The sequence below is a fragment of the Colossoma macropomum genome, unplaced genomic scaffold, assembly GCF_904425465.1.
Source record: "Colossoma macropomum unplaced genomic scaffold, Colossoma_macropomum, whole genome shotgun sequence".
Taxonomy (NCBI): Eukaryota; Metazoa; Chordata; class Actinopteri; order Characiformes; family Serrasalmidae; genus Colossoma; species Colossoma macropomum.
The window spans coordinates 30,152,639-30,440,996 of record NW_023494790.1 but is presented as its reverse complement, the minus strand read 5'-3'; the positions used below and the strand labels follow the sequence as shown (position 1 = coordinate 30,440,996).

At 38.6% G+C, this 288,358-nt stretch overlaps 10 protein-coding genes across 15 annotated transcripts; 6 read left to right on the top strand and 4 right to left on the bottom strand.

Moving 5' to 3' along the window:
• Positions 1–4,710: 4,710 nt before the first annotated feature.
• Positions 4,711–11,008, top strand: minpp1b (multiple inositol-polyphosphate phosphatase 1b). Its single transcript, XM_036573027.1, has 5 exons — positions 4,711–5,415; positions 7,117–7,311; positions 7,632–7,729; positions 8,321–8,451; positions 10,255–11,008. Exons 1-5 carry the CDS (start codon positions 4,752–4,754, stop codon positions 10,631–10,633), a joined length of 1,467 nt encoding a protein of 488 aa, XP_036428920.1. The 5' UTR covers positions 4,711–4,751; the 3' UTR covers positions 10,634–11,008.
• Positions 11,009–12,157: 1,149 nt separating this feature from the next.
• Positions 12,158–28,123, top strand: papss2b (3'-phosphoadenosine 5'-phosphosulfate synthase 2b). Of its 2 annotated transcripts, none has more exons than XM_036573025.1 (12): positions 12,158–12,407; positions 16,142–16,256; positions 17,696–17,931; positions 18,037–18,175; positions 20,156–20,274; positions 20,555–20,668; positions 20,945–21,056; positions 23,436–23,641; positions 24,133–24,268; positions 24,994–25,262; positions 26,205–26,434; positions 27,043–28,123. In XM_036573025.1, the coding sequence occupies exons 1-12, from the start codon at positions 12,360–12,362 to the stop codon at positions 27,179–27,181; spliced, it is 1,863 nt and encodes a 620-aa protein (XP_036428918.1). In that variant the 5' UTR covers positions 12,158–12,359; the 3' UTR covers positions 27,182–28,123. The 2 variants fall into 2 exon arrangements, with proteins under 2 accessions (XP_036428918.1, XP_036428919.1); XM_036573026.1 differs by having other exon boundaries at positions 12,158–12,386; positions 27,043–27,265.
• On the bottom strand, positions 27,652–41,409 carry atad1b (ATPase family AAA domain containing 1b). 2 transcript variants are annotated; one of them, XM_036573030.1, is made up of 11 exons: positions 41,375–41,409; positions 39,003–39,190; positions 38,620–38,718; positions 36,927–37,047; positions 36,634–36,834; positions 34,847–34,953; positions 34,580–34,669; positions 34,359–34,409; positions 34,144–34,280; positions 31,648–31,788; positions 29,406–30,115 (listed from the first exon to the last, which is right to left on the bottom strand). In XM_036573030.1, the coding sequence occupies exons 2-10, from the start codon at positions 39,177–39,179 to the stop codon at positions 31,668–31,670; spliced, it is 1,104 nt and encodes a 367-aa protein (XP_036428923.1). In that variant the 5' UTR covers positions 39,180–39,190; positions 41,375–41,409; the 3' UTR covers positions 29,406–30,115; positions 31,648–31,667. The 2 variants fall into 2 exon arrangements, with proteins under 2 accessions (XP_036428922.1, XP_036428923.1); XM_036573029.1 differs by having other exon boundaries at positions 27,652–31,788.
• A 2,361-nt stretch (positions 41,410–43,770) lies between these two features.
• ptenb (phosphatase and tensin homolog B) lies at positions 43,771–61,292 on the top strand. Its single transcript, XM_036573024.1, has 9 exons — positions 43,771–44,606; positions 51,912–51,996; positions 52,744–52,788; positions 53,216–53,259; positions 53,347–53,585; positions 54,211–54,352; positions 56,590–56,756; positions 56,982–57,203; positions 58,205–61,292. The coding sequence occupies exons 1-9, from the start codon at positions 44,528–44,530 to the stop codon at positions 58,388–58,390; spliced, it is 1,209 nt and encodes a 402-aa protein (XP_036428917.1). The 5' UTR covers positions 43,771–44,527; the 3' UTR covers positions 58,391–61,292.
• Positions 61,293–104,962: 43,670 nt separating this feature from the next.
• rnls (renalase, FAD-dependent amine oxidase) lies at positions 104,963–191,443 on the bottom strand. 3 transcript variants are annotated; one of them, XM_036573020.1, is made up of 7 exons: positions 191,197–191,443; positions 189,409–189,514; positions 189,142–189,287; positions 184,775–184,936; positions 137,206–137,379; positions 129,616–129,791; positions 104,963–105,469 (listed from the first exon to the last, which is right to left on the bottom strand). In XM_036573020.1, exons 1-7 carry the CDS (start codon positions 191,312–191,314, stop codon positions 105,317–105,319), a joined length of 1,035 nt encoding a protein of 344 aa, XP_036428913.1. In that variant the 5' UTR covers positions 191,315–191,443; the 3' UTR covers positions 104,963–105,316. The 3 variants fall into 3 exon arrangements, with proteins under 3 accessions (XP_036428913.1, XP_036428914.1, XP_036428915.1); XM_036573021.1 differs by having other exon boundaries at positions 184,775–184,933; XM_036573022.1 differs by lacking the exon at positions 184,775–184,936.
• Positions 191,444–191,885: 442 nt separating this feature from the next.
• lipf (lipase, gastric) lies at positions 191,886–210,487 on the top strand. The gene is made up of 10 exons (XM_036573018.1): positions 191,886–191,994; positions 193,523–193,624; positions 197,233–197,350; positions 202,302–202,500; positions 203,106–203,215; positions 204,024–204,160; positions 204,287–204,433; positions 206,606–206,677; positions 208,479–208,547; positions 209,512–210,487. The coding sequence occupies exons 2-10, from the start codon at positions 193,523–193,525 to the stop codon at positions 209,743–209,745; spliced, it is 1,188 nt and encodes a 395-aa protein (XP_036428911.1). The 5' UTR covers positions 191,886–191,994; the 3' UTR covers positions 209,746–210,487.
• A 372-nt stretch (positions 210,488–210,859) lies between these two features.
• On the bottom strand, positions 210,860–221,097 carry ankrd22 (ankyrin repeat domain 22). Its single transcript, XM_036573023.1, has 6 exons — positions 220,853–221,097; positions 216,865–217,056; positions 216,241–216,348; positions 215,956–216,033; positions 215,747–215,845; positions 210,860–211,540 (listed from the first exon to the last, which is right to left on the bottom strand). The coding sequence occupies exons 1-6, from the start codon at positions 220,871–220,873 to the stop codon at positions 211,463–211,465; spliced, it is 576 nt and encodes a 191-aa protein (XP_036428916.1). The 5' UTR covers positions 220,874–221,097; the 3' UTR covers positions 210,860–211,462.
• An 8,713-nt stretch (positions 221,098–229,810) lies between these two features.
• Positions 229,811–239,748, top strand: LOC118808874 (lysosomal acid lipase/cholesteryl ester hydrolase-like). Of its 2 annotated transcripts, XM_036571756.1 has the most exons (11): positions 229,811–229,864; positions 230,159–230,189; positions 231,663–231,764; positions 232,156–232,273; positions 235,859–236,057; positions 237,464–237,573; positions 237,774–237,910; positions 238,036–238,182; positions 238,323–238,394; positions 239,368–239,436; positions 239,515–239,748. In XM_036571756.1, the coding sequence occupies exons 3-11, from the start codon at positions 231,663–231,665 to the stop codon at positions 239,746–239,748; spliced, it is 1,188 nt and encodes a 395-aa protein (XP_036427649.1). In that variant the 5' UTR covers positions 229,811–229,864; positions 230,159–230,189. The 2 variants fall into 2 exon arrangements, with proteins under 2 accessions (XP_036427649.1, XP_036427648.1); XM_036571755.1 differs by lacking the exon at positions 229,811–229,864 and having other exon boundaries at positions 230,102–230,189.
• Positions 239,749–245,015: 5,267 nt separating this feature from the next.
• On the top strand, positions 245,016–268,734 carry stambpl1 (STAM binding protein-like 1). The gene is made up of 12 exons (XM_036573016.1): positions 245,016–245,148; positions 245,249–245,318; positions 248,331–248,437; positions 250,302–250,519; positions 252,918–252,993; positions 254,048–254,143; positions 255,030–255,330; positions 257,040–257,164; positions 258,612–258,749; positions 261,999–262,111; positions 264,583–264,682; positions 266,267–268,734. Exons 3-12 carry the CDS (start codon positions 248,357–248,359, stop codon positions 266,321–266,323), a joined length of 1,305 nt encoding a protein of 434 aa, XP_036428909.1. The 5' UTR covers positions 245,016–245,148; positions 245,249–245,318; positions 248,331–248,356; the 3' UTR covers positions 266,324–268,734.
• acta2 (actin alpha 2, smooth muscle) lies at positions 268,400–274,733 on the bottom strand. The gene is made up of 9 exons (XM_036573017.1): positions 274,601–274,733; positions 272,779–272,954; positions 271,971–272,099; positions 271,222–271,332; positions 270,665–270,749; positions 270,422–270,583; positions 269,781–269,972; positions 269,504–269,685; positions 268,400–269,028 (listed from the first exon to the last, which is right to left on the bottom strand). Exons 2-9 carry the CDS (start codon positions 272,905–272,907, stop codon positions 268,885–268,887), a joined length of 1,134 nt encoding a protein of 377 aa, XP_036428910.1. The 5' UTR covers positions 272,908–272,954; positions 274,601–274,733; the 3' UTR covers positions 268,400–268,884.
• Between the last annotated feature and the right edge of the window lie 13,625 nt (positions 274,734–288,358).

The window sequence follows — 288,358 nt, the reverse complement described above, 5'->3', positions numbered from 1 at the left end:
TGCGCTCAGAGGAGAGAGCAAACCGCCAGTTCTGTTACGTCAGCTAACAGATGTCTGCACTGGCTAGCACTGCGCTGGGTGATAAGGGGAGACGGGGGCCATCTTACCCATCCAGAGGGAGAAGGCCAGTTGTGTTTTCTTGGACTCAAGACTACAGAATATTGCACTTATTTTTGTCTTAATTAATGCATTAAAATTAAATAAATTTTCTTTTTAATGTGGCACTGCAGTTTGCATTCATTTTGTGGAACAGTCCATGTATAAAACTTGTGTAGGTTCACTGATTGTTTTGGAGAGGAATACAATAGCTATATTTACATTATATACATCACAACTCCGGGTTCCTATCACCACTGTAAGCACCACTGTAAAGAAATCAGTAAATTTATGAAGAGTGTATAAGTTTCTCTACACTGCACAATTTCATATCAAACCATTCAGAATCACTTTTTTCACATCTCAGTGATTGAATTATGCAGACATTTTGAAAAATCAGTGGATTTTCCCTCTAAAGAATGATCAAGGTGGAAAATATGAAAGTCATTCTGCATGACAAACATAAAGATGCAGGAATTTTTCTTCCAAGAGATGTTGAATATCTAACACAATTACTTGTAAAGAACACAGGGATGCTTTCATGATTTGTTAAAAAACTTTCTGCCTCTATGATGCTTGAGACCTTGATTTACAATAGTTTTGAGTAACTAGGTTAGGTTTTCACCTAAAATATATTTTTTTAAAAGCCCATTTATGGTGGAGAGGTGTTGTAGGGTAAAGTGGTACCCAATGAAAAAATATTTTTTCAGATTTACCACTATTTTACCTTTATGAGCGTTTCACATAAAACGCAGAAGACGTGTAGGTGGGGTGAGCAATATGACAATTCAGCTTCATTGTGATAATATGTCACAATATGCTTTTCCGATCACATTGTGGATATTGTTAGTGCTTGAAACATTGACCAACAGCATGTTTGTGTACAGAGAATGTATAATTAGTCTTGTGGCCAAACAGCTCTATCTTTGACTCACCTGTCCACAGAACATTGCTCCAGAAGTCCTGGTCCTTCCCTAGATATTCATTAGCAAACTTCAGTCTTGCCCTGATGTTCTTTATAGACAGCAAATGCTTCCCCCGGGGCACGTCCCATGTAGATAAATGGGCTTTTCTGATTGTAGATGCATGGTCCTGTCTTTTTCTGATTAGATTTAGTGCAGCGCTGTGTATGAAAAGTGCAAAAGTGCATTGTATTAATAAATTTTAATAGAACTTATGGCATTAGTTTATGTGTTCAAACTTAACAGATGTTGGAAACAAATAAATACAGTGGTATACTGTGCATCATGAAAATTTCTTGACGTATTGTAAGATTACATTTTTGCCATATCGCCCAGCTCTACGTGGAGGTTCACTGGTTGCTTTGGCTATGTTTATGTTGCGACACCTGGTTTCCATCAGCACAACTGTAAAAAAATGTGAGTCAATAAATTTTTCTACAATAAACCATTTCACATCAAAAGACTCTTGATGTTCCCATAATCCTTGAAATACTGAATCTATGAATTCCGGTTTACTGTATAATTTAGCATACTAACATAAGTTATCACTGTATACAGAATGTAAGTTATAATACGTAAGTTATCACTGTATACAGAATAACAAGAATTATTAACATGATAAGTGATTCCAAGCAGAAAATTTGATCTGAGTCTCCAATAAAACACAGGTGACATAAAGAGTTCAGCATTTTGGATGATGTTATTCAGGCACGGTTAGCTATGAATAATCTCTCTCACACACTGACCATTATCTTTCTTCATTTACGTACAGACCACTCTCTAACCGTTCAGCCAACTGAAATGCAAATCAGTATAAGTCTGAAGTTGGTACTCGAGCCTGCATGCAGGCGGCTTATCAAACAGTGCTACACTAGTGACCTGTAGAATTTCCCCCTCATGCTCGCCTGGTCAGCGTTTGCATGCTGCCCTTCCTCATTTCCGGCTTGCAAATGCAGACCCATGGGCTCTGTGTGAGTTTCTGTAGGATGATTTGCCACCGTCAAGCTTCATTTCTGGAAAATAATGATTTGAATATGATGAATCTGTGCAGGATCAGCTTTGAAATCTGCTCTACTTAGTTCATGCCGCACTGAGGTCCATCCCTATGAAAAATGCTACACAGTCTATACATCCCCTCTAAAAAGAATCACAGAAACCATTAAAATTATTTTATGTTTTCTTGATGGGTTGATATCACAGTGTAAAGGATTCTAATGGTTTAACAGGTGTTCAGAGACTGGATGGCTGTAATGGTCTATTTTTCACGAGGAATATAAAACATGTACATTGTGCTTATTTCTGTTACTATATGCTTTAGGACTCCTGCTCACCTTATTAGAAGAATGTCTGAAGAATTCTTATTTTGTCAAATGAAAATCCCCCCACAGCATGTTAATGGTATTCATATCTAGGCTTTGATTAGGCCGTTCCACAACCATCCATTTCTTCCTTTGTAGCCATTCCTTAGTGGATTTACTTGTATGTTTGGGATCTTTCCTTTTTGAAGATCCACTTTTTCAGCTTCAACTTTTTACACTTGGTGTGAGGTTCTTCTGATCAAATGCTGTCTTTGTTGCCAAACATGGCTTCTGTCTCTGTGGCCAAACAGCTCTATCTTTGACTCACCTGCCCATAGAACATCTGATTGTAGATGCATGTACTTTTACACCAACAGTGGGAAGAGCTACCTGCTGATCCTGTAATGAAATTTTGGGGTTCTTAGAGACTTCTTTTAGCGTCTTACAGTCTGCTTTCAGGTTAAATTTGCTGAGGCAGCCTGGCCTGGACAAGTTGGCAAGAGTTTTAAACTTTCTCCACTTGTAGATGATCTTCCAGACAGTAGAATGATTGATTTCCAATATTTTGGATAGCTTCTTAAACCTCTTCTCAGACCCATAGGCATTATATCATCTTTATCTATCAACACTGTTTAAATGAAGATATATCTTTCTCCAGATATGTTGAAAATGTTTCAACCTTTTATGAGGTGTACTTTCTATTCAATGAACCAATATATTAAAAAGGCCTGTTCACTGTATTCCTAATCAGTTTTTTTTTATGTCATTTGGACTGGTTTGGTGTGAAATGCTCCACTCAAGTGAAACTTACTGAGTCAGAATTGTTCACAGTGTTCGTGATAGGAACCAGACGTCAAAAGAGTTTCATCTCTCTAAAAACTCCCTCTCAGAAAGTTATTTCATGAAATGGTACACAGTCTCAAGTCTCACACATTGTTTTACAATGGATTTGAGACGGTTTTGGCCTAAAATGTATTTGTATAATACATGGCAGAAAGGTAAATTAACACATGGGCTATAAAAACTTAGAAGACACAAGTACGTTCTCTAGTCTCTATGGATAGTAAATAAAATGCCTACATTTGCCACATTGTGACTCCTGACTCCTATCACTACTGCTCTAAATTAAATCTGTAGCTAAGCTCTACTTCAACACATATGACAGATTGGAAGTGGGCAGAACAAGGATAAAGTAGCTTGAAAAGATCTACAAATGCAACGATTTGTCTCTACAAAGATCAGAACTGTCCAGTCTATGATCTTCTCTGTGGTTCTTTATGGATGTAAAACTTGGAATATAAAAAAGTGAGACAGGAAAAAGATGCCTTTGAACTGTGTTGGCAAAGACTTTTGAGAGTACCTTTGATGGCAAAGAAAACGAACAAATGGATCCTCAATCAAATCAAGCCTTTTCTCTTACTCAGAGCCCACATAGACAATTCATTGGAAAAAAAGACAACTATTCTTAGATTAGTTTAAGATAAAACAGGAAAAGGAGATCCTCTACAACACACCATTTCACATCAAAACACTCTGAATGACTTTGTTCGCATCTCAAATGTGGAATTAAGTAGAAATTTTGAAAAATCAGCGGAATGCTCTTTAAAGGATTATGAAGACCTTATTTTGTTCAACAAACAAGCATGCACGTGTTTTTCTTCCAACATAGAAAATAGCCCACCTAACACACATATTTATAAAGAAATACAAGGATGTCTTGACAATTTGATTGACAGCTTGCTGCCTCCACGCCCAAGCCCGAAATGAATCACTGAAGGCCACTGAATCATTCAGGATTTAATTTACAGATTTAATTCTTTGAAACTGACTATTGTGGCGGTAAAGTGCATCACTGCCATCTAGTGGACACAAGTATTGAACATGAATGAAACAATGTCCACTTTCTACACATTTGGCACATTTAACAATGATACGCTTGATTCGTATGATACATTTAATCATACGCAAAGAAAGCGCACATGTACCAGCGCCTTTTAGAATAATTATAAGACAAATGAGTGAATGGACAAGTCTGAGGATTAAACTGTGACCCGGAAAAGTTCACGTTTCAGTCTGTGCTGACGCGACCACAAGGCTGCGCTCCAATACATGAACCGCTATTCTAACTTGAAGGCTTAGCTAGTGCGTAAAGTCCTGGCCGCGTGTCAGAGCATTTACTTGTGTTCTAACAGGAACACTAATAGCTAGTGGGTGTAAATAACTCAACATGTAGTTAGTTACAGCTAGAAACTCTTAAAGCGTACATGCTGAACGCTGAATTTTATGCACTAGCCAAGTGTTCTAGTTAGAGTACAAGTGTGTGCATTGGAGCACAGCCACAGTTAGAACGGTTCAAAGTGCTGCACAACAGGGAAGCGGAGAACTTGTAGTGTGGATGTTCGCGTGCTGCCCGCGGCGAATGAATGTAGTTATTGTACGGAGTATTTACCAAGCCAAAGAATTTGAAAGGATGAAGTCAATAACGTTTCTCTCTAGAAACAGATATTTTCTTGTTGCAGCTTTAAGTATGGTGATGGTTCGCGCCTCGTATTGTAAGCTTACGAAACCAGCTATACCAGCCATTGCAACTTACTTTGGGACAAAATGCAGATATGAGGAGGTGAACCCACATTTAATGGACAATATTTTATTTGTGAATAAGTCTCTTATGGGACCCCCATCCCCTGACTGCCGTGCAGTCCACCTGGTAGCGGTAATCAGACACGGGACGCGCTACCCTACAATCAAAAACATTAAAAAGATGGCACGACTTTATGATCTGGTCAAGGCTGAGGCCACAGGTCCTGACTGGTGGCTGGATGACATTAGAAGTAAATGGAGGATGTGGTACACGGAGGACATGGACGGTAAACTGGTGGAGAAAGGCAAAAACGACCTCAGACATCTGGCTGTCAGGTTGGCCGAGACGTTTCCAAGCCTGATTTCTGAGGGAAATCTTCGCGGCGACCTCATGGAGTTCATAACCAGCTCTAAGCACAGATGTGTGGACAGTATCAAGGCTTTCCAAGAGGGACTTCTCCAACACTGGGATGTGCGAGGTTATATTACCCCATTTCATAGGCTACTCTCAAACACACATAGTCCACTAAAAGGGAAATTTCACCGATTTGTCAACATTTCTGCTTAATTAAATCTATAAAATGTTAACAAATTCATTCAGAGTGGTTTGATGTGAAACTTCAGAATTCAGAGTCAGAATTGTTCACAGTGATGGTGATAGGAACCAGACATCCAAAGTCTTTAATGCCTTTAATTTTATAAACTAGTCATAAATACACTAAATCTGATTCACCACATGTGTGTGTGTGTGTGTGTGTGTGTGTGTGTGTGTGTGTGTGTGTATAATGTTGGCAGTTTTTATTCACCACACTAGTTGAAAGGAACACACAGAGCACTGTAACAATGGGGGAGGTCACCATTACTCCCTGCTTCACACCAACCCCCAACACAAATACCCACACAATAGCCCTACTCCCCGACATAGACAACACAACAAATGCATATACACGAAACTAACAACAACCAACACTGAACAACACAACAAGCCCCTTTGTCGGAGGACACGCCCACACATGAGCCTTTGTGTGTGGCAATCTGCATAGCCACACTATATACCTTTTTAAACAGTTTACCATTATCAACACTAATAAAACCTTGTAGTTTTCCTGGGCATTTGTAAGTAAATAAAATGTCTGTATTTGCGTGGTAAACATTGGGACCCTTGGTTTCTATCATCACCAATGTAAAAGAATATTTGAGTCTGTGTGTCTCTCTACAATGCACCATTTCACACCAAACTAACCTTAGTCACAACAATTGAATGATGCGGGAATTTTGAAAAATTGGCAGAATTCCCCTTTTATTATATATAGTATATGTCTAAAAGTTCGCTCATCCAACATTTCCTCTAAAGTTAAGGGTGTTAATAGAGATTAATAGCCTCTGCCCTTCTGGGAAGACTTTACACCATATGCTTGTACATTGCTGTAAGGATTTGACTGCAGTTAGCCACAAGAGAATTAGTGAGGTCAAGTATTGATGCTGGATGATTAGTTCTGGATCACAAACTCCACTCCAACTCATCCCAAATATATTAGATGACGTTCCCTCACTTCAGAGAATGCAGTGCCACTGCTCCATGGCCTTCTAGTCAACATTTGGCATTGGGTATAGTGACCTCAGGCTCATGTGTGGCTGCTCTAGAGCATCTCATTCTACTGGCAATACTTTTCTATGGAGATTATACAGGTTGTGTGTGCGCAATTGAGCAGCTGTGTCAGCACTGGGTGCACTGTAATCAATCTTATTGTCATGTTTCAGTAAGCGGTACAGTAGTCTACAATCATACTTTAAATAATGGCTCAAGTATAAAAGTAGCAGCTTGAGTATAAAAAGTATCAGGTCTAAAAACTCCTTGTGTACTGCAGTGGAACTTTCAGCATTTATAGGCATAGGACCTGTAATTTGAGCACTATTCTTCTATTCTGGTTCAAAATAAAATGCTAGTGAGAAGTGTGAGCAACAACAAAGCAGACTAGGTGTTTAACCAACAGAAAAACACAAGAAGGAAACAGTATCAAAACCTAAATTACCAAAATGGAGCTGAGGAGTAACTAAATTCATTTCCTCACAAACAAATACTCTGAAAAATACACATTTATCATGTTTTACTTTAATACATGGAACTGAGCAACTTCTGAACATTTCTCATCTAATTATATCTAACTGTGTCTTTATAGGTGTGGGTTTCAAACACTATGTGAACGATTCGCTGATGAGATTCTTCGATCAGTGCCAAAGATATGTTGAAGATGTTGAGAACAATAAGACTGCTTTAAAGGAGGTCGAAGTTTTTAAATCGTCTGAGGAGATGGAAGAAGTCCGGAGGAGGATGGCCAGTCGCTTGCAGATTCCACTCAGCCAAATAACATCAGGTTTTTTTTTTTTTATTAACTTAAATGGCCAGCTAAATTCACCAGCTGGTCCAAACATTTATTACAGACCCTTATAACCTTGGACTTAAAGGGGTTTAATCACTAAATGACAACACTGGACTGGAGTTAAAAAGTAGGCTGCTGTCCCTGAGTGGGTTCTGTTATTATACATAGTCTGTAATTTCAAACTGAAGCAAACATGTCTTCTCTCATATGATATCAGTATAATGGTTGTAAATTTTTAATATATAGACATAGATATTATGGTTATATTGTCAGTCTAATGATTCTAACAATACTGTCCTTTACGTTTGTCACAGATTTGGTTGAGGCAGCTTTCTTTCTGTGCTCCTATGAGTTTGCAATCAAGTCTGAGAATTCTCCATGGTGCAATCTGCTGGACGAAGTGGATGCTGAAGTATGCACTTTCTACACTCTAGCTCTGATTTAATGTCTTTGTTAATATCGCAATATTAAGCTTGAAGAGTTTGGAAAGTGTTCGGTTTTGTTTGTGGCCAATTTTGTGAATTCACAGGGCTGTCCACTCCTTTTTATAATTTACTGGCAAGGGTCCTACTTTAGAAAGAGTAGCTTTAATGACTGTTTATAATGTAACAAAATTTAATGTGAATCAGAAATCATAAAGAATAATAACTTTTTCCATACTTAGTGAAACCCTGTATCAGCGAGGGTCTCTGAGCATTTCACTCGATGATAGGTGAGGGTGGTGGGAGCATAATATTATAAATATTAATTTCCCCTTCCCCATGATGACATAATCAAAAATAAGAAAATGTTTTTTTCAGGAAAGGAGGCAGGAAAAAAGTAATTTTGATGGAAGATTACAGGAAAACAATAATCTTTTAAATGCTACAATAAATCATGATTAATATGACAAGGCATATGAACTAACTTGGTTAAAAAGTTTAATTTGGATTTCAGGTTGATTTTATTGTTTGATTAATTACTGGGTTATAAAGACATTTTTGCTTTTTTTAACCTTTTTAAGGTGCTAGAATATAAAAATGATCTGAAACAGTACTGGAAAAGGGGATATGGCCATGACATCAACCGCAAATCAAGTTGTTCCCTTTTCCATGACCTCTTCAGGAGACTCGACCAAGCTTCATATGACTACAGGTAAAACAGGTTCAGCTGAACTTTAGACCTACCAGGGCTTATATTTGATGAGCTGATGCGCTCACTGTTTTTTTTTTTAAGAAAGTCATAGGCTAAAAACTAGTTTCATGTTGTGAGTTGCCTGCAACATAATTTCAATAATTTGCACGCAACACATGCAATTGCTCTACTAGATGAGTCAAATTAGCATTTCATATTTAACTATACAGTAATCCGCATGGTGTTATTTACATATTTGCAGTATTTTTATCATCTTCACATATTTCTTTGTTGCTATTCTTGTTCTTTTCTATCTATCTATGGCTCTTTCCTGTACATTTGACTTTTAAATCTGTTCTGTGTATGCTGAGCCTTTGAAAATTAATGTTTAAATAGCAATTATGGTTATTGCCTACTTAAACACTACTATTTAAATAGCTGTTACTGTTAGCTGGCTAGCTAATGCAGCCATTTACAGAAATGTTAACTTTGATGGGGGTGTGGGGTTTTCCTTTTCAACCACCCAATGAACCATCTTCTGTTTTATTTTATTTTCCACTGACCTAGTGAAAATGATGGTTTGAAAGTATGTTGTTCGATGTGATCACATTATGCATTACTGGCATTTTGACTGGCTGTTTCATGAAACTTGTTTCGCAAAGTTGAGACACTTGCAACTGTTGCGGCAGAGTTTCAAATGCATAGTGGGATGCTTTACGTTATGCAGCTCAAGTGCAATTTAGTTTCATGTAGGTTTTTGGCAATAATCCTCAGACCTTACCACGTAATGTGCTGGACACAACTTCCCTATTTCTTGATGACTTCCTGATGATAGGATAAGTATAATGAAACAAGACTTTATCTTCTACAGTACCTTTCAAAAGATCACCATGTTACATGTGTCGCCATGCACCATGAAGATAAATACACAATCACTGTATTAATGATCAAGTAAGCAGAATTATAAAAAGCACACACAATTAAAAATGACTTTCATGAAAAATAACAAACAATACAGAGCCTTTCAAGGTTTCCAAAGGACTTTGTTGGAAAAAGACAAATGTGGCTTAAAATGCTTAGAAATGGGGGTGTTCATCAGGCTCCAGTAGGAGAGCTTAAAATATGCTTTATCATCATTACATAATTGCTAATTCATTAACGAGGAAAATTTGAATCCCTGATGAATCCAGAATAAGCATTACAAGCCCATAGCTAACACACTATCCCACAAATGCTTTATGTTGTATACCAACCAAGACTAGAATATTATATTATGTTTACTTTATGACGACTGACTCTGTGGTTACTGTCTCCTTAGCAACCTGTCAGACCAGTTAGAGAAGTTGTGGAACATTATACCTGCTATTTGACAGATTGATCAGCCTTGTCTTTGTTTGTCTTTTACGTCACAAAACGATAAAAAAATAAGGGCACTGAAGGGCAGCGGTCCTAAGGCTACATGGCCCCTACATATCCCTTAAATGACAACTAACAAACATTTATAAAGGCTTCTTCCTAAAAAAGCAGTTGTCACAAAGGCTGCTTTTGTCAGTTTTGCTGCCTCAGAAAGTGGTATGACGCTGGAATAATCCTTTATAAATGTTTATGCAGGTTTACATTAGTTGTCATGAAAAGCTAGGTTGTTGTGTAGTCCTATGAATGCTGCAGTAAAGTGTTACAAGAACCTTTTCAGTGAAGCAGTTTTAAAGACCCATCCATTGGGTGGTTCTTTTGGGAACCGACACAATTCTTCTATGAGCAAAGAAAGCTTTATTTTAAAAATGCCTGAAAACCATCAATTGTTTGTCCTTGTTAATTGGTCAGGTTTGGAGAAGTGACCAAGGCAGTCAGCATCCAGGTTGGCCATGCTGAGACTCTACTGCCTCTACTCTCTCTGATGGGTTTCTTCAGAGATGAAACACCACTAACTGCGGAGAACTTCTCACAGCAGCACAACCGCAAGTTCCGCACCAGTTGGATTGTGCCTTACGCAGCAAACCTGCTGTTTGTCTTGTACGAGTGCAGCGATGGATTGCGACTCCAGTTCTTTATCAACGAGAAGCCGATGTCTTTTCCCAACATAAATCACTCAGCTCCACTGTATGAAACAGTCAGAAACCACTTCTCTGACCTCCTGGATGGCTGTGATTTTAAGAAGGAATGTGAGCTTCCCACAGTTAAACCCATGAAGACTGAACTATGACTTAGATACAGAGGGTGGGTGTGGCACAGAGAATGAAGGAATCACTGGGGGGCTGTACTGTAAGTGGACCAGAATGAAAAAAACATTTTCCCTCACTGGTTTATGTACTTTTAATGCTGTTAAATAGTCTTTTTACCTCACAAGTGAAACAGTCCAAATGAGATGTGTGGTTTATCTGTACTTTTTTTCTTTATTTAAAAGTGTCACAGTGTGATTCCCAACTTTTGTTGATTTGCCAAATTGAAGAAGATTTCTGATTGTAGGGTACCAAATATTCTTTTTCAAGTGACTATGAGGCCTTTTTGGAAAGTATATTTCTTTATTGATGTGTTCTATATATGTGTAGAAAAATTAAAAGATTCTTGCCAAAAACTAGGATGTTTGATTTTGAGTTTGATGTTTAATCCTGCTCAAAGCTTTATTTGCATTTATTATTTATTAAAATTGTCCACACCCTCTTAACGTTGGGTTTAGATATTTGACAAACACAAATAAAAGCAATACCAGTTGAATACATTTTACTCTCTTGAGGGTTCATGAAAAATTTGCATTGTTAATGTTAGACACGTCTAACTCATGTTGTGAATGCATATATAAAACTTGGGTTCTAAACTCCAATACCAAGAACTGTTTTATTTCATCTTTCCCAAAGATTAAAGGAGATCTTAACTCCTAATACGTTCTTTAAACCTGAGAAAAGTCCATTTTTTTTTACTGTTTACTTAACTGTTTTGAGAAGACATGGTTCATCCTCGCCAAACATCTTTCGATACACTTGCAAAACATCTAACACACTGTGAAATCTGCAGACACTTCTATGCCAGACAGGGTTCGGTGGTCTACCTCTTCGTGTTTGAGCTGTTGTTGCTCCTAGACACTTTAATTTCACAATAATAGCACTTACGGTTGACTAGGGCAGATCTAGCAGAACAACAGTTTTGCAAACCGACTTGTGGCGAAGGAGGGATCCTATGACAGTGACATGTTTAAAGTCACTGAGTTCTTCAGTATGACCCATTCTACTGCCAGTGTTCATTAATGGAGATGTATGGCTGTGTGCTTTATTTTATTAACCTGTTAGCAATGGGTGTGTCTGAAACATCTGAACTCAGTAATTAGGAGGATTGTCCACATACTTTTGGCTATATATTGTATAAGGAGGAAAGAACTGTGCTTACAATTAGACATAAATATATATTTCTTAAACTAATAAAATAAGAACGGTTGTTTTAATTGTGCTCAGACGTTTTCAGTCCTACTGAAAGTGTAGCTCATGCTGGTGTCTGTGTTCACCACGAACACGGCTGCCAGAGAAGCTGAAATAGTGTAGCAACATTTGTAACCTACTTTAAATGTGGCTGATTCGCTGCTGAATACCTAAACAGTGCTGAATGGTGGAAATGCCATATTTGAAGTTGTCTGAAAAGGCCTGCGTTCTTCACAGCGCTCTCCATTGTAACCGCAGCACTGAGCAGCTGATAGTGACTTTTTGTCCTTGTATTTGTGTGTGTGAGGAGATTTTGTGTGTTTTGTCACCGGCTTTAGTGGGAGGTCGTCGCTCTGACGTGTGAGGAGGGCCTTTCGGAGGACTGCAGGAAGAAAAGTTTCTGTGCTACGTGTCCAAGCTTTTTTCTCCTCCGTCTCCTCCATTCACTGCCATTTACTCTCAGCCTCCTCCAGCCTGAAGGTTGTTGATACTCGACCTAAACGCAGAGCCGTGGCAACCATGTCTGGGACCAAGAAGCAGAAAACGGTGAGAACTCGGTCGGAAACTGTGAGTGTTTCTGTTGTTTTCTGTAGTTTTATCCTTTTAGAGACAGACTATGTGCTGCAGATGAAAGAAAAGTTGAACGCGAAGAGATACTCGAGAGGAAAAGTGCGAGTCCCGGAGAGTTTCTGTCGAGTAGAAGTTTTGTTCTGAAGTCAGTCAGTCAGTCAGCTGCTGCTGCTGCTGCTGCGGGACTGAGAACTGTAAAACCGAAAGGGTTTCTTTTCGCGACACAGATGAAACCGACTGAACTCGGTCACAGTGTCGGTCTTTATTTCTGTTTCCTCCGATCGTCTGTGATTTCTGCGTTTACGGATGTGGAATAACGTCACGATGAAACGATCCTGTAGTTCTGAGTTTTACTTCAGGCAGTAAAGTTACAGTTAAAGGGGAACTCCACCGACTTTTAAGAAATGCAACATAATTAAGTCGTTAAGGTGTAAACAAAGTCGTACAGAGTGGTTTGATGTGAAATGCTCCGTTTGTAGAGAAACTTGTCTAGGCAGAATTGTTCACAGCGGTAGTGATAGGAACCAGACGTCTGAAGAGTTTAATGCCTCTGAAAGGACTCACATTTGCAATGTTTTTGGCTGAAAATATATTTTAATCCATTCACGGTGGAGGAGTACATGCAGGACATTGTGAGGCAACATAGTCCCCAAAGAAAACTTTTTTTTTCCAGATTTTCTGTTATTTTAACATCATCAACGTTACATATAAAACTCAGAAAACGTGTAGATTCACTAGTGGTTGTGGGTATTAAATAAAATGACTGTATTTGTGTTGTAGACGTGGCGGCCTGGTTCCCATCACCACCACTATAGAGAAATCTGAGTCTCCAAATTTCCCTGCAATGAACCATTTCACATCAAACCATTTTCAAGGACTGAATTCTTTAGAAATGTTAAAAAAAATGGTGGATTTCCTCTTTAGGTTTCTGTTTTGCGTCAGGCAGCTCATAGATTGCTTCATAATTTGTGTGATGTTGAGCCCCAGACTTATTTCTACTTTAGACCAACAGTCACAGTGTTGTATAGTACAGGTACTGAAAAGGGGAGAATATAGGGGCACTTTTTTTTCTTTATTAGTCCACTCTATAACGTCTTTGTTTATACACCCTCATGGATTTAATGTATTCATGGTTTTCTGTGTCTTTTCTGAGTCCTCAGTGGTGTCTTATTAACTCTTAGGAGAGCAATCTTACAATAGAATCACTGTGATTCTCTCTCTCTCTCTTTCTCTCTCGCTCTATCTCACTTCTCTGGTACCAGCCCAACATTTCCATCACTTAACACTCTGTGTAGAAGGTCTCTGCAGTTAGATCTGCCAGTTTTTTCCTGATCTGCCACACGGTTTCATGTTATGCGCATCTAAGCTAGTTGTGATGTTGGTGTGCTCTGTATGAAACAGGCATTTTACTGTAGGGAAAGAAGCAGGACACTGTATGGGAATCAAAAGAACTCCTGACGGACGTTGAACCTGCGAAGGAAAGAGATGGAGGGAGGGTGAAAGACTGAGGGAAATATGGCCGTGCTCCAGAAAGCAGTTCCAGTTTGGCCACCTCGCCGCTGGTCAGCATGAATGATCCTGTTTGTTTCGCCCGTCCACCCAGAGGCCCCTCCCTTGTGTCTCATACTTTGTGGTAGCCGTGCTGACTGGAGAATATTCACTGGAGCTTTTGGAGTCATGAGTAGTGGTAACCCAGCCAGTCTGGATGGTTTAAATTCAGAGCAGACCACACCTTCAGTTAATCAGTTAACGTTTGAGGAGTGAATGCAGAAATGTAGAAGGACGAAAGAACTCAGAGGCCTTGGGCTGAAGTTTCTAGGCTTCTGTTTTGGTCTAGACAGCCAGAAGATCTTGCTGAAGACTTGGAGTGTAGAAAAAAATATATAAGATGATTTGCCAAAAAAAAAAAAAGAAAGGGCAGAATGGTAGTTAAGAGATGGGAGTGTGTAAAAGGAATGAGGTTTCAGTGATGGTCTTTCTCCTAAACGTCAGTAATTTCATAATTTCATATTTGGATATGACCACTGAGCTGACTGAGTTTTTAGGAAGTCTCTGAACTAGATGAGTATTTTTGCTCAATGATAGGTGGGTGTGGTGGGTGTGGGAGGTGAAACATGACATTAAAAAATATTGGTTAATATTTTTTTAAATCTTTTTTTTCCCTAGTGCACGGTGATGTCATTAAAAATCAGATGTTTTTGAGGTGGACAAAAGTCACTATACGTCGATCAAAAATTACAGCAAAACAAGAGTTTTGTCATTAAAATGGTGTGGTATGATGAATTGTGCTAAACATGACCAGTATCATGAACTAATGAGGTAATAAAAGGTACATTTTCAGTTCAGGCTGACTTTAAAGGCTCCTTATCCTTTTTCAATAAAATGTTTGGAAATCTTTCTAAGGCTGAACATGATATATTATTCTTATTTCGTTTTTTTTAAACTGTTTGGCCTTTTTAAATAGCTGATTACTCGACTACTCATCAAAATAATTGGTAGATTGCTAACATTGGTAGATTGCTAATATTGGTAGTGCTGACTATACTTCAAAAGCTGATAACCAGAAACAAGAAAACACTGTAAAACAACAATAAACAATCCCAACCCTGTGCATTTGATCAATGGAGTTGGAAGCATCTAACAATTAATACCACTGCTAGATTAGCCAACTGTACTAGCTGTTTTGCAGAGGACTGTAATATCACCCAAGCATATCAGCTAGGGGGGGGGTACAGCTTTCCCCAAACATTACTTATTACATAACTTTGTTTGCAGAGCAGGTTACAGCACTGTTTGCTGTTCTTTATTCGTAGGTCAGAGTTATGCAGACAATAGTGCTGATGTATGCTGATACGTGCCCATAACCTTGTGAGTAGTGGTGTACCTGTTGTAATGGTGCCAAAATGTGAATGCAGTGACATGGCTTAAATAATGAATGTTGGCACTTTTCCAACACAGGAATTTCCTGTTGTGTAATTTATGAAAACATTTGGAAGAGAAGGCCAGTTTCTACTCTGGAGTCAGATTGTTAACAAAGGGTGGAAAAATGGTCTTTCAACTGGTGATTCAACTGCATTGGTTCTGGGATGCTATAATTCAGTATAATATTATTCTCAGGCTATTAACAAACAAAAAAATCCAAATAAGTATTCTGAATGATACCAAAAGAGTCAAATTGTGATGATATTTGAGATTTCATGATGCATTAAATCATTTCTTAAAGAAACGTAATCAAATCAAGTAGATGTGAAGTCAGATTTACAATGAAGGAGAAATGATAATAAAATACGATAAGGTGACTACAAACAAAAATAAACAGTTAAACAGACAACAGCATACATGGCCCTTAAACCTCAAATTAACAGTAGCAAAAATCTTGAAAAACAGTAGGCACAAATACAGTACAGTGGATGGGTCAGCTGAGTTTTCTTTTCTCTGCGATCCAGTATCGGTTGCCATCAGGTCTATCAGATGGAATGCTCTAAGTGGAGCACATTAACAAAATCTCTGATCCATGTTTCAAACAATGCTATAACTTCCGATTTCCAGTTTTGTAGTATAAATATGTTAGCCAAAACAAAACCAAGAGAAATTGCTTGTTTGAATTCCAAATTGTTTAGTGAAGCTGTACTGCAGATGTCCTCCTCCCTGCTGCCTAAACCAAATATCCGCCTTATGCTAATCCCACATCCGTTGCTGATCTCTATAATTTACTGTTTTTTTTTTTTTAGGATCTCCAGAGGGCAACCAACATTGTGTACCAGGCCCACCATGTGAGCAGGAGCAAACGAGGCCAAGTTGTTGGAACAAGAGGAGGCTTTCGAGGCTGCACTGTCTGGCTGACAGGTCTGATTTTCTTAGAAGCAACCAGAATGAAACCGTTCTCCACTCGCATAAAGCAACAGGGCGTTAGAGATGGCACAATGCCACATTTTCTTTTCAGATTCTGATACTGGAAACTTGAATATTAGTCGATATCTATAATAATCCAATATTGTTATTCTTTTAAAACTGCTAAGCTTCAGAATTAGCAAGTCTTAACTGAAGCACTTCACTTATGATGCTTATCTACAAAACATATGTGAAATATTTGTGAAAAAATGAAAAAAATTAAAGGAATAAAGCAATGCTAATTACAGAATAATGCTTAGTTATGGCCAATAATAATGCAGAATCGGAGTTGTTGTTGTTCTTCCCCAGATGAGCATTTTGTCTGCTGGCAATATTAAAACTGGGTGTTGGATCAGTGTCATAATTAGTTGCCATGCTTAAAAAGAAGTCCACCGATGTTTCAGATTTGTTGCTTAGATTTCTTTACAGCGATGGTGTAAGGAACCAGCAGTCACAATGTCTAAACTGCAAATATATTTTATTTAATGTCTAAAACTACAAGTGAATATGCACATGTTTTCTGAGTTTTAGATGTAATGCAATGAAAAAATGAAAAAAAATGTTTTCTTTTGGGAATATTTTACCCTAGAACATGTATCCCTCCGCGATGAGTGGATTTTAAAAAATGCATATTTTAGACCAAAATTTCAAATTATCGTAAAACAAAGTCTCAGACGTCACATTGTATTCATAAACATTTCATGTAATAATTTATGTTTGGGAATTTTTTTGGACGTCTGGTTCCTGTCACCATTGCTGTGACCAATCATGACTCAGTAAGTTTCTTTAGGATAGAGCATTTCACATCAAACCACTCGGAATGACTTTGTTTACATCAAAGCCATTAAATTATGCAGAAAGTTTTAAAAAATCAGTGGAATTCCCATTTAAATCCACTTCAAACTAAGACCATCATCTATAATGTCTCCCTTTAATACACTATGCACAGTGAAATTGAAATTATGTCAGTATCAGCAGATATTGGCTTGACAGTAAATTATCAGCACAGGACAGATGTTTAGATTTGACTGATATTTCAAACCGATATTTGATGACATATTTAATGACATTTATTATGGTCTGGAAGAGCAGACCTTTTAGATGACTCTGGGCTATTGCGCTAAAATATCTGCATTTTATTTATTTCACTGCATTTAAAACCCTCTACAAACAAATATTATGTTTCTCTGTAATGCTAATCCAGTTTAGTCCTGATTTCTACGTTTATAAATGTTTATCAGCATTGGCATTTCTTGTACATGAAAAATATCAGATTTTAGCTTCCACCCACAATCCCCACATCGGTGCATCTCTGCTTTAAAGTTGTGTCGGTGTAATGTGAAAGTCTGTGTATGTATGAAGTTGAATCACTCTACTGTAATGTTGGCATGCAGGGCTGTCAGGAGCAGGGAAGACGACTGTTGGCTTTGCTCTGGAGGAGTACCTAGTTTCTCACGCCATTCCATGCTACTCTCTTGATGGGGACAATATTCGGCATGGCCTGAACAAGAACTTGGGTTTCACTGCGTCAGACAGAGAAGAGAACATCCGCCGTATTGCAGAGGTGGCCAAGCTGTTTGCTGATGCCGGCTTAGTGTGCATCACAAGCTTCATCTCTCCCTTCACCAAGGTAACATTCAGCGCAAGGAAAGTGTGAAGAATCGAGATGTAAATGTCACAGCGTAACAAAATTAAAGGTTCCATTTGCTTTGTTTATTACAATCACACTCTACAGGACCGAAATGAAGCAAGGAAAATCCATGAGAGTTCAGGGCTGCCTTTCTTTGAGGTTTTTGTGAATGCTCCGCTGGAGGTGTGCGAGAGCAGGGATGTCAAGGGGCTTTATAAAAAGGCCCGTGCTGGAGAGATTAAAGGTATGATCAGATCAGCGTGTATTTGTTGTTATTATTTTTTTTAACCATGTTAAATCTCTACTATGTAAAATGAAGGAAATAGTATTACTGAGTCAGCCTGTAAAACAGAATATTTTGTGGATTTTGGTTTTCGGCACTTACATGTGTTTTTTTTACAAGATTGATGCTGCAGTCTTAGGCTTGAAGGTTGGCTGGATGTTGAACTGACGTATTGTATCAACCGCTATCGATAGGTTCAATGTATTGCGATTGTCAATAATTTAAAAATATATGTTTATGTATCAGCATCTGCATTTCTTGTACATGAAAAATATTAGATATCAGCCTCTGCCCACAATTCCCATATCGCTGCATCCCTACTGTAAAGTTGTTTAAAGCCTTTCACACATGGATTGGTGTCCCTCACGAAACATGAATGGGGGCTTAAAACATTTATGTTGTGATTTCAGTTATTAAAAACAAAGACAACACATCTACGGAAACAGTAGCCACTAGGGTGCGCCTCGTGGTTAAGCTTTAGCAGTTTTATATTTTAACAAGAAATGATTTATAGGCTGTAAACATTAAATTTATTAAACCTACAGCAAAAACTACCAAACCATAGCAAGAACAAAGTTATCTTCCAAATTTCTGAGCCAAAACCATGTTTATTTTGTCCAGTTTAGGCATGGCAGGTAATGTGGTGTTACCACCCAACCTGCTGAAACAGGTTACTGGTAAAATGTGCCTTGGATATTAATTAAGAGGATGCTCAGTCTGTCAGCGTAAAGAGCAGCATACAGTCCGTATTAACAGCTGTTTTTTCCTGTGCACACTGATCTGCACCACACAATGGTATTGTCAGGTGGCGACGGTTGGGGGTGCGATCGGATGGTGGCATATTGCCAACAATATTGCAAGCCTAATAGATGAAGTACATACCCCAGTGGCAGGGGTGTCAAGCACAGTAGTGGAATTAATGACAGAGTAGTCATAGTATAGTGGATAACACTGTGATGGTGCTATCCACTACACTGTCACTACACTGTCATTCATTCTGCTAGCATTCAATAATTCTTAATAGTTTAGCAGTGGTGTGTTTTGTAATGAGACAAATCACAATCAACTGACCTGAACCGAGCAGAGTACCTCTACCCCATGAAAGAGGTTATCAGCGTTCATGGTAAGTTGATATTAAGTCACATGAAATGCATTACTTAAATAATAATTAATATCCCCATCATTTACAGCGACTTATAACGCTGTTCATCGCTAAAATTTACACACAAAGCTGGCTAATGCTATGTTTATCAGTGGACAAAAACTAACATTAATGAGCAGTTAAACCTTAAATGGTGCAGCAGATACAGCAGTAGCTTTAGGTACCAGTATGTAACTCTACACTATATAAGGTGGAATGGGAAAACTCAAACAAGAAGCTGGTGAATAGGAAGAGAACTTCTGCCTCGTGCCTAAATGAAGTAACGGTTCATTTATCTGTGACTCGCATGTCTGTAGTTATTGTAGTCACTGGAAATTATCAAACCAGAGGACACACTTACATAAACACGAGCTGAACAAGTGTCTTAATATGGCTTGGTAGCCAAAGTTATCCAGCTTCTCTTTTAAATGTGTAGTGGGTATGTGTGTGTGTGTGTGTGTGTGTGTGAGTGTGTGTGTGTGTGTGTGTTGTGGCACTGTTAGAGAGCAGAGTGCATTGATATGTTGAGACATTATTCACTATAGAGTGACACTTGATGTTCAAATGCTCCCACATGTAATCCGGTTAATCATTAAATTCTTTCAACGATAATATGACGAATGTTTGTGTTCATAACGCTACAGTGTGAAGTCCTAAAGTTTCAAGTTTATTTTTAAAATGCATTATGTCATTTTATCTTAGTGAGGACCCTTGAATAACTACACATAATAAAAAGAAACATATTTGTTTGTGTGATTATCACAAATTTTAACCTGTACACTGGCTCTCTCACTTCTTAGGCTTTACAGGGATTGACTCTGAGTATGAGAAGCCAGATTCCCCAGAGCTTGTGCTGAAGACGGGAGAACTCACAGTGAATGAATGCATTCAACAACTGGTGGAGCTCCTGAAGGACCAGGTGGGCGTGTAGAAATTTGAGGACACTTCTGTTCAAACTTCTTAAAAATGATTAATGACTGTTGGGAACATTTTAAAATGTTCTCTGCCCATTCATTCTATTCTAGAATGTTGTGTCCTATTCACACAGGCCTTGATTATTTTTCCCTCCTCACATGGGTTTAGTTGGTTGACCAGTTCTTATTCTAGAGCAGTTCATACATTTTAAATCATATAAGAATGGTGATGCACCTACTGCTGGAGAGTTAGATAATAATGAGGATTGTGTTCACTGCTTGCAGGGAATTGTTCCCAGCGGTGTAACCGAGGAGGTCAATGAGCTGTTTGTCCCTGAAAACAAACTGGACCTGGCACTGAGTGATGCCAACATCCTGCCTACTGTAAACATCACCAAGGTAATACAACACTGAGCAATCCAGTGTGTTCATGCTCAGGTTCTGTTAAACTGTTGAAATTAACAGACATTCATGTTGCCACACTGGCATGTAATGCTTTAACCCACAAACCATGTCATCATATCCTATGTTGCATAGTAACTGTCTCAGCCACTCTGAGCAACATTTTATTTCATGAATTGTATAGAAATGCAATGATTAGCATTTTTTAGAGGAGTGGTTAAGCTAAAAATGTCAGAAAGCTGAAATGTACCCTTGTTTTCTTGGTGTCTTTAGTTGGATCTTCAGTGGGTTCAGGTGCTGGCTGAAGGATGGGCCACTCCTCTGAAAGGATTTATGCGGGAAAGGGAGTTTCTGCAGGTCCTTCATTTCGGCACCCTACTTGATGGTAATGATATTCTTCAGTTACAGACAGTAATGCCTTTCTACGACAGAAATCTCATCTATTGTATATGGAACAGTGCCGCACAATACACCACTAACCTAGCTAGGCATACTGTGCAAGGCCTTAAGACTAACTCAGCTGTATTTATACATATTACTCCAAACATTCCAAAGTGAGCTGTATAGCATACTTGCAAAAAACTGAATCTCATAAATGATTGTCAGTGTAACAGCATAGGCCTACAAGACCTAGAGATGTAAACGATTAACCAATTAACTGTTAGCCAACACATAAACAATTGTTCAAGCAGTGCTGTCAGTTAAAGTTTTTCATTTCTAAACAACAGTTCATATATGAATAAATGGCTTTAGCATTTACAAAGAGCAACGTTTGTGGTCTACGTTGTGATAGGTCTACTAAAGTTAGTCACATTGTACTGTAAATTTACCTCATATTTAAGAGATGCAGAACTGGGATGGCAGGTGGGGATGACTGCTGCCACCCCTTGCCACCCTGTAGATCCGCTTGTTACTTCATATATACACTTATGTCTGGCTCCACCTATCAGGACTATGTTCCATGGTCCATTCAAGGAGCATTTTTAATATCTTGATGTTTTAATACAGAATTCAGTTGATGTGTACACTCAAAGGTGTGCATATATTAAAAATGTTAATATAACTTTGATTGTAGGCTCGCAGGTTTAACGATCAACTGAGGACTATTTGTAGTATTATCAAATAATTTGCCAAAAATATGCATCCCTAACTGCAACAAACATTTATTTCTATAATTAATTAATGGACTAATCAATCCATTGTGACCTCTACAGTTTTCCTGTACTGTCTGCACAACCTGCTGCTTTAACATTTCCCTCTTTACAAACGCTCATATCGCTCCTTCACTGCGAGCTGCTGTAAAAAGCAAAAGACCAACAATAGAATAATATTTGTTTTATTATGGTTTGTGGTGCAATTTTTTGGCCAAGCATCAGCAACCTGATCAGTTAAATTTAAATTGGTATACACAAAGATGATGCGCGCCCCTATTTTCTGTTGTTCTGTTTTCATGGTGGTGAACGGGAGAGTAACAGAGCGCTTGCGTCCCTGCAAACCTTCTGATCAATAAACATTCGTGTGTATAATTTAGTCCACAATCCAAACGAAAGGAAAGAGATACAATATCACAAAAACAAACTGTGCTTGGTCTTTAGAAAATGAACGGGGAATGAAAACAGCCTGATATTCTTTAGAGAAGTTAGCTAACAAATAATGCTACCTGAGGTTGCAGCTACTGAAGCAGCATCAAACACTGACAGCTGTGTAGAGGAGCATAAATCAATACTCAAGTAAAAGTATTGATACATAAAAAAGTACCTTCCCCAAAACGACTTGAATAGAAATTCATCAACATAGGAACTGAAGATTGTGTGACCTTTTTTGTGGGATTTGTTTGGTCTAAGATACAAAGCTCCAAATTAAGACATGTAACCAATCACAGAGCAGTACAAATATTGCCATCATCAAAACATGCTGAAATGAAACACGAAAAAGGATTTAGTATCTAAATACGAATGGCTAAAATGTAATGAAGAAAAAAAGATTTCTTTACTCACTAATACACTTTAGTAGAAGTAAAAGTATCATGATTTGAAAATACAGGAGAGTAAAATCCATCAGTATTTTACTTCAGTACATGCACTTGAGTAAATGTAAGTAGTTACTACCCACCTCTGAATAGGTTTATAAAGACCAATAGGTTTATAAAGGCCATTTTAGTCAGTGGCCTAATTGCATTTAGTCACTCAGCCAGACTTTTTTTTGCTTTTTGAAACAATGTGTTTTGCCCCACAACTTTTGGAGGTGTGGTGCCACCCCTGACTGATTGTATTTAGAACATTCAGTTCTTCCCTTTTATTTATCCCTACATGGTCATGTCTGTCACACCTGTCACTTGTCATGTATAGGCTGGGCCTAATCTTGGCATCAGTCCAGCTATTAAACTGTGTCAGTCCATTGTTTTACAGGCTGGCTAAGTGTCTGGTACCTGTGTGCAAATAAAAAAATGCAGCTAGCTCCCTGGTTTCTGACAGGGTCTGGATTCTTCACCTGTCACAGCACTGGATAATCAATCAAAGCCATATCACACCAACACTTCCCATAGTGTATCTCTGATTATTAAGCGTCCTTGAGCATGGGAAAGGCGCTATATACATAAAAGTGATGATGATGATGATGTATCGCAGTCTGTTACAATGACAGTATATCCTGTGATTATTACAAAGTACTTCTGTATTTAAGTAAATGATGCATTGACTTTTTGTAGTAAACGACTCACCCACTTTGTTGACAAATCAGTACAGCCCCTAATTATGTCTTCCAGGTGGTACCATCAACCTGTCTGTACCCATCGTGCTGCCTGTATCCAAGGAGGACACAGAGCGGCTGGACGGTTGTGCTGCTTTTGCATTGGAGTATAAGGGTCGCAGAGTGGCCATCTTGCGGAACCCTGAGTTTTATGAGCACCGTAAAGAAGAACGCTGTGCACGGCAATGGGGCACCACGTGTCCCCAGCACCCTTACATCAAAGTGAGAAAGAAGTATATACTTCGTCTGTTGTTTAATGAAAATTGCATTGTGTCATTTACATTCACTCGAAAGAGGCCCCAAATATTCTGTTGTAACTCCCATTAGGATGAAGCAGTCTGAACCAAAAGATACGCTACATACCTTGACGTTTGTGTAATCGATTGCATGCGATGCTGGAAGTGATCTCTATTTTCTGCCAGACACATGAAGGGGTACGGGTGTATGCGCCCGGAAGCTGCAAACGGGAGTTAAACATCACGACCTCATCGCTCCAACGCAGGGGCATCCCGGCTTGTTTGAAGCTCCATATACTGAGGAGCACATTGCATGTTGTTTCGTTCAGATTGCTTCGTCCTAGCAAGAGTAATTACAGAATATTCGGGGCCTCTTTCAAGTGAATCTCACTGTAGAATAATATTGCTTTTAGTCATTTTCTGTTTGACAGTGCTTTAGTGAGTTTTATAAGCTGATGAAGCTAGTTTCCTTCTTAGATGGTTCTTGAAGGTGGTGACTGGTTGGCTGGTGGAGATTTGGAGGTGTTAGAGCGAATCAAATGGGATGATGGCTTGGACCAGTACCGCCTCACTCCGAAGGAGCTTAGACAAAAGTTTAAAGAAATGGGAGCAGGTAAATTATACACTTAAAGTAAGAGTGCATTTTTGTTTAAATGTGTCTAGGTTTTACTGATTGGTATCCAGAATATGTCTTTTACACTTTTTTAGTTTTTTGGAAAGCCTCAAAGCAAAGACTAAAATGCTTTTGAATCAAATACAAACACCTAACCTTAAAACAGAGAAAGAAAGGAGTTAGATAGTAGCTTGTAAGTATACTAGTATCACTATATTAAGAACCACAACACTTATGCATTTTTTTAAGCGTGACAGAAACCGGTTATAGAATAGCTCACTACTAGAAGTCAAAAAATGGCCCATGAACAAAGAGGCTTTTAACATCTTGCTGAGTCTGTGGCTCAGTAAACTAAGGCTATTCTGAGGGCAAAGAGGGTGAAACTCAATGTTTTGTACACAGTAATTAGAATACAAGCCTTTATTTCCTTTTTGCAATACCAGAATTTTAAGTCTCTAATAGTAATAATAATTATTATTCTCATTATATCATCACAATAATTATAATAATCATAAATTAGTCAGTGATTTTGTTGTACGGTATATGACACTGGAGCTCTGTTATTTGAATGGATTTAAAGGGTTACTCTGACTCCAACTTAGCATGACTGCATATACACGGAAACACCACCTCCCCTCATATATACATACAAGTTACCTTCAGTAAAACAGCATAACATTTTCTGATCCACAGGATCCAACTTAAACCGTATCTCCTTCCCGTAGATGCCGTCTTTGCCTTTCAGCTGCGTAACCCAGTGCACAATGGTCACGCCCTCCTGATGCAAGACACCAAGCGCCGTCTGCTGGAGCGTGGCTACAAAAACCCGGTGCTCCTACTGCACCCGCTGGGCGGCTGGACCAAGGAGGATGACGTACCTCTTGACTGGCGCATGAGACAGCACGCTGCTGTGCTGGAGGAGGGTGTGCTGGATCCAGCCACCACCATCGTGGCCATCTTCCCTTCACCCATGATGTACGCTGGCCCTACAGAGGTGAGATAGCTAAAAGCTAACTGCTAAAGCTAAAAAAGAACATATTGGGCTGGCGTACGTCTCGCGCTGTCCAAATTGAATATTAAATACTACAGTATATAACGATTACTAATGTTAAGAATTTACTTTTAAAGATTTGGCAGATTTTGTTCCCAAAGTGAAGTTGCTATGCCAGCATATATTAAATCCAGCCATGAGCTTGTAGGCCAGTTGTAGGCAAATACTACTGAAGTTTGGTAACAAACTTTTGCCCCATATGTTACATTTTTTTCTTCTGTATTTTATTTCCTGAAGTCTAGTTATGAGGTTTGTATGTTATGTACCAAAAACAGCCATACTTAAATCATCATGTAATAATTTCCAACCTGTTTTTATCCCTTAGAAATAAACAGACTGCTTTGGTTACTGTGCCTTTTGAAACTGATATATGTAAATGATCTCTGTTCTGATTGGCTGTCCTGTATTGTGCATTGTTGAAAAAGGAGTCCAAGTAGGTTCATTAGTTTTTTATGCCATTATGTTTTTGCATTTTGGTTTCCACTTATGGACTGCATGGATTACACTTTTTGAGCGTACTCAACTTTGCCAGTTGTAAATATACTAAATACATTATGCTCAAAAATGAGTCACAATTGGGATTTAGCACTGAAGGCCTTAGGGCCTTCTAGGCCTACAGAGAAGGCCTAATGATTTCTGTGAACTAGCCAGAATGTAATAGCCGCATCATTTAAGGTTGTGATGTGGGCTGTTTTTCTCATGTTTTGGCTGAGTTTTTAAATTTATGATCCAAATTAAAGAGCTATCTCTAATAGTCACGGTTCACCACTGGTAAGCATACAACTGGTACTCAGCATCAGTCTTTTACAGTTTAAAACTAGATCCAGTTACCCTCTGATAGGAGGAAACAATTGTTTGAATGAGTATATAATATGTGTTTCATAGGTGCAGTGGCACTGCAGGGCCAGAATGATTGCTGGTGCCAACTTTTACATTGTGGGCCGTGACCCCGCGGGCATGCCGCATCCGGAGACCAAACGGGACCTGTATGAGCCCACACACGGAGGCAAAGTGCTGACCATGGCCCCAGGCCTCACTTCTGTGGAGATCATTCCTTTCAGAGTTGCTGCTTACAATAGAGTGAAGAGGGCAATGGACTTTTATGACAAAGAGCGGTAAGACATATCTCAGCTCTACAGAGAACACACTTATGCACATTTAAATGCACAATTACTGTTTGTTTACTAAATTTAACACATTTTGTATTTTTTCCCCCAAAATGTTAAAATCAGCAAATAAATAGAAAGTGTGCACATAATTAAAAAAATGGCATATTTGAGCTTAAGTTCTCTGTAGGTATATGTTAATTTGATTTCACATTCAAAATCAACCAAATGCATTTTCATCAGGGGTGTTCAGACGTTTGCATACGACTGAGATGTTTACGGTTATTGCTATTGTATTTTTGTGTTGCTGTACATTAAATTAACTTTAGGTTCATTACATCAAGTTTATTTAAATGTAATTACATTTGCATAGTTTCTTAATAAACTATTCCTTACAATATATACATTCAAATTGACTCAAGCTTAAGTCTGCTCTTCACCCCCTTTATTTTGATGTAAAAAATATTACGTTTTTCATCAAAAGTTCAAAAAATTTCAACTTTGGTACTGATTGAAAGTTTAGAATTGCACTTTCAACAGAATTTCTTGACTTTAATAATTGGTTCACTGAGAAGTCATAACAAAAAACCCTACTATAAGGATTCTGCTTCTTCCAGACAAGAAGAGTTTGAGTTCATCTCTGGGACCAAAATGCGAAGACTGGCCCGCAGTGGAGAAAACCCTCCAGATGGGTTCATGGCACCAAAAGCATGGAAGGTTCTCACCGAGTACTACATCTCTCTGCAGAAAGACTAATGTGTAGGCCAGTACATATTAGGTTCACTTGCATTATGTATAGGCCAGTATGCATTACATAAGGTCATCTTGTAATCTGTAATCTCTTTTGTTTTTAAATCAAGGTATAATTTATAGGTTTTTAGTACTATATATTTATAAGTACTCAGAACAACAGCAGTCCATATTTGATCGCCTGGGCCAGATTTCTTTAAATTAGATTTTGGCTATAGAGGGAAAAAGCTGGACACCACATTCTGATCAGAAAAATAACATACAGGATCATGTTGAGGCAAATCAACCTGATGTTTGTCTAAATTAGATGGTCGGTGAATATTTAGACTTGTAAGAGTCAGTCTAATTGGCTCAGCATTACATCTTTATTTGTGGAATCAGTATGTCAGTTTTAACATGGAAACCTCACTGGAGGAGCAGGAAGGGAGCAGTTCGTATTAATGAAGACATTCCTGAGCACAAGCGTTTTTTTTTTTTTGTCTTTTAACCATTTAACATGTTGCAGTTTAGTAATTACATCATATTTGATGTAAAAAATACTTTTAGAATGCTTGTAGTATTGGTAACAGTATATACTGGTCAGTTTATATTTCCCCTTTTCACTCACTTGTGTCAATGTCATTCATATTCAGAATGAACATGCTGATTTCTTAATGTAACAGGAAACTATGCAACTAAATGTGATTGAGTGTATGAGGATATTTTATATGGTTTGTGTATGGTGCATAACATTAAGTGCTTTAAGATCCACATGTGAAAGAGCAAAAACATATTTATTGGCTTTCTTTGTAAAAGTAACAACCTTAACATATTTATTACCTTACAGAAAATGAATGTAGTTTTAACTGTACCTTTTATACATACTTGTGATTTAATTTTTTCACAGCAAAAACCACCTTGTACAGTGTGCAGGGTACTATTTTAAATAAAACCCAGTAGTGCACAAAACATTCACATTGTTGTGTGTGTATCCAAACTGTTGCAAAGGTATTCTTCCTCTTGGCCTTATTAATACAAAAAGAATTCAGTAGTTTATTTATGAACTACTGGGCTAAACTGCTGTAGACCGACTAGGTGGATATATGTAATGCTTGGTCTTTTTATTACATCACAAAAACAATGAATGCAAAACGGGTTGTTTTTGCATCGTAGTTTCCTTATATGGACTCAGGTGTGAACAGCATGTTTTAATACTTTAGCAATGTTTACACACTACATCACAAAAAGTGAGCACGTTTTTCCATGATATGAGCCCTTTAAAACCATTTATTTTGGCAGTAAGTGTGTTTTTGCCAGTTAAAACCCCATACAACATTGAATGCAAACAAAAATTTCTGCAGTAAAAAGCAACAATTGCTTTTTTAAAAAAGTACTCGAATTAGCAGTTTGAACAATACAGGTTTGGTTCCAGACTTCTCCTCCCCAATCACTGCATTTCTTTATTTTATTTTCCATTATCATCACGTGATTTAAAGGGCATATAAAACCAAATATGACTTAAAAAAAAAAAAAAGTGTGATGTAGTATGGAAGCAGTGTCAAGATATGGAATTTTTTTGAAAACCAATGTATTTGCATATTTACACCTATTTAGCAGGCTAAATAGGTGTAAATGTGCAGATACATTGGTTTTAACTCTGCTTATTCTGCTTAAGTTATGAAGTTTGTTCTGGACTGCTTTTGTAATTAAAAAACAATACAAGACAGCAAGAATAAGAGTCCATTTACATATGCAAGTCTTAAAAGGCACAGTCACAAAAAAACCTATTTAATTATAAAGGATGAAGAGAGGTTGAAAAATTGTCATGTAAATATTAATTATGACTGGTTTTAGCTTGTAAAACCACACGTCATTAGTGGACTTCAGGAAAAGCATAAAATACAACAAAAATGTAGGATATGGGCCCTTTAATAAAGCTATGCTTTAGCTTCAGTTGATTGAAGTAGGCATTGAATAATGATTACAAATTATACCGTTCGTTCTTTAGGAGAGGTTTAGAAACGGCTCAACAAACATTATACACAATATACATAAAAGTACTGCTTATTAATATTTTTTAGATTATTTCTATCATATATATTTATATTATATCTGTGTCTTTCTGAGCAAATAAATGCTTACTGCCTAATTAATTAGATTTTGAGAGTTTTTTCCGGTGCCTAAAACTTGCACAGTACTGTAGATTGTATGTAACTATATAGACTTATCAGTAATACACCCACTCCGTCACTCAGTGTACTCCATTCCACTCTGCAGACTGTATTTTATTTTACTTATTCATCTATACATTTTAAGAAAAAGTGTTACTGCATACATTTTCCATCCTCACACACCAGGGAAAAAAAGGGAAGACATCAGCACATTAAGAATTTTAATGTGGTCGCTCCTGTTGGCACGGCCACATTCAAAACATATAGGCAAGAAACAATGTAATAACATAAATTAATGATATTCTGTACATCCCTATGTATTGCTATTGCAAATAAATATACAGAAATTAGCACAATATTATACAGCATTATAGCTCTTTTCTGGACAACACTCCAAATTCAGACGCGTGCTTATTTCAGTCTAAAAGGCCTGAATGTAAACGTACTTCAACATGTTCAAAGACTAGCTTTTAACTTCAGTAGCAAGAACAAACCAGGGACACACTTGTGCTGAGACAATGCAAAGGAACTAACTTCTGACCTGATCTGTTTCATTTACTACCTGACATTCAAAATGGCTTAAGAAATCAGAGGGCGATATATACATTTTACGTGGCACATTTTCATATGCTTTCAGAGTCTTCCTGCTCACACAGTTCAAAATATCCTATGGAAAAGGGGCTTTTAATTTAGTCCTCAGGTCCTTCCAGAAAATCCTTGCTAGGGCTCCTTTTTCTTACATCTGAGCCATCTACACGCCATTGATTACCTGAATCAGGTGTGTCTGAGGCTTGAACAGAAAAAATGAGAGTGGGTTAAGGAGTAGGGCTGCACAATATCATACTAAATGTTTACAATATTGGCCTTTACAATACTGATATCAAACACGTCTGTCATATGCAAATGAGCCCTTTAATCACAATGTATTTTACTGTTTTCTGTGTGCATTAGGGGAGGCACAATATACATGACATTAATTTTCTTCAATACAGGGGTTGCAGGAGATATGCTTTTTGAATCAAATACAGTTAGAGGTCATGCTAGAAAATGCCTGATACCAGGAATGGTTTCCATAATGCTATTAACACAATCCACAATATTCCTAAAACTGAATCCACTTTGCAGCCCTCTGAACTAGAAAAAAACTGGTTTGGTTGGCCTACCTCGAATGGTTGATTAGCCAAGTCGTTTGAAATGACAAAGGAGAGAGTGATCTGCTGTTCAGTCGAGGACAATAATGTTGTGCAAAGAGTGGTAGATTGAGCGGTCACAGTGTGCCGACACTGCTCAAAAACCAAATACCCATGCTAATACGTCAGATATGCTAACTCACTTGTATAGACATCACCCAAATCTGTCAGTTAGCGGAATGACGCTACAGTTTGCCAGCTTTTCGTTAAAATGTTCCATTCCACCTTGAATGGAGCTGCAGTTACGTGTTATTGCTGCCCTGTTTAAGCCGGAACAGAAAATTTTAATAAGAAGCTGGCGAAAGAGGCCAACTTCAGCCCTGTGGAGAAAACACAAGTCTCTGTAGCCCCTTTTTGATATGAGATTCAAGCAGCTGCTGATGTAGCCTTATAGTTTACATTTTTTGTTTACTTTTATATAGATAAAGTATTTGAATCAAGGTATTCATGTAATCCAACAAAAGTAAGTTGTTTTGGTCAAAATAATACAGGCCATTCTTTAATGCTTGGGCCAGGCCAGGAAAACTCCCTTCTGACGATGCATCTTGAAGGTGGGCGAAACTGCTTTGGACTTTTACAGATCAGCTGAAATGTGATTTCCTAGCAGTAAGCTGTTAACTGGCTTCTGGCTTCAGAGTTCAAATACAAAAAATACTTCCTGGATGGCACCCAAAAATCCACCCTTAAGCAGTCATAATTTTCCAAAAGTTCCTCCCACCTTTAAGATACATCATCAGGAGGAGGTTTTCCTAGTCTAGCTTGAGTGTCCCTTTAATCATGTCACATTAAAGACTATACTGTGTTTTTAATATACTGCAAGGCATTTCACAACTGCAATATTTAGCAGTATAAGTAATATTACTAGTATTTTGTCCATATTGTGCAGCCCTACTGGGCAAGTATGTCCAAGAGGACCAGACTGAAAACTTCAGCTTAGCAAATAGCAGAACAGGGGTGTCTATGAACAAACAGTGCAAAGAGAGGTCAAAGGAAGTGATTAAACATTCTATTTCTATGCACAGAACCAAAGCGTTTCCTTATGCCAACCATATTGCACAATGTGGTAAATTTTTAAAAAAGAAGAAAAACGACAACAAAAAAATAACAGTAATTTCTAGGAGAAACAATTCACCTCCACCAGAAGTATAAGAATCAGTCCAGAGCTGGATGCATCAACATATTTGGCACTCCTGCCGATTTAGACTTTTTCATCTTTTCAATGGCTTTTTGGAGGTCTGTTTGTTGGATGGGCCGAATGTAGTCGTCTTCTGGACTGTTTAAAGAAAAAAAAAAAAAAAAAAACAGGTTAAGGATACATAAATATTGAAACATTTTCACTTTATAGTACAGGTGGAGTAAATGAAGTGAATCCAAACTGGTGGGACTGGATAGGCCACAGTGTGGTTTCATTTAAAGTGATTTAGAAGCCTCTAATTGAGCTCATTATGAAGCATATCTAGAATGCCTGCATTTGGTATGCATCCTCAGGTCAGAGCAGTCAGGTATAAAATCCAACCCCAGTGAGGCTTATTCAGTACTGTGAAGACACTAATCTGCCTATTGAACTCAAATTGTCGTGTGTTTATGTTTCAGTGCCAAATAAAGTAGGTGTGCTTCCTGCATTCTTCAGCCAGAAGCAAACCAAAAATGTGCCACACTGCTTACATTACAATAAAAATTTCCTCAAGCACACCAAGTGTCTTAAACCATACTGTTAAAACGCTTTGGTCAAATTTGTTTTTTGACACATTGGCACTACAAAAACATTAATTGGTTTAAAAATTTGCCAGACAAATTAGGCTACAGGAATTTTTAATTCCAAGATCTTTAAATGGGCTACATTTAGATTTGGGTGTACAAACTATAACTTTTGATATTATGAATGAAAGGCATTCTATTTTTGCATAATGATGTTTACTGAATTAATGTAATGAAATAATATAATGGTATGTAACATTCATTCCAATGTAAACTGGTACATAATTAAGTAGCATTAAGTTATTTAAGTAAACAAAGATGACAGAGTAAGCTAATACATTTTTGTACATAATTACGTTGCTTTAATCCTTTGAAGCTAAGGTAAGCTGTTCTCATATTTATTTAAATGTGTAAAAAAACATCATCTAACAAAGCTGAACATTTATAAAGTATGCAACAACAGTACACCCCTGTTCCATATCACTGAAAATCATTAAAATGACTACATACATTTTAATTTGAAAACATGGTACTTGGGTCACTAAAAATAATCAGGTTAGACACACTGCAATAAAATTTCAGAGGAAAAAAAAAGTTAAACCTTGTGCAAGAATGTGCAAGAACAGTGGTTAACTACTAAACATAGTTTTTAGGAAGTGTCAGAAGAGCCAAACTACCAGTAAACAAAGGTGCAGTGGCTGTTCTCAAAAGGACTCAAAACAGTATACTATTTACACAATGATGATGGGCCAGTGTGTTCAGTTTAGAGATTTATCTTTAGAAATCAGCCTCTCACTGAGTGCTCAGACAGTGTGCCGGACATTGCATGAAGTCAACCTGTACAGACGGATTAAGGTTTGCAAAAGAACATTAAAAGAAGTTGATGAATACTGACAATTTATTGCTGACTGCATGGTGCCAACTGTGAAACATGGTGGAGGTAGTGTGTTAATAAGGAGCTGTATGAGTTCAGCAGGTGTAAGAGAGGTGACTTCTAGATGGCATCATGCACACTAGTGTCTACACCCTGGTAGGAAAAGAATGATCCAACACAACAATGATCCTAAAACACACTGCAAAAAGCATACAAGTCAAAAGTATGTCACCTGACCTAAATCCTATAGAACAACTTCTTAAAGCAGAATGCAGAAGAGTACAACCAGCAAAGCAGGAGCTCAAAAGAATCATTTATATCTCTCCAAGGATTTCTATCATCTAAGTCAAGGAGCCTTGAACAACAAAGGTGGGCACACAAAATATTAGAAAAACAAAGAAAACCCCACTAGTGAAGGGTGTACTGGTTTGTCCTTACTTTTGTTGTATACTGTTTATTTTTATTTTGTGTCAAACACTACTGCTTGAGCAAGAGAACACATAAATAGGAACATATTTCACACATATTCACCTTTTATTGCTACTATTGAAACAAATCAATAAAAAGCCCTCAGCGATGTGAATTCTGTCTGAATGTGTGTACGCACCCACTCAGGAACTTACAGTGCATTGAGCTTCTTTTATACATTCTTTTATACATAGATTGACAGAAAGCTCTAATTGCACATGCTGACTCATTTTATGTTGCCCAATGTGGGTATGCATGTGTCATAACTACTTTGGCAGCAGATTCTAATGAGAGAAAATGTCTCCAAAGTCTCTAAATGTATGGACAATGATATGTTGGCAGACAGGGTTAAGCAAAAGTCAACTGACATTTTCTCACTGATCTGATTGGATAAGAACTAGATTGGTCTAGTCAAATGAGGTAAACTACAACAATCTGCCCTGCAGCAGGTTAAGTGTGGAGAGCAAGTTGGTGAGTGAGCTGGTCAGATATTCAGCTGGTATACAGAAAATACAACCCAATAAACCTTCAGGGAATTCCCATCTGGCCTCTGCTTTTACTACAGACAATGTTTTTTTTTATACTTACATTCCCTCAGGATCAGTATTGTGCACAAAGTCCCGTACACACAGTAAAGCTGCATCTCGACACATCTCTCTGAGATCACTTCCTGAGAATCCATCCGTCTCTTTAGCTATTTCACAAAGGTCCACTGCAGCCGACACCTTCAGAATAGAAATTACTGTATATTACTTCTATCAGGCCACACAAATACGTGTTAGATCAATAGATAAAACACTTACATTCTCGTTTTCTAAGATAAGCTTCAGTACTGCTTCCCTTTGCTTGATATTCTGGACAGGAGAAAAAAAGTAAACAAACAAGCCAGTGACTCAAAATTAACTGATGGCAGTTTCAACAGTGATTATAAATAATTAATCATAATTATTGAGTATTAAGCATGCATGTGGCACACAGGCCTAAATACGGGACAATAACGGGCTAAACCTGTGGGAACACTTACAGGCTGATTTATGTGGAACCTTGTGGGCATCCTACGGAGTATAGCAGAGTCTAGGTCCTGAGGGCGGTTGGTGGCCCCCATAATTATAACCTGTACAGATACACAGAAATGACCTTACTTAGTCATGACCCTGTAGTCACCAGAAGACCTAATAATATGTTAATGAACTTAATGCTCAATTTGTGGAACCTGTTTGATCCCAGCCAATGACACACTCACAAAAACAAGATAATTAACCACAGAAATGCAGAAAGAGGCTCGGTGTACCTGGCAGTTGAAGTCTGTATCTAACCCATCCCATAAACTCATGAACTGAGCCTTCATCATGGCAGTGGCCTCGTGGTCCGAGCTGGAGCGGCTTCTTAAAAATGAGTCTACAGAAGGAACGCAAGGGAAAGTTACTGTCAGGGACCTTCTAGCAATAAAGGTCAGGAAATCATTAAGTACAATTTACAACTACAGTATCATCCGCATAACGTCCGGTACTATTGCACCTTCAAACTCAGGAGTCAGGAGTGCAGGGTAGTTGTAAAACGTCACTACGCAAATACCTAGTATTAGCATAGTTTATGCTAGCACTTGTTTATGCCAGACATGGCGGCTGATGTTACAGGAGTTGGAACTGTTTTTTTTTCATCTTCATATAACAGGGTGAAAGGTGACCATTTGGTAATCTTCAAGGCCTTTGGCCTGACTGAGAGTGACTCTTGCTGACGTCATTAAGAAGGACAATATCTTTGTGGATTGAATCTCAATGATACTGTGTTCAGAATCAGCAACTGTATATGTTAATTTTTTATTTCACATATAATTATAAAGGTATAATTGCTTTGCCCATGTCACCCCCAGCACTTTCTCTTTTCTTTCTTTCTCTCTCTCTCTGTCACTCTCTCGCCTTTTAGCCTGCTGATTGCGTTCTTTAAGCTTTTGTCTTAACTAAGCCTTTGCGTGTGATGTTATTCTTTAAATAGTCTTTCCTTTTTCATGTTCTTGTCATAACATGTTTCTTATTAAATAAGAAAATCTATTTTACTTCTGAAATTCAGTGTGTGGTCTTCTCTTTTTAGTTTTTGGAGTTCACATCCAAAAACTAGCACAGACATTATCAATGGGTATCTTTCATATATTTCTAAATTTTTATTTCAATCATGCTGTGGTAAAGTAACCAACAGTTAGAAGTTGAATTTCAAGTAATGATAAACCTGCAAAAATGAGGTGTCATGTTTCATTTCGCAAAAACAAAAAAATCTAAAGGTAGCCTGGTGCATTATTTGATGCACACACATGTAAACTGTGGCTTTTAGCAATGAACCACAAACTTGCGAGACAGAGTCAGTGTGCAAAATCTCCAGGTATGTGGTACATTTTCATGGATGACATATAGAAGTGAATGTGAGGCTTTGCGCAGTTTACTTTTTCTCCATCGTTGTTTTGCACACTTACTGTCATGCCATATGTAGTTTAGATTGTCCGGGGAGTAACTGATGCATTTCTTCGTATGTATATGCAGGTTCAGACACATACAGCTGAGGCTCATTTGTGTGGAAAATGTGGCCCTTTAATTTGTAATGAGATATTGTATTGATTTTCTAAGTATACACAGTTTTTCTACCTGCATTATTCTACGACTCACCTGTGCTGTGAATTCCTTCATACTCGTCTTTGGTTGTCTTGCATAGAACGATATGAAACTGTGCTCAGGAAAGAATTGATTCCAGTTATAGCTGCCTCTTTTCTTTTCTTTTCTTTTAGCTACTCAGAGATGTTTTTTCCTCCCTATGGTTCGTAGTCATACCATGTTCTTAGTCACACCGACTTGTCTGCACGACCTGAATTAAGACCTGGATTAAGTCTGAACAGGCTGAGAGACGTTTTGGTCTTTTGTATTTACAGAAACTGTTTGGGACACTGCTGACTTTCAGTGTTTGTTAGCAACATTAGTCTTATACTTCCAGTTCTAAACTAAAGCAGCAAAATCATTCTAAGTTGACCCATGGAACCATTTCTTTGATAATAAGCTCAGATCAATAATCAAAAGTGTAAAATGCACTCACCAATCTCATCAATAAAGATGATAGAGGGCTGGAGCTTGATGGCCAGAGAGAAGACGGCAGCAGCCAGTTTCTGGGACTCGCCGTACCATTTGTCGGTCAGAGTAGAGGGCTGCAGGTTGATGAAGCGAAAGCCAGCCTCTTTGGCTGTAGCTTTAGCTATCAGGGTTTTTCCACAGCCAGGGGGACCGTAGAGGAGCACTCCTGAGCAAGGAGAGGAAGACAGAAACCGATGAGCCACCTACACAATACTATTTTCAGCACATCTGAACAAGCAGATTTATCTCTGTCCTCACCTTTGGGAGGTTGAAGCAGTCTTGACCCTTCAAAGAGATGCCTCTTCTGGATGGGAAGAATAACTGTGTCTTTCAGCTCGGTAATGACTTCATCTAGACCAGCTATATCTCTCCATGTAATCTGTAAGAATAAGTCAAGATCTTACAAATAAATGCTTTTTAAATAAACACTTTTCCACTGTTAAATCCAGCATTGTGATAACATACCAGCTAGACCTGTACAATATATTGTTTTAAAGGGACACAGATTATCACCCATAATCTAATTTGCGTCTTTTTAATATGGATTATTTTTCGTAAGAAATGTCTGTGCAGCATGCTCCTTAAGAAGGACGCTGTGACGAGGTAAGGACTTGTTTATGCCCATTTCCAACTATCCTACCAGACATTGTGGCGGCCTATGGTACAAAAGTTGGAACTGGATATTTCCTTTATTGTGTAGCTGGTTGAAAGGTGACCATTCATAAACTTTCAAGATCTTGAGCCTGACTGAGAGCAACTCCTGCTGATGTCATTAAGGTGCGCACAAGGGACACTATCTTTGTTGACTGAATCTCACTAATGGCACTGTTCAGTTTTATTTCTGAACCAAGTCTGCATTATAATACCTTTGATTTGTAATGATGAATCAGCAACTGTATATGTGGCCTGAATATTTTACATATAATTTGCATAAAGCTATAAATGTTTGGATGAAGTCTGTGTTAAATGGGCACCTGCACGTGCTCTGTCTTTCGACTCTTTTGGGTTTCAGCCTGCTGATCGTCTAAGTTTTTGTCTTATTTAGAACTTTGTGTGAGAGGTTGTGCATGTTTGTGTGGTCTTCTCTTTACAATTTTTGGGGTATATCACACCAAAATTATGAATTAATGTTTTTTATACATCTCTAAATTTTTATCTTAGTCGTGTTGTGGTAAATTACCCAAATGGTATCACAAAGTTTCCTTCTGCAATGCTATAGTTATTGTAAAAGGCAGCAAATGAAGGCTGCACGCTCTAACCAACCACATCGTTCTTTAGTGTTCTGTAGTATTGTCACCCATCATAGTTCCATTTAAGTGTTTTTGTGCAGTTTCAATTATTTAAGGTGTTTATGGCAGCCCCCCTAAGAGTAAATTATTTAGAGATTTAAAATATCTGTCAAGTCTGAACATCTGTCCAATAACCTTAATTTTTTTAAGCAATTATCTGCCAATAAAGATAACATTGCGCATCTCCACAGGATAATTTTTAACCATGTCACATTGTTGTAATACTAGCACTGTGCCCATATTGGGCAGTCCTAATGCTAAGGATGTAAAAATACAACATGTCGTATTGTATCAAGTTGTGCTGCAGCACACCATACTTTATTGTGACTAGCATGCTGGCTTGTGGCTAGTGTGTTAGCTTGTGGCAAGAACATTAGAAAAGATCAATATAAAGCACAGATTTGTTCTAAATACTGTACTTTTATATTGTTGTATCAGTGTAATAAACTGAAAATTAATACATTAATTAATGCACGTTTTCAGACACCTCCTTACTTTCGCTGTATTGTAAAATTAAAAAAAAAAAAGAACAATGAATTTTGTAAATTGTTGCACCCCTACCTAACAACCTACTCAACATCTTAGAACTGGCTAAAACACACTTGAAAATCCTTCCTAAAGCCACTTATTATGATAATGGAGAAGCTAAACAGAATCCTTACTTGCATAGTTAATGGGTCCACCAGATGGGCTGCAATGCTCATCTCGTATTCAGAGAGCTTGACATTCTGCACTCCGATCTGCCGCATCAGCTTCTCTGCCTGAAAAGAACCAGAAACATTCAGTCTAACCTTTGGCCAAAATCTACACTTCAAACTGTTACCATTCCATTTTGCTAACAATAATTCAGTGAATATTAATGGCACACCTACTAATGCAGCTGAAAGTGCATATGAAGAAATATCATTTGACCCAGAAATTGGTCTACTTTAACCAGACACTTGAAACCAAGCACAATGATCACACATGATCAAAATAATTACCAATAAAAGGGCAGAGCTGTATAGAGAATGAGCAGCAGAAGGATAAAGTAGATTTTGAATACCTGCTTCTGTGCTTCAACTTTTTGTTTTCGTGTGGGATCAATAGCGTCCACCATCCACTTTATAGTGAAATAAGTGACTGCACCAAATATCGTGAGGCGGAAGAGTAAACCGATGACCTCATTACGACCCAGGGGACGGGTGATATTGTCTGCTGGAATCTCCTTCAACACCATCATCACACATGCGCCTGTGGAGTAATAAAAAAACCTGCTAAAATCACTGGACAACTAGAAGAGTAACTCCGGTCCATCCTGTAAGATAATGACTGCCATGATTGATATTTGATGTGAGCAATTTAATAAGCTGTATTATTATGTATTGACACAACACCTTAAGCTGCCAAAAACCCATTTGACCACTCAGTTCAACCAATAAGCTTGTCAATTAGTTTTTGTTCAAGTAAAGGCAAAAACCTTTTTCCTAATAGTGTCAGCACATTGCCCACAGCTTACTACGCTCAGAATTTATTCCATTTCGGTTTCTAGACTTTTGGAAGAAGGGAAAAAAAAAACATCGCCAAAGCGCCTACAAGGTCTGTGGAACAGATTTATTAGGTATTAGATTTATTAATTTATAAAATTAAACACTTCGCAACCCGTGTATATCATGTGAAAGGAAAATTCACAGTTTTTTAACTTTCAACAAAAGAAATGTCTTCGGTCAGCCTGTTTTTCTGAACAGGAGTTGCTCACTTTTGAGTTTTGAAGGACATCACATACATTGGGGAGTGTCACTCTCACCTGAGGAAAAAGAAAGCCTCTATAATCACCCTAAACTTGTGGTTAAAAGCTGGCACTGTCTTCTGAATGCGAATATTTTGCAATTTAAGACCATAAAGACACTGACTAACTGCGTGAATAATGTTCCACACACAAGCTGCAAGCGTAACAATTTCAAAGCCAGCTATTCCGTCACATTGTTTTAAATACCAGATAGCTATGCTGTAGCCACTTTCTCAGAAAAGCTCTCAAAGTAAAATTTTGTGGCAGAACTGCCACAAATCCAAAAGGCTTCGTGGCTTTATGTGGAGCACCGAAAAAGAAGAACAAAGTCACCTGTAGCTTTTGCATACCGCATCACGCTTTGCATATCACAATAATACGCTTTTTCAGATGTAAGGTTCTCTTCTCCTTAAAGACACTTAAGAGGACTCCTTTTTGAATTGTTTTCAAAATATTTGCATAAACCCATCATTGTGATGTAAACACAGCCATTCAGAGTGGCTTAATGTAAAATTGTTTGTTGTAGAGAAAGTTTCAGATTTCTTACAGTGGTGGGGATAGAAACCAGGGGCTGCAATGTCTACAACACAAATATAACCATTTTGCTCATTATCCAAAACCACTAGGGTACCTCCAAATCGTTTGATGCTAAAATAGTAGAATATGAAAGAATATGCTTTTTGGGAACTATTTCGCCTTACAACGTCCTGCATGTACCCTTCTGCCATGAACGGACTAAAATAAATGGATTAACAAAACGTTTCAGGCCAAGATACTATCTCAAAACTATCGTAAAGCAACGTCTCAGGCATCATGCAGCGCATTAATAACCATTTTCTGTAACTTTTTGTGAGTTTTTAGAGGCTTTAAACTCTTGAGACGTTTGGTTCCTATCACCACCACTGTGAACAGTTCTGACTCAGTAAGCTTCTCTTGAACGAAGTATTTCACATCGAGCCACTGTGTATTACTTTTACTTCTGAAAAATCGGTGCATCCCCTTTAAGATCTGAGTTGAGTTTTTATCAGAACACTGGAGACTTCATAGCTTAACTTTGCCTGAAGACAGAGAGCAACTTTCAAACGATGCATTAATACATTAGAGAGAGAGAGAGAGAGAGAGAGAAAGACAAACATAAAGAGAAAGAGAAACAGACAGATAGAGATCCAGTCAGTAAATAAAGTGCGTTGGCAGGCTGCGTTCATCGTCATGTTTCGGCTGCTGAAACAGTTTTGAGAACTTGCAGTAACTGAGAAGAGCTGAGCAAACAGCTTGACAGCTGCAGTCTGAACCGTGGCTTTGAAATACTTCTATATGATCTCTAGTTTCCGAACGAATCATCACCTAGTAGACCATCAGTCAGCTCTAGTTTTGGTTTTGTTTTCGATTAGCCGGTCATCAACGTCGTTCGGTAACTAAAGCCGGAATAATTAGCCAGTCAGCTACAAAACTGAGCATCGTGTTTGAGCGCTGACCTTCTTATGAGCTCCGCGCTCAGGTTAATGCACAGTTTACTGTCGAACAAACGGAGCTGGAAATGTCGAGTCTTACACACATGCCCAGCTTCTAATTAAACGTATGGCTTTATTTAGATTAAAACAGACATATTTAGCTTTGCTACAGTGGGCCAAACTACATGACACACTCACCTCCACGACTCCCCGCTCCTCTCTGTTTCTCTCTGTGGAAGACGGTGAACACGGACACGGGACCGTCAGCGGCCCCTATCGGCTTGGAGGAGCATCGTAGAGCAGCAGAACTATGAAAAGTGGAAACTCCGGTCACACTGTGTTCTGATGCTTCTAAACACCTGCCCATCCAACGCTTCTTCTGAAATCAGGGATAATAATAAGGAGTTTGTCTCCCTTTTGCTGCAGTAATAGCCTATACTCATGTGGAAAGACTTAACACTAAAATGTAGGAACATTGCTGTAAGGATGTGACTGTCCTCTCAGCATTAGTGAGCTCAGGTACTGATGGATCACAAACGCCACTCCAGCTCATCCCAGATGTATTGGATGGAGCTCCATTCACAGCACCGTGCTGAGGGTCTTTATACCCCTTTAGCAGATGGCGCTTGCCATGGTGACATACAGGCCTATGTGTGGCTGCTCCAGAGTATCCCAACCTATTGGCAGTGATTTTCTGTGGAGATTATATGAGCTGTTTGCGCCGGACTGAATGCCTTAGTCAGCACTGGGGGCACATTAAAGTAGCTTAAATCACAGTAGGGGTGTCTGGATACTTTTGGACATGTTGTGTACACGAACCTTATAACAATTTTGAAATACTTCAAAAATAAAGGATTTCATCCATAGAAAGCATGAAAACTGCAACCTTCTTCAAAACTGTCCTGTCTTAAATCTTCGGTACTGATTGAAGTGAATCATTCCCACACAGCTCGAAACCCGAATCCATAAAGATAAAGTAATAATAATCAGTTGGTAATCTGAGATGGTAGTAATGAGTTACATTCGCTCATGCTTGAGCACTACTCTGATAGATTTGCACTTTCTGTTTTAATATTGTAGTACTTATATTTGTGAGCAATGGAAGTTTCACTTATTACTCAGTTCCATTTTATGGTCATTCACACTTCTTACACTTACTGTGTTTAATTTACTGTACTGAAAGTTCAGCACCTGGACTGCTTTGCTGTTACTCACATCTCTCACTTTTGAGCTTCAGCATTTTATTTTAGACCAAAAGGATTCCAGAAAAGAAGAATATAGTCTTAACAAAGTTCACGTCCGGTGCTGGATGTACTAAGAAGTTCTGCTGCAACAATCATTTTTCTTTTTTCGCTTCTTTTTTACTCTTATTCTGGTTGTTTTTTTTTTTCAATTCTTTTACTCCTAACAAGGCACATAATATGTATATTAATTAAATACTTATATTAAGACATCATAAAATCATTCAATCATTACATTAACGAGTTTTTACCAGGGTCACACGTTTTCAGGTACTGTATATTTTTAAGTACAGTTTTAAAGTGCTTATAGCACACAAACAGGATATTAGAACAGTGGAATGACTTAACGTCAGGGAAATCGGATTTTAATTCACTTTTTTTTTTTTTACTTTACGTAATTTGATGATTGAAACGTAAAATGGAGGCATTTCAGTTCGACTGTGCTTACAGCTATTATATCTGTGAGGCAGAAGTCAAGCGTACATGTAATTCGACCACTAATCTCCAGCTCGCCGTTTCAGAGAGTATCACATTATTCTGACAGATGGCGCTAAAGAATAAAGATTTGTCATTTTAAAAGGCTGGTTCACGATACCTCTGTCCCGCCCCGTGGACCAAAATTAACGTTTAACGCCCATGAAAGAGAGCTGAGTGTGCGTACGTTCACAAATCCCACCTGACGGTTCATAATGAAAACGACCCCCATACAGACTATCACACTGGGTCTTCGGTTCTTTTGGAGACCCCCCCATAGCAGCTTGTGCTCGGCCTTACTTTTCTGCTTGCGTAAGCATTTCAGTAATTTCCTGCCCTCTGTTGCAGGATTGTCGAGCGAAGGGGGTTACTACAGACTTTCTGAGATTTCTGTTACATTTTCCCACAGAAAGCACTCGTGCTGGCGTATCTTAGATTTTTAACTCAGACTTATTGCACTGTAGAAGAGATGCAGTGGCGTACTGAAATGCTAAATGCCTCATAAAAACAACACAAACCCCCAACGTTTTAAAAGTAATCTGCTGTAAAATATTGGACACTTCCCTCATTTCAGAAGACACGTGACTCTGGAACAAAAATGAGTTCGCATGTGTCCTACGTGTGTGTGTGTGTGTGTGTGTGTGAGAGAGAGAGAGAGAGAGAGAGTGTGTGTTCCTCCGCCACCGGCTGGGGTTCAATATGTATACTTAAAACACTACAAACGCAGCAACAGTCAGGGTTTAACTGATTTTCTATAAGTCTTACAGTATATTGAAAGCAATCATAATTTTGTTCACAGTAACGTTATGTGTATAAAAAGCGTTGCAGCTGGGGAACTACTTATTGTTGCGGAGCGCTATTTCTGGCTGAACGTTTTATTGGAAGCCATGATGGAAGTTGAGCAGGAGAGTTTATCGGTGGAGAGTTAAAGGAGAGAGCGGAGCCGAGCCTTGAGCACAACTGTCTCCTGTAATTCGGCTGACCAGGCCTTTTCTGTGTTTTAAATATTATGGTGGAGGCTGTCAGGTTTCTCCTCATGCTTTGGAATATTGACGACGTGGATGTTTGAACTTCGCTACCTTTTAATTTTATCTTCTTTTTAGAGAGATGTTCATATGCGCTAGCTCGCTAGCTCTCCGGCTAGCAGTTCGTTAGAGCTTCGCAGACGGAGAGAGAGCGAGTGTGTGTGAGAGTGAATGTGTGTGAGTGAGTGAGAGAGTGTGTGTCTGTCACTGCTAGTATATTCTGGGTTGGAGACGTCGGAGAGGACCCTCTCCGCCTTTTTCGGCACCAATCACGGCGACTGCGGCGGACCCAGAGACTTGGCGAGCTTTAGAGATACCGAGACGCGGAGGAGGACCGTCTGTCTGTCCGCCTGGAGGGTTTGTGGCCTCTCGGTGGGCTTTGGGGAGCCGGAGCCGGGCCTGCTGTGGCCTTCTCCTTTACAAGCGAGCGGCAGACGGCTCACGGCCGCTAGCTAGCAGGTAAAGAGCTGGCCAGGCTCGTCCAGAGGACTGCCAGAAAGCCGAGGAGAGTGAATAACGTTACTGACGAGGCGACGGCGACGGCGGCTTTGCGCCCGGAGGCAACGATACTCTCGCTTACCCTGAAAACCATAAAGACTCCTTTCACAGCTATGGCTACGATCATACAGAAGATGGTCAGCCGAAACAAAAGGAGATACCAGGAAGATGGGTTCGACTTGGACTTAACCTGTATCCTCCTCTTTCTTTTGCTCTTTTGTGGTCTCACTGTTTGTAGGTTACGCTGCGGATGAGGTGATCTGCCCAGCTTGCTTCTTGTCCCCAGTCCAGAATGACCAGTTAGCCCAGTCCTGCATCAGTAGTAGAGGAGGCTAGCTAATTAACCTACATGTGTTCACCCTGAGCTGGAAGTATTGACATTGACATTGTCAACCTGTCATCCAGAGCCAAGATTTAGTACCTAGTGGTTTGCCATCACGTTTAGATGTCTTGCTTTTTGCAAATTAAAGCCTGCAGTGTCATTGTCCGTTTAGCGAACTTGGTGGAAAATTTAAGATTGCACATGTAGGTCTTTTTTTTTTTTTTCTTTAATTCACACTAAGCGATTTTATTCAGTGCCAGCTTGCAGGCTAATGCTGGCTACACCAGTCCTGGTCTCAGCAGGACTCCAGTGTCAGCAGCGTCAGGGAGCTTTCTGCTGGAAGGTTGCAAGGTAGCTGCTACATATCCTGTCATTGTTTGCCCAGTCGATTTGCTGTTAAGTGTGATCATCGACATGAGCTGTTTTAATGTCAAAATAGTGCAGAACATGACAAGAGCTGGTAGGCTTGCTTTTGGTTTGAAACAAAAGATTCATGTTATGCGACGCTCAGAGGATCCAGTGGCCTACATAATGCAAGATTAAATTCACAATCAGAGCTACACAAAGGAGCATTGCATCAGCTGCTTGCAGAACATGGCTGTTGTTAAATGATCGTTTTAAATGATCAAGAATGTAAAACTGCAGTACCTGCATATAAAATGCGCACTGAACAGATCCGCTTCTCTCTGTTTTCTGGAGACGTAGTGGTGCATTTTCATTTTTAGTACTCTGCTGAGAATGTACACTTGAATAGACTTGTTACGTCTGATAATGACTGTCTGAGGTGAAGATGTTGGAAGTTGTGGTTGTGGTGAGGTTTGGTTGACTTTGGAGACCTCAGGGAGAATGTTTGGAGGAGAAACAAGGCATAGCTCCATGATTTGCCTGTCAGATTTCTGCAGGAAGGGTGTTTTTTATGAAGTCGGTATGCTTACTCTTAGATGGAATATTTTAGCGAATTTGTCCCTTACCGCCTTTAGCATTTTATTTTAATTAATTTATTTATGTATTTATTTTTTTTGGTCTAGTGTCCCAGTAACCGGATGAAAGAGAAATGCCCGACACGCCGTGGCTGCAGAAAGGGAATAAACATTTGGGACAAATGAAAGTCACTGAAGAGTTGCAGGTCTCTTTCCATGTTCATGTAAATGTCATGTTGGGTTTGGAGTACAATGGAGCACAAGGTGTTCCTGTCAAGCAGTCTCCTGCATTTTTGTGAAGTTGAGTTGAGACCAGTTACATTTTGAAACCAAATCTTGCAGTAGCCAGTGAATTAATGAACCCTATTGGCATGCGTTTGTCCCTGCCCACCGGCCTGCTGAATGGCTCCACTGTATCTGTGTATCCTGCATAAGGTCTCAGCTCATCATGCAATCAGTTCCTTTTATTGCAGTGTGAGCTGTTCGCTCATGATTTGTGAAATTCGACTTTAGTCAACAATAAGAAATCTCCTTGCTGAAATGGAGGTTCCCTTATTTCATTTTATAGATGTCGTAGTTTATTCCACCACCTTAATCAGTAGATACTGAGGATCTTAAGACTTACAACCTGTCGTTAGCTGGTTGAGTTACTACCTGAAATGAGAGATATTGTTGAGAGCATATGTTATGCTGCACGTTTGATTCAGATCCAGAGTTCTTGAAGCTTACCAAAGTTTCAAAATCACAGCTAGAAATAATTAGTGAAATATACTAACTGTTACTTTTTTATATAAGTAAACGTATCTGATCACACAGACGTAGGCCAGATGGTGTTATTGAAGCTATAGGCTATAGTGGACCACATGGCGTTACTGAAACGAAAGGCTATAGTGTTACTGTTTAGGAATAATCCATTTTCTTTTTGAAGTGCATATGTGCATTGACCCGTCATCCTTTTTTAATTTGCATTCATTTGCACTGCGCTTCATGCTGGTGTCGCATGAAACTGTTTCCTTGTTTGAGGTCATGTGTATTCTGGCAGGCATGCAGTTAACTACCCTGCTGATTTCAGTCACATGTAAATTTTACATTCTCAGAAAAAAGTAGAATTTTTTTAAAATTGGAATTAAATGCTGTTCTGTTTTAAGAACTTTGGTCTAAGGACTGAAGGCTATATGACTCCTTTCACCAAAAACCCCCACATAAAAGCCATAGTCCAACTGTGATTATTAGAGTTGCACTAACATGGGAATTGTGGACCGATGCCAATATCCAGTACTTTTCATGAATGTGTCTGCTGACACCAATGCATAAACATTTATAAGATGCACAAATTGAAACATACCCAGATTAGCATCACAGCAAAATGTAACACTCATTTGTATGGGTTTACAAATGCAGGAAAAAAAATACACTGCAGACATAGTAGCCCATACTAGCCAGCTGTAAACATGTCAGCAAATATTAGTATAATCTACATATCTATTCAATGCCAATATTACAGCAAATATCTGTCGATACCTTGATGATTCTGCTACCATTGTGCATACCTAGTGATTATTGACCAAGCTATTAGCCACCATTTAGCATGAACCATTTGCATAGTGGTTATTAGCATTTGTTCATTATTCGTGCGTTTGGTTAGACTAATCCTTTAACTGCCAGGCAAAGAACATGTCTGGGTGCAGACACTGCACAGTCTGTGAAAACATGCATGCATTGTGTGGCTGGAAGAGCACCTGTGATTTGTCAGAACATTCAGTAAGACGATGAGGTTTGCCAGTGTAGTTTCTGTGAACTATTTGCTGCTGATAGGATGAGTAACGCTGCTCACAGCTATATCTGAAGATAGTATTGCTAATGAAGTAATTGCACTTCTTAATGCAGAGGTTCTCCTGTTTTTATTTAGTATTTGAAAATCTGCCTTCAGCAGAAAGAATTGTTGGATAAAACATATCATATAATTATAGTATAATTGAGTACAGTTTATTTTTTGGCTACATAGTTTATAATAACTATAAATTAGTTATGACTAATCCACACCATTTATCATTTTTTTTGTTGCAGTACTAACTGCCGTTCAAGGCCTGTCCGAATAGATTCACTGTTTGGTTCGTATTTAGCTACAGATAGTAACTTGCTAAAAATTATAGCTCATAAAAACTGATTCATTAATGTGATTGTTCAGAATGTGTTCAGCACTAGAGCAGACAAAATGGGGAAAAAAGCTTCCGAAGGGCAACACTGCGTGGCCTGTGATGAGGATGTCACCTGAGTAGATGCTAGAACACCAGGAGTGGTTTGCGCTCACACTTTTTCTGAGTGCTTGAGTTATGCAGTGAAGCAGTGTTGCTTAATGAATGAGAAAATCTTAACCGCATGTAAGTCTTGTTGTTATTGTCGACGATAACAAAAGCATGATGTAATTTGAAATTAATTATTTCTCACTCGAAAGAAGCAGAGGAATTCTGTCTGAGGTGTGACTTCAAAACTTTCAACTAATACCTTATTTTTGTTTGTGGGTAGAAGAGGGGGTATTTTACAATTTGCATTTGATATAAGGTTCATGTATGTAGTCGTATTTTGTTGCAAGAGGTCATCCTTCACTTTTTTTTTTTCCCCCCATGTTTGCCATTTTGGGGGGAAAGTAAGAATTGCAGACTCAATCTGCCAATACATAGTCTAGATTGATTGTAAATGTAATTTATTGCATAATTTACAGTGTAATGACAAAATGAAATTGAATAATACAGCATAATGGAAGTAATAAATGTTGACTTCTGGGGGTTAAACCCAACATGTTGCAACATAAGTTGGCTAAAGTAAAGGGTTTCAGAGGATTTGCTTCAGTGAATCTCTTTAGGGGAAACAGAGATACTTTTTAGATCAACTTTTCACAGTTTTTGCTTGTTCTGGTATTTCTGACAGTTACAGAAACATGTCATTTTGGCCAAGAGCAATTTTAAGCACAAGTCTGTTGTGGTGTTAAAAATGTGAGTCAGAGGGACATTGCTTTCTTTTTAAGGACAGAAGAGTCCACTGCAGGCTGTCATGTGCATCTAAATTCAGAAGTAGATTGGATGAGAGGATTGAACTTCTGTGTTTAGCAGTGCAGTCAGAGTTCATAGCCTGAAACAGGCTGTCATGACACAGTATTCCCACAGTAGTTATTTATAAGGAGTCTTCATCTTTTGTGAGTGAAGTCTTAGGCTGTTCATTGTTGAATAAAAATAAAATATGAAAGAAAAGCTCATAACACACTTACACATTCTGACATAGTGTCAGTAGAGTAATATGATATATGGCACTGTTTTGTGATGCACAGTACAGATGTACTTCGCTGGGGTTTTTCCAGTGTTATCTTGGTGTCTCTGCCTCACGTTACTTCATTAGCTGCTTTCTGTGCAGTAAAGGGTAATAGACAGTACCTGAAGCCTGAGTTATGTTAGCATTGATGCATTTTGATGGCTTGGAGTTGGTATCAGTGATGTACATTCTGTGTACTTTTCCTTTGTTTTATGTTCTGTAAGTAGATTTCTTCTTAGAGAATTGTAGTGGGGAAATAAACATTTGCTATTGAGTGCATCCTCGTGTTGACTAAGCACATCAGTGTAGAATGTGTGCAAATTTAGCAATATCAGGAAATAGAAATGGCAGATATGGAGAAATTAGATCTTGGTCCTCAGCTTGGTAGATGATTTGCTCCATCATTTTGTAAAACTATTTATAGGCAATTATACACGTGTTGTGTAAATGTTATATTGGTAATATAAAGGAGACTCAGGGTTATTTAAGTATGCCAGGTGATCTGTAGAGAGAAGATATGATTTAAAAAATCTTGAGAGTAAATTGGGTCAGACACTTTTCTGGAATGTTCATGAGCGGAGCACTTTGTTCATAATGTGACTGATTTTTAAAAATTGTTCATTCTTCCTTCTACTGAGATATCAAAGCTCAGTAAGCTTTATTAGTGGACATTGATATGTTTGTCACCAGCCACACAGAGGTATAATGGTATGATATAAAGCACCTAGACTGTTGTAGACCTGATTGCGGTTAGTCATGAAGAGATTAATAATTTCAACAGTCTAAATGTTTAGAAATTAAACATATTTGCCTTAGTTAATGTTTGTTTATAGTGACGATAAATACCGCCTTTCTCATTTGTGCTTTGTTCTGTATTTTGTCATGAAAGAAAGTTCTTCTATGGGATAAAATAAAGATTTTTTTTTAATAGTTCTCAGCAGTGGCGCAAAGCTAACAGTGTTTGCTGGCAAAAAAGCCAATTATATATACATTTTTAAATATTTTAGTTTGTGGCTGAAATCCAGGGAAAATCAGCTTCTTTTGAGGAAACCTAGTCCTAAAATAAATAGAATTCACAATGAATTTATTAACAACCCAGATTCATTGTGCCTCTGTGTCTTGTATGATTCACAAAAAGAGAACTGTCTTACATTTAAAATAGGGCTGCAGGACCTTGCGATTGCAGCACACCTTGCAATACAGGCCACAGGAAGGTTTGAGATTTAGTCATTGGTTGGAAAGCTTATTTGCATATTTTAGCCTTCTCTAGCATCAGTATTGCTGATATAATGCCTTTTATTACGATAATGAGTAAAGAATATGTTGTGCCACCCCCAATATTAGAAACATGTCTCTTCCCAAATGGTAGGTACGTGTAGCTATTGATAGTTAGACTGAAGTGCAGGTATGCAGTTACTGCTTTGTGAATGTGTTTCTCTTTTGAGTTTAGTCCTAGATTAAGCTGCATCTGTGATAAGAAGCGGCGCTCTGGTCCACACTGTATATGTGTGCTGCTCTGCTGCTCTATGTGTGAATGTCAGGTGGAGAGGACTGATGAGCTCTCATGGCGCTTGTTATGGAAAGGTGAGGAAGGAAAGCGATTCCAGGCTGGACCGAGGCTCAGTGTGATTTATTTAGTGCCCCTGTGTGGCCTTCTGGGTTAGAGGTCTGCGCATTGGTCTCTTACTGCGAGGCCCATCTGTTCTATATTACCCAGGAGCCTGGTGTCCGGCCTCTCACTGCACAGCCAAAGTAGAATGCCACATTAGATGAGCAACTGAGCTTCTAGCTTGAATTATTTTGACTTTTGTGTGTGTCTGGCTTCCTTTGTGCCTAAATGTTTGTGTCCTGTTCTGTAACACAATCCTTGGCTCATCCTTTTTCAGTTCGGTAAGTATATTACATTAATAACATGGCATTCTTGAGATTTTTTTTTTTTTCTTTTTTAGAATGAAGCCACCAGCTTGAAAATGTGCAGTTGCATTACAAAATCAAGTGCCACATTAGCTGAGCAACTGAGTTTACTAGCTTGAATTATGTGTTTTTTGCTTCTGTTGTGCCTGAAAGTCCGCATCCCATTTTGTGACAAAACCCTTGGCTCACCTCTTGATAATTTCTACAGAGCTAGTAACTCATAACATTCTTGATGTTTTGAAAGTTTTCTATGTTCTATTCTATAACATAACCTTTGGCTAATTCATTTTCAGTTCTAAGGAGTATAAAAGGTTTAATGTTCGTGTTTCAGGTCTAGAAAGTAGCCACCAGGTTGAAAATGGACAGTTACATTAACAAAATCACATGCCACATTATAGGGATGCACTGATGGGAATTGTGGGTTTATGGTGATACTATGTATGAGCATATATTTATGATAAACATTTATAAGATTTGGACTAGATCTAGTTGGATTAGCGTTAGAGAAATATTTATTTGTAGAGAGTTACAGATGGTGTACAGTGTATCGTCAGACATATTAGCACTCACCTAAATGTTTTGGATTACAATAAATAAATCATCAGATGTTAGTTTTAATAATATATATTAAGTTAGGCTTCTTTTTGTCTATGGTCGTTAGTGTTCTTTTTTCTTACATGATACATCCTTGGTCCGCCCTTTTTCAATCCTGGAGTTAAAGCACATCAATAACCTGTTTTTCTTGGTTCTAGAAAGTAGCCACCATACTAAAACATGCAGTTACATTACGGTATCCAGTGCTGCATTAGAGTAGCAGAAGCTCATGTTATATAGACTTTTTTGTGTGTTTTGTGTGGCTTTCCTTATGCCTAAAAGTCGGTCTTAAGACTGTTTTTTTAATTTATTTTTTTTCTAGAAAGGATCCACCAGGCTTCAAATGTTATACTACCAAATCGAATGGCTGTTTTTCTTGGCCTTGCAATTGTCAGTTGTCCAAAAACGACATCACTTGGTTTCCTTAATTCTACAGTACAGATATTTATCCCAACATAATTGCTATGGGCTTTCCTGCTGAAAGACTTGAGGGGGTCTACAGAAACAACATAGACGACGTTGTACGGTGAGTGTTCTTTGGTAACACTCTTGGAAAGAGAGGCTCATCCAGTGCTGAACTTTGAGTAGCCTTTGTTGTAACACACAAAAAAAATAAAAGATGTTAGATCTTGTGATGCAGAAGAGATACTGCCATATCAGCTGCTTTAAGCCCGCATCTGGCTTTGAATCTCATTGGCTTTGATCAGTTTCCTTCCATCTGAATAGGATGAAGAAAGGCAGTAGGTCAGATTCATTTAAAAAACGTTCTACATGCAGAAATAGAGTATTATTACACATTTATTAATTCACTGTACCACCATCTCAATGGAATTTTGTCAGTGGCATAGCGGCATCTGTCGGGCTGCAAATTCTCTGAAACTGGATCTGACCAAATATGCTGACACATGTGCTGAGGATATATACATATGAGATAATGATAAATAATAAAGATTACCCCTGAAAAAAGCAAATTTGCCATATTAGATGTGTAGAGAAAATACTATACTGTAGATTTTTTTTTTTTTCTTCTGCACTTCAGGTTGCCTTTGTGTATGAATGACATGAACTCCCAGGCATTTGACCAAAATGCCCTGAAATGGTTTGTTTTTTTGTCAGAGTACTACGAGTGTTGTAATGGTCTGCTGAGTGCCGATGGCTATGCTGATATCAGGCAGTGGTTTTGGGTACGATTAGTGGGGCATAGAGACAGATACGACATGACCAAAATCAACATTGCATGTTTCTGGAAAAGTAATTGTTGTTCTCTCTTTAGGTTTCTGGATTCAAAGCATAAAAATCATTACAAGATATATAATCTGTAAGTATATATTAAGTCCTATGACTTCCACTATTTTTGAACCATTGTGGGGAGGCTGTGCTGGTAAAGCTGCCTAATAAAAATATAATTTGCATTTGCTTTCAGTCATAAAATATAATGCTTTAGAACAGGGTTAAATGAGATATTTGCTTAAAATGGCAATTTTTCTTCCTGTCTAAAATCCTGGGGTGACCTCCACCACAAACTGTCTGTTTGTAAACATTCATTATCTTTTAGAGCAAATTACACATTTAAGCACAGAAAAGGTCTGCTATGCAACAAAGTACACTGTCTAAAATCACAACATTAAGCAGCATTAAGTAAACTGTTGTTTGATTTTGCAGTTATCTGTCTCCTTTATAAACGCTGAATATTTTACTGCTCGGGTTCTGTCTGTTCTGATACAGCCTGTGTTTTTCGTTTGCAGATGTGCAGAGAGACATTATGATGCTACCAAATTTAATTGCAGAGGTAAAACTTACAAATACTTACAAAGTATTTTTTGTGAAATAGAATTAACATCTATCCAGTAACTAAACTTTTTCTTATCACCTGCAGTTGCACAATACCCATTTGAAGATCATAATCCTCCCCAGCTGGAGCTTATCAAACCTTTCTGTGAAGACTTGGATAAGTGGCTCAGTGAAAATGACAATCATGTGGCTGCGATTCATTGTAAAGCTGGAAAGGGCCGGACAGGTGTCATGATCTGTGCGTACTTGTTACACCGAGGGAAGTTTGGAAAAGCACAAGAGGCTCTAGACTTCTATGGGGAAGTCAGGACCAGAGATAAGAAGGTAATGTCCATGTTGTAATTTTTGTTTGTTTATCCAGGGTGGAAAGTAGATGTTGGGTTGCATTTTCTCAGTACAAGGTGTTTACACTTGATCGGAGTGCTGAGATATTGAATTAATTCAGATGTTATGTAGGGGAGTGCAATATAATGCATCGAAATGAAGCATAGATGTAAAAAAAAATTGAATTCATTTTGATGAAATTCATTAAAATTAGCAGAAATTTGGTTGACCAGAATAAAAATTCTCATACTATTTGTTGTTTTTTGTTTACATTCCACTACTGTATAAATAGTTCCTGTAGTCACATTTGTGCGTTCACTATGTTTTTAGAAATGTTTCCGAATAGTTCAAAAGTAATGCAGTCAGATTGTGGTGAAATTTGAGGTTTCAGTCAATTGAATCATTTCCCAAATAATGGAATTGTTGTGAGGTCAGAGATTGACACCCTTTTGTTATAATACTATCAGAAAGCTCAAGGAGGGTCACCTGCTATACTGATATAAAGTCTGCGACAGTCAAGCACTAGAACTTCAGATGTGGTTGGTTAAAGTGTGTATCATGAAGCTGACTGATGTTTAGTCATGTTTTATTCATTCATTCATTTATTTATTTATTCATTTTGCAGGGAGTGACAATACCCAGTCAAAGGCGATACGTCTACTACTACAGCTACCTTCTGAAGAACCAGCTAGACTACAAACCAGTGGCGCTGCTCTTTCACAAGATGGTGTTTGAGACAGTGCCCATGTTCAGTGGAGGGACCTGCAGTATGTATCTCTCTCTCTCTCTCTCTCTCTCTCTCTCTCTCTCTCTCTTCTCTCTCTCTCTCTCTCTCTCTCTGTTGAACTGGTTCCAGATAACTGTAAACGTTTTGGCTGCTTTGAGTTCTTATCTTGTCTCTTGGGGTGGACAACATGAAGATATGTCATCATCCTAATGATAAATTAAGTCACAATACATTATCCTCCACACTCTCTAGTATCGTTATTGCTTCTAGAACACCGGCCAGTTTTATGCTTCATAAAGCCATAGATATTTAGACCGGTTGTAGAGAGCCTGAACAACCAGTAGCATCACACTCTCACATTAAGAAGATGGCAACTAGAAGGTGATTGGCTATTAACTCATTATACCATCTGTTTTTCCTAATTTTCTGAAGTATGGTGGATAACAAAATATTGTGCAATAAATGTAACAGTTGCTGTCTTTTGGCACTTCTGTTTTGCTGGTACATTGTTCCAACTTGTCAGCAAACCACAGAAAATTAAGTATCAAAGTCTGTTTGTTGTGTTTTATGAAGATATTTTAAGTGACATTGTGTTTTTGCCACTTCACCCACCTCTCCAAGCTCATGTTTTGCAGATGCACTGTGTTACTGGTTTATCATACACTAATATAGGGACCCTGATTTCTGTTACTGTTTCTCTGGCCCTTGTCAATTTCTCAATTTAGTGCCAATCATGCATGTTTTTGCCACAGTTTGTGCAGGTAGCCTCTACAGTATAAACCAAGGTGTGTGTGTGTGTGTGTGCGCGTGTGTGTGTGTGTGTGTGCGCGCGCGCGCACCCATCCACCTGTCTACTGGTTGCCAGTACTGCTTTAGTCTGGGTGGAATCTGCCCACCCTAATATTTTTTATTTATTTATTTTTTTAATTATAACTTGGCTTTGTCACTCTTATAGTAACTTACACTCTTACTTTTTAGTTAGTGTAGTCTTTCCACTGAACCAGTTTCAAAATAGTGTTCATTTGTTTATTTCTGGACTATTTGTTTTAATGAATGTTAGAAAACTGCAGTAATTATCCTACACCAGTCAACTGCAAAATATGATATTTTGTAGTTTCATGAGGTCTGTTTTCATGAAATGTATAAGACTTGCTTTCAGTTTTTTTAAAGAAATCTGCAGGGTTTTTTTAACACCTCCAAAGTTCAGTCTTAGACGTTGGTTGCAATTTCTGCTTCTCTTCAAGTAATTTCCTTTACAAATTTAGACTCATCTGTTCATAAAACCTTGCTCCACATCTTGGGTGTCAACTTTGTGTTCTAATGCATATTTTCTTCCTTTTTTTGTTTTTGTCTATTTTCTTTAGTAATACTTTCTTGACATCTACACATCCTATCAGTGTCATAGCATTAAGTTGTCATCTCACAGTGAAAGGATGGACAGAAAAATCTCAAACATGAAAGCTTTAAGTACTGTTCATCTGATGGTGACAGTTTTGCTGGTCTACCAGGTCTTGCACTGTTAAGAGTCCCATTTTCTCTACATATTTGAATAATTTTTCAAGCTCTTATTTTCACTTAAGTTTTACACTTAAATTCCTTTAACTTTACTCTTCCTCATGACATGAATTATCTTTTATCTAATCTCCTCAGAACATCAGTCATATCACAATCATACATTTAAGCTGATGATTAATTGCCATATAAATATTTGCAATCAACAATTTAATGTTCTTTTTTGTTCATTTTATGCAGCTGTACACACCTAAAGTGGTCAAATTGGTTGATTAGATAGCATGTTTCCTCAATGTTGTGCGTGTCCCTCAAACTTGCCCACATGAGGCTCATGTACACGGTGAGGAATTATAATACTGCTTCTTCAAAGACTTTGTAGATTTCATGTGTGATCAGAACAGAGAATTGGCACTAGGGTGAAAAAACTTTTCCCAAATGTTCTTATAAACATAATTTTCAGTTGCAATAATTAGGTAGTGCTGTGTAGAATCCGCTGTTGTTTAGATTTAATGTCCCATGTGTGACTGTGTATCTTGTTGGAATAATCCTTTGGGCAGTAGAAGGTGTGTTTTTGGTCAGCTGTTCATTAGCATGTCCCTGCAATCTTCTTTATCAGAATGTCTAGCACAGTGCTGTTTTGCTTCTTTTAGTCCCTCTTGTAATCTGTGCAAATGAAAAATGGTTGAACTTTTTGTTCAGTGGGTGTGTGTGGTGCTCTGTGATGAAAGTGAGAAAGTAACTGTTTGAAAACATTCTGCCTTGCAGATCCTCAGTTTGTGGTGTACCAGCTGAAGGTGAAAATCCACACCTCTAACCCGGCGCACACGCGACGTGAGGACAAGTACATGATCTTTGAGTTTCCACAGCCTCTGCCTGTGTGCGGGGACATCAAAGTAGAGTTCTTCCACAAACAAAACAAAATGATGAAGAAGGTATGCATCAATTCAGTCAGTCAGAGCCTCTGTCAAAAGTAATTGTCTTTGTTGTGAACAGTACTTATGAAGTTGTGTATCATAGAGAGCAGGGAATACTTAAGGTTTTTGCATTTATTTTATAATGTTGTAAAGCTTCAAAATAGAGCTTTTATTCTTTTCCATGTTCCCCTTAATGTTCCTGTAGACTCAGCATTTTCATCCGTTGTTGTATCTTTTAATTAGGACAAAATGTTTCACTTTTGGGTGAACACCTTCTTCATCCCTGGACCAGAGGAGAACTCGGAGAAGGTGGAAAACGGGAGTTTACTGAAGGACCTGGATGGAATCCAGTGCACAGAGAGGGGGGAAAATGACAAGGATTACCTGATCCTAATTTTAACCAAGAATGACCTGGACAAAGCCAACAAAGATAAAGCCAACAGATTATTTTCCCCAAACTTCAAGGTGAGTTCTTCAAGGATGAAAAAAGGTCCCACAACTTTTAATATGTAGTATTTATGAGTATTAATGTGTATGTGGTATATATGAATTTTAACTACATTACAGGCACTTTTTAAAGCACATCCTAATGTCCATTAGCAATTTTTTTTCACCACAAACTACCACTATTCCTAATGATAATAGTAATAAATCAAGAAAACATACATTGAGTAGAGGTTATATGCAGTATAAATTAGTCAGTGTTTATTATCAGTTCCTCTGTCATTACAGACCACTACTACAGCTGCTAGTGTTTTTGTATACATACACGTTTAAAAAATGTTTGTTCAGTTAAATCAAATAATTAACTTGGTCTAATGCTAAAATCAATATGCAGCATGCAATAGGACCCATTCAAACGTAAACATGATGCAGCAAGAACACTGCATGCTTAGCAGACATACCTGTAATTTAGTTATAGCTTACTTTTTATTAACGTGTGGTATTATTTTAATTTAGGGTGATAGTTAAATTGACCTTTGTGTGATTTAGAATTAGGAAATGGAGTTACTAAACAAATCCACTGAACACAGATTTAACTATTTTTTCCAAAATTGAATCAGCCAAAATTATAATAATAATAACTTTTTATTAAAAGTGTATTTATAGCTAAATTACAGTCATGTCCACTCAGTGTGTGGAGTTCATGCTGAGTCAGGTTTAAATTTGAATGGTTCCTCTTGCATGTAATGCTTTGTTTTTGTTTTTAGCATCAGACTAAGCTGATTTTTATAAAGAATATGTTGGGTAACCAGTCACGGTGTCCAGTGGGTGAAATAAATCTAATCATCAGATGTAAATATTTAGCTGCAGAAAAATGGAAAAATTTATTTGCAGGCCAGATTTAAAGATAAATTGTACATTTATGATGGTCCATATGAAGCCACATCCAGCCCATGCACCAGTAGTTTAAGGCCCCTGCTTTAATTTTTTGAATTCTGAGAATGGTTTGGTGTTTTTCACAGGTGAAGCTGTACTTCACAAAGACAGTGGAGGAGACATCCAACTCAGAGGCCAGCACTTCCACATCTGTAACCCCGGACGTTAGTGACAATGAACCGGACCATTATCGATATTCGGACACAACGGACTCAGACCCAGAAAACGAACAGCTTGATGATGATCAACACACACAGATAACAAAAGTCTGATATATTTTTTTTTTTTTTCCCCCCTCTGGGAAGAAGAAAAAAACTATGTAAAACAGAGTTGTAAAAAGGAGAAAACTTGAATATGAACTGAAAGCAAGTAATTTTTTTGTTTTTCTTGTCCTCCCCCACCCCCCACCTTCCCCACTCCTTATTCTCCCCAACGCTCCCCGTTTTTCCTTTTTCAGAACAGAAAACTAGTACAAAAGTGGGACGTTTGTCATATATGATGCCTCCATTTTAGGGATAATTTTTTTTTTTTTTAAACCCATTTTTAATTACAATGCATTGACACTAACACCTGTGTGTGCACTCGCATGTGGATGGGATGGAAGACGAAGGTTCAGTGACTATTCTCAGCTCCTTGTGAATGCCTTTTTTGTGTCATCACACAGAAAGGAAGTCCAGTCAGGGGATGGAAGGTCAGGTTTGGGGAGATGTTCTGAGAGAATGTGCTGCCTCACTTGCTAACAAGGCCAGTGCTTGAATCAAATGTCAGTCCTCCACGTGTGTGTGCCCTCCTCTTCTGCTCCATGCCTCCTGTCTTACCTACTGTGAAATGCTTCTTGTGCTGTCGCAGGCTAGCCCACCCTACTCCTCCAAAAATACTCATTTAATCAGATGGCTTTATTTTACTCATTTGTCTTGGTGTAAGGACATGTCATTTTAACTGTCTGTTCCCTCTTACCTTGTCCATTGACTGAATTTTTTTTCAAACATTTTTATAAGTTAAAGTAATGAAAATTAATACCACAGCAGGGAATCTGGCATTGCAATAAGGTTAACGCTTTAGTTGCATGCTATTGGAGTTAGTATCCACGTTGTTAATGTTATACAATTTTATTACTACAATTCTTTTTGGTTGTACTTCCTAAGGGGTTCCTGGTCTCATTTAAGAATTTTTACTAGCAGCTGATTTTCCAAATGGCATTCCACATTATCATTGTTTCTCCGGGTGTGATATTGATGGTATGGCTGGAGAGGCCGTCAGTGGCATTATATTTTATGACACATTAGTTCCCCCCTGTGAAACCTGGTGACGTTTTTAAATCATTGTCAAGGACAGGCTCATCTAGGGCTTGTAACTGTTCACTTTTTATGCTTATGATGTCAGTCGTGTGCACACAGGAGAGGTCTGTTCAAAGTTTACGAAGCTGAAGGATATGAGAGATTTTGTTTGTTTCTTCTCATATGGGAATGCTATGCAGCTCAGTCAGATCATGTGTTGGTAAATACGCAAATGCTAGCTTGTGTTTTTGCAGAGATGTGGGTGTTTCTGTATGTGTAGCGAGGGCGTTATTAGTGTCGTGTGGGGAGTTATCTGTTTGAAGAGAAGGTTTAACAGCGTGTCCCTGAAACCTCAAATGCAAGTTTTGATGCCCTATTATGCAGTATACCCCTTCCCCCTTGCCCATATCTTTTCTTTTTTACCTTGATTTTTGTCAGACCTCAGATCTTTGGCTCCTAAATCTGTTTGTAGCCTTATTGTGTGGTCTAATGAAACCTGGACCATTTGTTTATTCAACAGTGGTGCTTACAAACTGCCAAACTACAAACGTACGCAACGAAAAACTTTCGGAGCCAAGAATCTAGACCTCCTGTATGGAGTATTTGTGTGTGCGTGCATCTGTTTAGCCACTATTTCTGTATGATGTGCGATCTGGCTGTCTCTTATACTTCGGTGTCTCTGAGTGGCTGAGATTCCCCCCCCACCTTCATAAACAGGTTTCATTCCTTTTGGAATGACGATAGTGCAGCTACAGAATTTACAGAACGTCTTGTGCTTGCTTCAGACTTATTAAAGCCCTATATATGAGAATATTTAAATATGTATAATTTCTTTTTCAGCATGCTAATTTTTTTTTTTTAATATAAATACACCTGGCTTCTGGTGAATCATGGGGCCAGACAAGAAAAGAAGAAATTAGAAGAAAAAAAAAAAAACCTTTCTCAGTCTCTTGGGCAAGAATCTTCAGAGGGTAGAGAGTAAGCTGCCTTTGTTCTGCTGTTGACATCGTGGCTTCACTCTTCTTGCCGATTCACTGCACATGCTGTACATCTCTCGCCTTCCTCTAGAAAGAATATGTTCGTTCCCGAGGTTTGAAGAGGACACGCTGCCTTCTGTAATGCTACCGTACACTAGCCAACCCAGGAAAGAAAAAAGGACACCCTTCATAATCAAGGATCCTTTTAAAGTTTAGTTTTGTTTTGTTTACATTTTATCACATCACTGAAAACCTGCCAAAAGTAAGCTCAATGTACTTTTTGTTTGTTTGTTTTTTTGCTCCTTTTCTCCATTGTTTTCCTCAGAGGAGGCGGGCCCTACGGGAGGTATCTTTGCCTTACTTGAAGTTGACAATGCTTACTCTGCTCTTGCTTTGAATTCTACCATTCTGCCCAAGCACTGACTTAATAGTACTTATTTAAAACTACTATAATAGAGCAACATATTGTACTAGACTTTTGCACTGTTACAGGTTTTTGCAGGGTTTCAGTCAGCAGTCCACAGTATTTTTATCACTCTTCCCTCTTCTCTCTCCACTTCTTCCTAGAAAAGCCATGCAAGCAATGAAATATGTAGGAGGACAGAGGTGGAATGAAGTGACTTGGTATACTTTTATCCTGATATGTGTGCAACCCTCATAGAATCATGTAGGACTTTTGACTGAAAGCAATTTTTTTTTTAAGGAAACACAAAATGGAAAAAAGAATAAAGTAAATATTTATGACAGTATTCATGCACATTCTGGTTAAGTCCCTCTGCAGGTTTTCTGGTCTTCAGTCCCCTTCTCAAAAATATGCTGTACTACGTCTGGATGTTCCACACTTTTAATGTATGAATCCATTCAAGGGCGTCACTGTTAATGAGCTTACATCAGGTCACAGGCCAACCCTAATACATCTGTAGGGCAAACCTCTTTAGACAATTTAGCCACAGTACCTTAACACATGAAATGCGAACATGGAGGGCATAGACACCTCCTGAAAGCTTAGGCGTCCTTTATGTGGCACGGGTTAAAAACTTGTGTGGAGCTCACAGGCAGCATCAAAAAAAAAAAAGATTTTACGTTTCAGCTTTAATGATTTAAAATAAAAAAAAAAAAAACTAATCTAAAGGTGCCAGTGTGTAAGTTTCATGTCACTAGTTTTTAGCTGATTTTGTGCAATATGCTATGATGCCTGTGGTTGCCACAAAGTGCCTCTTGTTTACTGTAAAAACAAAAAAAGAAGAAAAGAGAAAGAAAAGTGCTTGTTTTAAAAGCTGTTTTAGAACATTTGTCATGCATGTGGATGGACGGGGTGGTAGTGTGCACTAAAATCATCTTGGACTTTATGCACTGCAGAGGGCCCACAGGGTTTTGGCCCATCAGCGCTTTCTTTTTTTTTTTTTTTCTCTACATTTTGCCCATCCACCTTTTCCTTTGGATTCAGTTTGACTTTGGACATAATGCAAACTCCGTATATTTTTAGTCATTTGGAAGGAAAAAAGCAGCCTTATTCCATTTCCGCCTGTTCAGATAATTTTGTGATGTGCAACAGTTGCTCTGTGTGTAATGCTATGCACTGAGAATACACAACCAACGATGTATGAAATATTGTACAGGTTATGTACAGGTTATGATGCTCATACAAATCACATGTTTGTTTGTAATTGTATGTGTAAACTGCCCTTTATCTTAGTGTTATAAGCTCCACATAAATCCAATAAAGTCTCATTCTTGTCATTTTGGTCTAGCTTTATTGGTGAAACGCTGAAGGTTACGGTGACAACGAGTTTACTCTTTCTGCCCGTAATGACATCACTGGCATGGACACTATATGGCTAAATGTTTGCAGACACCTCCTCCTACAATGTTTATTCTGAAATCAAGGTTATGTTGTTTTCTTCTTTTTTGTTTGTTTTTTTATTTTGGCTGCAGCAGTGTCAGCCTCCACTCTTTTGTAAAGGCTTTACACTAGATGTTGGAGGCCACAAAAGCTTGGTGGGGTCAGCTGTTTTTTTTTTTGTTTTTTTTTTCTTCCTGTCTCTCCGCCCCTCAGTTCTGGATCACAAATGCTACTCCATCCCGTCCCAAACATACTGGATGAAGTGCCATCACAGTGAACATAGTTCCACTGCTTCAAAGCCACTGGATGCAGGCTTGGGTGGCTGCTTCAAAGCATCACATTCTATGGACATTCTACAAGCTGTGCCATCAGTAAAGGATTCACTTCAAAGTGGCTTAATGCACCAATTAGAAGAAGATCTGGATGCATTTGGAAATAGTGTATTTGTTATAAAATTGCCACTTGCTGTAAAACTTAAAATTGCTTACACGTAGGTTTTTGGTGTTGAGCATTGTGTGAAACTGTGCTTTGTGATATTTGCATTTCATGCCAAAATTTCACTGAAAGTAACCCTGAGTTCTTTCTCTGTTGACATCTCTGAAAACCCCTCTTGTGCACAATTTACATTATCGATACACAACTGAGAAATATTTACATCAACTTGTAAATAAGCTGCTCTTTGGCTACAACCATTTTTCCCATAAAAATACACTTGAGAGAGATGTTGTAAATCTATAATAATCTGAGGTTTGAAGAACCCATCTGAGCGGAGCCTCAGTGTGCTTGTAGAGCCGGCCTGCAGATGTGTTAATGTTAATGACCTCTGATTTACCGTTCTGCCCCGCTGTCTGTAAATAACAGCATCTCCGCTGGGCCTCGCGGAGCCACAGAGGCTGCGTTTACGTGCCTGTATTCGACAGCTCGGTCCTGAGAAAAAACATTTAGTGCAGTACACTAACCCGTTCGATATGGCTTTGTGGAAGACAATGGAGATAATGTGAAGCTGATGAAAGCTTGAAGTTGCCTTTCAGTCTCATCAGGATCTAATGATAGATTGTGTTCCAGACCTGACTAGATTTCATACAGTCCAACCTCACTGAATGCTCTACAGGAGCAGAGTGGAAGAAAAAGTGAGGTGGCATGAGCAGACTGCTGTTTGAATGCACTCAAGGGCTGGAGCTCACTTCCTTTAAATATTCACCAGACACCTGCTTTTATGGCTTTTAAAAAGCAGCTCAAGACACGTTTTTCCTTGAGCTATTCGTTAGATTTCATTGTGTAGTTTCTACTCTGACTGAACTGCAGAACTGACTCCATGCTTTCCAGCTTTTGGATGGTTTTTCATTGAACTTCTCTGATCTCAGTGGTTCTTAGTGCTTAGTTCAGGTGTGCTTTATCTGAACTCATTATAATTTATTATTGAGGAAGCTACCCAGGAGACAGTGTGGGTGTGGATTTGAAGTTCAGAGCTGTTCCAGTGTTTGTGATGTGGGCTTGAGAGGGAGTCGGCTTCACGTATCCAAAGAGCCATTTTTTGTTGTTTGTTTGCTTACTTTCATCCTCTTGACACTAGGGTGCGGGAAAAACTCGATTCTTAGATGCATCGCGATACGGACGTGAACGATTCTGAATCGATTCACAAATGTCAAAAATCGATTTTCTAAATATTTAATTTATAACGTAATGTTCACGGAACGCAAAAGGCGGATCTTCGAAGTGCGGAAGGGCAGCGCGGCACATAACAAAAACGCTACTGGATGAGTGAGAAATTCGACCGGCTCCCTCTACATTAAAGCCAGGTTAGGTCAGGAGTCACAACCCAAATGATAAGAAGAGCCATTTTGTCCTTTCAACAAAAATCAAACCACTTTGGGAGCCACAACATTTAATGTCCAGTTTGTGTTAATGTCGTAGTATGGGCTAAAAATATGAACGAGAGCGCAGATTTACTTCGCTCTGCTTTAAGCTTTAGCTACAGCCGCTTTCCTCCCATCTCCGCCAGAAAACTTTTCTTCAAAACTAGAAGAGTTTCTTGTAAAATATCTCAGCATCCGGCTATTTCACGAGGCTGAAGTCGCTTCTCATTCGCCAGTTTCTCGTTCTAATTTCCCCGTTCCACCTTAAATTCTGCCTTAGGCGCCGAATGTAACTGCTGCACCATTTAAGGTGGAACGGGAAAATTCGAAAGAGAAGCGAGTTCATTTTCGCAACTTTTTAGAGAAAGACAGTCTCTCAGCAGATTTAACCAACCGCGCTGCTTATAAATGAGAATAAGTCCTCCAAATGTCCGTCTTAATCTCTGTTTTTTTTTAGTTCGCTACTGGCGAGGCCAGACTTCGGTGCTATGTGACCTGCTACCTGCTGTCTGTTCTCAGTCGTTGAGAGCCAGGGCTTTCGCGCTATGCTGCACAGTCTCGAACCTACCCCACACACACACACACACTCTTTACAACGAGACCAAAAACGAAGTTATAAGATCACTGAAGAAAACGGGAAGGATGGCTGTAACGTGCTGCGTGGACAGCCATTACCACTGGGTCTTATTTCAGGGTAACAGCGCATTTTATCGCAGATGAGTGGCAGCAGTGTCTCTGAATGAGAGCCTTTTAGTTCACTTGCCACATCAATTCCGTTTAATTTATTAATAAAAGATGTTTTAGATATTTAAAGCAAAGTGTTTGTAATGATCCATAATGCATTTACATTATGGATCATTACATAATACTTTGCTTTAAAACTACCAAGTCCTCAGACAGTAGGAAGATAGAAATCCTGTATAGAGAAAAAAGATGCATCGAGATGCATTGATAATCGTTTTATAATTGCATCGCAGCCCTCTGAATTGTAATCGAATCGAATCGTGAGGTGCCTAAAGATTACCACCCCTACTTGACACCCTCTATTCGGTAGGCCTGATTCTGCCAATTCCATGCAGTGCAATTTCAATCAAAGTGCATCTAGTGAAACTTCATATCAACACCTGACTTGCTTGGTATGGCACAATGATTGAGAGCCAAATCTAGCATGAATGGTGAGATGTTTGTTGACTCTCACCTGTGTGTAGTTGAGACAGTCTTGGAAGACAGGGCCAATTACATTGCTGCTTGTTAGGATGACGAACATGTGGCCAAAAGCAAATGGACATCTGACCATCACATTTATAATGAGCTTGTTGGACATCTCATTGACCCCCAAAATCATGGGCATTAATACAGAGTCCCATCTGGTCGGTAACATTCTCCTATCATCTACCAAATCCAGATTCATCCATGAGAATGTCAGATAGTGAGGCGTAATTTATCACTCCAGAGAATGCATTTCCACTGCTCCAGAGTCCGGTTACGGCATGGTTTACATCACTCCAGCCAACACTTGGCATGGTGCATAGTGATTTAAGGCTTGTGTGCAGCTGCTCAACCATAAAAACCCAATTCATGAAGTTCCTGATGCACAGTTCTCCTATTCATGTTACTTCCAGAAGCAGTTTGGTACTCTGTAGTGGGTGCTGCAGCAGAGGAAAGGCAATTTTTATATGCTACGGGCTTCAGCATTTGGCAGCCCCGCTCCGAGTTTGCTGGTTTGCTGCTTCATGGCTGAGCTGTTGTTGCTCCTAGATGTTTCCATTTCACAGTAATAGCACTTACAGTTGACTGGGGCAGATCTAGCAGGGCAGCAATTTCACAAACTGACTTGTAGCAAAAGTGATGTCTGTGTTTCTCTAGAATGATGCATTTTGCCTCAAATTAGCCTGAATGACTTTGTTTACATCTTAAATATATAAAAATAAATTGTTGGAATGTAGAGCCCTTTAATCTGGCTCTCATAGCTGAGCTGGGCTAATTGATCAGAATTGATCGCTGCAGAATTCCCATCACTATCTAGAGTTAACATCCCAGCAGAAACCACTTGCCAACTCAAAACTAGCCCGAATGAAGGGTGCTGCTCCATGCTGTTTCCTAGTTCTACCTCCATTTTTCCTGTGAAACGTTCTATGCGAGTCTGACCGGTGAAAGCAGTTTTACCGGATGAAGAGGACTTCACTCTGTCCACCTCAGAACAACCACCTCATTGTGTGATGTGTGCAGCCGGCCAGCCTCGTATAAACTGTATTTATTTCAGGGCCTTCCTGCGTGCACACTATATCCTGACTGTGTATATTTGGAGAGGAAATGCATAGGAGCTCTGCTCATGTCTCACACTCCTGATGAGACCATGACATCGCTCCAGACCGGAGGGGAGGGGGGGCCTCATTCCTCACCAGCTCCTATAACCCTGCCAGAACACTGCCGAGTCATCAACACAGCCCAGCTCAGAGAGGAAGAGGAGGGGGGATTGACTGGTGTGTATGCCAAGGTTGTGTGATGTTCAAGTGCGAAGCAACATGCCAAAGAGTTGTGATAGTTTGCTGAAAAATCAGATCTACACAGTTTTCTTCTTATCCCACATGTACAGTCAGCTAACATGTTTGGATGTTTGGTGGCCAAAGTTTGGACTAAGTTTGCAAGAATGGATAACAGCATGTCTTTATGAGTGGGAAGTCCAACACAACATCACACTAAAAACTAAAGAAACTAGCGCTTATTGTGCTTCTTTTTGGAGGAGAAAAAGTGCACCAGGTTTCATTCTTCCTATTCAGCCCATGTGAACATTAGCAATGTTAGCAACAGCAGGCACAGCATCGTGTTTCTGCATTACCTCTTGTGTGGTGTTCGGGTCTGTGGGATCCATTTTCAATGTTTACCAAAAGAAAAAAATGATGCAATTTATTATTATTTTAACCTCAGATTCCATGGCATTTTCTGTGAAGAACATATAAAATAACACATTTTAAATCACTTCACTCTGTACACCCCTACACATTTATATTACATATGTGGTGTTGGGTCAACCCGCAGGGAATAAAAGTGTGGAGGTGCTGTGTCCCTTCACTCTGTTCTCCTCCTATGGCCTGCTGTTAGTGTGTGTGTCTGCCTGTGTATGCATTTGTATATATGTGTGTGTGAGGGTGGACAACATGGACAGGCTGCTGACTGGCTACAGCTGCTAAAGGAGAACCCTACACTGGCCACTTGTGATATTTTAAACATCTGCTATTCTCGCATAAATTGTTACAGCTGTATTGATTTAAAAAAAAAAAAAATTAAGGCTGAGGCCAATGACGTACCGTGTGGGCTTCCTCACCTACCATTGGCTGTGTGCATATTGGAACGCTCTGTTATTGGTACAGCTAATGTGCCACCTTTCCTTTAACTATGGGTTGCACCAAGTCTACATTAGGATGCCCCACCCTTCATTTGAGAATGAAGCATGGGAAAGGTTGCTAGCTGGTCACAGAGCAACTTAAAATGATGTGGGCAAATACAGTGTTAGTAGTCTTGTCCGAGGGCTCTTACTGGCCAAGAACGTAATGTACCCTTATGTGGACAGTGGTGTTATAAGATTGTCAAACTGTGTCAGAAAGCACATAAACAAGTAGATTTCAGATTACATAACTCATTTGAGCCAAGTGTGTGATTTAAGTATGCAGTTTGCATAGTGCTGACTAGTGCTATAAGCTTTCATTACATGTTAGCTATATTAGCCTCATAGTTCCAGTGCAAATTTAAAGAAGCAAACGTAGGAGTAAGGTCTGATTATTTTCATCAGATACACAATATGTTTAGAGTAAAGACGGAATATGAGGAATATGAAGCTAGGCCAGAAAATGTTGAGTTTTGTGGATGTGAGCAGATGTGTTTTAGTGTTTTGTAAGTACAGCTCTCAACACTGTGTGTTTGATTAATGCAACTGAAAGCATTTAGCCAATAAAAAAACAATGTTCCAACATTCATGCTGACATAAAGTATGGGTTTGAAATCAAACCCACATTTTATGTCAGCATAAGTGTTGGAACATTGTTTTTTATTGGTTAAATCTTTTCAGTTGCATTAATCAAACACACAGGGTTGAGCATGTGTATTTATAGTTCTACACTTTGCTCTTGTTTCTGGTATCTGGTTTTAAAGACTCAATATTTTATAAAAGTACTGCAAACAATTAGACACTTAAAAGCTCTGACACTCTTTATAGCAAAAATGTGGGATTCTCAAACCACTGGAAAAACTGAAATTTGAGAGAAAGCTGAAATAGTTTGGCAAAAAAGTTCCCTTTGCTGCAAACATGGTCAGTCAAGGCATCTTTGGTGTGCAAAGTTTGCTTTTTCGGTTTCGCACTGGAGCTATGAAGACAAAAGTATGTTCTGAAGCTAAAGGGAGTGATAGCAGCAATAATATAGATATACAGCCTGAATGTGTCCATATTTTTTAATAAATAACAGGATGTCAGTACAATGTCAGAAACCAAATAAACAAGTCTTATTTGAGGTTCCTTATTAACTCACTGTTGTAAAACAAGTGTGATAATTTATGTGTGCAGTTTGCACAATGCTAAGAGATGGCTATAAGCTTCCATTACCTGGTTGCTACATTATACATGTAGCTCCAGTGTAAAACAAAGGCCTAAACATGTCTCAACTAACCAATTTTATTATGGGTAAGAGGGAAATTAAATAAATTTAAAATTTGGCTAAACCGTTCTCTGATGAGTTATTACACCGTAAAACCGTAATCACCACCCATCACTTTCCTGTTCCCCTTGACTACACTACACTTTTCTTCTTTTTGCACTTGGCCCAGGCTTCCAACCCAAATCAGAAGCTGATCAGAAATGGTCAGAAGCCTACGTTCTCACAGTTTTTATCCTGGTCAATCCTCACAGCCAGCAAAGTGCTAGTGCTAGCTTCAGAATATAAGATTTCATCTGTGAAACATGGTGGAAGTAGTGTCATGTCCAGACATCACTTCACAGAGATTGCAGGAATGTTGTTTATTTAATCAGCTATAATAAAACAGAACTGAATCATAGACAGTGGATCACTATTAAAACAAGCAAGAACCTCTTCATGAAAGAAAGACTAGGACAGACCTGCTCGATTCTGGTCCTAGAGGTCTACCACCCTGTAAAGGTCAGATTCAGCCACCTGGCTTTTATTGTTCAGATGCCCCTGAAGACCTTCATTACCAGGATCAGGTGTGTTAAATGAGAGGTAGAGCTAAACTCTGCAGGGTGGTAGATCTTCAGGACGAGTAGGAGATTTTTTTTTATTTAAAGCTGTATTATGTAAGATTTGGTTTGTGTGCAACATGTTGAAGAACATTTTGTAACATCGGTTGTGCTTTGGACCCCTTCATAAAGCAAATGAATCTAATAATTACAATTGACTACAGGCAGTCAGCTGAAGATCTACTCATGGAACTCTGTAGGTGTTTGAGCATTGGGCAAGCATCTTGCTGCCATTCACAGTCCAACAAAAGGTTGTTTGCTAGTTTGGATTCCAAATGGATCAGTGAAAGAAATGCTGAAAAAAGACAACAATAAAACAAGAAGCTAAGTAACTGTTTTAATGTCAGTGATGCAGTACTTATGTGGGTCAAGTAGCCTAAACACATGCTCAAGTGAAAGTATTATTACTTCAATGAAATCAACTCAAATGCAAATAAAAAAAGTAACTTCTAGAACTGCTGTGGAACTTTGGTGGAATGGAAATTGCCATTTTTTTATATGATCGTAGTTCTGTTGTCAGATTAACTAGGACACTATTGGCGCTCTGTGTGTGAAATATTGTGTGTTGAGCTGCTAGTGAGCAATGTGGGACAAAAAGGGTGGAGTGAGAACCCCCTGCTGTGAAAACAATTCACCCCCCTCCACAAAGACGGCCATGCTGAGATAGACAGCAGCTTTCTTTGTATCACACAGTAATGTACGGCTGACAAAATAAAAAAGCACTTCAAAACAATGAATACATTAAATGGTGACATGCTTGCTCACCTATAAAAATGAAAATCCAGCTTGTTTCTGGTTTTGTAAAGCACACATTTCCAAAGAAATATATTCTATGAACATCACTGAAGAAAAAATGAATAGCACAAAACTGAGGGACCACCAAAACAAACGCAAATTGCATTTTATGACTACTGTGGGAAAGGTATTACCGCGTTTGACATGATGTCACACTGTATAGTCGCCGCCATTTTGAGGACCGAATCAGGGAGTGACTACGCTAGTGCGATGCTGTGCTTTGTGAATGATTCACATGCAAAAAGCGACAGAAGCCGAGAATGATGAGAGACTACAAAGACCTTTAATTCAGTATTTTTAAACTCCCTGCACTGTATAGTTTAGCATTTTTTGTGCTGTACACACCTCGTTTAGCTCAAGAAGGGATTAATTAACTGATAATATAAGCTATTTTAACCAGGGAAACCAAAATTATGCAGTTCAGGGGTTGCAGGACTGGAGCTGGGGAACTCTCCACTAACTGCACAAGAAAACTTACAAAATCACGTCTGTTGAAACACGACGTAGTTTTCCGATCCAAACGACATTCAGTCTTCTATTTAACATCCATGTTTCTCAATTCAAATGTCACTTAAATCTCCAGAAACAGAGAAGTTATACCTGGCTGTTTGCAGCTCCGTTAGGGGGACACTGTTTATCTCTCAGCTGTTAACATTAGCGAAAGTTATCTAAAGGCTAGCATTGTTCACATCTGTGTTAACTAGCTGATGTTGCCTTACCCTTCCCATGATCACCATAGTGTCGCATGAAAAGGACAAAATCCATCCTTTACCCACCCTGACGTGAAGGACTGGTGGGCGTCTGTGCTTTTAAATGCTTTGAGAGACTCTCCAGAATAGGGAAAGGAGTTGTGTATGTGATAAATATAAATGTCAGGAAAACACATATTTGGTACTTTTCCACCAGTTTAAGTGGGACCAGGAGTTCAGGGAAAACTGTATAAGGATCAAAGCCTTCTTGTCGACTTTGTTGAGGTAACGTTTTTTTCTCTTCCAAAGTAAGGTGAGTAATTTTAGCCATCTTTAACCTCTAGTTACGTTCATGCGGAGCAGCGAAGCCAGAAATTTAGTCCCAAATATGGCGGCCACACCACAAAAATCACATGACTGAAACCCTAGGATAAAATGCTAAAGCTTGAAAACAATACATGTGACTTCATTCCTCAAAATTATCCGTAAGTAGATGTTCATTATTTAGAAATACTTAAGGACAAATCAATATTCCTCAATATTTTACTTAAATAAATATAACTGGGTAAATATGACTAGTTTCTACCCACCTCTGATGATACTTGTGGAAGGCACAGTATATAGACATTCTGGCTTAACATCACTAAGAGGTTTGAGATCACTTTAGTACACTGAAGCTTCAATCACATTGACAGGCCTCTTCCTTCCAGCTTTATTGACTAACTGCACTCACCTGCTTTGTTGTGGAGGCACAAGTTCGATTCTCTAAATTGATGTCTTAACTCAGACATTAACTCAGCCCAATTAGTCTCATTTACAGTGCAGACAGAACAGGCGTGTCACATGCAACATTCCAAAAGTTACTACTGACGTCCACTCACGCTACTGACGTCCACATGATTTATCAAGACTTGTGACTTTATTATGGGTTCCAAACGGCATGTACACTTGCTGAAAAACTGTGCTGATGAGGAACATGTTCTTCTTCACAAACAAGAGCTCAACAAGTGCACATACGTGCAGCCAGGCAATAAAAGTAATAGCTCTCCTGAAGACATGAATGAGTCTTGCCAGCACGTTTCATGCAGGATTATTCAGTTTGTCTTTATACATTTTACCGCATTTATGAACTCTTAAGTTTAATCCTGTGAACTCAAAAAAAAGTTATCCCACTGGCAGGTAAGTGTGCTGATTTCAAGCATGCATTTACAAATCACAGCACGTTTGTCTTATTCTCCAGAGAGTAGCGTATGGTGTTTTTCTTAAAGTTTCTTTGCAATCCTCATGCTCTATTTGCATCACTATGTGCTTTTTCGCATTCACTGTAATAAAGTGTGGTCTTCCAACATAGTCACCTGAGCCAGGCCTTTCTGAAAAGCCCGTTCTGGAGCCTGTTTGGTCAGTTTCTGAAGAAGAGTGTGAAGCAAGGCTACACTGAATTTTGAACCCGTTGTTGCCCATAAGCCAAGCAGCTGTGACAGCAGAATAACTAAACAAACCAAGATCTGAACTATCCATAAACGAACAGGTTACAATTCTGTAACCAAAATAGGTTCTAATATGCTTTAAAGACTGCATGGAATGAAACAACATTCAGGTTAATCTGGCAAATACTAAAAAAGCTCATCCTGGTATTAAGTTTTTCATTACGAGTTTTATGGCTCTATGAATAACACAAAAGGCTACTACAAGGAATTACAATTATGTTTCTTTATTTTGTAGAACTCATAAAAACAATAGAACAGTTGAAGTTGTGAATTACATCATGGTTATGAAGACTGTATGTCAACCTTTCCTATGCTAAGGCTTAAAGCTGCACTGTGTAAGTTTTGGGAATTTGGAGACCCCTCTGGTGGAAATGTGTAATTCAGTATAATTCCATATAATGTTGTGTAAATCAGTATAATGTTTATGTTTGACAATTTTATGCAAAGATGTATGGAAATTTCCTGCAAAATCCAACCAGACTCCTCTGACTTTTAAACTGTTATTTCAGACTTTGCAGGTTGACTTGCAGCAGCGCATGCATCATATTTTAGAGGGGGTTTTTTTGAGTTTTTTTTTAGTTTTTTGAGTTTTTTTTCTTTTTGATTTGAACAAAAAAATCTTACATAGCGCATCTTTGATATAGTCAAAATGTAAACAGGCTCCAATGATTTTAGTAAAAAGTGCCTTACTTTTTGATTGTGAGTCTTCAATTGTCAAATTTCCTAAACTTAAATAAAACGTAGAAACAAAAAATCTTACAAAAATCTTTAATGATATAAATATAAATCAAGCCAGTTATAAATAACTATGTGACTTTGCATTAAAACCTGTCCTCTCCACTTTGTGAAATTATGCAAGATCATTGTAGGACTCACATGATTATTGTTGAAAAAAGCACATAGCTGAGTTGCAAAAGAGCTTTCAGATAGAAAGTATTACATAGGTATCAGTTACACTGTCAGTTGTACCTGAAAAATTCAAATTAAAGCCAAAATAGATTGTCATTTTGCTTAGTCATAGTCAGTAATGACAAAAAGAAAGCAGTGTTAACCTACCCTGGAGTTGTTTACAACATTTCTTTACTGTACTATGATTGTTTATTGCCATAACTCTCAGTAATAGTCCTTGTCCTTTTTAATTTTCATCAAATTTATCTTTACTGGGGTATTTTGCTAAGTATTTATAGCAACAAGCAGATCAGACTAAATGTTTTAGTTAACAGAAAGAAAAAAAAATATATATATACATAAAAATTGTAAATGTTTTATGACATGTAAAGCAGCTGCAGTGTTCAAATTAAGTAGAAAATAAAGTTAAAAATTTGATACTTTGTGTTGATTTGTTGTTTTCTGGACAGTCAAGATTTGTTTTTGTGTTTAAAATTGATGTATAAATCACGAGATATCAATATGATCAGTGTAACTGTAGGACTACTTTGTTTACAAAGTTTTACATTTCAATTGCTGTATGCAAGCTTTAGCCTCCTAATGTTGCCCCTAAGCTTCTAAGGCCAAATTTGCACCCCTGCTTGAAACAGGTAACAATGTGTAACCCTCGAACAACAACAGACTAAGCACACGGTTGGTTGTTCCTAACAAAAGCACCACACGATATCAGTGTTTTATTGGGGGGCTTTTCACTCATGCTGATAAATCTGTGGAACCTAAATATCAGCAAATTTTGTCAGCCAAATGATATTCTGGTCTGGCCTTAGTGGCTACATCTCTGGACGTCTCAAAAGGTCAGTCATCGACTCATCTAGAAGGTCCGTTGGTATAATCTTTGCGAGGCTGCAGCTGCTGCTGGGAGTGAATTCTTCTGAAGACAGGATAATCTTGGTGATGGTCCCTGTGGTCTCTGGAGCCTTGCTCGGGGGAGATAGATGTCTTGTCTGGCCCGGCATTTTGACGATTCACCCCAGACCCTGGACCCTTTGACCCTTCAGAGGTGACCCCCCCAATCCTCCTATCTCATGCAAAGGCAATGCTGGGCCAGAGGAACACAAACTGCAGTCCCCTGGGAGTCCACAGCCTTTTAACCTCTCTACAACAGCACATTACCCTCGAACCCTTTACTCAGAATACACAACAGAGAAACAAATAAAGTAATAAAACCGTTTTCCTGCTCGTCGTCATCTTTCTTTTCTCTCTTTTTGGAAATTCATAGATTAACCTTGGCAGAATGCATGTGTGTGTATATTTATTTGGAGGGGTTCTCTGCTTTCAGCCCTATTCATGCCTTAGGAAGCTGCTCTTTTCCTATTGTCTCCCCATCAATTTTGCATGCGTTCCGGTTATTCCTCAGGAACTATTAGCGATGGTGCTTAAGCAGCTTGTTGAACATATGCAGCAGTTGGGTAAAATGATTTTGCTTTATGATGCAAAATGCTTCCATCATATTCGTTCACCTACTGAGAAGTTCATTTACACTCAGATTCCCTTTGATGGGACATTTACTGTCAACAAAGGACGCAGTTCTTTTATTGAATCTTGACACCTTCTCAGCTGAAATGGTTGCACAAGCATTCCCTTTGACATTGAAAGTCAAGGCTCTCAGCTGCTGTAGCAATGACTATTCAAAGGGCTGGAATCATCTTTCATATGAATCATTTTTGTTCCTCTGTATTTATTAATAACGTATACATATATAATGTAGACTGAAATGGTGTAAACGCATACAGTACTGTGCAGTCAGAGTCAATGGCCACCCTTCATTTATTGAATTTTCAGTTAAAACAGCCATTTACAGACAGCTTAGACGCTAAATAATCCACTTGCATAAGAGGTCAAAGTAAAATAAAAGAAAAAAACGGGTTTCCAGAACTGGAGTTCAACTTCAAACTACTTCAAAAATCTTATTGTGTGCTGCATTAAAGTGTGAATCCATTTAACATCTAATTCTTGAAACATTCTTTTTCTTGGAATATTTCAAAAGTCTCCTATTCAACAGGAATTTGCATCATTAAATTCTTAATGTCCACATTTTGCTAAAAACTCCTATGCTAAAAACTCAACCCTGTTAGTCATTACTACTTTTAAACCTGTTTCTAGTTAAAGGCACTGTCCACAAAGGAAGCTTATAAAAAATTAGACATTGTTCCAAACATGGGATAAACACATTTTTAGAATGGCTGAATGCATGTTTTCTTAGATTCAACATTGAAAAATGGTGAAAAATTAAGTCAACATTTTAAGAAAACAAGGGCCAGATGGCACCCCAACTGTGGAGTCACATCTCTGCAACAAAATCAGTTTTATAATTATGAAAACAGTGATTTCAAAGTTGTGAACAGTTGCGTTTAGGCCCTGTGTGGAGTCCAGGATGAACTTTAGAACAGATTAGGCCCTCTGTTCCACTGTGGAGGAGCTCTGGGGGGCTCAGTGGTGGGGAGCCAGAGCATGGGCCTGGGAGCTTCTACCTGGGCAGCACATACATATACAGGCATGCACTGCACTGGTGCTCCACACTGTAGCTTCTTGCTATCTGGTAAAGCAGTTGAAGTGTTTTCTCTCATCTCTGGTTCTGTCTAACTCTGGTCCCCAAACACTTAAACACTCCGCCCACTCCTCTCCTTGCCGCACAGCTGTCTTGCATTTGGATTAAGCCAGGAATAAAGCAGGAAGTGGAAATTAAACAAGAACTGAAAGGAGAAAAAAAAACTTTGGTCCTGTAAGACATCAAGGATGTAATAACCTGTGTATGGCAGGAGCTGTTTGGCCTGTGCCACTATAAAGAGTTGTCTAAGACTCAGCTGATCAAACTTAACATTTTTTAGTTTCACTTGGTAAAAAGGCCACTAAACCAGGGCCATTTTAAAGCTTAGCTTTGTTCCCTGTTTATAGTGTTACGGCACGGTTAATCACTCTGACATTAATCCTGCAGGCCGAGATGATGCCGTCTTGCCAAATGAATTATTCGAGATTAGAGGCACTGCTTCCTCATTTTGTCAGACTAGCATGCGTGAGTACATTTTGTCCCACTGAACGCCGGCTAAGCCAACATAGGCTGTATGCGAAGTCTAATATTACATACAGACTGTTGCAGCTTTCATCAGCCTTCTGACATTCCTGCAATGAAATGGGTTTTGAATGAAAACTGTCCTGATATCAAATGAAGGGACTGACTGATTAGCATGGAAAACCTAGGTCAGGTTATCCCAAACATGATTCATCAGTTAAACAGATTTAGCCACAAAGAGAAGGCCCCATTTCTCCCTGATTAGAGAATCTGGAAGCATAGAACAGGACAATAATGAGAGAACTGACCTATCCGTGCTCCGCCCACAAATACATTTGTTTCTTGGTAACTGTTGTCACTTTGTACAAGCTTTAAGGAACTCCTTATTCAAGCTAATGAGAAAGTTCTGCTTTGTATACGTAAGACAGAAGATACGGAAAGTCACTTTAGCCACTCACTATCGCATCTTAAGGTACAAAGTGATATAACGAGACAGGATGGGCTGGGGCTAGCTGGGTTAGCATGCTAACTTCAGTAGATATCTCTCTACAACACAATACATAGATGTCTTTTACATAATGACAAAATTTTATATATTCACATTATGTGGATAATTTTCGTTAATTTTGGAATGTTTTACACTAAAAATCTTACAAATTGCATGACTAAATTTTGTCATGTAATTGAGTTAATGTTAGAATGGTAGCAAATAGACTTGGGTTCAGACACTGTGGGCGAAAGTTCATGAAGAATCTGCTTCTTTTGTTTTAAAATCACCTTTGTGCTGAGTCTGACCCACTCACAGTTGTTTAGTACTAGTTTTTGAGGAACGCTATTGCAACATTTTCCAAATGTCATTAACAAACAGACTGGAAAAGGGAAAAACTTTCAATCCTACATCGACTACGATTGACATTTTCCACGAACAGAATCCAATTTATGTCCCATCACCTTTTTACAAGGCATCAGCACTTCACTGATGTTAAACTTCTCTATGAAATACATTCATTAAAATCTTCCAGTAACACCATAATTACAATGTTATTTGGTTAATTTCCAAGCAATTTAATGCTAAAAGAAATATTTTTCCCCTAATAATTTATTTAATTCATTCATTCAACCCTTACAAAAATTATTGCTAAAAACGGATTTTTTTAATTTATGTGAGCTATATGTTTTTCAGTAGTCAGCATGCAACATATGCACCCTTTCAAACTAAACACTCCTGAATACTGCTTATTTTAGGCAAAATTCAAAACCCTGTTACTTGCAACCCTACTACTCATTTTATAACCTATAATTATTTATAAAAGAAAATGAAATAAATATGGCTTGAAACAGATATTTAAATGAAAACATTCTAATTAAAACAATTTTTCAACTTTTCCCCTCTGCTCTATGTTATAGAACAGATTAAATATGTTAAATATGTTAAATATGTTTTTTACTGAATGAACATCTTCGTAATGGGGAAAATAATCTCTGTTGTTCAACCTTGTTACTTGCTTCCACCCTGTTAACCAGGATTCCACCTGTAAACATTTTACTTAGTAGGTTATGTTACCAGAGGTATACTATATGGAACCTTTTTGAAAAGGGTTCTATTGTTACAAGCTTGACATTGTAACCAAAGAAGAAACATTTTTAGTGCTATATAGAACTCTTTTGAATAAATGTCACCATGCAAAGAACCACTTAAGCATGCAAATAGTTCTTTGAGTGTTCATGGTTCTATATGCAATTCTTGTCTTTAATGAAGAACCCTTGAAGAACCAGCTTTTTAAAGAGTGTATATTTAAAAAAAAATAGCTCATATGGCATCTGATTTGTGTGGAAACCCATGTCCACCACTGAAAAGAAATATATATTGCCATTTAATAAGTCAAAATAATGAGAAAGCTTTCCATAATTATAACTTAATATCTAATAATTAACATAACTATCTGATAATTAGATTCTGTCTCAGAATTATGACTTAGTATGTCATAGTAGTGAAAGTTTCCCCTAATTATGACTTACTATCTCATAATAATTACTTACCAAGTCATAATGTTGACAGAATGTTCTCACAGTTATGAGATTCTGTGTCATAATTATAAGAAACTACATCATAATTATGAGCTACAATATCATTATTGTGACATAGCAAGTCGTAATTATGAGATGCTATGTCATAATTATGAGATACTAAGGTATGCCCAGATATTGGTCCACTGGCTTGATCAGGTCAGCACCCCACCGACTATATACCACTGCTGTTTCACCTTCGGACCCACCCAGATTACTGACTGCAAAATACAATTACTAAACTAATTTACAAAGGCTAACAAAATAAAGAAATGAAGGAGAAATAAGTTAATTGGACAGTAAGTGAAAAATGAGAGAAGTGCCATTTTGTCTTAACACTCTGCTTATTCGCTGGTGGGCTGCCTGGAAAACTCAGCAAAAAGCCAGTGGGCTATCTGGATAATTATGGAAAACTTTCTCATTATTATGATTTACTTAATGGCTGTATGTTTTTCTCCAGTAGCATCCATAAATTTGACAGCCTGAGGTGGGAATATAACATTTTCTGAAGGTTACACACTTACTGTCACTAATAGTTAATTTTTAAAGAGTTTCAAGGCCTAAAATGAACTCTATTCACAAAAATGGACGACTACAGCAATGAAGACAACTTTGGTTAGTATGGTGAATGCTAATGCTTCCATCACAATTGAGACTCTGGTCGCTGAACTAGAGAAACATTGCACCAGTCTGACTGCCAAACTCATCACTTCATTAAACAGGAGGCTACAATGGTGGCTAATGTCAGCATTTCTAACCAATTTGCCTAGCTTTGATTAGCTAGCTAGCCTACAAAAAACACAGTTCAGCTCAATAGTGTAGCACTGAAGCGCTGCAGAAGTCTGATGTGAATAATTTATGAATAATTCATGTGTTTTGGGTCATGTAACCACTAACTTTCTCATTAGTCTGAATGAAGTTTTTACTGAAGTTCTGTAAACTTTGTCCGTAACAGTTGAGTTTGTGGGCGGAGTTGCGTTTATGGATAGGTCAAGTTAGCATCCTCTGGCTCGAGCCACAAAGCTTAGTGCAGTGCATTCATCTTATTCTAGTCACTTTGTTCATTTCCTTTGGCCGTGTATCAGTGAAGAGGAAGGATCTGGCGCTTTTTTCCCACAGGCTGCAGCAGGGCTGTGTACTTGTGTGCTCGTGAGATATTGGCCAACAGTACGTCTCTTGTTCTCTCTGCCTCTCCAGTGTTACTGCAGGTCGCGGGACGAGACCCACATGAAAGCAATGTGGGGAGGCAGCTGCAGTAGACGCTTTGCAGGTGAATAAATACTGCCGCGATGGCAGGATGCATGTGTGTGTACGGGAGACCGCTTGATGTCAAAAAAGATCATCAGGAACTTGGGGGTTCATGACGGCAACACACAAGAAACCGCATTGCTTTTCTTGACATTTCTAAACAGCTCTGTTTCCATCCCTAATAATATTCTTTTGTATGCAAGACTAGAACAAGAATATTTTGCTAGCAAAACAGTGTAAGGAAATCCCAGAACTTCTATGACAAGTTGCATTAAAGACAGTTTTAAAACTACATACTCGTGGGCCCCATGGTGGCCCAGGGGCCCTAAGCAACTGTTTATTCGCTTATAGCAAGAAACAGTCCTGTTTCTAAATAGGGGTGATGTACTAGTAGCCCTTCCACACAGCGCTGTTTAGAAACACTCTTGACCTTTTAGAAGCAACTGAAAAGCACACCCTTATGCAAGATCTGCAAGCTATTATAGCTGTTTGTCTGATATGCAGTGACATATTGCCTAGATGAGAACAGAGCCATGCTTGGAGGTCACATCATATTTAGGTACACAACATTAATACAGCCTTTTATTCGCTATGACAAGATTCTCAAACAGATAGCTAATCTTGAAGTGTTTGTTTGTGGATATAGTTTCTAGTTTGGTTATAACAATTTCCTCTCTTATCCCAAATGTAATTATGGAGTTAAGGGACAATTTTCAAAACTTTCTGCAAAATTAAATTATTGAAATGTAAACAAAGTCATTCAGAGTGGTTTGATGTGAAAGGGTTCACTGTAGAGAAACTTACCAACTTGAATTTCTTTACATTGATGTTGATGGAACCAGGGGGTGCATCATCTACAATGTCATTTTATTTACTATCCAACATGACAGTGAACCTACATGTGTCTTCTGAGTTTTATGTGTAACATTGTTAAAGGTAAAGCAGTGGTAAATCAGGAAAAAAAACTCAGGTGCAATTTTGCCTTACAACAGCCTGCATGTACCTCGCCATCATAAATGGATTTTAAAAATATACATTTTTGGCTAAAACCTTATCTCTAAACTATTGAAGACAATCTATCATGCATCAAGCAATGTATTTGTAACCACTCAATGTACTAACTTTCTGTGATGTTGCCTTTATAGGCACGTCTGGTTCCTATCAGCACTGTTGTGAACAATTCTGACTTGTAGGAAGTATTTCTAAAATAGAGCATTTCACATCAAAACCCTTTGAATGAACTCGTTTAGAAATGAACAACTTGCAGTTTCAGAATATGTTTCAAAATGCTAAAATTTTTAAACACTGGTGGAATTTCCCTTTCCAATCATTTTATTAATTGCAAATCCACAATCAGATTTGTAAATCTATAACTAGACAAACTCCCCCAAATACTTTTCATGTGACATTTGCAATTCATCAATCACACATTTAGTTTGCATTTTACTTCATCATTTTACAGATTACCTTGCAACCCGTACCTGATGTAGGTATTTAGTACAGCTGGTGACTGGAGTTTTCTATAGAAAAAAAATGTGGCAAATCTTTGTAAAGCAATTTGTTAACGGTGCCAAGCAATGCCCACTCGGTCATGGCTGTTTTCTTCAGTGCTGCAAATCAGTGTTTTTCTGTGTGGCTGATTGGCTAAGGGCAGTGAGAAGTAGCTACAGCATCTCGCTGTTGTAAATATTTTTCATTAATTTCCCTCCAGCCAGTTTCAAAAACTGAAGTACTTAGCAGACAAAGTACATTTCAATATGGTTATTTCTTCTTTTTTATTTGTGGTAATTAGTTGGGCAGTGCCCCAGCAATCATAATGAACAAAAAGGCCTTGGCTACAATAATATAATAATACAGAAAACAATAATATAACAATAATATAATAATATAGAAAACAAGTAGGCTAATGGAAGCTTACAGTCCAACAATAGAAGTCTGAATTTTTTCCTGCACTTTAGTCCATTTTTATATATAACATTTCATACAATATCCGAAAACACGTGAGCAAGTGTATTTGAGATTACTTAAGAAATCAATGTGGCTTGTATGATTTAGGCAAATATGTGATTTAGGTATGCAGTTGCATAATGCTAATTAGTTAGTATACGCTTTCATTACTTGTTAGCTACATTATCCTTGTAGCTCCAGTGCAAAACTAAAGAAGTAAACTTTAGAAAACAAACATGTCCTGACAAATCCTCTACATTCACATCAAGGAGGAAATTGTGTAAATTACATTTTCTGCCAAACTATCACTTTAAAGTATGTGTTTTCAAAACAAAGTGTGTTCACCCAGAGTTGGTTAAGCTGAAGGCCGGGGTTAGGCAGAGCCTGCTCTGTAGACTAAAGGCTTTCAGAGACGGCATGCCCTAAATGCTGGGTCAAACCGAGTGAACTCCAAACCCGATGAACTTCCAGCGGTCCCTTGACAATACACGCCATCTCCTCATTCCATGTGTGGGGCTCAAAGTTCACTGCAAGTGCAGCAAAAATAGAATGAAACATGCCACTTGTGCGCATTCAGAAAAGCATCAGTGGCTGTACATAAAACAAGATCAACTGGATTCACAAGGGCTGTGTTTAAAATTCACATAGTGGTAATATGAGGCTCAACATGTTTGCGGGGAAAGGAGGTGTGTCTGGTTAACTGTGGGTCCATGCTTTCCCCAAAGGTCTAGCAGAGTTCTTTAGTAAAGGGAAATTAATAAAACAGAAGTGGTAATTTGCACAACATACTTTTATTGTGCAATTAAGGAATGTTGCTTGTAGTTTAAGGCAAAACTCATTTGTGTCAAATAGCCTGAAAACTGCATAGATCTATTCTATTCTATTCTATTCTATTCTATTCTATTCTATGAGCTAAGGAATATTTAAATGACCTTGGATCAAAGAAAATCTAACTTTTAACTGACTTGGACTTTTTACTAAAATCTTTTTGCTTTGAGTGACCCTATACCTTAATTATTTTTATTTTATTAAATTGGAATTAAACATTCCATTTTGTCACTACCAAAACATTTACCAGATGTTTTTGTAGTGACCTTTTCGGTAGTGACAAATTTTAGCTAATTTTTAGCATAACTCAAAAACACTAGTCAGTACATGACTAGCAAATACAGCTTTAAACAGTCGCACACACAAAATCACAATTCTTTTCATTAAAACACAAAAATGTTTACCTTATTGCAGAAATTATGTGTTTCAGTAGTGACATTTCTTAAGGTTACACACTGATTTTCAGACTTTGGGACACATTTACTTCAAAACAGTGGGACCTAACTACGTGGCCATGAGGGACAGAGATGCAGTTTCACTTCCTGCTGTAAAATGCAGGGGTGTAGCTAAAATAAGGCTCCACTTATGGACTAAAACTCTTTGTGTTTGGGTAGTGACATGAAAACATGGGGCAGCATTTTTTAAATAAAGTTTTTTATTTAAAAATTAAACTCATGATAAATAATCTTTTAACCCTTTTTTAAAAAAAATCTTTTAACTGCACTTTAGAACAAGTTGAAAAGCTCTTTTGAAAAATAACATTGAAAAAAATGTAAGTTTTGTTTTTTTACAAGTTGTAATTTAGGGGTTAGAGTTTGTGACAGACAAATATTTGTAAATATTTAGCATATTACTGTCTCTATTCATTAATAATCTTTGTGAATAACTAAGTTCTGAAAACATGATTGTGGTTTTAAATAGTTCTTTTTACTGTTAAATAGTTCTTTTTAAAGTTTCTGGCTGTGTGGAAGTTTATTTTAGGGGAACTGCAGAGTGTATAAAAATCAGATCATGATGTTTTGTGGATCAATTCAGAATCTTTCAAGAGAGACTCGCAATGCATTTAAGAATCAATTAGTTTTCCCACCCCTAGTACAGACTGTAAGCTACCACATGGAAAACATTAGACCTTCAAAAATGAAGAGGGGGATTATGGCAGCAATTAATACAGTAAGAGGATAACACTAGTCACTGAATATTAGAAACAGTTTATGGCCAAAATTTATCTAAAGCTTCTTTAGGACGCCAAATACTCTAGCCACCACAATGAAACCCTATATTCCTCATGTGAATTTTGACTGCATCCATCAAATCCAAATCTCCTCTCTATGTGTGTGTGTGTGTTTGTGGCATGAGGTGGTAAATGAGTGTGTCAGCGGGGGTCTGAGGCCCATGCGCGAGCGTGTGAAAGGGTTAAGGAGGTTTTAGCCGGGGAGCAAATACCCCAGATTAAATGGCCTTTAGCACAATAAACCGGATTGAGTTCAGATAACCCACATTAACAAGCAGTGAGATGGAACCTTTTAGTCCCACAACAATGTAATGAGTATCTAAGTATCAACCGGCCTATTAAAAGCCATCTGCTGGACCTCCTGGCTGGAGGGAGCAAAGAGAAGGAGAGGGAAAAGCTTTACAGAGAGGATTTCACATTACTGTTCAAAAGTTTGTGATCACTATTTTCAATTATATAAAAACGATTTTGTTACAGAACTGATTGTAATATTGCCACTACTCCACAACTTTATAGACTGCATATCATTTGTAGGTAGCTGCAAAAAATTAAGAAGTTTGTATGAAGAGAGCTGTAGATGATTCCACAAGAACTAAGAAAGCTGTATGGCTAAGGATGAAGTTAAAATAAAAATGAACTCCCAGAATCACTCATATTTCCAAAGCAGTGAACAAATCTCCAAAATGATTACTGGTTAAGAAATTACTATAAATTGACAATAATACTTCATTGTTTATCATTTATCATCTTCTTCTTGTTCACAAAATACCTGAAATATTGGATAAAATGTCTTCAACAATTCTTCTGGTGTCTAGCTTAATCAGGCTTAAATATGATAAGTGCTTCCAAAGGTCTAGCTGGAGGCTTAGCTTTAAAATCTAAGGTTTACCTGCAGACTCTTGGTTCTGGCAATAGAATATTAGGTCTAGCAGTAGACTGTTGATTCTTGCTGTAGACATTTGGTACCTACTATAGACACTTGGTACACTCTTGGGTCTGCCTGTAGACTCTTAGTTCCAGCTGTTGACTCTTGGCTTCTTCTGTAGGCTCTTGGTTCTAGCTGTAGACCCTTAAGTCTTGCTGTGGATTCTTGAGACTAGCTGTAGACTTTTGTTTCTTGCTGAAGACCAGGGGTGCACATCTTCGGTCCTGGAGGGTTGGTGTCCAGTCCAGCTTGGAGGTTTCCCTACTCAAACACACCCACTAAATCTGCCAATTAACAGATGAGTGTAATCAGGTGTTAGTTGTAGACTCTTGGTTTAAGCTGTAGACTGTTATGTCTAATTGTAGATTCTAAGGTCTAACTGTTAAATCTTAGTTCTAGGTGTAGTCTTGCTTCTTGCTGTAGACTCTTAAGTCTAGCTGTAGACTCTTGGTTCTAGCTGTGATGATTCCAAACTTTTGGACAATAATGCAGATAAGGTTCTAATATAATACAGTATAATTCATGTTCTATTGCACTGTTAGGCCCAACAGCAGCAAAGCCTTTCACTGCTCATGCTGGAGTGTAATAATGGAGCGGCTGAAGGAGAGAACGTCTGTATACGGCCACAAACTGGCCTCATCCACTCAATTAGGCCGAGCAGTGAGGAACAGACAGCTCTCTCACAGAGGAGACAGAGAAAAAAGGCAGCCAGACAATGTCTGCATTTAGTTCTCCATCTGCCTCCTGATTTCTGCCGCTCCGCTTGATGCTACTGGCCTCTGTGTATGTTTGTGTGTGTGCGTGTGTGTGTTGGTGACGTGGTGGGGTAGGGCCTCTGTGGAGGCCTACAACCCAGAGGAAGTCAGAAGCAGCGGTTGGGGGTGGGGGTTGGAGGGGGCTAGTGAGAAAGCAAAGCTCCTGGGATGGTGAGGGTCCAATGGGAAGGGGTGGAGGCCCCCCCACGCCCCCCCCACGCCCCACCCTCTCCTCTGCAGAATAAACTAACAGTGCAGGTCCACTGGAGGCAGGGGCACTCCGCCACTTTTCACCGTCATCAGACTCCAGCCCACCACCTCGCCAGTAAGAACAGAAATTGAAATTGAAATGAAATGTGTTTATTTCAGACACATTGTGCAAATTCAAATCTTCTTAGCAAAGGTTATAGCAATACAACATAAAAATGACCTGGACCTATCAGAAACATTTCTCCAAATCATTTACTTCAACCAAGCTCTTTTGGTTCATGGTTCTTGCCTTAGACTCTGTGTGCTAACTCAAGATTCTTTGTTTTTGCTGTAGATTCTTGGTTCTACCAGTAAACTCTTGCTTCCTGCTGTGGACTCTTGGCTCTAGCTTTTGACTCACTGTTCTAGCTATAGATTCTTGGTTATTACTATAAACTTTTGATTCTACCTGATGATTCTTGGTTTTAACTGTAGATTCTGGGTTATGCTATAAGCTCTTGGTTCCTGCTGTAGACTCTTGCTGTAGACTGTTGGTTCTAGCTGAAGTTTCTTGGTTCTTTCGGGAGACTCTTGATTCTACCTGTAAACTCTTGGTTCTGTCTTTCGACTCTCGGTTCTGCCTGTAAACTCTTGCTGTGGACTCTAGATTGGTTCTAGATTTAGACTCTTGTTCTGGCTGTAGATTCTTCATTCATGTTGGTGACCCTTGGTTCTACCTGGATACTTCTGTTGTAGATTTTTAGTTCTTGCTGTATACTTTTGGTTCTTGTTGTAGACTCTTGTGTCTACCTAAATACTCTTGCTGTATACTCTTGGTTCTAGCTATAGATTCTTGTTGTAGAATACTGTTTCTTTTCTGTAAACACTTGGTTCTATCTGTAGACTGCTGGTTGTAGCTATATCTCTCTCTCAATTTATTTCTATCTCTGTCTCTGTATCATTTTCTCTCTTTGTGTCTCCCTGTCTCAGTTTACATCTCTCTATCTCAGTTTTCTTTCTCTCTGTCTCTCTATCTTAGTTTTCTCTCTTTGTGCCTATCTCTGTATCTATCTATCTTTTTGTCTTTCTTTCATTTTATATCTCTCTCTCTCAATCTCAGTGTATCTCTTTCTAAGCTTTCTCAGCTTCTCTCTTCCTCCCTCTGAATATTTCTCTCTGTCTGCATCTGTGTATATCTCCCTTCAACTTTCTGTTTATCTCTCCATGTCTCTACCTCAGTTTATCTCTCTTTCAGTGTCCCTATATCATCTCTCTTTGTCTCTCTATCTCAGTTCTTCTCTCATTTTGTCTCTCTATGTCTGTCTTAGTTCATTTTATCTTAGTCTCTCTCTCTCTCTCTCTTTCTCTCTCTCTCTCTCTCTCTCAGGTGTGAGATGTTTAGGAAGAGGAACATCTGTATAAGAGATAAAGATAGATGTTGAGTTTCCTCTCTCTGGAGTCTGTGTGTAAACAGAGGCCAAGCACAGTTCAGTCCTGCTCTTCTCTCCTGTTCACCAGCACTAGTGGACCTGCTGTTTGCCTAAAGCCTCAGAAGACTCCTGTGCAGCCTCTCAGTGCAGGGCAAGAGCAAATGAGGAATTCAGACCACTGAAGGTTGAACTTGATCAAAGCTGCAGTCTGCAGGCCTTGCTTGCTGAAACTGGGGCTTCAGCTTCCCCCTTTCCCTCTGCCCAGAAAGTCGAGCTCCTAGTTTTGTCGTACGAGTAATTATTTCACTGGTCATTAATGCTGCTCTCAAAGGCGAGGTCTGTTTTAATATTAATGTCTGTGGGGGACGCGGAATCAAAACCGTAGCCATGCTTCAGCACCAGCATCAGAAAGCCGGGGGTACAGAGCAAGAGGAGCTTTGATGCTCTCCTCTGTTTCACAGTCCAGCGACCGCATTGTTATTCCTGAGCTGTTTCACCGCTAATGAGATTTCCAGGCAAGCTGAAGCTGTGTTTTCCTTGTCCTGTCTTACGAAACTTAAGACGTACCACTTCGTCCCCCTTTTCCAAAAAAGGCAACACTCTAATGTAGCCCCTTATAGTCTCCCTAGCTCCTCACCATGACACAGTGACCACACCAGTGCACCAGTGCTGCAAAAATTTATTTGGCCCTTCTCCAGCGACCAGGGGCAATTAGAACTCAAAGGGGCATTCCATCTTAAAACTGGAGTTTAATATGTTAGTTGTAGTTTTGGGGGGGCCTCATCTGTTTGACAGAATTCATGATTTTATATTATTCTCTCACTACAGTACCCAGCACGTACTATGCAAATACAACATACAACCATTGAGACAGTTAGACTAGCCACTGAGCTATAGGCTAAACAATGAAATCATTAGCATTAGCGTAACTCTTACCTACACTGCTGAACAAAATTACAAACCATCAAACTACTTTCCTAACTTTAGCTTTGAGCTTGTTTTCCTTTTTATCTGACAAGTCATTTGTGTGTTTGAATAATCTATTCTCTCCATTATAATGATGATTTAATGACAGTTACTACAGTTATACAGCTGAAAGAAGATATTCAGCTTCCTAATGGTTACGTTAGCTATTTGCCTTCCATCTGCATTCACCAGCTAACAACGTTCCTCCTATCTTCAAGATACCAGCTTCAAATGTTCCTCCTATCTTCAAGATATGTTATCATAAGGGGATTTTCCTAATTTAAATTAGTTGGAAAATCTTGGTCTAGAGACTACTGCAGCACCGCTGTAGGGTGCGAGTATGTTTATAACTGATTACATTTTTCATTGTGGCTGGAGTTTCATTTTGAGGAGGACGGGTGGTAAGTTCTAATAAATAACAGTTACATTCTAACAATAATTAGGGTACATTTTGGTTTTCTGACTGAAGAGCTAAAGTGCCTTAGACATGTCAGACCAATGAATCATTTATTCAGGAATCAGTGAAGCACAGACAGCACAGTAAAATACAGGGCAGTAAAAAAAAAGCTGAAACTGAAGTGATTCATCTATTGAAGGTATTTATAATGTTTACTTTTACTTCAGTTAGTCTTCCCTCATGTATAAGCTAGCTAAAACAAGCTAAAACAAAACAAGACACTGCTCTTTTTCCAAACTGCAGTGATGTCACTATCAATAATGTGGCAGAACAACCAAATAAATTTGTTTAAATACATTTTTAAGTTATCTTTGATGTTTTCTCTATATTTCTTTTTTGATTTAAGGAGGATGGTCTTTCCTCTAGGGTAACTGTCCAGCTGCCTCTGCCAGCAACTGGACGACGGCTCTTACTCACTCACACTGGCAGACATGGAGGCCGCTGGGCCAGAAGCAGGCGGAGCCGCTGGTGTGATTCCGTGCGGGGAGGCCGCTCGGGGCCCCACTACATTCTTGCCAAAGGCAACGGCAGTGGACAGGAGTAAAAATGGAGATTGCATATTCCCCAGACTGTAGTGGAGCCACGCAGTGGGAAGTGGGTAAAAGTAAACAAGGCATGTGGAGGAAGGGGGAAAAAAAAGATTATGCTGAAATCGCCATCGCTAAAAAAAAAGGAAAAAAAAAAAATGTCTGACGAAATTTGGTGACCTGCTGGCCTTTCCCACAGCCATAAAACCCCCAGCACACATGGCTCGCATGCTCTCTTTCTCTCACTCTCTCTCTCTTTGTCGCACTCTTGCTCTTCGTCACAGGGACCCATTACACTCTTAAAAAAAAAGGTGCCACAAGGGTTCTTTGGAGCTTTGGAACTTTTGGTTCCCCGAAGAATTTTTTACATGGATGGCTCAATGGTCAAGATTCCATACCAATTAAAGTTTTTTTCTTAGAACTGTAAGTCCAAGCCAAGAACCATTTAGGGGCCTTTTATTTGTTAAGGGTGTAACTGTAAGGGGTACTGTAACTGTAACTAAAACTCTAACTGTAAGCGGTATCAAACTCAAACAAATTACATGGGGGCCACTAGCCAGGTGGTCATCTCCATGGGGGGAGGGTTGAAATAATGCAAGGAAAAAAGTTTCCCATTTTTTTCAAGTATGAATTTTAACTACATTTAAGTTTTCATCTAATGTCCACCTAATGTCATAATCTACAATATGAGAAGAAGTATGGGAAGAAGTGCATCAGCCAGTGTTTAATAGCAATTCTTCTGTCATCATAACCACAAACTATGATTGTTAATATTATTATTAGTAATAGTAGACAGACAAAGTGTTTACATCAGTATTTTAGTGTTCAGTTTAACAGTAATATTGTATGGGCCTTTCATTTCTTAACTCTGACACACTGTATCTACCACTATGTGATGAAAGAATTCAACAACGCAGAATTAACTATTTGTCTAAATTAGAATAACAGCTAAAAGCTAAATTAGAATTAGTTATAGTTTAATTACAGCCATGCTCACTCAGTGTGCAGTACTCATGCTGTGTTAGGTTTATGTCCGAATGGTTCCTCTTGCATACAGTGTTCTATTTTTGCTTGTAACATCGTAAGCATCACCCTAAGCTGATTTTATGTAGCTTATGTTGGGTAACCATTCACAGTGCTTGGCCTAGGAAGGAAATTTACATGTCAGATATAAATACATAGCCACTGAAAAAAATATTTGTTGAATTGTAAATGTGACGGCCCATATGCAGCTGTCTTTGTGTCAGTAGTTTGAGACCTTTGGTGTATCTGATCCAACAATACACCTTTCTTCTGGTTGACCACCTTTGAGGAATTCGGTGACAATCAAAATTGGACTGGATAAAGCATGGTCAGGTTTGGATCTAAACCTTATAGAAGAGTATTTCTAGAATGAGAGTTGATGATCGCAGCTTTAGGATGAGCTTGAAACAACGAATGCAGAAGAGCAGAGGATCATTCTAATTAGGCATTTTCTGGCTGCAAATGGGGGACTGACATGAGCAGGCACTTTCACTTGGTCAGAAAAGTAAAATATGTAGTGACCTCAAACCTTCTAGTAGTTCACCGCATTACACTGAAAGAGGAGTCTGTGAGATGGTGTACAGATCCAGCACATAAAAATAGCTATAAATAAGCTGTGGTTGAAGTTGGAGATGATGACAGTCATTTGGAAGACAAAGAAGGAATCGAGGTTAGCGGAAGGGCAGCGTTTACTGTTTGACCAGCAGCAGCCTGCATGTGTCAGGGGTTTCGATCTGATTTGGGTTTAACTGTGTTCTTCTCACTCTCACACTTAGAACACAGATTGTGGTTAGCACCAACAGTGCAAGCTGACACATGACACTTCCTGCCATTGTGGCTTTTTGAAAGAGGTGTAAAAGAGAAAAAAAAAAAGAGATATGTCATCTAGTCCTCTATATCGTCGCCCATATCAGCCCTTAAAGACCCGGGGAACCTAAATCTTTTACTTAAGTCTTTTTTTTAATTAGGTTAATCTCGCTCTTGCAGGCAAACAGTAAATATTTTGTGTACCCTTTCAATAATGTTCCAATGACCAATGACGTTATATTTCTCTGGACTTGATGTAAAATGGGAGGTCCTAATCTTGGGTAACACTACTGTAAGCATCCCCTTTACCAATCACAAGGCTGACATCTCTTGCCCCGACCACACAAAAGTTTCAGAGTCTGAGAAATGTACTATCACAAGCTGGATAATGATTTTTAGGTCATTATGAATGGCAGAGAAGGCTGGTAGTATAGGACAGAGAGCTGTTTATCAAGCTACTCACTAGCCACGCCCACACAGTTCTCAGATAGGTCTGATCAGACCATACACTTTTAGTACCATACACTTTTAATATTTTACTCTGAGGCTTTAAGGTCCTTTTCTGGGTCAGGAACTTAAAATGCAAAAGGTTCTGTTGGACATCCTGTTCACACTAGCTGCGATGATGAGTCAACAAAGCCAATTAGTCACTGATGATGTCAGTTATGGTCTACTTTACCCCTCAAATGGCTCCTGAGAATAGCTCAGCCAGTTTGAACTGAAGCCCTGTAGTATAGAACAATGAGCCTTAGTATGTAATAAGCCTGAGATTTTAAGGGGCTAATAAGTGTCTATAACGCTCTATAACAGCAATGTGAATCTTCAACTGCAAACCGATTTGATTCACAATTTATTGTATATTGAATTGATTTTTGTGAAATGATTTGATTCGATAGCGATTTGATTCAGCAGTTCGATCCAATGATTTCACACACAAGTCAGAGATGGCATGGAAAGAAAGAAAATATCTTATATTTCCCCCAAAATCCTAGCTAATTGCAATGATGTTCCCCCTAAGAGCAACTCCTTTTAGAGAATTAAAGAAATAAATAGGGCCTATATTGTGGATAGTATTTTAAACATAAATTCTTTTCAGTCTTTCACAGGATAATACAGTGGTGGCTATCAGCTTAGTTGCTCTGCAACTTCAAGTTAAGTACAGCCTGCACACTGTATTTTCTTCAAAATAAAGCTTTTTGGCCTTCTTCATTCTTCACCACCATCTCTACAATATCATGCTTTCAAATGAAAAAACAGTGACTGGTGGGAGAGTTAAGGCACACACACACTGAGTTAAAGCAAAACTAGCGGCGCTTTTAGCTTAGCAGTTAACTGCGTTTTTTTGTATCACTATTATGTGATTACAAGATACCTGCAATACAAAGCATTTACAACAATAGCTTGTCAACATCAGATAAAATTACATTAAAAGCCAAGCTGTTGTTTGGTTTATTTCTGATCAGAAGATCCAGACATTGATTTGTAAAATGAAGTTGGTGGAGAATGTCCCGTATTTGTTTAAATACCACACATATATATATATATATATATATATATATATATATATATTTGTATATCTTGTATTGTTTCATTGCACCATGAAAAAAATTGATCGTTTGAACTTTAAATGATGCAGGTGCTGCGACAAACTGCAAAAGGCACAATGGTTTGATAAGTCAATTAATCTCTATAGATTAAGTGATTATAAAAGTAATCATTAGCTGAGGCCCTTGCAGGAGCACTTAGGCTACATTAAGTAATGTGTACATTTTTCTGGATGCAGAATGTACGCACAGTACTGAGGCTGAAGAAAGCTGCACATCACTGGAGGAGCAGAGTATTCCAAATAAGAAGATTCAATATGATATTCAGACTGAAGGTCACTTCGCACATCGAAAGGCAGGCAAACAAGTAAATAGATTTCAAGTACAGGTCAGTTCAGGCTGTGGCGGAGGGTTTCAGACAGCACTATCTGGATCGCTTCCCTCCGGCATGTGGATAACTGCTTAACCAAATGTACAGAGCTTTATTGTACCACTGGCTTCAACAGATAACTGCAGTGAATGATACGGCTAATCGTTTGGTGGCTCCTGGGGAACGCTGAGACGCTGAGGAGATAGAGGAGAGAGGTTTGATTAGAAGTATATGCGACCAGTCAAAACAAAGCAGGGAAGACATATAATATCCTCATGCATGATTGGCATTGCCTCCCAGGCACATCACTCTCTCTCTTTCTCTATGCTAACCTCCCTCCCCCACTCAGCCCCAAACTGAACATCAAGGCTTGCTCCAGGTTTTTCCCAGATTTCTGCCCCCTCTTTCCCAGTCTAAAGTCCAAAGCTGTTACAGATTTACAACTCTGGGAAGGTTATTGAGGGTGTATTATACTGAGAGCTGGGCTAATCTGAGCTGAATAGGCTTTGGCCAAGTGGCACACTGTCCTACTAACACGTTGTAGTCAGGTAATGTAGTCTCCTTTCAACACCTCAGAACTCACCAGAAACAGAAAGAAAGATATCTGAAAATGTCCCGGTATAATTAATTTACACGATTTTCCCCATATCCTAACTGTACATCTAGAACTACAAACCTAATGTAGCTAAGATGTAATAGAAGCTAATACTGACCAATTAGCATTGTGCAAACCACACCACACACTTTCCTCAAACTGCAGTGTTGTTAAGCAATCTCATAGACATTGCTTATATGGTTTCTGACACTTTATGACATCTGTTATCTATAAAAATAGTCAGAGGTGTAGATAAAATTCAAGTTTCAAGATGCCTGCTACTGCAGTTTTTAGCTTTGTGAAATATTTCTGTCCATATTTATAGGTAACAATGTGTCCACCTCTATTTGAGATTACTTTACTACTTGAAGCAATCTGAAGCAAGTGTGTGATTAATAATGATAGAACAAAGCTCAGCGATAGCGCAGACAGACATCAAGCTCAAGTTTATTTTATACTCTATTCATACAGATTTAATTGAATAGACCTTTCATCATCTTTTAGTAACATTCAGTAACATTAGCTAACTGACCATTAGCATTTGTCTGTTCAGATTGTGGATTGACTGCATTTCTCAGTGTAAATGTCAAGCCACATGGAATGCACTATGGCTTTTTGTAGTCCTTTTCTGGGTGTCATTTAAAAAGGAATTCCTATTTTTTCAAATTTTCTGCATAATTCACTCGTTGAGATGTAAACAAAATCATTCAGAGTAGTTTCACTGTAGAGGAACTTACAGACTCAAATGCTCTTTACAGTGGCTGTGATAGGAAACAGAGGTGGCAAGGTCAACAATGCAAATATAAGTATTTTAGTACTTGAAACCTCCAGAGAATCTACCAGTCCTCTGGAATAGAGCGAGCGAGCGAGCGAGCGAGCGAGAGAGAGAAAGAGAGAGAGAGAGAGAGAGAGAGAAACTAATTATCTTTGAGCACTATTTTGCTTTTCAATACCCTTCATGCACATTTCTCCCACTAATCTATTTTTTGAAAATATATTTTAGGCCAAAAACTTATCTGGAAACTAACGTAAAACAATGTCTCAGGCATCATGTAACGTATTTGTAGTAACTTTCTGTGAGGTCACTTTCAACTCTTAGACATCACCACCACTGTGAAAAACTGACCCATTCTGAATGACTTTGTTTACATCTTAACGTTTTCTTAATCTCATAGACGTTGCTTATATGGTTTCTGACACTTTATGACATCTATGACAGATACGCTGCCTGATACTTAGAGAAACTGATCAGTGCTTGATTTTTGCAATTTTATGTTGTGCGGTAATCTTTAAGCATGTGGTTCATACAATGGTAATTGGTGATTGTACGCTAATGTGTTGTCAAACAGTATCAGAACCCGGAAGGTAGACCAGTGCCCCAATGGTTACTCTAATAATACAGCCATTTCTGAGTTAGATGACTGTCACCCTGCTTGTGACAGTATACAGCAGCAGAGTGACATACCATTCTAATGACACACATCCTTCTAACACAAGGATGTTCTGACACTTTCTAATTAGGGCCTACGCACCAAAACGCATCAGTCTTACATCTCCCCCCACTGAGCACTGAACACTCAGAAACAAGGAAATGAAAATCTACCCCAGTAAAAAAAAGACCGGTCTGAGGAACACTGCTGTCTGGCTGCAGTCAAGGGGAAGTATGTGGTGTGTCAGGCTTACAGACGTTAATTGATATGTGTGTGTGTGTGTGTGTGTGTGGAGGATGACTCCACTCCCCTGAGAGACGGCGTGTGCACACTTCCTTTAGCAGCAGAGGGCCGCGGGTGTGGCACTCCATGTACGTGCTTAACCAGCTCTCTCTGTACTGCTCTTTCTCACTCTCTCTCTCTCATATACACATATTACTGAGAAGCACAATGCAACTAACCTAACTCGCTCGGCCTACGCCCATGCTTCCAATGCACACTATGAACACAACAGGCTTTGTCTGAACACTGTTAGTGGTCATAGAGACTGAGACCAAACACTGCCTCTAGAACATCTACCTAAACATTTACAGGGGTAAAAAGAACCGTCACTGAAGGTCCTCTGCTCTTCACTAGACCGAGTCAGCAGTGAATTTGGGATTCTTTCTACATTTCATGGTATATGGTTGAACTGTACTTGGCAAGCTTGTCTATGTGTACTTATTCAATTTGATTATGATTCTTTAAGGTAATGGTTTGGTGAAAAACTCAAACTTACACAAACTTACCCCAGTTTTAGAGTCCAAATGTTGCTTCTTTAGAACTGGAGCAGCGAGGCTAACATTGCTAGCAAACACCAGAACTCAGCACTCACCCAAATAGCCCAAATTGTTTCTGAACAAAATATATCACCAAAACTTCGGCCAAGTCGCTCAAACCACATCCAGGTCTTCATTAAGGTCATGAAGACTTGTCCATGTGGTTTAGGACTCAGTATGACTTACTGTGGGCTATAAAAATGAACAAAACTGCAGGCAGCATCTTCAGACAACAGGACCTGTATTCACAAACCACCTCAAGAGGAGGAGTGATCTATTATCAGTATTTGTGACAATGACGGTCATAAATACATCAGAATCTGTTTCAAGATCAGTCCCACTTTGTGAATACCAGCCCTGGTGTTTTCTGAAACGGCTGCCTGTAGCGGTCAAGTTTTGATCATTTCTATAGCTCATGGTAAGTCACACTGTGTCCTAAACCACATGTGCAAATCTGCGTGACCTTATTGAAGATCTGGATGAGAGTTGAGAGAAGTTTTGGGTATTCATTTTGATAGAAACAATTTGGGCTGTCTAGTGTTTGTTAGCAATGTTAACCTCATAGCTCCAGTTCTAAACTAAAGAAGGAAAACATGTTTTGGCTGATTGACTACTTAACTGATCTCAGGTAAGAGGAAAATTGGGCAAATTTGATTTTTTGCCAAACTATTCCTTTAAGGTCAGAGCACACTAACCCATTATTCTCCAACAGTATGTAGTAACATTCTTTAACAACAGTATGACTGCTGGAAAATTCTAAAGTGTTCTCCAACATTTACACTGTTCTAGAATGCCCTCTGTGAATATCACCATTCATGTGGTTCTAGAATGTTTTCCACCACTCAGTGTTCTTAATGTTCTCCACCATTCACACTGTTCTAGAATGTCCTCCACCATTCAAACTGTTCAAGAAGGTCCAGTCCATGTTCACTTTATTCCAAATTGTTCTCTTTCTTCTCTTTCATTGTTCTAGAAATGTTCTGCCACCATTCACACTGTTCTACAATGGGAAGGCCCTATTGATGCTGCTCAAAAATGTTCTCCCTAAATCATATTGTTCTAAAATGTTCTCTCATTTTCACACTGGTTTTTGGCTTATCGGTTCTAATTATAGAACAGTATGAAGCAAACTGACAACATTAATATGTTCATTTTACAAAATGCATTATAAAATCGCAATTTAAATATTTTGGTATGAATCAGAATTATTTGTGAAAAATACACTGAATACACAAGTATGACTATTGTTACAAAGGTGAAAAAACAAAAATAAAACACAAAAACAATACAGCAGCCTTTTTTACTTTTACATTTGAAACATGGTTCTTCATGGGTTCTTTAGTATTGTTCTATTTAGAACCATGTTCTACATAGAACCATTTCATGCTTTAATTATTCTCTGCCAGGTGAAATGGTTCTTCGATTGATGGAGAATGTGTTGTATATGATTATAGAAACTTTTTGCAAATATTTCTATGTACCACCAAAAAGAGTTTTGCTATTGTTACGAAGTCAAGTTTGTAACAGTAGAAGAACCCTTTTTGGTGCTATACAGAACAATTTTCAAGAAGGTTTTCAAAAACCATTTACATAACATTCAATATAAAAAAAATCCCAGTGTCTCCATTATCAGATTCACTATGACACTGTTGGCTGTCTGTGAGTGCAATGTTGTGACCCTGTGTTGAGCTGCTAGTGAGCAATGAGAGGGAAAAAGCAGAAAGGTGAGAACCGCCTGCTGTGAAAACAATTCATTCCTCTCCACAAAGACGGCTTTGTCAAGAAAAAATGAACAGCACAACTGCAGCTTTCTTTATACTGCACAACAGCCACAATTAAAACACTTTTATAAAAGTTGAATTGCATGCTAACCTACAAAGACACAAATCCTGTTCACTTCTGGTTTTGTAAATTATGCACATTTCCATCTATACCTTGCCAAAAAAAAAACTTTGGGGTCATTCCACCCAAGATGACCAAAGACGAAGCTAAAAGAATTCACAACACAGACACACTGTAGGGTAATGTTGGTAGAGAAGTTCATCGAATGTGCTCAGAAAAACAATACAATATCAGATTACAAATTAGAGGACCATTTTTTCTGCACAAAACAAAATCAGCTGGATACCTCTTAGCTACACATAGCAGACAGAGAAAAAGTAAACTGCACTTACCTCAGATTCACTTCTTTGAGGTGTCATCTGTAAAAAATGTTCTTGGTACAGCTGCAGATGTTAGAATTTCTTGCGGGAGACCTTCATTGTAATCGTCTGGTAATAAATGATCACATACACAGAGATTTTGCACAATAACTTTACTGAATGTCTCTCTTGCTAGTTTGAGGTTCATTGCCAAAAGCCACAGTTTGCACGTTTGTATCCATGGGGAATTGATGGTAATGTACCAGACTACCTGCAATCTCTCTGCTCTGTTTTTGCGAAATGGAATACAACACCTCAACAACCAACAATCAACCTTTATTATTATTTGATATGCAGTTTCTAACTCTTTTACTGTAAGTAAGGTATTATTCCGCTAGGACTACGTATCTGTGTAGAACATGCCCCTGCACTCAAGCTTCCCAGTTTGAAGGCGCAACAGTACAATAAATTGGGATGTTATGTGGGTGATAATGTAGTAGATAATGTAGTTTAGCTCAAATGTGTAAATTAAATACCCGTGCCGTTTTACTGTTTTAAACCACTTTCCTGAATCTGTTTGCATTGCTTTTTGACAAAGTTTGATGTAAGTACATGGAGATTTTAACCAGCTGCTCCAGTTCTACACTAAAGAAGCAAAATTAGGGCAGAAAACATGTCTTGGCTGATCAACTACATTTGGGGTAAGTGGAAAATCATGTAAATTAGTTTTTTTGCCCAACTATTCCTTTAATCTTTTGACCATGGCAGTAAAACAGGCTGCTATGGAATATTCATTTTTATTCAGAAAAACAATTCAGGGTCTTCTGTGAAACTGTGTAAACGATAGACATGCATGGGCTTCATAAAGCCTCACTTTGAAGTGTGGCATAGTGGCACAAGCCGCAGATGGCATGGGTCCTGCTAGTGTTGTGCAAAAGCATAAAGTCAATAACGGGAGGAGGTTGTAGTTGGACGGGCTGCGCCGGAGTCACCTTGATGTCTTCAACATCTTCTGAGTGCCCGCCTAACAGGACACAGGGCCGCTGTTGAAAGAAGGGTGAGAGTCGACATGCCAGTAAATGCACTTCCGTCTCATTTGTTTTTGTAACCTTTGATAAAGTATTTGGAAAGAGGCAGAGCTGTCAGTGAGGCAGCATGACTGAGCTGAGCTGCGCAGTAAAAGGCTGTGCTTTTGGCAGACGGTGCGCTGCAGCCATGTGGCTAAGACTGACCCTACCCGATCAATACACATGGCTTTTGGGTATTGACTGCCTGAGAGTACCACGCTGTTTAGGATGAGAGAGAGAGTGAGACACACAGAGAGAGAGAGAGAGAGAGAGAGAGAGAGAGAGAGAGAGAGAGAGAGAGAGAGAGAGAGAGAGAGAGAGAGAGAGAGAGAGAGAGAGAGAGAAGACGGGGGAGAGAGGAGAGTGAAAGGAGAGCAACAGAGAGTGAAAACAAAAAGAGGTAAAATGTATGTCAAAGAAAGAAAGAAAGAAAGAAAGAAAGAGAGAGTGAGGGAGAGAGGAGAAAGGGAAAGAGGTAGAGAGAGAGGAGACAGAAAAGAGCAAAAAAAGTGAGAGAGGGAGTGAGAGATGGGAAGGATAGAAGGATAGAGAGGGGAAATGAGAAAAGAGAATGATGGAGGGAGGGAGAGTCAAACAGAGAAAAAGAGCAATAGAGAGTGAGAGAGAGAGGAGAGAGCGATGGAGAAAGGGAGAGGGAGAGAAGGAAAGAGGAGATAGCAATGGAGAGAAGGAGAGAGAGAGAAATGAACAATGAAGAGAGAGAGAAAGGGAGAGAAAGACAAGAGAGTGATGGAGAGTGGGGGAGAGGATGTGTATGCGTGAAAGAGAAAGAAAAAAAGAGTGAGAGCAAGAGAGATAGAGGAGAGAGAGAGAGAGAGAGAGAGAGAGAGAATAAAAGAAAGACACACACAGACAAAGAGAAGTCAATGACGTCAGCTCCTATTACCCCTGGCACCGCCCCTCTAATTAAACAAGCCTGAGACCCCCTGGGATCTGAGAGAGAGAGAAGTCTAAACATCCAAACCTCTTCGCTCTCTCACTCTCTCTCTCTCTCACACACACACAATCCTCATATCCCTAAACCCAGACTCTCTCCATTTTCATTTTCTCCCAGAAACCCCCCAACTCCTCCACATATAAGAGAGAGAGATAGAGAAAGAAAGTGAAAAGAGCAAGAGAGTGAGAAACAGAGTGAAGGATAGGAAAATGAAGGAAAAGAGCAAAAGAGAGAGGGGGCAGACAAAGATAGAAATATATATAAAGAGTGAGGGAGAGAGGAGAGACAGAAAGAGAGAAAAAGAAATAGAGAAAAGAGCAAGAGAGTGGGAGAGTAAGAGAAATATATAGACAGCAAGAGAGAAAATAGGAGAGAGAGAGAGAGAGAGAGAGAGAGAGAAATCCTATTAGTTATGCCCTTGAATCCATCCACGGATACGTTTCCTCTCTCAGCAGTGCCTCTGCTTAGAGTGGGACGGCAGGGCCTTTCATGCCGCTCCAGGGGGGTCCACCTAAAGAGGACACACATGACCGCCATCCAGGCCCGCCGGCCCCTCAGTGTGGGGGATGGGTTTATGTGTGTTAGTGGTGGTGGTGTTTGGGTGGGGGGGTGTTGTGTGTATATATGTGTATATAAGCATGTGTGTGCGCTTGGTAGGGATTAACCTAGTGCTATCTCCTCAACCTCTGGTGCCATCTGCCAGTGACTTTGCAAAAATGCAAATCAGCTACCCAGAGTGCACAGCAGCTCCATCCGAACAGCCGACGAAAATAGGTCAGTCGCTCCATGCGCCGTGTGTGTCTGCCGTAGCACCCTCTGCAGCTTTGTGTGTGTGTGTGTGTGTGTTGAGAATCCAGTCTGGAGCCGGAGAGAACAGTCAACGTCTGGAGAGATTCTTGTGCAGATGCTAAATGCCCTCTCCAACAAACAAAACCGATAAAATGAAAGAAAGAGAGAGAAATCGAGTCTCCCTTTAATTATGGAATAGCTTGACCAAACATTAATATGCTAACATAATTAATAAGGAATAGCCTGTCCAAACATACTTACATGGTTATTAATTAGGAATACATCAACCAAACATTATGACATGCTAAAATGCTAATGAATAACAAATAGCTTGAGCAAACATTAACGCACTAATCTGCTAATTAATAAGGAAAAGCTTGACTAAACATGTTAATATGCTAACATGCTAATAATAGAAAATTTTGACATGCTAACGTAATGATTAATGAGCAATAGCTTGACCAACCGTTAACATGCTAACATGCTGATGCTGATTAATAAGAAATAGCTCAACCAAACATGCTAACATGGCTAATGATGAGTAGAAGCTAGTAGCCGCCAATTAGCATGATGTCACTGGTATAATGCCAACTAGTGGCTGTGTGACTGCATTCACTCTTAGCAACATTAGCATTTTGGGCAGACCGGTCCTTCAAAACGAGCCTTGGCAGCCAAACAAAGGCTTCGCCTGACTTTGTCATTTACCAAGTCCTCCATGTGCCCGCGAGCGTGCCAAAGTGTGTGTGTGTGTGTGTGTGTGTGTGTATCCCTCCGCAAGGCTTCAGCACCACATGCCACATCTCACGGGCACCTACTGCCACCAATTCGGTCGGACCGCTAAGCTCAGGACGCCCGTCAACCGGCCCAATCAAATCACCGCCTGTTTCGTCCCCTTGAGTGGAGCGCTCATCCACAGCCCATTCTTTCTTATCAGCTGCTATAAAAAGATCAAAGACCCCCAGCTAGTAACATGGCCGTTAATGAAAGCGGCAGGCAGCTGATGCAACACTGTGGCAAGGCTGCTGCAATACAGGCAGCTGAGCGCCGTTTCTCAAAGGATGACTTGTATGAATTATGCATCTATTAGAGTAAGCGCTCTCTCTCTCTCTTTAGCAGGTCACACCAATGTCTCTGTATACACAGAGAGAAAGACAGACACGGCCAAAAGATGCTTCATACTAAACTCTGATAAAACAGAAGTGCTGCTGTTGGGTCCACTCGAAGTAAGGTTGCAGATATTATCCACGACTTCAGTGGTTTTCTGGTTGCTAGTTTATCACTGGAGTTCCATTTCAGTAATATCCCTAAGACTGCATTTTATTACTCGAGAAACATTTCCAAGAACACATGCTATCTGCACAAGATGTGGAGAAATTAGTTCCTGCTTTCATGACTGCTAAACTGTAACGTGTTACTGAGCGGCTGCCCTGCTATCTCTAAATCGGCTCCAACTAGAATGCAGCAGCCAGTGTGCTGACCAGGAAAAGAAAGCTCCTGCATATGAGTCCGGTCTTCTTCAGTTTACACTGGCTCCCTGTTAAGTTCTGCAGCGACTACAAGGTCTTGCTTATTGCATTTAAAGCTCTTACTAGCCTAGCTCCATTTTATTGTACTGATCTGTTGAAGCATCATAGCTCGTCGAGGTGGGACGGCCTACTGCAAACACGTAGGATCTCCTACAGCTCAGTTAGGGGAAGATCATTTTTTATGAAGTTCCTAAACTGTGAAATAACCTTCCAGAAAATTAGGAATGCAAGCTCAATAGTTGTTTTTAAAGATCTAAAAAACATTTGTTCAGACCAGAAGTATTGTGGCTCATTTTCTCCTGTTTGCAGTTGTGCTGCTGTTTTCATTTAGAGCACAGTGTTTTTATTTTTCCAATGTTTTACTTATTTTCCTTTGTAAAGCACTTTGATACTGTGTAAGTAAAATGTGAAGTGCTACATGAATAAAGATTTATTTTTGTTATAACACATTTTTTTCACTTTCAGAAGTTCAGATACTATCATTTATTAAAAGAGTACTCTAGCATTTTCAAACATAATCTGCAGTCGCATGCAAAAATTTGGGTACCACTGGCCAAATTAATTTTTTTTAAGTGAAAAAAGTTAACATATCATCTACAGAGAACACAAATTTTAATGCACTTGCGATTACTGTTTATTTGCTCAATTTAACAAACTGGGAAAAAAATATATATTTTATGTTTTTTTTCCCCTAATATGTTAAACTCGATATGTAAAATAGAAATTGTCACTAAAATTGGCAGTAAAATATCTCATGTTTAAGTTTATTCTCTGTAGAGGATGTTTTAACTTATTTCTGCTTAGAAAATCAACAAAACATGTCATTTGACTGGGAATGTTCAAAAATTTGCATACAGCTATATGTCTGCCACATCTGTAGCATATTGTTGATTTACCATGGATTTACTGCACTTAGTAAAAGAAACTTCAAACATGTTGACAAACATTCAGTAGAACTGAATAGAATAGAAGCCAAAAGAAGCCAATGAGCAAGTATGATGAATGTGTTTTGAGCCAACAGGTTTTCTTTTCATTTCATTAAGTAATCAGAAATTACTGTCAGTGGTAATGAATGGCATAGATGTGGCAGATAGAAATTATGCTAAAAAATGTGAGAGTATTCCTTTAACTATCCTGACCCATATGTCTATAGGACGTACATTAAACAGACAAGTTTGGCCGTCCTTCACTTTTCAGGCCTCTTCACCCATTACAGTCTGACTTTATTCACTTTCATACTGCTGGCCTGCCTCATACAATTAACCTTGCAATTGTGTTTGTGCTCCAGAACATGTACGGATGACCGTCTCTTCACAGTGCTGATGTATAGAAGTAGGTCAACCAATCACTGCAGATTTCTGAACGACAACTGCCATATATACACAAATTTCACTGCTTGCCAGTCAGACAAGCCAGTGTAAGCTGCCTGGTGCAGAACACTAGTAAAATGGCCCTTATCATGCAAATCTCATTTGTCCTTGCCCTTTTTGAAATAAGGGTTTGGTGTAGGATGCAAACAAAGTTTCAAGGCATACTGTTCATTCCCAAGTCCATACAGTCTAGATATGGAACTATGCTGCAAAAATAGCTTTCAAATTCACTATATTCTGTGATGTCGTGAAAACCAACATATTTATATATATATCCTCCTATTTAGCTTACAGCCGTTTAGCCCCACCCATTTATGTTGAAGTTATAAGCAGTGTTTGTTCTGTGTCACATTAAGGAGAAAAATCAGTTTTGTGCCCCTTCAGTTTGGTAATGTAAACAGAGCTTAGGACTGTTTTTGTTACATAAACCCACATACAGTGGAGTCCAAAAATCTGAGACCACATTGGAAATCTCATTGAAACTGGGAAATAAACAAATAGTTTTAGAATCTTGAAACATTTAAAACAAATAAAAGTTCTGAGAATTAAAAAGAAGAAATACTTGAAATTTTGCACTATTTCTAGGCCACTTTGTACAAAAAGGTTAGATTTTTTTGTCTTATTCTTTCCATTAAAATACATGCTCAGATGACTCTCAGGTGGATTCAACCTATTTATCAAAGGCTTTTGTGCAAACTTACAGAGTCCATGCCAGCTTGAGCACATGTTGTCATTGAAGCAAAACTAAAAAAGCCATACTAAATACTAAGACACTTTCACCAGTTGTCTCAGACTTTTGGACTGTATATGTTATGGACCTCAGAGGAAAAAATAAAGGAATACTCTAACACTGTTCAATCTAATTTCTGTCTACCGCATCTATAGCATATGTTTTATTATCACAGACAGTAATTTTCATGTACTTTGCAAAAGAAGAGAAATCCTACTGACTCAAGGCATTTATAATAGCAGCCTATTGGCAGGTGATGTCTATTGGCTTCCATTGTTACTGTGTTTCAAGTGAATGTTTTTTAATCTATGTGTAAGGAAATGTTAGAATTACTGTAATTGTAATCAGCAGTAATGCACAGACAGAGCTGGAATATTCTATTATAAATCATACACGCATTCATTCAGATAATGCATAGCATGTCTATTAGTCCTCTAAATAAGACTATGTCTGGATGTCTGGCTAAGTAATACATACTGATCTGCTGCCCCGCCCCCCCATAGTCATGATGTAGTACAATCTCTAGAGGGGTGGGATGAGAGTGTAATATAATCCTAGTGTGGTGCTGTGGCTGACATTAGCAGTGGGACAGGGAGGGGGGATGGGAAAAAGAGAGAGAGATAGACGGCGATAGAGAGAGCATGACAGAGAGCATGGGGTGGGTATGCCCAGCTGTGCAGTGGGCCTGGGGCCCACCGGCCCGTAATTATGGCTGGATTAAAAGGGGCTCTCTCCCCATCCAGGCTGCCAAACATTTTGTCCCAGATTACGGCCCAGCTGCAGCGCCGTTAAGCTGTGCAAGTCGGTCAGTGGCTGCTTTCTCTCCTCTCAGAAGCCTCCCAGAGCGGCAGCCCACCACTCCCCCACAGCACACACACTTCCATACACACACTATGAGTCTGATTTGCATGAATTACTTTTTAAGCTTTGCATGGAACACCAACGACCAATAAAGAAACACATCAACACACATGAGATCTGAAGGATCCGTTTTATTTTTATTCCATCTCAAACCCGGGAGCCGGTCAGGAACATATGAGCAGAATTATGGCACGTTCAACATTTACAACGTGGCTTAAGGCCCGTTCGTGGAGCTCAGTGTTGCCCTATATAACACCAATTTAAGGGATCAGCTTTCTTTCCCTGCTACTCATACTTCACACTTCATTCAGTCTTCTTCTTAATCCCTCTGAATCTGGAGCAGACAGTGTAATTGGTTTTGCAACAAAAAAATGAATGAGAAAAAAGTCTTGCTGTGCGTCGTACAGTACTTCCGGAAATGGGTGGGGCCTAATTGCTGGTAAATTCTCCGCCAGTTCCTCGATCCTCAGCTTCAGAGGGACGACTTCAGAACCTCAAAGACCTTCAGGGCAGACTCGACGCAGCCGTCGAAATTGGAGTGTGTGAAGGCGTCGCCCCCACACACCAGCAGAGGCTTGGAGAGCAGCGTGATTTGCCCTGGGCAGTCAGTCACCGATCCCGTCACCTAATTAGGGAACAACACAATCGAGCGCGCGAGGCATTAGTGCTGCACTAACGATCCGCCTTCCAATAGCTGATGCAACCTCCATCTTTTGCTGCTATTGAGTGGGGCTGTACGCTCGCTTGTCCCAGATAACCTACATCTCGCCTGCACTGAAAACTGGAAAGCTCCTTTTCTGTAGCTGACTCATATTGTAACAGGAATGAAAAAAATTAAACATAAAATGTCGCCTGTGCAAAAGTTATAGCACATTTTATATTTTCCCTTTTTTCTCCCAATATGTTAAACTCAGCAAACAAATCTAAATTGTGCACTACATTTTGCAGAAAAGGACGCGTTAACTTCTTTTCACTTTGAAAATCAACAAAACATGTCACTTGATCAGGGGTGTTCAAACTTTTGCATACAGCAGAGTAGGGTTCTTTACATGTGGAAAAATCGTGATGGTGAAATGAATAAAAGAGAAAATAAAAGAGGGCATTTCAACAAGTAAATAAGCTTAGTTTGGTTGAAAAAAAAAATCTGAAATACCATAACTGTTGTAATTATATTAATTAATATATATATATATATATATATATATATATATATATTAATATTATATTAATATTATATTAATAATAATTATATTATTATAGCCTTATTTTTGAGCAGGACATGAGACTGTATCCCTGTCCCTCAGGGCTGCATGGTGAGCAGTTAGATCCCACTGTTTTGAAGTAAATGTGTCCCAAAGTCTGGAAATCAGTGTGTAACTTTAAGAATTGTCATTACCGATACACATATTTTCTGGAATTAAACTTTTTTTGTGTTTTAATGACTTTTTTCAATAATTTTATGTGCAACTGTTTGAAGCTGTGTTTGTGTTTGTCATGTACTGGATAGTATTGTAGTTCTGCTCAAAATGACCTAAAACAGCCCCTACTGAAACATCTGATACAGTTTTGGTAGTGTTATGATTTTGTCTTAGTGACAAAATGGAATGTTCAATCATTTGTTTTAAAATAATGATCACAATTAAGGTACAGGGTCATTCAAAGCATTAGGATTTTAGTCTAAAGTCAGAGTCAGTTAAAAGTCTGAAATGTGTTTTAAACTCTGACTTTGACCCAATTTGGTAGAATGATTCATATATGCTGATGCATACATATCCATGTATGCTCTAGAACACAGAATGAATTTTGGTGCACATACACGAGGTGTACAAAATAACAGATGCACCCCATGAAATACTCATACTCGCTGGCCATTTTATCAGGTAATCCACGCATGTAGGTGCATTTTGTAGGTTTACAGTCAGTCCATCTGTTCATGCACAATGTGTCAGCTTCCATTTACCCTGCCAATCAATGGAAAAGGGTCACCACAGGACCACCGCTGACTAGATATTATTTAAGTGGTGGATCATTCTCAGCACTGCAGTGACACCAACATGATAGAGGCATGTTAGTGTGTGTTGTGCTGGTATAAGTGGATCAGACAGAGCAGTGCTGATGAAGTTTTTAAACACTGGGCCTACCTTGTAGATGTAAAGTTAGAGACCATAGCTCATCTGTTGATGCACAGCATGTCTAAGTCATTTCTAGCTCTTCATCAGTGGTCCGTATCTATCCACAGGACCACACTGAGCTGGATGTTTGTGGACTATTCTCACTCCAAAATTGCATATACTTGTAACAGCACCAACAGTTACTGTAAACCTACCAGGTGCACCTTGTCAAAGTTTGGGAGCCCCTGGTCATATATTTTGTTCATTTTCTAAGTGAAAATAAACAGATATCCTTTACAGAGACCACACATCTGCACATTTAATACACAATTACTGTTTATTTGCTAAATTTAACATATTGAAAAAATATATATATAAAATAAGGCCTGAGCAAAAGATATGCCACATTTTACATTTTAATTTTCTCAATATATTAAACTCAATGCCATAATTAAGTGTGTAAAATGTGTAAATTACTTACACTTAGAAAATCAACAAAATATTTACATTTTATGGTTAATTTTTGCATACAGCTGTATATGGTAGGTGTACCTGTTGAAATAGCCAATAAGTATTTTATGTAGTGCTTCTGTTATTTAGTATAAAATTATTCTAATATGAATAAATGTGAATAAAATTATTAATATATGATACCAGTACAATATAACTTCATATGTTTGAAATAATTCATAGAATTAAAAAACAAAAATTAGACGTATCCAAAATGATGGAGATGATTCTATAATAACTGAGAAATCTGTAAATCTAGAATGTTATAATATTATAGAAGCTATGAGAAAATAAACATTTAGAATGCATCATATATCAAAAGTGGTGATCAAATGTCAAGCAGATAAACTGACAATAATTACTATAATTAGACAATCACAGATCATTATTTATCATTTAGTATTTTCATGAAATATAAAATAAAACATCCAAAATATCTTCTAATACTAAATCTACAGTGTATTATTGTTGGAAGTTTTCAAATAAAATGCCAACAATTATTAATATGACCAATTTCCAGACTTTTGCATTCAACTGTTTTTTTTAGCAAAATTTAACTATTTTGTCCCACAACTCTGAGCACTTTCTCTGTAAGTCTTCAGTGAGACACTGAACAGTAATATGAGACTGTTGTAGTGAAGTAAAGAGATGGATCAGAGCCCATAGTCAGAGAGCTCCTCTCTTATCTCTGTCATTTGCAACAGCCATCTCGCTCCGTCCGTCTGCCTGCAGGGTGGGTCTGCCTCAGCAGGGCGGAGGCCACTCGCTATGTTTCGAATTGGCTCAGCAGACCACAGATATCAACGGCCTGATTGCGAGCTTGGCCTGCAGGCTGAGGCTGACGACACATCGCCTCACCAAGCGCAGACACCTGGGCCATGCCTGACAGATGGGTTTGACTCATGCTTTACAATGAGCAGAGGTTTGGACTCAGATTTCCACTGACGGCTTGTGAATTAAACCAACAAAGGTTGAGGGAATGACCAACCCAGTAAATAAAATCATGAGTCATATGATAAATGGTCATACGATAAAAGCCACAGAGGCTTGTCCGGCTATACTTGCTATTCTTCTGAGCTACAAGTTAAAGCGGTAATGAGTGAGTGAGTTTTATCAGGGCAGATAGGGATGGGACAATCTAAACTGAGATGAATCATTTTCAAACCTCATTAACCTTTACAAGTCACTGTTATTGCCGGAGATATCAAATGCATGGTGTAATTTTATATTAATTATTTCTCACTCGTAGCTCACTAAAACAGGTGGAGAAATTCCATCAAAGAGTCCTAAACTTTCAATCACAATGTGCATACATTTGTGTTCATAAGAACAAGAGATGTTTTTACATATTGCTGCAGTCAAATAAATAATAAATAAATTAATAAAACAAGTATATGCAAAATGTTAACTTCACAGGAGAGGGCAAAAATGTTCTTTACTTGTAATGTCAATGTAAAGAGATTATTTTCAAAGTAACTGTTTTCAAAATAGTTTCATTTTTCTTTTTTTTTGGTCCATTCATCATGAAATTTTGACACGATGTAAAGGACAGTTGTGGGCTGAAATGATGCAGGATAACAAGAAAATTCATAGTTTTTTGGACAGCTATGACATACACTATATTGCCAAAAGTATTCATTCACCCATCCAAATCACTGAATTCAGGAATTCCTATCACTTCTATGGCCACAGGTGTATAAAACCAAGCACCTAGGCATGCAGACTGCTTCTACAAACATTTGTGAAAGAATGGGTCGCTCTCAGGAGCTCAGTGAATTCCAGCATGGTACCGTGATAGGATGCCATCTGTGCAACAAGTCCAGTCGTGAAATTTCCTCGCTAATAAAAGTGGAAGCGATTGGGAATGACAGAAACTCAGCCATGAAGTGGTAGGCCATGTAAAATGATAGAGCGGGGTCAGCGGATGCTGAGGCGCATAATGCACAGAGGTCACCAGCTTTCTGCAGAGTCAATCGCTGCAGACCTCCAAGCTTCATGGAATGGGTTTCCATGGCCGAGCAGCAAAGCGCAATGCAAAGCATCGAATGTAGTGGTGTAAAGCGCCGCCACTGGACTCTAGAGCAGTGGAGACGTGTTCTCTGGAATGACGAATCACGCTTCTCCGTCTAGCAATCGGATGGATGAGTCTGGGTTTGGCGGTTGCCAGGAGAACGGTACTTGTCTGACTGCATTGTGCCAAGTGTAAAGTTTGGTGGAGGGGGATTATGGCGTGGGGTTGTTTTTCAGGAGTTGGGCTCGGCCCCTTGGTTCCAGTGAAAGGAACTCTTAATGCTTCAGCAGACCAGAGATTTTGAACAATTTCATGCTCCCAACTTTGTGGGAACAGTTTGGGGATGGCCCCTTACTGTTCCAACATGACTGCGCACCAGTGCACAAAGCAAGGTCCATAAAGACATGGATGAGCGAGTTGGGTGTGGAAGAACTTGACTGGCCCGCACAGAGTCCTGACCTCAACCTGACAGAACACCTTTGGGATGAATTAGAGCAGAGACTGCGAGCCAGGCCGTCTTGTCCAACATCAGTGTCTGACCTCACAAATGCGCTTCTGGAAGAATGGTCAAAAATTCCCATAAACACACTCCTAAACCTTGTGGAAAGCCTTCCCAGAAGAGTTGAAGCTGTTATAGCTGCAAAGGGTGGGCCAACATCATATTAAACCCTATGGATTAAGCATGGGATGTCACTCAAGTTCATATGCGTGTGAAGGCAGACGAGCGAATACTTTTGGCAATATAGTGTATATAATTACATTGCACAACGAATGTAAATGTACATTCATAATTATGTAATAAAGTAATTACATATATACATGGATAGTTACGGTCTTAAAATCTGATTGGCTGAGCTACATTATAAGCTGCTGCAAAATACTCAATGTATGCACGCCTATGTCCTATTAACAACAACTAAACTCTGTATTAATGTGCCAAGACACTCAAAACACTTGTGCTATGAATGGACTTTTATGTTACTCACATCCCTGCTGCTATGTTCGTCAAACTTTCACTACAGGCAATGTGCATCTGTAACACTTCCAGACTACAGTGCTGTGAAAAAGTATTTGCCCCACCTGATTTCTTCTATTGTTTAATATTTGTGAAACGTAATTGTTTCAGATCGTCAGTGAAGACAACCTGAGTACACATTAAATTCAGTTTTAAATGATCAGTTCATTTATCGAAGGAAAACAACTTTCCAACAGCAATTAGCCCTGTGTGGAAAAGTAACTGCCCTGTGACTTATTCAATCAACAAATTAACTAAATGTAGTAGTTAACTGGGATCAATTAAACTAGTCAGTCCTGTTGAATCTAAACATTACTTTAATACAATCTTTCCATCAATGTTAAGTAGGCGAAAAGGTCTTAACGAGCAGCACACTATGGCACAATAAAAAGAAATAATAAGGAATAAGGAATGATGATTTGAAAATGGGATGTTTTGGAAGACAGGGGGACCTGCTCCATTACAGCATTCCACAATAAGAACATTATACCATGGTAGTGGTAGTGGTATGGTGTGAGGATGCTATTCTGCTTCAGGGCTGGATGATTTGCCATATTTGACAGAACCATGAAAACCATGCAGGAGAATGTCTGGTCATCAATCTGTGATCTGAAGCTAGCTCAAGCTCAGATAGGTTATGCAGTAAAACAACAATCTTAAGCACAAAAGCAAGCCACCTCAGAAGGCTCAAAAAGAAACAAAATAAAAGTTTCCACTGTGGCTAAATTAAGTTTGGGTCAATTACTTTTTCAAATTTGGTGATAGACGTTGCAAAACCTTTTCCCCCCTCAATAAATGAAATAATCATTTAAAAACTGTGTTTTGTGGTTCCTCATGTTCTCCTTGTGTTATATTACAGTTTAGTTGAGGATCTGAAACCATTTAGTGCGACAAATATGCAAAAAATAGAGGAAATTACGGCACTGTAAAAAGTACAAGAGTACAGAGGAAATTTATAAGCACACAGAGGAGTGCATGCGAAACATTCTTCATTCAGAAACTGAGTGCCTTTACAAGATGTTCAGTGCAGACTTACATGTTTAAGGGCTGACAAAATCATTTGTTACTTAAACATTAAATCGGTACGTCTTGAAGTCTAACAAGAAGGTTTTCGCAACGAAAGCCACACCTTCAGATAAGTTAATGCTAAAGCTATCACTGGAGGAGGTCAGAAGAATGTTATATGTATTTTACCTAAGATCTTTCAGCAAATTATAATGAAACTTTACAAAGAATGGCATGTGTACAAGTGGATTAATGTTTATATTTACATGCAATGTTTCAGTCACTAATGTGAGCGCTGTACAGTCCTGTTTAATCTGACTGGTTTGACTGACTGAACTGACCGTCAGCAGCTAAATTAACAAAGGCTAACTAGTTATCTTATTAATCCAAACATATTCCTGTAACGTTATTGATCATATTTGATTTTTAGAAAATACAGTAACCCACATAAAGTTTAGCTCACTTTAAAGCAAGCCTGCTGGTTAATCATTCTGTCAGTGAGCTGCGTGCAAGGTCTTCCACATAAATGAATCCAAAACTTTTCTAACTTCAGAAATGAAAAAAAAAAAAAACAGGAACCCCAGTATTGGCAACTATTGTCAATGGGAAGCAGTTAAAGCCTGCTCGAAAAGTCGCAACATGTCGCTAGATGACATCATGTGTTAATTATTTGCAACATCACATCATATTTGCGTTCTGCCACGAGTCAGATTTTGTCAGCCATTTACATCAAGTTGGTTCCCTACTGTCTGTGCTTGCATATACTGTATTTTAGCACAGCTGAATTCCCAATAAAGCTCATTTTTTTATTTTTTATTTTTGTATCTGTTGTCAGACAACAGGATGAGTATGAAATAGTGACTGAAATGCAACTCATTAAGACTACATGTTAACCAACAGTCACTTCCATGCCGTTTTCACACTCTTTCTCTGCACTGCTAAAATTCAGATTTTAAAACCGCAATGTCATCTGACAAAATCACCATACACATAATTTGAAGACAATGGCTATGCAGTGATTTCAGCTATACTTACAGGTAAAAATGATCACTCAGAGAGAAAGTTAGCAGTGACGGAATATCTTTCTTATTTTTTCTCTCACACAGCGCACAGCCTCCATCTGGGTGATCAACCACAAGAAGGATGTTCGTTTACAGTCCAATAATGAGTGATAAGACAGTGATAATGGTCAAAATGATCAAATGAAACTGTTTAAAGTAAAATAAAGTCAGAGCAAACAGTACGGATTAGTGCTTTGTCCTTGGCAACAGTGTCTGCACAAGCACAACTTATTCATGTCTATGTAAGCTGCTGTGCGGACTAAATGTGCTGCTCAGCCCCCTCGCCACTCACTGAACAGAGTTAACGCAGAGAACCTCTCTCTTGTCTGGCGGTACTGACGACTCTCTTCTATGGAAAGTAGCTACGGTTTGTCTAGAAAAAAATTATAGTTTTGTCGCTAGGTCCTTTTGGGGAAAAAACAATGCTAACGGGGTCTAAAAAGACGCTAAGTCAGAAACATTGCGCACCCCCCAAATGATCAGGATAGCATGTTTTAGCATGTTTGTGAGAGTGTGTGACATTCTATGTTCCTCAGCAACACTTGTCCACCATTTCTTAGCCTAACAGTTCAGACAACTTTATTTCCTGCCCCATTTTCACTGCGGGTTTGTATTGAGGAAGGACGTTTAGAGGTGATGCTTCAAATTTCTGTGTTTTGGGTTAATAGTATTAAATCTAGTGTGGGAAACAAATGTGTGGCACTGTTAGGATGATGCTAACAGAATACAGGAAATCAAATTGAGATGTAAGTGGAAATTAGCAGATTTGTTGGTAATTTGGTGTGCAAAAAACACTTATAAGGTGTAGGATTTTGCTTTACCGTATTATGATATTCTCATTATTACACAGCAAAATTTTGCAATGATGAGTGACAAAGTTCCTGTCCTCCTTCAGCTGTCCACGGTTGCTTGTACTCTAAATCAACTACATTTCTTGGTGATCATCCTCTTCATCATCACCACCATCATCATCATCACCATCTTAAAGTGCTTAATCCAGCTAGGGTTGCAGCAGCAGCAGTTGGAAGAGCAGAGAATCCCAGACAACCCTGTCCCCTGCAACTTCCTCCAGCTCATTCCAAGGGACCCTGAGCCGCTCCCAGGCCAACTTGGAAATATAATCCCTCCAGCAGGTCCTAGGACGACCTTGGGGTCTCATCCCAGTAGGCTGTGCCTGGTAAACCTCCACTGGGAGGATGTCTGAACTACCTCAACTTGCTCCTTTCAATGTGGAGGAGTTGTGGTTCTATTATGAGCTCCTCCTGGATAACCGAGCTCCTCACCCTATCAAGTAGAGTGTAGCCCGCCACCCTGCAAAGAAAGCTCATTATCACCACTTGAAACCGCAATCTCATTCTTTCAGTCATTACCCAAAGCTCATGACCATAGGTGAGGGTTGGGATGCAGACTGACCAGTAAACAGAGAGCTTTGCCTTATGGCTCAGCTCCCTCTTCACCTCTTCACCCTCTTCTACAGTCTAGTATAGCGACCGCATTACTGCTACCGCCTGTCCCAGCCTGCAGCCAATCTCACAATCCCTCTTCCCATCACTCGTGTACAAGATCCCAATCACTCTGGTATACAGAGACTAAATGGCCCGGAGTAGTGGCCCCGGCACCCCATACTCCAGGAGTCCACAAAACACATGTAGACTGTAGGTTTGGGAAACTCCCATGCCCCCTCAACAATCTGCGTGAGGGTGAAAAACTGGCCCATTGTTCCACAGCCAGTACAGAATCCGCACTGTTCAACTACCGGTCAGAGTCTCCTTTCCAGCACCTTGTCATAAACTTACCCCGGTAATTGACACACACTCTCTGGCCCCCTTTTTAAAAAATAGAGACCGCCACCCTGGGGTACTGTTTCTGAGGTCCCTGTGACATTACAGAGGCGTGTCAGCCACGACAGCCCCAAACATCCAGAGCCTTAAGCATTCCGGGCGAATCTTTGACCCCAGTCCCTAAAGGCCTTCCTCTTCAGCTTGACGGTCTCCCTCACCACCGGTGTCCACCAGGGTTGCCGCCCTGACAGGCACCAACAAGCTTTTGGCCACAGGTATGCCTAGCAGCTTCCACAATGCAGGTTTTGAACAGGGTCCATTCGGACTCCATGGTCCCTACCTCCTCCAGAATATGAGAAAAATTGAGAAGTGGGAGTTAAAATCATTTTGAACAGGGGCCTCTGCCAGTCGTTCCCAGCTTACCCTCACTACTTGCTTGGGTCTATCAGGTCTAATCACCAGTTTTCCCTGCTATCTGATCCAACTCACCACCAGAAGGTGATCGGTTGACAGCTCAGCACCTCTCTTCACCCGACTGTCCAGAACATATGGTCCCAAGTCAGATGAAACAACAACAAAGTCGATCATTGATCTCTGACCAAAGAAACTCTGGTACTAAGTACACTTATGAACTTGTTTTTGAACTTGGTGTTCGCTATGGACAATCCATGACTAGCACAGAAGTCTAATAACAATTCACTGCTAAAGTTTAGACCAGGCAGGCCATTTTTCCCGATCACCCCCTCCACGTTTCCCAGTCACTGCCAACATGAGCATTGGAGTCTTCAAGCAAGGCTATAGAGTCTATAGGCAGGGCCCTTTCCAGAACCCCACCCACTCGCTCCAAGAAGGCCAAATACTCCAAGCACACACAACAGTCAGAGTTCTTCTCCCTGCAATTTTAATTCACATTGTGGCAACCTTTCTCATACACCAGGACAAACTCCAACTGCATAGCAGCCAGCCAGGGACTTGTGAGTATCCCCACACCTAAAGCGCCTCTCACCCTGTGCAACTCCTGAGTAGGAGAGGGACCAACCCCTATCAAGAAGTTTGGTTCCAAAGCCAACGCTGTGGGTGGAGGTGAGCCCAACTATATCTAATTGGTACCTCTCAACTTCCTGCACAAGCTCCCTCCCCACCAGTGAGGTTACATTCCACATGCCAAGAGCCAGTTTCCACTGCAAGGGTCCATGCTGCCAAGGACCTCCCCGCCATCTCCCACTGCCTATACGGCACTGCACCGGTCCCCCATGCTGGGTCTTGCAGGTGGTGGGCCCACATGTTGTCTTGTCAGGCTGATGACAAAGCCCGATCCAGGAAAGATATATGAAATATGTGACGATATATGATATATATGGTTACGATATATAACCTAATATATGTATATGATATATAGCCTAAAGATTGTACTGAAAATGGTGTATTTTTATGTTGTTGCTGTTTTATGAAAGCAACGCTCTAGTCTCAACCCTGTGCTTTAAGATCCGTCTTGCAGTCTTTAGTTCCAGGAGGCTCCAATATTCAAAATGTCTTGAATACTGAGGACTTAGGCTACGTTTACGCAGCAGGTAAAAGTGGTCCAAATTTGATTTTCTCACTAAATCTGTGTTTGGCTGTTCACATTATCTTTTAAATGTGACCTATGTGCGACATTAGTCTGAACAGATCACACTCCCAAACTGACCCGCATGCACAAAAGTACAATGTTTCACGTTGCTTCACGTGGCGTGTTCATCCTGAGGTAAACAATCATGACTATGAACGAACGACAGTCTCTCCCGGAGCTTTTAGTTTCATCTTCACCAGCATCACAGGCGTGATCATTAAGCATCGATAGCTGACGGTTGGGCTCATCACCCAGAATGTGTTTGAACTTGACGTAAAAAGGGCACAACCATTTTTTTGTTTCGTGTCCTCAGATTCTTTACACTTTGCTTTCAGACTTTTAACAGTTTTTTTGACACTGCAGCCTCTCCTATGGCCACGTTTGGCCATTTCTTTCAAAATCTCTTCGAACACAGCATTTTTGGATAAGTCTCTTCTAATTTTTTGGTACAGAAACATCAGCCTAAATGTTTACGAGGTCTCAGCAGCGCGAAATTATGATTAATGTCGAGTTGGACTGACGTAAAAGTCGCATAAATTCTGATTTGACTGAGTCGCACTGCCGCAGATCGGATACGGATTGGGTTTCAGTACCACATATGAAAGCATCTCAAATTGGAATTGAAAATGTCAGATTCAGTGTGTTTTTTGCGGTTCACACTGGCACACAGATGATATATCTGTGTCAAATATGAAGAAAAAGATTGGATTTGGGCCACTTTTACCTGCTGTGTGAACAAAGCCTTGGATTAGTTGGTCAGATGTGTTAAATGGGTTGGATCCAAACTATACAGGAGGGCACATTCAGAAGCTGGGCTGGCAAACCTTTAAAGCTTCAATATATAGAACTGTTGTTTTTTTGTCCAAAAAAAAACAAATAAACAAAAAACCCAAGCAAAGAAAAAACTTTTCAGTACTTAAAAGAACTGTTTGGGCTACTGTTTTGTTTAAACTTCCAGATTGTACCTTTAATTGTTCTACGCTTAACCCCTTAAAATCCCAGGCTCATTACATACTAAGGCTTACTATTTAATGCAACTTCAATGCAAACTGGTTGAGCTATCCTTAGTGTGTAATAAAACTAATTTTATTTTTTTTAAAACACTATCACTATCACTTACTATCCTATTCAGATGTACTTATGCAATTACATATTTAACTATGCATTAAGTTAATGAATTGCATTTACATTTTGTATCGACAGGGTCAAGTCTGCACTTCTGACCTTTTTCAATGTCAGGGAATGACATAAACGTGGCATGCTTTTTCTTTCTGCAAAACAAGGCAACAATAACTTTATCAAATAATAAGAAAATATCTCCTCTTTTAGTTACAAACACTAAAGCTAGGCCTGCCGCAATCACAAAACTATACCTCAAAATTGTCATATACATAATTGCGATTAACAGTTTGGTTATTTTATGCAACTATTAAAGCACAAGCCTAAAGTGACTAAAGTGGCTGATTAGCCATCTTGCTTCCTACCTGCTGATACTTAGTGGCTAAAATTAGATTGTAATAACATGAAATTATGTTGTATGTGTTACATGCACAGTCGATTAAGGCTTGCATTTTTTCATTAGAGTGTGAAGATGTAAGCAATAAATGCTTATTTTTCAAGTAAACATGCTAACGCTGGTTTTAGCTACCTAGCTAACAAATGAACAAACTTTCCTCGAAAAGTGTAACAGCTCCCAGTTAGAACAGTCTAACAGCTCCCAGCTACAACTTTTGTTGCTTTCATTAGACCCATGACATGTTTCAATAAATGCATTAGTGCTTTCTTTTGGTTTCATTAATGGTCTCAACCCAATCAATAAAAACCCAATTCACATTCTGTTTTTTGCAATGAAACCAAATGATGGTGAAAGTTAACAACTGCCGTCTGACAAAAGTAACTGCAATCATGCGATGACAGGCCTAATCTGCACTTTCAACAGAATTTCTCTGCTTGTTTCAGTGAGCTATGAGTGAGAAATAATTCATATGAAATGTGCTTTCAAATCACCTATTTGAAGAGTTAAGCCAAGAGATAAGCAAAGTAATTGATTTGAATCAATGACCTTAGGAGAGACTGATATCTGTCAGTCAGATACTACAGCTGGTCAGAAGTTCTGGGTGGTATTTTTATTCCTGGGAGAGATCCACGGTGGAAGGTTAGTAGATGAAGTTAAGAACAGAGCTGTTAGTGGAGATACCTTCATCGCATCAGCCATTTCTAAGAATAGACTTGTAGGTAAAATGACTACAAAGCGGATGGTGTGGTGGTATGCCTATAGTGGAATCTTTCCGAACAACTGTAATGTGTGCTGTCTTGTATGGAAGACTATGCTTTCCTGTGGTTCCGGCCTTATATCCCAGATGTGATAAAACCCAGTAAAAACTCCTACAGGATGTTGGGAAACACTCCCAATTTCAACGTATAAAATACAATATGCCCACTTCCCTCTGAGCTTCACCGCAGTGAGACCTCTCTGTTGCACTCTGCTTAAATTTGAAATATTTAAGCTTCAAGAGCTACCCTTACATTATGGGTGGCTTGAAAAAAAAATTGCACAAAAGTCCACCGTTTTAAAAACAAAGCCTACATGATGCAAATCTTCAGCGCAAACATTGTTTCTTTCAAAACAGGCTGCTAATTCTAGAAAGATAAGCACGTTCAATGGCCTCTCTAAACAATGTTTAACCCTTAGAAGTCACAGTTACTGCCAGTGATAACAGAAGCATGTTATAATTTTATACGAATTATTTCTCACTCATAGCTCATTAAACACCACAGTTGTGTTTGTGAACAGAAATGAACATATTTTATGATGATTTGAATTTGAGGAGAACTTATTGGTGTGTGTACCGTCTTGTTTTGCAAAAGGAAAAACAATAGTTTGTTTTTTGTCATGTTAGCCTGTTATACATGTATATAATTTAGACAGCTTGTGGTAGTCATTGTTATTAGTTAGCCTCTAATTATACAGTATATCAGCCATCAAGATGGGAGCCCCCAAATTATAATCCTGCTTAGGGCTCCCAAAAGGCTAGAGATGGCCCTGCATGTGTAATTACACTTGAGCAGAATAGCAAAATGGCTTGTTTTTTCAGGATTGATATGATTTTCCATTCTGAAACCAAGTTTTGATTAGATATTCAATATGTTATGTTACAATATTCACATGTTTTGATTATACAAAGATCTAATTCTGTATTGGTTTGGCGTAGATACATAAACAATTTCAAACAGAACCTTTTTAATGCCAGCCGTCTGACGAAATAACTCCCAAAAACTGCAACCCTTAGAAGCTCTTAAAAAAAAAAAAAGCCCCTCAATTGAGCTTGACTGCATGCTTGGCAGAAGCCCCGCCCCCTCTTTACTCTGATAGGATGCACCCAGATGATAGTGTTTTAAACAAAAGATGATAAATGTGGACCCTCGGAGGAAGTTATCAGCAATGCATCTTAAAATTTTCATACCCTGCGCACAGCTCTTCGATACTGTAATGAAACTGTCACTCCCTTAAACGACAGTAATAACTTGTGACTTCTAAATGTTAAAACCTAAGCCAACATGACGCAAATCTTCAAGGCAAATACTGTTTCATTCAAAACAGGTTGCTAATTCTAGAATGATAAGTGCTTCCACTGACCTCTCTAAACAATGTTTAAAGGGTAAAAGTGAAAATGCAGTGTGTTAATGAGAGTAGGCGGTAAGCACATTCTTGCTTGGTGTACGGCTCATTACAGAGGCTTCTGTTGGCCCCAGCACTGCGCCTGACTGATAAACATCGAGGTGCAGTGCACTAAAGCCAAGGAAATAGTATCCATTTCCTGGGGCTTTTAATAGGCATCGGTACAGACGATGCACTATCATCACTGCCTCCAAAAAACGTTTTTCTCCCCCTCCTCCCTCTTGTATCTTTAAACGGTAATCTGTGTGTAAATCAAATGATAAATGTTCCGGCTGAAACGTAGCCAAGAACAAATTGTTTGGTTTACTCTAGCAGTAAGTTGATATTAGCAGGGCTGACCTCCTCCAATGCGTTTCACTCCACACAGCTCCAGAATTCAGCGGAAAAGAGGCAGAAACATTCAGAAATGGGTGGCTACAGGCAGCGGAGCAACCTTTGGGAACGCACACTCACCAAGAATCACCTCATTCTACTAACTGTACAGGGAAACTATAGATTCAGCATGTTTAAGTACCAGTCATGATTGCACATCTTCTTAAATGCTGGTGATGAGGCAGTAAAACCTGCCCTAATCTCCTGAACACTTCGAAGCAGCTTGATATTACAACGTGTGCTCTTTCATAATCCTGAGATTACACAGTCTGAGCATGAGCGGTTTGATGGACAGTGACTCAGAGAGATTCTGTATACATGTGACAGCATGAAGCAAGTCACTTCACTTGTGACATTTGCTAAACGAGTCACACTTCTAGATTGCTGTTATGTAATGTCATGAGTGGCTGAAGCTTTTCTCTGTTCACTTCTCCCTACACTGCTCCCTGACAACGGAAAAGGGCTGAAAGAAACTGAAAGAATATTCTAAAGCCTGCAGAAAGGGCTGCAGAAGGGCCCATGTTAACATTTTTGGAAAGATCATTTAAAGGAATTGTCCAGTGTATCACCACTTACAACAGAAGCCACAGGGCAATTGCTAAATTCTGTGAATAAACGCATGAAATATGCAAGCCTATATATATATATATATATATATATATATATATATATATATATATATATATATATATATATACATACATATACATATGTGTGTGTGTGTGTGTGTGTGTGTGTATATATATATATATATACATATATGTGTGTGTGTGTGTGTGTGTGTATATATATATATATATATATTCAGAACCAGCCATTCAGAACCAGCCAGTCATTATACTAATACATTTTTCATTTGTTCTGACTTTAAGGATGATGAAATATAGGCTGAAAACTGTTTCAACAGAGCTTTGTAAATAAAAAAAAAAATGCCGCTTCCTTCTTATGTACAAAAATGACAAGCCAACTTTACAGTACAGCTCACAATGATGGGTCCTAGATCTGTAATAAAACGAAGAGCACTGTGATAAATAGCGTCTAAAGATTTTAATATCGAAGGAGCTGCATTCATATAGATTTCATCACCATAATCCAATTCTGATATAATTGTTGTCTAAACAACTTTCTTCTTTCAAAAGAAAAAACAAGCTCAATGTCTACATAAAATTGTTCCTGTCTGTGCTAATCCACCGCACAGATGTGGCAAATAAAGATTAGGTTGAAAAACCTAAGAGTATTGCTTTAAGATATCTTTCTTGCCCTCAAAACCCAGAGGAGACAAATTTACAGATACGAGAGCACATATAGCTTTACATTCACTGAAGTGGGGAGGTGCTAAATGAATCTCTGCACCTTGGTTCAGGCAATATGCACTATATACATGCACTATACGAGTGAGGAACCCTCAGGGCCTTCTAGTTCTTCAGAGAGGGCGTAATGACTTTGGGAACTAAACATTTTTAGAACATTTTTAGTTTATTTCATTATGCTTGTTATATTTAAACTCTGCATTGTATTGTAGTAATACTCTTATTTCACTGTTAAATTTTGGTTGGAAACAAAAGGGTTACAATTTTGAAACACTCAACGTAAACTTGTCCAATTTTCCCATGGTATCTTAAACGAGGTAGCTAAAAGAGGTCTCCCAGTGGTTAGGACTGCATGAGCTGGTCTAAAGACCTTACATATTAAATACCAACCTACCTAAGTGATGAGTCAATCAATCACATTTTGATTTACAGTGAAATCAATTTTGTGGGAAAATGTCTAGAATGACAGAATGTTCTAAATGACAGCAAATATAATCCGTAGTCTAAGCAGGTTTATTATTGCCCAAACTTAATGATTACTTCTAATGGTCACGGTTCACTACTGCATTATACACTGTGTTCTTTATTATCTAGTGCCTGGATTTTTGTGAGGTTTTTTGTCTCACTAACAATTTTCACTAAATAGAAAATGACAATTTCCTCTCATCAAAAATCGCAACTGAATAGCCTCTATACACATAACAGCCAATCTTAAAATTAAAAATGTTGAAGGATAACATTTAACTAATATTTGTACACATAGCAGCTTGATGCATTGGCCATTTTGAAAGGGGGTCCTCATAGACTCTATAAATTTGTGGAATGGCCATGGATCAACTACATCATCCAGGTATTAACAGTACACTACATCCTGTTGCATCTGTGTGAACAAATGCATTGGGGTGTAAACACACCACTTGCACTAAAAGTGGCAAACCTACTTAACAGATGGGGCAGATGGGCCACATGAAAGAATGAGACTGCTCTCTAAAGTTTTTAATTTGAGAGCTTTGTAAAATGGTGTCCTTCTGTGTTGTCTTTCACACCTCATTTACAGGTGGTGGAAGCACCTTTTTTTCTTCACCTTATTAGTGTTGAACCATGATTAGGACTTCAGTTTGGCCATAAATGTCAAAACGTGTTTTCTAGTAGCACTAAGCTAACAAATTCACATGAATTTTTTTTTTGGCTATTGTAGATTAATTATGGACATTTGAAACTTGCAAAATACAAAAAATATATTGTACTTTGTAGCAGTTTTACAGTGACTCTTTCAATGAAGAGCCTTGGAACTGAGCTGCCGCTATTTTACCATCTGAGTGAAATGTACTACTCGTATTCACAGCCAGTGATGTATGTAGGACTTGCAGAGAGCCTAGATAAAAGGTTCTTATCCTTTTTCAGAGTGCTGCCCTTTATTTTTAGGGAAAAAAGGCACCCATATTTAGGCATTCGGATATACAGGCCGCTGCCTCGCTTTGTTTGCGGCAGGAGAGGAGTAAAAGTCAGATGAGTACCGGTGGTCCTGAACTGAGGTGGCTTTGAAGGGAATGTGAAGTTCAACTGGTAGAGTTTGTTTTGTGTGTGAGTGATAAGCGACAATATATTGACTGAGGAACGTTTCTCCATTAAGTACTTTTCAGAAAGAGGACACCACAATACACCCTTTTTATTTTCCGTTGCTAGATACTTCTGAAGTATGCAAATTCACAGGGTTGAAGTTCACCTCAGCACAAAGCAAAATTTAGTGCTACCAGAAACCAATTCATTTTTGTGTTCTTGCGTACCTTTCCAATGAAGTAACATGGCTTTTTCATCAGACACTCATCAAAAATATTTTCTCTGTGTTTAATAAGGTATATATATCTCTATAACACCACTTTTGCACCCCTCCTGGCACCACATTGGGACCCCCAGCTTAAGAACCCCTGGCCTAGTGTGATGTTTTCTCACTAATCTAAAACTACACTGGAAATGAAAGAGTTATTGGTTGATTCCACTGTCACTTCTAATTATTATAAAAAATCAACTGGATCATTTTCTGTTGGGTTTCATTTCAAGAATGTAACCCTTTTGTTTACAACCAAAACTTAACAATGAAATCAGACTATTACTATAATATTGATTATATGAAATAATAATGACCAAAAAAATTACAAATAGTTTTTCATTTCACAGAAATCATTAGGCCATCACTAAATGCCTGAATGTTTGTGCAAATATATGTATACATATATACACACACACACACATACTATATGCCACAGATGTATAAAATCAAGTACCTAGCCATGCAGTCTGCCTTTACAAACATTTGTGAAAGAACACGTCATTCTAAAGAGCTCACTGAATTCGAGCATGGGACTGTAACAGGATGCCACCGTTGCAACAAGTCAGTTCACAAAATTTCTTTTTTCTTAGATAGGGGTGGGAATCTCTAGGCACCTCACGCTTCGATTCAATTATGATTCAGAGGGCTGCGATGCATTTCTAAAACGATTATCAATGCATCTTAAAGCATCTTTTTTTTCTATACAGGATTTTTATTTTCTCACTGTGTGAGGACTTGGTACTTTTAAAGCAAAGTATTTGTAATGATTTACAATTTACTTCCAATATCTTTTATTAATAAATCAAATGGAAGTGATGTGTTAAGTGAACTGGAAGGCTCTCATTCATTGCTCTTGTTCGGAGCACATGAGACGCAGGCTGCCACTCAACTGCGGTAAAATGCAGTTACGGTGACATAAGATTCTGTAGCAATGGATGTCCATGCAGCACATGTTAAGTTTTGGAGTTTTGGACTCGTTGTAGAGAGAGTGGGGTCGCTGTGTCAGTAAAATGTTTTTGAGACAATCTAAAGTGTGCAACATAGCACGAAAGCCCTGGTTCTCAATGACTGAGAACGCAAATCCTTGGCAATAAAAGTTGCGATAGAGTTTGTAATTCGCTTCCGAGTTTTGACATCGCTTGCTCGATGGTCCTCTGGTTGGCAGCAAGTATAACTGGTAGGAAAATGGGTAGAAACATGTAATATGGTTTCTCATGTTTGTTTCCAAAATATCTTAGTTTAGTGTGACACAACTTGCATATAGTATGGCTCTTATCCACGTCCCTTTTCCCCTTGCGTGCAGATGGCAGGTCACCAACAAAAAGGCAATGAGAGAGATTTAAGATGAACATTTGGAGAAGAATGGACTTATTCACAATTATAAACAACGCAGTTGGTTTCCTGATATGTTAAACCTGCAACGAGAGACTGTCAAACACAGTCGCAAAAATTTGTGAAGATGAAGTCAGCTTCTCTTTTGAATTTTCCCGTTCCACCTTAAATGATGCTGCATTTACATTCTGGCGCCTCAGGCAGAATTTAAGGTGGAATAGGAAATTCCACAAGAAGCTGGCAAATGAGAAGCGACTTCAGCCTCGTTAAAACAGTTGAACGTTGAGAGACATTTTACAATAAGCTGTTCTACTTTTGAAGAAAAGTTTTCTGGCGGAGATGGGAGGAAAGTGGCTATAGCTAAAGCTTAAAGCAGAGCAAAATAAGTGCGTTTTCGTTTATATTTTTTAATCTATACTACGACATTATCACATACTGAGACATACTGGACATAAAATGTTATGGCTCCCAAGGTGGTTTGATTTTTGTTGAAAGGACAAAATGGCTCTTCTTAACATTTGGCTTGTCGACTCCTAACCTAATCTAGCTTTTAATGCAGAGCGCTCGGGCTCTGCACTTCTACACTTCCAAGTTCCGCCTTTTGTGCTCCGTCAACATTACGTTATAAATAAAATATTCAGAAAATCGAGAAAAAAAGTCACCCAAGTCCGCATCGCGATGCATCTAAGAATCGATTTCCCCCCCACCCCTACTCTTAGATATTCCACAATCAACTGTGAGTGGAACTATTGAAAAGTGGAAGCGTTTAGGAACCACAGCAACAGACCATGTTACAGAGGAGGGCCGCCAAGTGCTGAGGCACATAGTGCATAAAAGTTGCCAACACTCTGCTGACTCAGTAACTGCAGAGTTCCAAACCTCCTCTGGCATTAACATCAGCACGAAGACTATGTGCCAGACGTTTCATGGCACAGGTTTCCATGGCTGAGCAGCTGTATGCAAGCCTTACATCACCAAGCACAATGCCAAGTGTCAGATTGGGCGGTGTAAAGCATGTTGCCACTCGACTCTGAAACAGGGGAAACATATTCTGTGGAGTGAGGGATCACATTTCTCTATCTGGCAGTCTGATGGACGAGTCTGGGTTTAGCGAATGCCAGGAGAACATTACCTGCCTGACAGCATTGTGCAAGTGTAAAGTTTGGTGGAGGAGGGATAATACTATGGTGTTTTCTTTTTCAAGGGTTGGTCTAGACCCCTTATTTCCAGTGAAGGGAAATCTTTATGCTTCAGCATACCGAGACATTTTGGACAACTGTGTGCTACCAACTTTGTGGGAAGAGTTTGGGGAGGCCCTTTTCTGTTCCAGCATGACTGTGCACCAGTGCACAAAGCAAGGTATATAAAAAAAGGCATGGTTGGGTAAGTTTGGTGTGTTATTGTGCTAATAATCTTAAGCTTTGAGTGGACACAAAAGGGTTAAATTCTTTAAATGTCCAATAGAAAACCAGGATTTTTTTCTCCATTGTGTATTGTATAGTTTTAGTCAGGCCTTCAGGGGCTGAACTCAAGACTTTACATTTTAGAATAACCACCAGCATAATTAGAAACTGACAGTGGAATCAACCACTCATGCTTTGATCTCCAATGGGTGGGACCAATTTCCTGAGAAAACGCATGACTGTAGGTCTTCTGGGAGTCCTACATACATCACTGATTTTGAATACGGGTCCATACCACGGCTTTTTACAGTAGAAGTTACTACAAAACTGCAACATACAGGATAAAATATATGTTATTATCGGTAACAAGGTTTAAATAAAATATGAGATGTCTTTTACAAGCTCCTAATGTGTTTAATCTAGAAAAGCCAAAAATGTTCATGTGAATTGCCAGTAGCTCAGTGCTAACATACTATTGAAGAAAATAACTTTATTGTCGAGGTATTTTTTCCTTATTTTTGACATTTATGGCTGGAACTGAAGGCCTAGTTGTAATAGTCATGGTTCAATACAGTATAATATACATGAGACAAATGTATGACCCAACGTCCTGACACCGTATAAAAACAAGTGTTTGTGTGTGTGTGTAGGCCCAGACAGGCCTTGGCCCGTTCTCTGGCCTGCAGAGAGAGCTGGTCTCCCACACAGATGTTCCATGTCCTCTGACCTTAAGCTGAGGCCCAGCTTTGTGTGTCACAGAGGAGCCCGGCGTGGGGGCGGGGGCGGGGAAAGAGAGAGAGAACGAGGGAGAGAGAGAGAAAAAAAAAGAGTGAGAAACGGGTGCACAGTGAACTACTGTAAGTGTATGTGTGCGTGAGCCAAGTGTGTGGGGGGTGAGTATGCATTTTTGTATGAGTGTGTGTGTGTGTCAGTAAGAACACAACTTTACTGTATTTCTCAGAGAAAATATTCCTGCGCATCATTAAAGAGTAATATACTGCATTTTCACTCCAGACCTCAGATAAAAGAGCTTTGAGCTTTTCCCTCTGCCGGCTCATCTGGAACATTCTGTCCTCATCACTAAAGCCTATAGGCCTCCATTACACCCCACTTTATTAAATATGAATGCCTTTCGCTGTATAGTAGGAGAGCTTTTCATTAGCAGCACTTAAGTATGTTCGGCCCCACAAAAACGACACGTTACGGCCTTGGAGCAGCTCCTCTTTCTTTCTTGCTGGACCACAAAGATCCCGAAGCATTTTCACCTAAAACTGTGTCTTGTTCCAAGAACATTTGATAAACTTTAAAAAATTTGATAAAATGTGATAATATATATCTAGCATTGGAAATAACAGTTAATTGCAAAAGTTTGGGCACCTGTGGTCAAATTACGTTTTGTTGATTTGTTGAAGTGAAAATAAGTTAACAAACCCTCTACAGAGAACATACCTGCAAATTTTAAGTTCTTGAAAAAAAAAATGTCACTTGTGCAAAAGTTATGGCATATTTTATATTTTATTTTATTTATTTATTTTTTAATATGTTAAACTCAAGCAAATATCTGCATCCAACTGTACATCTATGTAGACAGAAAATAAGAGGTGGTCAAGTATTGCTGAAAATCATTCATTAATTGTGATGAATTAACTTCTAAATCACAGTCATGTAACTTTGTACATGTAATAATGAATTATTGCTGATGTACACTGCCCATCAAATGTTTGGGGACACATAACTTTGGAAACGTTTTTGTCTATTGACAATAACACATTTTTTCCCTCAAATTTAGTGGAAGCCAATTCCCACTCACTCTTTTATCACACGTATGGCTGCACGATGTGCGATGTTCAGTAAAGCTGTCGGATATCAGGATGAAGATATGAGAAGCGATAAATTATTATTTAAATAGTGTGCCCTGACTAGATGTGATGCAAGTACAGAGTTTATTCTGTGTAAACAGAAATATAACTAAGCTCTCCTTTAAGCAAACAGTAAAATACAAAATAACAAAAGCATTATCTACTATTGTGCAAAATAAAAACAAAAGAAATACTAACAGCTACATACATCAGAACTGAAAGCTAATTTTTGTGCACTGAAAGGCTGAGAAACAGCCATCATTACTTCAACACATTTTCAGGTAGAAACACAGGCTACAAAAACAATAAATATATCTACAATTTTTATGCAGGCACACAGAAATGAATACATATTTTTGTTTATTTATTCGTTTTTGGGTTTAGTTATTAAACTGTTGTGACAGTAGCCTTTACCGTCTCGTTAAAACACACTTAAAACACAATACAGAGTGTGAGAACCAGCCTAATGCATGACGTGTTTGTACAGGCTTGTAGGTAAGGATGGAGTATTTCAGCTCTGCATGTGTGTTTTCTGTAATTGGCTGTTTAATCTAAAGGTGACGTTACTCGTCCTGCACCTTAGGCTTCTAATGTGATCTGCTCTGTCATCGCCACGCTTAATCATTGTGAAAACTCATATCATGATAAGCAGCCCTGCTATCAAACTGGGAGGGTAAAGGCTAGCATGTGCTTCCTCTGAGTGACACAAAGCGAGTCACCACATTTTTCTAGCTGGACGGCTCATCATGCTTAGAGGAGAACACTAACTGGCATTTCTGTTACATCAATACGTTCTGCTCGCAGTATCGCACTAAGTGATGCTGGGACAGAGAGAGTAATAAAGGTCAATTATGGTCTCCTGGACCCCTGGTCACAGATGAGGCATGGGGTATCAAGTTCCTGATGACAGTCGCACCACTCTGGAGCCTTGTTTGCTTAACTTTTTAAAAGACTATCCAGGTTTATTTTGAAGAAAATAATATCATAATACACATCACAGCAAATATTTTTCACAATCACTTAAGAACAATTACAGTGCTGTGCAAGTCAAGAGACCACACTTCTGTAATTTAATTTCCAGCCAAAAAGAAATATTTGTAAGGAGATTATATATTAGATAATTCACAAGTATGGGTGAAAGGAAAGTAAGTTTAAAAAAAAACATGAGCTGTCAAAACCGCAAAATATTATTCAAAGATAGAGAGAAAATGGAGCTCCTTACAACTGAGCAAGACCTGGTAGACCACCAACACTGTCACTATCAGATTAGTTTACGCTTAAATAGTCTAACGCTATCGTCTTTGAGAGAGAGGAGAAAATCAAACTCCACTTTTGCTTAAGATCTGAAAAGAATCTGTCCATCCTTCCACTGTGAGAAGACAACTCAACACTATGAGACTGAAAGGATGTGAAGCTATGACCAAGGTCTTCTGAAAAGAATGGAAACTGTAATAAAGGCAAAGGGTGGACATACTAAATATTGAAAATGTTAATAAAAATGAATTAATGGCCATTAAATAAATGAAGGGAGGTCTCTGTCTTTTACTCAGTACATTCAGCAAAATAAAGATTTAACTGCTGCACACAGTTTCTACATACGAACAGTCAGAAATGCATGGAAAAACAGAATTATTGTCTGATATTGTTTTTCTCAAGATATATACTTCAGTATATACTTTAACCTTATCACGGTCATAAAACTAGGCAGATTTTTTGATTTCTATATTGCATTAACCTTTTTTTCTAAAGATAGACCAATAGAAATAGAAATAGAAAAAGCAAACATTTCAAAAACAGATTTTTAACACACAGATCTGTGTTCCCAGGCTCTTTAAGGGCAGTGTGAGAACAAAACGCTTATGGTTAGACTGTCTTTTCTCACCTGAGAGTATCTCCATTTCTGACACTTGATGTTTTCAGGCTCGGGGAGTTCAGGCATCACTTTCTCGAGCTCACGAAGGATCACAGGCTGCACCTCCTCCAGTGGCTCCTCCAAGTGCTGCAGGCCAAAGGGCACGGAGGTATGCACGACCACAGAGGGCCCACATTCATCTGACACTGAATGCACACACACACAAAGATGATTATGAAAAAGTTCATTTTTATAGTTGACTGCTTATTTTTAAAATTGCTTTATAATGCTATATTAGACTCATATGATACACATGCTGTCATTCTGATTATAATACACTACAGGAAGTACGGTGACCACTAAGGTGGACATCTAAGGTTTTGTTGCACAATAAAAGAAGTGGCAAAGAAACAATAGTTCAATTTGTTTATTTATTAAATAAGTGTTGACAGGTCAGTCGATTACAGAAATAATCATTTCCTGCAGCCCTAACATAGCAGCTCTAGTTTGATTATTTGAGTAACTGAGTAATAGTTGATAGATAAATTGATTATAGAAATAACCAACTAACTCAAATCAAATAGCTGTTCATAGGTTAATCAATTATAGAAATAAACATTAGTTGCAGCCCTAGTTTGATGAGTCAGTTAATAGAATATTAATTATTAATTGACATTATTGAGATACTCATGAGCTGCAGCCCTAACACAGCAGTCCCAGCTTCATTAGTCAGTTAACTGAATAAGAATTGACGGGTCAATCCATTACAGATACAATCGTTAGCTGCAACTGCACAGCTCTGTGAGCTCAGGCTTCAGTTTCTCATGCTCCAGCAGATGAAGGAGGAAATGAGAAAAGTTCAAGTTCTGAACCCCCCCCCCACCAATTCCAGCTCATACATTAAGCATCGTGTGGTGCAGCTAAAGATGGCGAACTGAGCATGAGGCAAATCAGCAGTGACAGCTGCGGAAAGAGCAGAGAGATGGACTGAAAATGCCACAATCACTTTCCTGACTGACAAAAAAAAAGAAAACTCTCTTTGAGCACTCTGATTTAAAAAGGAATGGAATGTTCCTGCCATTCCCAGCTGTTTTAGAGAAAAAAAAAAACAAAACAAAAAAAATAAAAAACAGTATGAATCAAACAGATGACTGAGGCAATGTAACTCTTTACCAAGCCACGTGTTTCAGTGCTACTTTTGACCTGCGACACGAGCAGCTTTATTTGTTAGTCAAATTCTCTGGCAGGCTGAACAGGTTTAGTGTGAATGTGGTGTTTAATGGCTGTTTGCGATGGTGTCCAGGCCCAAGGTACACAGTGATATCATCCGTGGGCACTCCGAAGAAAGCCTTCTGAGCTAATGCCTTACAGACGCAGGCCCTTTAGGCTGGTCCTGATTTATTAGACCACTGCGGCATGTAGTCATCTCTCTAATGACACCGTCTTAAAATACACATTCAACCTGATTGGGAGGAATAATGCTTTATTGTGCTCAATAAACGTGGCCCATGTTTGAGCAGCTGGAGATGCTGCGAGTCATAATCTACCCTTGATGGCCACCTGGGGAGGCGAGGGCCTTGGCTGAATTAGGCCGAAGAGAGTGAGCGAATCTAAATATTTAAAGTTGTTGGCAGTCTCACATGGTTGACTCATTGAGTTTATAGTGACCCATGAAGAAGAAGCTTTTTATTTCATACTACCAGTTCGGCCAGATCCATTCTGCTTGGTAAAGTTTGTGAGGTAATGGTGAAATGGCGAGTTATTTAAATCAGGGCTGTTGGCTTCGGCCGAGGGAACACAGTGTCTTGGTGATTCTGGAGGAAGCTTCCAAAAATGAGCTGCTCAACTGGCATGTAGTTAGAGGTGCGGGGGCGAAAAGGGGAAGTGACTTTGGTCCGTTGTATGCAGTCAGTTAATCTGCTAGCTAACTTTATCACAGTAATACTAGACCTAAAACAGAACTACACAATGTTGTCACTGCACTTTCAATCACTGGCAAGTTCAGCAGTGACATGGGGCTGAGCTTGCTCATTTAGCACACTCGTGCTGTATACAACCAACCCCCTCACATTCCTAGACCTACCAGTGTATCAAATCCTCACTCCTATAACTTTATAATAATAACTCAAATAAGCAGTCCTCGTTTGATTAGTCAGTTAATCCTGACTAATGCTGAATTATTGTCCATTATGTCGTGCACTTATATCTACACTGGGTACTGTTCTGTCATGCTATGTCGGCTATTGTGTATGTAAACTTATTTGCTATTGTCACTAAAGCAAAACCAGACCAACCATACATTCTATTCTATTCTGTTCTATTCTATTCTATTCTACTCTATTCATTTGTTTAAGTCACATGATCTTTTTTGCAGAATCTTTGTTAATGACTGTCTTCTGCTGCATTTCAATGGGAGAGCAAAGGTGGACATTAAAAAGATAACAAAGATCAGCTTTGAACAATACATTCAAAAAACAAAAATAATTGGTTTGATTCTTATTTAGTTAGTAGTTACAGATTAACATTAAAAGTCTTTAATCTCACCTGCAGATAACATCATCTCACACATGGGAGACTGAAGTTTGTTTTCGCATTCAAGATCGCCACTGCAAATAATAAAAGTACTTAGGCTTACTCCTCAAGCTACACTTGAAAACAGACAACTAAATATAATCTCTAATTTGTAATCATTTGTCTTTGTTACAGCTGCCATTCTTTTTGAGAGATTTATGCTCAGCTTTTCAAACAAATCTACAGGAATATTTTTCCACACCTCCAAAGTTCAGTCTTTGCGGCTGGTTGTATTTTCTGCTTCATATGATCCAAGTAATATGAAAAACATTTAGTAATGCTAGGCTCCGGGGTGGTCAATACATTGTTCTATACATGACACTGTTTCAAAGAAATCTGCAGAGACATTTTTCCACAACTCTAAAGTTCAGTTTTCTGCTTCATGCGATCCATGTAAACATTCAGTGATGTTGAGGTCTTGACTTGGGGTGGTCAGTTAATTGTTCAGAAAACAACAGCAGCTAATCTGTGTAATTTTCACGTTGTTCTTTTTTGTCTATTTCCTTTTCTCAGTAACTTCTTCTTGACAGCAGCACATCCTTTCAGACCATAATGTTGAGTTGTCTTCCACAGTGGAAGAATGGACACAAGCGCCTGTAGATTTTTTCAGATCTGAAGCGAGATTGGAGCTCGATTTTCTCCTCTATCTCAAAAATGAAAGCTTTAAGTGCAGTTTATCTTATGACGATGTCTCCTCAGAAATATCCCCTGTATCTAATGTCTAATCTCCTCAGAAATATCCCCTGTATCTAATGTCTAATCTCCTCAGAAATATCTCCTGAAAAATCAATAGTGTGTACTTAATGGACATGAAATAAATGAAGGGCAGTCTTTGATTTTTGGACAGTACTGTAAATACAAAGAAGCTGAAGCAGAGCTGAGACTAGACTCTGTAATTTGATGGACTTGATAACCGAAGGTTTGGACTTGAGCTTATCACCAGGGTTGGCGCACAAATGTATCTGTACAAGGGCAAGTGTATTATCTTTACGAATAATAGCAGTAGGGTCAACACATTGCGGCTGCAAGACAGAGTGAGAGCTGCTTGCTTTGGAATTTGGTGTCAAACAAGCCAGGCACATGGCACAAAGCCAAGTAAATAGTGGCGGAAGAGGGGGAGAGAGTAAAAGAGGGAGAGAGAGAGAGGAAGAGAGAAAGAGAGAGAAAGAGAGAGAGAGAGAGAGAGAGAGAGAGAGAGAGAGAGAGAGAGAGAGAGACATGGACAAAGAGAGAGAGGAAAAGAGAGAGACAGGGAGAAAAAGAGACGGAGAGAGCCAGAGAGAGAGAGAGAGAAAGAGAGAGAAGTTGGGGGTGTGTGTATGTGTAAGAGTGTGAGAGAGCGAGGTCATGGTGTGTGTGGGCAGAGGGCTGGCACTGTGCCTGCTGGCTGAGTCACTTTATTTGTTGGTGTGGGGCAGTGCGGGTCACAAAGTTCACAGGGTGAAGAGCAGGCAGGCAGAAAATAACCCGTCCTGAAAGTGGCCCACATTCATATTAATACACCATCTATTTTCATAAAAATCAAACCTTTGCATGATAATCAATCCTGTTTGCAGCCAAATCTTTTTTTATTTAATGACTTCAAGAACACAATCAGCCTTTTTTTCCAGAAATGCACTAAGATTTACAGCAGCTAAACCTTAACTCTTAGAAGTCAAGTGTTGTTAGTTTTATTTTGTTATATCGTTCAAATGTAATTACACAATTATATATTCAGTTACACAGTGATTTATACAATGAATTACATTTACAGTGCTGTGTATGAGTCAGAGCTCAGCATTCGCATATTCATTTCCAGTCAAAACAGCCATTAGGTTCAACTTACTCATTTTTCAGCGTTAGAAAAAAGAAAATGTGTTTAAGAGAAAATTACACAGAAACCTCAACTAATAAATATATTATTCATTTTTAAGTATTTAGCGCGTCCCCCATTTCAGTTTATTTCAGCCGTCATTTCTTTCTGGGGACTTCTTTTTGAAGAATGTACAGTACTGAGCAAAAGTCAGAGACCTCCCTTCATTTATTTAATGGTCATTAAGTTAGTCATTCTTAGCAACATTTTCAATATTTAGTGTGCGTCGTAGAAGTTGGTTGGATTATCTGTTTCTCACGTCAGTCCACTGTTCTGAAAACATCAGCAGCTCCTTTGTGTGGTTTGCAATTTTTTTTTCCTTTTTTAGTCTCTTTAAGGGGAACCCAAAAGTGTTGTTTTGGAGGCCAAAGTGTAATGTTTGTGGTGGATCACAGTTACATAGTATAAAATACATTTGTTCTCTTTCTGGGTGAGGGGATGAGGTCAGTGTAACGTTCTGGCAGGCCAAATCAAACATCATCATTATCAGCTTTGGTGGTCTACCAGGTCTTGCAGGAATGGTCATTAGGAATCCAATTCTGTCTGTATCTTTTAACACTCTTTTGAACTCTTTGTACTTGTTTTCCTTTCACTTTGACAGAGTTTTTTGACTTACATTCTGTACTTAGAACTTACAGGTTTAAGTCTTGTAGTTCTGCTTGATTTGAAATGTCAAATAAGTGACAAAATTGTAAAGGATGCTTCGTTGTTCTGCAAACAAACCTATACACAATAATATTATCTCATCATATTCAAATAAAATATTTCCGCTTCTACTTCCAAACACACATGTGCTTGAAAGTTGAAAGTATCTGCACTTTTGACAAACATTTGAATGTTTCAATGAGCTACGAGTAAGAATTATTACAATTATTGTCAAGTTGCACTATGCTTTTGTTAGCGCTAACTTTGACTTTTAAGGGTTAAAGGCATTTCCTTCAGCTAGATGTGCTGCACTGTTGAAAAGTCTTAATTCTGCAGACTGTTTCAGACATTTCAAAGCAAGCGGTCTGCTTCTTGAGTTCTTATTCAGGCCTACTTAGTGGAGCTACAAGCAAAATACATTACACAGATGAAACTGAAGATTAAAGCTCAGCAGTAGGGAGGAAGAGGGAGGATGGCAGGGAGCGTTCCAGCCTGAAAGAACACCGCAGCCGAATGCAAAATTTAACAGCGGCGCTAATTAAGATGTTGCCTTCGGAACGGCAGAGTGAATAAAAGGTGACAGGTGTGGCGGCCCTTGTGATGAGGCTTAACTCTGTCTGGCAGGCCTGCGCATACATAAACGAATGCACGCTTTTCTGGGCGTAACACACACAAACACACTGTCTATCAATCACACACACATTCCTAATTTATAAGGGACATGGTTCCCAAGTTTAGGATTTATAAATTTATATTCATAAAGTGGCTGGTGTTTTGTGTTCACTTGCGGGGGGGGCTGAGCTATAGCTTGTGTAGTGGTGGAGCTAATTAAGCAGTGTGTGAGCTGTATGAGTTGGTGCTGAGGTGAGCCTGTCCTCAAATCCACCCCCGCCTCACATCAGTAATGAGTACTGACATCACAATCACCCAGAACCCCAATCATCCCAATCATTTACAGTTTCTTACAACTTAACAAGAAATTTCAGTACTGAGTTCGCCTTTATAAAACTCCTCACACAGTTAGTGCAACAGCATTCTGTTTGGGCCAAACCATGAACAGTTTTGTCCTTGTTTGAATACAATATGGATATAGTGATCATAGTTTCCAAAATTCTTTGATTCTCTTTACAAATAACAAAACAAAACAGTTTAACAAAACAGTAAATTTCTAGAGCTCAATTATGAAACACTTACAAACAGTGTTAAAACTGTTACACTATTCTCCAAAATCTAACCTGAAAATAAACTGCACATCAAGTTGCTAAATCACATTTACCATTTGGACAACAATCAAAGCTCAAAAAATTATAATGTTATGGACACAAACTGCTGATTGTGCATAAACTGGCCAACCACAACTGATTCCCATCTGAGCTGACGTCTAGACTACTAATATTTCATTTGGTAACAAACAATTTAACTGCTTTTATTCAACCCAAATAAATACTTTTAATGAAACAATGCAAACTTTTAGTTTAGATGAACAAAATCAATATTTTACATAATAAAACACTACAAAATCAACTGTTCACATAATCAGCAAAAAAATAAAAAATAAACTAATTACAATAGGAAACAGAACTACAGAGCAAGTAACTCTTTACTACTTAACAGATTTAAATAAAATTAGCGGGTCAACCTTAATGCCATCACACAATGCTATCATGTTGCAAGGGAGAAGGCCACCAAACTGCCATTAATATCACATCACTGGTCCGCTCAACTTGCTTGGAGGAGAATGCTAACTACAACTCTGCTACAACAGCTAGCACTGTGCTAACTGACAGGGAGAGAGGGCACCATCCTACTCACTCAGAGAGATCAAGGCCAATTATGCTCTCTTTGACACGGATGGCTGTGACATCGTTGGGGATCGAAGCTGTAATTTCCCAAAGATAGAGCCAAAGCTTAGAAGGTTGTGAGAGACAGTCAGATGGACTTTCCCACTTGGTCATGAAAGCAGCATTTGCCTGACAGCAACAGAACATCTGTGTAGCTAAAAACAGTAGTAGCAACCAACTTCAAGCCTGAATTTTGTGTGTGGAAACAACATAAGCAAGGCTGTTTAAGATTACTTAACTGGACGCAGCTTAAGACGACTGAGTGATGATTTAGACATGTAGTCTGCACAGTGCTAACTGGTGGAGCATATGGTGGAAGCAAGCTTGATACAGAAAAACTGACAGAAAAGCTGTGTAAATATGTGGCAAATCTTTCACTTTAAAGATGCTTAGAGCTGTCAGGTCAATGGGAAGAGGCAAATGGGGATGTTCAATTAGACAGAAACTGTTGTGCAATGCCTTCATTTAACAGCTGCCATTTATAGACTGGGAAAATATGAAGAGGAAGATCAAGAAAAAGAAGAGGAGAGGAAGAAGAAGGGGGGAGACCCCAAGAGAGAAGGACAGAGGGGGGAAGAGAAGAAAAGAGTATGAGAAATGATTTGAAGGGTTGAGAGACAGTGAGTGAGTTAAAGTGTGTGCATGTGTGTGTGAGTGAGAGAGAGAGAGAGAGAGAGAGAGAGAGAGAGAGAGAGAAACTGAGGAACTGACCTAAATTGCGCTTTTTGTCGTCTATAGCGATGTAGCGAATGCAGGGATTATTGGAGACATACTTGGCTGCCCAGGGGACGCTGATCTGCACGCCGGCTTTGTAGAAGAGTCCCAGAGCAAAGCGAGAGGAGTAACTGACAGCCTCCAGCTTCTGCCTCTCACTGTCCTTCAGCACTGCACACACACATACAAAAAGACAGTACAAGATCAAGCCACCTGCCAGCCTCCTCCATCTCCTCACTCTTACGTTCATACCATGAGACAGCAGTGTGCACAACGTGTGTATGTATTTAACTCTTACTGAGGACCAAACAGCTGCATGATAATAGGAAAACATGATAATAAAGATGCACAGACATATCAGAATCATATTGGATTGGACATCTTCATTTTCATGACATACAGGACTGTGCAAAAGTAAGAGACTACCCTTAATTTACTTAATTTCCAAACAAAACAGCCACAGAGTACATGTTGTTAATTTTGATAATTTTTAGATAATAAAATACTCCATTTGCATAAGGAAGGGGAAGTCAAAGAAAAATAAGTGAATAAAAGGGAGATATAGAGATATCTAGACAATCAAACTCCTAAAAATTGTGCAAGACCTGGTAGACCACCAAAACAATTATCAAATAAACAGTAGTTAAAGCTTTCAACTTTGAGAGAGAGGAGAAAATCAAGCTCCACTCTTGATTCAGGTCTGAAAAAATCCACAGGTGCTTCTGTCTATCCTTCCACTGTGAGAAGACAACTCATCACTATGAGTCTGAAAGGATGTGTAGCTGTCATGCAGCATTTACTGAGAAAAGGAAATAGACAAAAAAGAAGAAAACTTCCAAATCAAAGAAACTGCTGGTTTTCTCAAAACAATGGACTGACCACCCCGAAGTCACCGAATGTGTTTACATGGATCGTGAGAAGCAGAAAATTGAACTCTAGAGGAGTGGAATAATGTCCCTGCAGATTCCTTTGAAAAACTGAAAGCAAGTCTCCTGAAAAGTATGGAAGTTGTAATAAACTTTTATTTTTTTTATCCAGACGTCTGAAGCATTTTTCTATGAGCTACCTACCCTGTGAGACGGCAGAGCAATATTCAGACTATTGAACAAGTTCACTGGAAACAGCTCATGAAGATAGTTTTACAAGACATGCTGTGTGTGTGTGTGTGTGTGTGTGTGTGTGTGCCTCCAGGCTCTCACTGATCAAATGGGAGGAACTCTGTACCATTCAATCAAACGTCCTCTTAGCGCTCAGGCTGGTGACATACACTGGCAGTCAAAAGGAATTGCTCAGACACCCATGTGTCATACGCTGAGGTTTAGCAATGGCGCTTGATGTGTTTGAAGGCATCTGTGCCTTCTGTTCACTTAAAGGAATACTCCAGTGTTTTCCAACCTAATCCCTATTTGCTGCCTCTGTAGTATATGGTCAATTACAATGGACTATAATTTTGACACGTTCCCCTGTGTTTGAAAAAGCACAGAAAACCCACTGACTCAAAACACATTTATAACAGAAGCCAAAGGCCGTTGTAGACACCGGAGATTTCAGTTTTACACTTACAGGGAAATTACTGTCAGTAGTAATCAACTGTTTGCTACAGATGCAGCATACAGAGATTAGGCTGAAGAGTGCTGGAATATTTCTTTAAAGGAGAAAAATCACAAAAAATGACTGGATATTCGACAAGACAATGAAACATGCCACATCTCTAGTCAAATGAAGAAGTGGTTTGAGGAAGAAGAAATTAAGGTGATGTAATAAGAAATGCCATCACCAGATTTAAATCCCACTGAGAGCTCATAAAATGGACAGCAGTGAAGGATGTATGCACTGTAAAAAAATATGTGGCTTTTAAACTTTAAAAAGTCAGTAACTGGGTTAACTTGAAACTAAAACTTAAAACACAAACTTTTCTACTGTTAACTAAACCAGTTACTTTTTTAAGTTTACAAGCTACATAATTACAGGGTGGGAAGCAGTTCCTTTAGGTATTAAAAAACCAACCAACCAAACAAACAAACAAAAATGATAAACACTCTTAATTGACTGCTTCCTATGTTTGCATTCCTTCACTATTACAAAAATGTTGGAAAAATACCATTTTAATTTAATTTTATTGTGAGTTTTGGTTGCAAACAAAAGAGTTAAAATCTTAAAATGCCCAACAGAAAACTTTCTAGGTGGACAAAGCCAAGCCAGCGCTCTCTCTCTAATTCTTTAGGAGATGAACAAAACCCTAACACATCAGATAAATCAGCAACATAATTAGGAATCAACCAATCACGTTTGGTAGAATTTCGAGAGAAAACCATCACTTTAGGCCTTCTGTCAGTCCTACATACATCACTGACTGTGAACACAAGTGGTAGCCTGGCTGATGGGGCCAGTTATTAGTAATGAACAACAGTGGCACCTCTATGCCAGCACACTTTTCTGAAGGACTAAAAAAATGTATGTGAATAAGCTTCAGATAAAACACTGAGTGTCTTTTACAAGCTTCAAATGTCCATGTTTGATCTAGAACGGCCAAAGAATGTTCATAGCTTAGCGTTAACATGCTAGTAGAAATTCCATTTGGCTGCTAGAAGAAGTTAGCATTATCACAGAGGTGTTTTTTATTTCATTTTTTGACCATATTTTGACTTCTGTTGGCCAAACTGAAGGACTAGCTTTCAGCAACAGTTAAAAGCACATGTTGAAAATCTTTTGGCCCAAATGTGTTTTAAACAGGTTTGCATACTGATGAGTGCTGACATCACAGCAAGGGGATAAAATGTATGGAGTATGGCATTATTCCCAAGGTAGTGCCTTCATCTATGTCAACTTCACAATTTTTGCTAAGAAAAAATTATACGAGTAAAAAGAAAGGAAAAAGACAAACACATTTCTATTTAGTATATCAAGTTATTGGAAACCAACAAGGAAAAATGTTCATTTGTCTTAAAACATTTAAAAAGCTAGGTGTCCCCAAACACCTAGTGTTGTTTAGTGTTGTGTAAACAGAAATCAATATTACAGCACCACAGGGAGACAAGTTAATGTTTAAAGACCGCTGAAAGCTACTGGCTCCAGGTACACTTCACCACTTAAGCCTCTAATAGATCCTGATTTAGTACTAGATCGAGTACTAGTACTAGTAATATTTAAACAGACTAGAGTTCTCAGTGCTAAATGCAAATATGGACATACTGAAGGAGCAAGGAGCATTTGGCCTTTGGATATTTGTTCTTTTTTCCTTCTTTTTTTTTTTTGGAGGAACCTTGTCCTTGTTTCCGGTGGGGAACATCTGTTGTTTATTGGCCCAGGCAGCTCACGCTTGGCCCTGCTTTAGTCATCTACGGCCCATGGGTTCTGAGTATAGCAAAGGTTAGAGTTCACTCCTGAAGAATCAAATACATACTTCTTAAACTCAAAGGCTCCCCTGTTTCCACTGAAGGCAAGGCAACATGAAGGTTGCAGAAAATGAACAAAGAAAGAGAAACTCGCAAAGGATTAGCGACCGAAATGCAAGTCTACAGATGTTCCGCAAGCTTGCTAAAAATAGTGAAGTGGAGTCCAAACTTATCAATGGGCTTATAAACATGTGAGAACGATCAAAAGAAAGGAACATGTAACCCGCTGCTGCTTCTCCGATGAATCAATGACCATATGAAAGTGCTTGCTGCGGCTGGGTGGTTTTGCACAACAAAAGAAGATGCCATGCAAGCCCCCCCCCAACCCGCCAGTCCACTACAGCAATCCAGATGAACACTGAGAACACTTCACCAAATGCTTGCTTAATTAGGGAGCAAACAAATCCTAACCGCAGAAGAAGACGACAGCTCGAAGTCAACAGGTCACATGACCGTCCCAGGACGAGCTCCTTTTATCATTTTCTGTGTCATTGCAGAACATCTGGGGGGGATTAGGAGCATGTAAATGTGCCCCTTGGTACGGAGAAATCTGGTGCTGCATCTGAGCACAGCAAGCTTGGGGACAGCGCAGACCCTCAGGGTGGAATTCATAAAGAGCCTTTCTTCTTTTCTCGTGGTAATAGAATCTGGTCGCGGAACATGCCATTGTTAAACGGCACAAAAGAGCTTGACGCAGGATGTGTCGTCTGATGACAATGCACCACAATGCATTTCTTGCTATGCTAACATTTTCTGCCCAAAATAGAATACATGTATATTTGCACCTGTTACAATCACATCCCACTTCATCTTGATTGTACATTTAGTTTAAGTATGTGGATATGCATATTAATCCCTTAAAATCCCAGGCTTATTACATACTAAGGCTTATTATACAGTAATTACAGGGACTTCAATGCAAATGGGTTGAACTATTTTTAGATTATAGAAGTGTGTAATAAAACTTTAGGCCCATGGTCATGTAAGGGTTAAAGGGAATAACATCATGGCTGCAAGCTGGCCGCTGTAGATCAGGTAAACAGTCAAGCAAAGAATCTCTGAGCATTGTTTCAAATGTCTGTGTTTTAATATTCTTCCACCAAAAAAAGTAAATCTAGCAGGTGAAAAGTGAAGCACGCAAAATTGTTATTTAGAAACTTTCTGAATAGCATTTTTCCCAGTTCATTTAGTCAAAAGTTCTCCTTTTTTGGGGAAAAAAACACACACTTTTTATGTACTCTATCTCAGTTAGGTTGACAAAAGACAAAAAAAACAAAAAAACAAAAAAAAACAAACAAAAAAAAAACAATCAAACAGCGAATGTGGTAGACTGCCTATAAGCTGAAATTGCAAAATTGATTTAATTGATAATACCAACTTACAGGCTATGAGGGCTTTCTTCTCTCAAACTCCTAATCACGGAGGGCTGTGGCACTGTCAGGATTCAAACTCATGATTTCTTGACAGGATCATAGGATGTCTGTACTTTGATAAGTAATTGTTATTTTTTGTTATTTTGTAAAGTATTGAAATCATCTTTGAAATGTGTTACTGAACATGTTATTATATTCTCATAGTTTTTTGTAATGTCAAGCCATCAAAATGGTGCAACTTTCTAATGCTGCATTGAATGTTGAAAAAAAAAATGTTCCGCACCTTACAGCACTATACAACCGAAGACGGCATGAAGCTGTGCAAACGTTAGAATGGTGACATCACTACCGGTGAAAATGGAGGAGAGCTTTAGCAGTGTAAATTGTTCATTTAGGTGGAAAGAGGCAGGAGGATGTTCTGTAATTCTTTATTGTTTGTTGTAGAACGGTTAGTCTGGAATTCGACAGTGAGATGTCCATGGCTCCCCCAAAAAATCTGCCGCAGCTCCATTGAAAACAATGGAACACCCAGTTTTGTCCATCTACTGCCAACATGTAAACGCAGCATAACTGCTTGATCATCAGGAGATTATGAGTTTGAATCCTGGCGACACTACAGCCCTTTTGCAGTTAGGAGTCTGAGTAGAGGAAGCCTGTGGAGGAAATCTGAGTAAAGGAAGCCTCGTAGCCTGTGAGTGAAAATTGGCAACAACTAATGTGGGAGGAGGGACTGAATAAAATCCAGTGAAAATGTAAGCAAGTTCAAGATATAAAGAAGCAAGGAGCCAATCACATTCACCGAGTAGGCTTAGTTTAAAGGTCCCGTATCCTACTTTTTTAATATATGTTTTTTTCACCTAAGGTTCACTTAAAACTTTTTTACGTGAGTATTTTCCAACCTCCTTTTCCCCCTTTAAACAGGCTTAGGAATTAAACAGGCTGTTTTTGTTGCTGTGCCTGCAAGACGGACATTTGTAAACAACCACTGTTCTGATTGGCTGTCCTGTATTGTATGCCGAACTAAAGCACTCTTTAAAACTTCAGCATTAATGGGCAGGGCTAAACTGCTGTAGGGTGAATATGTAAAGGTGTTAGTTTTTGTGACATCATGAAAACGATGAATTCAAAATGGGCTGTTTTTGCAGCTTAGTTTCCATTTATGGACTGTATGGACTGGTGAGTGAAAAGTATGTTTTAAAACTTGTTTACATGCTAGATCAAACTCTTTTATTTACAAAAGCAAGGACATTTTGTACAATTTTTACATGATATGGTCCCTTTACACTGTATGCTGTAGACCTAACTTAAATGCAGTACTAAAAAATGGAAGTTAATAGAATGTTTAACTGAACTAAAGAAATACTACGCAGAAATTTCAAGTTCACTCAACTTTTTTTGCAGTGCACTGGAATGATACAGGCACACAGAAAAAAAAGTGCTGTTGTCACATATAACAACACAACTAGAACACTTTTTAACCAACTGATCTGTGTTGCATTTATTCATATTTGTTTACTCTGTCTGTAAGCATTAATTTCACCTAAATAAATCCTTCAGTACATTTACATTTCATCCTGAAATCACCTTTGCCAAGGCTGATTACTGAATGGCTTTTCAAAACGGATCTGTCTGTTTCAACAATGGCATCTGCCCCAAATGGCTTTCAGACTGAGCGGTTGAATGAAAAGAAAGGAAACCGCCAGTTCAACCTCTGCTAACACGCACCATAATTCAAAAAATGTTTTCTATGGCATTTTCTGAAGCTCTGCTGTCTAAAACGGACCATCCACTCATTTATCGAACGTGACAGTCAGCAGAGTTGTGAGTCATGGTGTGTAGAGGATGTTCTGTGGGCTTTTACTGCCTGTTTTCTGCTTCCTCAGCTTGGTGGTACAGTAACCACTGGCAGAATCATACTGGGCTTCTTCTGGACTGTAACCACACACCACATTCACACAACGGGATGCTGATTTGAGTGAGAAAAAAAGCACTAAGCAAAATCTAACAGTTGCTGCACGAGAGTTTTTCAGAAAAATGAAGCCGTTACTTATTTTCAGATGTCACATATATAAACAGCTGTACTCGGTACAGTGTCACTCTCTCATTCTCATCTTGAGGGCAAGCTGCTGATAGGACTTGAACACACATTTGAGGTCAGTGTTAAAGAACAGTTCAGTGAAAAAATCTAATTTTCAATACTGAGCTTACACTCTTGGTAAATGGTTCTTGGCTTGGATGTATGGTTCTATGAAAAAGTGTTAATTACTGTACAGCCTTCACATTATGGGTTTGGAGGTTTTTTTCAGCTTTAATAAGGTTCTTCAAATCTTATTTTCAAAGAACAGTCCATTAAAAGGTTCTTTAGGAAACCAAAATTGGCTCTTCTAGGGTTGAGTTTCTTTACCACTCTGCACCCTCTGGTGGTCCTCAGGCCTATACTGAGGGGGAACCAGTGGTCCTAGTGGCCCAGTGATGGCACTTTGTCATAAAATTAGTGACAAAATAATTGATATAATAATGAAAAAAAATATAAACTGTTTTCAAATGGTAAACAATATTAACATAAGACCCACAAAATGCTGTTTGATGAAGCGATATTGCAGTGTTAGTTGGCTATCCACTTTCCATTATTTGTTAGCTTCTTTAGTTGTGTAGCTCAACTGCAAAACTAAAGAAGCAAACTTTGGACACCAAACATGTCTTGGCTTACCAACTGCATTTAGGCTTTGGAGAAAACAGCGCTAATAAGTTTTTTCGCTGAGCTATTCCTTAAAGTGTAGGATGTGGGTGGAGGGGGCCGGTCAGAGCTAAATAGCTCACAAAAGGGTGGCTTCGACCCAGGGCACTACAAGCAAAGCCTGAATGTTCAAACATTGTTACAGATCTTTTCATTTTGTTCTCTCTCAGTGCGGTAGGGGAAACGGTCTTCCAGCGGTTTGCTGTAGGAGGACCTGACAGGATGCTTTGCATTTTTCCAGATGGATGTTCAATTACCTTCATCTGGAAGAATATTTAGGTCTGCTGCCCCTTTTCACAGCTGTCCAACAGGTGGGGAGTCATGTTCTTCGGCAAACGGAATGATACTCTATACGTGTTTTCATTTTTTTTCTTTCCTGTACAGTACTGATTGCGCAAAACAGTGCACTCTCAAGCCTATTGGTTTTGGGCTTGTAAATGGCTCAGATTGAACCTGGCCGTCTTACAAGCCATTCTGTGGCAGGAGTCCCGAGGAAATGCAGTTAACCTATCCATGCTCTGCTTTGTGTGGCTTTTGTGGGTTTTTTGTGGCTTTTCATTTTTTCATTAGGATATGAGCCTCTATTTGTCTCTGTCCATCACTGTCACCAGTAGCTAGACTACTGATACAGCTCAAGGCAATACGTTGTGCTGTATGTTTTGATGTAACATTGTTATAGATAACAAGTAGACAGGAGCAATGCTAGAGGGTGCTTGAGCACCCCCTGAAAAACTTTCAGCACCCCTGTCAGCATCCCCTAAAAGTGTTCCATTTGCCTTGATTAAAGGACCTATTTTTGTTTTAACGTTCTTTAACTCATCATAGTATAAAACGCAGATCTATCGCTCATAAATATTCTTGATAAAATCACACTCATTGTGTAATATCTACATGTACCTCTATCAGAGTAATAAAAATTAACCTCACTCCATCTCTACTTCTTTATGATCAATTGATTTAATCATGTGTCAGTTTGAATTCAACCAGTAAGGTTGCTGGTGTCTGGCTCAAACTATCAAAAATACATTCTCTGATGTATGTGACATCGTTATTGGTTGTCTGCCATTTTTAGCAGCACCTCCTGCTGCAAGAATGATACGAGCCTCAAATGTTCAACAGGCTGATTATGCAGACAGTACAGCGCTGACGTGCACTAAGAAAAGCTTGCCCTGATGTTGAGTTCCTTGTTTGGTGTTGATCATCATAAAAATGCATACCGTCAACAGCGAACTGAACCAGGGTTTGCTTGGAATCAAATGGCAAATTTTGTCAACCACAGGTTTTTTGTTCAGTGCACACTCAAGTACAGGTGGAGTGTTCACACCTGTCAAACTAAAGAAAATTCTCAATGGTCCACACAACACAAAACAGGTGTAAAGTCCCGATAAAACGCACTGATTTCAGCATGTAGCTCAACTATGGATCAGTGACTGTCAGACAGTAACAGTGACCCCCCAGGTTGACATACTGCCACTGCACCAGCCATAGATATCCCAGCTGGAAAAAACAGCACTGACAAATGACTGACCGTTTCATTTTGTCACTACCAAAACAATTATAACACTATCGAAACTTTACTAAATGTTTCAGTAGTGACTGCTTTCAGTTAATTTTGAGCATAACTTAAAAACGGTAGCCAGTACATGACCAGCAAACACAGCTCTGAACAGTTGTGCACACAGAAAATCATAATATGATTTATGATTATGTAAGCAGTCATACGCAAGTTTTTTTTTGTTAAAACTGAAAGAAGTAGCGTAGACAAGTAGAAGTAGACAAAACACATTAAAATATGGTGTGTGTGTGTGTGCTGCTACGTGTCAACTCTGAAATAATAAATCTAGAAGTCAGACCAGTCAGGATGGATTTCACAGGAGAAACCATATCATACATCTTTTAACATCACATGCAACTCAAAAAGAAGATCCGGCTCGATGCTCAGGTCTCAAACGCAAAATCAACATTATACTGATGAAGATATGATGACAACAGTAGATTCACTCACATCCTCAGAAGAAACATCCTGGACCAAGTTTTGACTGAGTTCCCTTTGAATACTCTTTCAACACACTTGCAAACAGCAGATTCATCCACTCGGGGGGTGTCTGAAGCACAACTGACAATATAAAATGTTCCTCTGCATGTAGTGTGCAATAACACATTTCCAACAGAGAGGTCCTCAGATCCCTCAATGTTACATAGTGCTGTACTAAAACACAAAAACGTTTTAGTGGCAGGTAGCGACAGTTCTTGAGGTTACACATTGCTTTTCAGACTTTGGGACACATTTACTTCAAAACAGTGGGATCTTACTGCTCACCATGTGGCCATGAGGGACATGGATGCAATCTCACTTCCTGCTCTTAAATGCAGGGGTGTGGCTGAAATAAGGCTCCAGCTATGGACTAAAATGCTTTGTGTTTTGATAGTGACATTAACATTTTCTGAATGAAGTTTTTTAAATTAAAATGATAAATTTAAATCTTGCAACTTCACTTTAAAAGTAATTAAAAAGGTATTTTAAAAAACATATTTTCACAAGCTGAAAGGGTTTAGTCCATGTTCTCCACATCATTTAAGCAAATCCTAACTAGCAACTAGCATACCTGAAACCAGTTGTGTACACCAAAATGGTGCTAAGCTGTCACTTGAGTGGCACTCCTCATGTCACTGGGGTGGACCCCTCAAAGGTAAGTCTTCAATACCTTTAGTAAGGGAACACGTTTGCAACCTATTCTATTGCAATTATATTTTTTAAGTTGCACAGACTCCACACTCCCTGTCCTGAATCCAGCCATCATATTATATTTTTCAGTTTTAAAACTACAGGTTTCAAAAAGGTACAAATCCATACCTTTCCCCAGTAAAACCTTATTTAAGGTACACAACTGAACCTTTATTGACATGTGTTGCACCACTAAGGGTATATTTATATTGTTTATACCTTGATGAACAAAATGTACCTGTACGGTACCTTTTCATTTGATAGTGTAAGAAACCACATAAGCTGTCTGTTTGAGATTATGTAATAATGCGGTTTAAGACATGCCTAAATCATCAAACACTTGAAACCTCAACAAAAGGTACACACAATGTTTCCTACCAGCATGACCTTTCACATGTGTACAATTTAAATAACATCAAAATTTTATCACATTCTAAAATTAGGAATTTTGAGAACAAACGGAGTGCATTCAAGCTAATAAGCTAATTTCTTCTTAGCCTTAATGGGTTTTTTCAAAATCCAATCTCTCCTAAAGTACACATGGGCGGAGCATGGACAGGTTAATTAGGACTGGGAGGCAGGTGTTACTCGTTCTGCTCCACATGGTGACAAAATGACACAGCTGTGCCCATACAGTCACGTAGCTAGTCAAGCGTTAGCACACTATAAGTGTGTTGAGACACACCGCAGTGGTGTGTGGCTAGAGTCTTAAAAAAGATGTGGTGACAGACGTATGGGAAAGTGTGCCTTCTCAGACTCTCTGGGACATCATGTTAACTTACCAAGACTGAGAATAACCAAACTGGGCAAAAATCTAATAGATATACATACACACACACACGCACATGTTTTCCTGAACAGGAATCCCTTCCCATTCTTCATCCTTTTGTACGCAAGTCAATCCACCAACTGGTTGCCATTAAAGAACCACAGGAGTGCATATTTCAGAGCTGTCCACTTTGTTAGTCAAATTAATTTCATTATATACTGTTGTTATCGTTTTCTTTCCTAGACACTTGTTCTGGCCCAGGCACTTTCACATCCACACAATAAGAGAGAGAGAGAAAGAACCACCAAACAGCCTCTGCAAGAGAAAACGCTGTTCCCTGAGCAAGCTCAGCATAAATCTCAAGAGTTTTCATACAACACACACACACACACACACACCACACACACACACACACACACACCTCATGTCTTTTTCCTCTTTGCACATTTGTCCCTGCAGAGCAGTGAGGAGCGCAGGAGCCTGCTCTGTGTCTGTCTGAACATTATAAATCCCCCAATGCTAAGAGAGAGAGAGAGAGAGGGAGAGAGAGGGAGAGAAGAGAGAGAGAGAGAGAAGAGAAAAAGAGAGATAGGGAGAGTGGGTGAGAGTGAATAAGATATGTGTATATATATATATATATATATATATTATATCTATCTATATATATATAGGTAAAAAAGAGGAACGAAAAGCAAGAATGATGGGAGAATAAGAGAGAAAAAGAGAAAAAAGGGAGAGAGAGTGAGAGAGAGAGAGACAATAAGTGTTAACCTGGCTCAGCTTCGAATAAACACATTTGCTTCTTCTGTAAAGCTCTCTATCAGAGACAGAGAGTGAGAGAGAGAGAGAGAGAAAGAGAAAGAGAGAGAGAGATGATCACACACTGCCTGTTCTCACTCTCTTACTCTCAGGCTGATGAGCTACTGTCTGACTGGCAGCTTTTCATTTCCTCCAATCTGCAAAACACACCAGCCGAGCCCACTCTGACACACACACACACCCTGCACACACACCCCAGCAGCAGCTCTATATTACAGCATGTGTGTGTGTGTGTTAAGAAGGTTAACGTTTTCCAGTGGGCAGCTCAGGGGGCTTTGTGTTGAGCTGTGGGCTCGTGGCCTCTGGATATTTAATGTTAGAATGGTCTCACTCAGGTCCTGTATGTTGACAGAGACCAGCCTGATCAATGCAAACCAAAGTCAACAAAGCCCCTTTTCTCCATCGCTTTTTCTCTCTCTCCCCCCTTTATGTTTCTTTCACTCGTCCCTCCTCTCTTCCTTTCTTCCTCCTTCTCTCGTTTCTTCCCTCCCATCTTCTCCCTCTTTTACACTCTCTTCCTCTTTCCCTTTTTCACTCTCTCCTTCCCTTTCTGTCTCTCCCCCTCACTCTCTCCAACTCTTCATCCCCCTCACTCTCCCTCTTCTTCGTTCTCTTTTCCCTCTCTCTCTCCCTCTTTTTCTCTCTCTTCCTCCTTCTTTCACCCTCTCTCACTCAGTTTCAGTTTAATAAGCTTTATTGGTGAGATCATATTCAGATACATACAATATTGCCTACATCATCATCAAAAGGCAAGATTAAACATTTCAAGGAGTCCCAGTTTCACGAGAGGGGAAAACAAAAACAATAGTAACGGTCATACAATCATCATAAAATAATAATCATCGTATACAATTAACATAATCTTAATAATATAGTACGACAAACATATAATCTATGTAATATTTTACACTACTAAAACAATCTTAAAAATACTTCATAACTTTATTATAAACATATAAACATTTAATAAAATAATCTTTCTCTGCTACCCTTTCCATCTCTCCCCCCTCTCATGCTGTCTCTCTCTCTTCCTCCCTCACTCTCTCTTTCTTCCTCTCTCTGTCTCTTTGTCTTTTATACCTCCACAGCATGACGGCTGCATTTCAGGAAATGTGCACTTTTTCCAAGTTCAGTCAATAACAATAGCAGCGGAGCGTGCAACTTTTCAGTGTTTCTCTCTGTCTCTTAGAAAGAGGTTAACATACAGTAAGTAGCAGTACAGATTGGGTCTGTTAACCCCTCTGGTTCCATGAAATGCCTTCTTATGTTTTGTAGAATTAGCATTATGGAGTCAGGAGAAAAAGAAATACTAATGTATGATGTGTGTGTGCTACAGCAGGTCACCCTGTAAAGCCTGAAATAATCATTTAAAAGTTAGAGGAGTTGAGTCAGTCTTTTCATAGTTTTTCATACCAACATCACACGCACAGGCTCAAAGGTGAAGGTCTGACTTGATGTTAGGTCTCAAACGCAAAATCAACATCACACTGATGAAGATATGATGACAACAATAGATAATTCACAAACATCCTCAGAAGAAACTTCGTTTACCAAGTTCTGACTGAATTCTCTTTGAATACTCTGTCAACGTACACGCTGATCAGATTCATTTGCTTGTGGGGGTCCGAAGCAAAACCAATGTTACAAAATGTTGTTTCCGCTCATTCTGTGCAATTAAACATTTCCACTGGAGTCTCCAAATCAAAAAAATGACGTAGTGCAGATTTAAATTAGTTTTTCAGTCGTAGCTCTTTGAAACAAGCAAAGATATGCTGAAAGTGTAGATGCCCTTAATTTTTGTGTTTGTAAGTAGGGGAGGAGATATTTTATTATAATGTAAATTCGATAAAAGTTATTGTCGTGTGCACAGCTCATTTTGAAGAAAGAAAAACTCTCCTTTACATTTTTGCCTTATATCATTGTTTGACATTGAAACAAATGGGCAACAATTCAGAAGTGCAGTCTCGAACCTCTTAACACAAAATGGAAATCAAATGTAAGTGTCATTATATAACTATGTTATTAATTACACGATTATGCAATTACAAATAAATCTGTAACGTAAATTGCATTTGTAGGAAAATGACAATGGTGACTCTAGACTTAGAGTTAAATGGAGTGGAGTGAGGCAAAAAAAACAAAACAAAACAAGAAAAAAACATGATCCACGACTCAAAAACGAAATCTAGAAGTTGAATGCAGAAGTTGCACTTGACCAGTGTCCAAACACAAGGCCTGGTGGTCTCATGTTAAAACATGAGATATGGGGCTTCCTCACACAGCTTCCTCTCCTAGCATGTGTGTGTGCTTGAGTGTGTGTGTTAAGTGCAGGTCAGGAGGAGAACGGTATAAGTGAGGAGCAGATTAGAATAGTGAGCATTCCCAAGAGCCAGAGAGAGTCTGGCTTCAGTCCAGGTAACCTTGCACATCTGTATCTCACACACACACACACACACACACACACACACACACACACACGCACGCACACGTTTCATGTGTATTATATATAACTAAGTACCAATATGTAATAGTAGTATGTCCCATATGTATAATACATACATTACTCAGCAGAAGTCAGAGACCACCTTTTTATTTATTCGTTATGAAGAGTTTAATTACAAAAAAAAAACTTGTAAAAACTTTGGATATAACAAGTTTAAAAAAATAACAGCTTACGTATAATGAAAAACACATTTTTACACCTCTAATAAAAGTAGCATTAATCATAATATAGTATTGGTATTTCTGTATGTAGGTCATGGTGTATAAAGCATTTTAGAGTGACACGCTTCATATATTAAACAGTAAATTACCCAAATGCCTCCAACACTAAGTATAACTTTAGATCCGTCAGTATTTAATTTGTCCACTCTACTTTTGAGGACTTACTGCCACTTTAACTCTTCCATCTTTCCCATCTTAAAACCAGCCAGTTTCAGCTGTGTCCTCCCAGCAAAAGCTGTTATCATAAGTGTCACTGACATTATATTAGAAATTAAAGAGACATTAACATTCACACAAGCAACTACCCAAACACACCTTAGCTGCCCTACCAATTTCTTTCTCATGTACATCTTAACAAAGGAGGCCTGGTAGACCACCAAAACGGTCACCATCAGGCAAACAGTACTTAAAGCTTTGAGAGAGAGGAGAAAATCAAGTCCCACTCATATTACATTTAGCTGTTGAGACTTGTTCTGTTGAATATTTGTTTTAAAATCTTTTCCCTGATGCTGAAAAATAAATTATTTGTACTGAACGGCTGTTTTGACCGCAAATAAATAAAGGGTGGTCTGCAACTTTTGCAAAGTATCATGCACTTATATGTATCTACAACAATGAGCCAAAACATTAATGACCACTCAAGGATGAAGTGAATAGTGTTGATTATCTCATAACAATGGTGCGTGTCAAGGTTTGGGATATATTAGATGGTAGGTGAACAGTCGGGCTTCTTAGTTGATGTGTTGGATGCTGCAGGAATGGAGACCTGAGTGACTCTGACCATGGGTCAAATCATTAAGGCCAGACGACTGGGTCAGAGAAACAGCAAGACTAATGGAGTGTCCCCAGTCAGCAGTGGTGAGTATTTACCGATGGTGGTTCGAAGAGGGACAAACCATGAACTGGAGACAGGGTTTTGATGTGCATATGGGGCTGCCCATGTTAACCCCAGTCCACCATCGATATCACCTACGATGGGCTTATGAGCAACGAGTGACCTTGAAAGAAGGTCACCTGGCCCGATGAGTCCCATTTTCTTTTATATCATGTGGACCGCCAGTTATGCATGCAGCGTTCACCTGGGGAAATGATGGCACCTGGATGCACTGGTCGAAGATGACAAGCTGGTGGAGGGAGTGTGATGCTTTGGGCAATGTTTTGCTGGGAAACCAGAGTCATGTGAATTCATGTGGACATGGATTTGACACGTGCCACCTACCTAAACAATACTGCAGACCAGAGACACCCTATCATGGCAATGGTATTCCCCAATGGCAGTGGAGTCTTTCAGCAGGATAATGTGCCCACATAGTTTAGGAATGGTCTGAGGAATATTTTGAAGAGTTCAATGTGTTGTCTTGGCTTCCAAATTCCCCAGATCTCAATCCGATCGAGCATCTGTGAGATGTGCTGGATCAACATGTCTGTTCCACCGAGGCTCCACCTTGCAACTTACAGAACTTAAAGGATCTACTGCCAACATCTTGGTGCCAGATACTACAGGGAACTTACAGTGTCCATGCCTAGGTGGGTCGGAGCTGTTTTGGCGGCACACGGAGGACCGAAAGCATATTAGGCAGGTGGTCATAATGTTTGGGTTGCAGTGTATATATAATCATATATTTGTAAGCCTCTCTGTACCTTACCCTTCCTAATCTAAGCAATGCAAAAGATATTGTCTAGGTCACCCTGTTTTACTCTGGCTTTCCTACAAAGTCAGAAAATTTTTGTCCTAAAAATGCATAAAAACAAATATGCACATGCAAACACACACACACACACACACACACACACACACAGAAAGTAACAACTGTAGAGACTCAAGTATCTAAACAGAAGCTGTACAGCACCCTTTTTCATTTAACCCAGATTATGAATTCCTCTGCTGTAAGTGATAAATGACCAAAATGCGTAAGAATGTTTTTCTGAGTATATCAAGAGCATAATCAGTACACCTACAACAGCCATTACAGAGAGCCTGTACATAACAACAACCCCTGTACCTGCACAGTAACAGGAAGCTGATCGAACATCTGTCTTATTTCATTAATGTTCTCGTACTAATTGTTCAATTTTCTTCTTGTTTAAATTTGCCTGTAAACTGCAAATAACTGAAACAAAAATGCTAGCCTAAGCATTATCCTCATTGATATTACAGCCATTCATGGCCAGGAGTCCATGGCCTCTTTTCCACTGCAGGGCTGAAGGGTTCTGAGCACATGGAATGCTTAAAACCGGGCTCAGCAGTGTGTTTTGACACTGTTAGCTAACCAAGCTCGGGCCACAGAACCGTTCAGTGGGATGACATAACAAAGTAGCTATTCGCTGATTGGTTCTACGTTTATGTCGGTATTGTGCTACTGCATCCTGCTGCGTGATTTCAAACACAAAAACAGTCAATTAAGTTCAGTTCGCTCACATGGAGGTCAAATAAATGAAAGCAGTGCATTTTAAATCCACCATTTCATAAAGCTTCAATCTAACACCAGTGTCTAAATGTTAAACAGAGCTGTCCACCAGGAGAGAGCAGCTGGCTAGCATTAGCTTGCATGATGCTAGCTCTGCTCACCACAGAACAGATTGGATTCTGACTAACAAAAGCTTTCATGATGCAGGTTCTGATGACAACGACTCAACTCAACATTGAGTGGCTGGTGTTAGAGGGACTGAAAGATGAAATTAAACCTGTTCTGTGATGTTTGGAGCTGTAGCCTCCTAGCTAAGCTAATGTTAGCCGGCTCCTCTCTGCTAGCTAACTTAGCTTAGCTAAAGAGATCTGAACACCCTAGTACGGGTTCCATTCAACTAACTGGTGCCCTGCTATCACGAAAAAAACTGAACAGCGAGAGCCGCAAAGTCGACTGATTGGTGTTGCAGTGACAGAAAGCCAAAATCAAACCTGTTCTGTAGCATTTTAAGCTGTAGCCTGCTAGGCTAAGCTAACACGAGTGTATAGTGCTTCCCACCACTATACAGGCTCAGTGCCAGCGAACAAATGCTTAAAAACACCCATTTAGAGGATAAAGACTTGTATCTGAGAGCACAAATTCAAATGTCTGGTGTTAAAGTGACTGAAATATAAAAAATAGAACTGTTCTGTGGTTCTTTGAGCTGTACCCTGCTGGTCTACACTAATGCTAGTGTAGTTGCCAGCTACAGGTTCAATCCACCGCAGTACAGGTGCGGTTTTAGTAATTGATGCACAAATACCACCTGTTTAGAGGAGAAAGAAACTAAGAGCATGCCGAGAGACTGGTGCTGGAGTAACAGATGGAATCAAATGTGTGTTGTGGTGGGTGCTGTGTGTGTAGCTCTTAGCCAGTTAGCAGTTAGTCATTCTTTTGTGTAGTTTTCTTCAGTATTTCCTGGTTCTGATTTAGCGGTACAACAGATGGAAAAAGAAACTGGTAACCGGTCTCATGAGTCCACACCAGCGTGGAACATCACAGTATGGCCCTAAGAACCATTTGGCTTGACAGTGGAAAGGAGGCCCATTAGAGCAAGGGCCTCGCTCTCTCTGGGTGGGTAGGATGGTCCTACCTTTGCCCCCCGTCAGTCCTATCACTCAGCGCAATGCTAGCCAATGCATCTGTATGTATTTGTGCATTTGTGTTCTCCTCCAAGTAGGCTGAACCGCCCAGTGACACTGCGTTATTAGCACTTTGAAAAGATGCGATTACATGTGTCATGAAGGAAGCCTGTGTTAGCCTTCACCCTCCCAACTTGGTAGCATCGTGTGATGGAGGAGACCTAACTAGGTAGAAAACTGGACATGACTAAACTGGAGAGAGAAAAAAAAACTAAAATTCTGATCTATATCTTTTATCACAAAAATGCATTTAAATATCACTACATTATATTTTAACTGTATTTGCCATAACTTCTCAAGGAACTTCAGTATAAGTGGTGTGAATGATCTGTGTTGACTACATGGGTGATGTGACAGGCCCTTTTTTGACTTATGTGCAATTAATTTCCTCTTAATTGTACTTTTGTAATGCCTCATACAGACTTGAGTTGCACATCATATGCCGGGCCGGTTACACATCATAAACGGGCCGGCCTCCTTCCATCTGGCAGGGGCAAGGCTATGAAAAAAAAATCCAATGTTATTGTGAAACATGCTGTATGGCTCACAGGCAATCAATGGTGTGTAAAAGAGTGTGAGAGAGAGAGAGAGAGAGGAGAGGAAGGGAAGAATTACAGCACAAGGGCGTTTTCTCATGAAGCAAAGTTCATCTTTTGGTTATCTACTAAAGAGCCAAACATTTCCCGGGCGGCTGAAGCATCCCTGTGAGAGAACAGCCGGGACGAGGATGGTGGCCACAGGAGCTGTGGGTGAGTGAGAATCGCCCACTGAAGGCCAGGCCTCTCTCTCTGCGGCACGGCGGTAGGTCTGTGAGTGGATACGAGCGGAGGGTGACGCTGCCAGGAGTGTCTCCCGAGCGTTTGGAAATCTACAGCACGCTGGCTTTGGGAGGTGTGCCTGCGGTGCGGTGTGGAGTGCTGCGTGTGGATTTATAGGCTCTGCTGGGTGTTTGGTGCTGGAGCGGTGGGGAGAGGGAGCATGGAGAGCATACACTGTTAATCACTGCTGCTGCAGCATGTAGGCCTGAGCCACGGGGGAGAGTGAACTCTTTCAAAACCCCCAACACACTTATGCTTCCACACTAAATACTGTACAGAGTACTACACTAAATTTAATGTCTCTCAAACTGGAAAGACTGCACAGTGGGTGCTTCAAACTTTTTAGTCAATCTGACAGAATTTTTTTCACAGTGAAATACTGAATAAAAATAAATTGATTGAGCATTTAGTGTGCTGTATACAGTGGCAAACTGAGACTATTACGGCAGAAACATTGAATGCAAGTACACAAACTGAAATGACAGAGGCCGGCCAACGTTTTGCAAACTCACAGCCTTTCTGTACCAATTCAACATGTGTTCTTATGGTACTGTTGTGGTTAAGACACCCAGTACTCAAGGGAGCATTAGAGGACAAATTATGATAGAATCTACTGTTATTCGAACAGCCACAACAGCTACGAAAGAGGGCAGAAGAGAAGAATGAGCTGCTTTACCTGTTCGATTGGAATAAAGAGGAAGTAATGTATCATATATATGTTTATAACCATTTTTGATAGATATTCGTCCAACTTCTCGCATGCAGTCAGTATGAACAAGTTTGTCGCCGTAGCGCCTGTAATGCTAAGAATGCAGCTTGGGCTTGCACTGCATTATGCATAATCCACAACACACAAAATCACGTTTGCAGAAGCATCTGCATTTGTGTATTTGTGTGAAGTATGTTTCTGGCCTTAAAGCTAGGCTTTCAATTTAGGTCATAAATGTCAAAACAGTCAAAAAACATGGAAAAAAAACATCTGTATGATGGTGCTAATATCTGCTAGTACTCCTTTGGGATTCTAGCAGTATGTCAATGCTAAGCTAACAGCAATTCACATGTACATCTAATCACAGATATCTGAAGCTTGTAAAAGACATTACATGTTCATTTGAAGCTTGTAACAGACAAGCTTGTATTTTATCTTGTAGTGGTTTACAGGGATTCCTTCAGTAAAAACGCTGGCATGAAGCTCCTATTCACAGTCAGTGACATATGAAGGACTTCCAGAAGGCCTAGAGTGATGTTTTTCTCACAATATTGTTCCCATCCACTGGAAATGATTGGTTGATTCCACTGTTCGTTCCTAATTATGTTGGTAGTTAATCTGATGCATTAGGCCTTCAGTTCAGCTCCTAAAGTCCTAATAAGAGAGCTCGCTTGGCTGTATCTGCTTAGATATCACAGAGAAAAAAATTCAGTTCAGTAAACAGAGGTTCAGTACTTGCAGAAAACAACCATGATGACTCCATAAAATAAAAACAAAATGAACTAAAAATGACATACATGTATTTTTTTTTTTATTTCAGAGAAATCATTACTTTCCCTGTAGGCCTAGGTGTCTACACAGTTGTATGCAAAAGTTTGGGCGCCCCCTTTTCTAAGGGAAAATCAGTAGACATTCTCTACAAAGAACACTTCTGCAGAATTTAATGTACACTTCCTGGTTATTTGTTGAATTTACACATAAAATAAGGCGTAAAATGTGGCCTGTACAAACGTTATGGCACATCTATTTTATATTTTTTTCCTTATGTGTTAAACTCAGCAAAAATATATATTGTGCATGCACTGAAAGTGTATCAAATAACAAAAAAGTGATTGAATACTAGTTTTACCTCACTGTAAATACATGCTTTCTGATTTTTTTCTGAAGCTGAAAAAATGAACTTGTACATAATGACCATTTTGACTGGAAATCAAATAAATGAAATAGTGGCCTCTGACTTTTGCACAGTACTATACATGCCAGACACTATCAGGGCAGACCAGCTGAGCAGCGAGTCCACCACAGTGATCACACGGTTTGTGTGACAAGTAATTTTTTTTTCTTTTATGGCGCAAGCCATATTACCCCCTACAGTTCCTGCAGGGTATTGCAGTCTGTCAGAATGGCTATATACATCATACGAAAATTAAGGTTAGTGATGTGCAGACTTTTATTCCAAAATCAACATCCTCTGCGACTAAGTGATGTCGTCAACTAATTGCGGCAATCCTAATCTAACACTAAACTGCCCTAGACACAAATATAGAAGTTTATTTTTGAATGCGGGTGGTTGATTTATTTGGGGCCGGTATTGTTCAAAGCAATATTGTTTCTATGTGAGCACACCAACTCCCATGTATTTTTCATTGTTCCCAGGGAGGGCTGGCCTTTGCCGCTCCCCTTAGGGATTCGGTCCATACGGCAGTGCAGCGCACTGGAAAGCTATTCAGAGTGCATGAGAGAGTTGCACGGCTTCCCAATTTATGATCTTGTAGTCCTTTAAAGGTTGATTTAATACTTGCCTGAGAGGTTCTGGAAAGCATCCCAAAAAAGGGGGGAAAAAATAAACCTGAAACCGTGTTGGGAGCTGTTTTTCTAACCTTTAATGCACTTGTTGGTGAACTGTGTCCAACAATAAGTAAAGCATTTATTGGGCAGGGCAAGCGTGTCCAGCATGGATGGGTGGGGGGGTATTTGTTCGGGTGCGAGCAGCCCATCATTAGCCAAGGCTCCGGATGGACCCTGCTTCAACACCCATTTGCTGAAATGACATGTGATGGCAATGATGCATGCTTATGTTTAGGGGGAGAAACCTGAATTACTTTTCCAACTGTGCACTGAGAGTCGGGTCATATTCAAGTCGCTGGCAAAGAAGGAAGTTGAGCTGTGTAGCTGATGAGATCTGCTCACTCAGTGCCAAGGCTAAAGCCGAAACTACCACAGCCAAAGCACCTGGAAGAGAAAGCACTTTATCTCATGCAGTCAATTAAAGCAGTGATAGCGTCATAGATGCCTCCAAGTTGTCTGCTAACCTTTGGCAAGCTGCTGCCGAGTCCCAAACACCCACAATCACAATCACTGCTTTGGTAAGGCCAACTGTTTGCTGAGCTTATTCTAGTTTTTTTTATTACACAAACAGAGTTTCACATAGATTTGAAATATGCTTTGCGCTGGGGTGGGGGGTGGAGGGTGGAGTGAGGGGAGACACCTCCTCTAAAGCCTAAATAAATAAGAAAATTCATAATAACTGTTTTAAAACAATGTTTACTCTCAAATATGACAAACACACAGGACTATGTAAGTGGAGTAGGGTCTAAAAGCCTGACACCACATTAGAAATCTGGCATTTTTTATTGGACTTGGAAACAAAATATTTTAGAACTTTGACAAATTTAAAACAAAGAAAAGTTATGACAAGTAAACTAACAAAAATATTCAAGGTTCTGCTCTAGGCCACTGTTCACATTTAAGCACATTTTTGACACTGGCAATTTTGAGGCCTTTGTACAAAAGTAACATTTTTTCAGTCTTATTTCTTCCATTGAAGCTCATGTTCAGATGACTCTCAGGAGCATTTGATCTATTAATCAGAAGCTTTTGCACAAACTTGTGGAGTCTGTACCAGCTCAAGCGCACACTGTTATTAAAGTAAAAGAAGGACATATCAAATACAAAGAAATTCTCAAATTCATGTTAAAATTTCAAAGATTCTACTTTTCATTTAAATTATTATGCAGATTTTTACTAAATTAGAAAGGAATGCAAAATAGAAGCATTTTCACCAGTGGTCCCAGACTTTTAAACCCCACTGTATGTTAGTTACATACAAACATTAATAACTAGTGTTGTAGTACTTTGGTCAGGTCTCTGTCTGGACCCAGAAATTGTTTTCGAGACCAGACGAGTGCAATGCCTCCATCCGATAATTAGAAACCGTCACATCTACTTGTCACATTTACCATTACCAAAGTATAGGTTTCTAAAATATTTACTACATGCACACCAGATAAAGAATTTATTGTATTCATTTATTGTTTTTTTTCATATTGATTTACGAGCCATTAGATGTTTGACAACACTGCATGCATACTTACTACACCTAGTTTTACATTTAAAATGCCATGTAAGCTTTACCCTTCTGTTGTTGGCACCCCCAACTTATCACTTACCAAATTTGCCCCCGTAGCTGTTTACACTGTGTGAACATTTCATTCTTCCCACAGTAACACACATTAAAGGGCCTGTAGCCTATATTTTTCTTGTACTTGAGGTCCACTCTTCACACATTTACACATTTGTGTCTTTCAGTCATCATTCATTTCTATTTGACAATTTTCCAACCTCTTTTTATCCCTTAGAATTAAACCTGCTGTTTTTGTTACAGCACCTTTTAGCTTAATATAAGATAAATGAGCTCTGTTCTGATTGGCTGCCCTGCATTATGCCTCATTAAAAAGCACTCAGAGCTGAAACACTCCTTAGAACTTCAGTATGAAAGGGCGGAGCTAAACTGCTCTAGGCAGAATAGGCAAATGTATGTAAATGTCACATCACAGAAACAAAGAAAACAGCTTTGTTTGCATGTATGGACTGTGTGGGCTGGGGAGTGAATGCTAGATTTTTGAAGATCAACAGTGTTTACAAATCATGTCAAGCTCTCAGATAAAGCTACCACTTTGAAGACAGAAATGTGCACATTATTTCCACATGAATAAAATATTTGTTGTACTGTGCCTGCCACAGAGCAACAGAAATATGAGATTAAATATCTTGGTTTAAAAGTTATTTACTAGCTTCTATCTTTAAATTCATGGAAAATTCTTAGATTGATCAGGAATATGTTGTTAATGCCTCAATTAGTCAGGAAATTTTAGAATTGAGTTACTGGCAAAACAAGCTACATTAGATAGATTATCAATTTGTTTCAAGATTCAGTGACACAAACTCAAGTTCAGTTGCTTGATTTAAAAATCACACATCCAGTTTTTCTTCACTTTCCTCTGCTGAGGTTTTGTCATTCCCTGTTATGGGGTTTACTTTTATTTAATTCACACATAATTTTCTTTCTGATGTTCAAACAGTATATCTTCTGTGCTCTTCAGTGGTCCAGTATCTTTTCTTTCTCTTGCTCTCTCTCACTCTCTGTTCAGTTATCAATAAATGTTGATGGAAATTTCACTTGCAGTCATGACTGTGACTTCAGTAAAATCAGTTGCCTGTTTTAAAATCAGTTTCCTGTTTTAAGACGTATGCTTTGGGATCAAGAACTTGTTTTAAATTAAATCTGGGTTTAGACCTACATATTTTAAGATGAGCCAACTTGTTGTAAGTAACAGCATAATCATACTCCATTAGTATTAAGTCATTACCACTTAAATTAGTCATTTATTGTCTTGTTCCTTGGCCTTCAATTTTTCGGTGAGCTGAAGAAAGCAAAAAATTGAATTAAGAATTATTTGCTAATATTTGGTGTATTTCACTTATTCCTGTGCTATAGCAAGTAATTAGATCTAAAACAGCAGCATTTTCTACTTATTTCAAACCTTTAAACACTTATCAGAGACTACTTATAGACTGGAACCAAATTAATTTAAGATTTCTTGTCAAGTACGATTATCTTGCTGCACGGACAGATAATTTCACTAGTAATTTCACTCTTTTTTGCACTGTATTTTGTTCATGTAGAAATGATGTACACACTTGAATCAAGCATCACTTTTTGTGGCGCTAGCTCTGCTACAGGACAGTTTTCAAAGCTCCAAAACTTTTTAGCATCTCTGAATGAGCCTTACTCAACATCTGGCACTCTGGTCAAGACAAAAACATAAACAATTTTGCACCACATCATAGCAAAAATGGCACTCAGCATCTAACACCAGATGAGTGAAGAATTCTCCATCAAGCAACATCTGCGCTGAAATGTCAAAGGTCAAGTTACACCCACTAAAGCGAGGCATGCGGTAGATAATGCACCACAACACACATCCAGGTTTAATCAGCAACCACTTCCCCAGACCAGAGAAAGAGAGAGAGGGGAGAGAGAGAGAGAGAGAGAGAGAGAGAGAGAGAGAGAGAGAGAGAGAGAGAGAGAGAGGAAAAGTGTGAGTGAGCAAGAAAGCACGAGAAAGAGAGACAGAGCAAGAGGGAGGGAGAGAAAGAGAGAGAAATAGAGAGAGAGAGAGAGAGAGGGAGAGGGAGGGAGAGAGAGGGGGGGAGGGAACCAAAAAAACAGACGTCCTGCGAAACACAAGCTTTGGCTCGGCCCGCTAAATGAAAACTCTCTTTATTTCCGGAGGTTGATCCCGGGGCCGCAGGAGAGAGACGAATGCGTTTGCTGCACCTCCACAGCTGCACTCCACTCTAAAGCGCACGTTTGTGGGGATGTTTATTAATGTCTTTGCTGGAGGGACTTTTTTTTTAATCCCCTCCCTCCTTCTTGCTGCAAAACAGGCCATCTTTGTGTAGCCAGGCAAAATGAAGCTAGCGTCGCTCTGATGTCAGCTAAAATATTTAGGTGGGTAAACAGGAGCAACTCACGGGCAACAACTGGTGGGTTTATTTCAGAGATAGCTCCGGTTTAATTCAGGACCAAACACAGACATTTAGGGCAGCCACCTGAGGGCTCCGCCACTGACGTCAAGCTGCACAGTTTATTTTAAGCAGCTGGTCAAAGGTAGCCTGTTAGACGGCCCTTTTTTTCTTTTAGAGATATTTTATGCCAGCATGGGTAACACGTTCAGGTCCCATGTTATGGCACACGTCTTTCCGTTTTAAATGAATAAATCAAAAGTCTGTTTCATCTTGTTGTCCAGTTTGTTGGCAAGTGCTTGCAGTGGACATTCAGTGATGCTCTATAGGAAATCAATATGTCCCATTTCTGCTCCAGACTAATTCAGAGAGCAAATGAAATCAGCTTTACTGTGACAACAAGATCAATTTAGTTATCTAAATTACAGTAAATTCATTTAGGGGGCATCGCTACGCAGGCCAGCCACTCCAATACAACTCAATCAATCCAAATATTTGCGTAATCACACAGCGCTCTAAACCACTCGATAACAGGGCCTGATACCAAATTAGGCGGCCACGCTGGCTCAAATTTGCTGACATGTGAGCAGTCAAGCAAAGCACTCGTTTATAGAGTTGACATTTACCTAAGCAAAAAATACTGCAAAACGCTGCTTCCTCAGACATATGACTAATTGTTGTAAAGATACACTTTGCTCCTTTTTTAAACCAAAAGCTTTCACATCTCAGGGTATGTTAAAGAGCGAAAGCATGCTGAAACAGATTAAGACCAGAATCGACACACATAATGCGCAAAGGCTGCCATTACTCATAATAAGCTAATTTTGGTTCGGAAATGACTGGCAGAGGGAGCAGTTCTACCATGATATCTATGAGGCGCACAATCTAGCCTAAGCTTTTCCTGGCCTCCTTGTCAGAGGAACTTTTTTTTTCTTTGCAGGAAATCAGAAACAGACATTCTCTTAATTTAGAGAGCAATTCAATGCTCATTCATCTTCTCTTCTAATCCAAATACAGATCATGGCACTCTCCAAAGATGGCATTCACTCTTGGCATACCAAAGAAGATTATCTGGAGCACTGAGAGCTTTTCCAAACAGGGAAGACTTTCAGCCCCCTAGTTCCTGACTGAGGCTTTTGGGAAATCTTGACTACAGTTAGATTGGTGTAGGGCTGAACACTACGTCAACAAGCCAAAACATTATGCCTACTATGCTGCTGGTCCTCCACGTGCAGTCAAAACAGCTTTGACCTGCTGAGGCATGAACTCTATAAGACCTCTGAAAGTACCCCGTGGTATCTGGCACCGGTTGCACCAATTTTAAGTTCTATTTAAGTTTGAGTGCAAAATCTTTAGTCTTTAGTGTAAAGTCATTAGTTAATTTCAGAATATCATTTTACTAACTTTGGCTGCACCACAATTGCTTATGCCATGTGTTAACTAGTAACAACTAATGCGTACATTACTTTAATATTACATATTATATTATAATGTGTTCAGAACTCATCAATAAACCCAATGCAATGGATATGCAACAGCAGCATACTTTAAGTCCTGTAAGTGGTGAGGTGGAGCTGCTGTGGATCAGACATCTTGTTACAGCACTTCCCACAGATGCTCGATCGGATTGAAGCCAAGGCAACACTTGAACTCTTTGTTGTGTTCCTCAAACCATTCCTGAACTATGTGGACGCATTATCCTGCTGTAAGAGGCTACCACCTTTGGGGAATGCCTCTGCTATTGAGGTTTGTCCCTGGTTCGCGGTGGTGTTCAGGTAGTTGGCACGTGTCAAATTGATGTCCACATAAATGCCCGAACTGAGCATTTCCCTGCAGAACATTGCCAAGAGCATCACACTCCCTCCACCAGCATGTCTTCTTCCCACAGTGCATTCTGGTCCCATCACTTCCCCAGGTAAGTGCCGCACGTGTACCTGGATGTTCATGTGATGTAACAGAAAACAGGACTCATCAGACCAGGTGACCTTCTTCCATTTCTCCAAAGTTCAGTTCAGATGCTCGGATTCCCATTGTAGTCGATTTCGACGGTGGACAGGGGTTAACATGGTCACTGGGACTGGTCTGCAGCTACACAACTCCACATGCAGCAGGGTGCGATGCATCACATTCCTCCCGTAATCATCATTAGAAATGTCTGTGCTACAGTAGTTGAGATATGGACTTACAAGACCCGTTTTGCGAACTGGTAGTTTGTCCCTCCTCTGACCACTGTCAGTAGGTACTCACCACTGCTGACCGGGAGAACCCACAAGCCTTTCTGTTTCTGAGATGCTCTGACCCAGTCGTCTGGCCATGACGATGTGGCCCTTGTTGAAGTTGTTCAGGTCTTCACGCCTGCCCATTTCTCCTGCATCCAATATTTTGACATGCACCGTTGTTATACGATGTGCGCAGCATCTGTGAGTGGTCATAATGGTTTGGCTCACTGGTGTATACTGCGATTACACTGCTAGATACTGCGAGTTTAATATAACTCATATTAAAAAAGTCATGTTCTCACTGGAGATCAGTCTGCATCATTTTCCCAAAAAAAATTTTATTCATTAGTTTCACACCATCAAACGTTTGAGTTCTTGGACGGCTCATCTGCATATTGCAGCCTTCTGCGGTATTAATATTGCCAATATTACAACAGCACTTACCAATAGACATATTGTGTAGCTCTAGTTGAGCGACTGAGATTCTAGTGTTTACCTCTCCAACTTTACACCCTATAACTTTGAAAGCTTCTGCCCCACTGGAGCTAACAAAGGATTCTGAATGTAATATAAATGAATAAAGATAATATAAGCCAAAAATGTTTGTTGAGATTTCCTTGTCTACTGGAGTAGCAGTAAAATACATGTAATGTAAAAACGTTTCCGATAATTTTACAATAGACCAATTTAACAAGGTTAGAGCAAAACTTTGTATTACAAAAATGGTAATTTTACAGAAGGAAAAAAAAAACATTTTTAATTTTTTTATACAAGTTAATGAAATGAGGTTTTACCACTTTAACTCTTTCACAGTAGCCATAAAGTTCTGGAGGTCCCTCAGTTGAACTATGCTTTATTTGTTTTCAATAATGCTGATAAAATATGTTTCAATGGTAATGTGCATGATTTAAAAAAAAAAAAAAAATCACATTTCTAAAAATGTTTTATTGTGTTTAAATGCTATTTAGGCACACATGCTTGCCCCCTCATTCGACCCTAATTGCTCGCTCGCAGCTCAACACAATCACTACATTTCAAACACAGAAAGCCAACAATAGTTAATCTGATTAATAACAGCTAGTTAATCAGATAACAAGATTGAGGCTGCGTAATTTTGGAGTATTTCTACAAGTCCATTAGTCACTTGACCCATATTTTCAAGGTCTTGAATGATGATTCTGATGTGTTTTAAATGCAGGAATAAGACAAAAAATTCTGACATTTTGTACAAAGGTCTTAACATGGTCAATTTCACAAATTTGCTTTAGTTTGAATAGTGACTTGAAATTTTAAGTTTTACACATTTTAATTTTAAACTCCACTGTGTGTGTGTGTGTGTGTGTGTGTGGGTGTGTGTGCTAATTTTATGGGTCTGCATTATTGTAGCAGTGGTGCTTCTGTGTACTAAAAGCCAATCGGCCCGTTACAGCAGATCCTGACTGGCCCTTTAAACCTATGACTTCCTGCATGCCAAATGAATGCTGTAACTACTGCTGTGAAGAACATTCAGCACTAGAGCACAGTGTATTCACGTTCTCATGACTTCTGACGCCTCATCACTGTCTGTACACTAACAGTCTACGTTTGCTCCTCTGGATGTAAGGTGGGCTTTACGAGTTGCCCACTTTTATACACATTCCTTGATTAAATGTCTTTTTGTCCTAAAAGGTTACCGCCATAAACATGGCAAATACCGGGACCCAACTTTAAAATGACTAAAACTTTTTTGGATATACAAACAATGATGTATGGCTGAATAATTAAAAATAAACCTTAATATCTGAATTGGTTTTAAATTGACTTTTAGTAACATTTTCCAATCTAAGTGACCAAATTCTCATTACACAGTAATGATTCTAAGATAACTCTGTCAATGTTTTTTCCCTCAATGTTTCATAATCAGTATATTGTTGTTAAACTGTTGTAAAAGTGTTTTAAAGCTAACATTAATATACAGTGCTGTGCAAAAGTCTTAGGACTTAAGCACATTGTTTGAAAACATTTATCGTTGCAATGACTGTGTTTTCGCTTGTCATATATCATTAGAATAGATGCAAATACATAAGTACAGTAAAAATTAATGAGAATGTTTAGTGTTCTAAAAAGCTGTTGATATCTTCTGAGCTTGTTTAAAGAACAAAATTTGGTACCAGATGACTCCTGTAAGTCTCTAGTCGTCACAGAGGTTTGTTCAATTCCATTACCAGCACACTTGATCTAATATGATGAAGTACTGATTAGCCAAACTTGGTATTGGATGATAATTACAATTATGGTTAAAGGAACACACAGACACTCGTAAAACCAACACTGATTGTATTAACATTATTTTTATTTATTCTAATAAACAATTAAATTATACAAGCTATGTGTGCGCAACCGAACACCATAAAGGAGCTGGGAGCACCTTAAAGGAGCTGAATTCACTCTTTAGAAGTGTATAGTGTATTTACTGTGTTATAATTCTCTGTTGTCTGTATCAATTCTGTAATTAATGTATTTTTTTGTTATCCTCTTAATTATCGTTTTTCTTAATTATCAATTTTCATTACTATTTTGCTAAAAAATTTATTGCAATAAGTATTTCCATATCACTATACTTCTTGGCTTCCTTAGAGTAAAAGCTATGAAGATGAATAAAAACAGTAAAATACAGATCATATTATCTTCCTCTCAGCTCTAACATCTGAGTTTTGAGCTCATTACATTAGCCTATGTGTTAAGACTGGGTTTGATCCTAACAAAGATATAGACTGAATCAAGAAGATTTAATCAAATCAGTTGCTATTTATTTCTCTCCATTTAAAATCTTTGTCTATTGTTGTCAGTGAAGCCTGAATTTCAACTCTTGCTCCTTCCTGAGGCTGTTTTGCTCCCCTAATCATCTTTCAGGCGTCCTATTTTATTTTCAAAAATCAAAAAAGGAAAGAAAATGGTAATCACTCTTTAGCATGCTGGATACACTCAAAAAATATTTAAGCCCAAAAGTTAAAACCTATGTATTCTAATTACATGTCAATTTTCCAGTCAATTTAAATACATAAATCCAATGTAAAAGTGGTATTATTATGTTTCTCCATCATGTTCAGTAAACCTGAATGAATTAAATAACATTTAAATTAGAAGTACTTGTAGAATTTATGCAATTCTTTTACATAACATTTATGTATTTCTAAAGAGTTAATAGTACCTTCTGTATTCACAGCACAATTACTTAGACTATGTAAATGTATTAAATGATAATACATGTTAAATTCACAAACGCTTATTGTAGTCCAAACTGTATTAAACAGTATTTGCTGAGGCACATTACAAGACACATGTAAACTTTAAAGTCTAATGTGAAAGAAATAAACGTAACTTATATATATATATATATATATATATATATACTATATATATATATATATATATATATATATATATATATATATATATATATATGTTCAAATTCCCTGTTTTAGAATTTCTATTCACTCACAACTTAACTACTAATTAAAGCAAATGTTTATGTGCACAACATTCCCATTGAGGTGCAACTCTCATGCTAACCACCAACAAGTTTAACGCTATCAGTCACTTCATGCCATACAAAAAACCATGAACTGTTGATTTAAATATTAATGGAATACATCTTTATATACTGTGCTTCACAATAAATTACTCCCATTATTTTTATTTAATCTACCTTTTGCACATGTGCACTGCCTCCTAATAAGATTTAGTGGAAAAATCTAATAGGTCTTATACAATTCATTTAAATCAGTTTTGGATTTATCCAAATTGGATTGCGTCTAATGAATATAAATAAGTATATTTTTGTTTTTTAAATACATATATGTTTTTTAAATACGTTTTATGTAAAATATCTGTTTAATGTTTATCATGGCCATAAATCATTTTTTTGAGTGTAGCTTAATTCCAATAATATAATGCAAGCTACATTACCTATAAATAAATTACTATTAGCAGGTAGTTTTGGCACAATGTTCAGGAGATCTATTACATTATAAGTGTTGATTCACCAATCATGAACAGTTATGGTTGATTCTGATTCCGATTTCTTTACAGCCAAAAAGGCTGACTTTATTTTTATTACGCTTTCTTTACTGTGTGGGCTACATGAATACATTAAACACACTAGCACACTTCCAGCACTTTCTGTAAGGGTCAAACTGGCACATAAATGACACATCAGTTGTCTAGTTAAATAAGATAAATCAGATAAAATGCTACAACAAGAGCAAAAGGTAACTGGTTATCTAGCTCAATGAGTCACACACTGCAAGAAATGATATACTGGCATGTGAAATCAAGTCAAAATATCAAATATTTCTAATAATAGTTGTCTTATTGCATTAGCAGAAAATTTGGCAATAGAGACTAGAAAATTAGGTAAAAACTATTTTCCAATAAAATAAGACAACTTTACTAGATAAAATGGCTGTACTTAAAACAAGTAAAACATGTCTAGAAATAAGTGAAGTAATCTTATAATATTCTTACAATCTCAAAAAGATTTCAAAGTGTCAGTATGATTTCACTCGCCAAGATACATTTTTTGCTATGCATAACTCCACAAAGGCATTTTGGTTTAGACATAGTAGCAGTATGCAAATACAGCGTGAGTGACTCACATTTTGTATGTCATGAAATTAATATAATATAAATACAGTCATCTGCAAATGTTTCAACAATCACAGTCAAATGACATTTTCAGTTATAATAAGCGAACATAGCGAACACATCCTCTACAGGGAACAAACATAAACATGCCAATTTTCCGTTAATTTTAGTGCACAATTTCTATTTACTTACTGAGTTTAACATTTAAAAAATAAAACAGACTTTAAACTGTGCCATAACTTTTGCACAGACCAGATTTTATGTTTTATTTTTTCCCAACATATAAACAAAGCAATTAGGCAATAATTGTGCATTAAATGTGAAGAAGTGTGTTTACACGCAAACGTTTGCATACAACTATAAATTTTAATAAATAAATTGGTCATTTGCCAATTGTTTGCTTGTTGTATCTTTAACAAGTATTATTACTTTATTAAGATTCAAATTATTTCCACACAGATATTTGCTTGATAATGCACCGCATGAATGGTACATTTGTATGCAAAAATGTGGGTGCACTTCTTGAACACACTTTACATTTTAATACACAATTACTGTTTATTTACTGAAAAAAATACTGGAAAAAATACACCCTAAAATGGCCTGTGCAAAAGTTATGGCCTATTTAAAAAATGTTTTATGTTTTTCCAACATGCTATGCTCAGTAAAAAAATAGAAACTGTGTTCTAAATTTTGCAGAATGATGCTATATTTACGTTTGTTCTCTGTTTTTTGACCAGGGGTGTTCAAACTTTTGCATTGGACTGCATGTGTCTGTAATAGCTAAATGATTTCCAGTATCTTTACAGAGTATGAGCTCCTTTTTGACCTGCAGTAGCGGGTCATCATGACTATAATGTTATCCTGAGGCTAATGCAAATATAAGCTGTACTCATCAGACACCATGTGACAATGTGTTCCTTTGTTCATGTAAACATGTCATCATACATTTCTATCTAAAATACACAAACTGAGACTAAAACCACCAACACTTTATCACAAGGTGGCCAGACTGTAAAGAATCGAAGCGCTCCTTGCGGGGTGTCAGTGGTGAACTAAACACTGTTGTTTGCGAGTCGAGTGACCTAATTATAAAGAGAAAGGTGGAAAAAAAAAAAACACCTACGTGGTTCGGTCTTCTCAGTTCCTCTGAGAGAAGTGCACAGAACACTCGTGAGAGTGAGAGAGAGAGAAGGAGAGAGAGCGAGCATCCATTTAGAAGCCAGCACCCAGACAGTGCAGGGGAAACAAGCCATGCGTCTCTGTCAGGAGTCAGAACAAGGGATTACATCATGCCAGACTCGCAGACTTGAAAGCAGCAAAACCAGACAGCCACACACTCGATGGGAGACAAAAAGAGACTCCCTAACTCAGAGGAAGATGATGTAACTCGACACATTAATTGTATTCCAAAAGCACGGACTGGAGCTCGAGGTAATTGCTTGCAAAATGATATGCTTGGATATTTATGTTTGGTGGTGGGGGGAAAGAATGGGGCTACATTTTAACTATACTGTGGTGTCCCATCATACCTGTTCTAATATCCGCTGATTAATGACCGCTTTTAAATAGTAACCAGACACTTTAAAAAAAACACAGGAAAAAACAATAAGTATGGTACTTATCTCTTACAGTCGAGCCCCAAATCGAATAACGCAGCCAGGCAGACTGATTACCACATGAGAGAGTGAGCCTGCCAAAAATAGAGCTTTAATTTCATTACAAACTAAGAATCATGTTTCTCAATATCAGCAGAGTTTCAAGGCCAACAGGAGGATGGGGACAAGGGAAAAAAAAAAAGATCCGCGCCAGCTTAACTGTTGGGCACATGGAGGTACGCTGAGAAAAAAAAAAAAAAAAAAACAGCCATTCAAATATCTGCAAAATGACGTAATCCGAAAAAGGCCCACATGCTCTGGGAGTTTAGCGCGAGCAGGCAGTGCTGGAGTGGGCTAAAGTGGTCAGGAAATAAAAGTAGAGGCTTGGACAATAGGAAAGGGTGTGGGCTCTCCATCACTCAGCGGCCGAGGAGACACGTGACCCACAGGGCGAATGGAACTGGCACTGGAGTTCACGGCTACAGAACCTCTGGACAGCTGTCTGGCAAATCAGCATACTTAAATAAATAAATAAATGAACGAATGAATGAATGAATGAATGAATGAAGGTTCCAAAAATGTTCTTGCTTTGATGTATGGTTCTTTAATAAACCTTTCCATTGGGCTCTTTAGAGGTTTTAAAAATGTGTAAAAATGTGTTCAGCTGTCTTTACATCCAAAGCTACACCCATCAGTTATATTCATCAATTATAAATGCGCTTGATCACTTAGTAACAATGCTTTGTAAACATACTTTAAAAACTAATCATGCTAATAATGCTTCAGAAGGCTGTAATAATGTACTATAATTAATTCTTTGTTGGCTTATAAATATGCTGTATAACAAGTGTCCATTATTATGCCTTTTAGACAGATAATGACCCGTGCATAATAATAAAGCACCTATAATACTTTTTAACAAATATAAAAAAATTATAAACACCTAAAATGCTATTGGTGAGTGCTTCATGTTAAGCGTTAACTATGTCATGTGCCGTTTATGTATGTGCCAGTTTGTGCTGTAACATATACTGTATATCTTTTACTATTCCAGGATCAGTTGACAGCGCGACCCTTTGCAGTGTTAATTAGGAACCACTTATGTATTCTGGTCATATTTGGACTTGTAGGACAAAATAAATGTTCAAAACAATTGCTCTTACTCTACAAAGCAATTATGTTTACTTAATCTTTTTTCACATCAAACTACTCTGAATGACTTTGCTTACATTTCAATAATTGAACTGGTGCAGAAATGTTGAACAATCGGTAGAATTTAAAAGGCATTATAATGAAAAGTGACACTTGTGTTACTACATGTTTATAAGTCACCAAAGAATTATTTACAGTTTATTATTAGGGCTTTATTAGAGCATTGACAGAGTTTATGAATATGCATTTAAAGTATTATTACCAAGTTACAAAGTGTTACAAGTGCTTTTATATGGAAGTGCTTTTATACATAGAAAGTGTTACAAATTGTTCTTTAAAGAAAGTTTGGCAACACTATGAACATTTTCTATGAACTATGAACACAGCACCTCATAACACCTCATTATAAACATGCCTATAAATATCTATGAAAATGCACTACACTGCTAATAGTTATGTTTAAAATGCATTCTGTATTGTTAACATAATACATTATAAGTTTGTAAGTGTGTTCATCATGTTACACTTTCAATGACAAAGAGACAACAATCCCAGCTTGCATAGTGCATTATGAGCTGCCTAGTCATAAACACACACTGAGTCATTCTACGATACTTTATGATCTGAAATGGAATAACAGCCTATTGTATTTTTAATGTATTGAAATATCTTTGCAAGCTTCAAGTAAAGTGACAACATTTACATAGGCCTACTTGTCTTCACAGATATAAATTATTATTGACAGATATATGACGTTATAACCAAGTCATAATAAATTGAATAGCCCTGTTCAAGCTGGATTAGTTTTACCTGGAGAGGTGCTCTGATTTGAGTGATTACAGATGAGATTCCGATTTTAATTACAGTAACATAATGACAAAACTGGGTAATAAAAACAGTGGAAATTTTTCTTTTTTTTTACCTAAAGACAAACCTGGTTTGACCCAATTCCTTAATCTTCAAGTTCATAACAAAACTGCTGAAAGCCACAAAATTTTTGGTGATGGCTGAATTACAAGGAGAAGAAAATATCTCGAATATATCTCTTGCAAGGGAATGTGCTTTCTTTCTTGTTGGATGGCACTTGGTAAGTTGAATGAAGCCACACTACTAGCCTAAAGCTAGTCTACATGCCATTTAGCCAAACAAATGATTGTGTTAATGTGGTATTACGTATTATCATTTGGAAGTGTGGTGCTTATTGCATAATGCTAAAACATAAACCATCTGTGCGATGACACTGGGGTAATTGGGGGAAATTACACAGATTCCTTATCCCGTACAAATGGGTCAGTCAAATTACACATGATTACATTATTGAACCTCCTCTGATAAAACTAAACCAGCTCAAATAGGACTTAGTTGTATTTGTGAGGTATAAATAAAGTCACAAATAAGAATAGCCAAGGCATAATGCACGTAAGCTGTCTTCCTATTGTACTGACAATATGAAATAAGCACCATTAACATCACGTTAACAATTCATAATGCAAAATAAACATGGCAATAAGGTGTAATGCATTTTTATGATTGAAGATCTTCGTTCCAAAATGCTGTATATTCATTGGTAACAATTTTGGAAATAATGAGTTTTTGAACAGAGTAACAGCTGACTTATAATGGAAAAGATATATTTGTTTTCTCTAATAAAGGTGGTCTTAATCATAAAGCAATGTAAGTCCATATATCATGAACAAAAAACAAATCCTTGAAAGTGGTCTATAACACATTTTAGAAAGCATCCCTTAAAATATTTATAGCCAAGTTTATAACAGTTTATGTGTACATTACATAATGTGTTATGAATGCGTGCACAGTGACATGGTATTCATAGAAAGTGTTAGCGAAGAATCTTTTGGGAAACAAAAATGGTTTTTATATAGTATTGTTTCAAAGAACCTTTTTTTGGCATCTTTTTATTTGCAAAAGTGAGGAGTAAAATGCCTCCACCCCATCGTCAAATATGATGTGTTACTTTGGAGATGCTTAAACGCACTGAACCTGTAAGGAGCCTGTAAAAAGCAACCGAGTGAATCAGGGTTTACGATTCCCAGCCCGGCAAAGGCTGTAATTTCAAACAAATACATTACATGTGGTCATCTATGTCTTGGAAGGACAAAGTCAACTTTGACCAAATTAGATCTGCTGTTGTAGAATAATAGAAGCAGGAAGTATTAAAAACAGTAATCATATCTAATACTACAAATCATCAGACTGATTATAAAGGGTTACTGAAATTGTTGATAATTAGAAAACAAATTTGGGCTACGTAGATTTTGCTTTGTACATGCCCACAATGACTTACGTTCAAAATGAATATCTATTAGATTCAAATGAACTTTGCCGTAACTTTAAATGTAACGTTCACACTAATCTTAACCTCAAACCAAAACATAAACCTAATCTTAGTCCTAACCTTGAATTTACCTCTACTCTTAACAAGGATGCATAGTATCATAATCAAATCAGCATGGGCAGATACATGCTTAAAAATATATTGGCATCGGACAGATGTTTAGATTGATTTTGTATCTATTATCTACTACAGCATAGCGGAATATTTAGGCAACACTAGGTTACTGTGTTAAAGTGCCTGCATATTAGTCCTTTTACTGACTGTATATCCCTGTATTAACAGAAATGAAATGTTACATTTCTCTGTGTCACGAACCTAACCTATTTCCTAAACTTTGTAATGTTTATATATCAGTATCAGCCTAAAATTCCCATATCCGTGCATTTTTTAGACAGGTCTGCTATCTAAGCCTGACAGGGCCTGAGAAAATACACTATAAAGCCAAAAGTATGTGGACACCTGACCATCATACCTATATGATCTTGTTGAACATCCCATTACAAAATCATGCGCATTAATACGGAACCGGCCCTCCTTTAGCGGTTGTAACAGTATTCACAGTTCTGGGAAGCTATTCCACAAGATTTTGGAGTGTGTCTGTGGGAATTTGTGCCCATTCATTCAAAAGAGCATTTGTGAGGCCAGGTACTGACGTTGGACGAAAGGCGTGGCTCTCAATCGACATTCCGATTCAACTTAAAGGTGTTCAATGAGGTTGAAGTCAGGAATATGTTCAGGCCACTGGAGTTCCTCCACTCAAACCATGACTTTATGAACTTTGCTTTGTGCGCAGCGGCACAGTCATGCTGGAAAGGGAAAGAGCCTTTCCCAAACTGTTGCCACAAAGTTACCACAAAGCATATAATTGCTTAAAATGTCTTTGTATGATGTAGCATTAACATTACCCTTACTGGAACTGGGGCCGAACTCAATCCTTGAAAAACAGCCCCAGATCATTATCCCTCCTCCACCGAACTTTAATGTTAGCACTATGCATTCTAGTTACTAACATTCCCCTGGCATCCGCCAAACCCAGTTTTGTCCAGCAGACTGCCAGAGTGTGATTCGTCACTCTAGAGAACACATATCCACTGCTCTAGAGTCTAGAGGAGGAGAGCTTTACACACAGATTGGGCCTGTTGTCCCCTCTGGTTCCATGACATGCCTTATTACATTTTGTTAAAACTGCACTATGTACATTTTTTGTTAAAATGGAAAAAGTAGCAGAGTTTGGAGAAAAAACACATGCTGAAATATGATATGCATGTGCTGCAGCGAGTCACCCTGTAAAGCCTGAAATAATTATTTAAATGTCAGAAGTGTCAAGTCGGATTTTGCATTTTTTTGTGCCGAAATCACCTGCACAGGCTAAAAAAGAAGCTCTGGCTCAGTGTTTAGGTCTCAAATGCAAAACCAAAATTATACTGATGAAGATATGATGACAATAGTGGATAAGTCATTTACATTCTTGGAAGACACATTTTGACTGGGTTCTCTTTTGATACTCTTCCAACATCAGATTCATCTGCTAGTGGGGGTTTGAAGCACAACCAAACATTACCAAATGTTCTTCTGCAGATTGCATGCAATTACACATTTCCACCAGAGAGGTCTCCAAATCCCCAAATCTTACACAGTGCAGCTTGAGCTTAGTGAGCAGGCTACAAACCCAGTTCAGCCACTTTCTACACTTAGTTTTTCTGCGGTTTTTCCTGGCTCTGATTTTTCACCTCTTCCTATCAGCACAACTTACTGGTGAGCTCCTATACCACCAATCAGTGGAATGTGCTGTGGCTGTGCAGATGTGGCATAGAAATTTGACATTGAATTTTTAAATACATTTGGCATTCCTTTTAAATCTTACAGTATACCTTATTTCTGTTATACCATTCAACCCTACCTGAAACCATCCAAGCAACAAACATTTCTATCATTATATGATGAAGTGTTCAAAGTATTACCGCAGTTAACCCCAAGATAAGATCTTTTAGAGGGCGTTTGGAAATAGTACTAAAACATCAGATAAAAAGGCCATAAAGCTTTTCTAGGCAGAGGGTTAGCTTCCTCTTTTAGGGCTTCTCCCTCTTTAACCACAAAAGCAGAACTGGTTCCTCATATGCTCAACCGTGCTTGCCAAACTGGAAGTGAATTTTGATCACATTCTAATTTTGAAACGCACGTCTCTTCGCCTCTCTCTCTGCATTGTTGGAGAACAGGCCTGACCACCTGTTATCAATTACATCCTCGGATGCAGAAGCGCAGATAGCACTGCCTTCGCACAGCGGAGGGGGTGAAATTTCAACCCAGTACGTGCATCTGCCCCCCGAGATTTCAGCTTAACATGTTTGCCGTATGTGACCCGTGTATGAGCGTGCTGCTTGAGTCAAACGGCGTCTATATTTGAATGGGAGTGAACAGTGAAGTGGAGTCACCACAAAGAGAGCTCAGAGGGGCCTGAGAACACTCAAATGTTCTTATGTCATTCGGATTCAAATGGACTGTGCCAACTATTGCAAAAGCAACATTCCGCTCTCTCATGTTAATTTCTGGCAGCTGGGCTGGGGGAGAACGTCAGTGACAGACATTTAGCCTTGACCGAAGATTAAAACGTAGCTGTTGTGAGAAAACCTTGCATCTCTAAAACGAGAACTTTTAAAGGAGAAGGGGGAAAAATGGCTTTAAGTTTAATGTACAGCAATATGCAGTTATTCATTTTTCTGAGTAAAAAATTCCATATTAAAATTGCAAAAGAAAGAGGAAACTCAAAGGAAAATGAGTGAAAAAACAGAAGTTTCCAAAACTGGAGCTCAAAAAAATGATTAAATGTTATAGAGAAACACCCTTGCAACGCCTGGTAGACCACCAAAACTGTGCCCATCAGATAAACAGAGCTTAAAGCTTTCATCTTTGAGAGATAAGAGAAAATCAAGCACTACTCTTGCTTCAGATCTGAAAAAATCCACAGGTGTTTCTGTCCACGCTATGAGTCTGAAAGGATGTGTAGCTGTCAAGAAGCTGTTACTGAGAAAAAAGAAAAAAGAACATTCTTTGAATCTTTGAAAACTGAAAACAAGTCTCCTGAAAAAATGGAAGCTGTAATAAAAGCAAAGGGTGAACACAATAAATACTGAAACAAATTATATTATATTTAGTTGTTGAGGATTCTGTGTAATTTTCTGATAAAATTATATATATATATATATATATATATATATATATTTTACCTGATGCTGAAAATGAATAACTTGTACTTAATGGTTTTACTAATAAGAAATTAAATAAATAAAGAGTATTCTCTGAATTTTGCACAGTACTGTACATAAATGTACAATAATGATTTTTAAACAGTTAACTTCCAACAGTCCATCCATCATGAAATGTTCACACAATGTAAATGGTGACTGGCATTTTTAAATGTTGAAACAAGTGAAACAAAGTAGGTTAAAGGAAGAACTTGTGCAATAAAATGATAAAAAGAAAGACAAAACCTTCTTAAGTTCAAAGTATTTTTTAAAGGAATGGTTTGGCAAAAAAAAAAAAAAAGTTTACACAGTTTTCCCACTTAACCCAGATGAAGTCAATCAGTCAAGCCATGCTTAGTGTCTAAATTTTGCTTCTTTTGTTTAGTGCCTATGAGGACAACTTTACTAACAAACACGAGGGATCCGTTGTCTGAAACGGCTGCTACCGTTTTTTGCTGCACAGTGAAGTTCTGTTCATTTTTATAGTTCCCAGTAAGTTGTATTGTGTCTTAACAACGACATTGACAACTCTGCACAACCTTAAAGAAGACCTGGATGCAGTTTGAGTGTGTTGAGAGAAGTTCTGAGGATTTATTTACAGAAAAGATTTAGGATACTATTGACTTCTAGTGTTTGTTTGCAATGTTAGCCTTGTAGCTCCAGTTTAAAACTAAAGCATCAAAATTTGGATATCAAACATGTTGGTTATTCACAATCACAACTGATGAGAAAAATCACAATTAAATATTTTCCCCAAATCGTGCAGCCCTAATGTGGGGGATGTAGAAAATTGTGCAAATGTCATTTTTTTGCTGAACCACTCCTTTAATATCACAAGGTGTGACCATTTCTACTGGTCCACTAATCACAAAATGTTCATACAATGTCACATTCATATAGGCTACCATTCTCAAATGGCCAATAAAAATATTATTTAAAAAAAATAGTTGTGTTCATATGATGGCAAAGAAAAGTCAAACTTTTGCAATTGCATGATTAAAAACACTCAAACAGTATGCAGGAGGGGGTGGTGCTGCTGAAAAAAGCAAACAGGATCTATCAGGCTTTGGCTGCAGCTGAATGCATTAAGGTTTTGGCGCTGGAGTTGGCAAGTATGAAAAGACACCTCTCCCCTAAGCCCCTGCTCCAGGAACTAAGTCAAACCACTGACCCAAAATGCTTAGTTATATATTACCGGGGAACAAATAAGGCTGAATCCTGCATTGATTTACATCAGGCGTGTCATGGCCCGGCAGGGCGCGCTGAGTTCATTCATCTTTTTGCAAACGATACATGGCCATATTTCCCTCCAGCACATGAAAAGCTAGAGGAAGAGCCAGAGTGGCCTACACCAGATGCAGACACTGCAGCACTGCGAGTCGCACTGCATTCAGATTACGCTCAATAATTTACACGCTGGCCCGTCTCTGAGTGTCACACTCTGCTATGGCAAATGAAACGGTTTGTACAACTTTCAATTCTTAATGAATGTCCACATTTATACAACAAAGATCCTGTAAAACAGCTCAGCATTTGTCTGCAAGTCTTTAAACTAGTTCTCTTACAAACTACCTGGGGAAAAACTGAATAACTGTAATTATTATTAACTGTACATCGACTGGCCACTTCATTACGTCCTCGTATTTACACTCATTGTCCATTTTATCAGCTCCATTTCACCAATAGGAGCACTTTGTAGTTCTACAATTTCTAACTGTAGCCCATCTGTTACTCTGCATACTTTGCTAGCCCCCTTGTACCCTGTTCTTTCATGGTCAGAACCCCTACAGGACCACCACAGAGCAGGTATTATTTGGGTGGTGGATCATTCTCAGCACTGGAGTGACGCTGATGTGGTGGTGGTGTGTTGCACTGGTATGAGTGGATCAGACACAGCAGTGTTGCTGGAGTTTTAAACACCTCAGTGTCATTGCTGGACTGAGAACAGGCCACCAACCAAAAACATCCAGCCAACAGCGTCCTGTGACCACTGATGAAGGACTACAGGATGACACAAACTGTGCAGCAACAGATGAGCTGCTGTCTCTGACTTTACATCTACAAGGTGAATCAACAAGGTAGGTGGGTCGAATAGAGTGGATAGTGAGTGGAATCAGTGTTTAAAAACACCAGCAGCACAGAGACAGGAGATTACTCTGCCCCAGAATAATTGTACTTCAGGGGGTTTCAGCATGTTTTCACTTAGAGAAGTTACAATAAGGGTGCGGCGAGATTCCAATCAGATGTCTTCTATGCAAAGTTAAATGTCTTCTGCGGCATGTTTTAAAATAAACAAATTAATGGTTGAGATTTTTAAAGGCATTAAATATATTGGTCCATACTGTGTCCCAATCTATGGATCTACTGCCTAAAGCAAAGCCATTATGTCATAATCTTGCTCCAGGAAAGTACATTTTGTTGTGGATTGCAAGATAAATTATCATATTATAGTCTTAGTTCAACTTTTCATTGTAACTTTTGGAAGCAAATGATGGTGAAGTTATTCTGTCTGTTCTTCTGTAAGATGTATTCAGAATCACCAGCTAAAGTCAACTGAATATAAACCAAACAGCTTACATTCATTTTTATTATTAAATGAATTTTGGAACCACTGAACATCAACAAACAAATGATACCCAGTTTTGCCATCATGGAAAGATCAACCAAAGATCCTCAACCAGAAGCGAAGAGATTTATTTAAACATGTAGAGAAAGGATTGTTTTATCCAGTTTGAAGGTTTTGTTGACATTCAATAATGAAAAAGTTCAGGTTGTAATTACTTCAGACAGAGGCATCGCACTGGGCCAGTCTTGAGAAGAGTTAGCCTTTCTCTGAGACAGAGACAAGCTGAGTCAAAATGATGCTGAGGCTGAGACCATTAATGTACGTCCTCGAGAAAGGACTTAAGTACAACACTACTTCTTACTCCTACAAAGATACATCCTCATGATACATAATGAAGCTTTGATAAGCATCATAAAGGCTTTCACTCCCCATGGAACCTCTTTTGAAAGAGTTTTTAAGCTTTCTGTTCATTCTCTCTCTTATGGGATTAAATGTAAGGCACAGCATGATATAAGAAGAGCAGCCCATGAGCCTTTGGGAAAATACATGAAACATAATGTAACACGATATATATTCTCTACATTCCTTTTAATGTATGCTGCTAAGGAGAAACACAAATGCACACACACATGCTTCCTCTAATTTAAATATAACATACACATTCTTTACAGTCCAATCCATACACTGGGCCAATAAGAAATCGATACCTCATGGTGGACAAAGCATATAAATCCAGTACTTGCGTGAAAGCAGAGATATTCTTAATAAAATATTACTTAACTGAAAGTTAAAATTTATATTTGTACTTGAGCTAAAGTGCAAAAGTACATAAGTAAAAATCACAAACAACATTTCTCCTTTTGTGTTTTCAGTTTAGGAAATTTCTTAGATAAAAGTTCTCTCCCCATCCAAACTCCTGTGAATTCGGATGTCTGATTTTAAAAATGCCCCGCACAATGTTTCAGCATTTTCTTTCATTCTGAAGGCTTGTCAGAGTTGCCAATGCCTAGTTACAGTTGCAATGCTATGACTGGACATTTGATACTTAGGTGAGGAATTCAGTAAAAGGTGCACTATGGGTGATTTGACTTTTCTGTGAATGTGCATCGTATTTGTATGTATATTATCACTGTTGGAACAAAACCTACTATCATCAAAATTAACTTGTAATGGAAGTTAATGAAACAAGACTCTTCCAAGTCATTTCTGACCATTTCCATTGGTCCGTTCATCATGTATTTTAACACAATGTAAAGGGTATCTGAAGTTTTCAAATAAAGCAAAAAAGTAAAAAAACGACAAAAATGGAGCTACAAGGCTTTTGTGTGATGACTATATCGTGTAAAAATCACGTTTGTTTTATTTAAATTGTCTTGTTTTGCCAAGAACTGTGTTGATGTAACACATTTTACTGTACAACTATTTCCACATTTTAATCATGTAAATTCAAAGTGCCATGTTTGTCAGTGTAGTGGAACAAAAAGTGTCACAAAATTGAAATAATTATGAAAAAAGTACTTAAGCTCAGTAATGATGCACATGTACTTAATTACTGCCCACCACTGTAAATGCAATGCAACTTCATTCTAAGACGTACTTCCAGGACCATGACCTTTAAACAACACAAAGCAAGCCTAAATAGAACAGTGCAAAATCCAAAATCAACCATCATATATAACATGTAATATGTAGCTGCTACATAAAAAAAGTTCTCTGGTGATTTTAGAAGGCAGGAAGTGAGAGGCAGTCATTTTTTTTTCTGGTGCGTATCTAGATTCGGTGTAAATTGTTTCCAGATTGCATCTCTCATGCCTGTGTGGACAGTAGAGCTGCACACCTGGCTGCTGCCCCCAACTGTCCAGCTTCTGCCACTGCAAAACTCTAACCAGGTGACATCATTCCTAACACAATCCACTAGCACAATACTTTGAACAGGTCTACAGGCACATGAGGCGAGACTTTATCAAGTTTTTTCTCATATTGCTTATTTACTCATCCGGGCAAACATGTGCATGGTGAATTTTGTATATTTCAAGAATTCTTAACTGCTTTTTCGAGCTTTAATTAACCATGACATCAAACAAGAACAACTGATGTATGAAAAAGTGCATATTCTACTAACAATACAAAGAACAAAAGAAGAAAAGAACAAATGCTGTTTGGGGAGTCGCAGAAATGATTTCAACATGCTCTCCCAAATACCCTTTTTGAGAACATACGAAGATTCTCACAATAAAATGAGCCATAACAGCAAAGAACATACTACTTAAATTATTTGAAAATGCATGCCTTGTTGAAGTGGCTTTAAAATAACTATGATTTGACAAAAGGGCCATTTAATTAAGCCCCTGCATTTACTGGAGCCTCCCAAAGGATAAATCAACCGTTTCCTGCCAAGGCCTGCGTTTCTATGGATTTCTAAAAGACTTCCAGCCAAGTTCTGAATGAGCACTAAAGGAGGAGCGAACGTAACCCATTATCTCTGAATGAGCGCTAAAAATTCATCCACATTTCTCGAGAACCTGGTTCAGCAATCGTCGAAAGCCCAGCACGCATGGCCTGTAACGATGATGACACGGCCTCCCGACTCCATCCAGACCACTTTACATGAATTTTTCAGCGGCTACAGCGCAGCCGTTTTCCGAGCGTATCAACAGCGTGGAAAGCCATCCGGCTCTGGCCTACTTCTGCTCCCCTGTGCGTGACACCACAACCATTTAGAGTGGCGTTTCTATCCTGATAGCAATTCCACCACCATTTTCAGCTGTCTCATTCCATTTTCTGTCCACTATCTAATTTGTGATGCAGCTTTTTCCTCCCCTCCTCTGCTCTCCGGCCGTGGCGACTTTCTGCTTGCGCCCTGCATTATTCACCGTTTTCAAGAACGCCTGTGCACCCCAGAGGCCCCAGCCTACCTCCACACCCCCCACCCATCCAACCCCTCCATTTCCATATTTGTCCTTTCGGACTGCTGTTTTACCATTTCAAATAAGCATGTTGGGTTTAGGACTCCACACTGCGAATACCAATTTGGATGCCGCGTGTGAAACCTTCAGTGCAGCCAAACAGCTGGAGACCAATTTAAACATGCAAGCGGAAGGAGCCTGCGGCCCACCAAGCCGTGGGACCGGCTTGCTCACAGCAGGCCCACTCCAGCCACCGAGCAATCAGCTGACTGTCAGGAGAAGCATGAGTGCATGTGAAATCGGAGGGAAAGGCGAATGCTAACACGCTAAGCGTCATGCCACCCAAGGTTATGGATTCCAGCGCTCTCGTGGAGTAAAGTGGAATTAGCTTGTTACTGAATGTCCAGTCTTGCAAGCAGAAAGGAAAAACAGACCAGCGTTTGACAATAGGAAGGTTTTGAGATTTATTCTGATTTTAAGGAGGTAAAATTATTCAACAGTTTTAATTAAACTGACCAATATGTTTGTCGTTGTCAACTAGGGCTGGGCATTCTGACAATATTTATCAGTATCTGGATAAATAACCTCATACTACATCACAATATGCTTTTCTGCAGTATACCGTGAATATAACCAGTCATTAAAGCTGCACTATATATAAACACATGCTAAAATATAATGGGCGAGCACTGCCGCGAGTCACCATGTAAAGCCTGAAATAATAATAAAAAAATCAGAGGTGTTGGGTCGGGTCTTGCAGGAGTTTTTCGATCCATGTCACACATATTTACGTATTCATGTCACACATACAGGCTCAAAAAGAAGGGCGTGCAGATTTCTGCATTGTAATCTGCTGTATTTCTTTAATAACATGACATTTCAATGCTGATTTGTAAAGAACATGATCTAACATGATTTTTGAAAGAGAAATCACATGAATAGGAACATTTTTTTCATTACTCTGATAAACCCAGTCAGTACTGATATGAACCCTTGTTCATTTTTACACAGTGATACGGTCACACAGAAAAATCTAATTCTACATGCTGATATGTTTTACTCTGGCCAATGTGTACCATAACCCCTCTGTGGCAGATTTAGCATAAACAAGGGCTAAACATTTGTGGGTGTGTGTGTGTGTGTGTGTGTGTTTTGCTTTACATTACAGGTGCTAGAACACATTCAGTGAATACTCATTTTGTCTAAATAAAGTGAACCAGGGTGTAACTACATAGTTTGACATGTGACACCATTGCAATTTATGGGCAGTAACCATTGTAATCCACTGAATGGACCGTAAAAAAGAGACTAAGTCTCAAACCATTTGTGGTATTTCTAAAGTCAAAAAACACATTGCTTATTAATGTTAAAGCCTGTGAAGACCAAGGAGAGTGATGTACTGTGTATGTGTCTGCGTGCGGGACAATGTACTTACAGGAGCCAATGTCTCCTTGTAATTGTAGTATCTGTGGGACGGGCATGGTTAAAACCACCACATCAAATTGCTCCGGCGAGCCTCCCTTCCGGCACACCTCCCAGCCAGACCCTCTGCAGTAAACATGGGTGACGTGATGGCCGAAGCACACCTCTGCTCCTGCTTGGGTGCGGAGAGGCAGAGTTGGCAATGTTGTGGAGGAAGGGAATAAAAGAAGGATGGAAAGCCATGGAGAGAGAGGGAAAGGAGAAAAGAGAACACCACAGAGGGTCACGCAAAAAGATAAAGTGTTGATTCTGGCAAGAAAGTGAAGGCTGAGAGTAATGACACATGCTAATAGCTGTCCCTACTCCCACAATCCTGAAGCAAGAGTAGCTCCCACAATTATTAATCAAATCACAGAAAGCAAATGAAAAGTGAAAGGCTGAACAAAGCAGGGTGTTATTGATTTAACAGGTCTACAATTACAAGAGTAAACAAGTAGGCTCTAATGGGGCCTAAAGTTTGTCATTTGTGGTTTTTCTAACCAACATCGGGATTGTGATTTAAATTAGATTCCCTATAAACAAATCTTCAGGCCTGGTATTTATTTATTTATTTATTAAGCTAAAAAAAAACAAAAAACAAAAAAAACAGCACATTCATCATTTCTGGTTTGAGGCTAAAATGCTGAATGTAGTGAGCCAGCTCTGCCACTTTCCACATTTAAAACTTTTTAAAGTTCGCCCCGTAAGGCAAATCGAATTTGTTTCTCATGTCTGTATTTTTAGACCAACAGTTCAGATGTTGAGTTACAAGTGACCAAGTTACGTGATTTGTATGTTCAGAGTGTCGCGTTTGCTCGCACATCCACATTGGTTGCCGTAGAAATGATGCACATATAATGTCATATATTGTCAAACTGAGTGACATATCTAGAAATCTGATTTGCATCAGATTGGAAACCACTCACAAATGTGACTTTAATATGACAGGAAAAAGTCAGATGTCATGTGGCTTTCCTCTTTTGCCATTCAGACTGCAGAAAATCTGTCCTGCTCAAATCAGGTATGCCAAAAAAAATCAAGATTTGAGCTGCCAGTCTGAACAAGGACTAAAATCCATCATTATAAACAAACGTCTGTCCTAAAACATGTGAATATCCTAACTGATAACGTTGCCTGAATGAACCACCTGCGTCATGAACAACAAACTACCTAGCAGAGCAAGGTAATAATCAATAATCAATAATCAATAATCAAGCAATAATTTCCTCTCAGCTGTTCACTGGTAGAGTGTGACGAAGGGTAGGATGCATTGCTTTTGGACTGTTTACTGGCACTAACTTCAGGTTATGCATAGAGAAGAAAAACAAATGAATTCTGAGTCATCATTAACGGCACATTGCCATGAATTGGACATGTATCCAATCTAGGACCACATATGGAAGTGGCTCATATCTGATTTGAAAAGATCACATTTGTGTCTCCACACAGGTCTAAAAAATAGATCTGTGTCACATTAAGGCAAAAAAACAGATTGTCCCTCTTCAGCCAGGTAATGTGAACAAAGCCATTCATATCTGGTTCTAAATCAGATACGTATCCGAATCGTGGCCATGCAACTGTAATGAGAACAGTCCGATTGGATTTTTTAAAGTGCGTGTGCACCCTCCTTGAGTGTTATAATGTGGCAGCAGCATCTAACCTGAAGTTAGTGCCAGTAAATGGTGCAAAAACATCTGAAACGTCTTTGCCTTCATCTCGCTCTAAGAATGAACAGCTGAGAACTGTTCAGACCAAATCATCTTCGCGACAAAGCTTGCTCTGCTGTTTACTTTGCTGTTGACGGTTCCTTCATGTGACATTATTGATTAGGATGTGTGCATGTGGGCCGTTTCAGGACACAGGTTTCTTCAGGTTAAGGACAGATTTGAGTCACTTACCTACATGAATATGAACCATCAAGTTAGGAAGATCAGATCTGAGCAAAAAATCTGAACTGAGCAATGAGGCTTGTAATATAAATTCAGCCTTAGAGACCCTCCCTAATTCTGTGTTTCTGTGTTATGCTTTTCAATTCACACTGACTTTAAGACAACATTCAATATAGTATGATATAATTAAAACTACAGCTCTTGTGATTTAAAAAAATATAATTTTTCAATATAAACACAATTAATTGTCTAGCCCCTCTTAAAAGTAGGATGTAAATCATATTTCCATTTTAAATATTAAAGACAACTAAATTAAACAATTCTAGAGTGTAGAGTCATTTACTATATAGGCGCACAATATGTAGCTGATCTTTACCCGATTGGGTTTTCTTGAAAATATTGAAATATTCATTCAAGCAGTTACATTTACCACTCTTGTCTGCTTTTTTGTGTTCACTCCCGCACATGTAAAATATCAAAACATCCTCCACTGAGTCTGGAAGTCTGTTATCATCAGGCTCTATGATCTCAATGGCCATAAATCAGTTTACAGAGCCTTGCCAAATGGCACTTTGCTCTCTAGGAAACCGCACACAGATTTCAAAAGAAGAGAAATTCTGGTAGAACAACAGCTGAATCATCCAGAACACTCTGACCCGAACTCGCTTTCAAGGAACATAATTCATTACACAGTAAAAGCAAAAACATCCCTAGGAAAACCATATTCTACATTCATAACATGCCAAACATCACTTTCTCAAAATTAATCAATTCATCATTTCTAAACAAAAAGACAGATGTGATGGAACTGTGGACAAAATTTTACTCTGCTCAAAGTGAAAACAGAACATAATCTAACAAAGCACAAAGCACTAGGTGACAATACATTAATACTAGGAAATTGGCCTTTTTCCCCAAAATGAGACAATGGTTAACAATGGTTATTATTAGGAATGGGTTTCAAAATTTGACACTTTTTTGGTACCAACCAAATTACTTTATTATACTGAGTATAAAAAATTCTGTCTCATATCAAATTTTAATACCCAAGTAGCATCAAGCGAGCTGATAAGCATGGCTTTGCTAAAATCTAGACTGCTGGTTGGTTGATAATGGTGCTACTAATATCAGCAGTCTGTTGAACAAATCTGAGTACAAACATAAACAACAGTGTGACTGGAACTATATATAAAAAAGAATTTATATTAAAAACAAAAGCAGCACGTATTTTTTTGTTGTAAAACATGATATACAGATTCAATGTTTTGCAAAAATATATTGAAAAGGATTGTTATGATCTATTTAAACTGAAGGCACTGAGACAGTAATAAGCTACACACACACACACACACACACACACACACAAAAATATATCTATATATCTATATATACATATATATATAAAACTGAATTTAGTGCAGTGCAACATATAAAATGTTGAATAAAAAACATTGCACCCACTGCTGAAACATTTTAGCTACACCCCTGCAACTGACAAAGAATTGAGAGTGTATCCCTGCCCCTCATGGCCACATGGTGAGCAGTTAGATTGTTTTGAAGTAAATGTGTCTCAAAGTCAGAAAAATAAGTGTGTAACCTTAAGAAATGTCACTACCGAAACACGCATTTTGTGCAATTAAGTAAACTTTTGTGTTTTAATGAAAAATTTTATTTGTGTACAACTGTTCAAAGCTGTGCTTGCTAGGGTGCTATGTACTGCCTACCATTTTTCAGTTCAAAATGAGATAAAATTGTCACTACTGAAACATTTGGTCAAGCTCTGATTGTTTTGGTAGTGACAAAATAGAATGTTTAATCATTTATTTTAATAAAACAAACATAATTAAGGTATAGGGTCACTCAAAGCCAAAGGATTTTAGTCTTAAGTCCAACACAGTTATAAGTCTGAAATGGATTTTCAACTTGGTTTCACTTTGAACCAATTCGGTAGAATTCCACATAATCCACATAATCAAAGTGATATCAAAGTTGAGGTATCGGTATTAGCACAGTCAGTACAAAAACAATACTCACCCTGTGTCATCATTGAGTGATTTCAGCTCTTACATAATTCACTAGAGCTAACAGTACAACAGTGAGACTTCTAGTATGCTGGGATTTAGATACCATCCCATTTGAAGGAAACAATTTTTCAAGTCAATTCAGATTTATTTGTATACTGCTTTTTACAAGCGCCACTGTCACAAATCAGCTTTACAGATATCCTGGTCCAAGCCTTAAGTAAAATCTCAGGTCATTTTATAAGGCTGTTTGTCTTTACTTTATTTCAGTCATTTTCTTGCTTTTGAGAGGAAAAGTAGCCGGTCTGGTTCATGAATAACATTCGTTAAACAAAGCTAATCAAAATGCTTTATTTCCATCTTGAATGTAACATCCCAGCATAATGAAACTAAAATCTTGGCAAGGAAATTTGAACTGAAAAATAACCTACCTGACTCTTTGAGGTAGTGTTTGACAATAGAGGACACTCCTGAAGGTGTTACATAGTTAAGGCTGCCTTCATCCTTTAACATCATGCCCTCTATTGTGGCTTCAAGTGGTTTTAAAAGATCATGCAGTAGAAGTTCTTCATAAAAGCTTGAAAAAAAAAGCGAGTGAAATTGAGAAAATTAGGATTTGGAAGAGAAATATAAAACAACAACTTAATATCAATCACTTTCACATCATATATGCATACTTCGCACAGGCAGAAACCCACCTTTTGTGAATTCTGGAATAATATGGTGTAGCAGTGATGTACTGAGCACCAAGATCAGCTGTGCAAGACATGTTGCTGGGACTTCTGCTTGTAGACATTCTTCCCCCTAGGACAGATATATTCAAAAAAAGTTAAAAATGAAGACCAAAGAGTCACAATCCAGATAGAAACCTCTACCTCAATGGAAACAACTGGATGTGTATATGAAATAAATGTCCTTCTCTTCCAAAATGAAGGGTTCATCTCCTTTCACTGGTGCCTGGAAATCTAGGCCTTTACAATATTTAAGGTGAAATAAAACAAAGATGTAATATGCTAGCTATTTACTTAAAAGAAAAAGACTTCTGCTCATGAACAACACAAATATATTATTAATAACTGTCTATTCATGAAGGTTATAGCAGAATAAAAGACTTTTTTCTTTCCTTGCACTGACAGAAGTAACAGAAACCATGACAGGCTATGGGAAAACGGTTTAAGCGGAATTCCACCAATGTTTCAGAATGTCTGCATAATTAAGTCATTAAGATGTAAATAAAGACAAAGCTGTTCCAGAGAAACTTGGTGAAGGGAACAAGACATCTGAAGAGTTCAATGCCTTTAGAAGCTCCCTCACAGAAAGTTACTACACGGAATGGCCATGAATATGCTGCCTGATGTCTGAGACACAGTTTTACAATCATTTTGAGATAAACTATTGGGCTCAAACGTATTTTTAAATACATTCATGGTGGACGGGTGTCGTTTTTGGATGGTAAATAAAAGGGTTTGCGACCCCTGGTTCCTATTACCACCACTGTAAATAAATCTTAGTTGTAAGTTGATTGATGTGAAATGTTCTGTTCTAGAGAAAATTACCAAGTCAGAATTGTTAACAGTGATGGTGATAGGAACCTGACGTCTGAAGAGGTTAATGCCTCTAAAAGCTACATGACCAAAAAGTTATTACATGAACTGGTTGTGAAAATGCTGCCTGGTGCCCAAGACATTGTTCTATGATAGTTTTGAAATAAACTTTTGAGCTACAATGTACCTTTTAAAATCCATTAATGGCGGAGAGACACACGCAGGGTGTTGTAAGGCAAAGTAAATAAAACCTCTTTGCTTCTAGATTTACCACTTTTTAACCATTATCACATTACGTATAAACACCCAAGAGACGCGGAGGTTCAGGTTCAGGATGGTAAATAAAACGGCTATATGTGTTTATACATTGCAAACCCTGGTTGCCATCACCACAACTGTAAATAAATCTGAGCCAGTAAGTTTCTCCACAGTGAACCATTTCACATCAAACGATTCTACAGGAATTAGTTAACATCTCAATGAACTACGTAGATATTTTGAAGGACATGCAGCTGTCAAGAGCTCACTTAGCTGAGAGAGCAGCCTTGTCAGAGAAGTCAGAGATGCAAAAGTTTGCGTGAAAACCTGCAGGCAGTCTAGGAGACGTAGCGTATTCTCATAATATAAAGGTGATAATGTAATATAACGGTAAGGTAAGCTTGCATAAACACCTTCATCTTTCATCACAACACTCAATATATCCAAACCCAACACTACAGCACTAAGGACAGACCGTTTACTGGTTGACCTCAGCCATAAACATAAGCAGTTAAGTTGGCCGACTTACTCACTGGTTCAGCTCATCTTGTAAATAACAGTTATTTTATCGAGTACAGCTTTATTATCAAACGCCTGCGTGCAGCATACAGTCATTTTCTCTCCGTTTAATTTCTGCAGCGTTAATACACTGAAGACATTGAGCAGAATGAAAGCTAAGCTAACCTGTGCCCCTGGACTTCTCCCAGACCACTATTTTAACTCTGTCTGACAGCTCCCGCCGAAGCAGACAGGCACATAAGCTGCCTGTAAGTCCAGCCCCAATTATAAGCACCCGAGACATTCAGAAAAAAGAAAGTGAATGATTAAAAAATATAGTTCAATGCGTAGCTCCTCCGCTGTTACTCCCGTAGCAGTTCCTGTAAACTCCGCTCGGCCCCTTTAAGAGTCAGGAAAGCGTCTCAGCTGTTGGCCAACCAAAACTCTCCCCGAGTTTACCGGAGAAAGAGACACTTCTGAAACCAGCATATAAAACAGAGCCACGGACATTATTTTAAATAGGAAATATAATATATGTAAAAACAACATAGCACAGAAGCAAACAAGCTAGCAAACGGAGTTTATTTATTTTTTTATTTTATATGTCTCGTTTATCACGACGGTAGCAAATTCAAAATGCATTACATCATTTAGACACATCTAAATATATAATAAAATTCTAAACTTGTTGCCAAAAAATCTTCAAGTGGGCAAAACTAGCAGCACCGCTTAATTGGATTCAGTGGGCGTGTTCCATCACGTGCTCATCATGATCGCGACACATTAATAACTATCATTTAAAGTGATGTGATCACGTCTTTATTACCCCCTCCAGTCTTTGTTACCCCTCTCCCCTTTCCCGGTGTTTGTGTCCTTCCACTGCTTCGGCTGTGAACAGCTGTGGGCGGGGCGGGCGAGTGACGTAACGTGCCACAGGCTCGGGTGACTTTTTGTTGCTAAACGGGTTGTCGGCTGCAGGCGACGGTGAGTGCGGCGCTCTTTTACTCTTTTACTCTTTGTTTCATAGTTTTAATTGTTTAAGGTTAAATATCAGAAACACGCTTTATACTTGTGCTCTAGCTGGACACTCAGAGAATGAGCATGTAGCGCTTTAGGTCCGTCACTGTTAGCTTAGCACTACTAAGTGACAGCTGTGTAGCGTTAACGTAAGTTATATTCGTAGCTTCAGAGTTATAACATGATTATTAACATTAAAATCAGTGAAGTCTAATTCACTGTAACTTAATTACTTTTAATTTGATATAAGTGAAACTAATCACATTTAACTTTGTCATTCGAGAACATTAAACCACGACAGATCGAAGAGAACTGAACTGAGAATGCTTAACTAACTTTTATACTGCTTTTCAGCGTATAAACTTTTAATTCTTCAAACTGCTATTCAGACTAACTAACCTAGCTGTTTTCTAATAAACACTCTACCCTGTGGTTTTGAGGGCGCTATCTGGGTTTATTGAATTTTTTTTGACTCTGCAACTCCTGTGAACTTTCACCTGATCAAATGACTATACTGTTCTGAAGGATTGTCCTACATTGTCGAAAAGTTCAGTAGTGCATATTTATAAGTAGCTCCCTACATAAAACTGTATGGAGGATACTCTGATAACCTTAGTCACCTTATCAGAAAATGCTGCCAGAATTAAAACTATAGGTAGGACATTTTGATGGCCTAAATTAGCTTATCAGAAAAAAGTACAGATAGTATATTTTGATAGCTTGATTCACATTATCAGAAAATGCTAGCTGCACTCAAAAAATAAATTGTTGTAGGAACTGAATTCAGTTTTGCTACACATTTCCATTCAGTCAAATAGAGTAGAGTCAGTATACACAGACTTTGTTAACATAAAGTTCAATTGTTCATGGAACAAAACTGAAACATGTCAGGGCAATTTATTCTGGTTTCTTTGGAATGAAATTCTCTTTGGATCAATGTAAAGTGTCATTAATTGGAATGTACTTTTATTATTGTTTCCATTTCATGAAAAACCAGTTACTTAAGTCTGTAAGCCAAACAAGCCAGTTATTTAATTTTTGAGTGTGTATTAATAGTACAGTTAGGACATTTTGATAGCCTAAATCAACTTATTAGAAAATGCTACCAGCACTAAAACATAAGGAAGATACTGTGTTAGCCTAAATCCCATATTCAGTGAGCAAGCAAGGCTAAATTAACATTAAAAACACAATAAATGTTTTTTTAAAAACTAAGTTACTATGCTATACTGACGATGTGCATGTGCAGTAGGACCGCTCAATGAGTAGAACAAGTTATTACAACAACTGTTTGACTTTGGATACCAAATGGCCAAATGTGAACGAACAAAATTCCATTGCAAGTATGTGTTTTAACCATCTCTGCTGGCTTCCTTTGGTACCTCATGGAGTAATATGTACAGACATAGGCTGTTGATAAAAAAACTAAATTCGGTTTCAGGGATGTATATGTGCTCTTCTTTCATGACCACTGTTTCTTAAATGATTCACACAGATGATGTGGCTGCTGTTGTCTTTGGGGCTGCTTGCACCCGGGCTGGTCCATGGAAGGGTGTTCAACAAGAAAGGGCTGGACCCTGAAGTTAATATGAACATAGTAAGTAGAGTGAATATTGAAGTGTTTTCAACCTTGTCAGTGTGACACACCCCAGTTGTTTACAGATTACTGTCAAGTTTTAGTGTATTCATAATCTACGGTTATTGATCTCATGTTTAACTCAATATGTTGTGGGCATCACCAAAAGTCTTTAAAGGAGGCATGTCTCAACGTTTGTGTCACATGCTGTGAACTTTGCACTTTTAGGTTATGTGGAATATTATTTTTACTTCCTAATTTTGCATGTGATATCCAAGGAAGTGATGAGCTCTAAATATAGCCTAGGTCACCTTTTGTTCTTTGCCTCATTGATCTAGGCTTTAGATTGTCTTTTTCAGGGCTGTTGCATAAAGATCCTCTCTGTTAGCATTAGAACTGTTATCATGCTGTGTGTGTGATCTACCAGCTTTACAAGACAGTGTGAGTGCCAGAACTACAGGCTTACTCAAAATCTTCAAAAGAGGATCGGTACAGTACTCTAAAAGGGTATTATCTTCAGTAGAAGACTGTATCTTTTGAACTTGTTTCTTTGTGTCTCTGTATGAATGTGATTCTCATTTGAAGGAGAATTCCACCAGTTTTTGAGATGTAAACAAAGTCGTTTAGAGTGTTTTGATGTGAAATCGTTCATTGTAGAGAAACCAGGGGCCACAAGGACTACAACACAGCTTTTTATTTAATATCCAAAACCACCAGTGATCCCATCCTCTGAGCTTTTATATCTAATGTTAATTATGGTGAAAAACTATATTTTCTTAAGGAACTATTTTGCCTTACAACACCCTGCCATGAAGCGCCTTTAGAAAATACCTTTTAGGCCAAACTCAACTAAATTATAACAGCATTTCAGGCATCAGACAGCGTATTTATTACCATTTCATTTAATGACTTTCTGTAAGAAGGACTGTAGAGGAATTAAACTCCTCAGTCGTCTGATTCCTATCACCACCACAGTGAACTTAGTAAGTCTAGAAAAGATCATCATGTGTCGAACCACTCTGAATAACATTGTTTACACATTAAACATTGAATTATGCAGAAGTTATAAAAAATCTGTGAAATTCTCCTTTAACAGAGAATGTTGCATATGATAGTATATATATTCCTTTTACACACTGTGGTACACTGTAGGTTTAAACACAGCCAAGCAAACTAGCAAAGTATTGTTCTGTTTCTAAAACCACTGTATAACCCACAGTCAGTGTTTAAATATTTGCACAGTTCAGCAATCAATTTATACCAAATCAGGGAAACCAAATTAGATAAGGCTGTTGGCTTATATATCAAAGGGCTTCTCAGTAACACAAAAAGAGGCCGGCTGCATTACAATGCCCTAAACTGTGAATTTTGTCAAGGTCATTGTTCCTGCTTTCAGGATTGCTCAAGTGCTAGAGACGTGCTTTTTCTTCTCAGCGTGGCCATTTTTCATGCTTAGGATTAGAATGAAGCAGAGAGGGAGAGAGAGGGATAACAGTGCATCACTTCCCCTGTCCTAAACCTCTTTAATATGATGTTGAGCCAGCAGTGAGTTTATCCTTAAGTGGCCTGATGGAGAGTGTGCAGACTGCAGGCCCCGGGGGGAGTGGGAAATTGCGGTGCCTTTAATTATGCATGAGGAGATTGCATGGCAGGCCTGGAACCAACACGCTCACACAATTTCTTTGAAGTTCCAGCTTAGAATGTATTTCATATCTAGAGGAGGGGGAAAGGTTGACTCCAGACAACAGAAATCATTGTGTTCCCAAAGTCACAAATTGCTAATCTTTTTTGTGCAGACGTTACCATCATAATGTGTTCTGTTCATGGTGAATCTTGCCTTATTCTGGTGTGCTATTGTGCGGTCTACTGTTATTAGCCACAAAAGTGTAGACCTGTCATGATTACTTGATTTGAAAAAATAATTGAAACTTATTTTCTTGATGAATTAGCTTAGTGATTTGTTTCTCATTTGAATTTACACTCACACATTGTACATCTATAAAGTCAAAATGCATTTGAAGTAAAATGTTTTGTTTCACTAGGTCTAGGCTGAGGAACTCAGGTTATTTACAAAGTGAATATTCTTTAGTAAACACTGCTATAAAATGATATGACTGACTAAAAGCTAATTAAATTAATAAAAAATTTCTCCACATTCATCAAATTTTCTGCTGGTGGTTTGATGTGGTGCTCATTTGCCTTGCATATACCTGTCCGCCATGAATGTATTTTAAAAATTACTATAAAAGGGCAAAATCTGATAACCGTTTTATTTAATAACTTTCTCTGAGGGAGCTATTAGTGGCAATAAGACCTTCAGATGTCTGGTTCCTATCATCTTCACTGTGAACAGCGGTTTCTCTTGAATGGAGCCTTTCACATCAAACCACTCTGTATGACTTTGTTCACATGTTAACCATTTAATTAACATTTTGGAAAATCAGTGGAATTCTCCTTTCAGTTGAATTTGGTGATACTCTGATAATGCATAATATTAAATTCTACTGCTGGTCTTTCGTACAGTAAGAAACAGAGCCTGACGGACACATTTTTATGTATTTTTTTACATGGCATATTTTTAAGTAAATTATTTTTGGAATCTTGAAACGGCTCTGCATAGTGTGTTATTGTTTAATTAGCCAGTTTTTATTGTTTGCCGTTAAAAAAACGCTGATTACTTGATTAAATGTCAAAATAATGGGTAGATTATTATTAATATTAGTAATTGATAGTGACAGCCCTGCATATGTATATTAGGAGTGATACAGTTCACTAAATGGAGTAGTACATCTCTCAAATTGTGCAACATTTTCAATAGTTTCAGCATGATGAGTCAGATTATCTATGAAAATTTAATTTGTCTCAATTTAAAATCATTCATCTCAAGTGAAACACTGTAGCAGAGTCTGTTTGAGTCAGTGATGTCCAGGCCTGCCACCTCAGAGCTCATGTGATTCACTATTGTTTATTTTCGCAGAATGGACAGTCTTATCACTCGTGGTTTAAAGGCATGTATAAAGGTCATTAATGTGTGGTTTTGACAGAAAGTGGCATAATTTGCACAGTTTCATGTGCTGTGTTTTATTGCTCTGTAGTCACACAATTATAATTCTGATTCTGTGCAGCTTTTAGTACATGACTGTTAATTTTCTTAACAGTCTGTTTACACTGTGGCCTAAGTGCTAATTTGTCTGTCTACATACTCACTATTTTACTGTTTCATCTTTTAAAGTAGTGTTTTCCACATGTGGGCTTGTTGAGATGAAGTGGGCAACTGAGATAAAGAACAGTGTAGTGCATAAGGTCACTGTTAGCACTGCTTACACTCCTGGGTGACAAACTTGTTTACTCTTTGTAACTACAGGGTAATAATAGTATCATTATTCATACCACTTACGGTAGAAAGCAGTACATTTTGAACTGTTTGAGGATTCTTGCTATATTATTTCTGTACAGACATGCTGTTATAATTCTGACACTATTTGGTGCATCACAATTGTTTTTCCTTTTGTTTCCAGTTGTTATAGTGTGTTTACACTGAGTGCTACACTGTATGTGCTGATTTGTTAATCTATATATACTGCCTTGGACTTTGCTCCTGTTTGAATTGCTGTGTCTGTGTGTAACAGAGTGAGATCATCAGGCGCTGGGGTTATCCAGCAGAAGAGTTTGAGGTGGTCACGCAAGACGGCTACATCCTGAGCGTCAACAGAATCCCACACGGCATCAAAAACAAGGCCTGGCAAGGTGAGAGTGGAGAAAAGATACAGTAATAAGCAGAGCTGTCAGTTGGGATCAGAAATCAAATTTTACACATTTTGTATTTCTTATGTTTATTTTTTCCCCAATATATTAAATTAATCAAATAAATTAAAATATTTGAATTTCCAAAAAAACCCTAGTATTAAGCCCAGAGAACACTGACGCACTATTCTTAAACATGATTTGCATTTGACTTTCTGCTGTTCCAGAATAAGACCTGAGAAACAAAATGAACCAGTGTAAATGGTCGAGAACATTCTAGAACAGTATGGATGTGGGAAAACATTCTAGAACAGTGTTAATAGAGGAGAACATTCAAGATCAGCATGGATGGGGAGAACATTCTAGAACATTGTCAGTTGAAGAGAACATTCTTGAACAGTATGCATGGAGGAGGACATTCTAGAACAATGTAAATGGTTGAGGACATTCTAGAACTATATGAAGGTAGAGAGAACATTCTTGAACAGTGTGCATAGATGAGGTCATTCTAGAACAGTGAATGGAGAAGGACATTCTTGAACAGTGTGAATTAATAGAAGATGAAAAAATAGTGTGAGTTAATAGAGCATTCAAGAACAGAATGAACGGGAGTTGGATGAATGGCACACCAACCTAATATTTGGGTTTGTCGGTGTTTGTTGGAGAACGTTGGGATCTGCTCTGGCCTTTAGGACAGACTTGATCACGTGTTCACGCTTCAGACCTCAGCATGAATATTTAAACATGTGAGCTAGACTGCTCTGAGGTAGTCAGTGGAAAAGAGAAATCTCTCCTAGAAGTCCTAGAAGAAGAAGCTTCAGTATTTCTCACACTTGCACACTGTGGCAAAGGTTACACTTACATGCTTCCTCTGTAAAAGCGCAGAGGTTGCAACACAAAAGAAACATCATTTTGTCACATTCTCATCCGTCCTCCCTGTTGAAACAGTTATACCCCCATGAAGAAAAATAGAGAAGAGTTTTTTGCATTAGTCACCCTTCTGTGTGCAGGGGAGGACTTCTTCTGCTATTATAAAACCAATGTCGAACATGAGTTCCAGCCCACGCCTGACCTTGGTTTTAAGGGACCTTTTTTTAGTTCTGTAAATTTGAACCACACATTCCACCTCTGTATTGCGTATAGATGACTTACTACATGATAGAATTTTGTCAGATTTAGACCTCTTTGTGGAAATATTGGATTTTCTGTGAGTAAACAAACAGAAAGGTTCTCATGTTGGCTGATGGTTAATGTTCAGGCACTTCCACACTGACGAAAAGTAAATTTGATTCAATTCAATTTGATATACATAATTTCTACAGTAATAATATACAGTGGCCCCAAAAAGTATACCATTTAACCATTTAATCTTTGGTAAACTTTAATGATGTTCTTTAGGTTAATTCAAAAAAGGTTTAACGTAATGATATTTATTGTAGCAAACATTTTTAGCTCACCAGACTGATGATAGACTCTTTGTGTGGAAAAAGCCTGGAAAAGAATTCCAGCTAGACTCCTGTAAGGGTACCGTAAAGTACAGAGGTCAAAACATGAAAGTCTGGTCCTGTTTTTTTTTACGGTGGTGTTAGTGAGCTTGTGCTCACTAGTGGGATTTTGAAGTGTATAACAGCATTTTAGATGCAAACCTGTAAATATATACATATACATAAAAACATTGTATATATCAGCATCAGCACAGAATTCTCATAAGCATCTCAACTAAATAGGCCCGTCACAGTTATGAAATCGCCTGATCGCAGTTATTTGTGCTGACCACGGTTACTTTCCACATTTGTTAGCTCTCACAATCATGTATTTATGAAGCAGCAAACACACTGAATTAGATGTGCTTTCATTCATTGGGTTGAGGCAAATATGTATAAACAAAAGAAAGCAGAAAATACATTGTAGGTCTTATTTAAACAACAAAAGTGGTGCTACAGCATCTTTAGAAGGCAGTGGTGGATAATGTGTATTTATCTGATGTTTGTTAATAACATCCTTAGAAGTCAGCAGTGAGTAATGTTTGTTTAATTGATGGTTGATAATATTTAAAATGCAGTGGTGAGTAATGTTTGTTTATTTGATGGTTGATAACACATTTAAAAAGCAGTGGTGAGTAATGTTTGTCTGTCTGATGTTTGTTAGTAACACATTTAGAAGGTAGCGGTGAGTGATGTTTGTTTTTTTGAGCGTCAGTCACTCGGGAGCTGCTAAGTATCAACAGCCATGCATTAACACAGATAATCATCTACTTCAGACCTGTACTTTAATAGTTACAAAAACACACAATTAAATTGCAATTTATATTGCAATTAATAATTGACTAAAGTTTGATAATCGTGACAGACTTATTACCAAAACAAATCTAATACATTTTTAAGTATGGCACAAATGTCCAAATACATTTTGGGGCTGCTGTATATTTATTCACTTTTGGTTATAATTGTGTTGATAAAATATCTTTTATTCATTTGCAAATGCTTTTTTCTGTGCAGCTTAGACTTGTGAGTTTCTATGATCATTTTTGATAGCCTTATTTTTTTTTATTGTTTCATTTTTCTGAGTGCCGCTGTTGTGATTTTGATTTGATAGTATTTAAAGGTTTTCGTTTTCAGTGGAGCTGGATTACGCATCACACACGTGGAGGATATGTTCATTAGTCTAGCTCTGTGTCTACAGTCTAGTAAAATATTGCTTGTGGAAATGGTACAGCGTTAGCCTTATTGTTTATGTCCTCTATATTTCATTAATGAGCAAATTGATTCCTAAAACTCATGTGCATACAGTAATTTCACCAGGGGGAGAGCACTGGAGTGGAAAATCCGAATCAGCAGCTGTATATATCTCTTCTCGCTACACTAACACAGTGTCTCAAGCTATTTGAAATGATTTCACTGACACAAATCCCTCTGCTGGAGGATTTCAGGGTCTAGGCTATAAGAATCCCTGACTTTCTTCTTTAATTAGGAAAAATCAAATGAGAAACTATAGGCTATGTATTTCAGTTTATTGGAAATTAGTTTATATAAATGAGAATGAGTATTAATATTGACTTTAGTTCATCTTTAGCTATGCAGGCGGGGTGTGTGTGTGTGTGAGTTCTTTATATTAGCGAGGCTTGTGGGATTTGTGTCTGTGGGGTAAACTGGCTGGTAACCACTAATAATGAATTCTTATTCATGATAAATAAGTAAAGAGCTCATCAAGCTGTTTTTGTCAGTTGATAGTTTGTGCTGGGTGTTGTGGCGTCGAGTGTATTCAGTGCGATAAGCGTCGGAGCTCAGCAGTGCCACTGGAGACGCGTCTCATTTCCTGCTGTCCCATTTCTCCAAGCCACACGGGATACGGTGCAGCATGCCTCAGAGGAACACCGCAGCACCTGAACGAGCTTTCTCTAAAGTATCTGTGGAAGAGAGAGGGTTCGCTCTCATTGGAGTTCATTGGCTCTTCATAAAGTAAACAAGACCATTAAGATTACCTCAGGCAGATGTGCTTCAAGATGATAGATGTTGAAATTTGACCATATATTTCTGTTCATATCATAATGTATAGTGATCTAATGTAGTGTTTAGGAGTGTAACAGTTCATAAAAATACAAATCAGTGGTGTCTTTATTTGATACACTTTTCGAAAAAAGGAGTGGCTGAAAATATGACTTACATTAATATGTTAATGTTTCCATTTTCAGTTTATTAGAGCATTAAACATGATAAAAGCACAATATTTAAAATAATGGCTGTGCTTTATAGTGTCCTATAATGCTTTAGCCACACTAATACAGTAGCTGCAAGCTAACATGCTAGTAAAGATACAATACAATACAATTCCATACAATGTGATAGTTACTTATAATGTAATCTATAATGTAATGTATGGATCGGCCTGTGATCAGAGGCAAAATAGTGGGTAAACTCTGGTAGGCACACTACAGAAATGCTTCAGAGCCAATTTCTCACAGAAAATTAATACTAAACCTAAACCAAAAAGGGTGTTGAGTGATGAATCACTGCTTACATTATTAGTCCAATACTAAGTACAAGAAAATGGTGTTCTATGGAAGAAGTTTGGGCACTTTACACGTTCACAACAGTCAAGCCACATGTGCTTCAGGTTGGTCCATTTCCAATTTTAGGAATTCATTTTGAGTTAAAAATTTCTTTTTAGTATCTTTTTTTCCCCTAAAAGTAGTGAATGCAGACAAAATTAAACTGAAGTTTGAATCAGCAGTTTCTCACCACTTCCCAATGTGCGCTGTGGCTAAATCTTGTGCAACACACTTTCTTTTTCTCCTCTGGGATTAGCAAGCAGTTATGTAAAGTGTAAAACCTCAGCCCCACTCTCCAGGTTCTAGCTGTGAGTTGGGGTTTGCGGGGTAAGGGTGGGGGATGGAGCAGAAAGAATGGCTGGTATGAAGTAAAACAATCCTATCAGCCCAGGCCCTGTTTGTGCTCCCGAGAGGACCAGCTCACATCCTGTTTCTGACGGAGATCAGCGATAAAGCTCCCAAAAAAGAAAACGCGAAATTGCAGTGGGGGGAAACGTGTTTTCAGCCTAAAACTGGTACAGATACTCCCCCTTCTGGCTGCAGTTGAAATCAACTGGGCTTGTGCAGCATTGTGAGTATATTTCTTCCAGTTCTGTTTAAGGCCACAGTATACTCTTACTAGTCAACTGAAGAGTGCTGTATGTGAACCCTTATCTTAGACATTTTCCCTCTCTCTGCTGTCTGTCTTTCTGAGTCACACTCTAGAATAAGAGCATAATGATGTAGTCGTGTTCAGACTGTTTGAACTCATGTATGTTTTTTTTTTTTTCTAATTGACATTTTATTTGCAAACAAAGTCAGATTCACAGGGACACTTACCTTTGGACATGCTCATAGTTACAAATCGACATGATAAAATAAAGGGAAAAAATACATATTATTTTTTGTGATTTCTGTTTGTGGCAGCTCCGAAGCCTGTGGTGTTCCTCCAGCATGGTCTTCTGGCTGCTGGGAGTAACTGGGTTACCAACCTCCCAAATACCAGCCTCGGCTTCATCCTGGCTGATGCAGGCTTTGACGTGTGGCTGGGTAACAGCCGAGGGAACACCTGGTCAAGAAAACATGTCATCCTCACTCCTGACCAAAATAAATACTGGGAGTTTAGGTTAGTTTCCATTTTACTGTCATTTTTGTAAGATGAGACTTCGGCACCATTGGCGCTGGATTAGTTTAACCATTCTGTAATGACAATCTACAAATGAGCTTTGACTGGCTGATTTGTATAGGAAAACCTGTCTGTGTAATTTTCCCAGATTATCACAGAATAGAATGAAATGTCCTAGCCTGGATATTCACATCAGTGTTATGTGACCCACAGTGCTGCAATGCTGTTTCTATTAGAAAGTTTTGCTATTACATTATTGTGAAACCAGTTTGAACAGTACTACTATAACTGATAGAGCTCTGGGTTTAGCAGACTACAGAAGGTCATTATTATTTGTCAGACGGTAAGAAAAAAAGACTTTGCAGATTCGTGCTGGACTAAAATCACAGATATTGACAGTAATTACTTGAACACGTTATCTTCTCTGGTAAAACTAACCTCACTCCAAAAGGGCTTTACAAAGTAATACAGATTCATTAAGAGAACTTCATAGCTTGTGCAGCATTATGAGTAATGAGTAAATTTCTTCCAGTTCTGTTTAATTTTACTAGTCAACTAAAGAGTGTTTTATGTGAACCCTTATCTCAAACTTTTCTTTTTGACAGCCATGATGAAATGGCTAAGAAGGACCTTCCAGCAGTGATAAACTTCGTCACAAAGACCACAGGACAGGAGAAGATCTTCTATGTTGGCCATTCTCAGGGAACCACTATTGGTAAAGTAGTAAGATCTCACTTATGACATTGTGAATAATAATTGCTGATATGTCTAGCCAATGTGCAGTACTGTGCAAAAATCAGGGACCGCCCTTCATTTATTTATTTTCCAGACAAAATGGCCATTAACAAGGTATACATTTTTTTACAGAAAATTACACAGAAACCTTAACAACTAAATATAACATCAAATCTATCAGTATTTAGTGCATCCTGTTACTGCTTCCATTTTTTTCAGGAGAAAAAAGATGTAAGCTTTAAGTACTGTTTATCTGATGGTGACAGTTTTGGTAGTCTAACAGGTCTCGCATAGTTGTTATGACTACTCTGCATAACATTCTCTGCATCTTGTAATCATTTTTTAAACTCCAGTTTTGGAAACTCACTGATTTTCCTTTGACTTTACCCTGTTTGTATGTAAATAGATTTTCATATATCTAATTTTCTCCTGAAAAGTTATTTGCTTGTACTTAATGTCCATTTTGACTGGAAATTTATTCAGGTTGTCCCTGATTTTTGCACAGCCCTGTTTAACTCCTCCGCAGCAGGATAAACTGGCTTGTAACTGCTAATAATGAATTCTGATTTGTGTTAAAGTAAAATAAACTGATATTTTAGAGTTTAATATTTAGTTACATATTGTGTTTTTCATTGCAACAGGTATGCTGCACTTGTAATTCATTAGAAATGTTCCATTATTATTTTAATGCTATTTAAATGTTACAAAGCATTATTACTAGAATACTTGGATTTGAATGGTTTGGCAAAATGATCAATGCATGACCTGATTTCTTTGTGTTTTTGCAGCCTTTATGGCATTTTCCACAATGCCACAGCTGGCTAGCAAAATCAAGATGTTTTTCGCTCTGGCCCCTGTAGCCACAGTAGCCTTCACAGGCAGTCCAATGACCAAACTGAGCGTCTTCCCAGAACCGTTGATTTGGGTGAGAATGAGCAGTTTGACAAACGCACCATAGCATGTACACATTCAGAGCCAGGACATGTCTTGCATTCATCCGTGTCTCATGAGGCTTGAATTGTAAACATCTACACGTTTCCTCAATTTTCAGGACCTCTTCGGAAGGAAAGACTTTTTTCCCCAAAATGAACTCATCAAGTTTTTCGCCACCAAGTTTTGCTCTAAGAAGCCAATCAGTGTGTTGTGTGGGAACATATTCTTCCTCCTGTGTGGCTTTGATGAGAAGAACCTGAACATGGTATGTTGTTTTATTAGATGTCTTTGTCCAGGCCAGAATATCTTCTGTTTTATCATTTACCTTTTCCCAGGTGAAAAATGTATGTAGGGTGGGCAATAGGGGTGCGGGAAAAAAATCGATTCCTAATTGCTAATTCTGAATCGATTCACAAATGTCAAAAATCGATTTTCTAAATATTTAATTTATACCGTAATGTTGACGGAACGCAAAAGGCGGAACCTGGAAGTGCGGAAGTGCAGCGCCCGGACAGTCTGTGAGGTGCACTTAAAAAAACACAACTTGGATGAGCGAGAAATCCGACCGGCTCCCTCTGCATTAAAAGACAGGTTAGGTCAGGAGTCACAATACAAATGATAAGAAGAGCCATTTTGCCTTTCAACAAAAATCAAACCACCTTGGCAGCCACAACATTTATGTCCAGTATGTCTCAGTATGTGTTAATGTCCTGCTATAAGTTAGGTTAAAATATAAACGAAAATGCAGACTTGCTTCGCTCTGCTTTAAGCTTTAGCTATAGCCGCTTTCCTTCCAACTCCACCAGAAAACCTTTCCTCTAAAGTAGATCAGTTTCTTGTAAAATGTCTCTCAAAGTTTTACGAGGCTGAAGTCGCTTCTTTAAGTCGCTCCAGCTTCTTGTTCGAATTTTCTGTTCCACCTTAAATTCTGACTGAGGTGCCGAATGTAAACGCGGCACCATTTAAGGTGGAACGGGAAAATTTGAAAGAGGAGCGACTTCATCTTCGCAACTTTTTAGTGTTTGACAGTCTCTCGTTGCAGATTTAGCTTGCAAGTAAACCAACAGCAGCGCTTATTTATGCGAATAACGCATCGTTGCTAGGTGACCTGCAGTCGGAGAACGCCAGTTCTCAGTCGTTGCGAAACAGGGCTTTCGTGCTATGCTGTAAGTTACACGTCCCGAAGATATTTTACTGACACAGCGATCCCCCCCATCTCTACAACGAGACCAAAACCTAAGTTATAAAATCACTAAAGAAAACGGGCAGGACGGCTGTAACGTGCTGCATGGACATCCATTACCACTGGATCTTATTTCACCGTAACTCTGCATTTTATCGCAGATGAGTGGCAGCGTCTCATGTGCTCCAAGCAATAGCAGTGAATGAGAGCCTTCTAGTTCACTTGCCACATCACTTCCATTTGATTTATTAATAAAATATATTGCAAGTAAATTCATTATAGATCATTACAAATACTTTGCTTTAAAAGTACCAAGTCCTGACACAGTAAGAAAATAGAAATCCTGTATAGAAAAAAAAGATTCATCGAGATGCATCGATAATCATTTTATCGCAGCCCTCTGAATCGTAAAGCGAATCGAATTGTGAGGTGCCTAGAGATTCCCACCCCTAGTGGGCAATATGGCAAAAATGTAATATTGTACATGTAATACACATCATAGTTTTATGTTTTCCTGACATTTGCTAATAAGTTGAAACAGATGCTATACACCAGCAAAACAGTGGCAGATTAAAAAAAAAAGCAAGCTTAGACTCAGTACAAAGATTTTTATTTTCTATCTAACATAATAAGGAACGAGAAGAAAGTCAAGCAAGATAATAGTATAATGGGATAACATCCAGTCAGCTACTTGTTCTGGTGCGGTTAATTTGACACTGAGGCACCACTTTTAAATTGGTCTAAATCTGTTTTCAGTTCTGATTTCTTTACAGCCAAATTGATTAATTATGATGTTTTAGTATGCATACTAGCAGAATAAGTTTTTTTTTCTTATGATTCTGTAGATATTTGTGTAAATATTGGGCTGTGTGCACAGCAGTGTTGTGTATCATATCGACAATACAACCAATATTAGCTACCAGTCCAACATAGCTAGGAAACAAAGTGGCTAATCAGCCAGTGTTGCCACTTTAGGCTTGTACTGTAATTGTTGCATTAAAAAAACAAGAAAGACAATTAAATCATTAATAGCAATTACTTATGCCAAAAACTAACACAGATCTGACAGAATAAGAATAATAAATTAGCTGTTTGCCAATCATGTGTTTTGAACAAAAACCTGCCAATTGCTAGAGTTGACCAATGCAGAAGTACAAATGACTGATCTGTAACTGTTATTTATTGTGAAAATGCTAACATATCATCTCCTTATAACATTCTCCTTTATCTAATGTCTGTTCCTTTCTCCCTTAGACCAGAACGCCTGTGTACACAACACACTGCCCAGCTGGAACATCTGTCCAGAACATGGTGCACTGGTCTCAGGTAACCGCAGCTCACAGCAGCTCAGTTACATATTCATGTTCTGCACCTCAACACCTACGAAATACGATACATGAATTTCCTAGACACTGAAGAAATGAGTGACGCTTCTAAAAAGTACTCTTGAAGGAGCCTTTGACAGTTGTGTTCGTCAGGCTCAGTGAGATGTCAGTGTGTGAAATTGCACAGAGCAGAGAGCTGCTGCTGTCTGCTGTCTTCTGCAGCTGGCAGATGATGCTGCTGGCTGCAGGCAGGACATGCTTGACATCCTTCTCCTCTCCAGCCTGCACTCTGCGTGTGTTTCTCCGAGGCACTGCCCGATTCCTTTGATGTACTTTTTTTCCTGGTTATTTTCACATAGCATCTCCTCTCCTCTCAAATTTACCCAGCGATTTAAAAAGGTTGTCAGAAATAGTTTTCATTTTGTCTTGATGGGTTGAAAAATTAATGCGCTTGATGTTTGAGGAGATTTTGAGGTGTAAATATTTTTCAACTCACTGTTTTGACTTCTTTTGTACACAGTTCAACAATGCTAATACAGTATTTCACATATTCGTTGTCCCAGGGAACGCAGTGTAAAATAGTAAAAATGTTTGTGTGACACTAAAATTGAGTGCTAGATAAACATTCAGCAAAGTTTAAATGAAAAAAGGATAGAAATATGATAAAGCACAGACTAAAAACATTAATCAGACCTATCTGAGAGCTGTGCAGACGTGGTCCTAATAATTTGATGAGTATGTGTGATTGACAGCCCTCAGTCCAACACTCGCAGCCTGCTATTCCACTGAAGCATAGCAGTGAAGAACTAAACACAGCAGCGGCAAGTGAAGTGGGAAAAGGCCACTAACATCTGCTGGTGGTGTCGTAGACTGCTGTGTTCATGGCTTGATAAAAACATTGGGCCTCATTCACCAACTGTTCTTAAGCAGAAATGTGTTCTTAAAACTTACTGTTTTCATGTATCTTCTGACATTCACCAATGTTATCTTACTGTGGATTTATTCTTAGGTAAGAACAGAATCTATGCACACTTAGACGTAGACTTTTTTATGACCTTTCTTAAAAACAAATTGGTGTATGAGGCCCATCATGCAGATTTTGGTGACATCTTATTCACATTACTGTTGGATGTGCATCCAGGAAATGCTGACATAGCCAGATGAACAAATGGATGTGATGACAGGCAGACAGACAAGCTTGATAGCTCAGTTATGATTGCTAGGTTAGCTTTCGCTCAGTTGTTAGCTTTTCTGTAAGGTTCTCCCACTCAAACACAGGAAGACCGTAGGAGAATAGAGTTTTGTCAAAGCTGTGTGGGCAAGAGAAGCCACATCAGCCTTGTGATTGTTGAGGGTACTGCGTGTGTGTGCATAACCCAAGATTAGCATTGGCCAGTTTACATCAACAGAAGAGACTCTGGTGAAATATCGGCCATCGGATCTTGGAAAGTTATTCACAGGACATGATTTGCACGTGTGTATTGTGTGACCACAAGAACAAGATTACTTAGAAGGAAAACATGGATTTAGGTTCCCTGGGGGCTTTAAGGGCCTTTGAGAGGCTGAAGTGACAGGACTGTTACTGTGATTTTCTCCCAACACATTCACTCACTTAACACAATTTAAAGGACCTATAAATGCTTTAAGAGACTGGCAGAAATTACATACAGTTTTTCCTGAGGGTTTTAAAAGACTAAATACAAATCACAATTCCATGCATTACACTTACTTTACCTACTTTCTTTTTATATTGTAAAGAATGAAAATGACATGAAGTACTTATGGAAAATTCTGTTTAACAGGCTGTGAATAGTGGGAAACTGATGGCATACGACTATGGAAAAGCTGGAAATATTGTTCATTACAACCAGGTAAAGAAGAGGATACCATAGAATTGTGCATACACGTTAGGGCCCCATAACATATTGTACCTTAATCTTTACTACATTAGCTTTTGCATATCTGATATTTAAGGATCAATGATGATATCAGAATTATATTGGTATCAGCAGATATTTGCTTTAAAAAAAATTAGATGCTTAGATTTGACAAATATTTTAAGCGAATATTTGAAGTGGTATTTATTGTACTATTGTAGTGAAGAATGTTTAGGAAATGCTGGGCTACCTTTTCCACATTTTTTACATTTTATTGCTCTTGTAATTCTACAGAAATTAATGTTTTGTCTCTGTGAAATGTTAATCCAGATGGATATAGTCCCAGTTTCTACAGAAACGCACACTTTCCAATGCTTGAGTGATCATTATAGTTCATCTGGGAAAAGTTTTGACTCCTTTTTTAATTTTTCAGATTACACAATATATATTGCAAAAACCTAAAATATTGCTGTGTGACTTTTTGCCCCAATATTGTTAAGCCCTAACGCTCATTATGCTTTCAGTGGTGTACAATTGTGGGGTTTATATTCATTTTGAAGAGTCTTGATTACTGTGCGTAGCATATTCAGTAGAGGGATTCAAACCTTTGTTAGCTCTCATTTCAGAGTTTCATTTCCACTACATCAACACGTCTTCAGAAAATCTGTATTTTATTGCCATTTTTAGCATTTCTTCTTTATCGGTAAACATTTCCACCTCGCACAAGCATAAAAACGTTTTGTGTGATATTTAGCCATTTTTTCAAACTTCTGCCTTTTCCACCCTTGATTTATTCATTAGATATTTCTGAAACCTGATTTTATTTAAGTTTTTAGCGGATGGTTCTATGGTTCTAGACATAAATTGTATTTTATGAAGTTTTTCTTTTCAGTGTTGTTAAGTGGTTTTTAGTTTTCCCATCACAAGCATTCAGTTTACTTCTCTTTTCTCCTGCTAGACAACCCCTCCTGAGTACAGCGTGGAGGACATGAAGGTGCCCACAGCACTGTGGTCAGGAGGACACGACACCCTGGCAGACCCACAGGACGTTGCAGTGCTGCTCACACAGATTCCTAACCTGGTGTACCATCGCCACATTGAGCACTGGGAGCACTTGGACTTCATCTGGGGGCTGGATGCTCCACAGGAGATGTACAACGAAATGATCAAACTCATGAGAGAGCACATGTGACCGTTGCCTTTTAGCTTTCAGCTTTAAGCTACTGTGCTAAAAAGCTTCCTGACCTCTCTCAGGGTTTTATATGCTGATTTCTTTTTTAACTGTAAAACAACCACCAGCACAAAGGTTTGCATTCCATTCTGTGGGCTGCAAGGAATGTCAGCAAAGGCCCAAGTAGCAATTGTTCTGCTTTTTAATGTTTATTTTATATCTAACACATGATTTGTTTACTGATGGTGCTGCTAACATGCAAGCTGCTGTCTTTGTGAATGTATGTGTCTTTGAGTCTTTGATGAGCCATCTGTCAGTAAGGTTACTCTATGTACTTCTTACACTAGCTCTCCACCAGATGGACCTTTCTTAAGATTTTCTTCTACATGGATTTGCTTGATTTTAGCCTCTAATTGCAACATAATCTGTGATTTTTTTATTTTATTTCTGTTTTACTTGATCTGAGTGCACTGACCATGACATGCCTTTCTTCTTAGAATCGGTGGATTTAAACCTAATAAACATCCACTGATACAATAAAATGTATATTACATTAATCAAAGACTCAAAGGGAAATTGGTGCAACATTAAAGGAGCTTTACACATACTTAAAACTACATAATTAAAAAACGATAATCGATATTGAATACTATGATAATTTAAAGAAGTGCTTATGTTATGCAAATTATTGTTGTAAACATCAACTGATTAACAGTCTGGTAAATAATGCAGGGAAATATGCAAATAAAGCAAAGAAACTTCATATAGAGTAAAATGGATGTCCAGAAGAAGAGTGTCAACATGCCAGTTTGGTCATATTTTTGGTTATGAACTACACATAGAACAACTGGATGTTGACAGTGCTAGATGCAGTATGTACAAAATATAGTTATCATTATAGATGATTAATTTCTTTTAAATTTATTATTGAGCTATAGGGGCAGCACAATGGTGCTCACAGCAAGAAGGACCTAGGTTGGGTTCCCCGGCCAGGTGACCAAGGTCCTTTCTGTGTGGAGTTTGCATGTTCTCCCCGTGTCTGCGTGGGTTTCCCCTGGGTACTCCGCTTTCCTCCCACAGTCCAAAGACTTGCAGACAGGCCATTTGGATACGTTAAATTGCCCCTAGGCAATTTTGAATGTTCGTGTGATTGTATGTGTCTGCCTGGTGATGGCCTGCCTTCTACCCAGTGACCGCTGGGATAGGCTCCAGCTCCCCCAAACCCCTCCACAATCCAGAAGGATAAGTGGTGTAGAAACTGTGTGTATGTATTAAGATATAAGAATTATTAACAAATTTTTAACAACAGCTCAATTTAACAATGTAGCTTTATTTGCAGTCTGTTTAAAGAGAAAAAAAAAACATTTGTTTTTCTTTAAAAAAAAAAAATTTAGGAAAACAAGAATTAAGGAATCACATCACATCACATTGTCCAAACTCAAGGACTTCACTCAGCCATCCCTTACTGACAGAGTAACAGTCTATTTTAATACTGTAAAACAATATTCCTTTTTATTATTTTTCAAGAATAAAAAAAAATAATAGAACAGTGTTCTCTCATCCTTCAAAACAATAACAAACAGAGTTATTGTACACTGTCTTTATTATATTTCCAGTCAAGAAAGCCTCTATTATCCACCACCATGTCAGACACAGACTTAACGTGCTGCTGGCTTATAACACAACTTGATACCATGTGAGAACAAAAAATCATTTAGTCCTAAAATAAGCAATGCTCTTATTTTGATTTTTTCAACATTGCAATAACCTTCCTGAAATTTAGCCTCTCTGCAACATCCAGTGGTGATTCATCACTCTGGAAAAAAAAACAAAAAACAAAACAGACATTAAAATAGCACTGACATTGAGCAGAATTTGAGTGTTCATTTTCAACACTTTGGATGACTCAAACAACCAGATTTCAAAAAAAAGACACTGACTCAGATTCAGGGAATAACGTAATCGTGCCTCCAGTAGATAACTGTAGGCATGTATCCTCATTAGTTTCTGAGATATAATGGCTTTTTTTGCCTTAAAATGAGCGCTATGAAAAAACATAAGCCATTAAGCTTGAACTATTGATGCTAGATACATGAACTTCTCAGGAATTACACTTTGGTGTAATGCGTGTTTAACACAGAAGAAAAAGAGATGCTTCCAAAACAAAAAATCTGCAAATGTTAATGTGCATTTCTAATTGATTAATAGCATATGCAAATTATTTGACACCCTTCTCATTGTAAAGTCTCAGAGCATAATTTACTCATAAGCCCTTAATAGACTTGTTAGGAGTAGTGACGCAGGTCAAGAACTGTCATTAGAAATTCTCAGCTGATGATAATTCCAGAGCTTAATAAATTCTCTGACGCTTCAAATCTAACACTCAACAACAATGGGCTCCTTTAATCAGCTGAATGAGGAAAATCATCTAAAAATGAAGCCTATTGATGGCTACAAAGCGGAAGAACACCATAAAAAGATATCAAAGCATTTTCAGCTCATACTGTGGAAGTCAGGGCAAGATCAGGAAGACCAAGAAGTGTCTCAGATAGAACTGCAGCCCCAATATGACAGCAAAGAACCTGCAGGAAGCTTCAGCTGACACGAGTGGTGATACTGTGCAGTGTTGCGTGCCCAAACATGATTTCCATGGAAGAGTCATCAGAAAGAAATGTTACCTGGTTTCATGTCAAAGTATAAAGTATGCAAGACAAAATCTAGATAAGCTAGAGGCATTTTGGAAACAAGTGCTGTGGACTGATGAAGTAAAATTGAAACTGTTAAGCCACAGTCACTAAACGTATGTTAGGAGATGCAGCATTCGATGAAAAGAACACCCTGCCAACTGTTAAGCATGTGGGTGGATCTGTTAAGCTTTGGGCTTGTGTGGCAGCACAGAAAACACTGCAAGAGTAGACGGAAGAATGGATTCCACTAAATATGAGCAAATTCTGGACAAATGTCAGTCAAGAAACTGAAGCTGAAGAGGCTGGCTTCTACAATGGGACAATGATCCAAAACGTACCCAAAACCCAAAACAAAATCCACCATGAACTGCTACAAGAAATGCAAGCCGAAGGATCTGATATGGCCCTCAGTGTTCCTTGACTTAAACACCACTGAAAATCTGTGGGTTTAGTTTACACCTGCTGTGCATGCAAGATGCTCCAAGATGTCGCAATGTCACAGAACAGTCCAAATTTTTGCACATGCCACAATTACTATTCTATTTTTTAGCATGCATTAACCCTTTCAGAAAAATGTTATTTTTAAAATAGTTTGACAGAGTCTGTGTTCATTTCATTTCACATCAAAAATCAACAAAATGTGTAACGTGGCCAGGGGTGGAAGAGTTTGAATAATTCAGTGATTTGCTTTTACACATCAGATGGAAGTTTAAACTGTCTCTCTGTTGATGTAAGCAGAGCAGAAATGATGTTCATGATATGCATCAAAGGGACCAAACAGATATCCTCTCTGCTAGGCCAACAATCAGGATGCATTAATGTTACATGGGCATCTTGTTACTGTAGAAATGACTGTCAGACATGAGCAGTATAAATTTGAAATCTGAAATCATGATCTGATTGTTTTTGGTTGTAACGCTTCATAAATAAGAACCCTTTACTATTGTTATTAAGTTTGTTCAAACTCCTAGTGATCATATGGACAGAATTTCTCCAGAATATCATCTTTTCTTTTTTGGTCTTTAGACTTAAAGGCTTGTTGATGATTCCTTTGATCGCCTCTGTCTCTCTCGATGCTGGCCGTCCTCCTTCTCTATTACATTCAACTATTCCGAGCATGATGGTCTTTTCCCATGAAGTGGTCCTTCTTATAATATGTCTAGAATAGGACAGTTTGGTTACTTGGGGTTCAAGTGAGAGATAAGGCTTGATTTGGGTCACAGAACCATATGTTGTTTTATTTGCCATCCAAGATATAGTATATGGGCAAAAGTATTGGGACACCTACACATTACACTCACACAAGCTTTTATGACATCCCATTCGAAATCCATAGGCAATAATATGCAGTTGGTCCCCCTTTGCAGCTTTAACAACTTCCATTTTTCTGTGAAAACTTTCTACAAGATTCTGCCCGGCCATGGAAACCCATTTTCGTGAAGCTCCAGATGCGCACTTCTTTTGCAGACAATTTGCATGGTGTACCACTTTGTGGCTAAGCTGTTGTTGCTCCTAGTTGCTTCCATTTCACAATAATAGCACTTACAGTTGACGGGGCAGATCTAGCAGGGCAAAAATAAACCGACTTGTTGCAGAGGAGGCATCCTATGACAGAGCCATGTTTAAAGTCACTGAGCTCATCAGTACGACCCATTCTACTGCCAGTGTTTGTCTATCAAGACTGGAAGGCTATGTGCTTAATATTAACCACATGTTTGCAATGGGTGTGGCTGAAACACCTGAATTCAATAATTAGGTGTGTCCCAATACTTCTGTCTATATAATGTACTCTCTAAAGTCTCTGCCAAACACCAAAGCTCAAAGCATCATTATTTTTGCCATCCTGCTTCTTTAATTGTCCAGCTTTCACATCCGTAAAGAAGAAAAAACATTGACTTGACAATTGGGATCCTGGTTTGTAGAGACAATCTATTGCATTTGAAGATCTTTTCAAGGTCTTATTTCTTGAGTGCTGGATCCTTTGTTGATAATAATGGATGTAAGTAGGCAAAACTGTCCACCATTTCTCCACCTTCACCATCAGTGGTAAAGTGTTTCATAATTTTTGTTCTCTTCATACTGAGCTGTAGTCATATCTCGTCTTTAGCTTTCATTATTAGGGCTTTCAGATTTTCATTTTCCACAGTATGTTGTCATCTGTATACTGAAGATTACTGATGTTTTTCCACCAATCTGTAATTCACCATCATCTTACTCCAGTCTTAATTCTTATTAGCACATGTTCTGCACACAGGTTGAACAAGTGTGGTGACAGTAAGCAGCCTTGTTTGAGTCTTTTGCTGATGTGAAACCGGTCTGTTTATGTCACATGGTTTGTTGATCAGTGCAGACATTCTTCATTAGAACAGTGAGCCTCATCCACCAATCGTTCTTAAGAAGAAATTTTTTCTTAATACCCACTAATGCAGTTTTTCTGAAGATTCTGACATTCAGCAAAGTTTTCTTATTTGGGATTTGTTCTCTTTCACTCAAGAGCACAAAGGTGCAAACAATTCTGTAGTTTAAGAACACCTCATGAATCTGATGTTGAATTTTTTTCTTAGGACCTTCCTTAAGAACAAATTTAAGATAAAACAGAAAATACTGGTGAAAGAGGACCAATGAGATTTTCAGAGTACATTCCTTAGCTTTATGTGGTCATCATAGTCGAAAGCTTAGCTGTAGTCGATGAAACGTTGACCACCTTCTTGAATTCCTTAGCTTTTTCAATTATCCAGCATACATCAACAGTATCTCTTGTTCCTTCTGCCTTTCCTGAACCCCGCTTGCATATTCAGCAGTTCTCTGTCAATGTAAGGCTCTAGTTTGAGCTGAATGATCTTGAAAATAATTTTACTGGCATGTGATATAAGGAGAATTTGTTTCTACATTCTTTTCTACATTCTTTCTGCTCTCCTGTCTTCGCCTATCTGACATCAACCGAATCTTCTTCAGAATCTTGAAATACTACTTTTCAGCAATGTATTTCTGCTTGTTCTGTCTTGGTTGATAAACACATCTTCAAAGTCTTCAAAGACCACACCTCCTTTTAAATGTCTCTATATCTCAGAAGCTATTGTAGATACAATCCTGTAACTCTGCAAACTAAGGTGTTAAGCAAAGAGGAGACGATCAGTTATTCTGTTGTTTTATGGTCAGGTGATTTTGCATGCATTGACCCTGGTATAAAGCCTTCTATGGCAACTATGTCTTGTGTATTGCTTTTAAATTCTCTTCTGCTTTCTTAAGAAGCAGCTTGTTCCTTGAAAGTTCCTCATAACAGGCACTTTAAAAACCTCTGCACATTCAGCTTTTTGTGAAAATCAGAAACTTACTTTGTTCTTGATTGAAATATCTGCATTTTTCTCCAGTAAGAGTGGAATAATTTGATGGCTTTTACTCTGGCAGGCATAGTGAAGTGCAGTGTTTCCTTTCTGTTGAAGAAAAAAAACATACAATACAGCAAATGAGCTGATAAACACTATTCTTTGTGTGCTTATTCCTGAGTGCTGGGCTACAAGGGACTGGGTCCTACAGTACTTACGTAATCAACAGCATCAACTTCCACCTTGCTGCCTAACACCAACTTCATCAGGTTGACATGCGCCTTCTGCTTCTCTATCTGTTGAAACAGCAAAACCGGTTAAATGTCTTTTCAGTTTTAATGAAGAAGCTGCAGGTTGTTAGACAAGACAAAGCACATGCAACCTGTTAACCCTGTTCATACTACTGCCAATTACTGTTCTCCAAGTCAATTTTGCATGAAAGTGTAGTAGTACATGGACACTTTTGTATGCAGAACACTACTGATAGTAAATTTATACTGTACCATTATGAGGTATCCGATCAACAGGATGGGCATGAGAAGAACAATCATAAGGTAATCCAAGAAAGAGAACCTCCTTTTGGCAACATAGTGCAAGCAAGTCCTTTCTTTCTAAAGGCAAAAAAGTGCAAACATGCAATTAGACCTTATAAGCAGACACAGTTGTGGTCATTTCACATAACTGATACAGATTACATTTAAAATACACTAATAAAGTCACCACATAGGATAAAATAAAAGAAAGCAAATGGCATGGCACGGCACGATACTACTTTTTCCCGACACTGATAGTAGTACTTTTGCTTTAAAAACAAGCTTTAAAATGTTTTATTGAAAACTTAAGATAAGCGTGTAAAAGTAGATCATCATATTCAAACGACTCAATCACCCACTATCACCACAGGAAGAAATACACAGACATCTACATAACATCCCACAGTAGCTACGTTTCCATCGATTTTGTGCATTAAAATGATGTGTAAAAAAGTTTTCTATCAAACTTTCACCAATAAAAATGCTTTACGCAATCATTTCATTACCTGCAAAAACTTTTGGTATCAGAAAAAAAAGAAAAAAAAAAAAGAAGAAGAAACCATATTGATTTTACACCCAAGGTTTGTCCAATACCTTGTTTCTTACAGATACGTCAGCATTTTGATGTAAAAGGTATTTGACAGTCCTGAGGCTTCCACTTCTACAGGCTGCTATGATTGGTGTGTCTCCATATATTTCATCTTGAACGTTCAAATTCTTGTGATCTTCCTTGAGTAGCTGAAGAACTTGGTGGCTGTCATCATTGTAAGCTGCTTGACAAATAGGCTATGGAAACAAAAGGAGAAAGAAATGTGAACTTCTACTTAATGTGATTAACAGTTGCTTATAGTGGCCAGCAGGATGAGCGATACTCCACATTTTCTTTTTGAAGTAATACCAAATTAAATACTGAGACTTTTAATAGTCTTCTCATTAAGGGTGACTGACTACTACACTATATAGACAAAATTATAAGGACACCTGACCATCACACCTATATGAGATTGTTGGACATCCATTCCAAACCATGGGTGTTAATGCAGAGTTAGCACTTAGAGTTGACTGGGGCAGATCTATCAGGGCAGACCTTTTACAACTGACTTGTGGCAAAGGTGCTGTCCTATGACAGTGCCATGTTTAAAATCACTAAACTCTTCAGTTCAACCCATTCTACTACCAATGTCTGTCTATGGAGATTGTGTGGATATGTGTTTGTTTTTATACAACTGTTAGTAATGGGTGTGGCTGACACACCTGAAAGCAATAATTAGGATACTTTTGGCCATATAAATGTAGTTTTTTTATCAAAACCTTTTAAAAACAGTGCAATTTTCAAATCAAGCTGCAATAATTATAATAGTCGTACATACAAAAGTTTGTGCGCCCCTGATCAAATAAATTTTTTCTTCCTAAGTGAAATTAAGTTTACACATCCTCTACAGAGAACACACTTGTACTTACTGAATTTAATATACTAGAGAAAAAATAATAAAACAAGGCTTATGCAAAAGTTATGGCTCATTTTAGATTTTATTTACATTAAATGTAAACGTAAATGTAGATTTTATGTTTTTCCAAGATGTTAAACTCAGATTTCAACAGAAATTGTGAACTAAACTTTGCATAGAAATGCCACTTTTGTTCCCTGTAGAGGATGCATTGACATATTTTGATTTACATCAACAAAACATGTAATTTGGCTGGTGGTGTGCAAACTTCTGCATTGGGCTATATTTCTAAACTTCATATTAAGAAGTGTTAAGTGGGGAAATTTAACCCAAATTTAACTGAGAGCATTTCCTTGATTGAAACTGCTCCACAGAATTATGGTTTTACCCATAATGTATGGGAAGGAAAGAGGGGAGGTGGTTTAGCTGTTGTTGTATATTTTTCATTTGGAATGTGGAATATCTTGCCGTTCTACCTAAAGGTCAGGAACCAGTCGTGCTGGTGGTTGTTCATCGTCCACCCAAATACGCACCCTCCTTCTTAGCAGAATTGTCTGAACTATTGTCCATCTTTTGACACATTCATGGTCACACTTTAGATTTAGTCATGTCACAAGTTTTATTTATCAATGAAATTTTGGATATCACCATCTCAGATCACTACTGTGTTTGTCTGCCTCTGCTGACAAGAAAGACAGAGTAACAAAAATGAAGAAAAAAAAACGGTATTTTATCACATCAGCAGCAGCTGCTTTTAGTAACGCTCCACATTACAAACCTCCTCGACTTATTAACTCAAGTGCATGATATGGTCAGCAATTTGAACTGCAAGCTTAGATCTATTTTAGATAGTGTTGCACCACAAAAAAAACTAAAGGGAAGTCCTTGACTACAAAAATGCAATGAAAAAATGAACAAATAAACCAACTGAAAAGGGACTGCTGCAAAGCAAGAAACTAAACTAACTATTCACTAAGAAATTCAATTCAAAAATCATATTATTATTTATGACAATGCAGTACAAACACAGAGACAACAGAAACAACCAGGAGTTTTATTTTCAATAACTGATTACCTGTTAAATCCTAAATTAACCAATGATTATTTCACTGAGGCTTTGACATCAAAATGAAATGGCTCTATCAGTGATTTCAATCTGGTTTCCATACACACCACAGCACTGAGACAGCTCTCCTGCGTGTGGTTTATGATCTTCTCCGGTCTGCTGACAGTAGTTCTCTTAATGTTTTCCTTGACTTAAGTGCAGTGTTTGACACTGTTAATCATGATGTTCTCATTTCTAGCCTTTCTCTGTTGGTATCACTGATACAGCCTTACAATGGTTTAGGTCTTATCTTAAAAAACAGACAACAGCTTATCACACTAAGTCCACTGTTACATGTGGTGTTCCTCAGGGCTCAGTTTTTGGACCCCTTCTTTTCCTAATCTACATCTTACCCTTCAGCCAGATTATTTGTAGCCATGGCCTTAACTTGCAGTGCTAGACTGATCATTCAGTTATATCTCAGTACATACTCCCCCACTCAGATTCCCCTCCCAATACAATAACCGATTGTATTTCTGATTTAGAGCTTTGGATGCTTGATAACTCTCTCATGCTAAACACTGATAAACTGAAGTTTTACTGGTTGGCCCTAAATCTTTACTAACAAAATCATTCAATTTTTCTGTTAGTATTGATGGTCTGCTTGTTAAGCCTGCACCTGTGGTCAGAAATCTTGGTATTTTACTCGACCCATCAATTAATTTTGGTCTACATATCAAGTTCCTCACTAAGACAGCATTACGCAACTTATGCAACATTACTCATCTTCGCGGGTTCCTGACTAATGCATGACACACAAATTTTGGTTCATGCCTTTATTATGACTCGTATTGATCTCCCTCTTTATGGGCCTCCCTGCAAAGTCTATACAAGAGCTACAGTATAGTCAGAACTCTACAGCTAGAGTTCTCACTTAAGCTCACATCACCCCATTCTCTCTCAGCTACACTGGCTACTGGTCCTGTCTTGTATAGAGTTTTTTTTTTACTTCTCATTTCAAAAGCCCTGCATGACCTTGCTTCTCTCTACCTCAGAGAACTCCTGACTTCTTACACTTCCTCTCGCTCTCTCAGGTCTTCTTGTAATAACTTTCTGTCCCTCACACCAAACTTTCAACCTTGGGAGGTAGGTCCTTCAGTGCCATGGCCCCCAAACACATTTTATAACTCCAAAACTAGCAGTACTAGACTCTATTTTTATTCAACAGCAAAAAACTACAAATAGTTTTAAAAGATTAATGAGACAGAACCACAAAAAGTTATCATGCAGCTAAATTCCGCTGTTTTAGAGCTTATCCCAACAGAATTTTTGAATAAGTATTTGAAAGTCTTTGTCTCTTTGGAAACAGTTGTAGGACCATTATCGAAGAATTACAGATTAATCTCTAACCTTCTGTTTTAAGTAAAACAACTGAATTAAAAGGAAATGCTTCAATGGTGAAGACCCCCACAGGATCTCCTAAGAGCAGGTATTACTTAGGTGGTGGTCATTCTTAGCACTGCAGTGGCACTGATGCGGTGGTGGCGTGTTAGTGTGTGTTGCGCTGGTACGAGTGGATCAGACACAGCAGTGCTGCTGGAGTTTTTAAACACCTCAGTGTCACTGCTGGACTCAGCATAGTCCACCAACCAAAAATATCTAGCCAACAGCGTCCTGTGGGCAGCGTCCTGTGACCGCTGATGATAGTGATGCAGTTGCACTCCACCTGACCTGCGCATTTTAGAGATTTAACTGCTCCAAATCATCAGCTCATTAGCACTAGTAAAATAGGAAAATATTAAACTATGCAAGGCAGCAGGACACCAGGATTGAGAAACAGTAGCACTCGGACAACGTGAGACAGGAAACTGTAGTTTGTCAACACATTACACACATAATTCCAACTGAAAGGACCGAAAATACCTTAATAGATAACAGTGAGAGCGGCGTAAATACTGTCTGTGGTTACTGTGGTCGGATTACCAACTTTAAACATGCAGATAAAGGTAGATAAGAGTCATTTAATCAAATTACCCAGGCAAAAACGTAATGAATAGCATTCTACCGATAAACAGACATGTTTGCTGACCTCTGAGTACAGGATCCCCATGGCGCCGGACAAAGAGAGAAACCTACAACAAACACATCCGCGTCCTCTTCAACCTGTGGACTGAAATCTCCTCAGAAAACAAGAAAAGTTGCTCAGTAATCCCTGCGCTAGTAAACTGCGCTCCAACTGAGGCGAAAAGGTGTGGTTTGTGAAGATGACTAAAAAAAAAAATCACACTATGTCGTTTTCAGGTGTATTGGCTAACGGCTGCGTGATTCAGTTCACTGACGTCACTGACGCAACCAGCCAGCCCTGAGAAACGGAACAGGAAAGTGTCACAAGCAGGCTGAAACCTTTTCCCACAGGTGAAATAAATGACGTAACAGGACACAGAGGGACATTTATTAGTGGACCCAAGCGATGGATCTGAGTATTGATCCGTTTTTAAACATAAACAGTGAGATGGAGGAGATGAGCCTGCATGTAGAAGGATTTCAGCGACTTAGTATATTAACCCTGATAAAAAATATAGAAACCATTAAAAGTTTCTGTTGGTTCTGCTGGTGCCCAATAGATACTAATGGTATTCTGTGTTTTCCTGATGGGTTGATATTCCAGTGGTTTAACAGGTGTTCTGGGACTGATTCCAGATGCACTTGATGGTTTCCTAATGGGATCTAAAGGTGTCCTACAGAAAACTAGTGGCCTGTAATGGTAACCATTAAGCCAATGTCCATTAAAAAGCAAAACCATCAGGTTTTAATCCTAATGGTTCTTTCTTTATTTTTTTTCAGTAGTGAAAATAAACAGATGTTTTTTGCACTCTGATTCAAATAGTAAAGTTGAAGGAAAACAAATGATACAGTACAAAAAAATAAAAATATTTGGGGTTAAACATGCTATCGATACATGAAGGTCCGCGTATCAACATTTTATTATTTAAATATGAATATTCTTAACCTGTGTTAAGTCCATCGGTACAACAGTAGAAAGAAGGTTCTGACTGCAGAGCCGCAGATTTACACCTGCAGTTTCACCCGCAGTTCCAGGCCAGTGGAACGCATGCGCAGTAGGACAGCACGATTGTGCCATGTAAACAAAGTCCTTATAGGAATGTTGAACGTTATGAGCGTCCCATTCATATTTCAGCCAGTGGCCGGTCTCCTCACTTATAACGTCTCTGATGTAAACAGTGACTGTTCGTGCTGATTGTTTGTGTCGCCATGCATATTACAGTTCAGGAAAGGATGTCAGTATACAAATCAACCACTGCTAACCGGTCAAACCATAAGCAAAACACATTACAAAACCTAAAGCAAAGGAAACACTAATGGTTTCTACAGTTTTTTTAAGCAGGTATACGTTCAAAAACTAGTTCGTTTTAGTCTATAGCTTAATATTACACTCAGTTTAAGGCTGCTTAAGGTAAAGTTTTATTCCTGCACATGTAACGTAAGTGTCCACATAAAGCCCCCTTATTAAGGGTAAGTTAACTGAGCTATGTGTCTACATAACCCATTAGTTTACTCAGGTCACGTGTAATATTTACAAAGTGAATGTCTATATGCGTTCAAAGCAATAGACAACCAAGCAAGTTCTATTTTAAACCACGAGATGGCGCTGTTGCTTTCTGGTAATAGCATTTTTTTTGTGAGCGGAGTCATTTTGATCACACCGGTAACTTTGCCTGCCATTCACCTTCCATTATAAACTGCTCTGGATAAAAGCATTTGCCGTCCACAGTTTCGCTTAATTGTCCAGGTTTTTGTTTGCTTGTCTAGGAAAAGAATAATTCCATCCTTTGACACAAATGTTCAAGAATCCAAGCATTTTCATATGTTGGTATTTCTTATGAAGTTTAAACTTTCTTTTTATCCAGTCACACTGTTCGTATGCAGAGAATTGCACTGATGGCACTGATTAATTCAGATTACCCAGTGTAGGTGCACTGTTGGTGTTTAGGTGCTACACAGCACTTCAGCGCCACTGATTGAGGTGACATCACTATTTGTTGTGTACAGCAAAATGAGCTGTAAAAATGATCCTTAATTATTTATTCTTTTTGAGCGTTCATTCAAAATATTAGCAAAAACCTAACACTTATTCAAAGTATAATGATTGAAAGAAAAAAAAATAATCTTGTCATGAAAAAAATATTTTTCTTAAATCTATGTGTGCCACAATTGGCACCCCTAGAAAATCTTGAGTTAAGTCTAACTGAAGTATATTGCCAATCATATTTTATGTTTTAAAGTTCACCTGAGAAATTAGAAACACTTAAAGGGTCAGCCATGACTTCCTGTTTCACTGGGTAATAAATATAAGATGAAACATCCATCGCTATGAGAAAGACCAGAGCAAACAGCACTGATGTACAAAAAAGGTTGCTGAAGTACACAAACCAGGAAATGGCTACAAGAAAACAGCTAAACAGTTGCAAATGCCCATTTCCACCATCAGGGCAATAATTAAGCTTAAAACAACTGCAGAGGCTGGACAAAGGATCTCCAAAGATCACAGAAATAAATGAGGCCTTGAGGTCAGACCATCTCCCAGACTACAATCAAACACCACCTATATAACCACAATTGTTTGGGGGGTGCCAGAAGAAAGCCTCTGCTTTAAAGTACCAACAAACTCAAGCTCCTATAGTTTGCCAAACGTTACTCGACCTTTTAGTGGGACTGTGTTCTGTGGTCAGATGAAACCAAAATAAAGATTTTGGCAACAAACACCAGAGGTAAGTTTGAAGTGGACACAAAGATAGTCATACAGTAAAGTACCTCATCCCCACTGTTAGGTATGGTGGTGAATCTGTGATGTTGTGGGGCTGTTTTTCTTCCAAACACCCTGGACAATTTACTCAGATAAGACTCCATCAAGTACCAGCAGAAATAAAATCTAAACCTGACTGCCTCAGCCAGGAAGCTTAAACTGGGCCATAGTTTGGACCTATCAGCAGGACAGTGATCCAAAGCATACCTCAAACTCAACACAAAAATGGTCAACTGACCACAGTGAAAGTTATGGTTTTGCCATGGCCACTCCAGTCTCCTGAACTAAACCCTGTAAAAAACCTGTGGGATGAGCTGAAGAGGAGAGTCCATGGTGTGGACTTTGGAATCTGAAGGATCTAGAAAGGTTCTGTATGGAGCAATGGTCTCAGATCCTTTGACATGTGTTCTCCAGTCACACTAACCATTATAGAAAACTCTGAGCTGTTACCTCTGCAAAGGGAGGCCGCACAGAGTATGAAATAAAGGGGGGCCAATAATTGTGAGAAAATATTTATTTCCTGATCAGATGAAGGGTTATTTTTTCAATTATTGTACTTCAAAGAAAAGTTTTTTTAATTAAAATTAAAAATCAAATTAAAGTGCATTGCAGAGATAAAAGATAATAAAATAGAAAATAAAGTAAGGAATTCAAAGAAATGAAAACATTGTAGTGCTAAGATCATTTACAGTCCTAAACAATGGAACAAGAAAACAAGAACATCTTTAAACTGGACTTTAGATGGCTTCATTTGGAGCATATCTGACCTCATCTGGGAGTTCCAACAGTGGGTAGCATAATGACTGAATGCTGCCTCACCCTGTTTGGTTTTGTTTCTGGGCAGTACTAACTAACTGGTCTCTAGTGATCAGAGAGGCATATTGGGTTAGAATACTTAAAGCAGATCAGTAATGTATTTTGGTCCAAGGCCATTCAGCAGGAACTTCAGTGTTTGCCAAGAATCTGTTTTAGCACTTTAGGGCCCATATAATGAATGTGTTTGCTATGTGCTGTGTGCTCATTTGAAAATAATTGTCACAGTTTCCTCAGTCAAACTCAGTCTACCTCTGTATCCAATAGTACCTGCATATTAATCTTCTACCATATAATACATACTATACATACTATGCTAATGAATGACTACTATACTATACATACTATACTAATGAATGAGTACTATACTATACATACTATACTAATGAATGACTCTTATACTATACTATACTGTCTTTTGTGTTTCCCTAGCTCCACAGCCAACCTGTCTCATCCCACCTTGCCTCCTTCCCCATTAGCTGTTCCACCTGATCCTTATTTCCCTATGTGTATTAGTAGGCTTTATTAGCTGTTTCTTTATCTTTTGATGAATGTTGTGTTGGGTATGTTGTTTCTGTTGTAAAGTAAATGTGTTATCACATATTGTTGTAAAATATTGGTCAAATCTGAACGTCCGTCTGATGCCAAGTAATGTTTTTTCTTATGTTTTTTTATCTGCTGATACTGATATGATTCTGATATCATTGTGCATCACTAGTACTTAGTTTTGTTAGCTTTGTATCTTTTACTCTGCATTGCTTTGGTTTTCTCTGTTTCTCCCTAGTTTGTTTCTGGTTCTGAGAATTGGCCTTGCACTTACATCCTTTAGCGTGCTGCATCGTCCAAGTTTACTGAAGACCTGACCGCAATACACTAAAAGTAGCAAGCCCAAAGGACTTCAGCTGACAGAGTGCCACACACCTGGTTCTGCGTTTTCTATTGGAAATTGGAAGGTGAACCTTCACTCCAGTCTGAGGTCCTGAACATTCCTTTAGGTCCTTTGTATTTTGATTAATCTAACTTTACCTCGGGTCCTGACAATTCTCTCAGTCCCTGCTACAGACAAACAGCCGCTAACTTCTTGCCTTTCCCTTAGGGATGGAATTTGCCAGGTTATGAGCATTGCTTCTTTTCCTTCAGATGTAACACTTGGCATTCAAACCAAAGAGTTCAATATTGGTTTCATCAGACCATAGAATATTATTTCTCATAGTCAGACACTCCTGTGGTTTTTGGCAAAGTTTAAGCAAGTGGCCATGTGCCTTTTACTGCCTAAGGCCTATAAGACAATGAAGAGTGCAACAGAAGAAAACATCCAGAAAGGAGAGGAACTGAGCAAGAGGGGAGAAAAGAGTGAACAATGGTGTGGTTTTTCAACACTGGAGAGACATGAAACTTGAAAACTGGTGCCAGGCTTGCTTTACTTTGGTGGACAGGTAATTATTTTGTTTGGTAAGTTTCTGGTGTAATTTGGTATCCTCTAAAAATTGTTGACCTTCTGAACTGTTACATTATAACCAGGGCAGCATGTACTGAGAATACGTATTTAGAGTCCATCTAACTAGTGTACTTGTTACAGACTGTGTACCGATTTTAAAGCAGTTAATAAGTAAGAATTGATAGAATTTCCTTTAAAGATTATATGCTTTTTTATTTATTGGGTAAGTATTCTAAAAGTATTAAAAATGTAAAAGATAACAGTATTTTGAACACTGCCTTTTTAAAATGTAACATGGGCTGAATACTGATACTTAATTTTCTTTATTCATAATATATTTACAAATTAGGTTTAAAAATATTTTCAGTATTTGCCTTGTTTGCTATAAACATTGGAGTAGCTTCTGTAAATGCGCATACTGAACCTGGAATTGTTTATTGTCACAAAAGCCCTTGTTGTCTTTTATCATGGCATTGAAAGTTCAATATTTTACGGCAAGAAACAGTCAAACGCCAGTGCATTTCTCCAGCAGAACCTGATAAACCTGTTTAGCAAATCAGCATGCAACATTTGGGTTAGGTGACACCACACTGTTTTAGGCAGAATCTCAAATGGCTTCCTTCTCCATACAAAGTGCAGTACATAGGTAAAATAATAATAAATAATAATATATAATAATAAGTAATAATAGTATATACAACAATAAATTTAAAAATGCCATCAAGTTCTAAATGAGTTAAGTTTTTCATGAAATGGTAAAATGTCTCACTTTCAACATCTGATATGTGTTCTATGTTCTATTGTGAATTAAATCTGGGTCTGTGAGATTTGCAAGTCATTGCATTATGTTTTTTTTACATTTATTTACATTTTACACAGCGGCCAACTTTTTTGGAAATGGGGTTGTAATATAAAGTAATTATTTGTATTATTATTATTTATTGTTCATAACCTATTTGTTATTACTATTATTACTAACTCTTATTTTTGTGTAAATTTAATTGTTCTCTTGGTTCAGCACCTGGGCTGATTTGCTGTTGCCCATTCCTCTTGTTTTGGTGCATTAACACAACAAAAGTTTGCAAAAAAGAGAAGAATAGCACCTAACAAATCTCACTTTCCATGATGATAGATGCAGTCACAATCAATGTATTTGTCATACATTGATGTTAAGCAACTGTTGCGGATGTGTTTGAAGGGATCTAGCTCTCCTTTTTGGTAGATAACCACCAAAAAGACCACTGATCAAGTGATGGAGTGGGTTGAGGATTGAGGAAGTTCAGGTGATGTCATTGACACAATCATCAGATTTAAATACCACTGAGAACTTGTGGGACTATGTTAGGAAGTGTGTGGAGAATAATTCAACCACTCTACGAGGTCTGTGGACAGAAGTGGATAATGTGTGGGATGAATATATTTAGATCATTTTAAGAAAACACAGAAATAGGACAAAGCGATGTGAAGGAGTCATCAAGGGTGTTAAGTAAGCACTAAGAAGTTCCGCTGCAGTTCTACAGAAATGAATACATTTTTTACCTTTGTACAGAGCATTCAGAAAGCATTAGACTAATACACACACACACACACACACACACACACACACACACACACACATATATATATATATATATATATATATATATAAATATATATATATATACTATGGCAAGCCAAACAGGAAATATTTAATGAACATTGACATATATGGAATGAACTTTGATATATATTGAATGAAAGTCGCTGTTGAAGGGTTGAGGATGGCCAAGAAAAACTGTACATCACTCTGTCCAAGGGATCACTGTATATACATACTGGTCACTTTCTTGAATTCCCTTCCTTTAGGGAGTTTGTTAATGCCCATTTATTAATGCACAGTTTTTCTTGGCCATTCTCAACCCTTCAACAGCAACTTTCATTCAATATATATCAGTGTTCATTCCATATATATCAATGTTCGTTGTATATATATCAAAGTCCATTGTATATATATATATATATATATATATATATATATATATATATATATATATATATATATAATCAAAGTTCATTGTATATATATCAATGTTCATTGCATATATATCAATGTTCATTCCGTATATATTTATTTCACTTGTAAATGATTACAGAACAATGCAGTAAATTGTAAATGGTTTAAGTGAGCATAAAGTTTATTATGTAATTTTACAAGTGCTCAATATGGCCTCCTCCAGCCATCTTCCGGTGACAGTCAAAAACTCTATGACACCCTCTTTGAATTGATATGTGATTGGTTCCTAGGCGCCTCACGGCTGTAAAATTATGGCGCTTTGAAATCGGATGTGTATACATAAATGCATCATCTAAACCGCTTATCCTTCTGGGTCACGGTGGGGTGCTGGAGCCTATCCCAGCTGTCATTGGGCAGGATACACGCTGGACAGGTCACCAGTCCATCGCAGGGCAGACAGACACAGTCACACCTAGGGGCAATTTAGTATGTCCAATTAGCTTAACTGCATGTTTTTGGACTATGGGAGGAAACCGGAGCTCCCGGAGGACACCCACACAGACACGGGGAGAACAGGCGAACTCCACACAGAAACGACCCCAGTCTCCCGGCCGGGAATCGAACCCAGTGTGTGTGTGTGTGTGCGTGTGTGTGTGTGTAAACAGCTGAACACATACATTTACATATGTATCCAGACCCTTTACTCGGTACTTTGCTGAAGCCTAATCCTTGGCAGCGATTACAGGTCTGATTGAACAGATGTTCCAGACTCAGGCTGAGGCACTCAAGGACATTCAAAGACCTGCCCTAAAGCCACTCAGTACGATCAGGTAAAAGCCCAATCTGAGGCCCTGAGTGCTCTTGACTAGGTTTTCCTCAGGGATTCCTTACTATTTTAATTTTATCTTTCCCTCAATTTTGATGAACTTCCAAGTTTCTGCTACAGAAAAAAACATCCCCATAACATGACGCTGCCACCATCATGCTTTTTGGCAAACTCCAAGAGAGCCTTTTACCAAGAATTGGCTTCCATTTTACCATGCTGTCCCTTCTCCACACAGAACTTCTCAAATTCCATCAGAGTGGCTGTGTACTTGCTTCATTCCTTGTTCTTAGGGACCATCAAAGATGCAGAAGTTTTTTGTTTTTAGTACCCTTCCCTAGATCTGTGTGTCAACTTAGTTCTGTCTTAGAGATCTAAGGACAATTCCTTTGACCACATAGCTTGTTTTTGCTTGCCATGCACAGATTTGGTCTGTAACTAGTTATGTTTACTCAAATACATGTACCTAAATAAAATGCTGATGGATTTGTACTCTCCTGAATATTTTCAAATTATAATACTTTTACTTCTACCCAACTACAGTGATAAAAGGAAACTACTTTTTACTCAGTTACATTTTGGCCATTTATACTTAGTTATTTGTTTTCTATATCCTTTTATATACTCAATTCTCTTGATTTGATTTTATTATATTTTATTAGTGTCAGCCTTTGTTCTGCTATTCTGCTTTGCATGTGTTCTGCTTTGAGATTGGTCACACTTCTGATTTTGGAGCTTCAGCATTTTATTTTCGACCAAAACAGTCCCAAAAATAGAAGAATGGAGTGTAACAAACTTCAGTTCCTGTGCTGATAGATGCTTGATTTACCAAGACGTTCTGCTGCACTTCTACAAGTTACTCAATATTAGTAGTTTTTAGCCCAATACTTTTGCACTTCTACTCAAGTGGTTTTTTGAAAAGTTACTTTTCATTTTACTTGAGCCCAAGTTTAAATCAATACTTCTACTTGAGTATGGATTTAGGCTGCTCTACCCACCTCTGGACATGCACTGTCAGATATGAGGCTTTATATAGACAAAGGTGTGCTTGTCCAAATTCCAATCAATTGAATTTACTTTAGGGGAACTTTAGGGCTGATTATTCAGTAACTACAGGGAGATGAATGCATACTGGCTGAGCTGTTCTTAAGTTACAGAAATGTGTAATAAAACTTTAGGCCTTGACCATGCACAGAAACAAATATGCAGGTAAGTTTTATTTAAATCATTGCTTCCTTGTGACTTACAAAACAATTTCATGTTCACTTTTTCAGCAATTGTTTTTTGATATATGAAATCATTTCGTCACATTTGCATTACAAAAAAATGTCAGAACAAAGTTCAAATGGGCAACTGATCTATTTAAAGGGAATCAGTAGGCGTATTTTCATCACATGCTAATCATCATCATGACCATCATCATTATGACATATTAATAACAATCATCTTAAGTAATGTGATCGCTTCATATATTTAATACCCCTCCTGTTTTATTTACCTCAGGCTGCTGTGAAGGGCTGTACTGGAGCTAAAAGTGAGTACTGCATCATTTTACTGTTTTATAATTATTCATTGTTTGATGTAACCTATCTGTCATATTGTATTTTATGCATGTAGGCTAGGTGCATGTAACACGTTAGATCTGTCTCTGTTAGCACAGCATCCACTACTGAATGACAAGCTGTGTAGTGTCCATAGCTGCAGAGTGGAAACATGATCATTAGCATTACTATGTTGGAGACTAATTCACTATATTTTAATTTTAGTGAAAATAATCAAATTAATGTAATTCAGGAACATTAAACCATGGCAGAACAGCCAGAACCAAATGAGAATACTTTATTTTTGTGCTGTTTCACATTAATATGTAGTTTCAATTGAAAGTGGTAGATTTCTTTTTCTGTATTATTCCTGTATAGACACATTATCACAGAGACACTCTGAATACAGTTCATGTCTTGTTTATTTATTACTTTCCAAGCAAAAGTTATCATTTATTCATTTGTATTCATCAGAAAAGTAACAACAAGCAACAATAATGACCAGGCTTACTAACTGAAACTCAAAATGATCCCAGTATTAAGTTGAAAACTTTGGTAAGGCAAATAAATGTAATCAAACATTAGCAGGATAAACATTGGTGTCCTTCTCTTGGAGAACGGTTTGATGTTTTCTGGGCATGGAATACGTAAGTCTGCACAACTGATGCTCAGCCAAGCTTGAATCTTCTCTTCTGGTTTTAAACACTTTTATGTTTTTTTTCTCTCTTGATTTTGGAATCTTTAGTGTGTCTGTGTCTCACAGGCACTTTATCAGCCAGAGACATTTTTTGACAGACTAATTCAACTCAGCTTCTCAGTATTTAAGTATCCTAAAGCAATATCTTCCAGAATGTTGATGAGATTTTGAGTCAGCTATGTTGGGTAGTGGCTTTGTAGCTTTAGATATCTCTAGTTTAAATAGGACAGTATTTATGATTGATTGATAATTCATTATATAGCTGAAATGATGTACTGTTGAACATGATGAACAATGATGCATTAAAAAATTATATTATTCTAAAAATACAAACGATGATGGTGGTGCCCAAAGACTACTTTTGAGCTCTGTATAGTTCTGATACTGTATACTGCATTTCTGCTATTTTTCTTTTTTTTCTCTAGCTAGCTTTTTTTTGTAAAAATCTAATGTTTCATATATTATCCTGTGGTGTTAATGCGCTTAAGGCATATGTAATTATTTTCTCTCTGTAACGTATGTAAGTTTTCATTTATAGTCTTAGTCATTTCATTTAGATTATTGCAAAACTCCTGACTTGAAGAGTCAAATGTTGTTTGGGTGGATCAGAGAAAGTCAGTTTTTTTTTATTCAGATAATTGAATAATGTATTTAATATAGCTCTAAAAGATCACTTGGGATTACACTTTTGAAAAAAATTCATTAAATTACTGGATATGTTAATCTTTTTTCCCTTCATGATGCCACTGTTTTTGAATGATTCACACAGATGGTGTGGCTGCTGTTATCTTTGGGACTGCTTGCACCAGAACTGGCCCAAGGCTGGCTGTTCAGCAGGAAACGGCTGGACCCTGAAGTTAACATGAATATTGTAAGTAATATGAATGTTAACCACTGAAAATCTTAGGCTCATTACATACTAAGGCTTAATATTCAGTAATTACAAGGACTTCAGTTCAAACTGGCTGAGGTATTTTTAGGTTATAGAAGTGTGTAATAAAACTTTGGACCTGTTGGTGGGCCATTTTCATGTGATGATACACAACTAGTTGCATTCAGCTGAATATGCTGAGTAACTATGGCTTACTCATTTAAACATAAGATATTGTCACTTTTTGGTGTCATCAGAACATATTTTCTTAAGAGATAGCATTTGATTTGGTGAGCTAATATTTCAAAATTAAGTTGCAACCCTAATTTAAAGATCTATAGACTGTCTTTGACTTTTCTCCTGTTTTAATTGCTGTGTCTGTGTGTAACAGAGTGGGATCATCAGGCACTGGGGTTATCCAGCTGAAGAGTTTGAGGTGGTCACTGAGGATGGCTACATCCTGAGCATCAACAGAATCCCACATGGAGTCATCAGCAAAGCTTTGCAAGGTAAGATTGGATAAAAGCTATAGTTGATAAGCCTGGAGTACACTGTTCCACCATTCTCAATCAAAAACCAATGTTCTAATGTCAGCAGGTTTATATGGTTCCAAAATAATGACTGACAATCCAAAACAACTGGCAGTCCACACATGAACCAGTGTGATTTGGGGAGGACATTCTAGAACAGCATGAATGAGCATGAACAGTCTGTAACTATTTCAGGGGTGAGAAGCTTTCGTAGCAGTGTGAATGGGGAAGAACATTCTAGAACATTGTGAATGGGGATGGACATTCTACATTCTTAAAAAGAGGGTGCTTCAAAGGTTCTTTAATAAAGAAAATGATTGTATATAGGATCATGAATACTCAAATGATGCATGATCAAAGGGTTCTTTGCATTATGACAGCATTTCTCAGACTGTTGGAAAATGTGCTGTAGATGGTTCTATATAGAGCCTTTTTGAAAATGGTTCCACATAGCAACAAAAAGGTTCTTCTATTGTTACAATGTCAGGCTTGTAACAATAGAAGAACCCTTTTGGGTGCTATATAGAACCCTTTTCAAAAAGGTTCTATATGGAACCATCTATAGTACATTCATGCAAATTTTCCATCAATCTGAAGAACGCTTTCATAATGGTAACAACCCTTTAACCATGCAAAGGGTTCTTTGAGTATTCATGGTCCTATATAGAAGCTCTGATGCAGTCAATGAACAGCAGAAATTTTGTTCTCACACTCATACATTGCAACTGTTGCAAGACAATGAAGCATAATAGTTTCCTCCATTCTTCGTCACCTCTATGCTGAAACAGTAGCAAAAATGAGAAGTGTGTTCTTGCATTAGTCACCCTCCCATGTGCAGGGGAGATTCTCTTTCACGCCTTCATTTCTCTGTCTCTTTACGGGTACGCCCTTTTGCGTAACCTCAGAAGCCCCTATTTCAAAATAATCAGCTGTCCCTCAACATGACTACACTGGGTGATTAGCTTAACTGTCCACAGCTGAGCTAACAACCCATTTAATGAGTGCTAACGTACTTGGTTTGTGCGTTGGAGTTAACAGGACTCCTTCACTGTAGAAAGAGTTTTGTCAAAGCTAGCAGAGTTGGTCTGCCTTCAAACAGTAAACCTGCTTGGCTATGTTATCCCCAAACTGTAGCTGTCAAGTTAGAAAGTTAGCTAGCTGACATTCAGTGTTCAAAGGTTCTTGGTGGCTAGTAACCAAACCAGATACTGGATGAAAGTTTTGTAAAAAAACAAAAACAAACAAAAAAAAATCCAAAAACTTGTGATGACAAAAGTGGTTTCCTTTGATACCAAGGCAAAGGAGAAGCTTCCTGCGCTAGTGTGGTCATGTGACAATAAGACAATAAGATTTTGGGCACAGACACCAGACATGCTGCATACTCTCTGGATTTCTGTGAGCGCTGTGCACACCTCTCTCTCAAGAGTCCCCACCAAGATAATCTCCTCTAGTGGGGGAGCAGATGATATCCAAGCCAGATTCTAGCATTTGGGATGAGATGTGCATTATGACTAATCTCTGCCCTCTGCAACTCCCTAGATGTACTGTTAAAGTGACTGGCAGTGGGCATCATGGTGGTGCAGGAGAGAGCACACTAGCTCAACCATTCCAGCCTCTCTCACAAGGAGCAAACTAGTTCCTGGTTATTTCTGTAGGTTCCAAGGGCTTACTCAGTTTCTCTGTCACTGCTATGCCATTGTTGTCAACTTGGGTGACCAGACATCCTCATTTACTGGGGATAGGCCACCAAAAACAAATTGGAGCTGTCCCTGAAAATGTCCCCGTTTTTTACTGTGAATTAAAAACACACCAGAAAGTCCTAACTAAGACCTGGCATTAAGAAAAGTACCTCCTGTGCAAAGCCTGTGTGTTTCTACTGAAGGTGTTTTCTGGTATCAAAAAGAGATTTTCACTTGTTCTGATCACTTATTCTGATAGCAAGGTGTGCAGCCTCCTACTGGCTTGTGTGCACATTACACTCGAGCAATGGTGACATCATGGGCCCTGATTCAAGGCTTCTCTTTTCATGAGATTTCTGTAGCAGCTAGTTGAGCCTCATCTCACAGCATTGGCTGTGTGGAGGCCAATTTTTGAAGTGAGCTTGTCTGGCAATGCAGAAGTCAGAGATGGGACTAAAAAGGGTGCATTTCAACTGTCATCATGCTTCCCTACAAATCGGATTAAGTAGAGAATTCAGTTTTAATCCATGGCAAACCATAGGGAGAGAAACAGCTCAGTTTGAAGAGAATGGTTTGTCACCACTCAGAAAGTTGACAAGAAACTTGTCTAACATCCAATAATCAATGTGTAGGGAATATAAAGTGCACTGCTTAGAGACCTTGTGTTATAGAATGCATTTATAATTCTCATTCCCATCAGTGTTAATTCACCTCATAAAGTAAACATGACAAATAAGATAAACGTCAGGCAGATGTGCATTTTAAGTTTCTTGATGATTATGTATCTTTCATTACATTATATGTAATGAAATTTTCTCAGAATTAATGAATGTGTTAACCCAGACCACCTTGCTACAAGATTAGTTTTTGCTTCACAGACAATTTGCATGTTGATGGAATGCTTTCTATTCACATAAGCAAATTCATTCTCTGATGGCCTCTTTATTGCAATGTCAGTGCAGTTCATCGCTTTTGGAAAACAAGTCATCGTTACAAATTGTGCATTGATGTCTCTTCACTGAAACAAATTCCCACAGACACACTGCAAAATGTTGCAGAAAGCTTTAATAGAGGAATGGAGGTTGTTATATTCACAAAGAGGGTGGGAACTCTAAATTAATCCAATGGTTTTGGAATTGGATGTCCAAGAAGCTCACATGGGTGTGATGTGTAGTTAGCTTAGGTTCAGCCTTTATAATAGGAGCCCGCTAGCCAGCTAATGTGTCCACCTCTGCACCTCTTTTGGTCAACTGCATCAATCCACTAGTCTGGGGCCTGTTGCTCGCATGTGAATGGCTGTAATATTTACTCCAGCAGTGTCTATATATAAGCACAAGTGTACCGGACTCATGTATGAGACAAATATCTTGAAATATTTGGAAGTGAAACATTTAGCATCGTTTTTGCCAAGCCAGTGACAGAGAGAGGTGCTTATGTATACATACAAATATCTTGCATTTACTTCAGTTGTTAAATATAGTTTTTATGATTAAATATGGTTCTTATTATTAATTTTACATTATACGATAGCAAATGGCAATTATATACAGAGAATAAACAAAAAGTTTTTTGTTAAATATCTAAAATGGCCTCAGCCTTATACAAATTCAATAGGCCTCTTTAAGGCTTTTTTGGTGCTCCCAAAGGACCAGCTCACATAGTCAGATCAGTGATAAAGCTCCCCAAAAAGAAAACTAAGTTGGTGCACACACACACACATATGCTGGCTACAAACAAAATTTCGTCCTTGAACAACATACTGGAAGTAAGATCATGATTGGTGTTGGGGTCATTATTTCATGTCTTTTAAGAAGATAAGGTAATGGATTAACATTTGCATTGTGGATCAGTTGATAATCTTTTTTGTGACCCGTGTTTATGGCAGATCCTAAGCCTGTGGTGTTCCTCCAGCATGGTCTCCTGGCTGCAGGGAGTAACTGGGTTTCCAATCTCCCCAGCAACAGCCTTGGCTTCCTCCTGGCTGACGCAGGGTTTGACGTGTGGCTGGGTAACAGCCGAGGGAACACTTGGTCAAGAAAACATGTCAGCCTCAGCCCTAAACAAAACCAATACTGGAAGTTTAGGTTAGAATCACTTTTTCTGTCTTTTGGAGTTTATTTTTAATATGATTTGATTACTAAAGCACTATGGGATTAGTTTTACACAGGGATGTGGGGTAATGTAATTATTACCTGAGTTTTTCAGTGATGTTAGTTTAGTCCAAATACCTCATGTCAGTCATTTTCATGGACTGCTCCCACGTCAGTAAGGATTACATGGATTTTATCGTTTATAAAACGAACTGTAGAAACAACAGTAGGTTATAAATTCCTGCGCAAATTGCCATGTCTGTAAATATTCAATCACATCCCGTGTAAAATAAGTTTTCTTAGATATGGACACAATTAAAGAAGCTTTTACTTGTATTCTCTTATTGACCATAATCAAATAGCTGATTGTTAGCTCTAATTCCTAGATTAATTACAAAGCTAAAGACACATTGCACTCACTTAAGACAGCTATGCATATGCTTGTGTTAAAAAAGTTTCAATGAAATTCAAAGTTTGTACAAACTCAACTCTAAAAATGGCAATAAAAATAGAAAGCAGTGAATCTGTTTGACATGTATTAAATTGAAAACAGTACAAAACTCTATATAATAAGCTTTTTTTGTAAATATCTGCCCATTCCAAATTTGATGCCTGCAACATATTCTAAAACTTTGGGCCAGGAGCGTATTTACCACTGTGCTGCGTCACCTTTTATGATTCTTCAGTTATACAACTCTTCAGCTGCACAACATTGTGGTGTTTTGCATGTCAAAATGCGTCACGTTTTCAAAAGGAGACGGGACGGTGAAATACCTAAAATCCTTGCAATTGGAAATATTCAGGAAAGCATTTTCTGGATATTTCCATTTGTACCCAAGCATGATTGCATCACCTATTTAAGATGTTTTTGAACATTTCACAACATTCCTAGTATTAAATTGCTCCTGTTCCAACTTTATGGAAAGTGTTGCAAACACTCTATGTATGCATATTTACAAAAAAAAAAAGAAAAAACATGAAGCATGAAGTAGATAAAACATTTCATATCTTGTCTTTGTACTGCTTTCATTTAAATGCAGATCAAAGTGCATTTACAGATCACTGATTTCTGTTTTTATTTGTATTTTACTTACTGTCACAACTTTTTTGGAATTGGGGTTGCACATACTTTCAACTTTTGAGCAGCTGAACATATTGTTACCTGTGGTACAGATCATTTCCCCACCTCCCCATGTAAAGATAATCCCTCCCGAATTGTACTAAAGTAATACAAACTCATTGAGAACTTCATAATAGCTCTTGCAGCATTATGAATTTGTTTCAGTTTTGTTTAATGCTATATATATATTGTTTATTTGTATGATTGTGTACTTAGCTGAACAATGTTTAACATGAACCCTGTTCTCAGAAAGGCTCCCTGTTTTGTGTCTTTTTGGCAGCCGTGATGAAATGGCTAAGAAGGACCTTCCAGCAGTGATAAACTTCATCACAAAAACCACAAAGCAGGATAAGATCTTCTATGTTGGCCATTCTCAGGGAACCACTATAGGTAAAGTACTGAGATCTCACCTATGACACTTTTAATTCATAATAAGTTTAGTTCACTGTTATGTAACAGCTATGGGGTATCATTTAACATTGGTTGTATTTAAATGGTTGATGGGTTAATGTCTGTCTACAAGCACTGAGAATATACTGTATAACTAACGCATGACTTGATTTATTTTTTATTTTTATTTTTTTTGGCAGCTTTCATGGCATTTTCCACAATGCCAGAGCTGGCTAACAAAATCAAGATGTTTTTTGCTCTGGCCCCTGTAGCCACAGTAGCCTTCACAAGCAGTCCAATCACCAAACTGAGCGTCCTTCCAGAACCGTTGATTTGGGTGAGAATGAGCAGTTTGATAAACACATCACATCACATACACATTCAGTGCCAATGCACTTGCATTCATCTGTTTCTCATGTGGCTCAAATTGTAAGCATTTTTTTTGTTCAATTCTCTCTTCAGGGTCTCTTTGGAAGGAAAAGCTTTTTTCCTCAAAATAAACTCCTCAAATTTTTTGCAACAAAATTCTGCAGCAAGAAACTGGTTAATGTGTTGTGTCGAAACATAATGTTCCGCTTGTTTAACTTTGACAAGAAGAACCTAAACATGGTAAGTTGTTGAATTAAAAGTCTTCATCTCGTCCAGGAATAATTTTGAATTCTATATTAGCATTATGTTACATTCTAACTTCTTTAATCAGCATTTTCCTCCTTGCCAAATATCTCATGTCTGTTACTTTCTCATATCAGACGAGAATACCTGTGTACATCACGCACTCTCCAGCTGGAACATCTGTACAGAACATGGTGCACTGGACTCAGGTACACAGCTTACAAACTCGATTCCAAAAAAAGTTGGGACAGTATGTGAAATGCAAATAAAAACAGAAAGCAGTGACTTGTAAATCCACTTTGACCTGTATTTATACAAAAGCAGTACAAAGACAAGATATGTAATATAATGCAAGGATGAACTGAGGTTTGCCACTTTGCCAAAGATGCATCAGCAAAATGTCCAGCAGTTAAAAAAAACAAACAACCAGAGATTGCAAGGATTTTAGGTATTTCACCCAATACAGTGCATAATATCATCAAACGATTCAGAAAATCTGGAGAAATCTCTGTGAAATTTGCCAGGATGAAAACCACAATAAAAGAGCAATGATGCCAAATTGCTTTGCCTGACCTTCAATCCCTCAGATGACACTGCATTAAAAACCAGCACGTTTCTGTGATAGATATCACCACATGGGCTCAGGAATATTTTGACAAATTACTATTAATAAACAGTGTTCGGCGCTGCATGCACAAATGCAAGTTAAGACTGTACTATGCACAGTGCACTGTGTAAATATGTCTGATGAGTGAACCTTTCAGACTGTTTATGGAAATACTGAACGTTGTGTTCTCTTGGCCAAAGAAGAAAAGGACCATCCAGACTATTACCAACGCAAAGTTCAAAAGCCAGGCTCTGTCATGGCATGGGGGTGAATTAGTGGGTAACTTGTACATCTGTGAACACACCTTAAACACTGAACATGCTGCCTTCTAGACAACGTATTTTTCAGGGAAGTCCATGTTTATTTGAACATAACAATGTCAAACCACTTGCTGCATGTTACAACAGCATGGCTGCATAAACAGAGAGTGCACATGCCAAACTGGCCTGGCTGCAGTCCAGAAATGTCTCCCATTGAACATTTTTGTACTTTATTAAGCTCAAAATACAACAATGATGGCCCATACGGCTGCTCAGATATTGACATGGAGTACTCATGGAGAGTTCTTTTAACAGGCTTTGAAAAGTGGGAAACTAATGGCATACAACTATGGAGCAATTGGAAATATGGTTCATTACAAGCAGGTAAGACTACTCTGTAGAATTGTTTAAATATTCATTATGTTTTAGGCATCTTCCAGCACTTCTCTTTTCTCCTGCTAGTTGACTCCTCCTCAGTACAACGTGAAGGACATGAAGGTGCCCACAGCGCTGTGGTCAGGAGGGCAAGACATCCTGGCAAATCCAAGAGACATTGCAATGCTGCTCACACAGATTCCTAACCTTGTGCACCATCATCGCATCGAGCACTGGGGACACCTGGACTTCATCTGGGGTCTGGATGCTCCTTACATGATGTACAACGAACTGATCAAGCTGATGAGAAAGCATGTGTGATCATTTTCACTCTGAGTAATAGTGCTAAAAACTTGCTGCTTTTAAACTGTAAAACAACCACCATCATATAAGTGTGCATTCCATGACGTGGGCACCAGAAAATAATAGCAATAGCAAATTTTACTGTACTTTACTTTGTTTTACCTTTAGCATCTAACATACAAATTGGTTTATGAATGTATCTCAGTCTTTGATAAGCCATCAGTTAAGAAGACAGATGTTCCCTCCGTTCTAGGGTTAGCGCATTCCCCAGCAAAGAGACCCTGTGGAAGAGAATGGCTGAATATTTTCTTCCAAATGCATTTGTTCATATGCATATTAATCTCTAATTTTAGCGTAGGCTGTATTTTTTTCATTCTGTGATTTCTATTTTGCACACCCATCAGTGAACCCAATCAATGTTGCCTTTCTTCTGAGAACTGATAATTTTGAAAGGATCTGTTGAATTACTTTATAATCAGCGGACCTACTAAGCATCTATTGATAAAAATTGATGCTACATTTTTTCACAGATACCATTAAACTTCAATTTGTATAATATTGATGTTGTTTCCAAAAAAATTGGGAAGCTGTGCAAAATGTAAATAGAATCAGATAGCAATGATGTGCAAACATTTAAACACTTAAATGAAAAATTAATTAAAAATAGTGCAAAGATAACAAATGTTGAAATTTTATTGTTTTTTTGAAAGATTTGACAATTTTGGATTTCATTCCAGCAACACATTTTTAAAAAGTTGGGACAGGGCAACAAAAGACTGGAAAAGATGTATACTGCTAAAAAATAGACCCGGTGGAACATTTTACAACTAATTGCGTTAATTGCCGACCGGTCAGTAACATGATTGGGTACAAAAAGAGCATCTCAGATAATCTTTCAGAAGTAAAGATGGTGAGGAGTTCACCACTCTGTGAAAGACTGTGCAAGCAACAATTCAAGAATAATGTTTCTCAACGTAAAATAGCAAATAACTTGGTGATTTCATCAGCTGCAGTACATAATATCATAACTGTATGCAAGGAGCAAGGCCAAAAACAATATTGGATGGCCAACAATTGTCTGTGAACACAGTTGTTGTTGCATCCACAAATGCAAGTTAAAACACTATTATGCAAAGAAAACCTTCTCTTGGCCTGAGCTCATGTAAGATGGACCGAGAAGAAGTGGAAAATTGTCCACAGTTCAAAAGTCAGCATCCGTGATGGTATGGGGGTGCATTAGTGCACATGGCACGGGTGACTTGCACATCTGTAAAGGCACCATTAATGCTAAATGATTTTTGGAGCAACATATGCTGCCATCCAGACAACGTCTGTCATCCAATGAAAAAATTGTGTTGTTAAAAAACACAGTGGTCCCAACGTGTTGCTGGCATCCAATTTCAAAATGAGCATATATTTTTCAAAAAACAATAAAGTGCTGTCTTGGCACTATTTTCAGTTAAATATAATGCTTAAATCATTTGCACATCACTGCATTCTGTTTTTATTTACATTTTGCACAGCGCCCCAACTTTTTTGGAAATGGGGTGGTAACAGATGTTGAAATTACTCATACATGGAAAAAAATGTTAGATTTATTTATAAATGTAATGTCAAGTATGTACTTACGCAAGACATACTAAAGTGATTTAAGTAAATTCAAATAAACAGAACTGATCATTTTGGTGTATAACCCAAAAAATAAAATGTTGAATATTATGTCAAGTGGTTCCATCAAACTGTGTTAAGTAACCTTTAACATGTTCAACTGATTCAAGTAAATCCCACAAGTAAGTTCTAAATAACTGGATTGATTTTTTATTTGCATTACTACAACATTTAACTTATTATGGCTATGTTCTACTAATTAAAATAGAAAGAGAAGAAAAAGTTAATAGGTTTAAGTTACGTGTGCATAATTTTCTTAAGTGCTTGACTGTGCTACTTAGCAGTAGGTTACATCGTAACTTGTACTTACAGCCAAAAACAATTTAGCTAGGTGGTTAGCTGTGGAGCACCACAAAAATCCGACCACTCCCTTAACTTCATTGAAAAAACATAGCTACCTTGGTTTCACTGACTTGCATGCATTTGTTAAGCAATATCAATGAGAAGCCTGGCGACAAGACGGGCGTGTGGAGTCAATACAACTTAAAAAATATGATTTCAAAGTAATATAGTACAATTAAGTTCCCTGACTAAAGGTACTGAGATGTACCCTTGAGGGTACCACCCCAGTGACAAGAGGGGGACTGCCCTAGTGACAGTTTTGTACCTTTATTTCTGAGAGTGCATAAAAAATGAATTCCACCCCTACTACAAAAATTACTTTCAATTAATAAAAATGATAGTATACTCTACTTGTTTACTCATCTTTTTTCTCTCTCAAATAAGTTCACGGTCTCAAGGCATGCCCCTCCACAGAGTCTAACTAGTGAAATTTGTTCTCAAGAAATTGGATGCTTCTGTGAGTGAGTATCATTAAAAGGGGTGTAATAAAGATTTGCCCTAGTGCATTTACCCCTCCTGCCCCCTGAGCACTTATGTCACTTGTAATATCCTGTGTTGATTCGTTATCATGAAAAAAATAAAAAAAAACAAAAGGTACACACTCAACAGTTGGCACTAGCTTGGCACAATTTAAAATTTCCACAGCTCAACCCTATTGTTGGTGTTGTCTTCTGTTGCACTTTCTCTGTGGCCTTCATGTGTTGAGGAAAAAGTCGTTACTAGAAAATTCTTCATAACTAGCTCACTGTTCAGACTCCACAAAACAATGCTTTACATTACAAAGTTTGCATGGCTAGCTAGTTAGTTTGCAATGGCTAACTTAGCCAAGGGTGAGTGCATTCTGATTGAATTATCTACTCCTCCAGGTGCAAGATACCATGGTAGACCACCAAAACTGTCAACCTCAGATAAACAGTACCTAAAGCTTTCATCTTTGAGAGAGAGGAGAAAGTCAAGCTCCACTCTTACTTCAGATCTAAAACAATCCACTGGTGTTTCTGTCCATCCTTCCACTGTGAGAAGACACTATAGGTCTGAAAGGATGTCAAGAAGCTGTTACTAATAAAAAGGAAATAGTTAAAAAGGAAGTAAATTTGCACAAGAACACCAGAACTGTGATCTGAGATGTAGATGTAAGATTTTATGGACTGATGTGTCTAAATTTGAGATCTGTGAAGGTAACAGATGTCAGTATGTACACTGCTGAAGCAATTCCTCGAACGATCTGTACAGCCATCAACCAAACACGGTGAAGAATCAGTCAAAGTTTGGAGATGTACACTACATGGCCAAAAGTTTGTAGACAGCTGATCATCACTCCTAAGTGTGCCTGTTGGACATTACATTTCAAATTCATGGGCATTAATATAGAATTGACCCACCATTTGCAACTACATATTCCACCAAAAATTGTTGTTGTTGCATTACATCTTAATTGACCAAATAGTTTCGGATAGTTAGTTGATGTACGGAATTGGTAGGACTTTGGCGACATCTAGCGAATGTGTCGTGTCTGATTTGTAGGCCTTATTTAACATGATAATACTTACAGTACGCCGACTATGCAGTTATTTGTGGAATATAAAACATCAGAAAACAGGGAATAATTTACAACTTTCAAGAACAGCTAGAAAAGATAGCTTTTATTAAACAGTCTGGCCAGCCTTTCCCTGCAGTAATGGCAATCATGTCATTTGTATGTTTCATTAATAATATTTTAAATGGGTTTAAAAAGACGAAGAGATTTTTTAAGAGCTGTGAACTGTGTCGTTCTGGCAGACAGCTGTCTCAGCAGCTGCAGTGTCTTCTTTGAATCCGCTGGTGTTTTCTCTCCGCCCCTTCATTCATCGGTCACTGTCAAATCTGCGAAACTGTTTTTATCACACCCGTTTTCAGACTAAACCCCTCAGTTGCGATTTGATTGGCTGTTTGGATCTCACCTCCAGCGCCACGATTGGCTAGAACGATCTTGTCTCTGTTAGAACTACCTGCTAGAGGGGTTTTGCCTCCTGCCCTATGATTGGCTACAGCCCCTTAGTCCTTCTAATACTTTTATCAGTGTCCTAATAGCTTAGGCTTTTTAATGCCACTATTAAGGTTCGTACTCCATTCACTTTGCATTCCACTGTGTGGATGACAGGGAGTGACAGCAATAACCAAATGTACTGAATTTTGAAATAGGTTTATAGGTTTAAGCTAACTTAACAGACACTGTTAACTCATTTAATCACAGGTTTTCTCACATGTATTTTACTCCTTGGACAGCCACCTGACACAAACCACACGCCTGTTCACATTTCAGCAAATAACTGAATTGATAAACAGTGAATCATGAAGAAAATGAGGCAGAACACTGATATAAAACGACACTATGTGTACCTAAGATGACAGTTATGGCGTTATTCTAACATATTTTACCAAAGTCCTTGTGGGAAACTCTGTTTATTCGGCGACCATCTTTGTAACGCTGCCTGGTTGTTATTTCCAACCATTCAAGACCAGAGTCCTGTCTCTTTGAAAGGAAAGAGACCTAATCACCAGAAACTGATGGTCAAATTACTGTTTAAAAAAACATATTTGAAGTCACTGACAAAACCGAAAAAAAAATCTCATAAATAATTCAATAACACAAAAAGAGCGCGATTTTTTGGGTTGTTCTGGCTTTCCGCATTTGCGCAGATCTCCACCAGGAGCATGTGGAGGGCAGGACTTTCCCCGCAGACAGACGCCATGTTGAGCTTTATGAGCTTTCCTATTCATATTTCCTTTGGCAGATACTTGAAGTAAATGGCTCTGGTCATGTGGCTATTTACGGCACGCACATACAACTGTTTATAAGAAATCAAGGCAACTTAATTTAATTCATAGACTATCGTCCAGTAGGAAACACATTTATTTTATGCTATTTTATATAACTCACATGTTCACAAGTTAATATGAATTACTTTATAATCAGTGGAATAAAATTTCCACTGATAAACGTCCACTGACGAGTCAAATTTATCATAGACAAAGTGGGAAATGTATGAAATACCAAAGTAGTTATATCTACACAAGGTAATTGAGCAGACACAGTAAAATTCGATTATAAACCATAATATTGACGGTATCTGTCTGAGAGGTAGAGAGAATCTAGTACCTGGCGGTCTGCTCAGTGCACAGCAGTGAGTCTGGGTTGTTGGTGTTGGCCAATAGTAGCGCAGGAGGGCGGGGCTTGTCGGAATACGGGTGGGAAATAAGAGAACCCCGCGCCGCTGCCACAGCGCTTACACGAGTCGAGGTTTGGACAAACCATCTCACATTGTAGGTTATGGTGTCAGAGAGAGAGCAGCTTTCAGCCATTTTAGCCGCTGTAAACTGCGCGCATCCCTTTGGCGGACATAAGAGGGCTGTTTAAGAAGTGCAAAGGTAAAACAAAACGCGAATTTTGGATTTATATTCATACACGACAAAAGAGACACCCCAGGCTTTTGTGGTGACAGTTTCCTGTTTTCTATGTGAATTCTAGCATGTGCTAGCCTACATGTGACGACGGCAGCAGAGTGAGAGATGCGGAGTATGGGACACACGGATTACCGGTGAGTGTTTGGACATCATTTTCATTCTCTGCGTTTTCTTGACCCGTTTTACTTTGACGTAATTTTATGGTCTGTGTATTTACCGTCAGTTAAACTGGCGGAATCCTCCTCATTCTTTTGCATAATTGATGCGAAATTTCCAGCGCTGCTTTCTGGCGCCAGTCTTTTTACCCATTAGAGTTTGGGCTGTCATTGTGGGTTTTAAGGCAGAGGCGTAAACGTGTAGACAGACATTTGTCTGGACTAGCACTATTGATTTTCCAGGCTTTTTAGAAAATGCTATGGGTATTGACCTCTCGATACAGTCCGTCAGTTTTCTGCGGGAGTTGAGAGAACAAGTGCATCTGTAGGACGTGTTATGGCAAACTAGTCTGAAATCACTGAAGTCAGTCTCTTTCAGGCTTATATATTGGGCCATGTGTGGAAATCAGTGCAAGGTCTATCAGATGTGAAAGTATGACTCAGGACACAGTGATGCGGATAAAGTTTCCTGTCATTCTAATGTAATTTGCACAGAGTAATGTCCTTGTATTTACAGGTAAATACAAGTTATTTAATGAAGAGAACTTCAGGACCTGTATTACTGTGTTAGATCTTAATACCTTTAAGAGTGCTATAAAGAGCAAAGTTCATATCAGTTTTTAATGCTTGCCTAGGCTGTGGTTTTGTTTACCTACCTCTCAAGGTATGCTGCACAACCACTTATTGCTCCGCTCCTGTGTGTATGACATTGCCTTTACTCTCCTCTGCTTCTTTCCCCAACCACAGCAGAGTGAACTCTGTGCACCCTTGAGCAATTCTGATGCCATTTTGTATTTGGCAGTCATTATATATTGATGCTAATTAATTGGAAGTTAAATAGCAGTTGACAAAAGCTATTTCAGTGTACAAAAGCTTCTCACTTATGCTGCCATATGGCTCATAATTTCTCTAATATGCAGTATGCTGTGTTTGGAATTAAGAGTTATTCAGTGGCTAGTTGATTTATGTCAAAATAGTGATCTGTGGACATACAGTACTGGGCAAAAGACATCGTATTGATATTACTCATCATTTGTTTAATTTCCATTTAAAACTTTACACATTTTTCAAAAGATACTTCTGGGGGTATTAGATATAAGATAATCAACGTTCATAAGTGTGGTGAAAGTCAAAGAAAAAAAAGTGAAAACCAGGAGTTTCCAAAGCAAGTTATAAAATGCTACAGACATACAGAGGAAATCTGACTCCTAAATCCATTCAAGACCTGCTAGACCTCCAAAACTGCCAACATGAAAGTTTTTTTCTTTGAGAGAGAGGAGAAAATTAAGCACCACACTTGCTTAATCTATGAAAAAATCCACAGGTGTTTCTGTCCATTTCACTCTGAGACAACTGAGCGCTATGGGTCTGAAAGGGTGTGTAGCTGTCAAGAAGCCATTGCTGAAAAAAAGAAAATAAACAAAAAAGAACTGACCACCCTAGAGTCCAAATCTCAACATCACTTACTTGGGGGATTACTTGGATTATGAAAGAAAATGCAACCCACTTCTAATATTGAACTTTGTAAGTGTGTAAAAGTATTCATGCAGATTTCTTTGAAAAACAGAGAGCGAGTCTCCTGAAAGGAATGGGAGCTTTAATAAAGGAAAAGGGTGAGCACACTAAATACTGAAAAACTAGATATTATATGTAGTTGTAGAGGCTTCTATGTAATGTTCTGTTTTTTATGCTTAAAAAAGAAAAAAACTGGAACTTAATGGCTGTTTTGACTGAAAAGTTCAACGAAGTGCAGTCTCAGATTTTGCACAGTACTGTATGGATATGTTTTATGTACATATAATAGAACAAACAAAACAGCAAGCCTCATTCACCAACCATTCTTAAGAAGAAGTTTTCTCTTAAAAAACGCTCACGCAGGTTTCACAAAGATTCTGATATTCACCAGTGTTTTCTTATTTAGGATTTATTCATAGGTAATAACAGAATCTACACACACTCAAGAGCAAACAGTTGTGTGGTTGAAGAACAGATCAGGAATCTGACATTGACTTTTTCTTAGGACCTTTCTCAAGAATGAGTTTCAGATTTAACTTATTGTTGAATTAGGTCCATTGTTTGCTGACGTTGAAAAACACTGTAGATCTCTTTAAAGATTTTGAAGGTTACGGTCTGTCAAAACCTTTACTGCATATAAGTGACGTTATACGACTGTGTGTAAATTGCAGCTTGCAAATAGAACGGCACAGTTTACGTTCTCCACATGCGCGCCTGACTGGTAATGAAAAGGCCTACAAATCAGATATGCACAGCACTGAATGTAATTTCACAGCAGAGATTGCTCAGTGTTAAATTACACCTATACTTCTCCTTCACACTAGGTCCTTATTTTTACTGTGCATCCACTTCATGTTGCCATGGCAGCATCAACCTGAATATCATGATGTTGGGTGGCAGAACTGTTCAGTGGCCTCTGTGGTAAATGCGAAAGTGCGGCTCAGCGGCAAAAGCCGCCTCATAAAGGGAAAGTGTCTAATGTCTGCCTGAGCTTTGTGCTTTGTGCAAAAGCCCACCAAGGTTTTTCTTTTTTTTTCTTTTTCACAGCTAAGATATTCATGACTCACCATATTTTGCTGCATGGTTACAAGCTGTCATAGCAACTGTAGCACAGTTTTTCTGGACTGAATAGCGGCGCGTTTAGCTAGTTGGGCCAAATGTAGCAGGTTTTAATTAATAATATAATTAATAATCTCCCTGAGGAGGACATACATGCACCACACGTTGTAGCCTTATAAGTGAATTAAGGCAAGATGATGGAGACTAAAGTAAAAGACAGAGAAGACAGTGCCACTGCTTTAGCAGGCTACTTTCTGTGTTACTTTGACTAATTGGAGGCAGAGTTAGGCAGGCAGAGAGAAAGGGCCACGTTAGCACAGCTATTATGGCCATATCGACCCGGCGGCCTTGGAGCAGCAGTGATGCGTGATGTCATTATGTCAAAGCATTTTTTTTTCTTTTCATTTTCTTTCTCAGCGTGGAATCATCTCAGGAGATGACAGATGGAGACATCAGGAGGATTGGAGCCTGCCAGCCTGCATCCTAAATACGCCATGGACCAGGAGTTCAGCTTTAGCACCTTGGTGAGTAGTGGTGGGGGTGGGTTTGGTGGGTCAGTTTTCTTTTTGCGAGCGGGGGGGCTAAGGCCTGAAACAGCGTTCTCTGACTCACTCCCATTAGCATGCTCAGTACAGCTGCTCTGTCATTCACATCCTTCCATCCTGAAGTGGCGGGAGAGAGCGGATGTAAGCCCCCCTTCATGCTTTGCTTCCCCTCTTCATGAATAGATGATAATTAAAGATAAAGACAAAGAGGGTGTTATCGTCCTTTTTTGCCTCAATAAATAGAAGACCCCCCATCCTCACTGAAGAACAATAGTGGAGCTTGTTGAATTAGCTTCGATTAAGTTCTCCATTGCTGTTCATTGTTTCATGCAAAAAGTGAAGCCGGTTGTCAGGTCCACTGAGCGTCGCCCGCTGACTAGCTCTTTCTCCAGCTCCTCACAGCCCCGCTGAATGCTGATAGGATGCCCTCTTTCCTCTCTGACCCGTCAAAAGGGGCTCTGTTTGGCCATTAGTATGGGTGCCCAGGGCTAGTGCAGTGGTTTCCGGTCACTTCCGCCTCTCTCGGTCCTAAAGGAACACTGAGACATGAACACAGCTAGTGTGTGTGTCTGTATACACGACTGTTCACAGTCACTGTTGGAAAATCACTGTTGGGGTCACTGTTAGGCCTTTCACAGTTATTACATAATCGCCTTACCTAATCGCAGTTATTTGAGATGATGGCAACTATTTGAGATGATAGCGATCATTTTATTTGTTAGATTTCACAACAATATTAAGGTGAAACAAACAAATGTGAATAGACTGTGGTGTGTTGAGGCAAATAAATAAATAAATAAAAATGTAAATAAATTCAGACTGGATTAGTTTTATAAGGGGAGGCGGGCTGATGCAAATTTTACTTCTGTTTCTCAGTGATATTAGTCCAGCTGTAAAGCGCCATTTCAGTCATTTTTACCAACAGTGCACTCCTGCGTGACTAAACATTCCAGCGCCTTTTACACTCTATAAAATGAGCGGTGGTAATAACCACGGGTTATATAAATCCTCTGTGAATCAAGTAAAAACTATATCATCTACCGTGGAAAAGGAGTTTCTTACGTATGGTGGCACATGAAGAAGTGTCTACTTCTGTTTTCTGTGGCTAAAAAGTTGATATGTTCTGTCATACCTCAAGTGTACAACATAGAATATTAAAATGTAAATGTTACAGAAAAAAGTTCAATTTCATGTGGTGATGACTGTGAATTTCAAAGCTAATGATAATGCTAATGACGCTACATTTACTCAAGACAGTAAGATACGTGGTTTGGGTGAGCAGAATATCAGCTTAATTAAATGGTTTCACATTTTCTACTCTTTTCTGGAATGCAGGCAGTTCGTAATTCGAGTAGGCCCTTCCATCTTTGTCATTTATAAAGAGAATAAATATTTAAAAATATATATAAAAAAAATTACCCCATGCAAATTGATCACGAACATTACTGACATCCTCATTGCTTATTCCATAATCACCACTGGAAGTCAAACAAACTTAAACCACACATACACCTATTTTTATTAATAAGTGAAAGCATGATAATAACGTTCCAATCTGCCTTCAGGATGATTTTTGGAAACAGTGAACATCAGCATGCAAATAATAGTCAGTTTTGTTCCAAAACGCAGTAGATCACTTGCAAGACTTTTCTTTTTTTCATGATTACATTGTTATACTCACTGTCCTAAATTATTATAAATGGAAATACAATATTTTGGAGTGAAACTCTTCATATATTTATCATCTAATAGCTTTTGTTGTTCCCAATACACTTATTATATTGAATAAAACACTACATAACTAATGTGCCTTACTGTGTTTATCTCTCCCTGTGTGTTGTAGAAGAAGCTGGCGGCTGAGCCGGACTACACCGACGTGACTCTGCCGGCGGTGGAGCGCGTGCGAGCGCTCAGTAAGATGGGCTACAACATTGAAATTAATGAGGATATCACCCCCCGCCGCTACTTCCGCTCAGGTGTGGAAATGGAGCGCATGGCAGCCGTCTACCTGGAGGAGGGCAGCCTGGAGAATGCCTTCGTCCTCTACAATAAATTCATCACGTATGTCTACTTACTAACACACAGCTTTCTAAAACCTTTCTCTCTACAGTATCGGCATTAAAACGATTATTATGGAAAAATTGTGCCTCATTTGCCTGAGAAAGCAAACTATAATGCGCCGTACTGTTAATATGATACACAATACTCCAGATTGCAGTACACATCTGACAATTTATCATATATAGGGTGTGGGTTAACTGTGGCTTATCATTATGCAATGTCTCTCCACTGTTCCAAGAACTATGTTTTAGTGTGCAAAATGGTAATACCAACACTGGGCAATAGCTGTAAAGCTGAAATTGGCTTCTTTTTCGGCAGCTGGAATTTGGTCATTCTATGACAGTCATTTATGCTTCAGGATGAACTGGTCCACAGGCCGAGTCAGACAGCTTCTCAGGTGATAAAAGAGGAAGCGTGGCAGTCGGTCTGGTGTCCGTGTTAGGCTAATGCTAATGCCAAAAGACCAGCCATTTCTTCATGTCTGCTGCCTTAAAAACAAAGTGGACTACTTCAGTAGGTGAACGAGGGTCTGCTGTTTTTCTTTTATTTTCATTTGAAATGTGCCTGAAACATTCTTGGCTCAGCCACTCGGCTAAATATGCAAATGTTTTTTTGTGCTTTTTGTGGCAAACCAGTATAACGGTTATGACAAAAAGCATACCTGAGAAAGAATTTCATGTGGTATTCACCACTACTATTAACAGATTTAGAGATTTGTTCCAAAACGCATTACACCTTTTATTTTTTTTCCATGAGATATGTTGTTGGGGGTGGGCTTTACACATACAGGAAATATCAATGCTGTATTATGACTGATAACACATTTATTAGTGAAAGAATTTTGCCTGTTATACTAGTTGAGCCATCTTCTTCTACAATATGGCGTTTAGGTTTTACAGTGTATTAAAAATCTGCCTGACCAATCAGAGCAACATGCTGACTATAAAAAATGCAGAGGTTAAAGAAATTCTGTAGTGAACCAAAGCTGAAAGGCCGGAGAAATACTTGCTCAAGGACTCCTATTGGCAAAGGTCTCACCCTCTATGCCATACCAACCTATGAATTCTACCCTGTGTGTGCGCGTTTTGGTCGTGCTGCTTAATAGAAAAGCAAAGGGAGAGAAACTGAAAAGGCATATTAGTTAGACTTACTCAATTAATTAGACTAGTTGACTGATTGATTAATTGCATAATAGTTTATATAGATTATTGAATTAGTCATTAGCTGCCGCAGTAATACACACACAGCTCTGTGAGCTCAGACTTCAGTTCTTATGCTCCGGCAGATGATGGAGGAAATGGGAAAAGTTCTGAACTCCCCCCAGCTCATACATTATGCATCATGTGGTGCAGCTAAAGTGAAATGAGCATGATGCAAATCAGCAGTGACAGCTGCGGAAAGAGCAGAGAGATGGACTGAATCGCTTGTGACGAAGACAGAGCTTTGAGTGATGGCAGGGCTGACGAGGGCAAAGTGAGAGGAAACTGCAGAAGGCATAATGGTTTTTTGTTTAGTCGATTGACCGAACAATAATCGATAGATTAATCAATAACAATTAAAGGAGAATTACACTAATTTTTCAATAATTTTACATAATTTAATATGATGTGAAACACTGTACAGATTCTGTTAACTGTACAGAAACATACTGAGTCAGTTTTTTTCCAGTGGTGGTAATAGTAACCAGGGGTCCTCTGGTTTTTATATATATTGTTAATAATGGTAATATAGTGGCAAAGCCAAAAGAAATAACTCTTCTGGGGTGACTATTTTTGCTTACCAAGCCTTGCATTCACCTCTCCTTCATTAATGTATAAAAAAAGTCATTTTAGACCAAAACCTTCTCGCAAAAATTTGTGAAACAGACACGAGGCAATATACCCAAACATTTTTTGTAATAGCTTTCTCCAAGGTAGACTTAACAGACATGAAATGCTTTGGACATGATCTGGTTCCTATCACCACCACTGAAAAATTCTGGCTTAGTAAGTTTCCCTAGAACTGAACATTTATATCATACTCCTCTGAATGATATTATTTACATCCTGTTTATTGAATTATGCATACATTTTGAAAAATTGAAAATTGCCTTTAACTGAGAAGTAACGTCGTATGCTCAAACACACCTGATTCAGCTGTTATTTACCAGGTTTAGACAGTGTGTTTGAGTGGAGTAATCACCACACTGAGCTATACACTTTCATACCAGCGCAAGAGATTACATTATATTATACACTATATAATTGAAACGTAGTTTGTAGATGTGAGCAGATGCATATTGAATTTCAAAGAGATCCTTTTCATGAGCATAGAGCCTCTTTGATTCTTTTAGTGGTTTTTCATGCACACACATTGTGTTCCCTGCTGGAACTAACAGCTGGCTGTTGTCTTTGTGCAGTTTGTTTGTGGAGAAACTCCCCAGTCATCGGGATTACCAGCAGTGCAGCGTCCCAGAGAAGCAAGTGATAATGAAGGTAAGCCCCTGGCAGCAGTGGTGAGTGATGGAACCCTGCAGTAAATCTCATTAGCATCATGCTTCATTAGCCAAGATGAAGACACTGGCACACTCACTTGCATGAAAGCAGGAGAAGAGATGCCTTTAGTGTATTTGGGCTATCCTGTGTGCATTCCAGTCTAGAAAGATAGGCTCATTGTGTGCCGTAAGTGTCACTTGAAAAAGCTTGAGTTTAGTAGAATAATCATAATCGAACGTCTGAGTTTCTAAAGCCCCTCCCCATTGGATATGACCTGGACCACTTGTAGAGGTGGGCAATATGATATGGTATCCCTACTATGTCATAATATGCTACAACTTTATGTATTATAAAAAGACAGATTTAGACTAATTATAGGGAGCCTAGAAACAACAACGAGTGTATAGTAGCTGCATAACCTGCACAGTAACAAACATGTCTTCTCATTATGACATTTTATTTTATGATTTTTTGTTTGTTATTTTATTCTGAAATAGTTTGTTATTGCAACTGTTAAATTAAAAAAGTTATTATAATCCTAGTTTTTCATAGCTTTTCAAACATAGTACTTCTGCTTTGCAGCTGTGCTGTTTGTTCCAGTTTGTTCTCAGGAAAAAATCTGCATGAAAGTTTAAGGTATTTAGAGACGTATGACGTGTTCCAAAAAAGTCCCACAAAATCTGACTTTACAGACTTTTCAGACTTTACAGGGTGGTTCACAGAGCGCACAAATACCATATTTTAGTGTGTTTTTTTTCCCGTCTGACTCAGTAATGCTACTTTTTTCTTTTGTTAACAAAAAAGCTTAAATAGTGCTGCTTTAAATATCATGATACGTATCATCTTAAAATATCGTAATGTTATATTTTTTGCTTTATTACCTACTCTTACTCAGTTACTTTTTAATTTATCTCTCAAAACATTTTCTTTCTGTCTTCAGAAATGAGACTCAATAAAGCACCATCCATGCATTTCTTGCTGGTATTGATTTAGTCCTCCAGTGCACTGTGCCTTTATTACACAACTTTCATTTCTGCCTGTTGCCTGTTTGTAGAAATTGCAAGAAGTGGCTTTTCCTCGCAAAGATCAATTGAAGAAACTCCTCCATGAGAAATACAGCAAGGAGTACAGTGAATATTTGAAGAGGCAGGTGAGTCTGCAGGGTCCTGCAGTACACTCAAACAGATTAAACCGACTTTTTACAGTCAGCTATTTATGGCTCTAAGCCCAGTGTTAGTAAACACCTTTGCATCAATGTTAATTACAAACACAGATTTGTATCCGTGTCTCTTAATGTATTGGGAAAGCTGCAAAGGTGTGATAGCTTTTGCATACAGACTCAGTCTGTCTGTGCATACTTTGATGTGGGCTGTATTTTATGTTTCAGTGTACGTGTGTGTTTGTCTGTGTACGTGTTCAGTACAAAGAGTTACAAGTACAAAGACACAAAGGCTACATGTTTTATAAAAATGTGGGGGCAGATCCATTTCAATTAAGTGTGTTAACTTCATTGTACAGTTTTCACTTAGAAAATCAACAAAAGAAAAAGAAACTTTGAATATTACAAAACCTCCAAATAATCTCTAAAATAGTAAATTCACAAAAGGAGTAACTTTATTAACTTGTAATTTACCAAGTAATGCAAGTTAATCTATCTATCTGTCTGTCTGTCTGTCTGTCTATCTATCACAGATTATCACATTAATGTCTTATTTGCTCAAATTGGCCCCTAAAGATTCTTTTCCATTTAAAAAGTGCCACATATTATGTTATACTATGGTTGTATAAGTGGACCAAAAAAGCTTCGCAGGTCCAGTGAGAGTAACAGTGGCTGCATGTTCCAACCAAAGAGTACATTTATTATAGGTTCCAAGTTCTCCATGATAGTAGTCTCTCGTGTTCGTTCATACAGCTTGTGGATTCTTGTTACAGTGGAGGTTCTCAAGCTTTATAATTTGCTGTTGTTTTTGTTAGTTTGCTGCTCATTATCCTGACATTGAATAAAAACAAACCTGTCTGTGTATATGTGTATCCAGAGCCAGCCTGTGTCTGTCACCATGTGCGGTGAGCAGTTGCAGAGGCTGACTTTGTTGGAGGAGGAGAGGCAGCGCGTGGCGCAGCTGCGGAAGATGCAGCTGGAGTCAGAGCAGTTCCGCTACTTTGAAGATCAGCTGCGCAGACAGGAGCAGGCCAACCGCAAAGAAGAAGCCACCCCCAAAGTGCCTGAACAAACCGACGGCTCCTGCCTGTCCCACACCACCAAAAACCATGTGCGCCTAGACCCCAAACCGCCAACACCTGCCCCCAAACCAGCGGCCACCTTAGCGGCAGTTCAGAGTGAGTGAAGTGTTTGTGTTAGAGCCAAACTGATTTGTGTTAGTGTGTGGCTGTATGTGCTGACTCACTTGAATTACACACATTTTTCCAATCAGAATTTTTATTACACACTCATATACTGTGATAAAGAGTATTTTTTTAAACATCACATCATATTGGCAAGAATTGTTTTGCCTTTCATTCCTTTTTTTGGTAGAGCATGTTTATTATATTTATTATATATATTTTCATGTTGTGCATGTTTTTTGCTTGTTTTTTTACTATTTGTTTTGTTTCTGATTCGGTATTAAAGGAGCATTTATGAAAGCATTCACTTTTTGGAAAACTGCATGAGCGAACAGTCCAACAGTATAAGATTAAGTACAATAAAATAACGTTTGTCAACACACAATTGCTAGAAATTTAGGGATTTCACCATCTACAGTCCATAAAATTATTAAAATATTTAGAGAAATCTATTTGCAAGACCACCAGAAAACCAATATTGAATTCTTGTGGCCTTCAGTCGCTCAGATGGCACTGCATTAAAAACCCACAGGCTTCTGTAATGGGCTCGGGAATACTTCTAAAAACCCTGGTCAGTAAACACAGCAGTTCGTCGCTGCATCTGTAAACGCACTGTACTGTGCAGAAGCTGTAAATCAACAACATCCAGAAACGACAATGACTTCTCTGGGCTAAAGCTCATCTGAGATGGACTAATGCAAAGTGGAAACGTGCTATTGTCTGTTGGGTCCTCCTTTCAATTTGTTTTTGGAAATAATGGATCTCCTGTTCTCTGGGCCAAAGATTGTTACCAACGTAAAGTTCAAAAGCCAGCATCTGACATGGTATGGGGGTGTGTTAGTGCCAATAGCATGGGTAACTTGAACATCTGTGAGGCACCATTAATACAGAAGAGTACATATGCATTTTGAAGCAACATATGCTGCCATCTAAATAACATCTTTCTCAGTGGTGTCCCTGCTTGTTTCCGCAAGACAGTGCCAAACCACATTCTGCATGTGTTACAACAGCGTGGCTTTGTAGTAAGCCAAAGCAGGTGCTGAACCGGCCTGTCTGCAGTCCAGACCTATGTTCCATTAAAAAATGTGTGGCGCATTATAAAGCACAATATACAACAGTGGAGAACTAGGACTCTTATATCAGCCAAGATCAGGAAAAAACTCCAATACTACAACTACAATTGGTGTTTTCAATTCCCAAATGATTACTGAACATTGTTAAAAGGGAAGGTAGATGTAATACAGTAGTAAAAATGCCCCTGGCCCAACTTTTTTGGAATATGATGTAAGCATCAAATGTAGAATGATATATATATGCTTATTCTAAATTTTTTATATGTATGTATAACTGAAAACTTAAATATCTTGTCTTTGTACTGTTTTCAGTTTCAGTTAAGTATTTGCAAATCATTATTTATGTTTTTCTCCCGTGCCTACCCATGACCCTGAAGGATAAGCAGTTTAGAAAATGTGTGTGTGTGTGTACTGTGCCTTCTTCTTTGAAACTGGGTTTGTATATATTTTCTCTCGAATCTTAAAAGAATTTTAAAAAAAATCACAAAGATTCATTGTTTAAGAACAGTTATTGGTCAGGCTGTAAACCTGAAGGAAAGGTGCAAGAATGAAGACTGAAGCATACACTACAGGCATTGGAGGTAAAGATATATATGTTGAATGAGTACATGTATGCTTATCTATCTCCAGATCAGCGGGTGGAAGGCCTAAGGCGGGTTCTGATTCCCCGAGACCTGACATACAGGTTTTTGCTGCTGGCCGACAGCAACACCGCCAGAGGCATTGAGACGTGCGGTGTGCTCTGTGGAAAGCTGGTATGAGTTCCGTCATTTCAGACATCTTTTCTCTAGTTCCTTTAGGCGATGTTCATATTACAGGGTTGAAGTGTCAAAAATCGTATTATGTGATTGCATTCCCTAACCATCGCCAATTGACAATATATTGTGGGTGGCCGTAGTTACTGGTAAGCAAAAGCCCCAAACCCCCCCCAAAAAAGAAAAACACCTGTTCAATGTTTCTGAAATCAAGAGTACTAATAGGGAATCTGCTCCCCCTCCCCTTTGCTGCAGTAACAGCCTCTACTCTTCTGGGAAGGCCTTACACTAAATGTTGAAACATTGCTGTGAGGATTTGATTGCATTCAGATACAAGAGCATTACTGAGGTCAGGTACTGATGTTGGCTATTAGTTTTGGATCACAAATGCCACTCCAACTCATCCCAAAGGTATTGGATGGACCTACATCATTCCAGAGAAGGTAGTTCCACTGCTCCACAGCCCAATGCTGGGAGCCTTTATACCTCTCTAGCTGACACTTGGCATTGGGCATGGTGACCTTGGGACATGGCTAACATGCAGCTTTTCCAGGCGTCCCATTCTGTTGCCAGTGTTTTTTTCTGCAGTTTACAGAAGCTGTGTGTACACAGATGAATACCTGTGTCAGCAATGGGGGCACCTTAAGGTAGCTGAATTGACAAATTAGAAGAGGTATCTGGATACTTTTGTATATAAGGTGTATATGAGCGATTCTCGATACTGTTGAGTCAGCTCAAGCCTGGTGTGAACGCACCTATCTGATCTGATCGAATCTGATCCGCTTCTGCTTTCATCACACTTTACTGCACTGCATATTAGTGCACCGTGATCATCATTCAGTGCTGGCAGTGTGTCAGCAGATTTAACTTGATCAAATGTATGCATGCAGGTCCTTTCAAGACAGAGTATTATTCACACTAAAGACAGACAAGGGTCATTTACAAACATGAATGTGAACTGTCAGTGCAGAACGATTAAATCTGGGCAAAAAAAAAAGGAAATGGAAAATGAAACTTGTAATGTGAACAGAGTCTTGTTATTAACTGTTAATTTCCACATCATTTGCTTTTTTCTATGCACATTTTATGTTAATAGTTGGTTTATTTCTTAAACAGATGAATTCATGTGTCACTGTCTTTAATATGCACACCTAGTACAAGGAAATTGTCAGAATGGCCTGATGCAAATGATTATCTTTCATGGTTTCTGTGTGTTTGATTTCTGGGTAAAGAGCAGGCATGTTTATAAAGGCTTTACAGTGAGGACTGTGGTATTGCTGGAAGTGGGTATAAGTGTACTCTATGGTTACTCATTCCCTAGAGAAAAGCCCTATAAACATTTGTTAACATATATCTCTTGGGCTTTGTTTTTGCATTTTGGTGGTGACTAAAGCAACCACACAATGGACTGGCTGAAAAAAAATTCTGCTTTTGTTCTGACCCCCAGACTCACAACGAGTTTGTGCTCACACATGTGATTGTGCCCAAACAATCAGCTGGCCCGGACTACTGTGACATGGAGAACGTGGAAGAGCTCTTCAGTTATCAGGACCACCATAACCTACTGACCCTAGGCTGGATCCATGTGAGTCTGTCTCTGTCTCTCTCTGTCTTATTCACTGTGATTTAGGGATGGCCAATTTCAACAATAAAAAGAACTAGTTGAAATTAGATTAGTGGGAATGAATTGTTAGGAGCCATGTCAGAGCTGTGGTGTGTTCATATGAAACAAAGTCAGTTTGAGTGGAGATGTTAATCATTACCAAAACTGTACCAAAGTTATCGTTGAGGTCTTGATTTTGCATTATTGGCTGTGACATATCCAGACTTCTGTAATTACCTTATAAATACTGCATCAGCCTCCACATCACAGGAGATAAAAGCAAACAAACACCTAGAATCGTACAGTTATTTGGTCTGTTGAAGTGTCAGCAGTATTCTGTTTTTATACCATCAACTAAACCAGGGATATTTAATTAAAATTCAGTAAGGTCCAGTTAGAGAACATTTCGTCAAGCAAGGTCCAGAACATCACATGTCCAACTTGCATCATGATTCAGTGCCATATACTGTATACTGAAGTCGCCTAGTAGTCTTAGCAACATCTTATGCAGTCAACAACTGAATGTCAAATCAAATAAAGTATAATTCAGTAATATTTTAACAACATTTATTGTCAGTTTTCTCTTTTTAGCGCACGTCATGTGAAATAACTTCCCTCTGACTCACTTTCTTCTCTGACTGCTGTTTCTCACCTCGTCCCCCTGTGTGTGCGTCACTCACTCGAGTCTCAGTGCTCAATGTAATGCACAGATCTGATTGGCTGAGTAGTGTCATGTGTGATATTTACAATGCATGCAATTGGTCTGTGAGTCTTCTGGGCTGCTAAAGTGACCGTAAAGGCTGAAAAAGTTACGCTGATTAAAATAGGACCACACTGTCGAAATTAAGTAAGTCTCTATAGTTTATCGGTTATAGGTCCAGGTCCGCATAGGACAGTGTCTGGGTCTGTACTCGGACCGCGGTCCGCCTATTAGTGACCTCTGAACTAAACCATCAAACATTGCCCTGAACGCAAAAGTGAGTAATAAATGCATTTATTAGTGTTAGCTTGGTGTTAGCTTAAGTTAGCTTAAGTTACATTTTCACCTAACTGTTTACCTGTTACTATATGATGAGAGCGAACTTTAGTATGGGGAGTGGCCGAAAGTTTTTCCTGTTTATTTTCATTATCCGAAGATTTCTACAAAAGCTTACACTGTTTTATTTTTTTTTTCTGTTGTCACTACAACCATGAAGCGTGCAGCACACTGTGGCTATATATTATCTGCCAGGATGTTAACTAATGGTGTACAAAAGGTGGCTCTATGAGCGCTGCTGTCTTCACTGCATCGATTGCTGATATGTCAACAATATGGTGGCGGTGACAAGTGTGACATCAGTCAAATACTATTTGTATCTGTTTTTGCTAATCAGTGTTTAATTTTGTTAAATCAAATGTGCTAGTGATGGAATTAACAAATCCATATGATGGCTGGGGAGTCCAGGAGAAATCTGGAACCAAACTTTGTCCTTCAAACTAGTTCACAACTGCTTCAACTAGTTCTTATTACTTTTTACTGTAGTTGTGTTTATTTGCATATATTCTAATAATATATTTTGTTTTTACAACTAAAAAAACACATAAGATAAATAGATGGTTTTAAATAATGGGCTAAGGTGCCTGAGACTTTTGCACAGTACTATATATTTTGGTAGGCCTCAGGAATGGTCTTTGCAGTTGTACTGTATGTGTTGATATTAAATAACCTATTCTGAAATATATAAATTGGGGTGCTGAGAGCAGAAATCAAATAAAGTCATCCAAGAACAACAGAGAAATACAAAAAGAGGGAGGAAAGCAATAAAAGTGTGAGAGTGCTGCACAGGCTCAGCAGGCAAGCATTACTACTGGGTATTAGTAGCTCCAGTGTTAGGGGTGGTTATTTAAAAATATCATCTATAACAAGTTATTAATTACTTATTTCAAACTGTAATAGGATTATAATAATTATTACTTCCTGGAAAAAAATGTTTTTACTCATTGCTCAAATTCATCATTCTTTACCGAATTATCTTACTATATTGGCAGATAATTTTGCTTGTTTCAAGCATTATGTCTTAAAACAAGCAATATTATCTGCCATTATAAAAAAGTAAAAAATGTCTAAATAGACGTTAAGTTTGTTAGTCGAGATATCATTATGTGCAGTGTAGATTGTTGCATCACTCAGAAGCAAAGAGCCTAAACTAATTTAAAAATCTGCATTCAGGGGCCCTTCTCCTGTCTTTTGCCTAGGACCCCAGAATCAGTAAATCTGCCCCTGGTAGGCCAGTTTTGAAATAGCTGTTCAGGAATTACTGTATGTTTTCCTAACAGCCTTATGAAAATTGTGCTTGCAGTTACATGTTGTATGTATATTATTTTTATTTATTTCTCCACCTGTATTGAAGAAGTTCTTGGGTGTTGTGTCCTCTTGTGGTACTCAACACAGATTATAAATAGCTAATAGCAACTGTGAAATAGTTCCACATGGCCAACAGGTACACTGTTTGTCCACTGCTGCACAAACTGTTTGAACATGTCTGCGCTGACCAGTGCAGGAGAATGAAAAATCAGATATTTTTACAAGCTAATTTTCAGTTTCATTATGATTAAAATGATTTGTAAAGTCCTACAATATGAGACTTCATAGTAGGCCTACTTAATCTTTATTATTTTCAGTCAAAATGTTCGGTGGCTGAAATTATGGTGCGTGTCTAGTAGTAGAATAGTAGTGTATATGTCACTACTTGTGCATTGCGTTTATTCCGACTTATCAAACCTCATACCTATCAAACCAGAAAAATGAAATATTGTGCATTGTACTGTGTGTTATAAAAATGTCTTGAAGTGTTGCCCACCCTAACTGTGAGTGTTCAGCTCTGTTGAACTTAACTGCCTGCCTTTACATGCCTTTTGCATGGGCAGAGAGAAATCTAATGAGAAGATCTGAAAGCTGAGGATTTTTACAGCACAGTGGAGTGTTGGTGAGAGGCAGAGAGTTCATTCAAAATGACCCTATTGAGTTCCTCCTATTATTTGCATGATCAAATGTAATGGGGCTTCAGACTGAGGGTCACCATGGTAACATTCCTCAACGTTTTACAGTGCCAGTTATTCTTAGTCGCTGCCAAGTCACCTGCTGCTCACACGCATCCCTGCTTTATGGAAAAAACAGTTAAGCAAAGATGTTGGTTATTTATGTGTGTGTGTGTGTGTGTGTGTGTGTGTGGTGTTTTCACATGCCTACAGACACACCCCACGCAGACAGCTTTCCTTTCCAGTGTGGATCTGCACACACACAGCTCCTATCAACTTATGTTGCCTGAGGCCATCGCCATTGTCTGCTCGCCCAAGCATAACGAGTGAGTACACACAACTTACACCCTACATGCACACTAGTCATAGTCTGTTCACCCACACTGTCTCACTCACTTATGCTTTAATAAACCAAGCAAACATATTTCAGACAGTGGACTAGACCAGACTTCATTTTCAGATTTAAAACAACATTGATAATTTTATTTTTTGTGGGTCATTAAAGTCAATTTAAAATCTATATTAACCCTTTTTACCTTGTTAGTTCATTCCCTGGTTTTATTAAGCACAATTCATCATATCATATCATTTAAAAGACTAAATTTTTGTTTTCTCATATTCTTTGTTTGAAGTGTAGTAACTTTTCCTAAGTTCTAAAACATCTTCTGAGTTTTATTTACGTAGTATGATGAATGTGTCTGAAACGATATGAAATTAAAGGTCTTAAATTTGAATTTACATGTTGCTAGATTGTAGAATTCACACAGGTGAATAATATGGGTTCACTAGTGTGACGCAGGTGTGTATTAACTAATGTTGCCTGGCGTTGAGCTAACATACATAGACACTTTGTTTTTATGTTTAGTATATTTTTGCTGAACGTTTGGTCTTGAGTTATAATTAAGTGGCAAAACAAAGTCATCATTCCAGACCTGGGCCTTCAGGGAGCCCACAGACATGACAGACACACAAAAAAACAAACCATAAATTAAATAAAAGTACTAAATAAAATAATAAAAGTACTAAAGTATTCTGAACAGAAATCTGTTAGGTGTTAATACTACAGTTAACTAAATGACAGGCTAAGTTTTAGTATTTGCAGGACATATTTGAGGTCCAGTACAGAACATGCTGCTGCATACCATGTAAACCAGGCTATCATATAACACTAACCAGCAAGAAATGGTTAATCACAAACAGCAGTTCTGAAAAAAAGAAAGAGCTCACTTCAAATCCACTTTAGTTTGACTCACTCACTTTTTTTCTTTGACTCAACTAATAATTTCAGCTCAAACTCAAAAGACCAAAAACATGGTGGCCATCAGAACGAGCAGTAAAGAGAGTTTGACAGAAGAGAAAATGACTGTGAAAGAAGCAAAAAATGCGAGGTGGGGAGTGGAGGCGGGGGTCAACGCCAGCTCAGATGAGGGGGATTCGTAATTATTTGTTATTTATAGCTTAAGCAATTTGTTAGTAGTTTGTGGGCTTAGATTCATGTATTAGGCTGGTAGGGCCCACTGCCAAGGATTGCCCTCCCTCATGAAAGAGCACAGCTCCTCCACTGATCAGTAGACATGCATGAGTCATTATAACACATCACCACACTTTTTTCAGCTAAAATGCTATTCCTCTGTAAATAGCACATTGCAGCTGTGTTACAAACATACACGCCTGTGAAAGTTTAGAGATGGACATGTAACAAATTTTCCTCTCAGATATCCACATTTTAAACAGCATGAAAGTTTTATACAAAATATAAATAGCAAAAAAACAAAGGTTTCAACATTGATTTAATGCATGCAGACATTAATATGATGTAACTATGATAGTCCATGTTGGACAACTATAATTGGTTTCTTCAAGCTGGTGCCTAGATCTAGCTTAAGAGGCGGATTTTGATTATTTGACTGATTTAGGTGTATGTGATTTCAGTGCGATGGAGAATTCCATCTATTCTTTTAAACTTCTGCATAATTCAATCATTGAGCTGTAAACAAAGTCATTCAGAGTGGTCTGATACGAATTGCTTAATTGTACAGAAATGTACAGACTCTGATTTCTTTACAGTGGTGCTGATGGGAAAAAGGGGTACAAATATAGCCGTTTTATTTACTGTCCAAAACAACCAGTAAACCTGCACATTTATTCTTTTTTATATGTAATGTTGATAATCTGAAAAATTATGTTTTCTTTGGGTATTGTTTTGCCTTACAACATCCTGCATGTACCTCTCCACCATGAATGTATTTAAAAAATATAAGTTTCTCAAAATAGTTTCAGACATGAGACGTGTATTTGTAACCATTTCATGTCATAACTTTCTGTGAGGGAGCTTTTAGAGGTGTTAAATGCTTTGGATGTCTGGTTCTTTTCACCACTACTGTGAACAGTTCAGAGTTGGTAAGTTTCCCTACAGTGGAGCAGATAACATCAAACCACTCTGAATTATTTTGGTTACATTTTAATATTTTATGTATGCTGACATTTAGAAAAGTCAGTGGAATCCCCCTTTAACGTGAGACGCAGCATAAGCTGTTTTCCCGACATGCTCTGTGGTTCTACATCACACGCTCAGTAAAAAACTGACAAAATGATACAGAATTTATTATTATAATTTTATTATTGCAAGCTACACATACTTTTTTTTCAAAATCTGGTACGCAAGTACACAAATGTTAAGCTGATTTTGGATATTTGTAGCATGAGAGAAATACATTATGTAAAAATATATTCTGAGCAGGCTGTTTGTGTGTGTGTGTGTGTGTGTTCGTGTGTGTGTGTGTGTGTGTGTCTGCAGTACGGGGGTTTTCAGACTCACCTGTGCTGGAATGGGGGAGGTGGCAGGCTGCAGACTGAAGGGCTTTCACCCTCACTCAAAAGACCCCCCACTCTTCACTGTAAGAACTCTCATCCCTTTTTCTTTTCAGATCAAACTGTTTATTATATAGAGTTATAGCGATTGATTGTTATTATATAATCTTCTGATAACATATTATTAATCTTGTGATTATTTTGATGAGTAAGCAGAGTTTTTAAAAGAGCAGTGGGGCTTTCCTAAACAATAAGAAACTGAGCAGCCTTTGAAGAGTTCCAGTAAACTGTATTTGAAATACGTAAAGTTGGAAGCCTTGAAAAAACAGAAAGGTGTTGATGCCAAGGTGATGCCAGGTATTGGTATACAGAATGAAGTTCTTCAATTAGGACTGAACTATTTGGGAAAAATATACAATGTGATTTTGGTGACCAATATAGTGACTGAGATTTAAATTGTGATTATTTCAGTTTTACTGGTATTGCAGCTTGAACACTGAATGTAGTGTGCCAGACTGCCTGATTTTTATGGTTGTGTTGTCATGTACACGGAAGACTACAGTTAAAATCTGCAGCTCTTAAAAATTACGCTCTTTCGTATTGCGACTTCAATATAAAAATGAAAACAGCTCATTTTGAAGCTTACACCTTGAGGCAACAACAAAACCAAAATGCTTCTGTTATAATCAGTGGAGCTGTCTGCACCAGCTGCGAGTAGGAGAGCGCAATGTGATGCGATGCAGCTCCGTTTTTGGTGGACACAGCATCTCTGTTTTTGATGTGCCACGTCACTCTGCTATTCCACTTCAAAACTCATCCATGAAGTGGAGAAAACCATTTGGAGATAAATATGGATTTGTTTGAAGTTAAAGGTGAATACCTTTGTTTTGGATCACTGATTGATAAGGATACACATTACAACTGAGCTGCCTAACACCAGGGCGGTATAATGCTATTTTAACTGTGTTATTTAGACTGCTGGTGTTAAATATGGGGATAAAACAACTCATACGCTCTGTTAAATCAGTGTTCCAAAACCACAGCTGGACAGCTCTGTCAGTAAAGCAGCCATTTTGATTGACTAACTTTGTAGCTCAGTGTATGTCGCAGTGACATAATGCTGATAGTATGAGATAGCTTGCCAAATCAGGCTAGTTAAATAAAATGGGCATTTTCTGTGAGCTGTGGGTAAAGGGAGTTTCATTTTACCATTTCTAAGATTTAAGATTTAATAGATGATAGATTCTAAGATTTAAGCCATGTCACATCATTGTCATATACACTTAGATGTGATATATATATATATATATATATATAGATATATATATATATATATAATATATAAAGGAAAAGTGATATAGTACCATCTGTAATGAAAACTATATTCAACAGAACGTGCATATAAATGATGAAGTCCACCAGGCTCTGTTTCTTACTCTAATGATTTCATGATTTAATATATGCTTTATCATAATGCAAATGACCAACTAAGCATTGTTGATTCAATGTGAAGATATCATTTAATTAAAATCAGATTTTTAATGCAGTAAAATTGAGTAATCATGACAGCCTTAATTTGATTACACTCTTAACCCCTTGCACCTGGCAGTGTGCATATGAAGGAGAAACCTATTTCAGGGAAGTGAAAATCTAACTTGTGCTATTTGCAGGTCTGTAAGCATGTGGTCGTGAGGGATTCCAAAACGACGGTGCTGGACCTCAGGTGACAGAGAAGGGGAATGCACACTTCAGAGGAAGCAGGGGCAGCCCCAGAAGCCCTATTTATATCTTTGTCTCCTTGAAGGCTTTTTGTATTTATTTATTTAACAAGGTACTGTGAAGTGGAATCTCTGTGTTGCACAGGTTGATGTTGGCATCTTCTAGTGAAGCTGTAAACCTGTTAAGTGGCGTTTTCCCTCTTTCTCGAATTTGTTATTGACTTTTTAATGGCTTGCTTTTGCATTTTTTTTTTTTGGCTGTTCAGAAACCTTCTTGGACAGTTTTGTGATCTGACTGCTTGTCAGTTTCAGCATTTACAGTTTGTCCTCAAGGTGGCATCCTTGAGCTGCGTAATGCCATACTCGAAATGTGAACTTTTTTAGGAGTTTTTAAAAGGATGCAAAGGTTATTTTTTGGACAGTTGCCTTATGTAATATATATATAGTAATAATAATAATTACAACAATAAGTCATTAGGGTTTTATTAGGGTTTTATTGCTATGTACCTTGGAGAGAGCTACCTTTTTACCCAATAAGCATTTACAACACAGTGTTCAAGAGCTGATGATTTTTCTGATGAAATGAACACAGCAGAAATTTTATAAAGCCCCACTTTTTAGTGACTAGATTTGAAAATATATTCAGTTTAACATACTTAGCTTATAGCTAAATGCAACATCTTCACGCCTGAATTTCAGGTCAGTCAAGGTGACATTTAGTTGGAAGGAGTGCGTGGATTTATTGAGTCACTGGAGCAGTTAATTGTGCCGCCCTATTTTGGTCTTGAAACTCACGTGTTGTGGAGTGAATGCTGTAAACAACAGAATGGTACGGCTGAGAAGTGTGAACAAAAGGTCAGAGATGTTCCCCCAGTCTTGCCTCACTTGACCCGAACCAAAGCACCCAGAGCAAAACAAGCAAAGAAGCCTAAGACGCCTTATTAGAGGAGCTAACGCTGTCGGCCCACAGGCCAGGCGACACCCATCTCAGGTACCATTTCCACATTCAAACATTGTTTCCATTTCCCTCTAGAGTGGAAATTCCTATTTCTCAGTAGCGGTTCTGCAGACGATGAAAGCTTTCCGAGGGTGTCGAGTTTCCTCTTGCTGTCCAGTGAATGTTGTCCGCATATCATGGATTTTGTGAGCTGTGGCTTTAGAATGTTTTCAAGTGCATCTCTGTCTGTGTGCCAGTAGTTCCACTGAAACGTGAGCACGTGGGAACTATGACGCTGACGCAGTGACTGTATGACATTTTTTTCCACTGCCATTTTGTTAATAAAAGAAAAAACAAGGTTGATGGTGTCACGTTTTTAATGTTCATAATCTGTTAATCTCTTCCTGAATACAGAGTGAACTACCCTGACATGATTGAACATGACAGGCAGTGACGAAGCTGCAACAGGAGGTGATCTGTCATCATATGAAAGATGCAATGCTATGTGCAAGTGCATATCCTGGAACGATTGTGTCATCATGACTTGTTGAAATCAGTTTTCCCATATTAACATTTTTTTTTATTTCATAAACAGTTTCTATGTGTACAGTGTGGCTTTAAGTTCTATATGTAGCCTATTTGCCAGAGGTATTTTTAGATGTTTTACTTAACATTTCAACAATTCTGTGAACAAGAAGTGAATAACATGGTAACTGTAATTATCCATTTACATTCTTTTTATGTAAGGTTAACTGCCATGAGATTTGATATCCACTTTCAAAATAAGAGTAGTTCTTGAAAGTAATTTTATTAAACCTTTATTATTATTTTTTACTTCTTGATGCTATACAGCTTTCTCAGTCATTTTAGTCTTCTGTAGCTCTGTTCATCATTCCAGACACAATTAACTGTTCTTATTTTTATTTACAGCGTCTTGTTGTCCTACGAATGATCTAAAAATCTGCAACCAGTTTTCAATAATGCTTTTATATTACTGAAAACATTCATTCTGGCCTTTTGACAAGTGATTCCAAACCTGTGATTAGAAAAGGGCGTTTTTGAAATAATAAAACATGGAGTCAGTTGTGACATGTTTACGTGGTGGTGTGAGAGTCATGCACTGAACAAAAAAATGAAGTTAAAGACAGTTTCTGAATGCAGAGCTTTATTCGTTCCTGGGCTTATCATATAGATATCCGCACAAACTGCCTCAAAGCCCACAGCAGTGAAGAAAACACATGCGAGGGTTATCTTATTGCATTTTGAACACGGAGGGAGAACATGAACTCTGTTTCTTTCTGAACTGTTACAGAACACTTTGCGTTTATTTTCTTTCTCTCACTCTCGCTCTCGCTCTTTCTTTCTCCCTCCTAACTGGGGCCTCACCAACCCCAGGAATCTTCCCAATCTGTTCATTATTGGCGGCATGTTCAAGCTTTTCTCATCCAATGTAACAAAAATAATCAATGACGAAAAAAAAAAATCAAACATTCACACAGGTGTGGGCAGTGCAAAGACAAAACAAGAGGAGGGAAGGAAACCAGAGGATACATTCACAGTTTACAGGCCAAGAAGCAAGAGCAGATTTTAGAAGGGTTTCGGGGGCGCGGGGAGGTTTGTGGAGTTTGCTAGTTTAGAAGCATTTGCGATGCACGATGGAAGGGCCAGCCTCGTCATACTCCTGCTTGCTGATCCACATCTGCTGGAAGGTGGAGAGGGAGGCCAGGATGGAGCCACCAATCCACACTGAGTATTTCCTCTCTGGTGGGGCAATGATCTGGAACACACAGCACAAGAAACCATGATTAGTGCCCAGTAAAAAGATGAGGATTAACAGTTCCCAAAAGATCAAAGCAAGTATTTCTTAAAGCAGGACTTCCCATTAGGCTGGATAACTGAAGCCAAAAGTGGGATGACCCATAAGGGATTACCCAAACTGCTCCTCCTATTGAACAGTCCTGACTTTTGGCTTTCAAGCACTAAATATATAGGGGATTCTAATCTACTTGCAAATAATGTGTTTGTTTCTCTATGTTTGGAGAGAAGATGTATGTCTTTGTTTGAACTTATGAACTTCCATTCTTTACCCCTGTAACTTAAAAATAACTCAGCCCCTTTGCATTGTTTTCCAAATAATTAATGAATGATAAGATTTGTGATATAATAAGCCTGGTACATCTTACACCAGCAGCAGTCAGTCAACAGACATCACTGACCTGCATATGTTCTCAGTGAGATCTCAGTTTACTCACCTTGATCTTCATGGTGCTGGGGGCCAGGGCAGTTATCTCCTTCTGCATCCTGTCAGCAATACCGGGATACATGGTGGTACCGCCAGACAGGACGTTGTTGGCGTACAGGTCCTTACGGATGTCAATGTCACACTTCATGATGCTGTTGTAAGTGGTTTCATGGATACCAGCAGATTCCATACCTGAGGAGGAAAGAGGCATAATTGAGCAACATTGATTCTAAAGGAGAAGCGTGGTGGGGTGGGTTAACTGAGGCACGAGAGAAAAGAGTCCTCACCAATGAAGGATGGCTGGAAAAGGGTCTCAGGGCAGCGGAACCTCTCGTTGCCAATGGTGATGACCTGACCATCAGGAAGCTCGTAGCTTTTCTCCAGAGAGGAGGAGGAGGCAGCAGTGGCCATCTCATTCTCAAAGTCCAGCGCAACGTAGCACAGCTTCTCCTTGATATCACGGACAATTTCTCTTTCAGCTGTAGAAGGTGGATAAGAACTTCAGTTCAGTATCTCTGTGCTACCATATCAAACAACATTCAGTAAAAAGATTTTGTGTATGTTAGTCCCCTGTGTCTGAGTGTGATCACTGAACTGACTAATTGTGGCCTAAAGTTCCACTGCACAGAGGTGAGGACTACTGATGGTGTGAGCTGCCAGCATAACAGCTGGGGGAACAGTAGAACTGACTACTTAGGGCCCCTAGGTGATAGTGCCCTCAAGGGGTCTGGACACAAAAGATTGCTTTGGAATACTACTATAAATTTCTAAATAATTAGTATCATTGTAAAAATAAATTCAAGACTGAATTTTGCATCCCTAAAACATGCTGGAGGGCTTCCAACACCCCGCTTGTAATAAGGGGGCCCACGATTAGACTGCATTTGCACAAGGCCCAGAAATTTGTGGAACAGATGTTAGCACTCACCAGTGGTAACGAATGAGTAGCCACGTTCAGTCAGGATCTTCATGAGGTAGTCAGTGAGATCACGGCCGGCCAAGTCCAAACGCATGATGGCGTGGGGGAGAGCATAGCCCTCGTAAATGGGCACATTGTGGGTGACACCATCACCAGAGTCAAGGACAATGCCTGGGCAAAGGAGAGGTTTGATTAGGTGTGTCATGATACCAGGAAGCCAACTGTGTTCCATGCTTTGTCAAGTAAACTGACCTGTTGTGCGACCAGAGGCATAGAGGGATAGCACCGCTTGAATAGCTACGTACATGGCTGGAACGTTGAAGGTCTCAAACATGATCTGGAGTAGGAGACAGCATTGTATTACAAAGTGTTTGCACTTGATATTTGTCTAACCCATTCATGTCTAACAACTAGTATGATAAGGAAACATGCCACAGATGTTGTTCTAAAGTGACACTATTTTTCATAGTTGTACATTGGAAAAACTGGCTTTTATTAACTGTTATTTTTCACACATTTATTTACAAATTCAAGTTGAGATTTATATTGTTTTCAGCAGTCCCCATGTCACCAAAAATGATAAAACCTCACTTTTTAGCCATATAGTTTCTTTAGATTTGTGCTCAACGAAGAGCAGAGAACATATGGACCAAAGGAAATTGGAAAATTCATGACACATGAACATTAATGGTTAAAACAACTTCTTGTTTTTCAGTTCCTTTGGTCACATGTGTGGTTTTCACTTCAATGCAATATTGGCTGGCAAATGAAAAAAACAAACTGGACCATTGTAATGACTTAGCTCTGACCTGGGTCATCTTCTCCCTGTTGGCTTTGGGGTTGAGGGGGGCCTCTGTCAGCAGGGTAGGGTGTTCCTCAGGGGCAACACGAAGCTCATTGTAGAAGGAGTGATGCCAGATCTAATGAAAGAAAAAAGCACTGACTCCAATGGATGAATCCGGGCAAAACAGCCTATGATATCTACTTTTACACCAGATAGTTCTGACCAAACAAATGTTTTCTACTGTTGTTATATCTGGTATCACCACAGTTGTATCATCCTCTCTGTTGTGTTCTACTGCGTAAATCACTTACAAACTAGGGGTGTCTGATGAAGATTTTGTGGCTTCTGTATAAAATAAACCTTAGTTAACTTAATTGTTGACACTGGAGAACCATAATGAGTGAGAAATGGAGTAGGCCAAGATCTAAGCGAATGACACCATCTGCTGCAGGCATCTGTTGGCTGATGACAGTATGTGCCTGAAGGATCATGCACGACACATTTATGTATATACATGAGTCATGAGTGATGAGTCAGAACAGCTCTTTCAGGTATGAGTGGGGCCTATCTGAGCTCACCTACTGAACCCTACAGAAAGACTAAAGCAATGCTGACAGTGAGGCCATGAGCCGTATGCTTTCTAGAGCTACATAGCTTGTAGAAACCTAGCATAACTGTAGAGAGCACTTTGTTGCTATTTTAGGGCACTGTTTAAATCTCTCTCTTAGATAGTTCCGGTTTATAATGATGCCAAAATTAGCGAAGGCTGCTTACTTTTTCCATGTCGTCCCAGTTTGTGATGATGCCGTGCTCGATTGGGTATTTAAGGGTCAGGATACCTCTTTTGCTCTGTGCTTCATCACCAACGTAACTGTCTTTTTGTCCCATACCCACCATCACACCCTGCACACGACAGAGAGATGAAGATGATGAATGTGGGTTAAAATGTATACTCACCACTTTAGGAAGAAAACGGAACATTGTTTCCACTGCTTTGTGACCAGTGTGGTGGTTTCCGCAAGTGACTCACTTTCAGTAAATAAGAGATAAGCTATCAGAGAACACACAGTGAAAACAGGAACATATTTTTAGGTCTGCCAACATGAAACATGTTTAGTCCCTTATACGAAGTATGGAATTAGAAATTTGGAGCAGATGGGTAATTATCTTTCCTCTGTTACATACACTTCAAGTTGTTTAGGCTTAATTGCATTCTCTTCTGTTGATGGAGCATCTGGAATGCTTTGCTTTGTTTCTCACACCACTTACTTGAGCTTAAGTATTTTATTTTAATGATCCAAATTTGTCAGAAAAGAGAAGAATATCAACTAACAAACTAACAAACTTCAGTTCCTATGCTGATATATGCTGGATGTTCTTAGAAGTTCCACCACAGTCCTCTAAGATATTCAGTTCTTTTTATCCTGGTACTTTTGTACTGTTGCTTTTTGCTGGGCTGCTTTTACCTGAGTCATTACTGTACCCACCTCTGATAAAGACTGAAACTCTAAGCAGTTGCAGTGCCATCACCTATATGAGATACTGAGTACACTGCCCCGTGTGGTGGGGTAGGGAAGTTCACCTGGTGTCTGGGACGACCCACGATGGAGGGGAACACGGCTCGGGGGGCGTCATCCCCGGCGAAGCCTGCCTTACACAGTCCTGATCCGTTATCGCATACCAGGGCGGTGCTCTCTTCGTCGTCACACATTTTGTTCGACTCGGATTTCCTTCTTCACTCCAAACAGGAGACAATCACTGACAAACAAACCAACACACAGACCAGTCAACATCACATTTTGTCAGTAAAGCATGTGTTGACCCCTTAAACTCTTAGAGCACCTCTGTCTGTCTGTCTGTCTGTCCACGCCTTACGTTTAACTACCAATGTAGTTAATCCATAATTTATAGTAATTACTGAATAATAATAATAATAATAATAATAATAATAATAATAATAATAATACATTATTTCCAATTTATAGTTAATAGTTCAATATATATAGTTGTATATACGTTCATATAAAATATTTTAAGATCCAGCATTGTGTGTGTGTGTGTGTAAGATAATGACCACACCCTGCTCTGTAGAATCATGAATGGATAGAATATTATAAGGCACTGAAAATCTCTTACAGTGTAGTATCCTGCTCTGTGCTGTAAGATTCTACTAAGGCTAGCTAAATAAATAAATAAATAAATAAATGCACCGCCTATTTTGGTAAGTATTTACCAAACACCAAAAACTTTAGTTTGCAGATAAAAATCCTGTGGCCCACAGTGAGTTTCCAATGTTGTGATTCAATGATATTCCTCCTGCTAATACTAAAATTTGCTCTAAAATTAGCCCAAATGTGCGAAAGTCTCTGCAGAGCTCTTCCACTGCCATGCTGAACGTACACTGCTCTACCTGATGAATGAATTCTGTACCCTGGGAAAACTTCCTAATTTGGAAATGATGGGGAGGCATGCCTGTCTTTGGACTTTGTAAACTCTCCCTGGCCCTGCCTGTCCTCAGTAGTTTATGAAGAGAGAGAGAGAGAGAGAGAGAGAGAGAGGGAGGGACAGAGAGAAGGAGGGGAGCATAGGGAGGTTGGGGAGTCAAGCTGATTCCTCCGACGCTGTTCAGGAGAACCATATTTAGTCATAAAACCCACAAATCAAAAGGGGCTTTAGCTTACAGAGACCCCAGCTCAGCAGTGAGAGAGAAATGTTTACTACACAACCCCTAATCAGAACAGTTCCTACCATTGTAGACAATTTTACAACACAGTACACTACAATAATGCAGTTATGCACAGGATTTAGTACTGCTAATGCATTCTAATCACTTCACACTGCATTTCATTACTGATAAATTTGTAACCCATTCGCATCCCATTTGAAAGGGTTCCACACCAAATCTACAACTCTTCACTAAATACTTATAAAAGAGAAAAAGATGCATAGAAACTGCAGCACCTTCAGTCACCATTGTGTTTAAGCAAAGCAAATTCACTTGGCTAACACAAAACCATCTTGTATGCATGATATCACATTAAAGCTCCTCTGCAAACATCTGTTACAGGAAATGTTCTGTGGATCAAATGCAACTTATCACAGCAATCAGGAAACCACTACTGAGTTTTGCTTGCAACTCAGACCAGCTTAGCAGTGATGCACATGTGCAAACACCATCAGTACAAATGGCCAAAGCAGTTGTCCAGCTTCCAGTAAAGTTCTAATCATCTGCTGTCTTCAGCAATCTTCAGTCTGTATGTTCTACATCTTTTGTAAGTTCTGTATCCATCCTGCTAAAAGCTCAGAGCTTAACACAGCATCAGCTTAGAGAGGGATGAAAAGACAAGGAGAGGGAGAAAGACAGAGGAAGAGAAAGAAAGACAGAGCAAGTTGAGGCCACTTACCCTGACAGTGCTGGGCCGGGGGTTTAGCCACTTGGTGATGGTGTGGCCCTGGCTGGCCTGTGAAGCTCTTATGTAGCTCCTGTCTTGCTCCTCTGCCCCCTCCCACCTCCCAAACATGGAGCCTGGGACGCACACAGCCCCACTGGCGTGCTCCACTACAGCCTTATAGGGATGACTGGGGGAAAACACTCCAATCCGGGCGGCTGCAGGGCGGCCCCTCCGGCTCCATCGCTCAGACCATTCCAGAGAGTGTTGCTTTTTTTTCTGCTCTGAAAGGATGGAGACCTCACCATGCAGGAACATAAACAGTCCAACCCTACTATAGACACAGATGGACACATACACATGCTGCGGTAGCAGGCCATGTAGATACTAACACACCTGAGAGAGATGAGAGCAGGAGGAGAGAAGGACGATGTGTTCAGGTTACATCAATATACAACATCAATCAGTCACCTACTACAGCTAGTAGTGTATAACAGTCCCCTCGCCATATCTGTGATCTCAAAAATATCCTAAATGTGATTTAAAGGTAACTTTAGGGATAAAAAGATTTAATAATTTAGACTACATAAAAATTGAGCAGGCAATCTTTATGCCAATGAAGAATTTGTGGCAACAATAAAGGAAACATGTTTATGATCTATACATTGTATTTACAATCAACAAACATGCTTCGGTACCAAAAAAAGACAGCCAGTTGTTTCCTTTCAAATGGGAATATTTATTAAAAACTACTTTAATAACCTTATTGCCCTTGTGGTGACCATGGCAGTCCCCCTGCCAGTCTGGTTCACCCTGATGTAATGCCATCTTGGTTTTTCCATTAGGTGCTGTTTATCTACTGCTGTCACAGCCTCTTGGTATAACGCTAGCTAATTTAAAACCTTATTTTATATAAAACATTACTACACAGAGCAACAATTGCAATTGGAATGACAACCAATGGAACAGCATCTGTGATGCCAGTTGGTCACCACAGTCACCATTACCATCACAGTGGTTACAACAAATTTTCAACGAAAAAGACATTTGATCCAATTACTTATGTGTCTAACCAAACAGGTTTGTTAAAAGGGTAATGGTGCAAAAAATATGACCTACTTCACTGGGCAATAGGCAAGGTCTACCCATGTCTACACTGCTGCACAATTTATCTCCCATCTACTGCTCCATCTATTAGTGGAAAGGCACCACCATTAGACCACAACTGACAATTCTCAGTACAGCAATACAATATTGTGGTGTTAGCGTAGAGTAAGTCGCAGAAAACATTGCACTTTAAAGGTTAATGTCTAATTGTTGAACAGTCAGCAGGGAAGAGCCGCCAGTCAGCACTCCTGAAGCAGTCAGGACAGCAGGCAGGCCACTTCTAGCCATACACTTTTACCTGACTTACACTGCACCAACTACCCCTTAACCCAGCACAATGACATAAATAACATGTACACACACCTTAGACTAACAACAACTTATTTACAACATTTAAAGTCTACTCTACCGGCACCAGCATCTCCCATGAGTCTATTCACATGGCCAGAGTGCGTGTTCACACCTCCCACATGTCTATGGCCATGTGAGCCAGTAGTGGGAAGCTACAGTATACCTACAAAGTGGACCTACATTCACCAGCAACATTATTAAGAACACTGTGCACCTGCCTAGTCAGGCATTTATCCAATCAACCAATCATGTGGCTGCAGCACAGTACATAAAATTATGCAGCCACAAGGCAAGAGCTTCAGGTAATGTTCATATAAATCATCAGAATGGGTTAAAAATGTGATCTAAGTGACTTTGATTGTGGCATATTTGTTGGCGCCAGATGGCGTGATTTGAGTATTTCAGAAACTGTTGATATCCTGATATTTTTGCACATAACAGAATGGCGCACAGAATAAAAGGAAAGTGAGTCTGTGAGCAGAAACACCTCACTGATGAGAGAGGTCAGAGGAGAATGGCCAGACTTGTATGAGCTGTCAGAAAGGCTACAGTAACCACTCTTTACAGCACTGAACTTAATGCACTGAACTTTGGTGTGGATGGGCTACAACAGCGGGTTCTGCTCCCGTCAGCCTGTCACAGGAATCTGAGGCTACAGTGGACTTAGGGTCACCCTAGCTGGACAGTTGAAGATTGGCAAAAACATCACCTAGTATAATAAATTTTGATTTCTGCCGGGACATGGATATGGTTGGGTCGGAATTTGGCAGAAAGGGCATGAATCCATGCAACCAACCTGTCTTATGTCAACAGTTAAAGCTAGAGGTGTGATGGTGTAGGGAATGTTGGCTTGGCACACATTGGGCCCCCTAATACCAATAGAGTATTGTCTGAATGCCACAGCCTATCTGGGTATTGGTACTGACCATCTGCATCCCTTTATGGCCATAATTTAGCCATAATGATCTTGCATCTTGTCACAAAGCACAAGTCATCTCAAACCATTTCCATGAATAGGACAATGAGTTTAGTGTACAATGGCATTCCATGCCACAAATAATTTAAGCTCTCCTGAGAGTGGTGTTTGTGGCCAATGAGTGTAGGTACAAGGTAGCTGTAACTGATAAACAAGCAACTCAGTGTACATCACACATTAATGAATATGGTGCAAATTTATTTCTACCGGACCCTTTTCACTATCAGTCTTGAATGTTATTAGATTTTGAACTATTCATGAATGACAGAGAAGGCAGAACATTAGTCATTGAGAAATCAAAATGATTCATGATGAGTCCAGCCACTGTGGCTGAGATGGGCTAATGTTGGCAGTGCTTGGCAGCTACTACAAAGATTCATAATTTTAAGAAACAGTGTACATTCAGTATATACAACAAAGGAATTAACGAGTAAATAAAGAATAATGTCAGCGGATATGTTCTAAAACAGTAAAAATGAGTGGTTAATTATAAATTTCTGCATGTAATGGTAATTGCTATTGTAAAATATAGAAATACTGTAATGTAGAATCTTTATTTACAAACATATTTCCAAAAAAGTTGGGATGCTGTGTAGAATGTAAATAAAAATAGAATGCAATGATATGCAAATCATGTAAACCATATTATAAAGGAAAATACTACAAAGACAACATATCAAATGTTGAAACTGAGAAATTTTATTGTTTTTTGAAAAATATTTGCCCATTTTGAATTCGATGCCAACAACACATTCTAAAAAAGTTGGGACAGGAGCATGTTTACCACTGTGTTTCATCACCTCTTCTTTTAACAACACTCTGTAAGCGTTTGGGAACTGAGGAGACCAACTGCTGTGAAATGTTTTTCCATTCTTGATTGATATAGGATTTCAGCTGCTCATCAGTTCAGTGGCTCATTTGTCATATTTTTCATTTCATAATGCGCCAAATGTTTTCAGTGTTGAAAGGTCTGGACTGCAGGCAGGCCAGTTTAGCACCTGGAATCTTTTAATACAGAGCCACGCTGCTGTAATATGTGCAGAATATGATTTGACATTGTCTTGCTGAAATAATCAAGGCTTTCCCTGAAAAAGACTCTGATTCTGTAGTGGAAATCACTGCTTGGCTCAGGAACACTTCTGAAAACCACTGTCTGTGAACACATCTCTGCATCCACAAATACAAGTTAAAACTCTAAAAGTTAAAAAGTGTTGTGTTGTCTGACGAATCAACATTTGAAATTCTTTTTGGAAATCATGGACACTGTGTCCTCCGGGCTAAAGACCACTCAGCTTGTTATCAGTGCACAGTTCAAAACCCAGTTTTCATGATGGTATAGGGGTGCATTTGTGTGCATGGCACGGGTGACGTGCACATCTGTGAAGGCACCATTAATGCTGCACAATATAGATGTTTTGGCAACATATGCTGCCATCCAGACGATGTCTTTTTCAGGGAAGGCCTTCCTTATTTCAGCAAGACAAAGCCAAACCACATTCTGCATGTATTACAACAGCTTTACTCCATATTAAAAGAGTCTGGGTGCTAAACTGACCTGCCTGCAGTCCAGACCTGTCACCACTGAGAACATTTGGCACATTATAAAATAAAAAATATGACCAAGGAGACCCTGAACTGTTGAGCAGCTGAAATCCTATGTTAAGCAAAAATGGGAAAACATTTCCCTTTCAACTACAGCAGTTGGTCTCCTCAGTTCCCAAACACAAAGTGTTGTAGAGGTGATGAAACACAGTGGTAAACATGCCCATGTCCCAACTTTTTTAGAACGTATTGTTGGCATCAAATTTAAAATTAGCTACTTTCAATGAAATATAGGGTTTAAATGATTTGTACATCATTGCATTTTTGTTTTTATTTGCATTTAGCACAGCATCCCAACTTTTTTGGAAATGGGGTTGCAGATTAATGAAGGGTGGTCTCTGACTTTTCAGCAGTAAGTATGCATGCCTCTGGGTAATAAACTCTTTAGCCTTTCTGTCAGCTGTGCTCAGTGCACTATGCTCAGTGTGGTCCAGCTTGAAAATTTCACTCAGCACTCAGATTTTATGTCTTGAATGGGACAGACTTTATGCAGTGTGTGTGGAGCCACTAAGCTTTGCTTCTGGGTTTCGGGTGAGTAGCTGCAGCACGGCTGATTTCTCCTTGTTTTTTGGTATCAGGCCTGCCATGTGGAGTGTTTAATGGAAAAAATGCAAGGAATGTACCAGATTAGCTATCAGAGGCTAAATATGCCTTGAGAAGAAAGAGATATCCAAAACACTACAGTCAATAGGAGATTCATAAGATTACAAATAATAATAATAATAATAATAATAATAAATACAAACATCAACATCATTATGAAATACACACACAAAAAGGTTTTAAAAGACAGATGCAGGCTGTGACACCTTACTCGTCTCAGACGTGGCTAAACTAGGCTGGGCACACTCTCTTTTTTGGATACATTCTTGTCCACGCATAGCCAAGTTAAACTCCAACTCCTGTAAACACGGCTTGTGTGTGTCTGTCTCTTTTTTTTGGCAGTGGTCCACACTCGCTTGTCCATGGCGTTCAGTGGTCCACACTGAAGGAAACTGCTGCAGTTTTCTCCACCCCACTAGCTGGGCTTTAATATAGCACCAAAAAAGGAACTGTTCAGTAAATAAGGAGAAACTTGGCAGCTTGTTCCGCTCACAGGCATGTAAGGGAAGAAAGAACCCCTCGGAAGGAGTGGTCTGGGAAAAAAAAACACACAGTCTAGCAAAGAGAAATACAGCATGTGTATACGAATGCCTATCTGACTATCCGTAGGTGTATTTCGTGTGTAGTTAGTAAGGGTGGATGTGAGGAGAAGAGAATTGTTTCACCCCTGGATGCACATTCTGGGAGGGCCAACTGTGAATGCATGCTTCAGAGGAGGATATCCTTCATGCTAGTAGGTCACTGTGCACTTCTTCATTGCCATGTTTAGATATGCTCTAGTCTCAGCCGAGACTTCCTTTCTCCATCTCACTTTCTCCCACTCACACTTACATGCTAAAGCAGGGCCTCCATAGCACAATGTGGTTCCATTCTCAATCTCAGTCCAACACCCAGGACTCTACATGCAAGGTTGGATATAACTATAAAAACCACAATATTAAAATGGCAAGGGTGTTGTCTCAACAACAACTATTTCTGACCCCTCGGTCTGATGGGCTGAAAAGTGTGTGGTTAAAGAGGAATTTCATGAAATTAAAAAAACACTCTAAATAATTCAGTTAATGAGATGTAAACAAAGTCATTTAGAACGGTTTGATATGAAATTATTTACTGTGGAGAAAATTTCCTGCTTAGATTCCTTTACAGTGGTGTAGATAGGAACCAGGGGCTACGATGTTTATGACACAATTATAACCATTTTATTTATTTATCTATTACAAAACAACCAGTGACCCTACATGAATCTTCTGAGTTTTATATGTAATCTGATAATGACGAAATAGTCGTAAATCTGAAAGAACGAAAGATCTACCTTCAACAACCTTTATGTATGTCCGCCATGTATTTTTACAAATAAGTTTAGGTCAGACCCTCTCAAAACTATCGTAAAACAGTGACTCAGACATCAAGCAGCATATTCACAACCTTTGTGTTAGGAGGGACCTTTAGAAGCCTTTAACATGTCAGACGTCTGGTTCCTATTATCACTACTGTGAACAGTTCTGATGCTGTATATTTCTCTATAGCAATTTCAGAACCGGACTATTTTTTGTATTCGTTAATATATTGGTTAGCAGACAGAAAGAGCTTAGATGAAAAGTGACTTGTTACTTAGCAACTGGTGGTCATCAGAATGATACAATCAGATTGTGTGGTTGGAACTAACATTGAATATAAATAATAAGTCTTAATATTAATATGATAATAATCAGCCAGCAGTTAAAGGGGTTCAGGATTGGAAAACAGAAAACTGTGAAGTGCATTGTGTCACTGAGACTGGGCCTAAAATCTACCTGCTTGTTTAATAGCAGAACCTCCAAAGACTACGAGCTGAATGAGTCCAGTGAGTTAGTTGGACTGAAGTTCACTTTCGTCCTGAGCTTGCACTCCATCACAACCAGCAGCAGTTTGCTGTTTGCTACTGGGCGGTGTACGATGATCCTCTGCTCTTTTGGCATGTGCTTTGACCGAAAATGGCAAAGCAGCTGTGCTCTTAAAGGACTCCTTCAGCCTGCGTCTCATTGGACGCTCAGCATCAACAAAGCATCTGCTCGAAACCAGCTACGGAATGTCTTATGACAACCCACTGCAATGCCTGAGTATTCTCTCCCTCTGTCTCTCTCTCTCTCTATCTCTCTCTCTCTCTCTCTCTCTCTCTCCCTCTCCCTCTATCTACTGCTTGTGTGTATGTGGACTAGGATGCTAATCCTGCCTGTCTGTAGGTTTGTGGGGCCTCAAATAAACCCCAAAAAACAAACAAAAACAAGCTACAGGGGTGATATCAGTGCATGGTTAACCTCCCTCCTGAGCTGACAGGATAAGGCTTTGCGTAAAAAAGTGTGTTTTGTAAAAACCCCCTGACTTTTCTTAATTTGCATCTTAATAAAAAGAAAATTAACCATTTTGTTTCAGAAATCTTTGTCTTTCTTTGTATTTGACAGGCCTAAATAATATGGTTTTCTGAAACTGCACTGGCGTTGTGCTTAAATGGAGGAGATGCATCTAGTCAGTTGTATAATTTACTTGTAGTAGTGCACAAAATACTTGGATGGTTGACATCTTAGACCATAGATCTAGTAGATCTACCACGCTGGAGAGGTCAGATCCAGCACACCTGAAGACCATCAGGTGGTGCTGTTTTTACAGTTGGAGCTCTGCATGGTGGTAGATCTTCAGGGCCAGGATTGGGTGCAACTGCCTTAGACCCTTTTCTTTTTAAGCTCTGCTCAACAATATTAAGCCACCGTCAACTATCTCTAAGCCTCAATTTCAATGGTCACTAACGCTGGTTCTGGAAATCTACTTTCCTTAGGAGTGTAGTCCCAATTACAATCTGCCTCACCTGCTCCAGCTAAACTTCTTCAGAGGTCTTGGGTGACCTTGGGTGACCACTGCTGTAGTTCTCAACCAAACTTAGAAATAAACAACTCAGACGTTTTCAGAATAAACCTGCAATGAAAATGTTAAGATCATTAGTAAGTCATTATCGTTAGTTTTACGCTACAGACTCCATGTCCTCTTCCCCACTTAACAAGTTTAGTCCCTCTGTAGCGCTTAATACCAGCTGCCACTGGTCCTACAGTATCTCTCTCTCTCTCTCTCTCTCACTGTTTTTCTCTCTCTCACACTGTCTATATCTCTCTCTCTGTCTTTCTCTCTGTCTCTGTCTCTCTCTCTCTCTCTCTCTCTCTCTCTCTTTCACTGTTTTTCTATCACACTGTTCTTCTCTCTGTCTCTCTCTCTCTGTCTCTCTCTCTCTCTCTCTTTCACTGTTTTTCTCTCTCACACACTCTCTCTCTCTCTCTCTTTCTCTCTCTGCCTTTTTCTATCTTTCTCTCATGCTCACTTTCTCTCTGTGTCTCTCTCTGGCTCTCTGTGTCTCTTTCTTTCTCTCTCTCTCTCTCTCTCACACACACACACACACACACACACACACACACACACACTTTCGCTTTCTCTTACAGTCTTTCTCCCTCTCTTTGTCTTCATATTTTCTCTGTCTCTTTCTGTCCATCTCTCTCTGTCTTTATCTATATGTCTCTCATTATCTCTTTCTCTCTTTCTCTCTCTCTGTCTTTATCTCTGTCTCTCACTGTCTCTCTCTAGCTTGCTTTGTCTCTATATCTCTCTCTGGCTCTCACTGTCTCTTTGTCTCTCTCTATCTGACTTTTGCTGTCTCTCACTGTCTCTTTCTTTTTCATTCATTTTTTTCTGTCTATCTCTCTGTCTATCACTCTTTCTGTCTCTATCTCTTTGTCTCTCACTCTTTCTGTCTCTCTGTCTCTCTCTCTCTCTCTCTCTCTCTCTCTCTCTCTCTCTCTCTCTCTCTCTCTCTTCCTCCCATCTGCTTGTGTGTAAAGTTGTGTGCAGAAGTTTGGGCACTCCTGGTTTAATGGCATATTTTGTTGATCTTCTAAATAAAATTAAGTCACACAATCTCTACAGAGAACACACTTCTGCAAATTATAATACACATTGACTGTTATTTTGTGAATTTACTCTATTGAAGGCATAAAATAAAAGATAAAAAGTGGCTTGTGGAAAAGTTATGGCACATATTATATTTTATGTTTTTCCCCCAAGGTGTTAAACAAATAAATAGAAACTTATTTTTATTTATTAAATGTATTAATTTTGGTTTCGTATGTATGCATTTTGAATGCATATTGAAGTTGATAATGCATGTAATTTCAGAGAGGGACTTGATTACATGCTCTGACACAGTTTGTGAAGGAAGACAGTAATTCCATAATCACCAACAACAGTGTCTCACAAGAAAAAGTTCAGGCTGTGGGAGTTTCAGAAAGTGGTTTTGGTTTCCAACACCTGTAACCTCATTCTCAGCCTTTAGGTCAGCTTTAATATAGCAGACTAAAATAGAGACTGAAACTGTTGCACTATTTTTACTTACGGAAATAAAAATAAAAATGCAAATTGCACTGCAAAAACTGCAACTTTATGAAAAATATGCATATATGAAGATATGCATAGTCATTAAAGAATAACTATTTTGTATAAATAAATGGGAAATATGTTAGTTCTAAAAATGCTGCTAGATGCCATTTCCTAAATGCTGGACACTGGATTACGACTTCTAAATTTTAAACTGAAACTAAAAAAAAAAAGATAAAAACGAACTAACTAACTTTTTGAAACTAACTATAGCTAATCAGAGTTCTCTAAAACTAACTATAGCTAATCAGAGTTCTCTAAAACTAACTATAGCTAATCAGAGTTCTATAATAAAATAAAAGCCATATTATATACCAACAGAACTCTTATAATTTTGAATTTACTCCACACAAAAAGGCAGTTTTACAGCTCATTTTACTGAATCAGAAATCATGTGACTGAATGGCTTTGTTTCAAGTTAGGTCTAGGCTATATTGGAACTGCACACATTTAATTTTACGGCATGTTCTGCATTACGCTTCCCTCTAAGGGTGGGTCTAGTCTTCTAATGCCAAACAAAAGCCATCCAAAGTAGCAGAAGAGAGGGTGAGATGGCTAGATAATGTAATTCAAGAGTAAGATGTGAGGGATGTGTGGGCATTCTTTACTTTTGGCATAACCTGTGCTGCTCCCTGGAAAATCCTGCATGGTGAAACAGGCCTACTGCCCTGTCGCCCTGTCGAAACCTCCAAAACCTGTACGGATGGGTGTGAAATCTGCACCCACTGGGTTTGTGTTAAAACCCCCTCTGCTGTCCAAGTGAAGAGTGCACTTGCAGTACTTTCAGCTGGGCCTCATTTTACTATGTCTGCAGCAGCATACAGTACTGTGTAAGTGTTTTTGGCATCTGAGAAACACATATGTTAAGCAGGGAGGTGATTATGTGTTTAAAAGGCACAAACATTAGAACACACAAATAAACAGTACATTGTGATTTGAGGTGTGTGTGAGAGAGTTGAAGCATTTCCAAAGCTCTTCTTGAGGAAGCCCATTATTTACAGTTACCAGTTACTAACCAATCCTTCATTAAATTAAATCAGCTGTGCTGCTGAGGAAATTTAACAAATCTAGGTAATTGTTGGAGCTCTCTGTTAAGTGAGGAAAAAAAAATTTTTTTAACAGTATTCTTCTCACCAACATATTCATAACCTTTTCTCTCACTCTCTCTCTCTCTCTCTCTCTCTCTCTCTCTCTCTCCGTCTCTCTCTCTCTCTCTCTCTCTCTCTCTCTCAATATATATATATATATATATATATATATATATATATTAGATTTTTATATGTATTTACTATTTTATATATATTGTGGCTAGTAGCTTCTATCTTCTTTGTTATTTAGTTTATTAATGAAAAAAAGAAAATCCCCAGTTAGCCACCCTTGCAGTGATCAAAGATAAAAAACAAGAAGGTGAGATTACTTTTTTTCCTTTGAACAAAACATAGATGTCCCCATTCTCTTCCTACTCTCAGTTGCCCCCAAGTGGCCGTTTATAATGTGTTTGAACTATTTCCATCAGATAAGGGAAAATACCCCTCTTGGGACTTTCAGACTGCTGCACAAAGGTGGGAGTGGGCTGCAGTCTCAATATAACTATTAGATTTCTATTTTTAGCCTAATTTAAGGTTAAATGCATACTGTAACTATGAGTCATGATTATAACATGATTCATTCAGCTTATTATTAGAAGCTTTGTTAGAACAATGTTGATCTATTTGGGCCAGTTTCCCAGACCCAGATTAACCTAATTCTTGACTAAAAAGGCTTTTCAACATTTAATTACTGCTGATGTTACAATTTAGTCCCACACTAAATCACTACTCCATATCAATGACACCAGGCTTATGGGTTGAAGTACATACATGTTAGCTTTATATATCAGTTATGTCGGTTATGCAGTGAGGTTCTCCTGTAATTTACCACAGACTAAAGATAAAAAAATGGTATGAAAAATATCTGCCATGTTGTACACTCCAAAAAGTAAAAGAAGACCACAAAATGAAATTTAAACAGATAATTGCAAAATTGAATAGAAAAATAGAGCCCATTTTTCTCAACAGGTCAACACATTCATATAAACACACATAACTCACATGTAAAAGCATAACTAAGGCACTGATAAACTCTTTTTTCCGGTAGCCATAAAAAGCAATTTCCGAAAGTGAACTGGATTTCCATCTTCATACAGGAGCAAGCATGTCAACACAAAGGTGCCTATTATGTTGACCCCTCATTGTTCACCATCCGCTCAAGTCACAACATTGTTCTAGAAAGCCAGCAGTGTTCTAGTTAATCTGATAACACAGTTACAGGAAAAAATATTTTATTTGATTATTCTAATTAAAAATATCCAAGGAAGTTTCCATTCTGCCGGTGGAATATCCACTGGGCTCTCCTTCCATGGCACACTCAGGGCTCTCCCTGCCTGACTCAGATTGGACAGACCAGTTTTACCCTTATGCAAATTGCATGTAAATTAGATAAACAATGCTTTGCCATTACGGAGCAATGCTATTCTAATGGAGAAGACAAAACACAGCGTCATTGATTATATTTAGACAAGATGTTTTACACATGGGTCCCTCATGTTCTAAAGTGATGAAAATACTTTGTTCTAGTTCCACTACAACAGTCAGTGCCTCCATGTCTAAAAGGATGATATGGAGATGAGCTTAAAGAAGTCCCTATCTCAAGCCACAACAACCTTCTCAAGGAACGACTGCCCTTCAAACACCAAGATGTCCATGAAGAGAAGAAACACCACACAAACATACTGCAGGCCTGACACAGACACTAAAAACAAAGAAACATGTTCCTAGTGAACTTCTCAGTCTATCTCAGGGTTTCCCAACCACTAGGCCAAGGACCACAAGTGAAGTGAAAAAATAATTGACATAAAAAAAGAAATATAAAATGTGAAATGGTAAACAGTATCAGTACAAGCCTTGCAACAAAAGTGCACAAAGCAATTTCATCTGTCTTTTGCCCCCTACCTCTAAAAACAAAATATGCTCCCCAAATGTTTCACCTGTCCACTTCCAAGCAACTGATGTGAATAATGCAGTGAATACATATATTAGCCTAACCTGTCGATTTTGTTTTTGCAATAACTCATTGCATATTGTGGTGTCCACACAAAGCTGTGTTGAAAACTTCCCAAAAATATTTTTTTGTTTTCATTTGAGTCATTCTTTCTAGTGATGAATAGGTGGACCTCGAGATGGAAGAGGTTGAGAAGCCCTGGTATATCCAACATCGATCTGGACATAAACTAAATAAACTCGACTAAAGTTTGTTGGGTGCCATTCTTCTCCCTTTGATACACTCTTACTGTCACCAACATAACGTAATGAAATTAAACCCAAAAAAGGAATTAGTAACTAAACATGACTAAAACTTGAGCAACCATGAGTTTAATTTAGACTTCTTTCCTCATACTTGAGTAGATGTGTCATCATCTAAAAATACTCAGGAAAGTACAAATTCCTTATAACCTCATTACATGTACAGAACTGAGTACATGTAACAAGTATCTCTAAACATCTACCTGTATTCCTATTTCTAGCTATATTTTTAGTTTTGAATCCAATTTTAGTTGAGCACAATTTTCACAAATTCCCCTTTTTTGTTATCTCTACAATGCAAAAGTAACCATTTTAAAATGACCACTGAACCTGCATGTGCCTTCTGAGTTTTTATAGATGATGTAAATAATGGTATAATGGTGGTAAATCACACACACACAAAAAAAAACACATTTATGCCAAAAACTCTCAAAACTGTCGTAAAACAATGTCAGGGCCATCACGCAATGTTTTGACAATTTGAGTAACAATTTGAGTAACACCTTTCTGTGAGGAAGCTTTTAAAGGCATCAAATCCTGATACAGATGTCCGATTCTTATCACAACCACCATGAATATTTCTGACTTGGTAACTTTCTATGGATCAGAAGATTCCCCACCAAACTGCTCTAAAGGACCGCTTCCATGTTAACGAGTTAATTAGGCAGAGGGTTTATACCACTGGTGAAAATTCCCGCTTTGCGTATAATTTTTCGGTACTTTTTCCGCACCTTAAAATGGTTATTCTTAGCGTAGGTAAGTCCTTTGGCAAGCGTTTCAGAGAAGTGATTAGAAATTATTTAGAGCCTTCTAAACAAACCATGTTCATACGCTAAACAGGTCACGGTATCTAATGATCTAGATTTGCTCGGCCTGATAAGGTTCATGCTGAACTTCTGATGGTGGCTGTAAGAGTGTGGTTTCACCTCTAGCTGGCTACGTGTTTCATCATGGTGAAGAATGTGACCAAACACAAGGACTTTCCCTTTCGAGTTTCCTATTGCCTCACCAGTGCGAGTCAGCGCCACGCCACAGGGAGAGGAAGCAGTAAACACTGGGAGGCGCTGCTTCACACCCACCTCTGCTGACACTAGAGAATACCTACACGTAACTTCATCAATGCTTCACAGGCCGGGGCCCAACGTCTTCTCTGGTTCAGTCAAGCACTGGAATTACATTATCACACAGTTGTGTCATCCGCTATCACTTAAATCACACTGAACTAATGAGCCTGAGGCATGAGGAAGTGAGATCCACCTCACCCTGGTGTGACACTTCAGTTTCCGGCTCAAGGACAAATTACTCAATGTTCAAAGACTCAAAGACTTTTACTGATAAATA

What these genes read in the sequence shown, in the direction of transcription:
- minpp1b (XM_036573027.1), top strand. Translation starts at nt 4,752, where the DNA reads ATGTTCGCGTGCTGCCCGCGGCGAATGAATGTAGTTATTGTACGGAGT. An exon ending in CCAACACTGGGATGTGCGAG is followed by an intron (nt 5,416 to 7,116) that starts GTTATATTACCC and finishes GTGTCTTTATAG; the next exon opens with GTGTGGGTTTCAAACACTAT. An exon ending in CAAGCTTCATATGACTACAG is followed by an intron (nt 8,452 to 10,254) that starts GTAAAACAGGTT and finishes TTAATTGGTCAG; the next exon opens with GTTTGGAGAAGTGACCAAGG.
- papss2b (XM_036573025.1), top strand. Translation starts at nt 12,360, where the DNA reads ATGTCTGGGACCAAGAAGCAGAAAACGGTGAGAACTCGGTCGGAAACT. An exon ending in TTTCGGCACCCTACTTGATG is followed by an intron (nt 21,057 to 23,435) that starts GTAATGATATTC and finishes TATGTCTTCCAG; the next exon opens with GTGGTACCATCAACCTGTCT. An exon ending in GTTTAAAGAAATGGGAGCAG is followed by an intron (nt 24,269 to 24,993) that starts GTAAATTATACA and finishes TCCTTCCCGTAG; the next exon opens with ATGCCGTCTTTGCCTTTCAG.
- atad1b (XM_036573029.1), bottom strand. Translation starts at nt 39,179, where the DNA reads ATGATGGTGTTGAAGGAGATTCCAGCAGACAATATCACCCGTCCCCTG. An exon ending in CATCTTTATTGATGAGATTG is followed by an intron (nt 34,954 to 36,633) that starts GTGAGTGCATTT and finishes TTCCTTCTGTAG; the next exon opens with ACTCATTTTTAAGAAGCCGC. An exon ending in ATACAGACTTCAACTGCCAG is followed by an intron (nt 34,670 to 34,846) that starts GTACACCGAGCC and finishes GTATCTGTACAG; the next exon opens with GTTATAATTATGGGGGCCAC.
- ptenb (XM_036573024.1), top strand. Translation starts at nt 44,528, where the DNA reads ATGGCTACGATCATACAGAAGATGGTCAGCCGAAACAAAAGGAGATAC. An exon ending in GTTCAGTGGAGGGACCTGCA is followed by an intron (nt 54,353 to 56,589) that starts GTATGTATCTCT and finishes TCTGCCTTGCAG; the next exon opens with ATCCTCAGTTTGTGGTGTAC. An exon ending in TATTTTCCCCAAACTTCAAG is followed by an intron (nt 57,204 to 58,204) that starts GTGAGTTCTTCA and finishes TGTTTTTCACAG; the next exon opens with GTGAAGCTGTACTTCACAAA.
- rnls (XM_036573020.1), bottom strand. Translation starts at nt 191,314, where the DNA reads ATGTCTCGGGTGCTTATAATTGGGGCTGGACTTACAGGCAGCTTATGT. An exon ending in ACACTACCTCAAAGAGTCAG is followed by an intron (nt 184,937 to 189,141) that starts GTAGGTTATTTT and finishes TCCGCACCCAAG; the next exon opens with CAGGAGCAGAGGTGTGCTTC. An exon ending in CGACAAAAAGCGCAATTTAG is followed by an intron (nt 129,792 to 137,205) that starts GTCAGTTCCTCA and finishes GTGTGCATTCAG; the next exon opens with TGTCAGATGAATGTGGGCCC.
- lipf (XM_036573018.1), top strand. Translation starts at nt 193,523, where the DNA reads ATGATGTGGCTGCTGTTGTCTTTGGGGCTGCTTGCACCCGGGCTGGTC. An exon ending in ATGAGAAGAACCTGAACATG is followed by an intron (nt 204,434 to 206,605) that starts GTATGTTGTTTT and finishes TTTCTCCCTTAG; the next exon opens with ACCAGAACGCCTGTGTACAC. An exon ending in ACATGGTGCACTGGTCTCAG is followed by an intron (nt 206,678 to 208,478) that starts GTAACCGCAGCT and finishes TCTGTTTAACAG; the next exon opens with GCTGTGAATAGTGGGAAACT.
- ankrd22 (XM_036573023.1), bottom strand. Translation starts at nt 220,873, where the DNA reads ATGGGGATCCTGTACTCAGAG. An exon ending in ACGTATCTGTAAGAAACAAG is followed by an intron (nt 216,349 to 216,864) that starts GTATTGGACAAA and finishes TTTTGCCTTTAG; the next exon opens with AAAGAAAGGACTTGCTTGCA. An exon ending in ATATTTCAATCAAGAACAAA is followed by an intron (nt 211,541 to 215,746) that starts GTAAGTTTCTGA and finishes TTTTTTTTCCAG; the next exon opens with AGTGATGAATCACCACTGGA.
- LOC118808874 (XM_036571756.1), top strand. Translation starts at nt 231,663, where the DNA reads ATGGTGTGGCTGCTGTTATCTTTGGGACTGCTTGCACCAGAACTGGCC. An exon ending in TTCCAGAACCGTTGATTTGG is followed by an intron (nt 237,911 to 238,035) that starts GTGAGAATGAGC and finishes TTCTCTCTTCAG; the next exon opens with GGTCTCTTTGGAAGGAAAAG. An exon ending in ATATGGTTCATTACAAGCAG is followed by an intron (nt 239,437 to 239,514) that starts GTAAGACTACTC and finishes TTCTCCTGCTAG; the next exon opens with TTGACTCCTCCTCAGTACAA.
- stambpl1 (XM_036573016.1), top strand. Translation starts at nt 248,357, where the DNA reads ATGGAGACATCAGGAGGATTGGAGCCTGCCAGCCTGCATCCTAAATAC. An exon ending in TGACCCTAGGCTGGATCCAT is followed by an intron (nt 258,750 to 261,998) that starts GTGAGTCTGTCT and finishes ACATGCCTACAG; the next exon opens with ACACACCCCACGCAGACAGC. An exon ending in AAGACCCCCCACTCTTCACT is followed by an intron (nt 264,683 to 266,266) that starts GTAAGAACTCTC and finishes TGCTATTTGCAG; the next exon opens with GTCTGTAAGCATGTGGTCGT.
- acta2 (XM_036573017.1), bottom strand. Translation starts at nt 272,907, where the DNA reads ATGTGTGACGACGAAGAGAGCACCGCCCTGGTATGCGATAACGGATCA. An exon ending in ACTGGGACGACATGGAAAAA is followed by an intron (nt 271,333 to 271,970) that starts GTAAGCAGCCTT and finishes TTCTTTCATTAG; the next exon opens with ATCTGGCATCACTCCTTCTA. An exon ending in TGCCTCTGGTCGCACAACAG is followed by an intron (nt 270,584 to 270,664) that starts GTCAGTTTACTT and finishes TCCTTTGCCCAG; the next exon opens with GCATTGTCCTTGACTCTGGT.